Raw genomic sequence first — 211,472 nt, 5'->3', positions numbered from 1 at the left:
GTAATATCTTGGAAATGATACTATAATTATGGTAAAATACTTTTATTCCCGCGAAAAGGGTAAATAACAATCAAATACAACCTTTTTGTTTTACAGAATTTTACAAGTGTTCTTTTTAGGTTGACAGCTGACGGTTAGCTGGCAGCCCGTCAGCTATCACCCTAAGGTCTGGCTCACACTATCTAAAGCTACGACACTACAACTAGTAATTTGGCGACGAGATAAAAGGAAAAGTGATAATTTATATTTCAAGAATTTCATTTGTTTACATATTTTTAGTATATGTAGACATTACTATAAATGCCAAAAAGTGAAGACGAAATCCAGGCCCCGATGGAGCTGTGTGGTTCACAATCAATAATTGTTGTACATTGTACATGCAGGAAATATATCTTCGTTAGCAACGTTCGTAAGTGGCGATGATTTTGAAATATTTGAAGAAAGGTTGGAGCAATATCTTTTTTCTAACTTAGTGGAAGAAAAGTTGCGGTATTATTAGCACTACTTAGTGAGGGCATTTATAACGTGTTAAAAAACCTATGTGCCCCTAGTAAACCAAAAGATAAATCATTTGATGATATTATGGCACTATTAAAAAGTCAATTTATACCTCGCATTGTAGTTTATCTGTATAAGCAAATCTTCGGTTCCCATCGAAGTTGCTGACTCTATTTTTAACGGTCACTTTTGAGAACTCAAGCACTCCAAAGTTTTATCAATATTACGGACATTATCTGTCGACATACCAGCTCTATTATATAAACATTTCCCAGACTTCTTGACGCAAAAGGCTATTAAATTCCTTTGATAGTAAGCCGAAACAGAACATAACGCATTATTTCTTAGTATTTGGACAGCAAATGAAAAACATCATATCGTCACATACCGTGGCATATATTAAAAAGTTTTCGCTGTATAATGCTTGCATCCAATTCACTCGTCATCAAAGGACAGGTTCATTTATAAGGCGATGAATTTGAGACTGTTTCACTGCCTCCCCCACGATTTCAACTTCGTGCAAACCAGTTTGAAATCGGAAAAAGAACTCAAAGAAAACTGAAACGGTCAACAAAAAAATAAAGACCAACACTTGGTAGTCACCATATCATAATATCGTTCAGAGACCTTAAGCTCACTCTAACGATCAACACATGTCTTACAATCTAGACATAGACGCGTTAATCATAACACAAAAAAAACTAACACACGATTACAATGACGTAATTCGTCATCGTAGACAAAATAAAAACACAAAAATAAGAAGATACGTTAACGTTTTTTCGGACGCATAGGTTTCTTTCAACCTTGACTTACACCACGAATAACATAAGAATAATGATGTCTTAGCATCATTAACGCCATAAATAAAACAAGATTAACATGTTATCCTTGACTTGGATGCATAAAGTCTTGCATTTATGACTTATTCCAAAGATAACATAATATAATAACGCTATAAGCAGTTATTACTTACAAATAAACATACAAAAAAAAACGAAGAGACTTACTGATAGCTAAGTTGGACCTTGTAATTCTATAAAGATAAGCCTGTAATTAGTTTACTGGGGAAAGATGGACACATGCTTTTCAGATAATTGTTACTCTTTCAAGAAACGGGGGGATAGGAAAATATTGATGTTTTAGTCTTGTTGTGATAACCAGAACAAGCGATATTTAACGCGTATCACACGCCTATAATAGGGGCATTTTCGGTAGGTCAACTTTAGGTAGGGTCATAGTCAGTAGAGTCTATTATTCAGGGTTACACAATCAATCGAGGGTTTTAGGAAATGACCCAGGTAGTCATCGCCTTAGGTCTGTTGCCAAATTGCGAATATGAATGGCTTCACATTCCGACGAGTCAACTTTCGGGAATCCGCTCACTTCATCCCTAGCCTTCCTCAGTGTCTGGCCATTCATACTGCAAGGGGGTTAGACAACATATTTTCAATAGAGGGGGCTGAAATTCATAGGTGCTTGAAGAATAAACTTAGGCAAAACAAACAGGTTCTATTACGAACTATCACTAGTAACTGGACAAAGAACTTCTGATATCAGTCTAGATACCAAAAAAAAAAATAAAAAACAATTTCCATCAGCTTAAGCTGGATGGCATACTGCAAGGGGGTTAGACAACATATTTTCAATAGAGGGGGCTCAAATTCATAGGTGCTTGAAGAATAAACTTAGGCAAAACAAACAGGTTCTATTACGAACTATCACTAGTAACTGGACAAATAACTTCTGATATCAATCTAGATACCAAAAAAAATAAAAAACAATTTCCATCAGCTTAAGCTGGATGGCATATACACGAAAGTAATATATCCTAAAAGGATATCCCAAAAAAAATAAAAAAATTAAACTTGTTATATAGTAAAAAAAATTATTTCTATGTCGTACTAACACACGGCATAAAAACATTTTCGGAAGGATCTTTACCATGTCCTTTCAACAAAAAAAAATATATATTCTTATAAACTAAGGCAAAACAGTTCAAAGAACTGGGGTGTGAGTCAAACTGAATTGCTCTGGAGATCAAACGTGCGGAATCTCCTACACTACTTCCAGAGGCTCGTCTTCTCGTGACAACATTCAAAAATAAATCAAAAAGATAAAACATTTGGGACTTCATCCCTTTTGACCGCAGCGGGACAATTCCCGACTGTTCGTCTACACCACCAACATAAAAAAAGGTTGTCGAGATAGCTCTAAAAAAATTAATGCGCGTCTCTCGTCCTGAAGAGAAACGAGGCACTTGGGGGCGGTTTTGCCGAAGCGAAGTGGTATTCAATGTTCTAAGTACTAGGGTATCAGTGCTTTACTGACCCCGCGCCGAAAAAATTTTTGGAAGAGAAACAAATCCCTTTCAGGATAAAGTTAGCATTTGCGCAACTTTTCCTTTAACACGGACCACGGAGGAAATGGGGTGTCGCTCAAAAAAAATTAGCAAAATATTTAGATTATAGTGGGTTTTCAGATCAAAGACTCATATGTGCAAACTCAGCTATTTGAAATCACACTTTCCAAAAACGAAGAATTTCGACAAATAAAAAATTTGGTGCATAAAACAAAAAAATTATTTCTCTCAAAAAAAACTTTACACACGATATGCTGTAAATAAAAATCAGAAGTATCAAAAAATATATTTAAAGTTGGTTCATATCACCCTGTAATAACGGAACACACATTTCTATTCCGTATCGGACAAATCTGAAACATCTGACGAAACATTAACCGAATGATAAGCTTTTAAATCTTTTATGTGCCAATTTCCAGCATTCGATCCATCTGGATTCCTAAGAACGTACACCAAAGGGGATAGTTTTTTAATTATGGTACACAGAATATATTTGGGAGCCAATTTTGCCATAAAATGTTTCGGAGCGCTAGATAAAACCATATTTTTTCTCCAAACTTGATCGCCAACGTTAAACTGTACGTCGCGTTTACGCAAATTATATGTTTTTGCATTTCGCTCCTATGCACGAGACAAGTTTTTACGAACGGCCGTGAAAACTTCTTTTAAACCTTTGACCTCGGAAGCGTAACTGTCGCAATCACCCAGTAGGATTTCTATATCAACAAAATCATGGGGTATTTGACCGTAATAATTTCCAGATAATGGTACATGTCTAGCAAAATTCAAAAATGCGGGCGTATATTGGGTTACCTCGTGTTTCGCGGTGTTTACAGCTTGCCGAATTTCATGTATGTGTTTATCCCAATCGCGGTGTTCGTCAATATAACTCCTAATTGCAGTACCAATAGTACGATTGCTCCGTTCAACAAAATTTACTTGGGGAGAATAAACTGCAGAGAACCAGATTTTTTGGACTGGATATCTCTCACAGAGATCTTTCATTATTTTACAATTCAAGTTGGAAGCATTATCACACATAAGATGCTGTGGAACTCCAAATATGAGAAACACCTGTTCCTCTAAAAATTTACAGATATTCGAAGCAGTAGCCTTGCGGAGAGGATGTAACAAAGTGTACTTAGAAAACCAATCTGAGACTACCAGCAACCAGGTAAACCCATTCCTACTTCTGGTTAAAGGGCCTATTAAATCAACGGCGATAATTTGCCATGGGTATTCGTCTTTTCGCATTTTCGGCCAGTAATAATTTTCTTGCATTCGAGCAAGAGTTTTATAGACACCAGGATGGGCACAAGTTGCAGGATCATGACACGATTTAATACCATCCTCACGTTGAGGTTTGGGCACAAGGAAGACAAGCCGGAATAAATTTATATATGAGGTCGTTCTCTACTTTCCACTGTGGAAAATTATCTGGGTTAGACAAAATTTTTGTACGCAAATCATCGTACCAACGATCGATGCGATCGACATCCACTTCAAGATAAGCAATTTGATCATTCTCATGAATCTTACTAGTGCATCAGGCACCTTACGACATGCTCCTTTACGATAGACGATTCGGAAATCAAACTGTTTGAGGCGCATAGCCCAACGAGCTAAACGGCCTGTGGGATTTTTTAAATTTCTAAGCCATAACAACGAATAATGGTCAGTGATGAGAGTAAATTCAACACCGTCCACGTAAGGACGAAATTTTTCAACAGCAAACAAAGCAGTAAGGGCCTCTTTCTCGGTGGTTCCATAAGAACGTTCTGCTCTTGTCAATGACCGACTTGCATAAGAAATCACCTTTTCTCCACCGTCTATTTCTTGAGTCAATACAGCTCTTAGACCGGTGTTACTTGCGTCACACTGAATAGTGAAAGGACGAGAATAATCGGGTTGTACTAAAACTGGGGAAGATACTGAAGCTTCCTTTATGGCGATAAAAACATTCTCAGCTTCTGATGTCCAAACTATAGGCTCTTTCTTTTTCTTTCCTTTCAAAAGATCATTGATGGGGGAAACAAGGGTAGAAAAATCTTTGACGAAACGTCTATACCAAGAACAAAGACCAATAAAACGTTTAATCTCCGTTGTGTTAGTTGGACGGGGATAATTAACCATAGTCGAAATTTTGTCGGGGTCCGACCGAAGAGAGTTATCACCAACGATATAGCCTAAATACTTCAAAGTTGTTTTGAAAAATTCACACTTTTCTACGTTTATTGTAAGGTTAGCATCCTTTAGTTTATCTCGAACTTGTCCTAACAAGGCAATGTGTTCCTCAGCAGTGGAAGAACAAACAATGATATCATCCAAATAAGTAAAAAAGGTTCGAATTCCGGACCAAAAATCTGATCTACTAATCTTTGTTGGGTTTGAGCACTATTACAAAGACCGAAAGGCATTGCAGTAAACTGAAATGATCCACGACCAACAACAGCAAAAGCAGTTTTTTCCCGAGAAGATGAATCAAGAGGGATCTGCCAAAAAGCTTTTTTCAAATCTATAGAACTGATATATTTAGCGTTACGCAATAGTGACAATAGAGAGTTATCAAGTAACTCTAGGAGAATACGGTAACGTTATTTTAGCAATGGAGCATGCGCAGTATGAATATTGAATAACGGAAATGATTTTAACGTTAACGGGCTCCGTTACGGTAGGTCGAATAGCGGGCTTAAAATACGGTAACGTTCGGCAAGACTCGGACATGTAATGTAAGATCTGTTATGTAATATGTTCTGTGTTATATTTCTGTACGTAACAGGTGTTTTGTCTTTGTTTTCTTGGCTCGATTTTAGTTGACCATATGTTTGACATTTGGAGTTTGTGGAAATTTGGAAGAAAACATTGTATTTTAAAATTTTTTATTTCATATATATAATAAATATGAACACAGATTTATTGAAAAAGGCGAAAAGGCTGCGCTTTACAAGCGAGGATGACCTTTTGTTGATTAGACAAGTGCGAGGAGTCAACCCATATTTTAACCATGAAAGATGGGGAGACATCCAAGAGTCTGTCTGTGAACAAACAGGAAAACGATTTTCTATTAGATGCCTCAAAGAACACGTAGAAAATTTAATTAACTCTTGGATTAAAAAAGAAAGAATACACAAGGCAAAGTAAGTCATAATATAATATCTAAATCAAAGAGTTATTCTACTAAGTCACTTTTTTGCATGTAGGAATTTTTATTACTAAAATGGTAATTTTTAGATCTGGCATAGAGGAAATCCAAACAGAAATGGATTTTCTCTTGCAAGAAGTAGCAGACCTGATGAAAGAGGCGACAATAAAAAAAGAAACAAAAGGAAAACAAAGATCTAGTTTTCAAGTTGCTAAAGAAGTCAGGGATATGTGAGCTGCGACTTTATTAAATGCAGCAATAGAATTAGAATACTCAAATGATCAGGATTGTAAGTAAATAGATCCATACTTCAGCATAAAGATGTATCCAAAATATCAATTATCATATAATATATCGAAAGGTATATCTAATATATACTTTTGATATTACTTAGTATTTTTAAAATTATTATAACTTCCTTATTTTGGATGTAATTTTACTTCTTATTATATCTATGTTATATTATGAAGACCAATATTATATTTTTAGCTCATACTTTACCTAATGATCATGATGCTAGTGATATGATGTTAATTGAAATAGAAGAAGGCAATACAGATTATGAGCAGCAATCTTTGGATGCTTCCTCTGTTATAATTGATGGAAGTCTATTAAATCAGAGAGAGGAAAATTGATGGAATTCCTCACAAAAGCAGAACCACCTCCACACCAGAGTATTAGGTAAAAACACATAGGTACCAAAGTGTATTATATTTAACTCTTTGTCTTTTATTTTAGGTCCCAGGCAACAGAAACAGCATAAAAAGAACCCCAAAGTTGAAGCAGCTCTAAATTACTAAGAGGATAAGGCTATAATAAACGATGAACGGAAAGCAAGGGAATTGGCTTTAGAGGAATCAAAAGTTGAAGTAGAAAGAATAAAATTGAATTTAGCAGAAAGAGAAATAACACTGAAAGAAAAACAGTGGGCACAGTGTGAAAAAAGGTTTGAAATGGAGATGACAGAACGGAAACTTTTGCACCTAGTTGAAAATCAACAAAAGTTGTTTTCAATTATATTAGATCGGGAAAATGCCTCCAAATAAGTTGTATTTTTTATATTATGTATATAGAAGAGTAGTTTAATTATGTTTATAGTAGATTAGTTTAGAAATAATTTTAAGTAAATAAATAAGTCTTAGTTAGGTTTAAAAGTTTTTAATTCATTTTAGTTACTATACAGGGTGATCAATTTATGTGACAAAGTCCAATATATCTGTTATTATACAATATATGAAAAAAAGTTGTTAATAAAAGTTATAGACACCTTCAATGTACACATTTTAAAATTAGTGAGAAATATACAGGGTCCTCCATAACACGGTGTCAAACCAAAGTTATGTTTTTTTAAATAGAACACCCTATATTTTATTCAAAATTTGGTTTCTCTATATTTTTCTGATTAAAAAGATATAACACTTGTCTAAGGTTATACCGAGCGTTTGAAAGTTATGAGCACTTTTATTAAAAAATCATACTGATTTGATCGCCCTGTATGTTTCTAACGGTGTAATATAACCTAATGTTTTTACTGCTTTTGACTGTCAATATTAAAGTAGTTTTGCAAAAATATTCAGTTTTTTTATAACTACACAAATTGTATACAGGGTAAGTCAAAATGTAAATACAAGATTTTCTTCATATTTTTAAATGGAACACCCTGTATTTTATATTACCATCGAAAAGTTCTATCAGTATGCTTGCATATCCTTTAAATATTCCCTATACCTAAATTTATTAGTTTTCGAGATATTTTAGTTTAATTGTTGATAACAACTTGTATTACTTAGTCATTAATAACAATACTTTAATTTATCAAGAAAACTAAATTAAATAGAAATATGTTCAACGTACTTCTTATATTTCTTATAAAAGCTGTTCAAAGTGACCTTCCATAACGTCTACAGAGCCTGTAGACGAGTTTCTAAAGAGTTTACCTACTCGCGTTTGTAAGCATTTTTGTTATGTGACACTTTGAAAGGCGTTTTTAATCCTTATTTTTATATCGTCAACTGTTGTTGGAGGTATCCTATACACTACGTCTTTAATACCCTGCAGCCCCTGCTCACTACAACGCACTTGTCAACGGTGAACTCGATTAATTATTTCCTGAAAGATGGATAGGAAGAGATGGGCCAGTTCATTGGCCACCTAGATCACCAGAATTGAACAAAGTTGACTTCTTTTTCTGGTGTTATATTAAAGACGTAGTGTATAGAACATATCCAACAACAGCTGACGATGTGAAAATAAGGATTAAAGACTCCTTTCAAAGTGTCACATAACAAATGCTTACAAACGTCAGTAGGTCTTTCGAAACTCGTCTCCAGGCTGTGTAGACGTTATGGGAGGTCACTTTGAACAACTTTTATAAGAAATATAAGAAGTACGTTGAATATTTTTTTATTTAATTTAGTTTTCTTGATAAATTAAAGTATTGTTATTAATGACTAAGTAATACATGTTGTTATCAACAATAAAACTAAAATATCTCGAAAACTAATAACTTTAGGTATAGGGAATATTTAAAAGATATGTAAGTACAGTGGAACCCCGATAAGTCGGCCCCCGATAACCCGGAAGTCCGGCTAACCCGGACCGATTTTCATCAGACAAAAATTTAACAAATAAACACTTTTACAATTTTATCAAATAAAAATGTATGTAGGCAAAATAATATTTGAGAGATAATGTGTATTTGTGTAATTTGAACCACATATACAATAGTAAAAATGATTCATGCACACCGTGGCAGAGCGACCGTCTCGGCTTATCGGAAAGAACAGGCACCTGTCTGTATTCCTTTTCCTTTATTTATGTCAAATTGTCTTAGCATTGTTTAAAATAGACGTGACTATTTAAAAATTCCTTTTTAAAACAATGGTCTTAGTCTGTTCTTAAATAACAACATTGTTCCTTGTGACCGTATTGTGTGTAGTACAGTCGTATTAATAATCACTTCCGTTCTGTAATCGTGCTTCAGATTGTGTTTGGGTGATTTTTGTCTACGTAATGGTAACAAAACGTAAAAATGTTGTGACAATGGAAAAGAAACTAGAAACATTAGGTAGGATTGATAAAGGCGAATCTTTAATCAATTTATTGCAGTATCATATGGTGTTGGTACATCTCTACAGTATGACTGAGTTTTTTACCAAGAAATGAACAAAACTATACACTATAGGTATACAACTATACGTAATTTAGATGTGTACTGTGCATATGTGTTTCATGTTTTTGTAATTATAATGGAGGTTATCTGTAAGTATACCGTATTTTATTAATTTTTACCATATTCTCCGGCTAACCCGGATTTTCGATAACCCGGATTGGCCGCGGTCCCGATTAATCCGAGTTATCGAGGTTCCACTGTATATTGATAGAGCTTTTTGGTGATAATATAAAATACAGCGTGTTCCATTTAAAAAAAATGAAGAAAATCTTTAATTTACATTTTGACTTACCCTGTATACAATTTGTGTAAATTTAAAAAAAAATGCAAAGTACATTGTTGCAAAGCTACTTTAATATTGACAGTCAAAAGTAGTCACAACACTAGTTTATATTACACCGTTAGAAACATACAGGACGATCAAATCAGTATGATTTTTTAAAAAAAGTGCTCATAACTTTCAAACGCTCGGTATAACCCTAGACAAGTGGCATATCTTTTTAATCAGAAAAATGTAGAGAAACCAGATTTTGAATAAAATATAGGGTATTCTATTTAAAAAAACATAACTTTGGTTTGGCACCGTGTTATGGATGACCCTGTATATTTCTGACTAATTTTAAAATGTGTACATTAAAGGTGTCTATAACTTTTATTAACAACTTTTTTTCATATATTGTATAATAACAGATATATTGGACTTTGTCACAGAAGTTGATCACCCTGTATTTTTGGTAGATTAGTTTAAAAATAATTTTAGGTAAATAAATAAGTCTTTTAGTTAGGTTGTAGAGTTTTTAATTCATCATTCAGTTTTACATTCTCACTATATCCTAAAATTCACAAAATTATATAATATAAAACATTTAGTCACTAATAAATAGCAAATTAATTAATTGATATTTCAATACAGATATCCATTTTATTAAAGTAAATACATAAAAACCTGTCAATAAAAATTCAACACATTTTGGAATAGACTCTAGCCTGTTGAAGAAGTAATATCTTACGAAAATATTATTCAGACAGTTAATTCAATTATACAATATAAACTATAAACCATTTAGTCACTGATAAACAGCAAATTGATTAATTGATATTAGGTACAATACAGATATCCATTTTATTTACATAAAAAAATGTCAATAAAAATTCAATATATTTTGGAATAGAAACTAGTCTGTTGAAAAAGTAATATCTTAAAAAAATGTTAATCAGAAGGTTAATTAAATTACAGTAGGAAAAATGAAAGAATACCCATGAACAAATATATAAAACACGCTGTATTTTTCTATCACCTTGTCACACAAAAAATTGGCCAACGCAAGTACATGTAATAATTATTGTTACATGTACTTGCACTGGACAATTTTCTTTGTGACACAGTGACAGGAAAATACAGCGTGTTTTATATGTTCGTTCATGTGTATTCTTTCATTTTTCCGACTGTATGTAATTTTAAACATTGAGCCACTGATAAACAGATATGACACTGCAGATATCCATTTTATTTACATAAAAAAGTGTCAATAATAATTCAATACATTTTGGAACAGGCAATCCACTAGCCTGTTGAAGAAATAATATCTTAAAAAAATGTTACTCAGAAGGTTACATTTACATAAGTTTAATAATTAATGGGTTAATACAATTGGAAAAGAAATATCCACTTGGCAAAAAAAGTGTTTACAATCTCACTATCTATGCTAAAATTTACAATCAAAACATTTAGTCACTGATAAACCATAAACAGCAAATTAATTAATGAATATTACAATACAGACATCCATTTTATTTACATAAAAAATTGTCAATAAGAATCCATTACATTTTGGACCAGAACACTAGCCTGTTGAAGCGTATCTTAAAAAAATGTTATTCACTTAAATAATACAAAACAGTTCAACAGTAATACAGTGAAAATTAACTAACAATAGAATAAAATAACACGAGGATTTTACTGTCTTCATTTCATGTGGTTGTCTTTATGAAGACAAATCACATGCTATGATTTTTGTGATCGATATTCTTAAGGTAAAGTTGATTTCATGTAATTGAATGAACTATGTTTCAATAAAGTCGTCCCAGGAACGCAACTCATAAATATTGGCAATATTATTTTAAAGTTTTCTACTTAAAAATGTATAATATATGTCTAAATTGCCGATATGAATGATTCAGATTAAATTAAATTATTAGAAGATTTTTTTTACTAAACAACAAAAATTGTTTAATTTATTAATATAATTTTGTATTTTGATAACAACGTCAAAGATGATAAAAGTTATAAAATATATATATGGAAGTAGAAGGCCAAGTACAAATAAATGAAGAAAGATCAGGCACATTTAAATGGGCTAAGGGAATTAAACAAAGAAATGGGCTAAGTCCTCACTTGTTTATAATAGTCATCGATATCCTAATAAAAATAACAAAGATCAAACAAGAAACCTTCAATACAAAAAAGTTGTAAATTCAAATTTTGCACTTGTAAGGTTTTTCTCCAGTGTGCACTCTCAAATGTTTTTTTAAAGTACCTACTTCACTAAATTGTTTAAAACAAATTTCACACTTGTGAGGTTTTTCTCCAGTGTGCACTCTCAAATGTTTTTTTAAAGTACCTGCTTCACTAAATTGTTTAAAACAAATTTCACACTTGTGAGGTTTTTCTCCAGTGTGCACTCTCAAATGTTTTTTTAAAGTACCTGCTTCACTAAATTGTTTAAAACAAATATCACACTTGTAAGGTTTTTCTCCAGTATGCACTTTCAAATGTACTTTCAAATGTCCTGCTTGACTGAACTGCTTAAAACAGATTTCACACTTGTGAGGTTTTACTCCAGTGTGCACTCTCAAATGTCTTTTCCAATCACCTGCTTGACTGAACTGCTTAAAACAGATTTCACACTTATGAGGTTTTTCTCCAGTGTGAACTCTCAAATGTGTTTTTAAAGTACGTGCTTCACTAAATTGTTTAAAACAAATTTCACACTTGTAAGGTTTTTCTCCAGTGTGCACTCTCAAATGGTTTTTCAAATCACCTGCTAGACTAAACTGCTTAAAACAAATTTCACACTTGTAAGGTTTTTCTCCAGTATGCACTCTCAAATGTGTTTTTAAATTACTTTTAATACTAAACTGCTTAAAACAGATTTCACACTTGTGAGGTTTTTCTCCAGTGTGCACTCTCAAATGTCTTTTCAAACCACCTGCTTGACTGAACTGCTTAAAACAGATTTCACATTTATGAGGTTTGTCTCCAGTGTGCACTCTCAAATGTTTTTTTAAATTACGCTCATTATTAAACTGTTTTAAACAGATTTCACACTTGTGAGGTTTTTCTCCAGTGTGAACGCTCAAATGTGTTTTTAAAGTACGTGCTTCACTAAATTGTTTAAAACAAATTTCACACCTGTAAGGTTTTTCTCCAGTGTGCAATCTCATATGTATTTTCAAATAATATATTCTAGTAAACTGCTTAAAACAAATGTCACACTTGTAAGGGCTTTCTCCAGTGTGAACTCTCAAATGTGTTTTTAAATTACCTGCTTCACTAAATTGTTTAAAACAAATTCCACACCTGTAAGGTTTTTCTCCAGTGTGCACTCTCAAATGTGTTTTTAAATTACTTTTAATACTAAACTGCTTAAAACAGATTTCACACTTGTGAGGTTTTTCTCCAGTGTGCACTCTCAAATGTCTTTTCAAACCATCTGCTTGACTGAACTGCTTAAAACAGATTTCACACTTATGAGGTTTTTCTTCAATGTGCACTCTCAAATGTGTTTTTAAATTACCTGCTTCATTAAATTGTTTAAAACAAATTTCGCACTTGTAAGGTCCTTGTACAGTCGTAACTTTCACATTCTCATTTAATGTCGTTCCTTCAGCATGTGTTCTCATATAACTTCCTTCGGTAGATGAATGTCCAATTGGTGTCTCCGTAATTTCCATTTTGTTTTCTTCTTGGAGATATCCTAAAATTCAAACTAACTATAATATAAATATTCAAAAATAAGTGAAAATGAAAGCATAAACAAATAAATGCAATATAGTCCAAGTAATGAAGCTTAAAATAGGATAAAAACCGGGACATTTACCGGGTACTCCAATTCCCTGAGTTACTGGTTACTGGCAACATGTAGAAGTTTGGATTAAATAAAAGTACTAGTAATTTGACGACGAGATAAAAGGAAAAGTGATAATTTATATTTCAAGAATTTCATTTGTTTACATATTTTTAGTATATGTAGAGATTACTATAAATGCCAAAAAGTTGAGACGAAATTCAGGCCCCGATTGGAGCCGTGTGGTTCATAAACAATAACTGTTGTACATGCAGGAAATATATCTTCGTTAGCAACGTTCATAAGTGGCGATGATTTTGAAATATTTGAAGAAAGGTTGGAGCAATATCTATTTGCTAACTTAGTGGAAGAAGGAAGAAAAGTTGCGGTATTATTAAAACTACTTAGTGAGGGCATTTATAAAGTGTTAAAAAACCTATGTGCCCCTAGTAAACCAAAAGATAAATCATTTGATGATATTATGGCACTAATAAAAAGTCAATTTATACCTCGCATTGCAGTTTATAGAAGAAGAATAATGTTTGAGGAATTGAGGCAGGAAGATGAAGCTATAAATGAATGGTATATTAAAGTTAAAAATATGGCAGCTCAATATGAATTTGGTGATAAGTTAATGTATAGAGTACAAGAAAAATTTGTAGTTGGAACTACAGAATAAATCTACTTATATAAATCTACAGATATATTATCAGGTCCACAACTTACTTTTAGATCAATCTTAGATATAAATTCAAATACATCTAATACAGTAATATCACAAATTTCAACAAAAACTATTTTCAGACTATTATCAGACTTTACAGCTTAATAAACTGTATTACTAGTAACATAGGTTGAATTAAAAAATTTACTAAACAAATTTGCTATATTTTGGGAATGATCAGAAGTTATATTCTCATATTTCATTGTGTTTGGCAAATCAAAACATTTTCTTTTATTATTTACATAATTCCAAAAATCTTTTTTTTATCATACATAGCAGTTTGTAAATTATTTAGGTGAATCTGATGATACGTTTTATAACAATCCCTATATTCTTGACGCAAATTAGAAAAAAGATCATAATCATTCTTAGATCCTGTCATTTTGTATTTTTCATGAGCAATCTTCGTTTGAAATAATATATGTTTTAAATGAGGAGTGTACCATTTCGGAAATTTTGAGTTTTTGCGTCTAGTTTTTGGTACAAATAGATTAATACAGGAATCTAACACTTCATAAAATTTATCAACTCTATTATTTATATCTGTCTCATCAATAATCCTTTCCCGGTCGACTGAATCTAAATATTCATTAATAAGGATATAATTATCAGTTTTAAAGTCAAAATAGAAATATGTAATCATAGCCATAGTCCAGAAACAGAAGCTTTTCACCAGGCAATTTTTACAGAATGGATCGATTTGCTTGAAAATTTGAGAATAAGTAGTGGATAGTTCAAGGATCAAAATATATATGATGCCGAAAGGCACTTTTACTATGGGGGTGGCTGCCACCCCATCTCGGGGGTGGAAATTTTTTATTATATTTTGAGCGCAAAAGTTAATAAAAACATTAATTCTAAGCAAAAAACGGTCTATACATTTTTTTGATAAAATTAATAGTTTTCGATTTATTCGCTATCGAAAGTGTTAGTTTTATATCGAAAAAATCAATGTTTTTCGATAGTACTTATTTACGATTCACTCAATTTTTGCCGTAGAAAAAATTTTTTACACCAAGTTCTTGAGAATGAAATAACCTACAATGTAATATTTAAACATTTTTCCTATCTCTGATGCTAATCTTTCTATTCTGAAGAAAATGGCATTTTTTACCAAACTACAAAAATTTGTTATTCGCTTTTAACTCCAGTTTTTTAAAAACTAATCATTCTAAGCCAGTCAAACTTCTAGCATCTATTAATAATATATAAATAAAGAGGAATGAATAAGGCCAATGGCTAAAAACATCGCTAACTAACACTATTATGCTACCAATTGGATTTCTCCTTTTTTTTTCAAAAAAAATATAATGATTTTTTAACCGTAACTTTTTTATTTTTTATCTTAGAATGTTTGTTAAAAAAGAATTTTGTAGGATTTTACAAGATCTATAAGCCTATTAACATTAAATCCTCTTTAAAATCCTCAGTCGCAAAAAGAGGTAACTTTGAAAAGGTTGGTAAAGGTGGTTTTTGCATGTTATTACAAGTTTTAATTGTAAATAGCTCACCCAATTTTTGCCGTAGAAAAAATTTTTCAAACCAGGTTCTTGGGAATTAAATAGGCTACAATTTCATATCTAAACATTTTTTCGTATCTCTGATGCTAATCTTTCTGTTCTGAAAAAAAAGGCCATTTTTTTTTCACTTCAAAAATTCGTTAGTCGCATTGAACCAAAAATTGACTTACGAGGTTTTGCAGTATAACCATCGATATACACCTATGTTTTAACATACTTTAGACCTAAGGTGCTGCGCAGAATGAAATTTCCCACCGTTAGGCCTAGTGTTTTTCATTTTTTTTAGTAAAGAGAAAATCCTGGCCATTTCTCATATCCGGACACCAATCTGAACATCTTTCAAATCTGGACTGTCCGGACATATGGTAACCCTACCTATACTACACATCGACATATCGCACCCTCAGTGCAAAACTGTTGGAAGCCAAAAATTTTATGAAAATGAAGTAATCATGCCATTCGCTTGTAAACATGCATATCTATCCAGTGTAAAACTTTAGTAACTTTCAAATGCTCAACCGGCTAAATATCACAACTCTCACACCAACATTAGCACAGCAATAAAGGCACGAAAATAAACAAAATCGTCTTTATCTCAAAACTTACTTTTTTTGACTTATTTACTGCAGTCTTGCACTGAGGGTGCGATATGTTTCACTTTATGTTCTGATTTAACTACATACTTTGAAAATGAATCCTGTCACATGGGAATAGTTAGAGTGGAAGAACTATATCTGAAGTCTGAAGTTGATCATGTTAACAAAATATCATCTACCTATTACCTATACACTTAATTTGTAAATGTCTCCTATATTCCCTTAAACTGTAGTTAAAACCAAAATTATAATTAGCTGGTAAAAAAGTTATTCCTAATTATACTACTGCCAAATATGGGAGAAACAGTTAATTATTACATACAGTCCATCTAATTTACTTACTGTTGCACGTCATTATTTACGCCAGAGATCTAAGTTGGCATAGTTGCCAAAATATAAAAAAATCCTGAATCCATTTTAAATCAAATATATCACATAATTATTGTAAACGTGGATTATACAACAAAACAAATTAATATTCAATGTAACTAAGTAAAAACTTAAGAAATAGAGAACAAGAATTAAGTTACAATCTTTTAAGATTTGCAGTGCAAGAGTTTTTGCACTGCATTGTTAATAATTAAAAAACGGCTCCGAACTCTTGGCATGAAGCCAGTAGGTTTCTTTGTATATGTCTACAATAACAACTAAAAAAGTTGTCAGATACCTCGATTATTCCAAGTCGTGATAAAATTAGGTGAAATTTATATTTTTATAGTAGAGGATCTTTTTATAGTAAAGTAAAAAATAAAAACAGTAATGCTCGATTTCACCCACGGTTCTTAGACATTACTACGGTTGCCTAAATCGACTAACCAATGAAGTTAAGGGTGAGATTACGTCACGAGAGTTTACTGCCATTTGAATCGTAATATGATTTTTTTTCGAATCCAGAGAAAACCAAGTATTTTAGAAAAATTTAAACGCAGGATGCAAGATTACATTATTACCGAGGGCGGAAAGCCCCTTAGAATAAACAAGCAGATTCTATTGAATGAAATATTTGAAATTAAATATCACACTTCTCTTTTATTTTCAGCCTGTAACTTATTAAAATAAACATTAGAGAAGTTTTCAGGGACTTTCAGCCCTCGGTAATAATGTAGTTTTTCATTCTGAGTTTAAATTTTTTTTAAATATTTATTAGTTTTCTCAGGATTCGAAAAAAATGAATACAATTAAAACACATTGAGAATTTTGACATGCGTCAAAGTTTTGCATTAACTCGATGTAAAATTCTGAACTGTTGAATTCCAGCTTCCCTCATAATTATTTTACATTAAAAGACATTAGAAACTATTTGAAGAGGATTGAAATCTGTATTGGAAATAACTGTTAAAATTGGTCTACATAATTAAACATATTCCAAAATTTTGTAAAAATGTAATACATTTTAGTTTTCAGCCCAAACTTAGGCCACACACAATGCAATAATGTTCACATTTTTGAACTGTCAATATTTTTATTTTATCATCTATTGTTTAAAAACAATACAGTTGATAAGATAACCTCAGTTGCGGAGAAAGGATTAATAATAAAGATTTTTTTTTATTCAGTCAATGGTGTGAGCACTGTCAGTTAAATAGTAACGTGTGGCCTTACTTTTACACGCATACCTATTGTGGCAAATGTATTATATTTTTTAAATTTTGGATTGCATCTAAATCGTAGAACAATTTTAACTTTTGATTTTAATACAGATTTTAATTCTCTACAAGTATTCTCTCATGACTTTTGATGTAGAATAATTAGGGAAGCAGGAATTCAACAATTCAGAATTTTACATCGAGTTTCATATGGCCCTTTTTACGATTCACCACCCGGTATAAGATAAAATGTGTACTATTTGTCTTATTATTTCATAATAACACAAATAATACACATATATACACAATAACACACATTCAATGATCGAAAATAATTTAAAAATATGGGAATGTAAACTCTTGTGACGTAAAGTCAAAAATATAAGTCTCCCCACCACCGTCGGACAAGACAACCGTAATAAAGTCTAATAACCGTGGATTTCACCAACGATACCTAAACAGTTGCCTTATTCAGTAATTCTTATCGATAAGAACTTCTTAAGTCAATACTTAGGAATAATCGCATTTCACAACTAAAAGAACTGCTTATCTAGGAAATGCTTTCCTAGATATCACCTAGGGTACGTTTGAACTATTTTTGATAAATAAAAAGAAGAATAAAATGAAAATGACATTTCCTTACTTTTTCGATTATTTGTAGTAGTAATAGGATTTATTTAGCTTTTTAGCTATTACATTACAAATAAACATTTACAAATATTTAAATAAATATAACTTAAAAACGAAAAATCAACTAATTCTTAAAATACAATTTTTTTAACTTACTTTTGAAGATTTTAACATTTGGTGAATCTTTTATGCTAGATGGTAGACTGTTATATATATTCTTAGTCCTTCAACAAAAAGAGTTTTTTCCATGGCACTTGTATTGAACCTTTCAATATGATAATTATCAAATCTTAAATTATACTGACCTAACAAAAGTGATCTTTTAATGACATAATTATTGAAGTATTGAGGAGCTTGCTTGTTAATAATTTTAAATATTAACACCAAACATGACTCAGTAATAAGCTGATTAACATCTAAAAAATTTAATGTTTCCAGCATAAAGTTTATAGAGGTATACTTGCTACATCCAAGGACAATTCTCATAGCTTTATTTTGAAGCAACTGCAAACGATATACCTGTTCATTTGAACATGAAATAAACAGTGACATACAATAATTAAAATGCGGAAATATTATTGTATTATACACAACCTTCCTAGACCATCGGGAAAGCCCTTTAGATATTCTAGAGAAGTAACCGATTTTTTTACCAATTTTTTTACACAGAAAATTTATATGTTTGGTAAAATTTAACTGTGGATCAAATAAAATTCCAAGATATTTAATTTCATCTACATAACTTATTATATCTTCACCTATTTTAATACTAAAATTTCCTTGATTAAATTTAGAACAATTTATCTTAGTACCTAAAATCATACACTTAGTTTTTTGAGCATTTAGTTTCAATTTATTTGCCATCAGCCAATTATTAAGAATATCTAATTCATCATTTATTGTTTGAACTAAATTATTAAAATCTTGCCCAGAGACAGAAATTAATGTATCACCTGCAAACAGATTTACAAATGAATTTTTAAGATAGAGATGTAAATCATTTATATATAAAATAAATAATAATGGTCCAAGAACGCTTCCTTGGGGAACTCCATATATAGTACCTATTTCGTCTGAAATATTATTATTTACTTTGGTTTTTTGACATCTACCGTTTACATAATTTTCTAGCCATTTGAACACAACTCCAGTTACTCCATAATTTTTGCATTTCGTTAATAACATCTGCCTGTCTATTGTTCCAAAAGCCCTTTTTAAATCTACAAAGACACTAATTACTATTTTACCGTCATCTATATCTTTCTTCCATGTGTTACATACTAACTGGCATGCAGTTTCAGTAGAGTGCCTACATCTAAAACCAGATTGATTTACAAACAGCAAATTATATTCATTTAAATAGTTAAATAAGTGATCATAAACTAATAATTCAATGATTTTTTCGATTATCGGAAGTAAATTAATCGGCCTAAAATCTTCAAACGCCTGTGGTTTACTTATTTTTGGTACAGGTATTATGGTACTACATTTTAATACTGACGGCAGAACTCCTGCTTGCAGGCAGGTATTAACTATGTTTAACAATGGGTAACCAACCACTGAAAATATCCCTTTCAACAGTGACACTGTCAGAATATCGTCACCAGTTGCTTTATTTTTTAAACTACTTACCACTTTATGCAATTTACCAAGTGAAATGATGGGAAAAGGATCAATCTTAGAAACAATATCAAGCTGTATTTCAGAAAAATTTGAGGATCTAGGAATATTTTGAGCAATCCCCTCAATACTATCAAAGTAAAACTTATTTAAGTCTTTAGTAACATTTAACCTACTATCTAATATGCTAAAATTCGATGTATTATTACTACTATTTACAATTTCTTTTAAAGTACTCCACATTCTTTTACTGTCATAGCGACATTGATCAATTTTTTGCTCGTAAAATATTTTTTCCTTTCTTCTAATTAAAGTAACAACTTCATTTCTCTTCCGTTTGTACCGTTGAAAATCTAATGGATTATTCGTATACCGAAATGTTGAAAAACAGATGTCTCTTTCTCTTTGTAAATTTCGTACTTCTTCATCAATCCAATAACTACTATCAGAACAGAATTTATGTTGGGTTGGTGCTATCTTATCCAAACTGCTTCTGATATTATCTAAAAAGTATTCATACAAAACGTCAACATTGGTAGATGAATAATTCCAATCTTTTCCAATTAAATCAATGTTAATTGCTTCAATTTTCTCAGGCGTAATATATCTTGAAGATTTTTTTTTTATTTTTTTTTTATTGAATCAGTTAAGCCCATTCGTACCTTTTGGTGTTGGGCTGTTTACAACTAGTTCAATATCTACATTTCAATACATTTTAATAATTACACTGGGGAACACATTTTTTGTTGAGTTAGATCTGACACTTGTTTTTCACTAATTTTTGGCGTCTGAATCTGAGAATAACCTCAGATTTTGTCTATCACGTCAACTTTTTAAACTACAGGATATCCTCAAAAATCATAAAAATCATGAATATAAAGGAACATAAAATATAAGCGTACCAATTATATAGTTTACAAATCATTTAATTTAAATTAAATCGAGTTCATACAAATAAAATTGTTGAATTAATAAACAGTACTTACAAATTAAGACAAACATTTGCGTTTATGGCTTTTTCTGGAGTGTTCAGTTTGTGTACATTCGCGCTTGATGCTCCAACAATAGTCAGCCATTATATGTACATCCCATCTACCCTGGTACCGTGCTTCCATGACCTTCAAATCTTGATGGAAACGCTCACCCTGCTCATCACTAACCGCACCAAGATTGTCCGGGAAATTAGCAAGGTGGCTATGTAAAAAATGCACTTTAATGCTCATGTTGCAACCTAGCTTTTGGAAGCTCTCCAAGAGGTGCTGGACAATGTCGGCGTAATTCAGTGCCCGTGTATTTCCAAGAAAGTCTAACAATGTTTTTGAATGCCAACCAAGCATTCTTTTTAATTTCTGACATTGTGACCACGAAATGTTCATCTGTAAGAAGCTGCCGAATCTGTGGACCATCAAAAACCCCGGCCTTTATCTTTTCAAACGACAAGCTAGGAAATTTCGACACGAGATACTTGAAACAGTCTCCTTCAGTTGGCAAAGCTTTAACAAATTGCTTCATGAGACCTAATTTTATATGCAGAGGTGGAAATATAATCTTCTTCCTGTCAACAAGTGGCTGATTTACAATGTTTGGATCACCAGGTCTCAGGTCCGGTCTTGGCGGCCAATTCGACTGCACCCAATGTTGCGCACGAGCTCTGCTGTCCCACATACACAAAAAGCAGGGATACTTTGTGTATCCACGTTGTTGACCAAGTAGGAAGCAGACCAATTTACGGTCGACACAAATGATCCATTGATGCATGTGATATTGCAACAGAGCAATGACCTTCTTTATGTCGTCATATTCTTCACGCAAACAAACTGAATGGCCAATTGGAACAGAACCAAATAAATTTCCATTATGGAGGAGAACACATTTCAAGCTCCGCTTTGAGCTATCTATAAACAGTCTCCAGTCAGATGCGTTATAATTTGAAATTCCCAATTCTTCCATTAAACCACTTACATTATGGCAAAACACAAATCCACTTTCACTTTGAAAATATTGCAGAAATGCCCTTTCTCGTGTTCGAAAATAGGATACCTTGGCTCCCTTTTCAAGCAAATTTTTCTCATTCAGTAGTGATGCTAAGAGCTCTGAAGCTTTTTTGGATAGTCCCAAATCTCGTACCAAATCATTTAGCTCTTGCTGCTCGAATCCCTTACGTACAGAGTCATCTTCAATTTCGAAATCTTCATCGTTGAAGTCGCATTCATCTGCACCATATCCATATTCCCCTTCTTCCAAAGAGATAAATTCATTGAAAACTGGCACGGGGATTTCGGTTGAATGCGGCACTGGACGTATAGCTGACAGTAAACTAGGATACTCTATTTTACATTTGTTTTTCTTGTTATATCCTGATATTTTCACTATACAAAAGTAACAATCACTTGAATGATCTTTGGGCTCACGCCAAATCATAGGTATACCAAATGGAAGTTTAGCACGATTTCCCTTGGTCCACATCCGTAAACCCTCAACACACTGTTTACACACTTTATGAGGGGCCCATACTTTATCTTGATCACCAAGTTTCACTTTGAAATAGGCAAAATATGCTTGTCTGACCAGTGGCGGCTCGTGATTTTTACAATAGGGGAGGCTATACCTAACTGTAAAATATCTAGACAAATTTGCACTAGCAAAAAAATGCGCCAAAAAATGTAATTTAAGGCCCCATCTTTTGACCATTTTTTATTTACATTTCATAATATCATCCTAATTCATAATTTCATGATATCATCATTTTAAAAATAGTTAGTCTAATAGTAAAAGTTTAATGCCAAAGTTTGTTTCGTTTACTTAACAATTCCATCTATTTGTAAATAGATACCTATGCATATCAAAATAAATACAGATTTGAAGTTTTGCAGTCCATACATAATGAAGCTTCAAATTTTTTAAGATACTCAACTGAATTTTTTTAATTCTAAACGCGGCCTACTGCGAATTCAAAAACACGATAAATTACCGATATTTTGCTTTGAGTTAGAGATATCGGAAAAAGTTATTTGAGCAAGTTGTTCCAAATATTATTATAACCTCACATACCAAATTTCATAACAAAATTCGCACTTTTAGATTTTTCATTATTTTTAGTCAGGACCCTAAAATTCGTTGTCCCGAGACGCACCCAACCACCCAACGGAGCTGAGAAGCTACACTGCCTCCCTTGGTATATCTCCGGGCAGCGTGTGATGGCACCGTAGATGCCACTGTTAGGAGACCGGGTCTCCTTAAACGCCTGCTGCGCTGCACGGAGCATTAGCAACGGAGAAAGCTGGGCTTCTCGGCTCCGTTCGTGCATCTCGGGATAACCCAGGGTCCTGCCTACAATAATATGTATGTAATAAAACTGAGACGCGATCATGTGTTCTAATGCTAATGCTCCGTACGTATGGACAATTAGTGATAATATGGAATTTACACGTTGTATAATAGTGAGAGTAATTGTTGTTTTCGCGATTCATGATAAACAAAACAGTATAGAGTGTGTAAAAAATTTATGGGGAGGCTGAGCCTCCCTTGCCTCCTCTGACGAGCCGCCACTGTGTCTGACAAATGTACTAATGTTTGTCCTTTGACTGGGAATGGTAAAACTGCCACATATGTAACAAAACGAATCGGGGCTGTTTTCGCACTTACGACGTATAGGAGCAGAGGTAGCCATGAGGAAACGTTTCAGTTTAAACACACTAAACAATTCTATACACTTCAGTAACAAAATACTAAATACTGCTAACCGACACACAACGTTTCACCACAGTATAACAGACATAACAGGCAAGTCTAGACAAGTTGCAGTTATCAGAGCGTCATTACCCCCACCAGGCGCCCCACCCACATAGAAAACGAACGTGACGTGATAGAAGAAAACTAAAAACAGTTTTGAAATCAGCATGCCTAATTCTATAAAAAACAGCTTAAAAATCTAACTCAACAGAAATTAAGTTTCAAATTGTTCCCCAGTATTATACAATACTTTTATTTTAACAATACAATTTTAATAAATATAAATTACTTATTTGACCCATTTTTCTGTCCATATGTTTTAATCTTGTGGTGCTTCTTTGATACTTCTTTTCCATGCTGTTCTATTTTGAGCCAATTGTTTTGCCATACTCCATTGCAGTCCTCTCTTCTCTGCTTCTTGTCTAACTTGTTCTTCCCATCTCATTCTTGGGCGACATACTTTATTTTTCCCTTGTACTCTCGACTTCATATACTTTTTTCGTTATTCTTGTGTCGTTTAGTCTGTGGATGTGGCCCAACCATCCTAACTGTCGTTCCCCTATAATTGTCTCTATGGGGTTTATCTTTAGAGCTTGAGTTATTGTGTCGTTTCTTATTTTGTCTCTTCGTGTGACCCCTTCTATTTTTCTCAAGAATCTCATCTCTGTAGCTTTGATTTTTCTTTTGTTGTTCTTTGTTAGCGTCCACGGCTCACTCCCATACACAATTGATGGTCGAACCACTTTTTGGTACACTTGTGTTTTGACTTCTTTGGGTACCTCTTTCTTTCCAAAGAACGTATTTCTTAATGTATTATAAATTATCCCTGCTTTTCCTATTTTATTGTTTATTTCTTTATCTATTTTACCATCTTCTTCAATAATTGTACCTAAGTAGTTGTAGCTGTTTACTTGCTCCAAAACTTGTCCTTCTACCTTAATTTTTATCACTTTTTTTGTAGTTGCCATAACCATTGTTTTACTTTTATCTGTGTTTATTTCCATGTTCATTTTTCTTAGTTCTTTTATATAAGTGTTTATTATTTGTTGCAGTTTCTCTTCCGTGTCAGCTAACAATACCATATCATCTGCAAATAGTAATTCTTGTATTTGTACATTGTTCATTTTCCATTTTCCCATATCTTGAAGATACCATTTTTAAATTCTTTTTTGCACAAATATTAATGGACGTACCAATAATGTCGTGATCAGTAAATTTCGGAAAAGTTCGGTCAGTTTCTTGAAGTTTGCAATTTGTGATAATTAGATATATTAGAGTTCTGGAGTTTGCAGTAATTCGTGTTGGTATTTTAACGATTTGTTTACATCCAGCTGCTTGAATAATATTTAAGAGTTTAGTCCCAACTACAGAAACATTTAACACATTTACATTAAAATCTCCCAACATTACAATGTCATTTGTACATATTTCTTCTAACTCAAATAATTCTTGAAGAAAATCAAAAAATACAGCACTAGATACATTTGGTGATCTATATACACCACCAATAATTAAATGCTTTTGACCAATCGTTACTTTAAGAAGTGTGCACCAATACTCCATTTGAATTGAAAATTGTTTCAATTCTCGGTAAATAATATGACTACGTACATAACAGATTACCCCTCCAGTGTGTCTGCTAGTGGAATAAATTTGTCATTATTGTTTGTTTACCAATTTCGTTTTATTCAGTTTTGTACTGTTATAGTTATTTTATTTAGTAGTTGGTTATTTGTGCACTAAGTTTGTATATAATAAATATAGTCTTGTATGTTATTTGTATATGTACAGTGAAATGGAGGAAAAGGAAAGAGTTGTAAATTTCACATATGACGAAAAATTTAAGTTAGTTGAATTGTCATTAATGAAATAATTTTAAAATAAATAATATGTTGAAAATTGCTTTTTATTATTAATTTTTTAAGAGGATCGGTACGTATTTTCGGCTGCAATGCTATTCAAATGGGGATTCATTTTTTTCGAATCCTGAGAAAACTAATAAGTTTTTTTGAAAAATTTCAACGCAGAATGAAAGATTACGTTATTAGCGAGGGCCGAAAGTCCCTGAGAACTTCTATAATGTTTATTTTAATAAGTTACAGGGGTGACAAACTAAGAGAAAATTTAGTGTGATTTTTAATTTCAAATATATAATTCAAAATAAACTTTTTATTTATTCTAAGGGACTTTCGGCCCTCGGTAATAATTTAGTGTTTCATTCTGCGTTTAAATTTTTCAAAAATATATATTGGTTTTTTCAGGATTCGAAAAAAATGAACACAATGCCGTGGTAATATTTTCCAAATCTATCTTTGTCTTACAACGCACTCAGCCGAATATAATATTATCAGCACATATTGTCAGTCAGACACTGACAATTTTAAATATTTGACATTGCATCGGGAATATGTTGAGTTATTGATTAAATATTATTGATATTTGATAAATAATTGATTTAAGACGTGAACTTAATAAAAAGTTATTTTCCGCAAATCGCCAGGAAATTTTGACATTTATTTATTGTGTATTATTTGTGGAAGATCCAAGCAGAGAATACATCAGGATAATATATTCTGTGATCCAAGTATTTTGTTGTTAAAGATGTTCAAAATTGTAAGCGTTCCATAACAATATATTATTAAAAAATCACTTTAACACTTTTCCTCTTTTCTCGATTGAGTATTAGTCTTTGTTGTACAAATAAATTATTACAATCACTGAATACATACTTAGTGAAAAAATTATCACATTTATTAACTGAATTAATAATTTGCAATTCAGTTATCAAGAACATTCAAAAATTCCAAAATTCAAAATAACAGTTATCCAAGAACATTCAAAACCCATCTCTTTAAATTAATGATGACATTTTCAAGTAGAATGGCATTCTAGTAATGTTTACATATCCATACCAGTGTGAATTTTACTACACGTAATTTGCCGTGTAAAGACAGAAAAAGTAGGGATACACGTAAAATATTTGCGAATTATGTACCCATAGCCTTAATGACACACTTTTAGTTATATAATGAATGGGTTTTTGAAACACAACACTAGTTTTTTAGGTAGTAGGTAGACTATATAATTTTGTCAACAGACCTGTAAAAAAATCCAAAGGATTTTCTATATTTTCCAACACATAGTATAACGTGTGATCCAAAATTATTGTCACCATAGGTGGCTGTGAACGACAGAGATAGCTATACAGTGCATGTCTATTCTTAATTCAGATATACTTACCAGTTTACGTCAGGGTTGGCATAGAATTTCCCCATCTTATAAAACCCAGAGGGTTTTTTCGGGTTTTTTCAATTGATAAAACCCACTATTATTGGGTTTTTGGGGTTTTTCAAAAATAGCAAATTTTCAGTTGAATGAACGTCATATTTATTTCTGAATAAAAACAAAAACTAGCATAAATACCATGAAGTAAGTAGTAGGTGAATACAAAACGAGAGAAACTGAAACTAAACTAATAAAACACTTATTAAACATGGTATATAGACAAATAAAAAAATAAACAAGTTTCTTGTTAAACAAAGCATCAGCAAAGCATATTAGTTATCAGGAAAATCAAAATCTGTATTTTTGTCACATTCCCAATTCCCATTCGTTATTCGTTAGACTCGGTCGAGGATGAGGACTCGGTTCTTAAATGATTATATATTTTTACCAAGTTTGCAGCTCTATCGGCACCTAATCTGTTGCGAAGCTTAGTCCATATTAATCCATATGAAGAAAAAATCCGATCAATAGATGCAGATGAAGCTGGACATGAGAAGAAAGATTATAAATTATTAATATAAATACAAAATTCATATGGTATTTTATTTGTTTTTTTATTTTTTATTGATATCAGCTTCCACCATTTTTTTGTTGAGAATTTTTTGACAAGTTCTTCTTTGAAAAGTGTTGCGGGGAGCATATCTGTATCCTTATCTTGAATGATAACATCACTGCCAAAAACTCATCAGAAAGATTCGATGCAACCCATTGTTCGACTGTTTCCTCTTCTTCCCCTGTAAGTCGTCGTAACTATATATCAAATCAATAAAAAACTGAAAATCCCCAAAAAACCCGAAAAAATCCTGAAAAACCCAAAAAAACCCGTCGGGTTGGACTTAAAAAAAAACCCGGGTTTTTTCCAACCCTGGTTTACGTCAACTTTGCAATGTACGTGTTTTTTCCAACCCTGGTTTACGTCAACTTTGCAATGTACGTCAACTTAACAAGAAAAGTAAGGTTATGTAGAGATCTTGTTTGTTTTTATTTATTATTGTTACTTATAATTTTGTTAATTCTTTTTATTTTTGATTAAAGTTCTGGTTTTGACTTATTTTTTATGTTTTATAATGTTAATCAAAATTAATTGATAAACCAATGATATAAATTCAGGTTAAAACAAGACATACGTAATTTTTTGCACAGCTAGCTTTGATCCCAATAATTGTGGATCACTCGTTATTATTAATATAAAAAGATAATACAAAATTACAACTAATATACCTAATATTACAGAATAACAGAAAAATTAAGGTAAGAAGCAAATTATTGACAAACGTCACAAGTACATTAGTCAAAATTGTAAAAATATAATCTGACTGTCAACGATAAGTAATACCTAAAGTTTAGGGAGATCGAAATCCGTATCCTAACGTAAGGCAATGCTTAAGCGGTTTAGGCAATTCTTATCGTATGGTGAAATCCGTTTTAGAGTTAGGAAGTACCTAAACCCATTTAGGTAATTCTTAAATATTTAGGTATCGTTGGTGAAATCGGGCATAAATATAATAAAACAGATACCTACTTACATATGAAGAGCTCAAAGCTAAAAGGATGAGGGTCCATTTTTTGTCATTAGGGAGATAATGCTAATTTCTTGTACGTTATCTCATGTAAAATATTGCATGGTATCTAACTAAGCAATAAAGATGAAGATGTACAAGCCATCCAGCTTTGAAAAATACGTCTTCTAGGCTAAAAGAATGAAGGTGCTACATATGCAGGCTAAAAGGATGACAGTCCACCTAGTTCAGATTGTTGACCACAGAGGTCTCTGCTATTAGTGCTGTTTATTGTCTAGATATTTTGTTAATGTTCATACCTGTGTTTATTTCATAGACATATTATTAATAGGTATATGGTTTATTTACAGCTTTCTGTTATTCTGGTGTACATTGGTGTTATTCTGTAAAGTTTCAAGCATATTTTGACGGACTGCCACATGCTTAAAACTTTCCATTCTATCCATTACTAACAATCTTCTACTGTATTTGTAGCTTGGTGTTAACAACAGGAGCAGATATGTGTGATATAACTTTTCAAAATATAGATTACCTTATCCTGTATTTTTAGTTTCATTTTAAGACATATTAGTGGACCATCATTCATTTAGCCTGAGATTTCATGACATCAAAAGATAAATAAATTTATATTTATAGTAATTTGTAAATTGATAACCCAAAAACATAACCTATACGTTCCCTGTAAGCATAGATTTATAATACTCTAGATTGCGCCTTACGATCTTAAAATGGGTGACGGTTGCGACAGAGATAAATGAGCCTATTTGGTCGGTAGTCTCTTTTTAATTTAAGGGGAATATCGACGACGTGACTATCCCACTTTATCGAGTATTATGTATTGACAGTTCGAGCGGGTGGTGACGAGAAATGGTCTTTGGTCTTCGGACGTGGATAATCGTGGTTCGAATCCCATACCAACTTTACGTTTTTTATTTTTAATTTCATCAATATTGCGTTTATTAGATATTTTTACATCTGAAAAATGGACCTAAGTAAATCTAGCAGATAATAAATGTATGTATAGTAAGTTAATATTGGAATACATAATTATTTGTGAACTGCACAGTAAAATAAAAGTCATTCGTTATTAATATAAATTCGGCCTTATTCGAATGACGTGAATAATGTTTGTATTGCTTCTACCTTTTTAAAAAATTGTAATAATAGTTTCATAAATAAAAATAATGTCTAATTACTTATAATTGAATCGGTCATTTCAAAAACAGCAAAGTCCACAATTTTCAGAAACTAACTTTTTGAGAGGAATAGACTCCTTTAAGATAAACGTTGTGTGCAAAAACGACACCAGTCCAGTAAAAACATTAGGAACAAAACTACAATATAGGTAACTCTGAATTTTGATGTCATCCATTTCATCCATTTTTCGACTATATAGGTACCTAGTTTTCTTTGCTCTTCTGTAAAATTAGGAATATGTGACTCGTGTCTCGTGTTGTTTTTGAAATGACCGATTCAATTAATAAATCGATGATGGTACATTATGTTGATATTAATTATTGGTAATTTGTAGGAATATTTTTAACAATTACTTTATACTATTGTACTTATTAAAAAAAATAACATGGGCTTTTATATTTTTAAAAATCTATAGGTACCTACACAGTTTTTCTTATTTGTTATATATTTCTTTGCTTAGATTTATTTTAGAGATATAATAATATCTAATAAACGCAATATTGATTAAATAAAAAATAAAAAAAGTAAAGATTGGTATGGGATTCGAACCAGGATTATCCACGTCCGAAGACAAACGACCACCCTAACAACACACAACATTCCAGGAATGTACTACCAAAGTTCTATCAATATTTGAATGTCCTGGACATTTAGGGAACATTCGGTGAACATCTGTTTAAATTATTCCTGGAATGTTACCATAAGACATTCTGTGAACATACTACCAATGTTCCTATATTTTAAGTTGCGAAATAATACATACGTGTAAGAGATACAACATTACTTATAACATACCAGACAAACTAAGTGACATTTTAGGCCTACAGTGCAATAATATGTCAAATTTAAAGAGTTTCCCAAGATTATAAACATACAAATGTAATAAAAATTATTGTTCGCGAATATTCAATTTGGAATGCGATTTTGTTAATAAAAAAAATACTTATAACTTATGCAAAACCCAAGAGAGGCATTTATATTTATTTCTTTTGCGTTCATTTTCAAATTCGCCGTGCATATATTTTTGTGCATGGCGCTTGAGAGGGCATCACGTGACTAAAAACGACCAACCAACGACCTCGCTTCGGCCATCTTGGCATCTTCATCTTGGCGACCTTGCCTTGCCGTGGATTGTTTTTAGTTGTTTGTATTATTTGTGCTTTTTAAGAATATTTTTTTAATTCGGATACTTTTATAATAGCTTTAATAGTATTATTAACATAGTGCATAAAATGGTGTCCTGTTTTTAACGCAGTTGGAGTAGCAGAAACAAATGTAGATAAAAAAATCTGCAGGAATAACGTTTCAATTATGAGAGAAGCTCAAAACAAATGACTGTGAATGAAAAGCCCTATTAAAAGGTTAGTATGCAAATATGTAAACGAAAGCATGCCCTGTATTTCAGAAAATAAATTAATACTATTAATACCCTAATAATACTATTCATAAAAAATCTTTTAAGTAACGTAGATATAACAAAGTGAATAAAAGGCATAAATCAGAAGAATTATTATTTTATTTTATAAGTTAATAATTGGTCATATCCATTTATTATTTTAATAATAATTGTGAATAAGCCACAAACTTCGCTTATTCCTAACTAAAATAGTAAATAGAGATAGGTAATAACAAAAGGATTTGTAAAACTAAAATAATTCTTTTTGCGTTTTTGCTAGTGTATGCGTTTATAAATAGGATGGTAGACCACACACTATAATATGCAGTACCAACTAATGAATACACAGAATATTATAGTCGATTTGCTAAACTCAGTCTCAGTACTAATTACTGTAATTTTGGCAAAATTGGCCAAAAACAAAAAAAAAATACCTACTAAAATCACTAGCCAGTTGTGTCTGAGTTTGGGGAACCGACTATACTAATAAACAATTTCTAAGCTGTTTTATAATAATTTTGTGAGTTCATTAATCATATTTTTTATTTAAAACTAAAATTTGTTAATAATGCTTAGTAATGCATATATTTTGTATTTTTAGCTTTCCAGAAGATCCTGCGAAGAAGACATGAAGTATAGATCAGATTTGTTAATAGAGGAGTATGTTCAAAACACTTTTTAGAAAAAGATATTGACAGAACTTCACTTTCATCTGTTCGTTTGAGAGACTGTGCTGTTCCAATAGCTTATGTCACACAGGTATATGCATAACCTAATTAATAATACAGTCCGTACAATATAGATACTGTTGTAATTCATTATCTACATCGGAGATCTAAGTTGACATTGTTGCCCAACTACAAAAAATTTTTGAATTCATTTTAAGTCAAATATATCACATAATTATTGCGAAGTAGATTATACAACAAAACAGATTAATATTCAATGTAAATAAATAAAAACATCAGAAATCGAAAACAAGAATTAAGGTATAATCTTATGTTACAGTTATTAAGGTACCAAGGGTATTATAGGGATATACGTTGACCGAAAGCGTTATTATTATAATACCTGTGGTGCCTTCAACGTTTAATGCCCGACTAAATTATTCTTTATATGCGAAAAATTTGAATGAATTTTGAATTGATTAGTTTTTAAATAAGTACATTTACCAGTAACAGTAGTAACGTAATTGTGGTAACCATAGTTTTACTTAGGTTGATATTTGTCAACTTGACAGTATCTAAGTCGTTATTTAAATTTAATGCCCAAGGGCGTTATATCGTACTTAACAGACTTCGAAATGTCATTATTTGTCAAATAATGTACCAGTAGGACATTAAAGTAAATAATAAAAACAATAAATATAATGAATACTAAATACTTATTTGTTTGTGAAAAATCTATTTCTTTGTGGCTTTTTTGTAATTAATTATTCTAATGGGGAAATAAGCCACAATTTACTTGAAAAAATAATTTTATTAAGGTTTCTACTTCCACATCGGATGTCGTTGTCAAAATACAAAATGTTCATTATTATTATTTTATTTATTAAATATTATTTATTATTTATTTAAATATTATTTAATATTTATTTTTTTATTATTATTATTTATGCAGATTATTACCTGTAAATAATATTTCTTCTGATTGTTAATTGTAAAGGATAGAAAAATTACCTTTTATTTTATTTTCTTTTAGAATCAGCTGAGAGAAGTGGTCTACAAAAAACCAGAAAGGAAACGGAATATGTGGCTACGAAAAGCAAAAGAAAGGTTTACAAAGCAAATGTGACACATTTTTTTATAATATTTAGGAATGTCAGCAAATTACATTAAAAAATGTATGTAAAGATTTTTTGCAATAAAAATGTTTATATTTATCAAGGATGTATTATTTGGTATGGCCATATATCGTCAGTGATGTGACAGTACCTCCTATCTGTTTTTTTCAAGAGGTTTGTAAGATAGACTAAAAACTTGTTTCGGCCACCTCCTGTTTTCATATATTTTTTGACTTGTTTTGCAGTAAATTCAACTATCTATTTACTACAAAAAAAGTCAGAATACGTACGAAACCAGAAAGTGACCTTAAAAAATGTTTTTCGTCTCCTGCAAACCTCATGAAAAAACATATAGGAGGTATTGTCACATTACTGACGATATATTTCAGTGAATGTCTAAAAAATATACTGTGAATGTTCAAAGAACGTTCGTAGACATTCATGGAATGTTCTAACAAGACATTCAGTCTAAAAATATACTGTGAATGTCCAAAGAACATTCATGGAATGTTCCAACAAGACATTCAGTCTAAAAAATAGACTGTGAATGTCCAAAGAACATTCGTAGACATTCATGGAATGTTCCAACAGAACATTCTAAGAATATTTAAAATGCTGACACAGCACTTTCCTGGTACTTTCCAGGGACATTCGTGTGCATTTGGGGACATTCCAGGAATGTTTTCAATGTCCTGTGTGTACATTCTAGGAACATTCATGGAATGTTTTGTGTTATTAGGGCAGTTCTCGTCGCCATCCGCTCGAACTGTCAAATTATCTAAAATACTCGTCGATAGAGTAGGATAGTGACGTCGTCGATACTCCCCTTGAATTAGAAAGAGACTACCGACCAAATAGGCTCATTTATCTCTGTCGCAACCGTCACCCATTTTAAGATCGTAAGGCGCAATCTAGAGTATAATATATCTATGCCTGTAAGTTACTGCATGAATTAGTAACCAAAATGAAGTGCCTTTTCTGTTAATTCAAAAAATCAAATCAAATCAAATAATTTATTCAACCACTTAGTTATTGTACAATATACATATAACAGACCTAATTAATATACTTATACTGACTGATTCATCCGGAGGCAGACCTAGACACAAGGCATCTGTTTGTCGGATACCTCCCACTGATGTCAGTCAATATAATATACAATGTACATATAATTTATTAAATACACTGTCTATAATATGTATAAATTAAAGTAAAATATAAATCAAAACATTCAATAACAATAGCAAATCGATACATTTCTTTTTAGATTTTAACTGTTTATGTGATTTAGTTTTTTTTTTTATTAGATGATTATTAGATGATTAGATGAAAGAGTAAAAAAGGAGAAAATACGAATTGGTTGTGCAAATCAAATTCAAACATTTTCAAATATTTTAAACATTTCCGGGTTACTGATAATTAAACTCTTTACTTCTTTACTAAATGTATGTCTTATATTAATTTCTTTTAAATGCGTTGGTAACATATTAAATAGTTTAGGACCATAATAGGAAAATGATCTCTGCGTCACAGTTTTTTTAAATAAATTAGTATTTAGATGTAGATTAGTAGCTGTTCTAGTAATTGAAGTTTTTTTATTGTTTTTTACTTTTGAAAATTGGGTCCTTAGGAGACATTGGTGTATATAAATTTGACGTATTTTGAATAATTTTGTTTCTTGGTAGAGTAGAGATGTTGAGTGTAATCTAGGTTTTTTAAATATTATTCTAAGTAAAATATTTTGTGTAGTTTGCAAATTTTTTAAATTAGTAGAGAATGCACCACCCCAAATAGTTATACAATATCTTAGAACTGATTCAACTAATGAATTATACATCATAATAAGATTGGACTTAGATAGGATGAACCTTACTTTATAAAATTTATGTATTAAAGCTCTTATACGTTTAGAGACATAGGTAATATGATGTGACCACCTTGTGTGATGATCAATCATAACACCCAAATATTTTATTACAGGGGTTTGTTCTAGTATGGGACAATCACATATATTATCTTTACATCTGGGATTATGCAGTCTAATCTTTAAAGATGGTTGGTCCGTAACTGTTGGGGAAAATGTTACATATTTTGTTTTCTCGACATTTAAAGTTAAAAGATTATGATTTAGCCAAATTCTAATATTTTTAAGACAAACCTCTGTCGCAAAATGCACTTCTTCCCAAGTATTTCCTGTAATTATGAGTGCAGTATCATCTGCGTAACATACCAACTGTCCCTCAAAATTCTGGATTGTTGCAATACTATTTATGTATACGAGAAATAAAATAGGTCCTAACACCGTTCCTTGTGGTATCCCCATCTGAACATTAATATTAGTGCTTATTTTGTCACCGATTTTAGTTTGCTGCGTTCTGTTTGTTAAATAATTTTTAAAAAGATCTAATGCAATACCCCGAATACCATAATTATTCAATTTACCTAACAGTTTGGCATGAGATACCGTGTCAAAGGCTTTAGCCAAATCCAGAAAGACTGCTAGGCATTTTTTAGAATTATCGAGAGCTTTAATTATTGTTTCAACTAGATTCAATGCGGCATCTTCTGTACAGGATTTTTTTCTGAAACCGTATTGAATTTTAGAAAGAACATTATGCTGATCCAGAAAGCTAACCAATCTATTTGTTAATACTTTTTCAAATAATTTAGCAAAGTTATTTATTACAGATATCGGTCGATAATTAGTTAGTTTATTTCTAGAACCGCTTTTGAAAATGGGAGAAACTATAGATTGCTTCCATTGCGTAGGTATTTGTCCTGTTGAGAGACTGAGATTTATTATATGGGTTAATGGGCCCAATATATTAAGATGAATATATTTTATTAATTTGCTACTAATCTTATCGGGACCAGGAGAACAATTATTCTTTAAATTAGATATCAAAATAGTTATTTCGGCCTGCGTTACCGGTTTTAAGAAAATAGACGATTCTATATAAACATCTCTCAACACATTATCAGGTAAATTTGAATTTTCTATTTTATTTGCCATTTTCATTCCTAAGTTTATAAAAAAATTATTAAACACATTTGCCTTATCTGTATTATTTTTAACGCAGTCCCCATTTTCATTAACAATATCAATATTAGAAATATCTAGTGTATTTTTACTTCCTGCAACCTCATTAATAATATTCCATAATTTTTTAGTATTCCCATGAGTACCGTATAATTTTTGTTTATAGTAATCATTTTTCTGTTTTTTTATTAACACATTAAGTTTATTTCTATATTCCTTATACTGTGCTTCTAGAATGGGTGTAGGCGTTTTATTTAGTTGTTTTTTGAGGATATGACGTTTATGAATGGATGTTATTATTGCCGTAGATATCCATGGTTGTAATTTTTTGTATTTGTTATTTTTGTTGACAACAATTTTAGTGAAAGAGTTTGTAATTGTGTTTATTTTATTAATGAAATTGTTGTAAGAAATTTGAACATTATTATTATTAATTACTTCAGACCATGATTCATTTTTTAAATAATTATTTATTTTTTTAAAGTCAATTTTTTTGTTGTAATTTTTTTCTTTATGTTCTGTATTTATACTGTCACAGCTTTTAAAGGATATCAAAACAAATGGCGAAAAATGATCTGTCATATCGGTTTGAAAAACTATCGAATCTATATCAATTTTACTTTCTATATTATTAGTTTTCCTAATAAATATATGATGTATTGTTGTCTTAGAATCAGAAGTAACTCTTGTAGGTTTATTTATATAAGAGATGAAACCATATGTATTTAATATGTTTAGATACCTAGTTGTATCGGGTGTATAGGATTTTAACAAGTCGATATTTATATCACCTACATAAACTTCAAGATGTTGCATATCCAACTGCTGCAGATATTGTTCCAGATCGTTTAAGAATATTTGAGTATTTGTTGCAGGTGGTCGATAATAGGCAGTTATCCCAACTGAATAATAAGTATTTAAATGTTTCGTTAAAAATTTCACGCGGAGAAATTTACTATCATTTATCTCTATAGTACTAATTGTAGATGATATACTATCTTTTATATAAATCACCGTACCATCGCATTTATTTATACACGATTCATTATAATATATTCCGTAATTCGGAATATGAAAATCATTTATATTTACCTCCCTACCCACATAACAATTTCATGTTCTTAGTAGATTCATAGAACATACTTTTCAGAAAAAGTATATACTAAGAATATGCGTAATTACCATTGCGAATGTGCAGAGCACATACTGAGTATATACTACATTACAGTACTTAAACGTTCTATGTATATACTTAGAATGTACTACCGCACTTCTTCTCAGTATATACCAAGAATATACTTTTTAGGATATTCTAAGAAGGTGCTATAAACCTTCTATTTATATACTTAGAATGTACTACCTCACATCTTTTAGTATATAGGAAGAATGTACTTTTTAGTATATGGGAAGAATATTACAAGGAAGTGCTATATTGCTCAGAAGCATGTTTTCAGCATCACCGAATCTCATCCTAGGTTCTACTTTCTACTAAATTTACATATTACATATGAGAATGTAGTTAGTACATTCTACAATATTACTTAAAAAGTAAATATAAAATATTATATAAATTTTAGTTAGTTATATCAATATTATATAGGTAAGTAGGTATATATATTTAGTTATTATGTGCATATAAAAATAAAAATGCTGAATATATAAATTTATATATTCATATTCATATACCTATCGTACCCAAATAAATATTATGTAACATATGTATGTAAATAACTAAAATTTATATGTTGCTTATATGTACCTATATACATACTTACTATTTAAGTAATATTGAAGTACCAAAATGAATTTTTTATTTGTAAGTTGACAGCAAACAAAATAAAACGTTTAATTATGCATGTTCCTATTCCTGGTTGAAATACTTGGTCTTCCTCACAACACAGCATAGACATTGTTAGTGTTAAGTGTAGACACAAATGCCAAATGCCTATTCAGTAACTATTTTCATATTTTGTATTTTTCCTTTGTTCCCAACCCCCTACCCGCTAACCCCTATGCAGGTATGCAGCGGTCGTTTCCGCTTTGTTTGTGCCGGTTGTGGGTTTTGGCTCAGTCACACAGCTTACCTGAATGTCAATTCCATGTAAAAATAAAATTCTTCATAAGAATACTCAATAAACTTAATCAAAATAGTAAATGCATTTCAGTTATGAAAGCGAAACGACAATTTCTCCTTTTTCGTTAATACAATTAATTCTTAAACATTTTTACCATACAATTAAAACAATTTTAAATAATGAATTCGGTAGTTTAATTAATAGTACCTACATACATAAATTTTTAAATTTCATTAATTATTCTTAACGAAGTTGATAATCTATAGGCTAACATTATTCTTCCTATACATACATATATATTATTTTTAAGATATTTTAAAAGTATCTACTTATAAGTATGTGTTAAGTATGTACTTATAAGTATGTGCTAAGAATATTCGGTAAAAGTATATTCTGAGAATAGTATCTACTTATAAGTATGTGTTAAGAATGTACTTATAAGTATGTGCTAAGAATATTCGGTAAAGGTACATTCTAAGAATAAACTTTTACGAATATTCCGAGTTACTACGTACACGAATGTACTCAGTATATTCGGTACGAGAATATACTTTAAAGTATGTGCAAAGAACATGAAATTTAGAATGTTTTTTAAGGTACATGCTATGCTTGTACTACGCATATACTAAAAAGAATATACTCTGACGAATGTTGGTAGTATATGCTTAGAACATGATACGAACATCATTGTTATGTGGGTAGTTTCGGATAAAATAATTATGTCCAAAAGATCCTTACCTGATTCTAAATATATGAGCAGTTCATCAAAATGCTTTTGTAAACTTCGAATATTAAAGTGAATCACACCAATTCCATTCTCCCATTTTACCCTCTCCAGTTCAAGTAAGTAATCTTGAAAATTATTATATTCTTTTGTATCGATTTCCTGACTATTATCTAAAATTTCTAGATATTCAAGCATTTAGTCATAAATTGTACCTGATATCCCAAAATTTAATCAATCGTTTATTAAAGCGAAATAGAAAAATGGTATCGAAAACAAAAATTTAAAGCCTTAAAACCTAGAGAGCATTAGCAATAATACAATTGATAAAACACATATTCTTTACAAATTATAATGAGTTCTGTATTCATCAAAGTCTTTAGAATTTTTTATTATTTTTACGTTACCGTTTCGACAGACGTAGATTTTACCATTGTCAGTCCACACATTTTTTAAACCCACAAGACTGGTTAGCTGATTTACCAATTCCAATTTTAAGTTAGTGAGATCTTCCTTAATAACTACCCCAGTACCCTTTAGTAGCTTCTTCTTAGCGTAGACTGTTTGCTTATTCTCGATTGTATTTAATTTAAGATACACAGCCCTAGCTTTATCCTTGTTTTGTTTACCAATTCGATAACATAAGTTAATATCTTCATATTTTAAATTTAAACCCATTTTAGAATTTATTAGGTTAATTATTTCGTTTCTGGTGTCTTCTTTCTCCTTTTCCTTTAGATTAAAAATTCGTAGACACATGCGCCGGTTCCCTTGATCTAGTCGATCAAATTTCTCGTTCAATTCTTCTATTTTGCGCTCCAAGTTTGTTTTAGTGGAGTTAATATCCACTTTAAGTGACGCCACTGTTTCTTCTAAATTACCTAGACGGGTTTCAATGGTATTTATAATGGCTACGGCGACATTATCAGTAAGACTTTTTATAATATCTTTATTTTGGAGACTTTTTATAATGGCTTGACTTACAGCATTTTCAATAGCTTCTTTTACTTCTCTTGTAATAACCATAGTGTTCCAATTTTTTTTTTCAACTCACAGCACCAAAACTGTTTTATATTCACACTACTGAAAAATTAGGAAATTTTTCGCTGAATTTCCTTATTAAAATGTTACTTTTTCGGGAGCTCAGATTACAACCGACTACTCACTACAATCCATAGGCGGCGGATGACAATTATTTTTCTATTTAGTTTTAAAACTTAAAAACCTAATTTCTCAAAACTTGTTTTTTTGGACCCTCATCCTTTTAGGACTGAGCTCTTCATATAGTAAAGAATATAAACAAATATGAAGTGTCATCACCGCAACTGTCAAATAAATGTTACCAATTTATTCTAAAATGTCACCTTCCTTCGATTACGGTTACAGTGTGTTGCGAACAAATCTGCTTCATAAAAACGCTTTATAATCCATTTATACAAATTAAATGAAACATATTGTGTATTTCTTTAGGTTAACATTAATAGAAATCATCAAATATTATTTCTATGTGTATATGTTACAGTTCAAGTTGATTATCCAGTTAGAGTTGACTCCAACTAGTTGGAGTCAACTCTAACGGCTGGTTTCAGTAAAAGTTGATTATAAATATAAAATGAAGATTTATATTCAACATTTACTAGTAAAAGTAGACTCCAACTAGGAAAAGTATACTCTTCCCAATGCCATTTAGTAAAAGTTGATTCTGATTCACACAAACAGCTGATTCTAGAAATTAAATGTTACTGAATATGTTCAAATTAGTCTAGGCTGTATCGTCGCCCCCGTTAGGTAAATTACTCCGATTCGAATTTTTTGCACAAACTTACTCAAAAAGAGGTCCTTATAACAAATCTACTGGGTGCCAGGCAGTACCTTGATTGATAAATTGTTTTTTAAACAATTTTTTTAGACAAATTCACAAGAATAATTTTTCACTTCGAACAATTTTTTTAGATCATTTGGGTTATTCTGAGCAAAAAAAGGTATTTTGAGATTTTTCTCTAAAATTGATTGTTGTCGAGTTATACGCGATTTAAAATTTGAAAAATGCGAAAATAGCCATTTTCAAGGCTTAATAACTCGGTTAAAATCCATTATTACGAAAGTCAGAAAGTGACCAAATGAAAGTTTATAGCCCCCTCTACAAGATCCAGCAGAAATTTTTGTCACTATTTTATTACTAAGCTTTATCTTTAATTATTAACAATGAGCGCTAAGTGCGTATTAGGCGGCCGTCAATGGTGAGTGCTAAAGAGATGCACCATTCCAGCCATCCAATGGTGAATCTCACTCGCACTCACATTGACGGCCGCCTCAATACACGGTTAGCGCTCATTGTTGATAATTAAAAATAATATCTTATTAATGAAATAATGACAAAAATGTCTTCAGGATCTTATAGAGGTAGCTTTAATCTTTGATTTTTTTTGTTTCTGACTTTCATAATATATAATATCGTATGGAATTTTTGCCTTTCGAACAGTTCCGGCGCCAATACATCTTTAACCCTGTTTCAAGTAACTAGTGTCGATGTACACTAGCCCAGGGGGACCGACTGCTTAACGTGCTCTCCGAGGCACGGTGAGACGGCTCGTGTCATTATTGAAAATGAAAATGGTTTGTCTTTAGCAGGGCTCGAGCATACGTGCACTGGCGTATGAGGCCAGCGATTATGCAGTTACTCCACGGCCGCTCGCTCGACTTTCACAATAACATTGATTATAAACTTACTGTGTTTATTAATCAATGACAATAATTATCTTTAACCGAGTTATTAAACCTTGAAAATGGTTATTTTGGCGTTTTTCAAATTCCAAGTCGCTAATAACTCGACAACAGTCAATTTTAGAGAAAAAAAGGCCCAACGGATCTAAAAAAAATTTGTACGAAGTGAAAAAACTATGTATTTTTGCGAATTTGTTTAAAATCATTGTTTATCGCCAAACTTCACTAAAATCATTCATTATTGTGCTCATTTACCCTCATTTTCGGCAGTAAAGTAACACTTTGTTGTATTGAAAGAAGAATGTTACTTTACCTGCCGCGATAATTAATCAAATTAACCGAGATTGAATGTAAGTGGTCAATGGCAGCAATCGATTATTTATTTGAGTGAAATTAAAATTTATTTACTTTAATTATTAAGAGGATCGGTACGTTTTTTCGGCTGCAATGCTATTCAAATGGGGATTCATTTTTTTCGAATCCTGAGAAAACTAATAAGTATTTGTGAAAAATTTAAACGCAGAATGAAAGATTACGTTATTAGCGAGGGCCGAAAGTCCCTGAGAACTTCTATAATGTTTATTTTAATAAGTTACAGGGGTGAAAAACTAAGAGAAAATTTAGTGTGATTTTTAATTTCAAATATATCATTCAAAATAAACTTTTTATTTATTCTAAGGGACTTTCGGCCCTCGGTAATAATTTAGTCTTTCATTCTGCGTTTAAATTTTTCAAAAATATTTATTGGTTTTTTCAGGATTCGAAAAAAATGAACACAATGACGTGGTAAAATTTTCCAAATCTATCTTTGTCTTACAACGCACTCAGCCGAATATAATATTGTCAACATATATTGTCAGTCAGACACTGACAATCAGTGACAATTTTAAATATTTGACATTGCATCGGGAATATGTTGAGTTATTGATTAAATATTATTGATATATAGTGTATTTGATAAATAATTGATTTAAGACGTGAACTTAAGAAAAAGTTTTTTATTGTGTATTATTTGTGGAAGATCCAAGCAGTGAATACATCAGGATAATATATTCTGTGATCCAAGTATTTTGTTGATAAAGATGTTCAAAATTGTAAGTGTTCCATAACAATATACAGTGATGAGCGCGCTAATAACCGGCAAAATAGCTCAAAAGATGGAAAACATATTAAATTGTGAGATAAAAAGAAATGAAACTACTGGAGGTGGGATTTTATCGGTATTAACTTATAATTTACATTACCATTATGGACAGTTTCCACCTTTATACCTTTAAACGTCAGCTAGTTAACTTCGGTCATAATTCTAATTCTACGTATGACGTTCCTTCAAACTCAGTTTTATCAGGTTATGTAAGTCTTCTTCTTCTTTAGTTTATTGGCCTCTACCTGCATGGGTATTTTGGCCAGTTGATCCTCTCAGAATAAAGGAAAAATCCCGTAATCATCTAAAATTTAGACTTAATAACTCAAGAATTTCAAATTTTAATATTTAATTATTGCAAAAAAATCACAAATGTGGGATTTGAAACAACCTTCGACAATTCTGTAGTGACATGAGTAAATGCGGGACGTCTAAAATCATGGTGGAAATTAAGTTAATTTTAGAATAAAAAATTACTACTAATTAAACTGTTTTTATTTTGCTTTATTGTCTTCAATTGATTTTTACTTTATGCGAAATAAAAAAAATGTTAATGTCATATTAACGTCATACGTAGTTATGAGAAAAGTAAAATATTGAAAATGAATGGATAAAATAATAAATAATTTGAACAATATGTCAAAAATTACATACGACTAGATAATTAAAATCTGGGTAAAATAACTATACAACATTTTGTAATAATAACAGTCTGTAATCATCTGGGTTTTTCACTTCAAATAACCGAGGCTACATTACGCAATCTTGTAATGATCTTCTTCTCCTTCTTCCTTTATTGGGTTATATCCCTCGGGATAATTCGCCCAGCTTACACCAGGGAAATCTTGTAATGATCGGCAGTTGTCCCTGAACTAGAAAGTTTTTTGCCTTTGTTGTATTTGTCCCATGACAATTCAAAATTGCCAATTAACTAAAGAACGAGAAGAAGAAGTAGAAGCAGATTGTGTAATGGTCGGCAGTTATCCCTGTACGAGAAAAGTTTTTTACCTTTGTTGTATTTGTCCGATATTAACTCTAAATTGTAGGTGAATAAGGGATTATTCCTTTATTCCAAGACGATGGACTAGACAAATACCCATGCAAGTAGAGGCCAATAAATAAAAGAAGAAGAAGACATACGTAACTTATTAAAACTCAGGTTTGAAAGAACGTCACACGTAGAATTATGACTGAAGTTAACTAGCTGACGTTTAAAGGTATAAAGGTGGAAACTGTCCATATTGGTAATGTAAATTATAAGTTAGTACCGATAAAATCCCACCTCCAGTAGTTTCATTTCTTTTTATCTCACAAGTTAATACATTTTCCATCTTTTGAGCTATTTTGCCGGTTATTAGCGCGCTCATCACTGTATTATTAAAAAATCACTTTAACACTTTTCCTCTTTTCTCGATTGAGTATTAGTCTTTGTTGTACAAATAAATTATTACAATCACTGAATACATAGTTAGTGAAAAAATTATCACATTTATTAACTGAATTAATAATTTGCAATTATAAAAATAACAGTTATCCAAGAACATTCAAAACCCATCTCTTTAAATTAATGATGACATTTTCAAGTAGAATGACATTCTAGTACTGTTTACATATCCATACCAGTGTGAATTTTACTACACGTAATTTGCCGTGTAAAGACAGAAAAAGTAGGGACACACGTAAAATATTTGCGAATTATGTACCCATAGCCTTAAAAATATTGTACAAAATTTATCTTATTATTAATAAAATTTTTGTCAAAAAGTAAAATTCTGTTGTGTTTCGCAATTATATTCATACAAAATAAATCAAAACTTTACAGATTTAGTAATTAGGTAGGTACCTATACAATATTGATAACTATCGATTAAACATCAAAACCGGCCATCATGCAAAAGTCGTCTGTCATTACTGTCATTACTGTCATACGAATTTTTTATTTCGTCTAAAATTAAAAAAATTTCCTCAAAGTTGTAAGTAAGTGTTAATGTTTTTTATGATTAACGATACAATTTTATACGCACCACCTCAATACCCTTAATCGAACGCGTCTGTTCCTCTGCTCGTAATATCAGACTCGTTCGATAAAGAGTCATTTTACTGACTGACTTTACTGAAATTGGTTAAACAATTTTTCGACCGCGGTACCGCGTGACACCCTGTGTACATGTTATAAGGATTGTTATACGGATGTATTTCTTTGAGTAATTTTGTGCAAAAAATCGAATCAGAATAATTTACCTAACGGGGGCAACGTTACAGATTATAATAATAAGTAGTTGAAACGGGCAAAACAAAGAAACGCACACTCATCAAAAATGCACTTAAGATTCTCGTATAATCAACATTTACTGAATCGATCCAGGAAGAGTCAACTCCAACTAGTAAAAGTTGATTTAAATTTTTTAAATCAACTTTTACTGCTCGTTTCAGTTGGAGTTGACTCCAACTAGTTGGAGTCAACTCTAACTGAGAATCAACTTTAACTGTAACATATATAATAAAATATGTCTAATGGCTGTAATTCCAGTGTACTAGGCAAAATGATTCTAAAAAAGAACAAACCCTAAATATTTCGTGTTGGTACCACGTGACGTCACAGGCTATGACGCGGATGACGTGCAACGGTTAGTAAATTAGACGAAGTATATATTTATATTAATTAGGTACTAACCATTTTCATTTTGTTGGTTTTCTTCAAATGGATTAAGTTTATTGTCATGTTGTTCTATTTTAGGATTTACAACAAGATGTTCCTTTAAATCTAAATAATCATATGTTGTGTCATGTGTACTTTTGCTATTTGATTCTTCCTGAATTTCACATTTAAAACCATCCAAATCATTATATTCTATTTCTATTTTACAGGCTTCCTCGTTATGTTCTTGTTTTACTTCCATTTAGATTACACTTGATATTTTACACCCAACTCCCAACACGTTAAATCACTATAAAAATAATTTTTATAGTGTAAGTGAATTTGTGAATTATTCTCTCGAAAACTCAAAACTCACACTCAGCACAGCACTCAGTTTACATTACAGATTATATTATTAGAACAGTAGAGAGTTTATAATTATAACAAATAATAAAATTATTATTGTACGTTAATAATTAACGTACAATTATTACTCCAGACTCCAGTGTCCAGTGCTTCGATTCTGTCTAAATCCTGACCCATGACTTAGCGGCGTGTAATTTGGGTTGCCTATATAAACTTGAATCTGCGAAATGGGCCTTTTGAGTTACATATTTTTAAAAAATATTACATACAAATAGAAATTGAAATAAAATAGAAATGGGAAAATTATTAATTTATAAAATTGGAAAGAAATCCTTTGTAAAAGGTATAAATTTTTTTAATTAAAAATCCGTTAAAAGGGCTACATCACAACAAAACGTTTTCGATTTTTATAAAAAATCATCATCAGTGTTCGATAAACTGGATGCTAGCTGAGCCACAAAAGAAAAATATCTGGGTAAAAACCCTTTACATAAAATATAGATGCCTTAAAAGTGCATACTTCAATAAAAAGGCCTGTGATGGTCACATGGCAAACAGGATAATGCCCTAAGGTAAGGTATACAGGTTTCCCCTTACAGGGGAAAATTAAATTGCCCTGTACAAATTAATTATTGCGGCAGCTGCTACAGTCTCCACATCCATATCCATAATCAGAGTTTGTTTTTTGTTTATCCACTAAGAAAGGTTAATGCAGACTGATAACTCCACCAACGTGTAATCAGCATGTATTCACTGCTCTTACTTGGCCCCAGGGCTGCTTTATCCATTAGGCAATATAGGCAGCTGCCTAGGGCGGCAAATTGTGAGAGGGCGGCACAGGGGCTTGAAATTTTGATTTGGGGGGGCAAGCATTATATAATATACAATACATTATATTATATGATGTAATGATGAAAACTGAAAGTATTTTTTGTAAATTTCAGTCATTTTCAGGGGAGGGGGCAACTGCCTCCCCTAACCCTATCAAATGACGCCCCTGGGGCGGCAAAAATACTGTACAAAAAAATATTTGTATTTAAAAATTAAAATCGAATAACAAATAAGTACATTCATCATTCATCCATCAATGAAATAGAAGTGGGCGTTCGTTTCTAAATAAAAGAAATTGCATTCATATAAAAAATAAAACAAACATAGCATTCTGTCATTCATCCATCAATGAAATAGAAGTGGGCGTTCGTTTCTAAATAAAAGAAATTGCATTCATATAAAAAATAAAACAAACATAGCATTCTGTTATCTTAAACCTAACACTATTCATCCAAAAAAACGGAAGTCATAAATTTAGTGATTATTGGGCCGCCAGAAGCTCCGCAAAGACGGTGAATTGACTGATCACATGAATATTGCACATATTGCAGAAACTAAAGATTACCAGTAGGAAATCGAGTTAGAATTGGGATTTTCAAACTGAATTATTACAAGGAGATAATATTCGTGTCGTCGCACTGATATAATACTCCAGCCAGGGAAATAAGCAAGAAATAGACCATGGTCGGGACAATGAAATTAATATCAAGGTAGCTGACTACTTTTTAGTTATTGTGGACTTGACCTATAGGATGAAAACCATCATGTTTCCTGCCTAGAGTTCGTGTTTTTTAATTATTAACAATTTGGTGCAATCAACGCGATTTTTCCATTTTTTGCACTCAATTAAAAAGCTAAATAGTTGACATAAAATTACAACAATTTTTTTTTAGAACATTGAAAACCTTCAAAATGACGATTTTTGAAAGTCAAAAAGTTAATTTGTAGCTTCGTAAACTGCAAAATAACTGAAAATCGTTATTTATTAATAAGTTTTCCTAAAACTGACTTAGAACTGTAGTGTTTCGCTTTACTCAAAGTTGGGTATTGGGGTACATAACAAACTCCCAAAAGGACATCGCACACATCTTATGGAAAATATAATGTCACTCAAATTCAATAAAATTTATACCAATAGATTCGTTTTAAATTAACGATCAAATCTTATCATTGCGCCAACTCTCTATTTTCAAAAATAAGAGCAGAAATTGATATAAATAAATCTGAAATCAAATGGGTAGGTACATAAGTTAGAGAGAGAAAAAATATTTTAAAATACCCAGATTTTCGGTACTCCATAAATCAGCGGATTAGTTTCACTAATCCGCTTAGGCCCAGCGGGATTTAAGCTGTTATGAATAGCACTCAGAGCAATAATGATTGTAAACTAACATTTTATGGACTCCAAAAATGTGATTTCGATAAACTTTAATTGCAATTTGCGCCGTAATTATTCATAATTAAGAGTTGGCGCAATGATAAGAATTGATCGTTATATTAAAACGAATCTAATCGTATAAATTTTATTGAATTTGAGTGACACTATATTTTTGACAGAGACCTTTGTTTTGTAATAACAAATGACAGAAAATAATGAAGATAGGACAATTCTGCGTATGCCAAATGAAAATAGAAAAGTGATCCTATCAAAATGTATTAAAAAAAGATAAAAAATTATCTATTATAGTAAAATATACTAGTTTATAAACATTTACAATAACTTTAAAAATTTTGTCCGTAGAAAACATCTTCTTACATAGGTATTCGGAAAGATGATATTTTACTCGAATTTTTAAAAATGTAGTTCAAATGATGATTAGTCATAGTAAGTGAAGGGGGAGCTTCTGCGTTGATTGCACTAAATTGTTAATAATTAAAAAACGAACGCGAACTCTAGGCAGGAAACATGTACGTTTTTATCCTATAGGTCAACAATTAAAACAGTTGTCAGCTACCTGGCGGGAGCCGAAAAATGCACGAGTTCAAAAACTAAAAAAGCAACTTAAAAATACTACCATTTTCTATATCTTGGGATCTACTCAATGAATTTTGATATTTCTTCTTTTAATTTGTATGTACTTTTGTGTAAATTACAAATATGCAATTTGCCTAGACATTTAATAATTAATAAACAGTCTAATTTTTTAAATAATTTTTGAAAATAATAATTATTAATCATAGAAAAAGTTAAGGGATATTTTAATGAATAAATTATGTTCAATAAATTATCATTTAATAAAAATAATTTATTTATTAAAATATACTTTAACTTTTTCTATGATCATTAATAGTATGATAGAATTGATTCAAAAAATGACATAACCCAGACATCCAAAGTGAAAGTTATCCTCGAACACTAAATTGTTCTATATCGTCCATATAATGTTCAGAAAAAAGGTACACTTTTTGAGCGTCGGGTTTGGGGGGGGGGGGAGAGGGGGGAGAAGTGGAGAAGTGGAGAAGTCGGTTTTTCGTCAATATTTCTAAAACTATGAGGTTTAGCATGAACAACATTTTATACAAAAATGTTCTATAATAAATTTGAAATAAAAAATATCCTATACATAATCCTTCTAAAATGAACGATTCCAAAGTTACGGAGATAGTATAGTATAATTGGTCCAAAAAAAGGCCTAACCTAGACATCCAAAGTAAAAGTTTTCCTTAAACACCAAATTGTTCTATATGATCCACATATTGTTCAGTAAAAAGTTACACCATTTTGAGCGTCCGGTTTGGAGGGGGGGAGATGGGGGAGAAGTCGGTAAATTAGTTATTTCTTTACGTTTTTCGTCAATATTTCTAAAACTATATTTAAGCGTAAACAATGTTATATACAAAAACGTTCTACATAAAATTTAAAACAAAAATGGTCCTATCCTTAATTGTTATAAAATCAACGGTTCCAGAGTTACGGAGGGTGAAATGTGGAGGTTTTCGATACTTTTTATATTTTTTGGGCAATTGAAGATGATTTTGGGTGGTGAGGTTGACGTTTAATTCTTCAAGGGATTATCACTAACATCCCATCGGCCTCTTAAATAGCAAATTCTGTTAAAAAAAAAATTATTTCAATCAGTAAAAATATTATAAATTGCTCAAAAAATATAAAAAGTATCGAAAACCTCCACTTTTTACTCTCCGTAACTGTGGAATCGTTGATTTTATAACAATTATGTATAGGACCTTTTTTGTTTTAAATTTAATGTAGAACATTTTTGTATAGAACATTAAAGCATATTTTTAGAAATATTGACGAAAAACATAAAAAAACTACTAATTTACCGATTTCTCCTCTATTTACCCCCCAAACGGGACGCTGAAAATGGTGTAACTTTTTACTGAATAATATCTGGACCTTATAGAACAACTTGGTGTTGGAGGAAAACTTTTACTTTTAATGTCTGGGTTAGGCCTTTTTTAGACCAATTATACTATACTACCTCCATAACTTTGGAGCCGTTCATTTTAGACGGATTATGCAGAGGACCTTTTTTGTTTCAAATTTAATGTAGAGCATTTTTGTATAGAAGGCTGTTCATGCTAAACCGCATAGTTTTAGAAATATTGACGAAAAACTTAAAAAACTACGAATTTACCGATTTCTCCCCCCTCTTCCCCCCAAACCCGACGCTCAAAATGGTGTGACTTTTTTCTGAACATTATGTAGACTGTAGACCATATAGAAAAATTTGGTGCTGGAGGATAACTTTCACTTTGGATGCCTGGGTTTGGATCTAGTTATACCATACTATAATGATATGATTAAGAAAATAGGTATTTGGAAAAAAATAATTTTTTCAAGAAATGTTTAAACAAAGTAGACCCTTTATTAATTAATATATTTATAATAAAATTGCATATATGTGATGTATGTAGAAATTACATACAAATTAAATTGTTAATAATTAAAAAAACGGACGTGAACTCTAGACAGGACACGGGTAGGTTTTCTTCCTATAGGTCTACAATAAATAAAAAACTAGTCAGCTACCTGAATATTTCAGTTGTTATGAAAATGATGTAACAGTGTAAAATAGCTTCAGTGAAATAACAGTTAAAAAATAACGGCTACTGCTATCGCAACACATTCCTATCTTATACTAGTGCAAATTGCAAATTATACATAATCATAATTTTTCATTTTTATGTAAAACATTCTGTGTTTATTTTCACCGGTCAAAAGTGAATTCATACCATACTGTGATCAGTGTGATTTTTGTTCTTCTCACTTGTGTAAAATATTATTTTTTATAAATTCTATGTTCCTCATTTTAATACATTTCTTATTAAAGGGGCCCTTTAAGTATTACGTAACGCAGGTTGGGAGGGGGGTCAAAAATCTTCAAAAATTGCGTTACGTAGGGGGGAGGGGGGGTCAAAAATCTTCAAAAATCGTGTTACATAATACTTGAACGCTCCCTAAATAAAAAATTTTGCTTGCATTTTTTTTCGCAAAAATGGTACATGTTTGAAGGGCGGCTACTAGAGAATTGCCTAGGGCGGCAATTGACCTAAACGCGGCCCTGCTTGGCCCAACTCATTGGCCAACTAGTTGGCCCAACGTGTACTGGAGCCATAAAGAAAATAGATCAGGCTAGTCATATGCCACTCAATGCATCGGGGTGTAACGCCGATATCAAGTACGGTGGTCTAGCTATCTTTGTCTGTCGTGCGAGTGTGAGCGTATCTACCAAGAGGTGGGAATAGGGCTTTTCATTCACAGTCATTTGTTTCGAGCTTCTGTCACATACCGTATAAATTAATATTATACACAGATTATACAACATATGACAGAAGCTCGAAACAAATGACAATCGATGAAAAGCCCTATAACGGAACGACAGCGACACACAGGCGGCGGCCATCATATGCTAGAGAGAGAAAGCTAAGCGCCGGTAGAGAGAGATAGATAGACCACCGACCCGAACTGTTCCGCGTTACGCTATTCTTCGAACTGGCCTAATCTATTCTGTTATATCTATGGTATTATCACGGACTTACTCTTTTTCCTATCATTTGTTAAGTCCACTTTACATCAACAATAAATTGAACAATAAATTGACAAAGTTATTCAAGGCCAAATTTGACGTGTTAAAGCACACTTTGACATCCAGGTTTGTTCGTTATAAACTTCACGTGAAGAAATTGACGAAAAAGAAAATTGTTCTATTTTTTCATTTATTTGGCGTGAATTCAGTGTCACCAACCTGTGTCCATTTGGCGGGAAGTGGAAGTAGAGCTTTTTGTTTATTATTATTTGTTGAGGTTTTCATGTTCATGACAACCTAAAAATTTTGATTGGAAAATGCATATAAGATAAGGGGGTGGGAAAATGGAAATTAGTGGCTTTTTTTGCAGTTCTGTCTGTTAGTTTTGCGTTTTGCTCTGGCTGGGTCTCTTTTGTTTAAACAATTATGTAAGTATTATAAAAACGTTTTAAATTTTCTGTATTCTTTAGGAAACGAATTATTTATGCATATTATTACCTGTAAATAGTAGTACCTATTTCATTTGATTTTTAATTGTAAAGAATAGAAAATTACCATTCATTTTAATTTTTTAGAATCAGCTGAAAGTGGTCTACAAAAAAACCAGGAAGGAAACGTATTATAGCCTTGTTGTGGCTATGAAAGGCAAAAGAAAGATACCTATAAAAAGTGTATTGACTAGTTGGAAGAAACTCCACATTGTCGATGCATAATAAGATATTACTTTATAAACAAATATCAAGACCTAGGAATGGAACCTGGATAATATAGTCATCAAGAAGATAGCAGGAAGTCATGAGCAACAACAACTTCATAAGTATGAGAATATTGAGGAAATCCACACTCCTCGATATCTACTACTGGACAAACTAGAAGATTGAAGAGGACAAAGCCTTTTGAACTAGTTTGAGTGATAGGTGATAGTGAAAAGCAGAGCGTAGTGCTTGTGTGCCTGTGTATGTTAGAATAGTGCACGATCTTGTTAGATTAGATAAGAGACGCTATGGGGTAAGCTCTTCATTTTAAGGAACAGTAGTAATTTAGGTTAAATTAAATTTGCTCATTGGTCAGTTATGACCAGATTGTAATTCTCTGATGTTTGGCAAAAAGGGCTTAAGTCAGAATTGCACATCAATAATGTTTTGATGATTTCTGGACCATAAAAAAAAGTGTTGCAGACTTACACTGTATGTACCAATAAAAAGAGCCGATTTTTCTGGTCCAGAAATCATCAAAACATTATCGATGTGCAATTCTGACTTGAGCCCTTTTTCCCAAACATCAGAGAATTGCAATGTACAATTCAATACAAATGAATCATCATCCTAGTGATGATTATGGAAAAAAATATATGACAAGATTTTGTGCAATAAAAATGTTTATATTTATCAAGGATGTATTATTTGGTATGGCCACATATACTTCTGGTATATCGTCGGTGATGTGACAATACCTCCTATCTGCTTTTTCATGAATTTTGTAGGAGACGAAAACCATTTTTAGGGTCATCTCTGTTTTCACATGTAAATTTTGACATGTTTTGTAGTAAATAGATAATTGAATTTACTACAAAACATGTCAAAAAATATCATATGAAAACAGGAGGTGACTGTAAAAAAAGTTTTTAGTCTCTCTTACAAAACGGTGAACAGAGGTGACAGTTAATAGAGACAGATAATCGAGGTTCTACTGTATAGTGAAATTTGGACACCCGACACCCCATACAAATTTTATGGGGGTTTTGTTCGTTTAAACCCCCCCAAACTTTTGTGTAAGTTACAATTGAATTATTATTGTGGTACTATTAAACACAATGTTTTTAAAACTTTTTTGCCTCTTAGTACTTTTTTGAAGTCAGTTTTTATCCTGATATTTTGAATATTTGTCAAATCCACCACATATTTGTATATGGTTAAGTACGATTGTAGAGACTAATAATATGAAAATTTATTTATGATTTACATTTTTAGGTATATTTTGAACCATTTTAAAAAGAAGCCATATCTTGATAAAAAGAGCTTTATCGAAAAAATAGAAAGAGGTAAAAAAGTTTTAAAAACACAGTGTTTAACTAATGGTACCGCAGAAATAATTTAATTGGAACGTACCCAAAAGTTTGGGGGGGTTAAAGGGAACAAAACCCCCATAAAATTTTTATCATCATCATCATCATCATCATTGGCTCGACAGCCCTTTCTGGGTCTTGGCCTGTTCCAGGATTCTTCTCCACTCTGATCTGTTTCGTGCTTTTTTTCTCCAGTTTTTTATTTTTAAGGTTTTTATATCATTTTCTATTTGTTCTAAATATCTCAGCTTCGGTCTTCCTCTTGTTCTTTTTCCTACTGGCATCTGTTTGAATATTTTGTTTGGTATTTCGCCTTCTTCCATTCTTTCTACATGTCCCATCCAACGCAGCCGTACTATTTTAATGAATGTTATGATATCCGGATCCTGGTATATTTCGTATAGTTCAAAGTTGTACCTTCTTCGCCAAATTCCATTTTCTTTTGTGCCCTTATATATGTGTCGCAAGATTTTTCTTTTAAAGGTGGCTAGCAATGTTTCCTCTCTTTTAGTGAGTGTCCAGGTTTCTGAGCCGTATGTGAGTACCAGTCTTATTAGAGTTTTGTATATTTGGCATTTTGTTTTCCTTGCGACGTTGTCTGATCTTAGTTGCCGAATTAAGCCATGGTAACTTTTATTGGCAATAAATATTCGCCTCTTCACTTCCTCTGCTACGTTATTATCAGATGTGACTAGGGATCCCAAGTATGTAAAGTTTTTTACCCCCTCAATGTTGTATTCTCCTATCGTTATATTTTGTGGCTGCCTTATTTCTGTGTTTTTACTTACCTGCATATATTTTGTTTTGTTCTGGTTGATTTTAAGGCCACTATTTTGTGCAGCTCGTTCTATTTGATTGAATGCCTCTATCATTTTTACATTAGTTTTTTCAAAGGTAATAGGAAGATCAATACTTCATATAAAATAAATAATGAAGATCTGAAATATGTTTCAAAAGTTAAAGATTTATGAGTGATTTTTGACGAGAGTTTGAGTTTTGTTGAACACATTAATTACATAACAGTTCAGTCTTCAAAAATGTTAGGATTTATTTTGAGACACTGTAGTAATTTTTCAGTTGACACTGTAAGAGGAGTTTATTGTTCTTTGGTGCGATCTAAACTTGAATATGGCTCTATAGTATGGTCTCCATAACTTGCAGTTCATAATATGACTGTTGAAAAAATTCAACACAAATTTTTGAGGTTCTGTGCATTTAAATTAGGTCAAACTATTGTAGATCACGATTATTCATTAATAGAAAACAGTTTAAAACTTAATACACTGAAAAATAGAGGTAATCAAGTAGGATTAGTATTTTTGTATAATTTAATAAATGGAAATTTAGATTGCTGTGATCTATTACAGTGTATTAATGTTGATATACAAACTAGAAATCGAAGAGGTGATTTTATAACATTTTATATTCCTTTCCATCGCACAAGTTATGGCCAAAATTCACCTATAGATCGTTACTGTAAACTTATAAATGACAAACACATTGAAATTTTTGATATATCTCTGAATATGTTTAAAAATAATTTAAATAGAGTATTTATTTAATTTTTTTGTTAGTTCTAAGGTTATAGGTTACTTCCTTATGCTTGTCATGCATGGGGAGCTATACTGTAATATATATTATATCACATCGCTCTCTATAGTAATGAGTGAGCCTGCACATACGGAACCATTAGTTCCCTGTCTGCAGGCTCACTCATTACTATAGAGAGCGATATGATATAATATACATATATTACAGTATAGCTCCCAGTGCATGACAAGCTTAAGGATGTAACCTATAGCCTAGGCTATATTATAAAAAAATCACTCAGATGGGACAACAGGTTTAGAAAATTCGAGACATCAAAAATGCCCTATTTTTAAGGTGGTGCGTTAATTTCTTGGAGAAGTGTATTGTAATTTAATGTAAATAATGTAATATTAAATAATTGTAATTTAATATAAGATGTAATATAAGTTCCTTTAAAATATATTTTTTATTTCCCACCATACATTCTCCACAGGTCTAAATATCGATGCTAGACGTCCACCGGAGGTCCTCTCAGGACGTTAGATGGACGTTCGGCAGCAAGACATTGGACCAAACTGGGACGTCCTATGAAGGTCCAATTGACGTTCACTGAACGTCCCCTCGGACGTTAGGTGGACATCCATTGGATGTTTGGCAACGTGACATTTGGACCAAAATAGGACGTCCTGTTAAGGTCCAATTTACGTCCCCTAGGACGTCCGATTAAGGTCCAATGTACGTCCCTTCGGACCTTAAGTGGACGTCCAACGGACATTCGGTAGCGCGACATTTGGACCAAAATAGGATGTTCCTTGGACGAAAACTAACCTCCCTAAAGTCCGTGAAGGACATCCTTGTGCTATTAGGGATGTATCTATGTAGGTATATAGTCTCTTTATTCTATTATATTCTACTCTATTTCAAACCTATTCTATATAAGTATCTACACATTACACCTATTATCATCATCATCATTCTCTTTGCCTTATCCCTATGCAGTGTCGGCTTCCCTAATTGCATTTCTCCACACAATTCTATCTTGGGTCATATCAATGTTAATCCCCTTTACCAACATGTCCTGCCTTATCGTCTTCTTTGGTCTTCCTCTCCTACTCCTTCCAGGAATCTGCACTTCAGCTATTCTTCGTATTGGGTGATTAACGTCTCGACATTGAACATGACCAAACCATCTTAACCTATGCTCTCTCATTTTGGCATCAATTGGTGCCACACCTAGACTTCCCCTAATATACTCATTTCTAATTTTATCCTTCTTTGTCACTCCACTCATCCATCTAAGCATTCTCATTTCCGCCACATGCATTCGTTGTTCCGCTTTCTTTTTCACTGCCCAACATTCAGTTCCGTGCATCATAGCCGGTCTTATGGCTGTTTTATAGAATTTTCCCTTCAGCTTCATTGGAATTTTTCTGTCACACAACACACCACTCGCTTCTTTCCACTTCATCCATCCAGCCCTAATTCTACTGCATGCATCTCCATCTATTTCTCCATTACTCTGTAATACCGATCCTAGGTACTTAAAACTATTGCTTTTCACAATCATTTCACCTATTATATTATATTTTACTTTATTCTATACTATATATCTATTCTAATCTATCTATATATTTCATTTAATCTGTTACATTCTACTTTATTCTGTTTTAAATCAAATACTTTATTAGTAAGTATTATATCTACATATATATTACATCTATTCTATTTCAAGTTTATACTATACTATATATCTATTCTAATCTATCTCCCTATTTTATTAATCTGTTCTATTCTATTCTGTTTCAAATCAAACACTTTACTCAAACAAAGAAACAAACGACATTCAAAAGCTTCTAATAAAAAAATCATTGCATTGGTTATTTCTCTATGATTGGTACTACTGAAAATATTGACATTTTTACAACATTTATTCCAAGTTCCTTCAATTTTTTTGAGGACAAGAAAATTTTGCTTTCAAGAAATTCACGAATTTATTGACGTCAAGTTAATAACGAACAAATTGGATGTCAAATTGTGCTTTGAGAACACGTCAAATTTGGCCTTGAATAACTTGGTCAATTTATTGTTGATGTAAAGTCCACTTTACGCACTGAAAAATGATCATGAAAAGGACAATACATTTGTAATATTTTTGAATAGGCCCATTTCGCGATTTAAGTCTATATAGGCAACACAAATCACACGTCGCTAAGTAATGGGTCAGGATCTAGAATCGAGTCACGGCTTCACGTATCGCATTCGCGATTCTCGTCACTTGCTTCTAGGCATAGCCACCTTTACTTTACAAGCCATGAAGAGAAAAAGGCAACGTCGCAATTGATGACGTCGGTAGTCTGACTTTCGGACTACCGCTTTCGAAACTACGATTTTAAAGTACAAATTCTGGTAAAATTTATAGTATTTTTTGAGTCGAACAAGAAAATATTATTAATTAGAAGTTTGTACAAAATAACATTAAAAGTAATTCCTTGTAAGTAACGTTTATTATACAAAAAAAAACCAATAACAAGAATATAAACGGGATTCATTTTTTTCGAATCCTAAGAAAACTAATAAGTATTTTTCAAGAATTTAAACGCAGAGTGAAAGATTACGTTGGGACCGAGGGCCGAAAGTCCCTGAAAACTTCTATGTTTATTTTAATAAGTTACAGGGGTGAAAAACTAAGAAAATTTAGTGTGATTTTTAGTTTCAAATATGTCATTAAAAAAACTTTGTATTCATTTTAAGGGACTTTCGGCCCTCGGTAATAAAGTAATCTTTTATTCTGCGTTTAAATTTTTCAAAAATACTTATTAGTTTTCTCAGCATTCGAAAAAAATGATTACATTTAAAATACAGGCGTCAAAATTTTGCATTTTGTTTCTTTCCCCTTAAAGTTTGTCGCACTTATTTAGAAACACCCTGAATTGATAAAGAACAAATCTAGTTGTTAAACATAAGCGAATTAATCAAAAAAGCAGAATGTTAAGAAAACCAGAGTCTATAGTTGGGTTTTAATTTCAGTATTTTATAAATGCCCGGTACACCATAAAAATTTAACTGGTTAGCATCAACATTATTACAGCGGTATTGTTAAAGAATTAGGCTATAAAATATTAAAAAAATCACTTAAATCTGCCAACAGCTTTAGGAAATATAAGACATTAAAAATGACAAAATTTTTAAGTGGACGGATTTCTATATGCACGCAAGTTTATATAAAAATATATTATATTGAACTAAAATCATCTTAATAACATACCTTTTAATATTCTTTATAATTTGGATCACGAAATATTGTAAAATATTTCAGTTTTTCTGTAAATACAGTGAAAATTATTTAAAAACAAATGAGAACTGTCATAATTAATCGGTCTACCAATAGACGTTGCCAAGTTTCAACTTCATGGCTTGTTAAGTAAAGGTGGCTATGTTCTAGGGCCTAGGGACTAGGGACAGCTTTGCTGACAAGCTTCTAGACAATTGACAGTCGAGTCAGGATTTGGCGGGCAATATTTGAAAAGTGTATTTAAATATAATATTATTAAGACAGTAAATAAAAGATCTGATTCGCTTGTTCGATTATTTATATAAATGAAATTCAAAATATAAGTACTTTACCTAATATTCCTATTATACCGCGCATTAGCATTAAATAATAAAGCAACATAAAATAAAAAAATATAACATAATATGTAGGTGTAAAGTCCCTCTAATGGAACCATATGGAAAACTTTTTTATTATTAATTTTACGAAAAAAAGTTATTCTTAAAAAAAGTTTTGCATAGTCTAAAACCTAATATTCAACCAGCAGAAATTAAATTTTATGAATATTATACGAGGTATGTCAAAAACATATTTCGCTGAAGAGTAAAGTAGCTTTATTTTTTACAATATTAAAAATTGTTACTATGAAAAGTTGTTTGGAATTAAGAACTATATTATAATATGCAATTACATCCGTCTAATGGAAAAAAAGTTTAATTTTTTTTTCAAATTATGGAACCAAACATTATTTTCAGTTATTTCAATTATGATAATTCTTTTATTATTAATTTACAAAAAAAGTTATTCTTTATAAAATGAACTGCATGGTCTAAAACCTAAAATACAACCATCTATATCAAATTCTATCAATTTTATACGAGGTATGTCAAAAATATGAATTTAGCTCAAGAGTAAATAAAAAACCATTTACTTTTCACAATATCGATAAATGTGATTATGAAAAGTTGTTCAGAATTAAAAACTATTTTCCAAACGAAAACTTTTCGTTTGTAAATTCGCAAAGTCTGTGTGTTATTGCGTCGCCGCTCCTACAATACTTAGAGTAGATTTATCGATGGATTCTTATGTAGTTTTGTCTTCTGAATCCAAATCTGAAAACGGCATTTCGATATCTCTAACCGTGTTCGAGATTAATCGACCTCAAACTCTAAAATGTGACGTCACAATCCTTTTATTTTCGCCGTCACTAAATCAACTAAATCGTTTTTATAATAACGCCCGGTTTCATAAGGTTTGTTCCAACACGACCGAGAACCGTCACGAAACGGTAACGCTCCTGCGCAGTAAAGAAAATCCGTTCCGACAAAAATATGATCGTCATCGGATCGTCCTTCCCACTGTTCCAACAAGAATCGTGATCTTTCGGTGACGGTTTCGTGATGATCATTTCAGTAATCGGGCAAATGCATAATGTGCTGGTTGGACTGACTTGAGCACTAGGATTTAATTCTTTAAATTTTTTGAGCCTTTGATCGACTAAAAGCACACAAGCTGTCACCAACAAAAATGACAAATATATGATTACCGTCATGGGACGATAACTGGGCGATACAATTACGAACATGCGCACAACAAACGGTACAAGTAGTTTCGTGACGGTTTCTGGGCCGTCCAAAAGTTCATGTTGGAACAAACCTAAAGAAAATCCGTTCCAACAAAAATATGATCGTCATCGGATCGTCCTTCCCACTGTTCCAACAATAATTGTGATCTTTCGGTGACGGTTTCGTGATGATCATTTCAGTAATCGGGCAAATGCATAATGTGCTGTTTGGACTGACTTGAGCACTAGGATTTAATTCTTTAAATTTTTTGAGCCTTTGATCGACTAAAAGCACACAAGCTGTCACCAACAAAAATGACAAATATATGATTACCGTCATGGGACGATAACTGGGCGATACAATTACGAACATGCGCACAACAAACGGTACAAGTAGTTTCGTGACGGTTTCTGGACCGTCCAAAAGTTCATGTTGGAACAAACCTATAATCAACTTAAAGTGAACATTAACTAAAGTTTACTTTAAGGTTGACATAACAATTCTATTGATAAAGGTACACTTCGCGTCAAAAAAAACTGGTACACTTTTTTTTCCCAATGTAAACCAGTGTTCAGACTGGACACAATGGCTCGTGAATCACGGCGTTGTTGCCAGCACAGATAATGGAATTGCACTAAATCTGAATACAAAAAATAACGTCCAAAAGTCATGGTGGTGAATCGTAAAACTCTAAAATGTAAAATTCTAAACTGTTAAATTCCTGCTTCCCTAATCATTTTACAACAAAAATCATGAGAAGCTATTTGTATGGGATTAAAATCTGTATTAAAAACAAAAGCTAAAATTGTTCTAGGATTTAAACACATTCCAACATTTTGAAAAATACCTACATTTGCCACAGTAGGCATGTGTGTAAAAGTTAGGCCCACGTTAATATTTACCTTATTGTTCGCACACTATTGACTGAATAAAACATCTTTATTATTATTACTTTCTCCTCAACTGAGGCTATCTTATCAATTTTATTATTTTTTTTAAACAAGAAATGATAAAATAAAAATTTTGACAGTTCAAATTGTCAATATTTATAATAACTTTACTGTGCCGGAACGCAACCGATACACATTATGGTAATGTGTGTGGCCTAACTTTGGCGGATTTCTGTGAAAAATTCTTATTATATTTCTCATGATTCGAAAAAAAATGAATACATTTAATAAAACACATTGAACATTTTGACAGGCGACATTTTTCACCAATGTGCTTAATATTTCAGCAGTTTCGAATTTTATTGTAATACATAATATTTAAGTTTCACATTTGTTCGCTGTAAAAGTTATTCATTTTGTATTAATTTCAAATTTTAATTTTTCCAATGTGTTTTATTTATTAGTATTCCACAACTTTACGAGAAACCCTTCACATTTCTCGATTTTAAATTAAACATAATAATTTATTGTCATGTCTAGAGTTATTATCTGTCATTCATGTCATATCTGTCATAAATTATAATAGAACACGAATTAATTTATGGGTACTTAATTGAGATGATGGAACATTACAAAATTAAAAAGAGAATTTTTTAGGATGCATGTTTAAATAAATGTGACTGACTAATCGAGAATGCTCGATGTTGTTTTAATTTTTAGTAAACCTACTAAAAACTTGCGGTCTGCCTCACAGCCCTGCTTTTACCTGGTTTGATATAATATTTTAGTTGAACTGGCAACGTTGCCTAGAAATAAGAATGATATATGTGATAAGACCAATTTACACAACTAGAAAAACACGATTTTCGGTCATAAGACTTGTACCAGTTTTTTTTTTGACGCGAAGTGTACCAACTTAAAATTTAAAGTCCACTTTAACGATTATGAAACCGAGCGTAAGTAAGCTAGTTTTTTTAATCTGAATTTGTTAAGAGCAAACAGTAGCGATCAACAGGTAGCAACAAACGCGGTCCAAGATTGCGAAAGTTCTGCAAACTTTCAAAAGTGAGGCAACAGTGCGTAGGTAATTCGACACTGACAGCGACGTTTATACTATCAAAAACAATAATTTTTATACACATAGGCGCGAAATGTTGCCAAGCAGGGCCCCCGCTACCATATGTGCAAAGTGTGCAATGCACACGGGAGCCATCCTTTAGGGGCGCCAAAACCCGGGGTCAAAAATTGCAAAAAAAAACAAACAAACAAAATTATCCAGTTACTGCTGATTCCCATTTGCGAGAACATGTCAGAAGTCAGGCATTTTAATTTATTTTGTTATAATTTTATTCTGTTTGTTTCATATTGATATTTTAGTCTACAAATAATAATCCATTTACTCACGGTTTTGCTGTTAATTTTAAAGAACCGCTTATATTGACATGAAATTTGTCACACACATAAATAACAAGAAAAGAAGTGATATTGTGCCGATGTGTGCTTTTGCCCTGGTGGTAAAAGGGGTATTCTTCTCAGGGGAATACGCCCGAGAATACCTGGGAGTATTCTTGGCGGTGAGAAAACATACGTTCAAAATAAGTCCGGATTTGGATAAACTGACTAATTCTAAGCAACTTTTGTTCTATAGAGATTTAGTCAATACTTTTCGAGATATTTGCAAGTGAATAATACGTTAATTTTTCAACAAAAAGCCCCGTTTTTAGAAGGTTTTTTGCAAATAACTCAAAAACTAATTATTTTATCGAAAAAATACACTTAGCAAAAATATAGCTTACAAAAAAGTGAAAAAAATAATTTATATATGAAGTCTACAAAACCCAGAGGAAGCAGAGTTGTAGCTAATGAAAAGTAGGTTCTTATTCGTCAAATTCTAAATCGAATATTTCAACGTGAAATAACCAAAGAATTAAGCACTTTTCAGGGAAAACTCGTAACAACTTCTTTAAAGTGTTTACAACATTTCTAGCAACAAGAACAAGCAGCAAGCATCCTTTTTTGGAAAAAAAAATCGTAAAAGTCACACTCTAATTAGCATTCTAAATTAAATTAATCGTTACCGCTTCACCATTTACTTTCTATGTATTGTTTATATGATCTATAAGTTTCATCGGTTTAAAGTGCTCATTTTTGAAAAAATTTGGTTTTAAGGTGATTTTTTTAATTATGAAAAAATTCCTTTTTTCTAAATAACTTAAAAATTAATACCAAAAATCTCAATCAGTAAAAAAATTTAGGTTTTGTTTGTCTCAATTTTTTTGATTTTTTTGTTTTTCTGTAAGACGAAAATTGGTAAAGATATGTGAATTTGCATACACTCGTGATTAGTGACTCGTTCAAGCCCTTTTAACTACAGCATTTTCAAAAATAAGCACTTTGAATCGATGACACTTCAGATCATATAAATAATACATATTGCAAGTAAAGTATCTTGTGGTAAAGCGGTAACGACTAATTTCATTTGGGATGCTAATTAGGGGCAATTTTCACGATTTTTTTACCAAAAAGAGTACCAACGTTATTCTGAGCGTAATTTACTTATTTTTGATCTTACAAAAACTAAAAAAAACAAAAATATATGTAGGTTCTTTTAACACATTGCTTGCGGATGTCTGATCCTAAGACTGATACTCTTAGCGGACAAAAAAAGCACATATTAAAAATGTGTATAATCAATGGCATACATGCGCGCCGTCCGCCCAGTGGTGAAGGCATCATGTGGCTCACATATATGCCATCCACACGGAACGTGAAACACTGTAAAAAAGTTATAATGAGTTTTCCCTCATAAGTGCTTGGTTTTTTGGTTATTTCACGTTGAAATATTCGATTTGGAATTTGAAGAATAAGGACATCCTTTTCATTAGCTACAACTCTGCTTCTACTGGGTCTGCAGTCTTCATATATAGGTACTTACACCATTTTTTCACTTCTTTATAAGCTATTTTTTTTTCGATAAAATACTTACTTTTTGATTTATTTTGCAAAAATCCGTCCAAAAACGTGTTTTTTTTTGTTGAAAAATGAACATATTTACTCGCAAATAACTTGAAAAGTATTGACTAAGTGAAAAACTTTATAGAACAAAAGTTGTTTAGTCATTTTATCCAATTCCGGACTTTTTTGAACGTATGTTTTTCCACCCCCGAGAAGGCGTAAAACTCACATTCGGGCAAAAGCACACATCGGCACAATATCACTTTATTCTTTGACATGTTAGCTATGTGTATGCCAAACGCTATATCAATCCAACCGGTTCTTTAAAATTCGGAGGTTTTACAATATTTTATCTTGAGGAATGGACTATAAATATGACTTCTAAAGTTCAGTTTTTTGGTTTGTTTCAAGATACCTTAAAAAAAATAAAAAACTTGATCCAAAATTCCTTAAGGGGTGCCAAAATCCTTTTTTGCACACAGGCGCCAGCAGGAGCGTCATTTGAAATTTTGATAGGGGGGGCAAGCATTATATATACAATACATTTATATGCAAACATAATACAAAATTGATCTATTTTTTGTAAATTTCAGTAATTTTCAGGGTCAGGGAGGGCAAATGCCCCCCTGCCCCCTATCAAATGACGCCCCTGGGCGCCAGTAACCCTTACGTGGGCCCTGTTGCCAAGACAGTGACGTTCGGTTTCTTGTTATAAAAAAATCGATTTTTAGTAGTTCCAATGTGACACAAAATCTAGGCATGGGATAAAATTATTTGAAGAAAGTGGATTTTTTTGTCTTTCTTAATGACGGTACAGGCTCCTTTTTTCAATATTTTATTTAGTTATAGAGTAATTTCCACATACTAACACATTTATGAAATTGGGCTCTCAACTGCCATTATCTTTATTATATTACGAATATGTGTGCCAACATCTCTCCAACATATATCTCGACAAAATATTCAAAATTAGATCCGCAATCTTGGAACGCGTTTGTTGCTACCTGTTGATCGCTACTGTTTGCTCTTAAGCAAAGCATATGTTATTTACATTTGAGTTTGACATTTCGTGAATGTCAAACTAAATTTTAAATTAAGTATTAATAAAATATCAATAACATTTGATAGTGAATTTAATTATTATATAAAATAAATAAGATGTTCAAAAATACAATTTGAGTATATTTTGAAAGCAATAATTTACTAATAACTTTACAAAGGTTTATACGAGTATACGGCCTCCCCTTTAATGGGACTACCTATACCTAATGATAAATGGACTGTTACATTTGTTATGAAATGAAAATTGTTATTATAGTCCGTTCGCTAAACTCGGACACAACTGGATAGTGATTTTAGTAGGCAATTTTTTTGTTTTTTGCCAATTTTGCCGAAATTGGCAAAATAACTAATTATTTAGTAATTATTAACTATTTAGTAATTATTTTTTTGTCGAATTGGCAAAATTACTGACTAAAATCACTAGCCAGTTATGTCTGAGTTTAGCGAACCGAATATATGAAATGTTCTTTGGAATAAAAAATTATGGTCTTATATATGTGCAATTACATCCTTCTAATGGAAAAAAATATTTGAAGATTTTTCTTAAATTATGGATACCAACAACATTTTCATTTATAATTCTTCTATTTTTAATAATTTGACGAAGAAAAGTTATTCTTCATAAAAAGCTCTTCATGGTCTAAGATTTATAATGCAACAATCGTATATCAAATTTTATTAATTTTATACGAGGTATATAAAAAATATGAATTTCGATCAAGAATAAAGTACCTTTATAATTCACAACATTTAAATGAGAATGATATAATTGCACATTAAAACATAATTTTTAATTCTGAACAACTTTTCATAATAGCAAATTTTCCATATTATGAATTAAAATTCGTAAATAAACAAAGTTTTCGTTATGATAACGCTCGCATTTTCAGCTTGTTTAAATGTAAAGCGATGTATTTATTGTTTTAATAGTTTTTTTTCTTCCCAACTTGGTATGTATGAATTAAAAATGACAAGTTAAATAATAACAAATAAGTTAAGGGCATTTTCGGTGAAACCGGAAGTGGAGTAGTAACAAAAATATGGCATCAGATGCCTTTTGTGTCGCTGTACTTGCATGCAAAGTTTCATAAAGATTTTGAATTTCGTTTTAAAGATATTTGGTTGGTTCCATACTTTATCCCAACTCTGTGTATAAATTTTAGTTATTAGAGAGTTTAGTGTAGCTAAATATTATATTTTAGGTATTATATTTATATATTATTATTCAGCATGTTTATTTTGATATGCACATAATACCTAAATATATATACTGACCTATATAATATTTATATAAATAACTAAAATTTATATGTACTTACTTTTTAAGTAATATTGTAAAATATAATGTGTACCTACATTCTCGTATGCAATTTGAATATGTAAATATGATAGTTGGTAGAACCTAGGATGAGGTTAGGTGAACATGCTTCTGAGCGATATAGCACTTGCTTGGAATATTCTTAAAAGTATATTCTTCCCATATACCTACTAAAAAAATGTGCGGTAGTATACAAATAGAAGGTTTATAGCACTTCCTTGGAATATTCTAAAAAGTATATTCTTGGTATACACTGAAAAGAAGTGCGGTAGTACATTCTAAGTATATAAATAGAACGTTAAAGTACTGTAATATAGTATATACTCAGACTCAGCACCTGCTCTGCACATTTGTAATGGTAATTACGCATATTCCCAGCATATACTTTTTCTGAAAAGTATGTTCTACGAATCTACAAAGAACATGAAATTGTTTCGTGGGAAGTGATTAACTGTACAAATGATTTGAACTTTCAAACATGGACCGAGTTTTTATCACATCCATACCCATACGCGACAAAGTGTCCTATGCCGACGAGACCATTGCAATAGTCCAGGAACCTCGCAATTTTTACAGAATGGATCGATTTGCTTGAAAATTTGAGAATAAGTAGTGGATGGTCCAAGAATCAAAATATATATAATGCCGAAAGGCGCTTTCAGCGTGGGGGTGGCTGCCACCCCATCTCGGGGGTGGAAATTTTTTATTATATTTTGACCGCAAAAGTTGATAAAAACATTCATTCTAAGCAAAAAATGTTGTATACATTTTTTTGATAAAATTAATAGTTTTCGATAAAATTTAATAGTGTTGGTTTTATATCGAAAAAATCAATGTTTTTCGATACATACATACATACAGGGTGAGTCATGAGGAACTGTACATACTCCTACCTCGTATAGAGGCCCCTATGGGGAATAAGAAATGACCATTAAAAAGTGTCTGCTCCCATTGTTTAATAATATACAGGGCGAGTTTCACATTTTGACAGAAATTTGTATTCGTCATAATATTTGAACGGTCAGATCGATGTGTCTCTTATTTTGGTCAATTGTTACCCTATTACCACCTAATCAACTGATTTAATTCAAACTAGAAAAAAATCAGGTCCGGCTTTAAAAAATTAGTTCGTTTGGGTCTTAGAAAAAATTTCACCCTGTATACGCTTTTTGAAAACTTTAATATGAATTTTACAAATTAGACAAATAGGCAATTAAAATGGCATATTTATTTTTTCCCCACACGATTACTTAATTTTTTATAAAAAAATCAAATTTGACTATGAATTAAAAGTTTGGTAAAGTGAACCATAGATTTAAAAAAATTAATTTTTTTAAACAAATATTTAATTTATGTTACCACCCAATTAACTGATTTATTCAAACTAGAAAAAAATCAGATCCGGCTTTAAAAAATTAATTCGTTTGGGTATTAGAAAAAATTTCACCTTGTATACACTTTTTGAAAACTCTAATATATGAATTTTACAAATTAGACAAATAGGCAATTAAAATGGCATATTTATTTTTTCCTCACATGATTACTTAATTTTTTATTAAAAAATCAAATTTGTCAAAATCGCAAAATAAACGTTTTTCTTAAAATTAAAAGTTTCACCATTTTTTTTATAACACGTCTAGATCTAAAACTCTCCATAACACTTCTCTTTGGACTCTATAGTTTAACATAGACGTGATCAAAGAGATACATTTTAAATTTTTTCACTTAATTTTTGCGATTTAACTTTGCAATTCACGAATCTTCACCTTTTATTTTTAAAAATTCATAACTTTTACGAGAAGACTGAAAGTCTACAACAATTTTCATAGTCTTCACATTGGTAAGAGATATGTGCTGTAAAAATTTTAGAAAAAAAATATTAAAATGGAACAGAGTTGTAGTGAGTTAAACCAGAGAACAATAACCACGTGGTTAAACCGAGATTTCATTTTTTTTTTCATTTTTAGGTTAAAATTCCGATTTAGACAAATTTGATTTTTTAATAAAAAATTAAGTAATCGTGTGGGGGAAAATGAATACGCCATTTTAATTGCCTATTTATCTAATTTGTAAAATTCATATTAGAGTTTTCAAAAAGCGTATACAGGGTGAAATTTTTTTTAAGATAAAAAACAAACTAATTTTTTAAATCCGGGCCTGATTTTTTTCTAGTTTGAATAAATCAGTTGATTCGGTGGTAACATAAATTAAATATTTGTTAAAAAAAATAATTTGATTTTTTTATAAAAAATTAAGTAATCGTGTTGGGAAAAAACAAATATGCCATTTTAATTGCCTATTTGTCTAATTTGTAAAATTCATATTAGAGTTTTCAAAAAGCGTATACAGGGTGAAATTTGTTCTAAGACCCAAACGATAGATGGTTTAACTCCGAATTTTGCGGTTACGCTTGCGCATTGGTGCAGTGAATGCATCAAGTTTATTTTTTTTTGAGTACCTGCCTGACAGAAGGGATTAGTTGGGTTATGTTATTTTCTTTCATCGCGGGAAGTATTCTAATACCTCCTTATTATTATAAGGAAATTATTATTGAAATTATAAATTATTATCGTTATTATATAGGAAGGAATTATAAGTAAATATATTTAAATATAACTGTAACAGGTACCTATGTTTACACTTACTGTAACAGGATTTAATGCATGATTCCTAGTAATATTTTAAAAAGAATATTTTATATTTGTCTACACAGCAAAATACTTAATTATTTACCAAACAGTCTGACTTCTTATTTCCTGGTCAATCTGTTCAAATAGTGATAAGACCGTGGTCTTTGACAAACAAAATCGGAAAAAATGTCTAAATCGTCCCAGTAATTCTAATTTCTAATTCCCTTCTGTTATGAAACCGAGGTAGACGTTATGAACTAAAAAAAGATTCCGAACTTGATATTGCATTGCATTAATCATTTTTTAAATTTGGTTATGAAATTGTTTTTTATTTATTTTTCTGTCAAATTGATCATTATTTCTCGAATTGCACATGCGCACGTACAGTTACTGCTGCCAACAGAAGAAAAAAAGTGGTTAGCTAACCGATATTTTCTTAACTTGATTTAAAGCACTGAAAAACGCTGAGGGTTAAAATATTGGTTAAAATTTAAACTAGGTTAGCTAACCAAAATTTTAACCGCTCACTGAAAAACCGGCCCTTAGTCAGTCAAACTTCTAGAATCTATTAAGGCCATGGGTACATAATTCGCAAATATTTCACGAGTATCCCTACTTTTTCTGTCTTTACACGGCAAATTACGTGTAGTAAAATTCACACTGGTATCAATATGTAAACATTACTAGAACGTCATTCTATAGGGCTTTTCATCGATTGTCATTTGTTTCGAGCTTCTGTCATGTGTCACATAATATTAATATATCTACGACATACGTCTGTGATTTGTATCATTGGTATTACCAATAACGTATGACGTAGATATATTAATATTATGTGACACATGACAGAAGCTCGAAACAAATGACTGTGAATGAAAAGCCCTATTTGACAATGTCATGATTAACTTTAAAGAGATGACTTTTGAATGTTCTTGGATAACTGTTATTTGTATAATTGCAAATTATTAATTCAGTTAATAAATGTGATAATTTTTTCACTAACTATGTATTCAGTGATTGTAATAATTTATTTGTACAACAAAAACTAATACTCAATCGAGAAAAGAGGAAAAGTGTTAGTGATTTTTTAATAATATATTGTTACTATGGAAAGCTTACAATTTTGAACATCTTTAACAACAAAATACTTGGATCTTTGATCACAGAATATATTATCCTGATGTATTCTCTGCTTGGATCTTCCACAAATAATACACAATAAATAACTTTTTATTAAGTTCACGTCTTAAATCAATTATTTATCAAATACACTATACAGTGCGTCCATAAAGTAACGCATAAATTCATTATTTCGTAAACCGGCGATATTAAGGAAAAATCCCGAAACAGGTCGATTTTTATTTTTAAATTCCGATTTTTTGGCATATATATCATACTAGTGACGTAATCCATCTGGGCATGATGACGTAATCGATGTTTTTTAAAATGAGAATAGGGGTCATGTGATAGCTCATTTGAAAGGGTATTCAATTCTCTATTCACTAATATAAACATTAACATATTTATTTATACAAGGTGTTCAAAAAACATTTTTTTAATTAAAATAATTGAGACAAAAAGAAGAATGTATGTAATTTATTTAATTCAAAATACGTTTTACTGGTGTCAGAAAACAGGAAAAAAATGTTTATTTGACAAATAAATATTGTTTTTCGCTTAAATTCAATGTTAAAGCTGCCACCCACCTGTCCCTTGGCAGTTTGAACATTTCGTTTAAACGAAAATCAATGTTTATTTGTCAAATAAAATGTTCTTCTCTTTACTGACAGTAGTAAAATGCATTTTGAAATAAAATAAATTACATATTATATTCTTCTTTTTGTCTCACCTATTTTAATTAAAAAAATGTTTTTGAACACCCTGTATAAATAATTATGTTGACGTTTATATTATTGGATAGAGAATGGAACAGCCTTTCAAACGAGCTATCACATGACCCCTGTTCCCATTTAAAAAAATCATCGATTACGTCATCACGCCCAGATGGATGACGTCACTAGTATGATATATATATGCCAAAAAATCGTAATTTAAAAATAAAAATCGACCTGTTTCGGGATTTTACCTTAAAGTCGCTGGTTTACGAAATAACGAATTTATGCGTTACTTTATGGACGCACTGTATATCAATAGTATTTAATCAACAGCTGAAAATATTACCGATGCCATGTCAAATATTTAAAATTGTCACTGATTGTCAGTGTCTGACTGACAATATTCTATTCGGCTGAGTGCGTTGTAAGACAAAGATAGATTTGGAAAATATTACCACGACATTGTGTTAATTTTTTTCGAATCCTGAAAAAAGCAATATTTTTGAAAAATTTAAACGCAAAATGAAAGACTAAATTATTACCGGGGGCAGAAAGTCCCTTAGAATAAATAAAAAGTTAATTTGAATCAAATATTTGAAATTAAAAATCACACTAAATTTTCTCTTAGTTTTTCACCCCTGTAACTTATTGAAATAAACATTATAGAAGTTTTCAGGGACTTTCGGCCCTCGCTAATAACGTAATCTTTCATTCTGCGTTTAAATTTTTCAAAAATACTTATTCGTTTTCTCAGGATTCGAAAAAAATGAATCCCCATTTGAATAGCAATGCAGCTGAAAATACGTACCGATCCTCTTAATAATACATAAATAAAGAAGAATGAATAAAGCTAATGACTAAAAACACTGCTAACTCACATTATTATGCTTCCAATTGGATTTCTCCTTAAAAAAAATAATATACGGGGGGTGGTCCGATAAGTACTTAACATTTCCGCCCGATGGCTCACTCTCGCAAGAAAAATCTACCATCGTGTAATACATTCTTGTAGACAGCCTACGTCAAAATATCAGCCAAATCGGACTCGTAGTTTTATTTTGACCGCTTGTGTAAGAGGGCGTGTTTGGGGATTTCAGAAAAAGGAAAAAGAACAATATCAGTCGATGATTCGACTCCTGTTTTTAGAGGGGAAATCCCACAGCGAAATCAAAAAGCGCTTGAATGTTATAAACGGTGACTCTTCTCCTTCCATGGAAACCGTCAACAATTGGTTTAACGAGTTTCAACGTGGTGGCACGTCGGTTTCTGATAAGTTACTCCCATAAGTGCCCCGAAAACAGCTACCACTGAGGATAATGTGAAACAAATCCACTATTTCGTATTGGAAGACCGCCGACTGAAGGTGTGTGAGATAGTTGAGGCAGTAGGCATCTCAAAAGATCTCATTGGTCATATCCTGCATGCAATTTTGTGCATAAAAAAGCTGTCGGCGCGATGGCTGCCGCATTTTCTAACTCCGAACAATAAACGCAACCATGAGACCACTTCAGAGCAGTGTCTGATGATGTTTAAGCATTTGTTTAAGCGTAATCCAAATCAGTTTTTAGGTTGTTTCATACCCGTTGACGAAGCATGGTTCCACTGGTATACACCAGACCAGCGAACAGTCGATACAGTGGACGTAACCCCGCGAACGTGCTCCGAGGAGGGCGAAGACTGTTCAATCGGCCGAAAAGGTGATGGCCACCATTTTCTGGGGTTCACAAGGTGTGATATATATCCACTTCCTGGAAAAGGGTAAAACGATCACAGGGCATTACTATACCGCATTATCGACTCGATTTGACACCGAACTTCAGAAAAGGCAGCCCCAATTGGGGAAGAAAAAATACTCTTTCACCATGTAACGATCTGGCTCACACCAACGCCATCGCCATGGCCAAATTGGGCTAAGAACTGCTGTTCAATTCCACGTATTCTCCAGATTAGGGCCTACACGACTTCTTTTTGTTTCCAAACTTAAACACGTCACTCGCCGAGCAGAAATTTAAGTCGAATAAGGAGTTAATCACCGTCACAGAAGCCTACTTTGCAGACCTCGAGGAAAGGTGTTTTTCAGAGGGGTTAAAGAAGGTGGAGCATCGATGGGTCAGGTGTATCGAGCTAAAAGGAGACTACGTTCAGAAATAAATCGCAACTTTTCCAAAACTTTCGTTTATCTTTTGAAGGCTAAGTACTTATCGGACTGCCCTAGTATATTGATTTTTTAACCAAAACTTTTTTATTTTTTATCTGAGAAAGTTTGGTAAAAAAGAATTTTGTAAGCTTTGACAAGATCTATAAGCCTATTAATATTTAATCTTTTTAAAACTCAGTCGCAAAAAGAGGTCACTTTGAAAGGGTTGGTAAAAGTGGTTTTTGCATGTTATTGCAAGTTTTAATTGTCAATAGCTCACTCAATTTTTGCCGCAGAAAAATTTTTTCATACCAGGTTCTTGAGAAGTAGATAAGCTACAATTTCAGATTGAAACATTTTTCGTGTCTCTGATGCTAATCTTTCTATTCTGAAGAAAAGGCCATTTTTTTCCAAACTACAAAAGCTTTCCAAAAATTCGTTATTCGCTTTTAACTCCATTTTTTTAAACTAATCACTCTAAGGGCTGTTTCACATTATAAGAATTTTGAACGTGCGAGGGTTTTCTCGTGAGGTAGTTTTGACGCACTTGTCCTTTTCATACAATAAGAATCGAGTCGCACGAAGATATTTTGCTATGTTGTTTGGTATATGTAATGTATCCAGCTCTCTGGATCTATCTGGACTATCAACTACGTCGTGCGCGCGCAACGAAGAATTATTTACACGCATGCGCGAACTACTTTCATATTAGCATGGCATCCTCATGCATTGTTGTTTACATTTACATGTAATTTGTTATATTTACATTTACGTAATATGTACCTACGCTTAAATAAACGGGTAGTAATTCCAAATTACTGTTGTATTAATTAGACATTATGTCAACCCAGACTCGTACTTTAAACTGGCGGCGAAGATAAATAGGATTTAAGTGCTTTGTTCTTTGTTCATGCCGGAGATAAATTATAAGACAAGGTTAGTAAAGATGGCAGCTTACGGACACATAGAAAATTTCAATATTAGTGAGCCAAAAAATTGGGACTCCTACGTCGAACGAATAGATTTCTTCTTCACGGCCAATAATATTACGGATCCAGAGAAGAAAAGAGCCACATTTCTGAGTCTGTGTGGGGCAAGTACTTACGAAATTATAAGGTCTTTGGTTGCACCAGCAAAAGTTAGTGATTCGAGCTACGAACAGATCACTGCCAAATTGAAAAAACATTTTGCGCCAAAAACGTCTGAAATTGTCTGCAGGTTCAAATTTTATAGGCGAAATCAGCAAACTGGTGAAACAATTTCTGTGTATCTAAAAGAATTGCGAAAATTGGCAGAACCATGTGGTTTCGGAAATGCTACGAGATAGATTAGTCTGTGGCTTATTAGATGACACCTTACAGCAAAAGTTGCTCGCCACAGAAAAGTTAAAACTTAAAGACGCACAAGACATGTGCCTGGCACACGAAGTGGCTGTTCAAAGTTTGCAGGTGTTACGAGAGAGTGAGCTGAACACAGATGTGAACGCAGTAGGTTTTCGTGGAAATCAGCCCGGACAATCAAAACAAAAATCAGCTGATCGCGAACGGAAAAAGTGTTTTCGGTGCGGAAAGGAACATTCTCCTGAACATTGTGAACACATTAAATCAATCTGTACATTTTGCAGGAAGGTTGGACATACTGAAATAGCTTGTTTTGGTATAAAGAAAGACCAAAATCAAAGACGCAAAGTGCATCAGACTTCCGAGGAATCGACAAAAAATACCGAGCCGGTTTCGGGAAATACTCAAAGTGTTTGTTATCAAAGTAGCGACTATAATTTTTCGTTATTTAACGTGACGTCTGATAGCATTACCGGTAAATATTTAGTAGACGTGCTACTCAATGACAAAAATGTGAAAATGGAGGTTGACTCGGGCGCAAGTTTCTCAGTGATTAGCAAATCGACCTACCATAAAATATTTAGTGAAAATCGACCCAGGCGCGGATCTAATGGGGGGAGGGGTCAATTGCCCCCTCCTTGAGACTTCGCCTGGTGTCGCCTTTTTTTAAGAAAGAGATAATTGATTGAAAATAAATAGTGAGTTTTGTGTCCTGTTGACAACTGAATAACGGAATGAAACATAAAACAGAATTCCTTCTTCAAAGTATGTGTTCTCGGTCTTACTGTATGGTGTCGAGTCTTGGACTGTGAATAAAATCGATCTACTTACCTAAATCGCCTTGAGGCTTTCGAAATGAGGTTCTATAAAAGAATTTTAAAAGTATCTTGGGTGAAGATTCAAAACTCCACAATACTAGAACGTCTCAGCAAGACTACTGAGATTATAGAAGGCATCAAGAAGAGAATAGTGGAGTATTTTGGACATGTAATGAGAAGTTTCAAATATAGGTTGCTACAAAATATTATGCAAGTGAAAATAAAGGGCAAACGCAGTCCAGGACGAAAAAGCACTTCGTGGTTGATTTAGGGTGGCAGTGAATAAAATTAAGATAGCTATGATAGTAACCAACGTTCTGAAAGGACATGGTACACGAAGAAAAATAAAATAACAGCCCATACCAAAAAAGAATCCAGCGTACGCGAGTGACGAGAAAATTTTTATTTCATTGCCCCCTCCTTGCAAGGTTGCTGGATCCGCCGTTGAATCGACCTAAATTAAATCAATCTAGTGTTATTTTACGCGATTATCAAATACAGTGATACCCATACTGGGTGTGTCTAGTGGTGGTGAAAAGGGGTCAACGATCAGCCAAGCTTCTCCTTATAGTCACGGAAGGAAACCGCGCCAGTCTTCTGAAAAAAACTGAAAAAATGTTTAGGATTACTTATACATATATCTAGTACACATGATATAGCCTTGCTAACATTATTCACGACGACACACGTTCCCGATAAAACAGATGTTAAAGGTGCCCTCTGACCAGTGGGAGGGATCTACGGGGAGGGAAATCAGAAAATTCCCCGCCAAACAGGTCCAAAATTAAAGAGAAAAAATTGTTCAAACATAAAAATATATTAGCTGACATGAAGCCGAAATCATAGAAACACAAATTCAAACCAATAAACACGCTTATCTTTTTTATGTCATTTAGTTGGTTTTTCCATTTGAAGTTCCCCCAAGGCAAATTTCTAGATCCGCCACTGCCTAAATCTTTAATTCTAGTCTGCAATTCCGAAATGGCAGACGGTGGATATGTCTGACTCCTTCTGCCTTCCCCATATGTATGCATCTGGTGGCGTTAGTTATGGTGAGTGGTAGCTCCCAAAATGATCGCGCAGTATTTGAAGAGACCCCTACCCCAGGCTGTGGGTGAAAAAACGTGATATAATTCAGGAATTTTTGAAACCTATCAGGTATTGTAAAGGACGATGCCAGGAATAACTTCTACTAAAATGTAACCAAAAATATTGTGCGCTTTTTTTAACTGCGATTTTCATTTGTTAAATTTGCAATTTTTATTGATTTTTAATTTTGTAGCTTAGGATATTGATTTTAGAGAAAAACTTTTTAATAGAAAGTTGTAGAAAATTAAAAAACCTACAATTTGAGCCATGGTAAGTTTAATTTCGTTAATTGGTTATTGCAAAACAGCCTGCGAAAAGTCCAAAATGGCCGTTTCTTACAATTGCATTATTTATTGTACAAATAATTTTTTTTATTTTTTAAAGCTTTAAAATGAAGATCTTTCAATTCCAAACATAAAAAAAAATTGTAAAGCCAGATTAACGAATTTGTTGCTTAGATATTATAAATTGTTTATCCCAAGAGGTCAAATGTCGAAGGCTATAACTTTTTGAAAAAAATCGTAGAAAGTTAGTGAAACATCCAATCTGGTGAAAAAAATTTTTTTTTTAATTTTTTGGCGGGAAATTCGAATTTTTAGAACAATTTAAACTTTTAAATAACTCTGAAAAAAAAAACTAAGACACTCGTTTTTACGAAAATCAATTATAATGTGTATTTTTGCACAATTTTCACCCTGAATTTTTTCAGATTTTTAAAATTGGTGAAACGTACCTTTAAAAATAAAAAACCGCATTTTTTCGGTTTTTTTTTTTCGTTTTTTGATACAATTTTATACATATTTTTCAAAAAAGGTAACACCGTCACTAGAATAGGTAAAAAACTGAAAAATAATTGGGGTTTGCTTAATAAAAATTTTTTGTAACGCCATCCATTTTCAAGATACAGGGCGTTGAAGAAAACAAAATTTTTCACATTTTTTACGATTTTGCTGAAACTATTGACAACATTGTAATAAAACTTGGCGGGTTTTAAGAGGTAGTTATTGTGCATGTTTTGACATACAATTAAGGATTTGATATTCATCATTGGCGCGCATAGGGAGAATAGTCTGAACTTTTTAAAGAATAAAGATAGTACGCCACTGACATATTTCAAATTAACAATCGTTTTTGAATTCCTCGTTCAATTTGTGACAAAAAATCTATATTCTTATTTTTTCATACGAAGCGCCATTTTTATTCAAAAAATAAAAGATCTTAACCCTTACAAAGTATTCGAACTTCTAGTAGTTTCTACATCTACTGGTAGGGGAGCCCAAGCGGGGATTTTTGCAGTTACTCGAGCGCGTCAGATTATCATATGGGGAGAAACCTGGTACCCTGCAGATGTACCTCTACCATATATTGGCTCTTAACACAGGGGAGTTCGTTAAGGGGGGCCCGAAAATAAAAATCTATCGTTAAAAAAACTCGAAATTGTCAGATTAAGATAAGGTAAGTTAAGTACGTGCAAAAGAGTATATATTTCAAAAATCTGACGATTTGAGCCGGGCGTAAGGAAATGGGTGAGTCCCAAAATTTCACAACAAAAAAGCGAATATTTCGCGAAATAAATGACAGATCAAAAAACTAAAAAATATGTGCTCAATATTTTTTAAAAATCTTTCGAATGATACCAAACACTACTTCCCACGGAGAGGGGTGGGGGTAAATTTAATATTTTAAATACGAATTCCGCGATATTTCGCGAAATGAACATCACATCGAAAAACTGTAAAATACACTTATTAAATATTTTTAAAAAATCTATCGAATGGCACCAAACGCGACCCCCCATGGAGGTGGGGTGGGGGGATTCTTTAAAATCTTAAATAGGAGCCCCCCATTTTTATTACAGATTTGGATTTCTTGCGTAAAAATATGTAACTTTTATTCGAGACATTTTTTCGAATTATGGATAGATGGCGATATAATCGGCAAAAACGATTGTTGGAAATAGAAAAATAAATTAAAAAATGGCAAGCGCCCACTAAAATGGAAAACTTTACTTAACTTTTTTTGGTTTTAGGACCTACTCTCCACAACCCAATCGGTCCCCATAACGCTCGAGTGACTGCACATTTAGCATACTTTGCTCCCCTACCAACATAAACTCGTACATCCATTATAAAAATTAATTCGAATACTTTGGAAGCGTTAAGATATTTTATTTTTTGCAACAAAACGGCGCGTCGTATGAAAAAATGAGAAGATAGATTTTTTATTGCAAATTGAACGAGGAGTTAAAAAATGATTGTCAATTTGAAATATGTCAGTGGCGTACTATCTTTTTTTCTTTGAAAAGTTCAGACCATTACCCCTATGCGCGCCAATGATGAACATCAAATCCTTAATTGTATGTCAAAACATGCAAAATAGCTACCTCTTAAAACCCGCCAAGTTTTATTACAATGTTGCCAGTAGTTTCCGCAAAATCGTAAAAAATGTGTAAAATTTTGTTTTATTCAACGCCCTGTATCTTGAAAACGGATGGCGTTACAAAAATTTTTTATTAAGCAAACCCCAATTATTTTTCAGTTTTTTACCTATTCTAGTGACGGTGTTACCTTTTTTGAAAAATATGTGTAAAATTGTATCAAAAAACGGAAAAAAAAACCGAAAAAATGCGGTTTTTTATTTTTAAAGGTACGTTTCACCAATTTTAAAAATCTGAAAAAATTCAGGATGAAAGATTGTGCAAAAATACACATTATAATTTATTTTCGTAAAAACGAGTGTCTTAGTTTTTTTTCAGAGTTGTTTAAAAGTTTAAAATTGTTCTAAAAATTTGAATTTCCCGCCAAAAAAATTAAAAATTTTTTTTTACATAGATCTTTTTGAAACTTACAACTTTTTTAAATAAAGTTTTTGGCTAGCTCTTGATGCGGCTGAGATAAAAAATAAAAACCTAAAAAGCCTAATTAGGCTCTAGGGGGGTCACGTGACCACCTAGGGGGCTAAAAATTTCAGAAAGTGAGTTCCTCTATATGTGCTAAAAATGGCCTATATGGAATTTAAATTGAGTTGGGGACACTTTTCACCATCTTACCCGGCTAGGCCCTTTGAGGCATTTGACGAATTTCAGTACCTACTGTTTATTTTGCCGCATACTGTACTTTCAAATGTCGTTTCTGTGTAATATTATGAGAAAACTGCTTAACCTTCCGATGGCCAACCTTTTTTCTTATAGGGATGATGGTGGTCAAACGGGGGTCAAAAAGGACCCCCGGTCAAAAATGAAATTTGACAAAAAAATTAAGTTGTAAGAAATAAAATAATGTATTCATAATTTTAATGTTGGTATTAGGTATATCAATAAATTATTAATAAAAATTAGTAAAGTACATTTTTAATTACAACTGAACAAAAACAAGAAACATCATTTTGAACTTAGGACTGAAGAAATTTGAAAATATACGCTAATTTACGTCGCCACAGGTATAACAAAAAATTTTTGTTAAATATGCATGTTAAATGTTTGTATTTATCGCGTTTCGATGTGAATTTTTCTGTCGGATGATCGACTGTAAATTTTACATCGGCCACGTTTCCTGGGATTTTCAGTTGGCTTTGCATCTTCAGAATCTTCTGAAAATTTTGTTAGTACCATATCTCTGGCTGTTTGAATGTGTTTATGAAAACCTTGACGCGGTCGGGATTGTGTAAAGGGTGTAACTAGCTCAAGGGCCAAATCTTGAAGAAAGAGCCTCCTTGGAAAAGATTTTCCTTTTTCGTAGTCTTCATACTTATTTATCTACATATCGCCGCTTCGCAAGAACGTAGGCTTAAGTCAAAAAAGACGATTTTAGACGAGAGGCATTTTAAAATTTTATAGATACGATTATGGGCATAACTCCGAATAAGTTGTTACTTTAAAGAAATTACCTATACAATTTTGTTAGAAATATATCTAAGTACAAACTGTAATAACTAGATAAATTTATAAAGTGTTAAAATGGTTAAATTTTATCATTTTGTTACCCCTATTTGAGTTGAGTCTTTTTTCCTGAAAAACATTTACTTCAACTTTGTTAAAACGCTGACTTAACTATAAAAAGGGTCATTATTTTAGAGAGAATTTTTACAAAAACTAATCGTAAATATAAAAACAGTCGTTCTTGACGAGAAGTAAACCCACAAATTGCTTCACCTTCTGCGGCGTAACTAACTTGGGTCTGTATTCATAAGAAAATGTAGACATAGGTCTTTATTCACGCGATAGATATTTTTATTTTAAGTAGGTTTGCATTAATAACTCAATTTCGTCAAATTTTGACTTAAGTCTACGTTCTTGCGAAGCGGCGATATGTACACGGCAATTGCACTTATACAACCTATTATTCGCAAAATTATTCGGAATTCCACATAATAGACGGTATTTACTTAATATACAATTGGAACATGGAAAGCCAAGGGGGTCGTCTTTGACCCCAAATTTATTATCACCTAACTTATTAATTTATTACCTAACATTATCACGACATCCACATACGTTATAACGACGTTCGGAAACCACTCAGTACGTTTCGCCGCCTAACACATAAACTCCTGGACAAAATTAACGCACCACTTTAATTAATCTAAATATTTACAATATGAACAGTGACGGCTCGTGGCCTTGAGAGACAGGGTCGGCAAGGTTTTTTTGTCTCCTCATTTAGGTATACCATCAAACTAAAAGGCTTAAATCATCATAGGAGATTTTGTTGTTTTTTGTTTTTTTTTTATTTGATGTACTTGACATTCTCTCTTGTTTCATGTTGTTTCGACTATACGTGTTGATTCTTTTGAGACAAGATAAATCCCGTTTATTTGAGGCAGAAATTGGTGGTAGTGGTGATAAGATAATTGATGAACAGTTTGTTATAACGAATTGCAGTACTTACTAGGTACATAGAATATACATACATACATATTTTGTAACTTATCCCACTGTCTGAAAATATTTGGATCGGTATAATTTTTAAGTACCTAACTTGTTATAATAAATATCTTGGAAATTCTTTGGCGAAGGTAACTTTTAAATTTTGAATCGTCAAAGAGGTCAAAAATTTGCAAATCTTCAAAATTCGAAAAACGAGTATCTATTTGCATATTATTAGTAGGTATCCAAAATTTCAAGATATACCTATTCGTTTTTCGAGATATGTATCATGTTGTTGTCTTTTTTGGAATGGTTCGGAAATGTCAAGCGAGTCCAAAATGTCACTGCGTATATATTGGAAACTACTATCATTACGAAAATCTCTGAGATTTTGCACCAGCTTTCGTATTCTATTTTCTGAATAAATAATGTCAGTTGACTGATTTTGAACAATATTGAATATCTTGGGCAAACTCTGTCTTAAAAATATTTAAAAGAATTTAAATTTAAAAGAAAGTTCTCAAATCGATTGCTTCACGGATCGAGGTATCGCCAATTTCAAAATCGTCGCCTTCGATAATAAAATCAAAAACTTCCAAAAGCTGTTCACGAAAATCTACTACAGATACTAAAACTACCAGAGATAATCTGCTTAGATAAAACTAACCGAGATTTAAAATTTCATCGCGTCTGACAAACTGTTCGCTTTTTTTTCGAAACAAATTTGTTCTAAAGCAGTAATCCGTTTAGGTGAGCTAAACTGGCAAGAAACGACGATATTCTTTATTTTTTTACACGTATCATGCAAAACTAAATTCATTATATGCGCATAATAGTGAGTAAATAAAGCTTGTGATGCAATATGTAGTTTTAGTTATGAGACCATGCAATTCACCACACATCACAGCAACGCCGTCATAAGATTGCCCCAGTTTGCCCTATAAATTTATTTTTGATATCAAAAAATTTTAAAAAATTCTTTAAAACATCAAAAATATATTCTGCCTTATTGCTTTTACTCACGTTTCTAAAACCTAAAAACCTCTCATAAATATTACCACGTAACGACGTAACGCGTATGGAACAACAATAATTGATAATTGTGAATGACATGATAATCAAAAGTTTCATCTACTTTCAGCGAAAAGCAAATGGTTTTCTTAATCTCAGATTCAATAACGTTATTCAAAATGTAACTATTTGATTATATGTATTAGTTCATTCTGTATTACGAATACACTTCGAATCAGAAAGTAAATATTTCTAAAACAATTTTATTATTTTCTCTATAATTACTTTGATTTTTAACAAATGCTTCGATCGATCATGTCCACTAAATGATAATTCCTGACAACTTAAAAAATTACAATATCAATTAAACGACGTGATTATTTTTGACAATTTCTGCCGATGCGATCTGGCGATGCACTACCGACCGGCAGATTTAAATATGCCGTACCTGCCTACGGAGAGAATGTATGTTCGCTTGCTCATCGACTTGTTATTTCGTTGAGTTTTACGTGTAAATCGTCAGCTACGAATGCGTTGGGTACCGCTAGCCGAAAAGTCAGATGAATGGCTCGGATCATTCATTTTTTGAGAAGTCTGTTATGCGCAGGGATCACTTAACGCTCGGATTGATCAAATCCTTTTAAAAACCATGAATAAAATTTAGTCTGTATTATCTAACAGATTTTTTTTACTTCACAGATACAAATATTAAAAAAATCTATCTATATAAATGTGTGGGTCGGCACTGCCGACCCTGACCGGCCGCCACTGAATATGAACACAAAATAAAACTAACTTACATTGAAATAATAATAAACACCTACAAATAAGTCCAACATGACTTCATCATGACCTTAATTTGCCTTATTGTTTCTTTAAAAATTTGTTTTTGCCGGAAATGCGCAAGTAAGCTAGCATAACTCCAAATTGCAAAAAGAAAAAAAAATCAGTAAAGTAACTCAATAAATGCATCTGGGTCAACACTAATACCGTGTAGGCCCTCCTCTACTTGTTATGACTGCATTTATGCGTCGAGGCATGCTTGATATCAAATGTTCAACAAAAGCTTGCGGAATATTCTCCCATTCTTCAATAACGGCCTCAATGAGTTGGTTGTGATTGGCAATACGGGGTCTACGACTTCGAATCTTTTTTTTTAGATAGTCCCATAGATGCTCTATAGGATTCATGTCCGGACTGTTAGGTGGCCACTCTAATAATGGAATATCAACATCATTTACAGTCGGAAAAATGAAAGAATACCCATGAACGAACATATAAAACACGCTGTATTTTCTTGTCACCGTGTCACAAAGAAAATTGTCCAGTGCAAGTACATGTAACAATAATTATTACATGTACTTGCGCTGGCTAATTTTTTGTGTGACACGGTGACAGGAAAATACAGCGTGTTTTATATGTTCGTTCATGGGTATTCTTTCATTTTTTCTACGTAGGTAGCCAATAACCTGTCGAGCCACATGAGGACGAGCGTTGTCTTGCATGAATAAAAAATTAGGTCCAAGAAACTGAGAAAAAGGCATTACATGTTCGACAATAATGTTGTCTAAGTAATAATGGGCATTCATAGAGCTCATACGTATGGGGACCAACTCCGTACGAGCTTCAAAACAAATTCCCCCCAAAACATTTTAGAGCCGCCACCAGAAGGTACTTTAGGAGAGATATTGCAGCTGGCAAATCTTTCTCCTCGCCTTCGCCAGACACGCTCACGACCATCTGGAGCTTTTAAGCTTACTCTAGTCTCATCGAAGAAAAGAACTCGTTTCCAATCATCGATGGTCCAATTTTGATGCAATCTTGCAAAATTCAATCTCTGAAATCTGTGTTCTCTGGTAAGCAAGGGTTTTTTGGCCGGTTTCCTGTTGCTCAATTCTGCTTCATGTAAACGTCTTCTAACTGTTTGAGACGATATCGCGACATTTCGAATATCTGCTAGTTTATTTTTTAGCAAATTGCTGGTGACTCTCCTATCTCTGAGAGCACGTTGTCTCAAAAGATGATCATCAATTTGATTAGTGCAACGTTTTCGCCCTTGCCCTGGTCTTCGATGGTACGACCCTGTTTCATTATATCGCCTCACCTTGCGACTGATGCTGGAATGATGTCTTCCTAACAAACCTGCAACGTATCGCATTGAATATCCTTCATCTAGGAGAGTCGATGCTCGCACTGCCTCCTTCATTGACAAATTTCTTTAGCGGTTAATTTTTTTATTTGATTTTTATGCAAATGAACTTCCAAACATGCATGTGATGAAAAATATCACAATAAAAAGCTTGTTCTCACAAGCACTTGGCTTTAATCGGCACTTTTTATGAAAAGTTTAACTCAGTTTTAGTCTAAAACGAATTTTTATACAAATTATTGTTAAAACAAGATTATTATTATCTTACATAACAACTGTCACTGTCAAACAAGGTCCATAGGCAACTTGTCGTACAGTAAATTATCAATAAATAAAGATTATTGAGAAAAATATGAGTGGTGCGTTAATTTTGTCCAGGAGTTTACATACGAATTTCGGTACTGTTTATTTTGCCGCATACCTAGTGTGACCAACTCCAAGTCAGTCGAATTCGGGACAAGTCTAAAAAAATACCTAAAATCCGGGACTTTCAATGAAAATCGGGCCATTTTTTTTAATATAGAACTTCCAACAATCCTTTTTGAATTCCTCGTTTAATTTGAGACAAAAAATATATCTTCCTATTTTTTCATACGACGCGCCATTTTTATTCAAAAAATAAAACATCTTAACCCTTACAAAGTATTCGAACTACTACATATTAGTAGTTTCTACATCTACATACGTATTATAAACTCGTACGTCCATTATAAAAACTAATTCGAATACTTTGGAAGCGATAAGATATTTTATTTTTTGCAGCAAAACATTTTTATATGATAAGATAGTTTTTTTTATCGCAAATTGAATGAGGAATTCAAAGATGATTGTTAATTTGAAATATGTCAGTGGCGTACTATCTTTTTTTCTTTGAAAATTCAGACCATTACCCCTAAGCGCGCCAACGATGAATATCAAATCCTTAATTGTATGTCAAAACATGCACAATAACTACCTCTTAAAACCCGCTAAGTTTTATTACAATGTTGCCAGTAGTTTCGGCAAAATCGTAAAAAATGTGTAAAATTTTGTTTTCTTCAACGCCCTGTATCTTGAAAATGGATGGTGTTACAAAAATTTTTTATTAAGCAAACCCCAATTCTTTTTAAATTTTTTACCTATTCTAGTGACGGTATTACCTATTTTTAAAAATATGTATAAAATTGTATCAAAAAACGAAAAAAAAAAACCAAAAAAATGCGGTGTTTTATTTTTAAAGGTGCGTTTCACCAATTTTAAAATTTTTAAAAAATTCAGGGTGATATATTATGCAAAAATACACGTTATATATTTTTTTCGTGAAAACGAATGTCTTAGTTATTTTTTTATACTCATTTAAAATTTTAAAATCGTTCTAAAATTTAAATTTCCCGCCAAAAATTAAAAAAAAAATTTTTTTCGAACAGAACTTTTTAAAGTTTACAACTTTTTTCTCTAAAGTTTTTCGCTAGTTCTCGATGCGGCTGAGATAAAAATAAAAACATAAAACGCCTAATTAGGTTCTAGGTGGGTCACATGACCACCTAGGGGGTTAAAAATTTCAGAAAGTTAGTTTCACTATATGTATATACTAAACGGTGACCTATATGGAATTCGAATCGAGTTGGGGGCACTTTTCATCATCTAACCCGGCTAGGCCCTTTGATGTGAGTTCTTAGAAAAATAAGGTATTCAAAATTTCAAAATAGAAATTGACCAAAACGTTGAAAATTCGGATGGCCCGGAAGCCTTGTCCGGGACGCCGGGACACAACTTCGTAATTCGGGTCATGCCCCGGATTTTTCGGGCTAGTTGGTCACACTACGCATACCGTATTAAAAATGACTATGGTCGTTTTTCGCAGTGACCTTTCAAATGTTTTTTTAAATTGCTCTTATTATTAAACGACTTTAAGCAAATTTCACACTTGTAAGGTTTTTCTCCAGTGTGCACTCTCAAATGTACTCTCAAATGACCTGCTTGAATAAATTTCTTTAAACAAATTTCACACTTGTGAGAAGTTTCTCCAGTGTGAGATCTCAAATGTTTTTTTAAATTACTCCCATTATTAAACTGCTTTAAACAAGTTTCACACTTGTAAGGTTTATCTCCAGTGTGCATTCTCAAATGTATTTTCAAATCACCTGCTTGAATAAATTGCTTTAAACAAATTTCACATTTATGAGGCTTTTCTCCAGTGTGCAATCTTAAATGTCTTTTCAAGTCACATGCTTGAATAAATTGCTTAAAACAAATTTCACACTTGTAAGGTTTTTCTCCACTGTGTAATCTCGAATGTATTATTAAATTACTTTTATTACTAAACTGCTTTAAACAAATGTGACACTGATAAGGTGTTTCTCCAGTGTGCGATCTCACATGTCTTTTTAAATTACCCTTATCATTAAACTGCTTTAAACAAATTTCACACTGATAAGGTGTTTCTCCAGTATGCACTCTCAAATGTCTTTTTAAAGTACCTGCTCCACTAAATTGTTTAAAACAAATTTCACACTGATAAGGTGTTTCTCCAGTGTGCAATCCCACATGTACTTTCAAATAACCTCTTGTAGTAAATTGTTTACAACAAATTTGGCACTTGTAAAGTCCTTGTTCAGTCGTAACTTTCATATTCTCATTTAATGTCGTTCCTTCAGAATGTCGACTCATATAACTTCCTTCGTTAGATGAATGTCCAATTAGTGTCTCCGTAATTTCCATTTGGTTTTCCTCTTGGAGATATCCTAAAATATAAACTAACTATAATCTATAATATAAATAGTGATGTTAGAAGAGAATATTCTCGAGAATATTTTCGGCCAGAAAATTCTCTCGAGAATATTCTCGGCAAAAATTTTCTATAATTTCAGAAACCGAAACAAAAATAAAAACTAGATACGCGTCAAATTATTATAATTTAAAAAATATGTAGGTATATTGTTTTTGCCAATCCCATGAACCACTAGCAAGAGTGTTTACAGTGTCAATATTTATTGTTTTGGTGCAATAATGCAATAATAAAGTGCAAATATTTAGAATGGTGTTCATTTAAGCAGAGAAGAACAAGTTGAGGAAACTGAGTTTGTAGATAATTTGGCGACTTTAAAATATGGTGATGAGTCGGCTGACATAATGGCAGATTTGGCACTTTATCGGTCTAAGGAGGCATTCTTTGGAAACCCATACGTTGTAAAATCAACTGAAAAACTAGACTTAATCATATGGTGAAAAGGTACATGTTTCGGAACAAAATTAACTAAAATAGTAGTTGATATATTAAGCATGCCTTCATCCAGTGCAGCGACTGAAAGAAGTTTCAGTACTTATGGTTTTTTTATCCACTCCTCTAAAAGAAACCGGCTCACTGCTGAACAGGCTCGTAAGGTAACTTTTATTGCTCACAATTTAAAATTGTTAGACGTAGATCCATTACTGAGCTGGCCACTCGTGAAAAACAAAATCCCACAACTCATCAGTACTTAATTGAAATGCAGATTGTAGATTACGAGGATGAGCTAATGATAGAAATAGATTCTGAATCTGAGGTCTCATCTTTTATCATACCACATCGATTATTTGCTGTTAAGAAGAAAATTTCATTTTTTTATCAAAGAAATTTTGTGTTTTCTGTTGTTTTTGTATTTTTTTATATACAAAGAACACTGTTGTTTCGTCTCATAATTTTGTATATAAGATCATGATTTTGAAAACCCTATTTTTCATCTCCAACAATATTCTTAAGTGCGTCATGGGGTTCATTCTCAGAAAATTCTCCATATCGAGAATATTTTTCATCTCCAACAATATTCTTAAGTGCGTCATGGGGTTCATTCTCAGAAAATTCTCCATATCAAGAATATTCTCGAGAATATTCTCCGATTTTTCATTCTCGAGAATTTTCCAACACTAAATATAAATATTCGAGAATAAGTGAAAATGTATGCAAAAACAAAGAAATGCAATCAAATTTATGGCGACACGCTTCTATTACTATTTTACTATTTTTTTTATTGCTAATTTTAAATATTAACCTTCCTTTGCTGGGTCATTTAAAATTCACATGTGTTTCACTCCTAATATACAAAACCAGAATGTATAAAATTAATGGCTTTTTCATGAAAAACACAAATTCCATAATATATTACGGTACCAGATTAGCCAGCTTCTTTATGTCAACTTCTTAGAACCACGGTACACAGAGAACCGGTATGTTCGCACGCATGGAAGGCGAACGCGTGACGTCATATGGGAACCTTAATTTTCATCCGGCAATGCTGTTCGAATTTTAAAATTATGTACCTATCATCGTTTTTTAACCCTTAACTACAGACGTCCCATTATTACCACGTAATAACAGATCCCCGGTATTTTTTACCGGTCATTTTAAAATAGAGTCAAAATATAAAGTTAATAATAAAGTGCAAAAAATATGCATTATGTGTTTTTCTGGAGTCTCTATCTAGATATGAGAAAAATGGTAAAATGAGTGATTTTAATAATATAATAAAAGATTTTTAAAGAATAATCTATTAAACGAGAATTTTGGTAACATTTTTGGTCTATTGAAACAAACGAACATAAATGATATGAACAAAAATTTAGACTTTTTTTTAACAAATGAACGTATAGAATCACAAAGGAAACATAAAATAGCATTTACGAAAATCTTTACATCCATGAGAAAAATTCTGCAAGGGGTAAAATTGTCACAGAATTAAATGGCAATTCCATTTTTGCAAAGTTGCCTCAAAATTTTTATCTTCAAATTTAACCTTCATTGAAGGTCCAGGATGACTACCACAGTCTATTTCTTTACTTTTTCCCTAAGAACACAAAAAAATAATATAAACATTTCACATTTACAAATATAGTACCCACATAAAAATACTTACTTAAAACAGACATCCGGTAATTTGTACCGGTTAAGATTTTTGATGTGTGATACAAAAGAAAATATTGATAATACACACTACACGCTTTGACTAGCACTGTTATAGAAATTGCCCGAGAGGTACAGAGACACATGAACTTGTAAGTGGTGAGGTTACCACGAAATCCGCACTTTGGGAATGACCACCGGTAAAAATTACCGGATCTCTGTAGTTAACCCGGCACCTGCCACGTGGCTTTGCAAGGCGCCAACTGCCACGTGGGGTGCTCACAGCACTCCTTAAAAATTTTCTGTGATCTACTTGTTTAAAAAACAAAATAATGTGTCGAGTAACACAAGAATATAAATAAACATGTTTTATTAACTTATTAGCCACTAAGATGTTATAAAAGTTAAAAAATAAAATGAAAAAGGTGTTATAAGCAAATTAGCAAGTACCAAGCCATAATAAATGAAGTCAAGTAAAATATCTAAAAAAAAATTAACATTTAGTGAGTATAGAGTCTATATTAATAATTTAAATCAGTTATTTCAATAAAAAATGTAAATTTGACCTGTTTATCACAAATACAAAAAAAATTTAAAACTTAAAGTGCCAGATGATGACACCCCCAATTCGACTTTAGAGCTATAAGTTCAGAATGACACTAAATAACCACTTCAAACACTAACACATATACATATGCTATATAATATACTATGACGCACAGCTCGGTTACCAAACTTAATATACCAAATATTTGATAAAAATGTGTTATGGGGTGCTGGTAGCACCCAACGTGGCAGGTGCCGGGTTAAGGGTTAAATAAGAAATTGTATTTTATATTCTTTTTACTGTCATTTTCCAATATGCATTTAATTTAAACATGAATTTCCATTGAAAAATAAAGATTTTAGGTATCTGTTGTTAGATTTTTGATCTAAGTGGGACACATTTTTACGGTACATACATTTGTCATTTGTCAACCCCCTCCCTTCCACTTCCCCCACCCCTTATTTTTAAATAGGGAATAGAGGTCGTGTGCTAGCTCATTTAAAAGGTTACTCGATTCTCTTTTCAGTAATATAAACATTAACATAATTATTTAAGAAAAAAATATTTTAATTAAATTAATTGACACAAAAAGAAGAATGTATATGTAATTTATTTAATTCAAAATACATTCTACTGCTGCCACAAAACAGAAAAAAAATGTTTTTTGATAAATAAACATTGCTCTTCGCTTAATTTCAATATTCAAGCTGCCACCCATCTGCCTCTTGGTAGGTTGAATATTGAATTTAAGCGAAAAACAACATTTTTCTCTGTTTTCTGTCAGTAGTAGAATGTATTTTGATTTAAATAAATTGCATAAATTCTTCTTTTTGTGTCAATTAATTTAATTCAAAATAATTTTTCTTGGACACCCTGTATAAATAATTATGTAAATGTTAACATTACTAAATAGAGAATTGAATAACCTTTCAAGTGAGGTAGCACACGACCCATATTCCCTATTTAAAAATAAGGGGTGAGGGAAATGGAAGGGAGGGGGTTGACAAATGGCAGATGTATGTACCGTAAAAATGTGTCTTTCTTAAGGCGCAGTCTCTCTTATGCGATTGTCGCATGCGTTCGACGCAAGCAGCAGTCGCAAGCGATGTTCTGTGCACTCCTCAAATGTAAAATTTATACGAGCGGTCTGTCTTGACGAGGAATCGCGTCGGACGCACAAGCGGTGGCACAAGACAGACTGCCCGTATAAAGCATGATACTATAAATAAAGAGATAGTATTTTCCCGTAGCTCAAATACGTCCGAGTTCGCGCATTGATTACGTAACTGGAGACCGGAAGTTGAATTTTAATTCTTGTTAAAGTTAAATGGGATTTGTATGCATTATGTGATGAAATTATTCAATTAGCAAAATAACATTAAAGTTCAATGTATTCGAAAAGAATTTAGTGTCGAGATTCCAGTCAAAATAACTGTCAAAGATAAAATATAAAATACAACCGCGAACAATTCAAAGTAATCGGACATTACGAATGATTACGAACCATTACGAACTTGCCGGTCTCCAGTTACGTCACGACTTCCGGATGTGCAATATATTATCTTGTTATTTATAGTATCATGGTATAAAGTTTACATTTGAGGAGTGCACAGAACATCGCTTGCGACTGCTGCTTGCGTCGAACGCATGCGACAATCGCATAAGAGAGATTGAGCCTTAGATCAAAAATCGACCTGTTTCTTTATGTCTTTAAAATCTAATAAATACTGCCAAATATCGAGGTGGACTGTTTTCTTTGGCCCACTCTGTATATGTATGTATAAAATGTTCACACTTTAAATTTTTAGATTCCTAGCCTGGTTTAACTTTAAATCAATTATGTATATTAATACATATTATGTATATTAATAAGAAAACAAATTTGCGGGAAAAGTTTTATTAATAATATTAGAATTAGTATCTATAATTAAAATCATTTTTTAAAATTAGAAAATTTAGATATCTTTTTGTCAAGTGCTCTCTGACAGTTTTTAAAACTTATTTTTCTGTTAATATCTCTCATTCTAATATATGTTAGTGGCTAAAGGTTCTGAACCAAGGCCAGAATCAAAACAAAAAAAAAATATAAATATGTTCGTGTTCTGCACATGCATAATATCACCTCAAATGGCATTATAGTCTCGGTTTTAATAAATTACTATAAAACTAATATTTATATTATAATAGTTTTAAAAATACACGGTTACGCTAATAAACAACAATTTGTAATTAAATAATATAGAATTACTTTAATCGTTAACAGCTTAATATTTTAAAACAGCCTCAATCTATTCAATTTCAACGCCACCACATACGAAATTATGCATCCAAACAATAAGCAAATATCTGGGACATCTTGGAATTAGTGCACCCAAATATGTCTGTGTAGATTTTGGTATTGGATCCGACCATCACTTGTAACACCGTTGCCGTATCCTCTATTTTTTCATACAATCACGTTACAATTTTTTGTGATATACACGAGAGGGACACCCTCAAAAAAGCGCTTGGTTTTCGAGATACTGACCACGGATGGGTGAATGGCTAATGTTATTCATACTTTCTATTTTCGAGGGTGCTGAAAACGAAAATTAGGTTTATTGTGAATTTTCTGTGGGGGAACATTGTCAAAATCGCAATTTTAACCTAAAAATAAAAAAAAATGAAATCACGTTTTTTGCGTTTACCTCGCTATAACTCTGTTCCATTTTAATATTCTTTTCTGAAATTTTTACAGTATATAGCTCTAACATTTCTGAAGACAAAGGTACCTGCTTCAAGTTTTTATTCTTATCACGATAAAGGTTATGAATTTTTCAAAGAAAAAGGTGCGGATTTTTGCATTGCAAAGTTTAATCGCAAAAGTTCTGTGACGAAGTTTAAAATTTAGCTTCTTAATCACGTTTATTTGAAAGCAAAGAGTACAAAGAAGTTTTCTGGTAAGTTTTAGATCAAAATGTTTTATAGAAAAAAAAATAGTGCAACTTTTAATGTCGACATTAGAAATCCCCAATATAACGCTTATTTTTTGAGGGACAGACAATCCAGGTCTATTTTCTCATCTTTAGTACTATCCTTGGATTATAAGCTTTCATTTGACACATCATTTGTCATTCTACCTAGTATAATGGCGGAGAAGTAAACGTTCTTATTCTATTATTCTTGTAGGTACATTTAACATTGATTGAAATTATGAAAGAAATGACATGGCAACACTGTGACGCAAAAACATAATATTCAGCTGTGCGTTACATAGGGTGCACTAATATCCAAAATGTCCAATATCTGTTAGGTTCCCACGTGACGTGCTGCACGGCCGAATGAGATTTATAATGCCATTTGCATGGCATTATACTACCTAAAAATGGAAGAGCTGATTTTGTTTCATAGTCTTGGTATATTATCCCGGAGGCATCACTAAAATTTTGTTTTTTGAATTATCCGAATATCTTTGTTCTTGTAAGAGCTGTTCCATTTTTTGTAAATAAAAACACTGATTGACTCATAAAATAGAGGTTGGATTGATAAGATTAGAATGACCCGCTTGCAGCCCAGATCTCAATCATATTGAGTATTTATGGGAAGAATTAAAAAAAGCTATTCGCTGTCATCCTAGGCCTCCAGAAAATTTGATACAGTTATGACCCTGCTAGATGAATATCGGGTTATTCCACAGGCAAGGATAACACATCTTTATTCGATGCCAAACAGATTGCGAGCAGCCGTTGTTGCAAGAGGTGCTATACCCGCTATTAAATTGTTTTGTTTTGTTGTTAATTTTGTTTTCTTTTGTTAATTTTAGTGCGTTTGATATTTTTAATTAAAAAAAAAGAGTGTGTGTACTTGTGTACGCACGTAAGAAGTTATACTTCTTTGTCGTCATAAAAAACAGTTTTTTTATATACCTCATACAAAATCGATAATATTTTATATAAGATGGTTATATTTTAGGTTTTAGATCATGCAGAACATTCTATAACTTTTCTTTCGTAAAATTAATAACAAAAGTTATCATAATTGAAATAACAGAAAATAATGTTGATTATATATGTTGAGAAAAATTTTTAATTTCTTTTTCAATTAGAAGGATGTAATTGTATATTAGAATATAGTTCTAATTCCAATTAACTGTTCATAATAACAATGTTCAATATTGTAAAAATAAAGCTACTTTTCTCTTGAGTGAAATTCATATTTTTTGACATACCCTGTGTAATACCCATAAAAATTTACTATCTGATGGTTGAATCAGAGATTCTAGATATTGCAGAACCTTTTATGTAGAATAACTATTTTTCGTAAAATGAATAATAAAAAAGTTTTCCATATTATGGTTCCAACTTACAGCGACATACTGTAATTATGACAAAACTATTTTTAAATCTGTAGGCAAGTCAAAAGTGTACACTCAACCTTAATTTAACAAGAGTTATAGTCGGTTCGCTAAACTCAGACACAACTGGGTAGTGTTTTTAGTAGATATTTTTTTTTGTTTTTGGCCAATTTTGCGAAAATTGGCAAAATTACTAACTATTTAGTAATTATTTTCTTGACAATTTTACAAAATTGGCAAAATTACTTACTAAATTCACTAGCCATTTGTAGTAACACTGGTGGTACTCATTATTTTCTTTTAAAATATCATACAATATATTATTTACAAAAGTATATACAAATCCCGTATAATATTCCTACTTTATAGCATTTTCAATATCTTCCGTAAGTCCAAACGGTGAGTTAAAATTTTTTTTCAAGGCGTCCAACTTTCTTTGAAGCGAAGCTGAATTGTTCAAATATAAAAAAACTCTCCTGCGGTGTTGTCCGTATGAGATGATATGCCAGTCTCTAATGCATCATTGTCCTCTATGTTTACTTTTTGATTTATCTGTAGAGCCTACAAAAAAAATTAATCCAATTTAAATTTTAGATCACAACTACACCTGATATGAATAACATTGTAACTCCACTTATAATGTTTTTCAACTATTGCTTAAATGATATCTACAATGGACAACTTTCATTTTGATCTAAAAACTTTTATCCTACCTTATGTACCTAAATATAAAGTTTTTTAATAAAATAACCTCACTGTAAGTGCAAATTTTGAATCACTCGGTGGAAAAAACTTTGTAACGAGTGAACTAACTTCCACTGTTATATCTGATGTTCACAGTGGATTACATGTTCAAGAAGCATCAACAGCGGAAACCCCTTCCTGCATCAAAGGCATTAGTTTATTATTAGATACGTCTGCTAAGAAAAAATTCCCAAAGAAAAAAAAACTTGGAAAGGAGAGACAAAGAGATCCAAGTGTTTCCAAAATTAATATTTTGAAGGAACTGAGGAACTCTGAATTGGGGCCTCGATGTAACGATAAATGTAACATTAAATGTAAATCGAAATTATATAAAAAAAGAATGACTCAATTCATTTAATAATTTTTGGGCAATAGCTGATCATTATAAACGGAGTGATTTATGTAGAGTTTGTAGAGCATACTTATGCAGATATAGTCCGTCCGCTATAACTTTTCCCATGCGGTACGAATCATTTTCAATCAAACTAAATCAAAACATAAATTGAAACGAACGTCGATGTGTATTGGGACCGTGCAAGTTCGGCAAAGCGACCCCTATTTCTACGCTCTGTACTTTTATTCGCACTTTTAATTATATTGGCCAATTATATTAGTCCTGGTTACTGGATAATTGTCAAGGCCATAGTCCAAAAAATAATAAGAAGAAAAAATAAGATGCAGGTTATGTTATGCAAACGTAAACAATTGTATGTAGTAAATAAAATTAGTTATTAAAATGCAGTACTGCATGCAAAATACAATTAATTAAATTTACCTTTATATAATAATTGCATATCATATCGATATTGTGGAGCAATATATAATTTTTCTGCTTCAATGACAGAAGGTATAAAATATACGTCAATTTGACAATTTCAATTGACAATATGAATTATTTAAGATAGTTGTAATATTTCTCCGCGACTCGCGCACGGTTGTTTCTCGTTTCCCTTCCAAGTACTTGCACACCGCGAATATACATTTTGTATACTGTATACTATATACTACACACATCGGCATATGTTTCACTTTCTGTTTTGACTTAATTTGATTGAAAATGAATCGTACCGCATGGGAAAAGTTATAGCGGACGGACTATTCTCAAACAGAGAAATGTTAAATGAGTCCACGTAAAACTAATTTTTGGATACTTTACCAGATAATATATGGTTAACTACGCTATTCAAAAAAAGTGGCATTGCAGCTCGACTTAAATCAGAATCATTAATGCTAACAACAATGTGATACATGAAAGCGAAAAGCTGAGGAAAAGTTATAAAATATGGATTAAGCAAATTGTAGTTGGAGCATCACATGAGCTAATGGTTTATTGCATATAAGGAGACAGTCTGTTACCAACGCATTCTACTCAGCTGAGAATATTTTTTAACAAAAAATCAAAAAATTAAATTATTCTCCATTATTTATTTTTTAGTTGTTATATCCACTTGAAATAGCATAAGATAAATGTGTTTATTGGATTTACTCCCTCTCAATTTACTTCTTTCTTTTCCAGTCTCCTCATTCTTTCAACATCCTGTTACCTACGCACTTTTTTGAGGCTTGCGTACCATTTCCTGTGATGGAACTTGATCAGGATGATTTTCGTCCTCTAAATAAGCAGGTTCGTCTAAAATTAATAGATTTATGTAAAATATTGTTATGTGAATGTATGAGAAGCCACTTTACACGATGCAACTAATTGCGCAATTTCTTGCAGCAATTGAAATTGCATCGTGTCACACGAGAATTGCACAGAAAAGGTGCAATTACTTGCAGAAACTTCTTGCTGCAAGAAGTTGCAGCTAAATAGAACATGTTCATGCAATTTTTTCTGCAATTGTTATATATAACACATATTATAATTTTCTCAATAATCTAACATTTTTAATCTAATATCTGATAACTGTACTCAAAAAATCACATTTAATTTATAAAAACAACATAACCTAAAATTTATGGTTAGGTCAAAGTTCCTGTCTATTTCATGTCAGCTTATGCAATTACTTGTACCCTGTAATCATTTTATTGCAGAAATCTAGTTGCAAGTTGCAACTGATTGCAGAAGTTTTTGCTGCAAGAACTTGTGCTATAAATTTCGCAATTACTTGCAATGTGTAAAGTGGCTATGTACAAATGTAGGAACAAAATTCGATTAACTTATTTTTAAAACACTTACCAGTAATCATTGACAGTAATGAAAGACTCCAAGTACTGGATTCTCCGAGTCTTTAGTTTTGAATAAGTGAGATCGTAAATCGTCCCGGTTGATTGATGTTATCCACAGTTCTCTACACTCTACCTCTTCGAGCGAATAGGTTTTTATCAGTAATTTTGCGATTGAAAATCGCACTCACACAGTTTATGACATGCATGTTAATAAGTCCAAAAATATAATATGAAACTATATTTATCAATCAACGACATAACCAAACCGTCCAAACCACAGCTGCGCTACAGCTGCCATATTGGATAATTTTTGACATGTCACTTGAACATCCAATCAGAACAAAGTTATAATGCGCATGCGCCCGGTCGCTAGGTTTTACCATATAAAAATTCACCATCATTACGCTCGTAAAGAAGTATAACTTCAAAAAATCTTCAAAGCAGTGTTTTTAATTACAGCTCTTACAATAAAAGAGATATTCGGATAATTAAAAAAAAAACACTTAGTGATACCTCCAGGATAATACAGAAGGAGTATGAAACAAAATCAGCCCTCCAATTTTTCCACAGAATTTTTTAAAGTTAGGAGAAAATACAACGCTTCCATTCACCCCCGTATATTGCTATCTAAGCAAAAAACTTGTGTTACCGGAATAATAAAAAACGATATCAATACATGTATTTACAAACTGACAGAAGAATCTTGAAAATCGGAGTACAAATAATAAAGTTATAGATTGTCAAACTTTCAAAAATTTTGGGTGGCGGAATTTTGTGCCGGTGAGTGTAGATTATTCATTAAAACTCACATATTATATTATTAAAATCACTCATTTTACTAGTTCTTCCATATCTAATAGAGACTCCAGAAAAATACATAATGCATAATTTATTTGTTTTTTTTTATTAACTTTAAATTTTGACTCTATTTTATAGTACCAGTAAAAAATACCGGGCCTCTGTTGTTACGTTGTAATAATGGAATGTCTGTAGTTAAGGGTTAAAGTAAACTGAAACTAAACTAAACTTAAATTATAAGCTATAATAAGCTTATAAACTATACAGGGTGAGGCAGATAAAGGGCCTATTAGAAATATCTCGAGAACTCAAGGTAAGAAAATTATGAAAATCGGAATACGGGTTTTTTGAGGTGTGAACTATTTAATGAAAATATTTTGGTCTCTCTGCTACTTCCAGTTATACCGGAAGTTGGTTGTAACTTCGTTTTTTAAAATGAAACACCCTGTATATTTTTACATTTTTGGATTCTCCTTGATGTCTTCTTTCTTAAAATATAAGTTTTTGTAATATTATACAGGGTAGGTTAAAAGATAATTACGTTTTTTTATTAATTTCACAGCAAAATTCACACCCTATAGAATTGTAGTATTTTGACATAATAAACTCTGTTTATGTTCAAATGATTTTTAGTATAGTCTACTATGTTAAGAATTATTGATATAGTTAAGTTTTTTCTTTTTTGTATACAGGGTTGGTCGAAACTCAGAATGAGTATTTTCTGAGTTTTCTTAAATGGAACACCCTGTATTTTAGTATTGTAATGAAATGTTATTTTAGGATACTTTTTAATTTCTTAAGCAATCCCTATACCTAACTGCTTCAATTTGTAAGTTATTGGTGATTCAAGCCAAACATTAATTGCAACACAAAATACCTGAAATTTTATTAGGTTGGCCGTAAAAATATTCAATCACAAATAATTTTTCGGAAATAAATACATACTAATCGAGACTGATACTTAAAATTGCCAATAATGGTTGAGTTATCAAAATATCTACGTAGTTAAGATTGTTGGTGCGATTTACAATTAAGCACAAATTAAAGCAGTTGGGTATAGGGAATGCTTAAGAAATTAAAAAGTACCATAAAATACCATTTTATTACAATACTAAAATATAGTGTGTTCCATTTAAGAAAACTCAGAAAATACACATTCCGAGTTTCGACCCACCCTGTATACTAAAATTAAAAATTTAGCTATACCAATAATTGGTAACAATAGTAGACCATATTAAAAATCATTTGAACATATAAAGGGATTTTGATGTAAAACTACTACAATTCTACAGGGTATGAATTTTACTACGAAATTAATAAAAAAACGTAATTATCTTTTAATCTACCCTGTATAATATTACAAAACCTTATATTTTAAGAAAGAAAAAATCGAGGAGAATCCAAAAACGTAAAAATATATAGGGTGTCCTATTTAAAAAAACGAAGTTACAATCAACTTCCGGTATAACCGGAAGTAGAAAAGAGACCAAAATATTTTCATTAAATAGTTCACACCTCAAAACCCCTATATTCCAATTTTCATAATTTTCTTTACTTTAGTTCTCGAGATATTTCTAATAGGCCCTTTATCTGCCTCACCCTATATAAAACTTATTATTCTTGTACATTATACAATTGATTGAAATTTTACAACAAATAAACAACAAAGTATGGCAACACTCTGACTCACAAACATAATATATTAGTCCTGGATCCCACGTACCAAAAAAAAGTTGATTAATAGCAAGCTGAAAATTTGTTAATAGCTTAACAGTGTCTAGTCGGACAAACTTTGATGTACGGAAACACTGGAACAGGGGAAGTTTTAATTGTGGAATAGTTTAAAAAGTTGGAACGTCAGATTACGAAAATGCCCCATATATTTTATCGGGCAGAACTTCCAATTGATTTGTTACCATTTCATTAAACTCTCATGCAAATATCAGACTGCTATTTATCACCAATATAATTCCTATCATTTGACATGTTTTTCGTGTTGGACTTAAAATGCCCAGTTGGTGATAAATACCAGTCTGATTTTTGCATGAGAGTTTAATGAAATGGTAACAAATCAATTGGAAGTTCTGTCTGACAAAATACATGGAACGTTTTCGTAATCTATAGTTCCAAATTTTTAACCTGTTCGGTCGAACACTTTTTAAACAAAATTTATTTTTTTCGAATTCTGAGAAAACTAATAAGTATTTTTGAAAAATTCAAACGCAGAATGAAAGATTAGATTATTACGGAGGGCTGACAGTCCCTGAGAATAAACAAAAAGTTTCTTTTGAATGATATATTTGAAATTAAAAATCACACTAAATTTTCTATTTTTTTCACCACTGTGACTTATTAAAATAAACATTATAGAAGTTCTCAGGGACTTTGGACCATCGAGAATACTGTAATATTTCATTCTGCGTTTAAATTTTTCAAAAATATTTATTAGTTTTTTCAGGATTCGAAAAAAATTATTGCATTTAGAAAGAATTCAACTGAAATTTTGCGCCTACGCTCTCAAACAGGATTAAAGTATTATACATTTTTGAAATCAGTATTTCAAGGGCTTTTAAATGAGGTGTCACATGATGTACTTTCCCATTTAAAAAAATCAAAGTTATGGTTGTCACCTGAAGAGGGATCACTTAAAGTTCGAAATGTTGATGCTATAATATACTATGGTTAGTTTAAAAATCGACCTGTCCGAGCGTTTTGATTATATTCTTAAAATAAACAAGTTAACAGGGGGGGGGCAACACTTATTCCACCGCACTGTATGTAAATGCTTTAAATGCATGTTATATTTACTGTAATGGGGGTTTCCCGTCAAAATAAATAAATAAATAAATGTTAAAAGGACAAGATTGGATCTGAAGTTGCTCATGTTAACAAAATCATTTACCTATACAGTGGAAACCAGATTATCCGTGCTCAACAGTACCGGAAGTGGCACAGTTATGTAATTGAAAAGCACAGATAATCCGAACATTTATTTTCTATACATGACACATATAAACATGTAACTACCATAAAAGGATAACAGAAAAAATAAATCTCATAAGTTCAAACTATCTTTTAAATTGCATAAGAAGATACATAGAAAAAAAAAGTATAGGTAGCTATGCTTTTGAAAAAAGTTAGTCTTATTGACCTGTGTTAAAAGTCTTTGATTTTTGAAGTTATACTTCTTTACCGGCGATAGAGGGTGATTTTTTATATGTTAAAACCTATCAGCCCGGCGCATGCGCATTATAACTTTGTTCTGATTGGATGTTCAAATGACATGTCAAAAATTATCCGATATGGCAGCTGTGGTTTGGAGGTAAAGGTAAAGGTAAACAAATGTATAATATATTAGTTTTATTGTTGTGAGGACAGAAACAAAAAAGTTTATAATATTGTAGTGACTTTTAAATAGTTTTTAAAAGCAACAGGTACGTAATAATTGTTAATGTATTATGGGTATAAACCTACCTATTTGATCTGCAAAAATACATAGTATGTAATACTTTTATTTATATAATTTGATTACAATCAAAATTTCTATCAATATTCACCTAATATATTGTTTTTTACTCTATGTTTTGTTGTATTTTTTCCATTCTAAATCATTTCAATTCAAAATTAAAATAATTTGATCAATTTTCAAAATATCAAAATATCACAAGTTTAATCCGTTTAGTTAGTCGATCTTCGTAAATAATGACACATAGTGTCCGTGGCTAAGCGGAGAAGGCGAATGAATTCCAATACCAACCGCTCTTATCAGCGCTGGTTCGAGTCCCAATAGAAACTTTCCTTTTTGTTTTTTTTAATACATTTTATGATTGTAAGTATATTTATTATATAATTGTATTTTCAGAAAATACGTATTTAGTTAAAAAAATTTTCGACAATTAATGTTCAGACATCATTTGTGGCTTGTTTAATGTGTTTGTGTGTGTTTTATTCTTTTATTATTTTAATTTTTGGCACTGTTCTAATAAAAATGTTTGAGAAGTAGTAAGTAAAAATTAGTTTAATATTTAAACAAAATATAAATAAAAAGTATATTAATTTCGTTTAAATCATATAATAGAAGTATAACTTCTTACGTGCGTACAAAGTACACACACATTCTTTTTTTTTTATGTTCTGTTCTGCTTTCTTCTTTTATTCTGACATATTTTGCTCAAGTTCAAAATATCGACAAGGTATGAAGGTCCTTGTTAGTCTCCTGATTAGTTACTTTTTTGATAGTTTCATCATTTTCATCTTTTTGACTCTCATTTTCAGATGAATCATTTTAAGGGGCTATCATAGTGTAAAAGTACAAAATTCATATACTTTTTTTGGGAATTTCTAAAATAAAAAGTACTGTACCAATTGCTTTGAAAATTTGCATGAGCATTTATTATAAAAAGTAGTATAAGTAAAACAATTTTCATAAAAAGTAATGAAAATTATACAATTTGTGGGCCATCTACTGGTACCGTGGAAATAAAAACATAGCTTCACTGCTGCAGTGATTGCAGAGGCGTGCGGTCCATGGAAGCGGAGGAAGCGCCACTTCCCTATTATATACTTCGATATAACAAAATAAATTATTAACTAATATTTAATTATCAAAAATTTTCTCCAATCCCAGTAATCTACATATTATTACCTAGGCAATAGGCATTGAAAAATATTAAAAATTAATCGCATAGGAAGGAACTCAATATGCACTATGGACACAATTCAACTACTCGGTCCACCCCTGACAGAAGCGCATCTCAAAATCGCCGCTTGTCATGCAGTTGTCCTGTATAAAAATTAGTCAGGGTTCAATGACGGCACCCACTAGTCGCGCGAAGTTTGGTACCCTGCAGAAGAGATTGTTCAATCGCCTTCCAAGAGTGGGATGCTCTGACTGTTACTGCTTCTAAGGGGTGCTTAGGTACATACATTCGCAGAATATTTCGATTTAAATTTTTTGCAGAGATTTTTCCTTTTACTGATCTTTTATTTGACATTTTACAGATGAAGTCAATTGACATTGCATTTTGTATAAGACAAATTGATGACTTTATTAATACGATAATTAAAAAACGAGAGCAGTTTAAAAATATTTGGGATAAAACTGAAAATATGGGGTTTGAACATGAAAGAAAAAGAATGAAGATTGATAGTGTCGACAACAGAGAGACCTTTTGATAACATTCTACAAAAAATGAATTTTCGCTTTCAAAATTTTAACGAATTAAAATTTGTAGAATTATATAATATATTCTTATTTAATATTTCTAATTATAATTCATCAAAATTTCCCACAGAGGAATTTATTTCACTACGATTAAATAATGAAAATATTTTGATATGCCAGCTTTGCATTATAAGTTAAGTGTTGTTTATGAAACAACTCACATTAGTTATAAAGATATACTCAGAAATCTGGGTATTTCTTATAACTACTGGTTTAAAAAAGTCCCTGTGTGAAGTGTCCAAGTTGTGTGAATTACTACAAACTATCCCAGTCACAAGTGCATCAGCTGAACGAAGTTTTTCAGTATTAAAATGCATTAAAAGTTTTACAAGAAATTCAACAAGCGAAGACAGACTTTACAAGTCCATTGAAAAAGACTGAATTCAACAATTATCAGAAGTTGATAGGAGAATAGAGCTCAAGTATAAATAAGTGTCATATTGTTGAAAGTTGTGTGTTGTGGAAAATGCCTAGGAATTAAAAAAAACATTTAAATAGATCTCTTTTTTAGGAAACGAAGCACGGAGCGAGGACTTAAGGCCCGAGCAAGCAATACAGATCAATGATAGGTTACTATAGTCACTAGAAATAGCGGCAATAGAGTGCCTCACGCATTGATCGGGGTAGGATTTAGTGTGTAACTCCTTGTACCGAGGACGTCTCACATAAGCACTTTGCTGATAGAGAGCCCCTATAGCGCATCAGAGTGTTATCAGGTGGGAAGTGGCTCGACCCTTATGAAAATATTTTTATATCCTTATTGAATCGCTTCCCCTTTAGAAAAAGTCACCGCACGCCACTGAGTGATTGGGACTAATAGAGATCCTGAAACAAAAAATTTCAAAGTGATTATTGAAATATAAATTATTTCCTATACCATCAACTAGGATTTTTGAAAAATATTAAAATTTGAAAAAATGATGAAGTGTTGATTTTTTTTTTAAAATTAGCTAAAACATTTTCAGTTTCAAAAACCGCCAAATTGACATTTTTTATCCGATCAAAAAACCCCTAGTTGATGGTATAGAAAATAACATATTTCAATAATAACTTTGAAATTTTATGTTTCAGGATCTCTATTAGTCCCATCACTGCAGCAGTGAAGCTATGTTTCTATTTTCACGGTACCAGTAGATAGCGCATAAATTGTTTAATTTTCAATATTTTATTATAAAAATTGTTTTACATGTACCTCTTGTAATAGTAAATGCTCATGCAAATTTTCAAAACAATTGGTGCAATACTTTTTATTTTAGAAATTCCCAAAAATTATATGAAATTTGTACTTTTACACTAGGATAGCCCCTTAAACGGTTTTTTGATTTTCAAGTCTTCATGAAAAATATTGCCCAGAGATTATTATGCCCTTAGATCTTCTCTGCAGAAACCACTTGGTTGGAATCTGATTCGTCAAGTCATTAAAAGTTGATCTTTTGAATAATTTCCATGCAGATATGCCTTTAAAAGAGTCACACTGAAATATATTTTGTAGATTCACTTTGTATTTATTTATATGGCGTATTGGTTGCTTGCAAAGTTCATAGATTTGCGATAACAATGTGACAAATATACCCTTTTCACTTCTGAAAAAAATCCCTATTTTTGTGCAATTGGTAAAATATTTACTTGCATTTAATACTAGCTATTGCCATTTTGGGGCAAATGATAAGCTAATGCTTTCCAGAAATTTCCTGACTACTGTTGCTATCTATTTTGAATTATGCATTTCTCCCTCACAGCATATAAAGTTTCTGTTGTGTGATTTATGATGACGATATTTCTATGAAACCTCAAAAATGCAATTTGAGTAATGGAAAATCATAGCATGGATAATCCACAGTCCGGATAATCCACGCACGGATAATTGGGGTTCTACTGTACTTAATTTCTAATTGTCTCTTACATGCCCTTAAATAGTAGTTAAAACCAAAATTATAATTAGCTGGTAGCCAGACCACCGTACTTGATATTGGAGTTACACCCTGATGCATTGAGTGACATATTTCTAGTCTGGTCTATTGTTAATATGTCTATTATTGTCCTACAGACACCAGGACTTCCAACCCTTCTAAATCTATGTCTACATCTTAAGCATCAAAGTATAATGTCAACAGAACGTTTTACATTTTTTTACATTTGATCACATTTTTTGCCCCTTATATCCGAAGACCCTTAAATAGAGGTTTTATTTATTGTACTGCTAAATGTAGGAGAAAGACTTAAATATATATTATTATTTATTACTAACCTTTTTCAGTGTTTTGGTTTTCTTCAAATGGAGTATTGTCAAGTTGTTCTATTTTAGGATTTGTAGGAAAATATGTGTCATGTGTACTTTTGCTATTTGATTCTTCCTGAATTTCACATTTAAAGCCTTCCAATTCATTATATTCTATTTCTACTTTACAGGCTTCTTCACTATTTTCTTGTTTTACTTCCATTTTTGATTACACTTTATTTTATGTATTTCAATAATAATTTTGAATCCAAAAAGTAAAATCACGGAAAACTTACATACTTACATATTTATGCAAGGGCAAATAACAAATAATAATAATTTTGGGTTTAGGTTAGGTTTGCCAAATATGGGTTCTTCTTCTTCCTTTTTTGGCACTGCTCTTTGCTCTTGGGCTACTTGGGCCTTAGACAAGGAAAGAGAGAGGACGAGTAATCCTATGACCAAAAGTGAAGCCAAACTGACACCAGGGCCCGGATTACGTACACTCGATACGCATCGTATCCGCCATGTTTTCCCATAGCGCCTTACGGGAAAACATGGCGGATACGATGCGTATCGAGTGTACGTAATCCCTATGCTGGGATTTTGATCATCGACGTATCTTTGGGGTATTGTTATGCATTGAGTATTTAAAATAAAAACATGAAATGTATTTAAAATGAAGAATTTGTGTACGGTAAATGTTTTATTAAGTTGCTCATATTACGTACATATGTTTCAATAATACATATGTTTTTATTACGAATTTTAGATGATAATTTACTTTATTTTTTATGAAATTTTAACCTTCAACGAACACCCACCACTGGCAACCCATTGTTATTTTTGACGTGACCGCCATGTTTCTGGTGACAAACAAACCAAAAACTGGCTTCACTTTTGGAACGTGTGTGTTAAATGCATAGAGGTATATATTAACATAGAGGGAGCCTACCTTCCGCGCTTCCTGACGACAAGATCTCATGGACTGGTTTGCTGCATCTCTTTCTAACACATTGTATCGAAAATCTATGATGACATTCAGTGTGAATATAGGCACGGAAGAGGAGGACAACTGTAGCAGCTTTACTATGCGTAAGAGTGAAACAGCACTAATCCAAATAAAAAAGATGGTGTCGTCACTTCGCTCTGAATGACACTCTCTCTATGCTAATATATAACTCTATGGTTAAATGGGTGTTACCCGTCCTCTCTTTTTTCCTTGTCTAAGACTTGGGCAATTACAGCTTTACAGCTCGATTTCGTTGGCTGGCTGATGGTTTCAAATCGTTTGAAACTGAAAACTGATGCTGTAGCTGTGCTGTGATGCTAGAACTATGGAGACCTACACAGGTCTAGAAACGTAGAAAATGGAAAAGGGGGTCTAGAACAGAACTAGAACAACAACAAAACAAACCCACAACAAACCCTAGTCAGATTCATAGAAGAGTGGGTGGGGTCAGATTTTCCAAACAAACGTTGTTTAGTGTGACAAATTTGTATTTTTTTTTTTATTAGGTATTTTTCAATGAACTGTCAATACGGATGGAATGGCCATGTCCCATTCAAATAGTGAAGCAAGATTGACACCAACATACAAGAGAGAGGTCCTAGAGAGAGACAGACAAGGTGGTGGAGAATTTGGCAGGCCGTGTAATTTGAGTTGCCTATATAAATGGACCCGATTGAATCAGTATTTACAGTTCGTTGAATATTTTAACTTATATTTTAACTTGGCTAAGGCCTAATGCTGATTGGCAGTACATATTTCAAAATTTAACCACTTTTTTGTAGTTAGGGGATAAATAGAGTACACAGTGCCATACTTGGTGTTTAAATACTTTTCAGAATTGTTATTTGTATTTATCAAAACAAATACCTACTTTCCTAAAGTATTTGGGAGTTAAATAGTTTTAAAACTGTTTAAATGCTAAATTAGTGTTTTATATAAAGTGAAGAAGTCCTTGATTATGTTATTGTTACTTTTTTTTTCAATAACTTTACGTAGGTATATAGGTACATACATACAATTTATTCTATTGTAACTAAACTCCCACAATGCATAAACACTTTTAGGAAACGGTTCCAACAGGTCTATTAAGGGTAATAGCATTGTAATAGTAATAAATTTGCTGAATTAATATCAGTTTCACCCAGTGGTGTCATGGTGTGGGAACGCGTGGGAACGCCGTTCCCACACTGGTTAAGAAAAGAAAAAAAAATAAATAGAGAATTTAGGTTTTGTAAACAAAAATAAGCAGTGCGTTCCGGCACTGCTAATTTTGCCATGACACCACTGGTTTCACCACTTCAGAATAAAGAACACTTTATAATAAAGAATTAAATTCGAAAAAAGCGTTGTTGCAATGTGTGTGGCCTAACTTAACTGTGGCATATGTTAATTTAAAAACTGAATAACATTTTTTACAAAATTTTGGAATATGTTTGTAGAACAATTTTAACAGCTGTTTTTAATATAGATTTCAATCCTCTACAAATAGTCTCTCATGTCTTTTGATGTAAAATATTTATTACTACAACCTTCAACTACCGTCTACCACTATGAATTTGTTTGTTTACGAAAGGTGGCGATTATCTTTCCTCTTTCCCTGGCTATTGCTCTCATTCTGACCGCATTAAATCCCTTTATTTGTATTTAAATACGTCAGAACTCTCTTTTTCATTAAAAGAAGTACTGGTTTTAGTCTTTGCTTTTGGCATATTCTATTTTGTAGGTTTTAGAACTGCGCCATGATATATATGTCATTTTATTGTGTATCACTTAATGACAATGACAAAAAGACAGATTAAAACCAGTACTTCTTTAAATGAAGAAGAGAGTTCTGACGTATTTAAATACAAAAAAGTATTTAAATTTGGAAATACTGCCCCATCAGCCCAGTTAAAAAAATATGAGGTCCATTTCCCCGATTTAAGTTGATATAGGCAACTCAAATTACACGGCCTGTCAAAGTTTCCACGTCTGTCTCTCTCTAGGACCTCTCTCTTGTATCGTGACTGCATTAGTCATTAGTCGTCTTTGTGCCTATTCCATCCGTATTGACAGTTCATTGGTATTATTATTTTTTCAGTTTTTGTTTTTAGTTTTTACATTACAGTGAAGTGAAGATAAGTAGCCAAGTGAAGCATGAGTAATGAGTACGACTAACCTATAAAATATAATTAATTAAAATTAAATTAATTTGTTATAAACTCTCTGCCCTCTGCTGTTCACTGTTCTTGTTGTCTATAATCTGAATATGTAATGAGTAATGAGTGTAATGTAAACTGAGTGTGAGTTCAGAGTAGTGACTTCACTTTTTGAGTGTTAAATTATTATTGAAATACATAAAATAAAGTCTAATCAAAAATGGAAGTAAAACAAGAAAATAGCGAGGAAGCCCTGGCAACCTGTAAAGTAGAAATAGAATATAATGATTTGGGTGATGCTCTTTTGGATGGCTTTAAATGTGAAATTAAGAAAGAATCAACTAGCAAAAGTACACACTACACATATTATGATTATTTAGACTTAAAAGAACATCCTGTAAGTTCCAAAATAGAACAACATGACAATAAACTTGATCCATTTGAAGAAAACCAAAAGATTGATAAAGGTTAGTAATATTTATTTATTTATTTTCAAGGAGCTGCTGCCAAATACTATTGACTGTAATACATCCAACTCCCACAGAAACCTGGAAGCAGAGTTCCGCACTGTTGCCAGATGCGATTTTCTAAATCCCCCACTTTGAAACTAAAATTCCCCCAAATTGAAGCTCAGATCCCCAAATTTAATAGCTTTGTTTGTGGAGGCGGTCCACGTCCGATTCCCAACTGACGCGCATGCGCAGCTCTGCGAACAAAGCTAATGAATTAGTAGCAGCAGTACACAGTAGTACCCAAATGTAGATAATAGCTCCAAAATTATACTATTTATCAACAGAGGGCACTGAAATAATTCATAGGTTTTCTCGTCTTAGATTATATGACAGCAGAATATACAGTTCTTTCTATGTATATTCACAAATTTAATTTACCATGACAGTTAAAATTCTCCATAATTCTTCCCCCAAAAAATCCCCCAACCACTTTTGCTTAAAAAATTCCCCCAGACGCTTTCAAATTACCCCAAGAATGGGGGAAAATATCCCAATCTGGCAACTCTAAGCACGTTGCCACTAGTGCCACTATCGGCTTGTGGTGAAACTACGTTGTGACAATGTAAAATTTGACTTAAACATTCAAATTTAATTTTATAAATTTTTGAATAACGAGCTAATTTTGCAAAATTAAATTAAAATAAAGCAATTTTATAATTGTAAGGTTAGATTGCTCTGGTTATCACCGTGGTTTACTAGATGGCGCTATTTTTTGCTTCCTCAAGTGTAATGGAAAATGTCAACGAGTTGTATGTATTACAGTCAATAGTATTTGCGAATATTTCAATATATACTTCATCTAATTTACTAACCTTGCATGTCATCCGTGTCATAGCCTGTGACGTCACATGATACCAACACGAAATATTTAGGCAGGTAGGTGTGTTCTTTTTTAGAATCATGTTGCTGAATACACTGGAATTACAGCCACTAGACATATTTTATTATATACGCGTAGAAATAATATTTGAAGATTTCTATTAATGTTAACCTAAAGAAATACACAATAATATGTTTCATTTAATGTGAATAAATAGATTATAAAGCGTTTTTATGAAGCACATTTACTTGAATCACACTGTAACTGGAATCGAACGAAGGTGACATTTTAGAATAAATTGGTAACATTTATTTGACAGTTGCGGTGATGACACTTTATATTTGTTTATATTCTTTACTATAAGTACCTGTTTTAACCACATGATCAGGGAAGCTCTGAATATACCTACATATGTCCCATTAAGATACGTATTTGGACATACGCAACAAAAGAAAGTCCTGAGAATGATAGATGAAAGAGCACATGAAATATTTAACAATATCAGAAACCATCCTAGCAGATTATTAAGAGAATTGACTAACTACGACGAAAACCAAAGAACAGTACATAGACGGCCTAGACAGCAGTTAGCTGGATATAGAGGAAACCCTTAAGAATGAAAAATTGAGATAACCACAGAATATCGAAACACAAATGTCGCCCTTCAGGCACTAAGTACCCTTCAGGTAGGTCAAATGGACCATAGCCACGGAATGTGAGCATCAAGGTCACGTACCGACAGACGTGGGCTTGATGGCCACACCTTTCGGGCGCTCAGCCGTCGAGGAGAATAAAATTTATTTTGCCAATTCGCCGGCTGAGTGACCGAGCACACACGGTCTGGACAGCAAGACACCGATTTAGATTGGTGCCTTGATGTCCGGAACACATTTTTTTAGGACACAAGTCCAAAGTAAAGTAAAAAATTAACTTAGTCATTAATAGGGAGAAAAGCTCTTCTAGCTACCCCTAAAACCAGGTGGCTTAACCACATGAAGTAATACAAAGGATGTCCCATTACCCAGGGCATCCAAAGTAACATTAAGATCAACGCCTCCCCATTCGGTATGTCCTTCGATGGGGAGGGGTGGAGGTATAGCTTGGGGGGTCAGATAGGTACCACTCCATTACGGGGTGTGACCGGTTTGATCTTCGGACATGTGGGTTCCACTTTTCCATTGGAACACACATGTTCCCCGGGGCTGGGGTTGATACGAGCATGTGTGTGTGTGTGTGTGTGTGTGTGTGTGTGTGTGTGTGTGTGTGTGTGTGTGTGAGTATCTGTTTTATTATTTTTACTGTTTTTATTATTTACTTTACTATAAAAACATCCTCTTCTATAAAAATATAAATTTTACCTAATTTTATCACGACTTGGAATAATCGAGGTATCTGACAACTTTTTTAGTTGTTATTGTAGACATATACAAAGAAACCTACCGGCTTCTTGCCAAGAGTTCGGAGCCGTTTTTTAATTATTAACAATGCAGTGAAAAAACGCTTGCACTGCAAATCTTAAAAGATTATAACTTAATTCGTGTTCTCTATTTCTTAAGTTTTTACTTATTTACATTGAATATTAATTTGATTTGTTGTATAATCCACGTTTACAATAATTATGTGATCCATTTGATTTAAAATGGATTCAGGATTTTTTTATACTTTGGCAACTATGTCAACTTAGATCTCTGATGTAGATAATGACCTGCAATGGTAAGTAAATTAGACGGACTGTACTTGTGTGTGTCAATAATAATTAAAATACAATAAAATAGTTATAATAATACAATAAAATATAAATATCACAAACTTAATCACATAATTCAGATTTACATATCACAACAATGACTATCTATTCCACAACTACTCAAATAAACATGCCTGAGGCCCAAAATGAATTCAGCCTTCGGTGCAAAAAATCTAGATCAGGGTGAATGTTTGCCCATCTTAGTGCTCGAGATAAAAAGTTGTTATAAAGCATAGTTGGTTCTGTGAATAGGAACGTAGAAAGTTTGGTTTAATTGTGCTCTACGGAGAGGTAGGTACATGGAGACCAACCTGCTCAAGTAACTGAGGACAGAAAACTGTTGAATTAACTATGCCATAAAGCATCATTGTATCTTTAATTATTTGTCAGTTACGCAATGAGAGCATACAAAGTTAGGTTTCAATTTGATGATATTGATTTAATTCAAAAGGTATACCCAGTTTATATGCTACATATTTTAAGAACTTGTGTTGGACTGTCTCGATTTTTGATATGTAAATATTATGTGGAGACCATACATAAGAACAATACTCTAGATCAGGGGTCACCAATTAGCAGACCGCGGTCCACATCCGGACAGTGAGCTAGTTTTGTGCGGACCGTCAATAAATTCGGAATATACCTAGTGTTTGGCAATTTTGAAAATGTTTGGGCATTAAATTGTGTACTATGTTTGGCTCAACTTATGTGTGAGAAGCCGCTTTATCAAGAATGAACTTTATTAAAAATTGCTAGAGATCTCACTTAACAGATGAATATCTCAACTCCCTAATGAGACTCAGTTGCACTAAACTAACTCCAAACTTTAGACAGGTTGTACATAAAAAAATGTCATTTTTCTCTCTGATAATTTAATTTTGTAAAGAGTTTTCCTCCTTAGTGTTATACTTACTAATAATTAATTTTGAAATTTAGTAAGCTGTAATATAAAATTGTCATGTGCATTTTTTTATATTCATTTCCTCTCTACTCTATGTTAAGTAGGAGTACTTTTCAGATGTGCATTTAATTGAAATAATTTTCAAATTTAATAAGTTTGCAACAAACACCTTGCATTGAAACTAATGTAGAAAAGATAACATGTTAATTAGCATTTTGTACTATGATTATTTATTTTAAATTCCTCAGTTTCCTTTCTACAAATTTGAAGATGTCTATAAACTTCATTAGCATTCAAAATATAAATTTCTAATTTTTTAAATATTTTCAGTAACAATTTACAATACTGCTGTTTTCAAAATATGTATACCTACTGATAATAACATCAAAACAATACACAATGAATTTATATTCTATTTATTGTACCAGGAAAACTTACAGAAAAGTATACAATAACCAAAAAAACAATCAGATATTAGTTTTCCTTTCCATATTAGTCCATGTGTGAGGTCACTTTCGTATGAAATGATTCCTGTTCAAAAATGTCCCCTTTAAACAAATCAGAAGGGTGCCGGGTGAAACAATTTTTTAAGCAAATTCAAAATTACTTTTTTGCGTCGAAAAATGTATTTCGGAGGGACCGCAGACGTTCGGATACAATTAGCGTCTCTTTGCAAAGACAATGACGTCGACTTTGCAAAGTAACAAGACACTTACTCAACACACACACTACACATTACACCCGAGTTAGTGATAAGATATACAATTACGTGGCTAAAGGTTCTAGTTCTAAACCAAGGCCAAAATCAGAGAAAAAAAAATGTATTTTTAGGTTTCTTAGGTAATTATAAACAATAAAGGTCTCTTGTCATATTTCTGAAAAGTTGAGAGTTTTTGAGTTATCAGCGATTTAAAATCTGAAAAATGCGAAAATATGCATTTGCGATGCTTGAAAACTTTTAAGTTTTAATAAAATGACAGATCTTTTTCATTTAAGGTGGCCCAAAAATGCTAAAAACATATTTTCGCGGGCAAAAAACGTGATGTTTTGAATTTGTTAAAAAATATATTAAACAATTTCTGTCCAAAAATTTCGCCCGGCACCCTTCTGATTTGTTTATAGGGAATATTTTTTAACAAGAATCCACAAAGAAACCGAATAAGAACAGTCAGACAAAGGCAGCATAAATCCAGACCCCGGAAGTGTCATAGGTTTTTGAAATGGACCCTCAGGGAAACTAATTGGTGACCCCTGCTCTAGATGAGGTCTAACTAAAGAACAATAGTAGTTTAATTGCTTCAATATTCTGAAAGTGTCTAGTGCATCTTTTTATAAAACCAAGTATTTGTAAAGATTTGACATATAATGTGATTCAAATAAAAGTTTATAGTCTAAATTAATTCCCAAATCACGAATTTCAGGAACCCAGTCAACCAACAGGAATATTCTGTATATTATAATTACAATTTTCAATATTTAAATATTACAATTAGGTATATTCTATTCTTCTATTGGGTCTCTCGATCGTTCAAAAGAAATAGCATGACACTTCGATGCATTCAGGGCCATGGCATTCAACATACACCACTCACTCAACCGGTCAAGATAATGTTGAAGATTAATACAATCTTCTATATTGTTGATAATTGTGTAGAACTTTAGATCATCTGCAAAAGGAAGAGGTGAACTGTGCCGGAAGCAGTGGCGTATATCATTGATGAATATGTTAAATAACAGGGGCCCCAGATGCGAACCCTGAGGTACTCCTGAATGAACCTTAATATCTTCTTCTTCTTCTTCTTTTGCCCTTTAATTCGTCCAATTCTGAACATAGGCTTCCCCCAGTTTCCTCCATTCGCTTCTGTTTAGTGCTTTCTGTTTCCAGTGCGTTCCTCCTATCTTTTTAATGTCGTCTCCCCATCTCATCTGGGGTCGTCCTCTTGCTCTCTTTCCTGTCCATGGTCTCCATTGTTGTATCGTGCTATTCCACCTATTGTCCGTTTGTCTAGCGTTATGACCTGCGAAGCTCCATTTTAGCCTGGTTATATGTTGACCTGCGTCTTTCACTTTTGTTCTATTTCTGACCCAGTTGTTTTGCTTTTTGTCTGTCAATTTTACTCCTAACATTGCTCTCTCCATGGCTCTTTGTGTCTTTATTATTTTATCCATGTTTGCCTTGGTCAAGGTCCATGTTTGGCATGCGTATGTGAGAATTGGGAGTATGCACTGGTCAAACACTCTTGTTTTTAAGTATTGTTGTATTTTTTTATTCTTTAGGACCCATTTTAATTTTCCAAATCCTGCCCAGGCTAATCTGACCCTTCTTTTTACCTCCGCTGTTTGGTTTTCCTTATTTATTTTTATAATCTGTCCCAAATATATATAATCATTAACCGCTTCTATTGTGGTGTCGTTTAGTATTACGTTTCTATTGTCTTGTGTGTTTGTCATTGTTTTTGTTTTGGCAAAATTCATTTTTAGACCTATTTGTTCGGATTCATTTGCTAGTTCGGTTAGCATGGTTTGTAGTTCTTCAAAACTTGATGCTATGACTACTACATCGTCTGCATATCTTAGGTGGTTTAGTTTCTTTCCATTTATGTTTATTCCCATGTTTGTCCATTCCATTGTTTTGAAAACATCTTCCAGTGTTAATGTAAATACTTTAGGAGAAATAACATCTCCCTGTCGCACTCCTCTGTTAATTGGTATGGGTTTTGTGGTTTCTTCCAATTGTACTGTCATTGTTGCTTTCTTATATATATTATGTATTAGCATTCTGTATCTGGAATCTATTCGACAGTTGTTTATAGCTTTTTGTATTGCCCACATTTCCACGCTGTCAAATGCTTTTTCGTAGTCAACGAACGCTAAGTGCAGATCTATATGGTATTCGTTAGCTTTTTCTATTAGTGTCCTAATTGTTAGAAGATGGTCAGTGGTGCTATATCCCTTTCGGAATCCTGCCTGCTCTACGGGTTGATACGAGTCCAATTTGTGTGTTAGTCTGTTGTTGATAATCCTCATGAATAGTTTATACGTTTGCGACAGCAGTGAGATGGGTCTGTAATTTTTTATGTCCTTTCTGTCGCCTTTCTTAAATAGCAGGATTGTAAGACTTTCGTTCCATTTGTCGGGTATTTCTCCTTTATGTAGACACTGATTAAACAGATTTCTTAATGTTTGTAAGATTTCTTCTTTCCCTTCTTTCAACATTTCAGCAAGGATTCCATCTGGTCCTGGTACTTTGTTGTTCTTTAATTGTGATAGTGCTGCTTCTATTTCATAATTTTCTATTTTTGGTAGTGTTTCTGAGTTTACATTCGTGATTGTTTTCTTGATATATTCCTGAGTGTTGAAGTTTGCGTCTTTCTTTGAGGTGTATAGTTCTTTATAAAACCTTTCTACTTCTTCTGATATCTTATCTTTTCTCCTCTCTTCCCGTCCTGTTTCATCCTTTATTGAAATGAGTAGTGGTTTCCCTAAATTTGGTCGTAAGCATTTTAGGCCCTTATTTCTCTCAATTACTTTCTCGATTTCATTTTCAGTGTGTTTCCTTAGATTCTCTCTGGTTTTTCTTCTAATAAGTTTGTTTAGTTCTACGTATTCTACTGTGTTTCTTTTGTTTTCGCTTATTAGTTTTCGTCTACTTTCCATTAATTTAACTGTCCCGCTACTTAATCTATTTTCTTTTGTTGTTAGTTTTTTGGCAGTTTTCATTCCCGCTTCCAAGAGTTTTTCTTTCATTTCTTCATTGATCTTATTAATTTCTGACTCTTCCTTTGCTACTTGTTGATTATAGTTTTCCCTTAAATTCTGTCTATATTCTTCTGCGTTTTGTCTTATTCTGCTATGGTCAATAGCCGTTGGTTTTCTTCTAGATTTCTGCGTCGCTAGTTTGCTTATTTCTATTTTGGCTCGTAGTATGCGGTGGTCGCTGCCAGTTGAGAATTTATTAAGTGCAGTTACGTCTTCGAAGATTTGTTTATTTTGGCAGAGGAAGTAGTCTATTTCATTTTTTGTCACCCCATTTGGGGAGACCCATGTCCATTTTCGGTTTGGCTTCTTATTAAAGTATGTATTTATTGCATGAAGGTTTTGTTGTTCCAAATATTCTAGTAGTCTTTCGCCCCTAATATTCCTTGATCCAAGTCCGTAGTTTCCTATTTTGTTTTCTGAGTCTTCCATTTTCTTTCCGATTTTTGCGTTAAAATCTCCCATAACGATTGTTGTTTTTATATTTTTGTCTTCCATTGCTGTGGTGATGTCATCATAAAAGTTATCAACTTCTTCCTCATCATGTGTTGTTGTTGGAGCATATACTTGTATTAGTTTCATTCTTGTCTTCCTGTTAATTTCTAGTATGATATATCCTACTCTATCTGATATGCTCTTATACTCGATTACGTTTTGTTTAATTTTCTCTTTGATCAGAAATCCTATTCCTCCATATGTTTCGTCCTCCTTTCCTTTGTAATAGAGGCGATTTCCTGATTCTAGGTCTATACACATTTCTCCTCTTCTTTTGACCTCTGACAATCCTACAATGTCCCATTTGATTTTAGTTAATTCCTCTTCGAGTTCGTACAACTTTTCATCTTGAGCCATGGATCTGATATTATATGTCGCTATATGTATTCTGTTGCATTCCTTCTTTTTCCGTTTTCTCTGATTCGTTCTTGTCGAGCTTTTGCCTCCCCCAGAATCCATGAGGCTGATCGGTTTCCCGATGTGGGACTCCGGATTTCTCCTACCCACCTGGGGTCCATTTCCGCTTTGTTGTAAGTTCGACATTGCTAGTACCTATTTTCCACCTTATTCTCACTGGAAACAAAATCCCTGATACGCACCATCTGAACTCAGTCAATCAAGTATGTTCTCAGCCATTCAAGAAGTGGACCATTAGTATCGTTCACAGTAACAATCCTGTACTTGTCCAGGATTACTTCACATATGCCATTTAAAAAAGACCGTTCGCAGTAATCCAGTTCTGAACTCCTAGTCCGGGATTTCGTCAGATTTGTCGTTCGCGGTAACCGAACTGCGAGTTCGGATGGAACCAGTCCAACCGATCCTTGGGATCTGAAGCGAACTCGTGAGTCCGAATATGCGCAGTAGGAATTTCAAAATACTTACAAACATTTCTATAATGTTTTGTGCTTTAAACTTGTAGCGGTATTTGTAGCGGTGTTTGCTTTTCATTCTGCGCTTATTTCATTTGTTTTTAATACTGTGGTTTAACTCAAAAGTTTAGAAATTTATTGATTTTCAATAAAATCTTTTTTACATTCTTTGATGTATAATTTTTACAGTAATATGATCATAAAAAAATAAATCATTTTTTTAATATGAAGGTATGTACTAAATACTGTGTGTATCTTTAAAGTTAAATAATTATTATATTTGTGATATAAAAATAACCAATATAATGTAAAATGTACTACCTACCTGAAATCTTTATTAGACGAGGATATCCTAATATTTTATTGATAAACAATACATAATATGGACGTTAATATTAAAATATGTAGGTATGTACAGTCGAACCCGCTTATTGGAATAGCCGTCGTGCCAAGAAAAAGTATTCCTATAACAGGGATATTCTAATAACCGATCATATGTGGCTAGTAAAAACGTTTTGGGACCTCAAATTTCTATTCCTTAAACCGGGATATTCCTTTAACCGGTATTCTAATAAGCGGGTTCGACTGTATTAGAAATATTAAATATACTCCATGTACCTAATTAATAAAAATTTTACAATACCAGTAAACAGTATAAGAGAACAAATTTTTTTTAGAACAAATATTTGGAGAATGTTTTAATATGGTCTCGTAGCTTATTAAAGTCACTAAAACTTATATCAATAAAAGATTTCATTAAACCATGCCTATTCATACTATAAACATATATCTGGTTGATATATCTGGCTGATCTAGTAAAATGTTCATGCAAATCTGAATTAAAATAATCATCAAAATAAGATGGACACAAAAACTATTTTATAATATTGTTATTTGTGGTGTTATGGACTAGTTCTAAATTCGTTCGCAGTGTAAATCAATCCTGAACTGATTCAGAACCGCGCCTGCGTACAACCCTAGTCCTAAGAGTGTTCTTAACTAATCCTGGACAAGTACAGGATCGTTACCGCGAACAAAGCTTTAAACACCCATTTGTTTAAGTTTAAATATTAAAATATGGTTCACCCGACCAAAGGCCTTGGAGAAATCGGTGTATAGTGCATGTACCCTACAGCCCCTCTCAAAGGGGCATATCATACAGCATGTACCCAAAGGCCTTCCTCAGGAAGTCCACAAACACTAGTATGTTACATTCGGTTGATCTGCTATTCCGAAATCCAAATTGTTGGTCTACTAGCTGTTTTTCAAGTGAAGCTTTAAGATTCAAATACAAAACATTCAAATATCTTTGGTATTACACTAATTATACTAATGGGCCTGTAATTATTCACCATTGTTGAATAATTATCTCCCGCTTTATAAATAGGTGTTAAAAAACTATTTTTCCAACATTCTGGAAATTTACCCTTATTTAAGGATATATATTAAAGATGTGAAAAAGAGGTCTGTATAATATAAAACAACAGTTCTTGAGAAAGCTGGGAGGCAATCCATCTGGACCAGGACCCTTATTCGCATCCAGTTCTGATAATTTTAGATAAATATCAGATATAGTTATGTTGAAACCAGTCAGATCAGTAAGATCAAATTTAATGTAGGTGTGTCACTGGATATGACACATATTTGAGTGGAATATACTGTAGAAAAATATTGTGCAAACAGATTCACAAGATCTGGTCCGTGATTGGATTCAACACCACCATACCTCAACACAGCAGGCAATGAGGGCTTTCCCCTCCGTTAATTCACAAACGACCAAAATTCCTTCAAATTATCAATATGTATTATACATGAGGTTATATAATATTATATTGTGTTTTATCTGTGTAAGTGTTTCTTCCATATTTAGCACTAGTATTAGGAATAACCCTTTTACCAGCTAATATAATCACCTCTCTTAGCCCTGGCGCAAATTGAACCTCAGCCTGCGTCGGCGGACTGCGTAGAGCGTTCTGCGCATCCTACTATCAGTTCATGCGTTCGCAGGTCGAGCTTGGGAAGGTTTGTCATCGACGTACAGTTTTCTTGGGCTTGGGACGGTGACTCACCGCGAGATATTTATTTTTACGTGTTTTTGTTTGCGAGATGAAAGTATCTGAAATGAATAAGCGGCGATATATTTTACACTATCTTTATGAATAACATTTTATTGCTCTGTTGTATCAATCAGCATTACTCTACAAGTATTCGTTTATTCGTTTTAATATTTTATTGCAATAGTAGGGAATATAATATATCTGATTAAAACAGTGAATTTATTACATGTTAATTATTTTTAATTTCTTGTGACGTAGCTAATGTAGGTTTAGCCAATAAATCAAAGTTATGCGTTTAAAAGAGCATATTATTTGAAAAATAAGGAGTACCATAATGTGTCATAATTATTATCTCCTTTATACAGGCAAAAAAATTGTTTAGTATGTATTTCTTAAATCCACACAATCATTGGAAAATGATTCATGGTATTTAAAAATATCTGTTAATGACACTGTTATCGACAAAGTCGATCAATTTCAAACTTGTCATCATATTAGACTTTTGTTTATCGTTAAAAATTAAATGATGATTGTGAATTGTATTTTTTGTGTTATTTAATATTTTAGCAAAATACATAATCAGCAAGAATCTTATTTAAAACATGCGAACCGTTTTTGCAATCACAATCAATGCAGTGTTTAACTTATGCTTGTTATTATAAAGGTATGTAGAAATAAAATACTCAGTGTAAGATATCTTTTTATGCACCTGCTTATGATCAAATTCGATGTTTTCGAAAGTCATACCGCTACGACTACTAGGGACGTGTAAGATATTTTTAAAACGTTACTAGTTACAAGTACGGAACTACCGATTTTAAGTTGCCTACTCAATTCAGTAAATACAAGGATCAGATACATCAGTATTTTGTAATCAATACCACTTAGAACCGGTATCAAAAGTAACCGTTACATGTCCGCACTGATTTTGCGAACATGCGAACCGTTTCTGCGATCACAATCAATGCAGTGTTAAACGTATGCTTGTTATTATAAAGGTATGTAGCAATAAAATACTCAGTGTAAGACATCTTTTTATGCACCCGCTTATGATCAAATTCGATGTTTTCTAAAGTCATACCGCTACGACTACTAGGGACGTGTAAGATATTTTTAAAACGTTACTAGTTACAAGTACGGAACTACCGTTTTAGTTGCCTACTCAATTCAGTACATGGATCAGATACATCAGTATTTTGTAATCAGTATTTGTACTCAGTACCACTGAGAACCGGTATCAAAAGTAACCGTTACACGTCCGCACTGATTTTGCCCGTCTCTATTCGTTACGGCGACAGCCGACGGTCGGGTTGGCTTGTGTTCAATATGCGGTGCCCTAGAAAAATAACTACACAGGTCACCCGTCCCGCCGGCGCAGGTCGTGACTCGCTTAGGTTCAATTTGCGCCGGGGCTTATAGGATGGGTAAATGAAAACGTCGAAATCGCTCAACACGCCAAATCGACTGGGTTCGGAATGTGGTCGGGACTCACCTATGATATATAAATATACGCCAGTCAATGAGAGCAAGCACAGAATATTACCTCGGAATTCTATCCTACTGCATGGATTTTAATGAAATTTTGGGAATAGCCTTTACTTATCTCCTAATTCAAAGTCTACCCTATATACTATGGCGCTTTTATCTTGGGGGCGGTTCCCACCCTTTCTCGAAGCTGGAATTTTTTTGTTACAATAACCACGGAACAGCTAGAGAAAATTGATCTATAATTTTTTTTTGAGAACTCAATACTTTTTGAGTTATTCGTGGTTGAAAATTGGCCATTTTCATTAAAACATAACACCTTTTTGAACGGGTTTTTGCGAATATGTACCTTAAAACTATGCATCTAACTAAAAAACTATATAAAACATTTTTGTAGCTTATAAAAACACAAAGAGATTCGTTCCTTCATAAATCTTCTAGTTATGATACAAAAAGAGATATAGTAGGTAAAAAGAGTTGTTTTTTTTTTTGGTGCATGCTCAAATCGGTGTACTCAACTTGAAATAACAGAGAAACGGTCGATGTTAGGTGTATAATGCTACCTATACCCTTTTTAGTGCTTGAAAAGACCTTTAAAATGAGCAATATTAAATGTCGATTTCATTTAAACTAAAGATATGCAGAAAAAAAATTGATGACCAATGTATTTTAAGATAAAATGAGAAGTACATTTAACCCCTTATCCACCAGAATTTAAATGCATCGTTTTCCTTCTACAATACTTTATATTATAGTGTTATTTATATGTTCAAAAAGTTGGACGGGTTTAAAATGATTAGTTTTTGAAAAAATAAGATCAAATTATAGAGACCATTTCTAAATTTTCTTGAAAATCTTCCTGTTTTTTCCATGTAACTTGAAAATTATTAGGGCCAATTTCTCATATCGAGTTCAACTCCAGTTTAACCTGAACTTTTAATAAACGTCAGTTTAAAGTCAAAATCGTCTTTCTCAATTCACGTTCAACCGATGGAAGTTTAAACTTGAACGATGATTGAACGGTGGAATTCGGCCGTTCAAAGATTTCAGAACTCAGTTCAGATGATTTCATGGATTAAGCATGCGTTGTATTAACACGAAACGCTGTCATAATATAAATATATCCTATTTTATTATATTAAGCCTAACGATAAACGATAACATTATTTTTGTTTTAATAATATTTATTTATAATTATTAAAATGACTATTTGACTATAAATACTTCAATTTAACTTTATTCAAAAACAGCATAAAAAAGGTAGTTCAAAATGGCGACAGTTATTTACCTTTTGCCATCTATTGGCATTTCTCGAAAGCTGTAGAACGTGCACTGACATGAACGTGCAATGAGAAATGCATTCCAAACAAATCCGAAGTTCACCGGTGAACCTGGTTCAACTGAACTATAGATTACCGCAGGTATGAGAAATCGACCCTTAGAGATACAGTAATGAAAAACAAAAATAAAAATTTTATCTAAAAAACCTACATTTTTGTATGGTATCTTTTTTTTCGTATCTTATCATTTTCGAGTTACATGCAGAAAAAAGATTTTTAAGAAAATTTAAAAATGCGCTCTATAATTTGATCTTATTTTTTTTTCAAAACCCATTCAAGAACTACAATAGGTATTGATAGCATTATACACCTAAAATCGACTGTTTCTCTGTTATTTCAAGTTGAATACACCGATTTGAGCATGCACCAAAATAAACAAACTCTTCACCTACCATATCTCTTTTTGTATTATAACTAGGTATGGTGGTTCCTGTTTATCTGAACCATCTCAGATAGTTAAGGGGTGGTTACCCCCTACTATAGGGGTTGATGAAGTAACACTACTCACAGTAAATACATTTATTTATAAGTCGAAGTAACTACGGTAAAGAGTTGGTGGCTAAATGTTTATCCGCTGGGATCTCAAATACCAATGATTAATCTTTACGCAATGAATTTAGAACGTCGAATGTGGAATCCCCTGTTTATGTTTTGGTATATATAAAAAGTGAAAGTGTTTGTATTATAAATGCTGAATCAACTTGATTATAAATAAAGAATAATATTTGCTGCTGCAAGCTGACCTTTGTATCGAAAACTGATACATGGTGTGGTAATATGGGTCAATCATGTGTATGATAAACAAAACGTATTTGTTTTACCAAGGACATTTAAATATTAAAAGAATTTGTCTTGTACTTAATAAGATGGTTACTAACAGATGCTGTGAATCCCTTTATATACTTTTTTTTAGTTAGATGCATAGTTCTTGAGGTACATACTCGCAAAAAACCGTCCGGAAAGGTGTCATTTTTCAATGAAAATCGCCAATTTTCAACCACGAATAACTCAAAAAGTAGTTGGGTTTTCAAAAAAAGTTATAGAACGGTTTTTGCCTAGAATTAGGTTATCTAGTAGGCACTTCCGTGGTTATTTCGAGCAAAAAATTTACTACCTACGTGAAGGGTTGGGAACGGCCCCTAAGATAAAAAGCGCCATAGTATATAGTGTAGACTTTGTTTCTTGAGCTATTTCCTACTTGCTGTGAAAATATCAAGTAAATCGATGTAGTAGGATGGAATTCGGAGCCAATTGACTGCCCTAATACTGTAGAAATAAAAAAGACTTTCTTTTGTAGAGAATTTCCCTTAAATTATAGGGATTTCCCTTTTTATGTCACCTATTATACGAGCCCTAACAACTATATGTTGGAACAAGCAGTTATTTGGCAAATAAAATGCCAATTTACCGAAATTCTTTTATTTACATTTTTTTTAAATGTAAATATGAAATTAACAACATTTTTTATGATATATGGAATTATTTCTACGGTTTAATTATATATTTTATGTTGAATACTGTTCAATTAATTGTTTAATAATCGAAAACTGCTGACAACTAAATATTGGAACATTTTAAAATTTCCTGGCGTTTTAGCGTGCCTGGCGAGAAACGAGTGAAGTTTTATAAGTTTGACGGAAAGAAGGCTTTGAAATCAAACATACGAGTAGCTAGTTTGTTGTCAACAATAATTATTATAACGCGTCATTTGAGTTTGAATAAATTAACAACTGTCAGTTATTATCGGTAAAATACAATAATGGCACGCGGAAAACCTACTGATCCAAAAGTGCGAGAAATCATTATTAATCAGTACCACAAGGGTAAAACAATGCGTGAAATTTCCAGTGAATTAACGGTAGAAACATCTACAGTGTTTAATATAATTAAGAAATATGCCAGTATTGATGTTCGCGGCAAAAGCTCAGGCCGTCCAAAAGCTGTTTCTCAAAGGAGTGTCAGACATTTAATCAGAATATGTAAGTCGGGAAGAAGAAATACACTACGAGAAGTAACTGCTAGATGGAATAGAGAAACTGGGATGAATGTCTCCAGACAATGTTGTCGCAAATATATCCACAAAAGCTGTCTTAGTTTTTATAAGGTATGTTTGATAGGTTTTTATTTGCGATATAAATTTTCTATTTTTTTCTTTATTTGAATAGGCCAAAGAAAAACCATTGTTGACGGAAGCTCAGAAAAGAAATCGTTATATTTGGGCTAAATCTAAACTTTCGTGGACCAAACTTGACTGGGACAAAGTTATCTATAGCGACGAAAGCAAATTTGATGTCTGTGTGGGAGATTACCGAAAGCGTGTGATTAGGGAAAAGGCAGAAGCACTCCATAAATATTGTCTCAAAAGGACTGTAAAGTTTCCACAGGGTATCATGGTGTGGGGTTGTATGTCGGCCAAAGGGGTGGGAACTTTACATTTTATTGAAGGCATAGTAAACGCAGCCAAATATCAAGATATCCTTGAACATTCGTTTTTACCAAGTGCGGCAAGGTTATATCCATCCGGAGATTTTATCTTTCAACAGGACGGAGCCTCATGCCATACGGCTAAATCTACCAAAAAATGGATGGGAGAACATGACATTAAAGTTTTGTCACATCCTTCTAGTAGCCCGGATCTTAATCCAATAGAGACACTTTGGCACAAAATGAAACAACGCCTAAGAAATAACCCTCAGCGTACTTTGCCACAACTACGTACTAAATTGCAAGAAATATGGGATATTTTCACTCCTGAGTTCTGTGAAGGCCTAGTTGATACAATGCCTAATAGAGTTCAGGCTGTTATTCAAGCTAAGGGCGACGTTACGCCTTATTAATTTTTATTTTAATTAGTTAAAAACCGCTTGTTCCAATATTTAGTTGTCAGCGTTTTTTGATTATCTAACAATTAGTTAAATAGTAACCAACATGAAATATATAATTAAATTGTAAAAATAATTCTACACGCAAAAAAAAGTTGTTAATTGCATATCTACAATTATTAAAAAAATTAAATAAAATAATTTCGGTAAATTGGCATTTTATTTGTAAAATAACTGCTTGTTCCAACATATAGTTGTTAGGGCTCGTACCTTCTTGGTTATTCTCCGTTCAGCTCACCGAGAATATTCAAATGGCTTTCCGTTTCGTCTTTTATACTGTCAAAGACGGTAGAATAGCACGTTTTATTTAATACATTGGCGTACTCTAGACTCTAGACCAGCGGTTCTCAATCTTTTTGAGTCTTGTACCACCAAATACTTTTTATTATTTTTGGTATCACCTAACTGAACTATCTGTCTAGAGTCTAGCTAGGTGATCTAATTAACAATTATAATGGTGCTGATTTTGGCTGTTTTTGCATTTTGTGTACCACCTCAAATAATTAGATTGTACCACCAGTGGTGCATGTACCACAGATTGAAAACCGCTGCTCTAGACGATACAATTATATTATCGTCACAATATTATAGTTAGTTTGTATTTCAGGATATCTCCAAGAGGAAAATAAAATGGAAATTACTGAGACACCAATTGGACATTCATCTTATGAAGGAAGTTATATGAGTCCACATGCTGAAGGAACAATATTAAATGAGAATATGAAAGTTACGAACGGACAAGGACCTTACAAGTGCGAAATTTGTTTTAAACAATTTAATAATAAGAGTAATTTAAAAAGACATTTAAGATCACACACTGGTGAAAAACCTCACAAGTGTGAAATTTGTTTAAAAGGATTTGTTAAAGCAGGTGATATGAAAATACATATGAGAGTGCACTCTGGAGAAAAACCTCACAAGTGCGAAATTTGTTTGAAGCAGTTTAGCCGAGCAGGTAATTTGAAAGCGCATTTGAGAGTGCACACTGAAGAAAAACCTCACAAGTGTGAAATTTGTTTTCAGCAGTTTAGTCAAGCAAGTAATTTGAAAGCGCATTTGAGAGTGCACACTAGAGAAAAACCTCACAAGTGTGAAATTTGTTTTCAGCAGTTTAGTCGAGCAGGACATTTGAAAGTACATTTGAGAATACACGCTGGAGAAAAACCTCACAAGTGTGAAATTTGTTTAAAGCAATTTATTCAAGCATATGATTTGAAAAAGCATTTGAGAGTGCACACTGGAGAAAAACCTCACAAGTGTGAAATTTGTTTTAAGCAGTTTAGTCAAGCAGTTCATTTAAAAATCCATTTGAGAGTGCACACTGGAGAAAAACCTCACAAGTGTGAAATTTGTTTTAAGCAGTTTAATAGAGCAGATACTTTAAAAATACATTTGAGAGTACACACTGGAGAAAAACCTCACAAGTGTGAAATTTGTTTTCAGCAGTTTAGTCAAGCATGTCATTTGAAAGTCCATTTGAGAGTGCACACTGGAGAAAAACCTCACAAGTGTGAAATTTGTTTAAAGCGATTTGTTATAGCAGGTGATATGAAAATACATATGAGAGTGCACTCTGGAGAAAAACCTCACAAGTGCGAAATTTGTTTGAAGCAGTTTAGCCGAGCAGATAATTTGAAAGCGCATTTGAGAGTGCACACTGGAGAAAAACCTCACAAGTGTGAAATTTGTTTAAAGCGATTTGTTAAAGCAGGTGATATGAAAATACATATGAGAGGGCACTCTGGAGAAAAACCTCACAAGTGCGAAATTTGTTTGAAGCAGTTTAGCCGAGCATATAATTTGAAAGTGCATTTGAGAGTGCACACTGGAGAAAAACCTCACAAGTGTGGAATCTGTTTTAAGCAGTTTTTTACAGCAGGTCATTTGAAAACACATTTGAGTGTGCACACTGGAGAAATACCTCACAAGTGTGAAATTTGTTTAAAGCAATTTATTCAAGCATATGCTTTGAAAAAACATTTGAGAGTGCACACTGGAGAAAGACCTTTTACATGTGACATTTGTTTAAAGCAGTTTAATGATAAGGGTAATTTAAAAAGACATTTGAGATCACACACTGGAGAAAAGCCTTTATAGGTATGAAATTTGTTTGACACCGTTTTCCCAGAAAAATGGTTTGAAAACTCATTTGATCGTGCACACTGAAAAAAACTCTACAAATGTGAAATTTCTTTTAACCCTCTAACCGTTATGACCGTCTGTAGACGGTGTTCACTTTTTTCAAGTTAAATCCAGAATTGTCAATACCTATAGCTTAAATGGTATTGTTTGTTTTTAAATGACCTTACAGGCGCCCATTGATAATCGTTTCAACATTCCTTGTCATCCCGTTTAGCAGATACAAGCAGTTGCTTTTGGCCATCCGTCAAAATAAGTGTATAAAATATTGTAATCTGATACGAATTTTCATATAAGTGAAAAAGTGGTTTATAACGTTTATATTTTGCTGAAAAATTTACTGTATATACATCATAATATCTATTTTTGGAATGTATTATTGGTTTTAGAAAAATAAATAGGCTACTATAATTTTTAGCGTTATAATTGATGACCGTCTACAGACGGTCATGACGGTTTACGTCGTTTTTTTTTGTAACGTATTTTTTGGAGCAAAATTGTTTTTCATTTTGTTTTTGCAAATAAATATCCCCTGAATTATTTTGCGGTGAATATGATTCCCAACGTATGTATGTATATATTTTTTAGTATTATAATAATTTTAATTTACGCCACTACATGCCTAATAAACCCCATAAATGGGGAATAAAATTATTTGTCCCATTCAATTTGTAGGAATACTTCTGCAGATTTGTAATTTACAATGGAGCTGGTAATACCGTCATCCTATCAGGAAATCCTGATCTTGGTGTATCCTGACTTCAAAAAATACATTATCTATTTCGATAACTTTTACAGTCTGAAAAATAAAATAGGGCTTTTCATCGATTGTCATTTGTTTCGAGCTTCTGTCATGTGTCACATAATATTAATATATCTTTGGTTTGTATCACGGTATATACCAATAACGTATGACGTAGATTTATTAATATTATGTGACACATGACAGAAGCTTGAAACAAATGACTGTGAATGAAAAGCCCTGTACGCTGTGAGCTCGTACGTAGAGGGGATATTTATAAATTCACGAGCGCCAATAGTGACAAGTCTGTAAACATTTACCGGAAATTTGACATAAATGTCAAAGTGATTAATTTAAAATTAAAATTAAAAACATTAATTATAAAAAATATTAGTTGGTCAAAGCTGTGGTATATATTTTTACCTTAAATATACTTACGTTTTAAATACTGAATTTAAGTTTTTTTAATGTTCCGTAATATCCTATTTATAATCAATGGTAATATGTAATATAAATTAATCTATTCATCTTAGCGCCATCTACACGATAATTGTGAAAGTATCCGAAGTAAAAAATTCATATTTTATCAATAGAACATGAAAACGATTAGCAACATCTTAAAAAAATTGATTACAATTTAATTACTATTTTGCGTTGTAAATATTAAATTAAATAATAAATTTAAAAATTACCGGTGAAAGTTGTATTAGTAATCCGCTAGGAGCGCCACCAGCGAAGCTCAGAGCGTATCCGCTGTGAGCTCGTACGTAGAGGGGATATTTACAAATTCTCGAGCGCCAGTAGTGGCAAGTCTGTAAACGTTTACCGGAAATTTGACATAAATGTCAAAGTGATTAATGTAAAATTAAAATTAAAAACATTAATTATAAAAAATATTAGTTGGTCAAAGCTGTGGTATATATTTTTACCTTAAATATACTTACGTTTTAAATACTGAATTTAAGTTTTTTTAATGTTCCGTAATATGTAATTATAATTTAATCTAAAAATCTTAGCGCCATCTACACGATAATTGTGAAAGTATCCGAAGTAAGAAATTCATATTTTATCAATAGAACGTCAAAATGATTAGCAAAATCTTAAAAAAATCGATTACAATTTGATTAATTTTTTGCGTTGTAAATGTTAAGCGATAACAATTAAATAATAAATTTAAAAATTACCGGTGAAAGATAATTCCAGTAATCCGCTAGGAGCGCCACCAGCGAAGCTCAGAGCGTATAGGGCTTTTCATTCACAGTCATTTGTTACGAGCTTCTGTCAAATGTCGTATAATCCGTGTATATTAATATTATACAAAGATTATACAACATATGACAGAAGCTCGAAACAAATGACAATCGATGAAAAGCCCTATACCCATGAACGATCACATCAATCACATATTTTGTATTTGCTGTGTTTTTTTTTCATAAATAACAATCGAGAGAGATAGATTATTAATAATCTGAATAATATTATGTGATTGATGTGATCGTTCATGGGTATTCTTTCATTTTTTCGACTGTACACTTCGTTGACATTGCCAGTGTATCTTCGCGCACGGGGTTAGTGCAGTTCGTTATGGCAGAAAAAAAAGCGGTATATTGACGTGGACACCACAGATCTTCAGAGAATACAAGAGTAATATGGGTGGTGTTGATCTTATGGACGGTATAATTGGCAGGTACCACATTCGACAGAAGACTCAAAATCCCATGTTACGGATATTTTATCACCTGATTGACATGTCAGTGACCAATGCCTACCTTCTACATCATAGAATTCATCCACAACCTTTTGAAAAGACCAAATTGTCACTGTTTCGCGAGCAAATAGCTGTGGGTATCTGCAAATACGCACCAGTCCGTGATGTGGGAAGACTCCCCAAATCCAATATGTCTAGGACTGGACCAAGCTCGCTTCGTTCACCAGATGATGTGCTATATGACGGTATAGATCATGATCCAAGTATGCGTAACAAAACCATAAAGAGAAGATGTAAATATTGTAAGAAGTCTGATACTAAGGTGTATTGCCTGAAGTGTAATCTCAATTTATATATTACACCAGAAAAAACTGCTTCTATGACTTCCATCATACATAGTTAACTTTTTTGAAGTTATACTTCTTTAGGCACGGGGGTGAATTTTTACATTCCCTGTCGCATGCGCACACCGACAGTATGGTATTAGTCGCTACATCTTTATGTAGCGCAAATAAGGTGTGCGTGAAAAGAATATATTATTAGTGTTTTAGTAAATATATTTATTATAAGATAAAGTTTTTTATATTTATTATAATTTTTATGTCGTTGGATTTGTCTTCCTCGGGAATAAGATATTTTATAATAATATTAAGTATATTTAAAGTATTTTTGTATACTTCACTTGGTCTATTAAATTTGTCAGTATGTATGAGAAATCTTGTAACCTGTCAAAGCAAAGGGAGTATAGCTCAGTGGTAGAGCGTGTGACCGAAGATCGAGAGGTCCCCGGTTCGAATTCGTGTGTTTTCTATTTTTTTTTATTTTTGGTATTGTTTTAATAAAAATTTTTGGATAGTAGTAAGTAAAAATTAGTTTAATCTTTAAATAAAATACAAATAACCTGTTGAAAGTATATTTATTTCGTTGAAATCATACAGTGAGCACGTAAAGGTTGGAATAAATTCATTTTCTCGAGAATGAACGATTTTGGAAAAAATCCCGAAACAGGTCAATTTTTATTTTTAAATTGCGACTTTTTGGCATATATATTATACTAGTGACGTCAACCATCTGGGCGTGATGACGTCATCTACGATTTTTTTTAAATGAGATTAGGGGTCGTGTGATAGCTCATTTGAAAGGTAATTCAATTCTCTATCCAGTAATATAAACATTAACATAATTATTTATACATAGTGTCCAAAAAAAATTTTTGAATTAAATTTATTGACATAAGAAGAATGTGTGTAATTTATTTAACTCAAAATACATTTTACTCCTTTCAGAAAACAGGAAATAATGTTTATTTGATAAATAAATATTGTTTTTTGCTTAAATTTAGAATTAAAGCAGCCACCCACCTCTCTGTTGACAGTTTGAACATTTAATTTACGCGAAAAGCAATGATTATTTTTCAAATAAACTTTTTTTCTGTTTTCTGAGAGCAGTAAAATGTATTTTGAATTAAATAAATTACTTGCATTCTTCTTTTTATGTCAGTAAATTTAATTAAAAAAAATTTTTTTTGGACACCCTATATAAATATTTATGTTAATGGTTATATAACTGAATAGAGAATTGAATTACTTCAGATGAGCTATCACACGGCTCCTATTCCCATTTAAAAAACATCATCGATGACGTCATCACGCCTAGATGGGTGACGTCACTAGTATGATATATATGCCAAAAAGTCGTAATTTAAAAATAAAAATTGACCTGTTTCGGGATTTTTTTCCAAAATCGTCCATTCTCGAGAAAATGAATTTATTCCAACCTTTACGTGCTCACTGTATAATAGAAGTATAACTTCTTACGTGCGTACAAAGTACACACACATTCTTTTTTTTTATATTGTGTATTGTTTTACTTTATTATTTTTATGTTTTGTTACCTTATTGTTTTTATTTTAATAATGAAAATGATTTCTTTTGTTGTTATATTCAAATAACACCGCTTCTAATTTTTTACACCTTAACCTTTGTGACCGTCTAGAGACGGTCTACATTCTTTCTCATCTAGAGGTCAAACTATAATAAATATTTAAAAAAAATTAACATGAAATTAATTTTAACACTCATATTACCCTAATTAGAAATTATCAGATATTTTAAACCATTTTTAAAAAATAACGGTTAGAGGGTTAAGCAATTTTCTGATAATATTACATTGAAATGACATTTGAAAGTACATTATCATCATCACGTAGCGTTACAACCCTGGGTGGGTCCTGGCTGACTGTATAACTTTTTTCCAATTTGTTCGGTCTTCCATCAACCTAGGGTTAAATGGAGTGTTCATTTTCCGGAGATCTGCTTATTGGATGTCCGAGTGGTCTTTTGCCTGTAGAAATCTCCTCCCATACAAGTCTCGTTATGAAGTCTGTGCACAGTGCCGGCGCTAGGGTATAAGGTGCCCGACTGCAAAACTAGCACAGGCGCCCCCCCCCCCATACACACAGATACTTGTACAACCCCAGCCTCTGGAGTGGTATCTATCTGACCCCCAAGCTATACCACCACCTATCCCCATCGCAGTACATAACGAATGAGGAGGCTTTGTACTGAACGTTACCTTGGATGCCCTGGGTAATGGGACATCCTCTGTGTTAGTTTATGTGGTTAAACCACCTGATTTTAGGGGTAGCTAGAAGTGCTTGTCTCCCTATTAATGACTTGATTTTGGAATTGCGTCCTAAAAATGTGTGTTCCGGGCAACGAGGCACCGATTTAAGTCGGTGTCGCGCTATCCGCAAATGTCACCGGTAAATAAATTTCGGTTACAGTTTTATTGGACCGATCATCTGACAAAACAACTTCGCTTTAACTTTTTTAAGAAATTGACTAAGAAAACTAAAATTGTTTTTTTTTTGTCATTTCTTCTTTTTCGGATTTTCTTTTTAGATTTGTGCCCCAGATAATTTTTTTAATCCATCTTTATTTAACTAAATAAAAATAATACCTTTAAAACCTCAAGATTATGCTTCTGCAGTAATGTGAAACCGTAATTTAATAATGTACCTAGTACTGAGTACTTAAGGCACTAGTACACTGTAGAAAACCAAAATAAACATTTTCAAGAATATTTTTCTCAGAACCCTTATTCAAAATTAACATAAAACTGTTTGCATATTAATATCTAACTCTTAAAGAGTACAACAAATATATCTTTTTTCATTTATGCAAGTACATACACTAATATTGGAGAGGGCGCCTAAGTCGAGGCCTCAAAAAAATAGTTCCGATTTCGGACAGTTAATCTCAGGATTTTGATCTCTGAAACAAAAAAATCGTACGGAATTTGAAAAAGGAAGGTTTTTTACGTGACAATTTGCCACAAATTGACCAAAAAATAAAACATAAGTATTTTCTAACCATGAAAAACTGAAAAAAAGGAACGATTTTTTCACAAACATTTTTCAAATTTCCGTAAAAATTTTTTTTGCGGAATTTTTCACAACTGTGTTAAATTGTCACGTAAGAAACCTTCCTTTTTCAAATGCCGTACGATTTTTTTGTTTCAGAGATCACAATCCTGAAATTAACTGTCCGCCATCGTAACTACTTTTTTTCGAGGCCTGGATTTTGGCCCCCTTTACAATATTGTACATGCATAAATGAAAAAAGATATATTTTTATGTACTCTCTAAGAGTTAGATATTAATATGTAAAAAGGTTCATTTTTATTAAAGGTTCTGAGAAAAAAAATCTTGAAAAAATGCTTATTTTTGGTCTTTTAAAGTGCACTAGTACCTTAACAAATATAATTTTATATTAATTGAATGCAACATTAGATTATTTTACTGCAGAGTACAACTGGGATACTATTCTCTATTATAACATGAAATAATACTAAATCTAAAGAGCTCTAAACTAAATTTTATGTAAAATGTTTATTTTAAATATTATGTTTTGATGAGATTAATACTTAACTTGATACCTATTAATAGGTAATAATACTTAAATTAGACAGGCGGCAAGAAAACAGTATTACAATCTTGTTTATTTTACTAGAAATCATTCATTTCCTCTCATAACTGCTCATTGTGCTCATACAAAACTACAACTTGCAAGAAATTTGAAGAAAATAAACAAAACATTCTCATTAAGAGCAAAGTTGTTTGGTTGCAATATGATATCTTTGACCAATAAATTATCTATACTACTACATGGTAAGAATTCTACGTGGCATTGAATATTTTTGTATATTTTACATGTGTGATTATGCAAAATTAACAAATACAGATTAGGCGAATTACCATTATGACGAAATAGCATTAGCAGTATTATGACGAATTTAATCCACATTTAAAAAATGAATTTTCTATTTTAATATTTTGCATAACACCAGCAGAAAAAAAGCTCATTCTGGCGCCCCCCAAAACAGGGGCGCCCGCCTGCAGTGCATCCCTTGCAGGCCCGTTATCGCCGGCCCTGACGTGGACTGCCCATCTTAGTCGCTGTGATTTAATTTCTTGGACAATATCGGTGTCATGGTAGAGTTCTTTTAATTCGTTATTGGTTCTGATCCAATACTGGTTTGTGTTAATGTCGTGGTGAGGTCCGAAAATTGTTCTAAGTATTTTTCGTTAAAAACATCTGAGCTTTTCTTCGTTTGCTTTGGTCATGGTCCACGTTTCGCATCCATATGTTAGTACATGTCTGACGATGGATTTATAGATTTTGGTCTTGGAACTTGTTGTAAATTTTTTATTTTATAAACTTATCCAGTGCGAATAGACAGCGATTTGCCCATTGGATTCTGTCTTTTATTTAACATCGTTGTCAGCTGTGATTACGGCTCCCAGTTACTTAAAACGTTGTACTCTTTCGAAATTGAATGTGTTGACCGTCACATTTTGTTCTATCCTGTCTCATCGTGCTGTTCTCTTTATACACATATATTTCATCTTCTCTTCATTAATCCTCGCCCTGCTTCACTTGTTGCTCCTTCCACCTTGTTAAAAATGTCGATTATTGATAGGATGGAGTCTCCAACGAGATCAATGTCATCTGCGTATGCTAGTAATAGCTTGAGACCTTAAACCGATAGCAGTTCCGTTTTTATTTCGGCCGACCTCATGGCTTTCTCTAATACAAGGTTAAAAAGTAATGGAGATAACGCATCACCTTGTTTGAGTCCACTGTTGATTTCAAAGCTACCAGACAGTTTATTATTTACACGTACTTTAGATATTCCACCCTCCATACAGACTTTGGTCATCCGTATGAGTTTCTTTGGTATTGAGAACTCCGCCATGGCATTCCATACTTGGCTTCTTTCTACGCTATCATATATGCCTGTTGAAAGTCTATGAAGAGATTGTGTATGGGTCTGTTATACTCCTATCCCTTTTCTAGAAGCTGTCTCAGCGTGAATAGTTGATCTATTGTTGATCTGTTTGCTCTATTTGAAAGTACGGTGTGCGGCAAAATAAACAGTAGGTACTGAAATTCGCATGCTTCAAATTTGTGTGTCAGGCGCCGAAACGTATTGACTGGTTTTGTAACGTCGTTATAACCTATATGAATGTCGTGATAATGTTAAGGCGGATCTACATCAATAAATAATTACACTTTTATAAAAAAGAACTTTTTTGTTATTTATAGGAGAGAATATAAAATAATTTAGCGATATTAAATGCTTAAAATTCCAAAAATTACACTGTAATAAAAAAGTACTTTTTATAATATCACGGTTTTGTTATTGTATATTATATGACACAACATGTTTGTAAAGAATAATTAACTTAGAAAATATGAATTTTTAGTAGGTGTATTTTGTTATTTATAATTATGATTCCAAAAATTACACTAGTATAAAATAATACTTTTTATAATACCACGGTTGTTTAAAATTTTATATATAATTTTAAGTATATAAACTTTTAATTATTTATTAAAACAATTAAAAAAAGATACGCAACAGCCGGGTTCCAACTCGGGACCTCTCGATCTGCAGTCTAATGCCACTGAGCCACCATCAAGTTTTATGTAGCAGATATCGATTTATTAACGTACTTTAAAATATCATTGCATTAGTCACATTTTTAAAATAGTTTGAAATTTAAAAAAATCGATTTATCCATACAGTGTGATAGGTTAGTGGGGTAAAGTTCTGTAGATCCGTTATAGTAATAGATAGTAATAAAAGTTAATAACAAAAATTGTAACTTTGATTATAGATTGATAATCAGTAATCGTAAATTGTCAGTTTTAGACAATTCAGTCATGGCTTACTTAAAATTTGGAAAGATTTAGACCCGTAATTATTCATAATTTTGCTCTGAAAAATGAAAATATCTCGAAAACTAATAAATTTACACATAGGCAATGTTAGGTATATAAAAATTAAAGTATGGTAATGGTACTTTTCGATGATATAAAATACAGGGTGTTCTATTTAACATTACTGAGAAAATAATTTACTTGCACTTTGACTCACCCTGTATTCAATATAAAGAAAATTAGCAATATCAATCATTTACGAAAATTTTGACAATAAGTAAAACAATATGACGTCAATAAACCATTGCCCTTGTGCTTACTTTTATTTATACAGGGAGTTGAGCTTGTTACGATTTTCATATAAAATTGGTTATAACTTTGTAAATACCCTGTATAAAATACCAAACCTTTATATTTTTATAATGGAATATAAAGTTTATGGAGTTCGAATATAAAATAAAATACAGGGTGTACTATTAAAAAAAACATAAGTTTGGTCTGCCACTATGTTATCGACCACCCTGTAATATTCTAACTAATTTTTTATTGTGCAGCTCAAATTTCGCTACAATTTTTGATATTAAGTTTTATCGCTATACATTACTATAACGGATCTACGGAGCTTTACCCCACTAATTAATCACACTGTATAATAGCAGTTAAATATTGCATTGTTAGCTAGTTCTGAGCTTTTCTGAAAATTTCAGGTGCCTAGGTAGCCTAGAACTATTTTTAAAATGGATTACAAAATTTGCGAAGTCCGTGACACCAACCAAGCCAAGTATATAAAAAGGTTTTAATAATATTCAATAGTTTTCACAAATAAAATATGAAATTAATATGACATATAAAGTAACGCCATCTATTAAAAGTAAACATCAACCGAGTAAACTAGTAGCGTCATCTTTTGTATAAAGCCGCGGCGAATTAACAAGAACCAACACTGCGGTTTCTGTCGTTGTAATATGGTCTTTCAACCAATTATGAGATATATCAGATTTTTATCAACATCCTAAGTGCTCTTAACTTTGTTGCAAATACACGCTAAACACAGTTACTCGAAATAATATATAGTGTAGTTTAAACTCCGAGGTCCAGATTATAATTCCAAACATTACACTAGTATAAAAAAGTGCTTTTTATAATACCACGGTTATTTAAAATGCCATATATAATAATTAACTTATAAACTATGAATTTTAAGTATATTAACTTTTAATTATGTATTAAAAAAATTTAAAAAAAGGTAAGCGAGAGGTAGGATTTGAACTCAGGACCAGTATATCTCCGGCCCAACGTTCTACCACTGAGCTATCAGGACTCGATGTATAATGTTACGTTAAAATGGAATTTAAATGTCATAGAATTAGTCAAATTTTTAAAATAGTTTGGAATTTAAAAAAATTCATTTATCCATACAATAGCAGGTAATGGTTTTTCAACCAATTATGGGATATATCAGATTTTTATTAACATCCTAAGTGCTCTTAACTTTATTGCAAACACACGTTAAACACAGTTACTCGAAATAACATAGTGTAGTTGTTTACCTCCGAGTTCAAGATTATTTTCCAAGAATTACACTAGTATAAAAAAGTACTTTTTATAATACCACGGTTGTTTACAATGGCATAATATAATAATTAACTTATAAAATATGAATTTTAAGTAAAAAAGTACTTTTTATAATACCACGGTTGTTTACAATGGCATAATATAATAATTAACTTATAAAATATGAATTTTAAGTATATTAAGTTTTAATTATGTATTAAAAAAAATAAAAAAGGTAAGCGAGAGGTAGGATTTGAACTCAGGACCAGTAGATCTCCGATCTAATGCTTTACCACAGAGCTATCGGCCCTCGACGAGTTAACGTACGTTAAAATGGAATTCAAATGTCATAGTTAATATAAAATGTCATAAAAATCACATTTTTAAAACAGTTTGAAATTTAAAAAAGTTTATTATAACATTTATCCATACAATAGCAGTTAAATATTGCATTGTTAGTCAGCTCTTAGCTATCCTGAAAATTTCAAGTACCTAGTTAGTCTAGAACTATTGTTAAAATGGATTACAAAATTTGCGGAGTCCGTGACACCAACCAAGCCAAGTATATAAAAAGGTTTTAAAATTTGTGTGTGTGTTGTAGTTTAAAATACAGAAAAAATATTTGCGGCACAAATTTCAATCTGGTCAAGTATTTTTACGACGTAAATATTTATTTTGTGTGTTGTACCGCCGAATCCACTTAGCGACAAGTGGATAATCCAGTCCACATTAACACTGCTGTGTCAAATACAATGTACAACATAAATGTTTATTGATATGGATCCGCCTTTAGGCTAAGGCTCCACGGGCGAGAAATTCACGCTAGCAGTAGCCGTAAAACGAACTTAAGGTTCCACGGAACGGAATAGGAATAGCCGAACTGAACCGACTACGCACAAGTCCTGTAGTCGGTACAGTTCGGCTATTCCTATTCCGTTCTGCGGAACCTTAAGTTCGTTTTGCGGCTACTGCTAGCGTCAATTTCCAGCCCGTGGAGCCGTAGCCTTAGGTGTTTCAGAATGGTTCTCAGTTTTGCAGAAAATTTTTATGGTGGAGTACCATTTTCGGCCACACGGAATAGGTCACGAAAATGGTCCAAGCTTAAAATTAACAATGGTTTCAGCAGGACAGGACAACCTGTCACACTTCCAGGAAGTCTCTCCGAATACTGCACTATCATTTTGGGAGTTGTCACTAACCAGAATTAACGCCACCAGATGCGTACATATGGGGAATGCTGAAGGAGTCAAAGAGATCCACCGTCTGCCATTTCGGAATTGCGGACTAGAATTAAAGATTTTTTCGTGCCAGAGGCAACGGCGGATCCAGAAATTTACTTTGGGAGGGGAAATTTGCCTTAGGATGGAACTTCAAATGAAAAACCAACCAAAAGACATAAAACAGATACTCAGATTACATAAAAGACATAAATAATAACTTAGGAATTAAGTTCCCTTAATTTTCCTAGCTAGCGTGTTTATTGGGTTGAATTTGTCTTTCTGTGGTTTCGATTTCATGTCAACTAATATATTTTTATGTTTGAATAATTTTGGACCTTGTTAGGGGGGGGGGGAATTTCCTCATTTTCCCTCCCCGTAGATCCGCCACTGGCCCGAGGGCATCTTTAACATTTGTTTTATCGGGAACGTGCGTCGTGGTGAATAATGTTTGCAAGGCTATATCATGTATACTAGATATATAAATAATCTTGTAAATATTCATTTCAGTACATGTAGCTGATCTACAACATATGCTATTAGAATGTCCTTTACATTTTATTGAAATATCAAACTTTTTTGCCAATCTAGTTCAAGTTAATGTACAATTTCCTTTTAATCTTATATACCTTTTACAATCAAACAATCTAGATGTTTATAAAATTTTGTACAACCATGTTAATTGTTTAAAATTAAAGCTCTGAGAAAAAAAGAAAAAAAAATAAAAAAAAAAAAAATAATTAAATAAAATAAAAAGTTACTAAGATCTAAACCTCCGCGAGGTTGAATCGGGTTTAGGTCTTAACGCGATAAAAAAATATACAAAAAAAAAAAAAAAAAAAAAAAAAAAAAAAAAAAAAAAAAAAAAAAAAAAAAACTAAAAAATGTAATAAAAAAAATGTTAAAAAATATAATAAAAAAAATAATAAAAAAACAGAGTAAAAAAAAACAGTAGTACTAATAGTTTTAAATTTAGATACTAAGCATATATTTTGTAAAAGAGAGAATTCAAAACACATTGACTGGCCAGTTGGTTGCTTAAACCAGTGCCAATAAAACATAAACAAACACATTTCAGTACTGTTTATTTTGCCGCATACTGTACATACAAGAAAGTGTGAAATTTGTTATTTCCTTAAATTTAATTTAACTGATATTACATATTATCAGTTTTTTAATAAATTTATAAATACACTCGGATGCAAAAAAGGCAACGGAGAAAATTTTGGTTAAATTCAAAGTATTTATCTTTCATTTATTCAGGTTGTTATTTATCTTTCATATCCGTACGTCATAACGGGGGCTGCCCCCCTAATGTATTTTTTTATTTTTTTGGTCAAACTGTTTTTTCTTAATTTTGTGTGATGTGGAAGGCAAAGGTTAATACAACACTAAAATTTTCACTTTTCTATTAGGCTATTGATTATATTCAAAATAAGATAGCTAAAAGGAACTACAACGTTAACGGGGTTTTATTATTTCATATGGACAATGGACATCTATATATGAAAAAACCGCGGAGTGCTACCATTTAAATGGGTGCGTTTTTGAGAAATGGGTGAATTAGTCCCTGGGCACAGGTTACATTAGGGTGCGTTCTATGTACTTTTGGTACAAACATATCTACATAAAAACTGTTCCTGGTTAAATTTCCTATCTAAATATCACTTTTTAAAGTTAATGATACCTTTTTTTACAAAAATATATTCAAAAGAAAAAGCACAAAGAAACTCAAAGAAAGAAATTTTGTTTTTTGTCCCATAACTTTTGTCCACGAGAATATAGGTATAGACATTGCTTTACAGAAAAAAAACCTACATATTTTTTCTTTAAAATGTTGTTTAGTAGAGGTAATTAGAGTTTATAGTTTTCGAAATATGTTTTTTCAAAGTTTGCAACTCACAGCATTTTTGGGCAATTCTCCTTGTTATTTCGCAAATATTGTTCTGCACCTTTTTTCTACGTAACTTTAGGTATATGCAATGGTACACGTAATAGGAATAGAAATCAATTACCTTTAAAACGGTCTACTGTATAACGTTGTACGACTTTTTTTAAAGAGATTATGGTTTTTCAAGCTTTTATACTGTTAACGATTCTTTATAATATAATTTAAAAATAAAATAATATTATACAAATATATTATATAATATTATATTATATATGGTACATATAATATAATATATTAATATATATTATATAATACCTAATATAAAAAAATATTATTTTTTACATTTTTTACGATTATTTTTGAAATTTCCCATTATAACTTTTTTTTCTTGTACATGAATATACTATATATTGCTCAATAAAGAGAACTTACTTTCTGTTCTTTAAAATGGTGTATCACCTCTATTTAAATATGTAATGGACACCGAGTAATTCTTTGATATTTTTTTACCTGTATTATTTAAAATTATTTCTTTTACAAAAATTACATAAACATTAGTCTTAGAAAACATCACTTTAGTTAAAATTATTTAAAAGTTGACATTTAAAAAATTTTCAAAATCAAAGTCCATTTCTTCGTTAGCATTAGCTTCAATATCTTCCTCTGACACCTCAGTTATCTTAGAGTTCCCACTAATTAGTACCAATGCACATGCACCCTTTGCAGAATATTGAACAACTAATTCCTGTCTTCCTACAACCGCAGTTTTTTGTACATCCTTTGGTACATTTACATGCTATTTTTTCAAGGAAAGCTTGTGGTGCAGGAGCTTTGACAGTAAATATTGGAATTAATCCATATTTTCAAGTTTGCCCGGCCGAGTCAAGTGGATCCAAAGTATTACCTATAAAAAATAAGATTCAATCATAACACACAATCACATAAAAAAGTTATGAGGAATTTAAAAAATAATCCTTAAATCAAAAATCGTTGCAAGTACTTATTACATTTTGAAAAAGCATATCTTATTCAAAAATGATCCTAGAATTTTTTATAATACACAATTTTAAAGTAAACAGAATAAGCTTTCTTCTTTATTATACAGGGTGCGCCAAACCTCTGGTCTTCTTTGATTAGGGCTAAACTATGAGATATACAAAAAAATGTTTATAACAAAACTAATGTGTATCAAAGAGGTCTATAATTTAAAATTATTTTTAATTATACAGGGTGAGTCAGAACGACGGTATGAACCAAAGTTGTATTTTTTTAAATGGAACACCCTGTATATTAAATCATTTTTGAATATATTATTTAAAAATATGAAAAATTTGTATAAGGTCTTATAGGCCTAAAGTTAATAATTTTCGAAATATTTACATTTTTATTGAGAAAAATGGTAATATTTATAGGGTTGTGGATTATGTTTCCAAGGAAATAAAAATTTAGGTGATAGGTCAAAGTTTTTAAAATATAGTGTTATTTTTAAATAATTTAATATTTTTTACTTTTAGCCATAAAATATACAGTGTGATCACTATTTGCAAATACAAAATTTTCTCATTTTTTTTAAATGGGACACCCTATATATTAGTTTTGCGTTTTGTAGTAAATATTACAACCTTTCTTTTGGTATAAGGTTGTATGTACCTAGCATGTTTCGTTTTGTAGATATTTTAAAAAAACTATAGATTTTACGTGTTTGCGGATTTTTTATTTAAATTTTTTTTTGCAAAAAAAATAATTATAATCTGGTTTTAGAAACATACACTAAAATATAAAATATGAAAATAAAAACGTAATTAAAGATTAAAATAAATCGTATGCTAGTACAACTCAATTGAATTTAATAACTTTAAATTATTTTACAAAAAATATTTTACCATATTAATGAATGCATAAAATAGTTACTAAATTAAATAAACAACCAAATTTTAAATCAACCATAGTAATTTTTCTACTACAGCAACTTTCCCGTACCAAATTAATTGTTAGTTAAATTGTATTTAGTTAAACTTTTAAATTTACTTACATACATCTTGAGAGTATAAAAATTATTATAAAGTATGCTTTGAAACAAATGAATGTTAAATGTATCATCCAAATTATTTATTAATATAAATAGTATTTACTGGTGTCACAAAAACTGGTAATACTTTTGTAGTTGAAATTTTTGTAAAAATTTTTTATATTTTAAATTTTAATTTTTTAACCGAAAAATGTTTGGATATGACATTTGTTTTGGGCGAAACCATTAGAAATTATTACCAGCTTTTGTGACACGAGTAGGTACATAGATACTATTTACTTCTTAATATACTTCCATAACGTTCATTTGTTTCAAAGCATACTTTATACGTTCTCAAGATGTAGGTAAATTAAAAAGTTATTAACTGATCTTACTCGTAAATACAATATAACTAACAATTAATTTGGTACAGGAAAGTTGCTGCGGTAGAAGAATTACTACGATTGATTTAAAATTTGGTTGTTTATTTAATTTAGTAACTAATTTATGTATTCATTAATAAGGTAAAATATTTTTTGTAAAATAATTTAAAGTTATTAAATTCAATTGAATTGTACTAGCATACGATTTATTTTAATCTTTAATTACGTTTTTATTTTCATATTTTATATTTTAGTGTATGTTTCTAAAACCAGATTATAATTATTTTTTTTGCAAAAAAATTTTTAAATAAAAAATCCGCAAAAACGTAATATCTATAGTTTTTTTAAAATATCTACAAAACGAAACATGCTAGGTACATACAACCTTATACCAAAAGAAAGGTTGTAATATTTACTACCAAACGCAAAACTAATATACAGGGTGTCCCATTTAAAAAAAATGAGAAAATTTTGTATTTGCAAATAGTGATCACACTGTATATTTTATGGCTAAAAGTAAAAAATATTAAATTATTTAAAAATAACACTATATTTTAAAAACTTTGACCTATCACCTAAATTTTTATTTCCTTGGAAACATAATCCACAACCCTATAAATATTACCATTTTTCTCAATAAAAATGTAAATATTTCGAAAATTATTAACTTTAGGCCTATAAGACCTTATACAAATTTTTCATATTTTTAAATAATATATTCAAAAATGATTTAATATACAGGGTGTTCCATTTAAAAAAATACAACTTTGGTTCATACCGTCGTTCTGACTCACCCTGTATAATTGAAAATAATTTTAAATTATAGACCTCTTTGATACACATTAGTTTTGTTATAAACATTTTTTTGTATATCTCATAGTTTAGCCGTAATCAAAGAAGACCAGAGGTTTGGCGCACCCTGTATAATATATACCTAAATGTAGAAAAAAAAAATTATAATGGGAAATTTAAAAAATAATCGTAAAAAATATAAAAACTCGTTAAAAGTATAAAGTCTTGAAAGAGATAACTTCTTTAAAAGAAGTCGTACAACATTATACATTAGCACATTTTAAAGGTAATTGATTTCTATTCCTTTTACATGTACCATCTTCTATGCCTAAGTTACGTAGAAAAAAGTTACAGGACAATATTTGCGAAATAACAAGGAAAATTGCCCAAAATTGCTGTGAGTGGCAAACTTTGAAAAATCATATTTCGAAAACTGTAAAACCTAATGACCTCTACCAAACATAATTTTAAAGACAGAACATGTAAGTTTTTTTTCTGTAAAGCAATGTCTATACCTATATCCACATGGACAAAAGTTATGGGACAAAAAACAAAATTTCTTTCTTTTGTGTCTCTTTGTGCTTTTTCTTTTGAACATATTTTTGTAAAAAAAAGTATCTTTGACTTTAAAAAGTTATATTTAGATAGGAAATTTAACCAGGAACAATTTTTATATAGACGTGTTTGTACCAAAAGTGCATAGAACTTACCCTAATGTAACCTGTGCCCAGGGACTAATTCACCCATTTCTCAAAAACGCACCAATGTAAATGGTAGCACTCCGCGGTTTTTTCATATATAGAGATTCATTGACCATATGAAATAATAAAACCCTGTTAACGTTGTAGTTCCTTTCTATAATACATAATCAATAGCCTATATCTTCAACCGTTATTTTTTAATAGCCATCTAAATTTTTATATCTTCTTATATATAAAAATTAATTGCTGTTCGTTAGTCTCGCTAAAACTCGAGAATGGCTGGACCGATTTGGCTAATTTTGATGTTGAATTATTTGTGGAAGTTCAGGGAAGGTTTATACGGTTTTATATTGTCATTTTAGTAGCCACCAAAATTTGTACATATATATATGTATAAAATGCTCTTTTTACAGTATTTGCTACTCCTCCGAAACGACTTGACCGATTTTTATGAAATTTGGCAGGTATATTCGACCGGTCTGGGAGTAGGTTGTCATCTATATTTCATACCCGGACGTCATAAGGGTATTACCCATGACGCCATAACTCTCACAATAGGTTCGTTCCAAGACGACACATTTGTACGATCCCTTGAACCGCCACGAAATCGATTGGACTGTTTTAATGCGCAGAATCGCCCTTGAACGGTTTTCTTTCGATCTCGAACCGATTACCGGTACGTAACCCTCTTGGAACGTATTGGTGTACCATTTCAAGTTCGAGTTGCGCCTGAGCCATTTTCAGTACGAGTACCACTGTACCACTAGTAGTTTGCTAGATGGTTAGAAATTAATATTTCTAACATGTTCATTAAACATCACTTCAGCTTTAAAATCGTCCTCTGAATCGATATCTGACATTAAATTGTTGTCTTCTATGAAAAAAAAAATAATAAATTATCCATATTTATAAGATTAATTTGAAAAAAAAATGAATTAATAATTATTCAAACGGAAATCAAGATTCACAAGTACTAATAGCGTAAATCGTGGATAATTCTATTATTGAATCATCAGCTGATCTCGGCAATGACCAGTAAAAATGAAAACAATCCTAACTGCGCAAGTCAGTACAAATAGTTTCTGCTTGAAGGCATGTATCAAAAGGACCGTTCAGTTACCGATTTCGAAGCGGTACATGGATCGCTTGGAACAACACGGTGTACGATACCAATCATCGTTCATGTTCGCTTGGAACGCATTTTTTATAATGCGCATGACGAGGGAGGTACGAAGGACGGTTTTCATGTCCCTTGGAACGCGCCTAATAATGACGTGAAAAATATGAAATTAAGTAGATAGACTCCTTACTGAATTCCGAGCAGAACCGTACTAAAAATTTTTCTCTAGCTCAATCGGTGTCTGAAATACAATATCTTAAGCCGTAGAAATATTCTGAGAACAGAAGAAGAACGAGCAACAAATTCCATCTAAGAAAAGTGCAACTGTTTAACTTTTGGACTTAAATTGGGCAAAATATAAATTTTTAAATTTATCGAAATTTAAAAAAATAACTCTAAACTGAACTTTTCTGACGAACGGCAAGCAGGAGGAAAGTTCTGAGCACACGAAAAGAACAAGCAGCAAATTATAAAATTTTAACTAACACGTTGACGGACAGAACGTCAATAGACGTCTAATTTCATGACGTGACACAAATGTCGTCTATAGACGACATTTTTAAAATAACGAGTTGTTACAAACAGTCGGTATCAAAAAATGTCACATTACATCTACCGATGCATACCTATTACATGTGAGACGATGTCCATGGTTGTCGTCCATATGGTTGCAAAAAATGTTAAATAACTCGATTGTTTCCATAAATTATAAGCGCCAAAAGAAATTCAGTTATTTCCCTATCTACTTTGCAAAATACAAATAGTGTCACAACACTTGCTTATCGATTTAACGCACTGTCCGTCAACGTGTTAATTTTGTTTAATTTTCCTTAATTCAAGTAGTTTATTTATTTTCGTTTATTTTATTTTATTTCATTCTACAATTCCATTAATTTTTTTATTTTATTAAATTTTATTAGATTTTATTTACTTTTATTATTATTTTTTAAATATATCTATTATTTTTATTTATTTTTTTTAGCTTTATTTTTTTGTATTTAATTTTATGAAATTTTATTTTATTTAATATTTAATTTTAATTTAATTTTATTTTGATTAATCAACACCTGTATAGTTGAACAACCCCGAACCCAATCACAAATACAGGGTTGTTTTGAATGTGGATAAAATAAAGCTGTTATATTCATTATAAGATAAGCAAATTTAAGATTGTAACTGTTGCACTACAAACATTATTTTGTTACTTCTAACTAAACTTTATTACTTCAAACATCATGTGTAATTAATTAAAAATAATAATAAAACCTCATTCACATCGAGCATTTTTTGTTTATTAAGTGTTGTTTGTTAAGTTTGTTATTTTAAGTTTCTTGTATACAAAAGTTTGTTTTTATCTATTGAGGCAATACGAAGTCTGCCGGGTCAGCTAGTTATAATATATCTGCTTGTTCCAACTGCGTCGCTTCAACAGAAACAAAATTAGAAAACTATAGGTTCTTCCAAGTTGTGCGTTACCTTTTTCGCTTTCAAGTGACACAATTATAATATATCTGCTTGTTCCACTCCGTTGCTTCACCAGAAGCGAAGTTAGAAAACTATAAAGTTGTGCGTTACCTTTTTGGCTCTCCGGTAACACAATTATAATCATGATACTATAAATAAAGATTATAATAAATCAGCTGGTTTCAACTCCGTTGCTTCACTAAAAGCGAAGTTAGAAAACTATAGGTTCTTTCAAGTTGTGCGTTACTTTTTTCGCTTTCCGGTGACAATTATAATATGATATCTGCTCGTTCCAACTGCTTTACCAGAAACGAAGTTAGAAAACTATAGGCTTTTCCAAGTTGTTCGTTACCTTTTTCGCTTTCCGGTGACACAATATTATAATATTTCTGCTTGTTCCAACTGCGTTGCTTCACCAGAAACGAAGTTAGAAATCTATAGGTTCTTCCAAGTTGTGTGTTACCTTTTTCGCTTTCCGGTGACACAATTATAATATATCTGCTTGTTCCAACTGCGTTGCTTCACCAGAAACGAAGTGAGAAATCTAGGTTCTTTCAAGTTGTGCGTTACCTTTTTCGCTTTCCGGTGACAATTATAATTTATAATATTATATCTGCTTGTTCCAACTGCGTTGCTTCACCAACAACAAAGTTAAATTTGTAATTTATGAATATTTTTTTATATTGATAACGATTTTCGAAGTGAAAGTCGAAACGTCAAGTAAACTTGATTTCAAACTCGAATTGTGGCTTATGCCCAAATAAAATAGCGCCGGTAAGAAGACAACAATAAAATGACTCTTTTTACATTGGCCCGCATGTATATTTTTTATTTCAGCTTCTATTTCCCTTCAGATACCGGCTTTAAGTTGTTTTTTTAAATGGTCCTTTGCATGATACTATAAATAAAGAGATAGTATTTTCCCGTAGCTCAAATACGTCCGAGTTCGCGCATTGATTACGTTACTGGAGACCGGAAGTTGAATTTGAATTCTTGTTAAAGTTAAATGGGATTTGTATACATTATGTGATGAAATTATCCAATAAGCAAAATAACATTAAACTTTAATGTATTCGACAAGAATTTAGTGTCGAGATTCCAGTCAAAATAACTGTCAAAGATAAAATATAAAATACAACCGCGAACAATTCAAAGTAATCGGACAATACGAATGATTACGAACCATTGCGAACTTGCCGGTCTCCAGTTACGTCACGACTTCCGGATGTGCAATATATTATCTTGTTATTTATCTTGGTATGTTATATATCTTGTTATGTATCATGGTCCTTTGTTGAGGATCCGACAATAATGATTTTTGGACAGCTTGTATATTAGTGCACCTTCCATGGTACAGAGTGGCTAGACTACAATTTTCCAGGGAACATTTACGTTGGAATTTAGGACAATGGAGTAAGGTTCTTTTTACGGATGAGTCGAGATACTATCTTCACTCCTCAGATGGGAGAGAAACAGTATGGCGTCGAACTGGAGAGAGATTTGCTGAGTGCGCTTGCAGTCCCGCGTTAGCCATGGAGGGGTTCGGTGATAGTATGGGCAGGAATATCCCGAGAGGCGCACACTGAAGTGTTGGCTAATGAGTCGATGTTTCGAATCGATGAGTTACACTACACTCTGAATTGGTATTTATTGAGGGTTCGTTGAGTGCACACCGGTATATTGAGGAAATTTTAGCGAATCACGTAGTACCCTTTTCTCAATATATCGGCGATGATTTTCTATTAATGCAAGACAGTGTCGGTTCTAGCCCGGGGCAGGGGGGCAGCGCAACTGCCCGCCCAGCTTTTACAGGACTTTTGTACCATAATCTTTGTTAAGAAGGCACATTATCTTGTTTATTCATCGATTGTGTTCCCTTGTCCCCCCCCCCAGTTTTTTTGGTCTAAAACCGTTACTGATGCAAGTTAATGCACGACCCCACTCTGCAATGTGTGTCACGCAATATTTAGAAGAAGTTGGTAATAATAAAATGAACTGGCCAGCGTGTCCGCCAGATCTGAACCCAATAGAGCACGTTTGGGACATGCTTGGTAGAAATATTAGAGGTCGCGAAGTCGTAGCAGCCTCAATTAACGAACTTCGCTTGGCTCTAGAAGAGGAAGTGCAAAACATCCAGCAAGATGATATTCGCAACCTCATAGACAGCATGAGCCGACGTGTACAGGCAGTTACAGAGGCTAGGGGAGGCAATACCAAGTATTAAGTTATCTTTTAGTAGCTTAACGAAAGGGCCCGCAAGAGGCGCTGAACGAATGAAAGTAAATGCTTGTCCATTAGAATTTCCCGCCAAATGGTGGTCAGTAATCACTACGGTCGCAAGTGGCGCAAGGAACCAAATTTTTAAAGTGAGTTGCCTATCTATTCGTATATACTATATTATTTATCTATGGCTAGACCAGTGATGTGGGAGAGAGACCCTTTAAAATCGCGATGGACTGCATTCCATCGTTGCGTAATTATGCAGATCGCCATGCAAGGTTTTGGGCTTCTTATTTCGTCGAAGCTGACTGGACTATTAAAATACAGGCCTACTACCATAGCCACCTTTACTTAACAAGCCATGAAGAGAAAAAGGCAACATCGCAATTGATGACGTGCGTAGTCCGACTTTCGGACTACCGCTTTTGAAAACACAATTTTAAAGTAGAAATTTTGGTAAAATTTATAGTATTTTTTGAGTCGAACAAGAAAATATTATTAATTAGAAGTTTGTACAAAATAAAATTAAAAGTACTTCCTTGTAAGTAACGTTTATTATACAAAAAAAAACCAATAACAAGAATATACATGGGATTAATTTTTTTCGAATCCTAAGAAAACTAATGAGTATTTTTCAAAAATTTAAACGCAGAATGAAAGATTACGTTAGGACCGAGGGCCGAAAGTCCCTGAAAACTTCTATGTTTATTTTAATAAGTTACAGGGGCGAAAAATTAAGAAAATTTAGTGTGATTTTTAGTTTCAAATATGTCATTCAAAAACAACTTTTCATTCATTCTAAGGGACTTTCGGCCCTCGGTAATAAAGTAATCTTTCATTCAGCGTTTAAATTTTTCAAAAATACTTATTAGTTTTCTCAGGATTCGAAAAAAATGATTGCATTTAAAATACACTGAAAATTTTGACAGGCGTCAAAATTTTGCATTTTGTTCCTTTCCCTTTAAAGTTTTTCTCACTTATTTAGAAACACCCTGAATTGATAAAGAACAAAAATCTAGTTGTTAAAGTAGCTAACTTTTTTTATTATCCAACATAAGCGAATTAATCAAAACAAAACAGAATGTTATTAAGAAAACCAGAGTCTATAGTTGGGTTTTAATATATTATTATTATTATACAAAAAAAACCAATAACAAGAATATGTGTAAAATACTTTATTTTAAATAAATAATATCTTATTTTAAATTATATACAAATATCGCTAGAAATAACTATAACAACAATTTCTCACATGGTTTGATGTGAAGTGTTGGGGTTTAGAGTCGATAACTTTCTTTTTTTGTTATTCCCCTTAGCATTACTTTTCTTTTTATACTTTTTTGAAAATTCATCACTTTGATGGCTGCTATTTTTGTTTTTTGTATAATTATTTAAAACAATATTACACATAATTTTTATAATAGCAGAATAAACTTTGAAGGCATTTTCCTCACATTCACACTCAAATTCAAAATTTAAATGAAAGCCTTCATGTTGAAAACTTTTCATTACCAAACATGATAACAGCTTAGCCAACAGGTTTAGTAAATATAAGACATCAAAAATGACAAAAATTTTAAGTGGACGCATTTCTATATGCACATAAGTTTATATAAAAATATATTATACAGTAATCCCTCATTAACCGCGGACTCATCAACCGCGGTTTCACTTATCCGCGGTTGCGATATCTGTTAAATCTTTAATGAGAATATTTTAGTATTTTTATATATTTTTTATAATTTGACCAGTCGCGTTAAATCACTCATGATACGCCACTGGCGCTTGTTCTTAGTAGTAAGACTACGGCAATTAGTTTATATTCTGAAGGTTTAAAATACCGGCGAACGTAGACGTTGATCTCAGCGTCTTTATTTTTGCTGATATAATAATACTATTTCAGAGATATGCAATTTCATCATATTTCTCTCTATGTACATACTAATATACGTATTCAATATTGGGAATATGTATTGGGATTACCTATATATGTCACATTCTTCTTTGGATCGCGGATCCCTCGCCAACCACGGTTTCACCAACCGCACCTTTCTCTTCGGAACGTAACCCCCGCGGTTGAAGAGGGATTACTGTACTATAAAATATATTATATAAAAATATATTATATTGAACTAAAATCATCTTAATACATACCTTTTAATATTCTTTATAATTTGGAGCACGAAATATTGTAAAATATTTGAATATTTGTTTATTATATTTTTTTAAAATATATAAAAATAAAAATATTTTTTTGACCCACCCCGACCCACCCTACTACGCATGCGACAGGACGATGTGACACGTGACACCGACACGGGCCGACGGGCGACACGTGAAGTAAAGTACGACTAACCTATAAAATAAAATAATTTAAATTAAATTAATTTCATGCCCCGCTAACTCTAATAAAAAAACATGTAATCGTATTTATTTTCCTTCCGTTTAGTCAGAGGCGCTGATGACGGCATTGTGATTGGTGGAACATGACTTTTGACAAATCGTGCGCTATCTGTGAATCTGTGTTCGTGTTCGTTCGTTCGTTGTCGTTCACTTATTTTATATGGTCGGTTATGACAAAGAATACTCCATCCAATTGGATGGTGTATTCCATGCCCCGGAATCTCATATGGAAAAATTGGGGAATTTCCCCCACCACTTCCACACCGCTCAGCTAAATAAAGAGAAACGACAGCCTTTCTCGCTCACGAAGACTTTAACCATAGATAAATAATATATAGTATTACCAGATAGATAGGCAACTCACTGTAAAAATTTGGTTCCTTACGCCATTTGCGAGCGATGTGTTAACTAATCACCATTTGGCGGGAAATTCAAATGGACAAGCATTAATTTTATCCGTTTAGCGCCTCTTGCGGGCAATTTCGTTACTAATTAAAATATCTTGTTATTTTACAAGAAATAATCTCACCTATATTATTAAAATAAAATACCAAAACTTACTAAGCTTGTTAAAGTATTTTATTTAAATAATATCTAAGTAATACTCATAAATTATTCGGAATTCTCAAGTTGCAAAATATGTTATTTTTGCTGTCAAATTTAGTAAGGAAAAGGGATATAAAAAAGTTAGACAATTTTTTTCTGAATATAGGTACGTGTATTTATTCGTTGTTTCAGATAAAACAGTTATGAACTAATTACTATTTACCTATGCATTTTCTAACTTTTCTATGATTTGTACACAACAATAATAAACCATGTTTATTTTTTTTATTAACACAACACCAGTTCTTTCGCAACTAAAACAAAACTACACACTACACTTTATAAACGAAGGATAAGGAACCAACTGAAATTGAAATTACTAAGAATAAATCGTTACAGATAATACAATAAAAACTGTAAACTAATAGACAATAATTGACATCGTCGAGTTAAGCCTCGTTTGATTATTTTATTTGTGACATTCAGGTATGGTGTTTTAACATAAATGATTGGTTAAAGTCTTCGTGAGCGAGAAAGGCTGTCGTTTCTCTTTATTTAGCTGAGCGGTGTGGAAGTGGTGGGGGAAATTCCCCAATTTTTCCATATGAGATTCCGGGGCATGGACTTTAACCAATCATTTATGTTAAAACACCATACCTGAATGTCACAAATAAAATAATCAAACGAGGCTTAACTCGACGATGTCAATTATTGTCTATTAGTTTACAGTTTTTATTGTATTATCTGTAACGATTTATTCTTAGTAATTTCAATTTCAGTTGGTTCCTTATCCTTCGTTTATAAAGTGTAGTGTGTAGTTTTGTTTTAGTTGCGAAAGAACTGGTGTTGTGTTAATAAAAAAAATAAACATGGTTTATTATTGTTGTGTACAAATCATAGAAAAGTTAGAAAATGCATAGGTAAATAGTAATTAGTTCATAACTGTTTTATCTGAAACAACGAATAAATACACGTACCTATATTCAGAAAAAAATTGTCTAACTTTTTTATATCCCTTTTCCTTACTAAATTTGACAGCAAAAATAACATATTTTGCAACTTGAGAATTCCGAATAATTTATGAGTATTACTTAGATATTATTTAAATAAAATACTTTAACAAGCTTAGTAAGTTTTGGTATTTTATTTTAATAATATAGGTGAGATTATTTCTTGTAAAATAACAAGATATTTTAATTAGTAACGAAATTGCCCGCAAGAGGCGCTAAACGGATAAAATTAATGCTTGTCCATTTGAATTTCCCGCCAAATGGTGATTAGTTAACACATCGCTCGCAAATGGCGTAAGGAACCAAATTTTTACAGTGAGTTGCCTATCTATCTGGTAATACTATAATACTATAAATATATTATTTATCTATGGGTGTATTCTTTGGTTATGATGTGATGTGTTTGGTGTTTAGTTAAGGGCCGGTTGTTCGAACGCTAATCAACAATGATCATTATCAAATATTTAATTACTGTCACCAACTGTCAACGTCAACTTTGTTTGGGTTGCTGAAAACATAATTAATTACAATAATTATGAGATTTATTAATCGATTATGTTATTAATTGTTATGTTAATTGATTAACTAGTCTCATAATTGTAATCAATTATATTTTCAGCAACCCAAACAAAGTTGACATTGACAGTTGGTGACAGTAATTAAATATTTGATAATAATCATTGTTGATTAGCGTTCGAACAACCGGCCCTTAGAGTTTAGATGTGAAGACAAGTAGCCTAGTGAAGCATGAGTAATGAGTACGACTAACCTATAAAATATAATTAATTAAAATTAAATTAATTTGTTATAAACTCTCTGCCCTCTGCTGTTCACTGTTCTTGTTGTCTATAATCTGAATATGTAATGAGTAATGAGTGTAATGTAAACTGAGTGTGAGTTTTCAGTTCAGAGTAGTGACTTCACTTTTTGAGTGTAAAATTATTATTGAAATACATAAAACAGTCTTATCAAAAATGGAAGTAAAACAAGAAAATAGCGAGGAAGCCCTGGCAACCTGTAAAGTAGAAATAGAATATAATGATTTGGGTGATGCTCTTTTGGATGGCTTTAAATGTGAAATTAAGAAAGAATCAACTAGCAAAAGTACACACTACACATATGATTATTTAGACTTAAAAGAACATCCTGTAAGTCCTAAAATAGAACAACATGACAATAAACTTGACCTATTTGAAGAAAACCAAAAGACTGAGAAAGGTTAGTAATATTTATTTTCAACAGTGTTGCCAGATGATGATCAGAACGAAAATATTGTACAATGCTGCAGAAATTATCGTTTTTTAAATGATTTTATCATACAACCAACTGCCCTTAATTTTTCGGTAGAAATCGTCAAATTTCGGTAGATTTTATTTTTTTACTTCTTTTGCTATCACATTGCAAAAAAGTGATACTTCAGGTATGAGTGTTCAAAAACTATCTTCATCATAATATTATATTATGATGATCAATAATCATCATTCATCATAAAAAATATTCAAAGTTCAAAATCGGTATACGTATACGCTAAAAAATGTATTTTCTCAACTTTTATAGCATTTTCTTGGCATTTTTTTTAATCCAAAGTAACTCCAATAGAGCCGCCTAACAGACGCAATACTAAATATATCAAGGATGCTTTAGTTTTGTTATAATGAATAGATTTATTTATAACAAAATAAAACTGCATATTTTTTCCTGTTGTAGACTTTTTAGAAAAATTTACCACAGGTGTACCTTTTAACAGTCCCAATACAAATATCCTCATCTTTGTTCAAATTAATAATGTGTGTTAGGATAATAAATAACAGTTATGTTATTAACATTTTTTATAAATTACAGTAAATATATGTAAATCAAAAATGAACAACCATTTTCAATTTCGTTGCAAAACGAAAATACAGCCGCCCCATATTCTAGTCCAATCAGAGAGTGCAGCAAGCACCTCTACCGTTTTCGAAACTTATTAGTCTCTCATCAGGGGGCACATATGCTGCTCTCTCTGATCCAACCAAAGCAAACCCCGGCGTGCAGTCACGGATTGCAACGAACGAAATGGCATAGATGCCCTAGCGGCAACTGCTAGCAAAAGACTAAGTTTTCAATCTAATGGCATATAAAATAACATAATGTTACTCTACATCCCTCCAGACTGAAAACAATGGAAAACTTCTCTGGTTACACCTCCGAGCCTTCTACAATTTGCAATTTACCATTTACAAATATATGTAATATTTATAAAATAAGCAAAAAAGGTTTTTTTTTCGATCAATTGTTTATGCATCTCAAATAATTCAGAAATTATCGTACATTTATTCATATTGATCATACATCGTACAATACCTTTAATTATCTTACAAATACGATAATGATCGTACGTCTGGCAACAATGATTTTCAAGGGGCTGCTTATTTCAATATATACTTCTTCTTTTTGTTTTTGGTTTCGCTGCAAGACTATGTTCTTGTAAGGAAGCTTTTGATGAGATGTGATGATTATAATTAAATGAGATTAATTGGGTCAGGTTAAGTATGATTAAAAATTAAAACATAAATTAAATGACAAATAGCAAAATATAACACGAATACATATAAACAGTTCAGCCTTGCAATTTGTAAGCTTATTTTGTTAATTGCTAGAAAACGCATTGCAGTTTATAAGCTTATTGGGTTAATTGCAAGAAAACGCATAATTACATTGACTGATTCTTCTGTTAAGGATATTGTATATAGAGAGCGGTGTTTTGAAGTTCATGGAAATGAATTTTGTGTATACTTATATCAAAATTAGGAATCACATTAATCAGGCATTCAAAAAAGATGTGGTTTAGATCCTCGAGGCGACCACATTCACAAAAAGGATTATCTTTTATATTCATTTTATACAGATGTTGTTTTGTTAAACAATGGCCTGTGCACATTCTAATGATGGTGGTAGTGTGTCTTCTATTTCTATATGGAAAATTTGAATACCAAGGTTTTGTGGGAAAGAAGTCTTGAATTGTTTTGTATTGCGAAGTCTTCTTCTGGACTAAAGATTTCCATTTTTCTTGGTACTCTTTTGTAATTTTTCCTCTGATGACTGATAGGGCATCCTGGGAATCCAGTTGTACTTCCATTGGTACATTCAGGTCTCTTCCTATTTTTGCCAGTATGTCAGTCTGGGTGTTACCAAATATATTGGAGTGTCCAGGTATCCAGGAAAGGAGAATTTTGGTGCCATTCTCATTGGCTGAAGAAATAAGTTTCTTTGTTTTTAGCGCCCTTATATCTGCTGAAGCAGATATGTTACATGTTTTAATATTGGTTATTGCATTGAGCGAATCAGAAAATATTATAGCTCTCTTTAGATGTTTTGTAGTTGCGACTTCCACTGCTTGATGTATTGCTATACTCTCTTCTTTGCTTATGCTTAGAGCTCCAGAAAGTCTTGAGGAGAAATTATATTCAATACTCGGGATGCATATTCCAAAACCTACCCTTTCTTTGTTTTTTGAGGCATCAGTATATTTATATAAAGATATGGTCTTTCCCATATTGTTCAGTAGTCATAAGGAATTTTTCTTTAATCATTGGGTCATATTTTTTGATATTACAATTTAGAATTGGAAGTGGATTCATCAGTGTATCATAGTCTAATTCATAGCATGGAAAATTTGCGGTTTTGTATATTTTTTTAAAATATGGAAAAAATATTCTAATGCCGAAACTAAGTATGGAATATTATGCCTTGTATAAAAATTAGGTTTGTTTATGTCTTTTACGTATTTCAATAAGGAGTAAGATTATGGGATGATTCTCAATAATGATGATTTTACTTAAAAATTTAGAGGCCAACAATAATCTTCTATGTTCTAGGTCCATTTGGGCAGACTCTGCCAAGATTGCCAAATTTGGTGTAGTTGAGTTTGTTGTTGCATTTTTGTGATGTTGGGTTGAATAGGAAGGAACCATAATCGAGGTGAGATCTGATCAAGGCATTAAAAACCATTAGGAGTGTTCGTGGGTCAGCTCCCCACCAGACTCTACATATTGCACGTAGGATGTTAATATTTTTCTTTGCCTTGAGTATAATATTGTCAACATGTAAGTCCCATGATAGATGCTTATGAAAAATTATGCCTAGAAATTTAACTTCATTTTTTAGAGGAATGGTTGTGTTGTTGATTTTGATTTCTGTTAGATTATCTCTTCTCCTACCCTTTGTGAACCATACAGCTTCACATTTGTCTTTGGACAAGGACAAGTCATGTTCTGCAAGCCAGTGTAATGTGTTTTCCAATTCTTTGTTTATTTTACTTACCATGCTTTGGATATCATATCCCTTAATATACAAAACCAAGTCGTCTACATATCCACATATTTTAACTTCATTATTGATAATACAAAACAATTCTGCTATATAAATATTAAACAAAATGGTACTTAAGGGAGAACCTTGAGGTAGCCCCTTAGTTGCCATGAAAGGTCCCAAAAAGTCACCATCATTAGATCTTGAATATAAAAGTCTGTTCTGTAAAATTTTGAACACAATATTATTTATTGCAGATGAAATATTTCAAAGTTTTAGTTTGCTATAAAGTTTGTATATATTGACATTATCATATGCTGCTTTGATATCAAGAAAGATGGCCAAAACCGATTGGGAGGATTCAAAGGCTTCCACAATTGTGGAATGAAGGAGGGTCAAGTTGTCAGCAGTGCCTCTACCTTTTCTAAAAGCTGTCTGATGGTTGGTGAATGAACAGTTATGTTCTAAGGACCAATCTAGGCGATTCTTGATTAATATTTCTAATGTTTTAAGCACACATGAGGATAAAACTATTGGTCTGAAACTACTGGCTAAGAGTGGATTTTTGTGTGGCTTTAAGATATTTATAACATTATGGTTTTTTCAATCTTCAGGCAGGTTGTCACCATTTAGACAATTATTGTAGATGTTCAACAGAAAATGTTTAGCTTGTAGTGGTAGATGTTTTATCATAAGGTAAGGAATGTCGTCCATACCTGGTGCTGAATTTTTTTTATTATTTACAGCATTGTTAAGTTCCCAGATTGTAAAAGGGGAAACTTGCTCGTTTATATCGTCAAGCTCAAAATTTGGATCAATAAAAACTGCAGACATGTTCTGTAGAATTTCTATTTTAATGTTATCTGCGGGGTTATGAAATGTCTGGCCGTAATTTTTGTTATTTGAGAATTTTTTAACTTTATTCCAAACATAGGTAGTGTTAGATTCCTTATTTAATGATTCACAGAAGTTTATGAATTTATTTCTTTTTTTAATTCTGAGGCTTCGTTTAGTTTGGGCGATTATACGTTTAGCGTTTATATAGTTCTCTAAGGAAACAGATTGTTTAAAGTTTTGAATTGCCTGTTTGCGGCTTTTAATCCAAAGTGAACATTCTTCATCCCACCACGGATTTGAAGGTTTACCCTGTGTTCTACAGTTTTTATAGGGAATTGAGTTATCTGCTACTTGATTAACTACCTTCAAAAACTCATTGTAATTAGAGTTTACCGGTAAATCAAGCATTCCTGTTATCATTCCAGTGTGGAATGTATACCAGTCTGCTCTTTTGATATTTTTCATTTTGTATGTTTGTGTATAGATGCTATCATTTTTGTTAAACTCATTGTTTATTATGACAAAGGTGGGGAAATGGTTGCTATTTCCACAATCTTGTATGACACCCCAAGTATAACATAGAGCCATATTATTACTTGCTATGGCTAGATCTACAGCGCTAAGATTATTATTAGGAGGTTGAAACAATGTTGCTGACCCATCATTTAGGATAATTAGTTCTTTATCAAAAATAAAATCATAAATATTTTTTCGTCCCTTATTGGTAGGACATTTATCCCATAGGGGATGGTGAGAGTTCAGATCACCTAGTATAATTAAGTTTTCTGTAGGTATATTTTCTATTGTTGAACTCAAGACAGGAAGAGTTATGGCATTATTTGTATTGGAGTAAATGTTTATTATGTATAAGTTACCAATTTTTGTTGTTATGTATTGGATTTGGTCTGAGTTGTACTTCTGAATTGTAGAAAAAATAATATTTCTTGATACAAGTAGCTACTCCACCATAACCGTCATCTCTGTCCTGTCTGATAACATTATAAAACTTCAAAGAAAAATTAAAATCTTGTTTAAGCCAAATTTCATTAATAGCAATTATGTCAGGGTCTTCTTTAAAAATTAAGTTCGTTATGTTTTCCCTGTTTGATTTGATACTTCTAATATTAAACTGAATAATTTTTAATTTCTTTTTTGAATTCATGATTATGTGATTTGATATATGTTTAATTAATTAAAATCAGAATCAGATTTATCCTCTTGGTCCATATAGGACTCTACATTTAATCTGGAAAATAAATGATTTTTAAGTAAATTTAAGTTTTCTGATGATGTATTACTAATAAAATTTAGGCATGAGTTTAAAAAGTCATTTGAAGAAAAGGTATCAATATTTTGAAAGTTTTGCGATGCACTGGATTGCCAGGCTTGATTGGAGTTTTGTGATAAATTAGCTAAGGTTCTTGATTTGAAAGGTTCTGAACGAGAAAATGAGCTAGTGGGGGTAGAAGTTGGCTTTTCTGGTCTTAATTGCTGTGTATATGTACTCTTTTCATTTGGTTGCTTATCTTGACGTTTTTGCACGACTCTCCGTTTGTTGTCGGAGTTTAGAACCACCTGTTGAAAGGAACGTTTTACTGTAGATGATCTAAAATTGTTTGTTCTACGTTGCGATGGTTCTATGGTGTTAGAATTATTTGTACTGGTACTTGGAGTATTTGGAAAATCTCTCGGGTTATAAATAAATTTATTGTTTGAGATGTACGATTTTGGAATGGCTTCACTTGCCTCAAAAAATGTCAAATTTTCATACGCCATAAGTTCTTTAATATTCTTTTGCCTTGTATATTCTGGGCAGCTTTTGTCAATAGATTTGTGAGAGTCCTTGCAGTAAAAACATTTTGTCATGCATACGTCTTCATGTTTGTTTTCCCCGCAATTAAAACATCTTTCTTTCCCTTTGCAGTTTGTTTTTGTGTGGCCAAATCTAAGACAGTTATAGCATTGTGTCACTGGGGCAATATATGTGTCCACTAGTCTTGGTATGCCATAAAAAAACACAGTTTTGGGCATAAGAACGCCTCGAAATGTAAATAGTGTCGTACCTGTGGGTTCATAAGAACCTCCTCCATCTTTAATTACTCTTCTATTTAATCTTTTTATATGTAAAATTTCAATGTCATTTCCTGTATCGCAACACCGAAGAAGTTCTTTTTCATCAATATATGTATCAATCTGTCTGACATACCTTTGCAGGTTACGAAGTTAAAAGGTATATATATCTTGTATCCCTGATTTAGAAGTTGAGTGTTTTTAAGTAGCATGTTAGCCGAGTGAAAATTGGCAAATTCAACTGAAACTCTATTGAGCCCTTTACTATCTATTTTTTTAACGTCATTAAGTTTGAGGTTGAATATATCTCGAGCTATTTTAATTGTATTGAATGTGCCAATTTTTATATTCGGTATATTTGTAGATTCAAGATATACTACAAAAGGTCCATGGTCTTTTTCGAAATATGTATTAACCTTTTTTCTTCCTGAGAATTATTATTGTCGGAAGTCTGATTTTGATTTTTTTCGGAATTATTAGTCATTGCAATTTTAGCCGGAGAAGAAGTATCAGGATAAGGGGGGACTGAGCCCCCCTTCTCCTCACTCATTGTAAGAAAAAATCAGTCAATGAAGTATTAATAACTAGAAAGCAAAAAGAAATAAAAAGAGCAAGCAAAATAGCATAAAAGAAAGCCGCTTGAAAGAAAATATAAGCAAAAATGCTCAACTTACCTATTGGGACCGTGCAAGTTCGGCAAAGCGACCTCTATTTCTACGCTCTGTACTTTTATTCGCACTTTTAATTATATTGGCCAATTATATTAGTCCTGGTTGCTGGATAATTGTCAAGGCCATAGTCCAAAAAAATAATAAGAAGAAAAAAATAAGATGCAGGTTATGTTTAGCAAACGTAAACAATTGTATGTAGTAAATAAAATTAGTTATTAAAATGCAGTACTGCAAGCAAAATACAATTAATTAAATTTACCTTTATATAATAATTGCATATCATATCAATATTGTGGAGCAATATATAATTTTTCTGCGTCAATGACAGAAGGTATGAAATATACGTCAATTTGACAATTTCAATTGACAATATGAATTATTTAAGATAGTTGCAATATTTCTCCGCGACTCGCGCATGGTCGTTTCTCGTTTCCCTTCCAAGTACTTGCACACCGCGAATATGCAAACACTTAAGCAACAACACCGGCGGTTGTTAGCTAGGTTTAGACCCTAAACTAGTGGCAAACTTTAACTGCTGCAAAACAGAAACTGTTCACACCTCGAAAGCGTAATGTCTAGTTTAGAAATATTAAATTTTTGGAAAATATTTCTTAAATTTAAAATACGCGGTCTGACGTTTGGTATTTTATTTGACGATCTTCAATATATACTTCATCTAATTTACTAACCGTTGCACGTCATCCGCGTCATAGCCTGTGACGTCGCATGATACCAACACGAAATATTTAGGCGGTAGGTGTGTTCTTTTTTAGAATCGCGTTGTCGAATACACTGGAATTACAGCCACTAGACATATTTTATTATATACGCGTAGAAATAATATTTGAAGATTTCTTTTAATGTTAACCTAAAGAAATACACAATAATATGTTTCATTTCATTTGTATAAATAGATTATAAAGCGTTTTTATGAAGCACATTTACTCGAATCACACTGTAACTGCCATCGAACGAAGATGACATTTTAGAATAAATTGGTAACATTTATTTGAACAGTTGTGGTGGTGACACTTCATATTTGTTTATATTCTTTACTATAAGTATCTGTTCTATTATATTTACTGTTTTTATTATTTACTTTACTATAAAAACATCCTCTACTATAAAAATATAAATTTCACCTAATTTTATCACGACTTGGAATAATCGAGGTATCTGACAACTTTTGTAGTTGTTATTGTAGACATATTATACTTGACTTTTATGTGTAATAAACGTGTTTAATAAATATTTTTTACAATGATATTGGTTGTTTACCTTCAAAAATAATTTCTTGTAATAGCAAAAAATATCTTAGAAGAAAGTTTATTGTGCATCAATTCACTTTTTATAAATTAAGCTAATACCGAAATACCGGTATTTTTATTATAAATACCGGTATCGAATACCGGACAAAAATCGTCCGGAATTCCGATATTGTAAGCCCTATATTGAAGTAAATAAATTATTATATTGTATGTAAATAAATACATTGAACTTAAAATTCAAATAAAATAACGTATTTCTCTAAGCTAAATATAAAATATTTAATGTTTTTGTGAAAACTTATTAAACACACTTTATTTTAGTAGTCATTGACACAAGCATTTCAGTTCTTCTCTATTATCTTTGGTTAGACCAGTTTGCGTGGAAAACGGGTCTTCGTGACATTCTTCAATTTAGTCTTTGTCCTGCGATTAGAAATTCTTTTATTAAAAGTTTGCGCATCTTTTTTTTTCTTTTCATTTTCCAATTTTTTTGGATGCGCTTTTCTTTCTGTTGCATTTTTAGCTATTCTTCTTGTCTTTTCTTTTCTTCTATTTTCTTGGAATATTGTTGCCACTGAGGTTGTTTGTATTTTCTAAAAAAAAGTCCCTATTTCAATAAATCATTGAAACTGCCTATCCAAAAACTGCGTTTTTGTTGCAGGAAATCCACAGGCTGCAATCCGAAATATAGTCATGCTACCAGTAAGTTTTCTTCTTCTTCAGTTTGTGTGGCCCCTAATCCAGATTTCTTTTCTAAAAAAGTTCTACCCTTTACTTTATCCTGTAGAGTTGATCTTAGTACCTTATACAACTTGCTAGCTGTTTTAAATGGCATTCCTGACTGAACAGTTATAACAGCTTTGTTGATATCTTCTGAAGAATATTGAATTCTCGTTTTCTTTTACATTGTTAATTTCTTAATTTTAGTATAAAACAAAGAATTTCCAATTATCGGCACTTGTAGGCATGTATTATCGGCAGTGTTATACTCGGTCAAATTATGGCTATTTCTAGTAGAGATATGGGATGCCGAAAATTGGTACAGAGAATTATCGTTTTTTATTGTATATAATGACCAAACATTTGTCATAGTAAGTTAAAAGATGACGGTAAAATCAACTTATATAGAGTCTAATGCATATAACCAATTATCGGCACTACAGCTGATGATCGGATCATTTGCTAATATTTACGTATCTATTATCGCCACCCTCAAAATACTGCAAATAGCTATAGAAAAACAGTTTTTGGCCAACAAATAATCAAAATCAACTATTTCTCAACATATAAAACTAAATAAAACGGTTATTCGAAATTTTAATCAGGAATTATAGCATTTAGTAGCTTACCTGTTTCTTAACACATACAATAAGAAACACTTCCCATAAGAGCTTGGCGCTAACTGGCCAATATATTTTTAAATGTGATTACAGTTTTCGTCTGACGATTGGCATATTCTTCATACGCGTAGATAAAGGTTCTTATAAATTAGTGAAATACTTTTGTTCAACAATCGCGTGCAAGAATTCTTATTTTTTTCGATTATGTAGAATTACTGCCGATAATTGGGGCAGTGTCGAAAATAGGAGCGTTTACCTATATTCCCAGTACTACTTTACGGGGTTGAAATATGGACCCTGACAGAATCGCTTTTAGACCTAAAACCTAGAAGCATTTGAGATGTGGGTCTACCGCCGTATTCTGAAGATCAGTTGGGTAGAAAGAGTTACAAACGAAAGGGTTTTGCAACGCTTGAATAAAAGTTGCGAAGTAGTGAACAAGGATAAAAGGCGCAAATTGGAATACTTTGGTCATATAATTCGTCACCCAGAAAAATATGACATACTTCACCTTGTCATGCAAGGTAAAATAATGGAAAAAAGAAGTGTGGGCCGCTGTACAACTTCTTGGCTTAAAAACCTACACCAATGGTTTGGGAAAACTAGCACTGAACTATTTCGTGCGGCTGTAAATAAGACAGTGATTGTTAATATCCTGGGCAACATGAGAGCCAACGATCGACAAGCGGTCTCGCCACCTTAACGACGTTCTACACCTTCGTTGCGTGGTATGCCTCTCAGAGGAAAGGGGGGAGGGAAACTTATATGCAAGCGAAAGTTGGTAACAATGCATTTATAGCAGAATACTCAAATCATATGTTTCAGTAGTGAATACTTTATAAAAATAAATTATAATAAATCACGGAGTATACGGAATAAATTACGGAATTAATTATAATAAATAAATTAAAAATAAATGGTACGGTAAACAATCCTCATTGTTTAATATGTTATTTCTTACAAAAAAAAAAACTTTTAATTTAAACACAAATAATTAAAAATCGTAAATTTGGGTCAAAAGTTATTAACTTTTTCACGAGGAAAATAAACTTCCTGTAGCTGGCTGTATACCATAAATCACAAAAATACCAAGTTTTTTGTAAAAGGTATATATTAAAATACCCTAAATAAGGGTCACAATACAAAACGTTTTCGGATTAAGGAATCCATCATCAGTGTTTAAAAGCCAAAATTTGCATGCCTGAGCCACCAAAATGTATAGGGTAAAACCCGTTAAATGTAAATCATAAAGTTATTTTACATATTTATATAAAATTCATCGGATGTTATAGATAAACCTGGATGTTACCCAGGGCAACACAGGACTCTCCCCACGTTCCACGAAAAAGTTCCAACCACGTGGGGAGAGTCCTGTGTTGCCCTGGGTAACATCCAGGTTTATCTATAACATCCGATGAATTTTATATAAATATGTAAAATAACTTTATGATTTACATTTAAAGGGCTTTTACCCTATACATTTTGGTGGCTCAGGCATGCAAATTTTGGCTTTTAAACACTGATGATGGATTCCTTAATCCGAAAACGTTTTGTATTGTGACCCTTATTTAGGGTATTTTAATATACAGGGTGTCCCGAAAAGATTGGTCATAAATTATACCACACATTTTGGGGTCAAAAATAGTTCGATTGAACCTAATTTACCTTAGTACAAATGTGCTCATAAAAAAAGTTACAGCCCTTTGAAGTTACAAAATGAAAATCGATTTTTTTCAATATATCGAAAACTATTAGAGATTTTTTGTTGAAAATGGAGATGTATCATTATTATGGCAGGAACATCTTAAAACAAAATTATATTGAAATTTTTCCACCCCATAAAAATTTTATGGGGGTTTTGTTCCCTTAAACCCCCCCAAACTTTGGTGTATGTTCCAATTAATTCATTATTGTGGTACCATTAGTTAAACACAACGTTTTTAAAACTTTTTTGCCTCTTAGTATTTTGTCGATAAGCCAGTTTTTATCGAGATGCGGCTTCTTTTTTATATGTTTACATAAACACTTAAAGGGAGTTTTGTTCCTTTAAATCCTCCAAATATTTGTGTACGTTATAAATAAACTATTATTGTGGTACCATTAGTTAAATACAGTATTTTTAAAACTTTTTTGCCTCTTAGTCTTTTTTTGAAAGTCACCTTTTATCGAGATGTGGCTTCTTTTTCAAAATATACCTAAACATGTAAATTATAAATAAATTTTCAGATTATTAACAGGTCGCTACAATCGTACTTAACCATATACAAATATGTGGTGGATTCGACAAATATTCAAAATATCTCGATAAACACTGGCTTATCGAAAAAGTACTAAGAGGCAAAAAAGTTTTAAAAATATTGTGTTTAACTAATGGTGCCACAATAATAATTTAATTGGAACGTACTCAAAAATTTGGGGGGGTTTAAGGGAACAAAACCCCCATAAAATTGTTATGGGGTGCACAAATTTAACTTTAATTTTTTTTAAGATGTTGCTACCATAAGAGTGCCACATGTCCATTTTCAATAAAAAATCTCTAAGAGTTTTCGATATATGAAGAAAAATCTATTTTCATTTTGTAACTTCAAAGGGCTGTAACTTTTTTGTGTGCACTATTGTATATAGGTAAGTGAGGTTCAATCAACCTAGTTTTGACCCCAGAATCTGTGGTATAATTTATGACCAATCTTTTCGGGACACCCTGTATACCTTTTACAAAAAACTTGGTATTTTTTTTATTAACTTTTTAATAATTCCCATAAGAGCCCATGTTAAAACTTAATTTTGACCCTTAATAGTAATTAAACGACACGGTAATTTTTTTTTTTAAATCAAGTCTTAGTTTTTTGAAGTAAACCAGTGGCGGCTCGTCAGAGTCGGCAGTGCCGACCCACACATTTATGGACACATTATAGATTTTTTAAATATTTAATTTAATCGGAGTTGATGATATTCGTTTCTGTGAAATAAAAAATATATATGTGAGATAATACAGACTAAATTTTATTCATTGTTTTTAAAAGAATTCGATCCCGATACGTTAGTTAAGTGATCCCTGTGCGCTGTGCGTAAGAGACTTTTCAAATTAATGATCCTATAGCCATGCACCCGCACCCGATTGCGATTGTGTGAATTCTTATTATAAAGCCCGGCACGGCATGCCGTCCCCAGATCGACGATTTGCTTATAATAAAAAGCTATGGAATATTAGCCGATAGGCAACCAATTATACATTCCCTGTATTTATTTGAATGGCAAGTACGGCAGCGGGTACCTCTGCCGAGCGGTGATCTGCAAACGGCAGAAAGGCACGTACGTAGCCACGTATTGCCTTGCTAGCGCGCCCGGGATAAAATTATGAAATAGGTAAGTAGTTTTACGTCGTTTAATTATTATTGATATTGTAATTCTTTTAAGTTGTTAGGAATTACCATTTAGGGGACAGGATGTATCGGAGCATTCGTTAAATCAAGTTAATTATAGAGAACAAATAAAATTGTTTAACAAATACGATATGGAATTTTCTAATTTATTTTCTGACTCGAAGAATATAGCGGCGTACCTAAAACAGCACAGAATGAAAGAATCAATTGGTAGTTACATTTTGATCCTTTTCGGTAGAAGTAGAGGTAACATGTCATTCACAAGTATCAATAATTGTTCTTCGATACGTGTTACGTCTAATATTTATGAGAGGTTGTTAGGTTTTCAGACGTGAGTAGAAGCCATAAGACAGAATATATTTTTGGTGTTTTAATTTAAAGGACAGATTAAAATTTTTTGATATCAAAAATAAATTGGTAAGGCAAATTTATGACGGGGCTGTCTTGATGTCCAGTGAATTGTATGGTCTCCGGACAAAAGTTAAAACAATTGCACCAAGCAAAACTATTATTTACTCACTGTTAGTTATAAGTCATTGACCTCTTTGATTATTCAAAATTTAAAAGTTACGCCAAAGAATTTTCAAAATATCTATTAGACAAGTTCATTAAAAATTATCCATCATTTTTTAATCAAATAAAATAAGAAAATGGATTAACAGTTTTATATTCTGATCCAAATATTTTCGGAAGGTGGGATAAGTTACAGACTATGTATAATTTTATATACTGCAATTCATTAGGTAAAACAAACTGTTCCCGAAATTAATAAATTATTGTGCTCAAATGTGGGCAAATTCTGTCTCAAATGAACGGGATTTCTCTTGTCTCAAAAGAGTCAAAACGTATTGTCGAAACACCATGAAACAAGAGAGAATGTCAAACTTGTCTCAAATGTCGATAGAAAAAAACTTTTAAAATCCCTCCAAAACAATAATAAATTTTACAATTAAGTTATAACCCATTTTGCTACTTCGAAACAACATAGACTAGAGTTAATTTATAAACAGGTATAGTTTCTAAATTTATAGGAAAAAAAAACAAAAACCAAAGATCTCCTATGAAATTGAAGCCTTTGGAGACAAAACCTTGCCGACCCTGTCCCTAAAGCCACGAGCCGCCACTGAAGTAAACTATAACATACTAAAATTTCATCAAATCCTTAATTCTTTGCCGAATGTGTAGAACGTCGTTAAGAAGAAGACCGGAAGATCCAGAAACTTACGATTTACAAACGGAAAATAAACATAGTCAAATAATGGACACAGTTAGAAAATGGGGCTTATATTTTGACGGATCCAAAGACCCCACAGAATTTTTGGAGAGACTACACGAACTAATAACCTGTCACCGGATTCGAGACGTTGAAAAGCGCTACCAGAAGTATTTAGCAGTGGCGGCTCGTGGTCTTAGAGACAGGGTCGGCAAGGTTTATTTGTATCCTCATATAGGTGTACCATCAAACTAAAAGGCTTAAATATCATGTTATTTTTTGTTTTTTTTTATTTGATGTACTTGACGTTCTCTCTTGTTTCATGGTGTTTCCACAATACGTGTTGATTCTTTTGAGACAAGATAAATCCGGTTTATTTGAGGCAGAAATTGGTGGTAATAAGAAAATTGATGAACAGTTTGTTGTAATGGATTGCAGTACTTACTACATATAATTATACATACATATCGTCCCTTAGCTAACAACACCGCATAAGTAATTTTTACCAACTTTACAGGAGACGAAAAAAACTACTTTTTGAAACACCGCCTAAGTTTAAAAAAATACCGTTAGTAAACACCGCATAAGTTATTTTATTATCATTCCTTTCTATACTAATAAGCGTAAATAAATAAACATTACTTTATTATATAGCTTACCTCTTAAGCTTCTATAAAAACTTCTTGGATACTAGACTTTTCAGCAGTAAAACTCACGTACAAACATATAATCACAGAGCGACTTGTGCGGTGTTGACCATGATACAGGTTGACGACTTGCGCGGTGTCACTACTTTTTGAATTACGGCATCTGATTGACTGAAATCTAAATCATGTGACAAATGGTTAGATGCGCAATGAGCAGACCTATCCAACGGTATGTATATGTCAAAACCGTTAATTTTCGACTTGAGCGGTGTTGTAACCTAAGGGACGATGTTTTGTAACTTATCCCACTTTCTGAAAATATTTGGATCGGCATAATTTTTAAGTACCTAACTTGTAATAATAAATATCTTGGAAATTCTTTGGCGAAGGTAACTTTTAAATTTTGAATCGTCAAAGAGGTCAAACATTTGCAAATCTTCAAAATTCAAAAACGAGTATCTATTTGCATATAATAGTATACCTACTCGTTTTTCGAGATATGTATCATATCGTTGTCTTTTTTGGGATGGTTCGGAAATATCAAGCGAATCCAAAACGTCACTGCGTATATATTGGAAACTACTATCATTACGAAAATCTCTGAGATTTTGCACCAGCTTTCGTATTCTATTTTTGGAATAAATAACGTCAGTTGACTGATTTTGAACAACAATGAATATCTTGGGCAAACTCTGTCTTAAAAATATTTAAAAGAATATTAAAAGAGTAATTATTTAATAAAGTTCTCAAACCGATTGCTTCACGGATCGAGGTATCGCCACTTTCAAAATCGTCGCTTTCGATAATAAAATCAAAAACTTCCAAAAGCTGTTCACGAAAATCTGTTACTAAAACTACCAGAGATAATCTGCTTAGATAAAACTAACCGAGATTTAAAATTTCATCGCGTTTGACAAACTGTTTGCTTTTTTTTTCGAAACAAATTTGGTCTAAGCCAGTAATCCGTTTAGGTGAGCTAAACTGGCAAGAAAAGACGATATTCTTTATTTTTTTACACGTATCATGCAAAACTAAATTCATTATATGCGCATAATAGTGAGTAAATAAAGCTTGTGATGCAATAGTTTTAACTTTTGCCTAGAGACCATTCAATTCACCACACATCACAGCATCGCCGTCATAAGATTGCCCCAGTTCTTTAAAACACCAAAAATATATTTTGCCTTATTGCTTTTACTCACTTCTCCAAAATCTAAAAACCTCTCATAAATATTACCACGTAACGCGTATCGAACAACAATAATTGATAATTGTGAATGACATGATAATCAGAAGTTTCATCTACTTCCAGCAAAAAGCAAATGGTTTTCTAAATCTCAGATTCTATAACGTTATTCAAAATGTAACTATTTGATTATATGTATTAGTTCATTCTGTATTACGAATACACTTCGAATCAGAAAGTAAATATTTCTAAAACAATAATTTTATTAATTTCTATAATTACTTTGATTTTTAACAAATGCTTCGATCCGTCATGTTCACTAAATGATAATTCCTGACAACTTAAAAAAATTACAATATCAACTAAACGACGTAAAACGGCTTGATTATTTTTGACAATTATTTCTGCCGATGCCCGATGCATCCAAATGAAACACCGACCGGCAGATCGATGATGTGCCGTACCTGCCTACGGAGAGAATGCATGTTCGCTTGCTCATCGACTTGTTATTTCGTTGAGTTTTACGTGTAAATTGTCAAGCTACGGATGAGTTGGGCTCGGCTAGCCGAAAAGTCAGATGAATGGCTCGGATCATTCATTTTTTGAGAAGTCTGTTATGCGCAGGGATCACTTAACGCTCGGATTGATCAAATCCTTTTAAAAACCATGAATAAAATTTAGTCTGTATTATCTGACAGATTTTTTTTACTTCACAGATACAAATATTAAAAAAATCTATATCTATAAATGTGTGGGTCGGCACTACCGACCCTGCCGACCCTGACCGGCCGCCACTGGTATTTAGGGGAAAAGCGATATTATGGTTCCGAAACAACGTCGACTTCTGGGTAAATTGGAACAATTTCAGGGAGGATTTCAACCTCGATTTTAAATCAGCAAACTGGCTAGACGATTTGGAAGACCAAATTAGAACAAGAACGCAGAAAACAAATGAACAATTTAAAGATTTTCTATTAGATCTTCAAACTCTAATCAGAAAGTACGGCAAAATGGACAAAACACAAGAATTAAAAAGAATTTACAAAAACATGCTCCCAAATTACAAACTACATAATATCAAGGAAAAAGATGGCATGTCCGTCAAAGACATGTGCCAGACTAATCCCTTTCACATTAATAAATAAATGCAATTGCTATCGTCGTTTAGTATCATTCATTCATGTATCGAATATCGTCACATCGGCATGAGGTTTACGAAAGTCAGATATGTAGGTTGTAATTAACAAGTAATTATCTGATTAAAACAGTGAATTTATTACATGTTAATTATTTTTAATTTCTTGTGACGTATCTAATGTAGGTTTAGCCAATAAATCAAAGTTATGCGTTTAAAAGAGCATATTATTTGAAAAATAAGGAGTACCATAATGTGTCATAATTATAATCTCTTTTATGCAGGTAAAAACATTGTTTAGTATGTATTTCTTAAATCCACACAATCATTGGAAAATGATTCATGGTATGTATTTAAAAATATCTGTTAATGACACTGTTATCGACAAAGTCGATCAATTTCAAACTTGTCATCATATTAGACTTTTGTTTATCGTTAAAAATTAAATGATGATTGTGAATTATATTTTTTGTGTTATTTAGGGCCGGTTGTTCGAACGATAATCAACATTGATCACTATCAAATACTTAATTACTGTCACAACTGTCAATGTCAACTTTGGCTGGGTTGCCGAAAACATAATTATTGATGACAATTATGAAATTAGTTAATCAATTATGTTAATAATTGTTATGTTAATTGACTAACTAATCTCATAATTATAATTAACTACGTTTTCAGCAACCCAACCAAAGTTGACATTGACAGTTGTGACAGTAATTAAATATTTGATAGTGATCAATGTTGATTAGCGTTCGAACAACCGGCCCTTAATATTTTAGCAAAATACATAATCAGCAAAAATCTTATTTAAAACATGCGAACCGTTTTTGCAATCACAATCAATGCAGTGTTTAACTTATGCTTGTTATTATAAAGGTATGTAGAAATAAAATACTCAGTGTAAGATATCTTTTTATGCACCCGCTTATGATCAAATTCGATGTTTTCGAAAGTCATACCGCTACGACTACTAGGGACGTGTAAGATATTTTTAAAACGTTACTAATAGTTACAAGTACGGAACTACCGTTTTTTAGTTGCCTACTCAATTCAGTACAAGGATCAGATACATCAGTATTTTGTAATCAGTATTTGTACTCAGTACCACTGAGAACCGGTATCAAAAGTAACCGTTACACGTCCGCACTGATTTTGCCCGTCTCTATTCGTTACGGCGACAGCCGACGGTCGGGTTGGCTTGTGTTCAATATGCGGTGCCCTAGAAAAATAACTACACAGGTCACCCGTCCCGCCGGCGCAGGTCGTGACTCGCTTAGGTTCAATTTGCGCCGGGGCTTATAGGATGGGTAAATCAAAACGTCGAAATCGCTCAACACGCCAAATTGAATGGGTTCGGAATGTGGTCGGGACTCACCTATTATATATACATATACGCCAGTCAATGAGAGCAAGCACAGGATATTACCTCGGAAGTCTATCCTACTGCATGGATTTTAATGAAATTTTGGGAATAGCCTTTACTTATCTCCTAATTCAAAGTCTACCCTATATACTATGGCGCTTTTATCTTGGGGGCGGTTCCCACCCTTCTCGAATCTGGAATTTTTTTTACAATAACCACGGAACAGCTAGAGAAAACTGATCTATAATTTTTTTTTGAAAACTCAATACTTTTTGAGTTATTCGTGGTTGAAAATTGCCCATTTTCATTAAAACATAACACCTTTTCGAACGGTTTTTTGCGAATATGTACCTTAAAACTATGCATCTAACTAAAAAACTATATAAAACATTTTTGTAGCTTATAAAGACACAAAGAGATTCATTCCTTCATAAATCTTCTAGTTATGATACAAAAAGAGATATAGTAGGTAAAAAGAGTTGTTTTTTTTTGGTGTATGCTCAAATCGGTGTACTCAACTTGAACTAACAGAGAAACGGTCGATGTTAGGTGTATAATGCTACCTATACCCTTTTTAGTGCTTGAAAAGACCTTTAAAATCAGCAATATTAAATGTCGATTTCATTTAAACTAAGCGAGATATGCAGCAAAAAAATTGATGACTAATGTATTTTAAGATAAAAGTACATTTAACCCCTTATCCACCAGAATTTAAATGCATCGTTTTCCTTCTACAATACCTTATAGTGTTATTTCTATGTTCAAAAAGTTGGACGGGTTTAAAATGATTAGTTTTTAAAAAAAATAAGATCAAATTATAGAGACCATTTCTAAATTTTCTTAAAAATCTTCCTTTTTTTCCATGTAACTTGAAAACTATTAGGGCCAATTTCTCATATCGAGTTCAACTCCAGTTTAACCTGAACTTTTAATAAACGTCAGTTTAAAGTCAAAATCGTCTTTCTCAATTCACGTTCAACCGATGGAAGTTTAAACTTGAACGATGCTTGAACGGTGGAATTCGGCCGTTCAAAGATTTCAGAACTCAGTTCAGATGATTTCATGGATTACGCATGCGTTGTATTAACACGAAACGCTGTCATAATATAAATATATCCTATTTTATTATATTAAGCCTAACGATAAACGATAACATTATTTTTGTTTTTATAATATTTATTTATAATTATTAAAATGACTATTTGACTATAAATACTTCAATTTAACTTTATTCAAAAACAGCATAAAAAAGGTAGTTCAAAATGGCGACAGTTTTTTACCTTTTACCATCTATTGGCATTTCTCGAAAGCTGTAGAATGTGCACTGACATGAACGTGCAATGAGAAATGCATTCCAAACAAATCCGAAGTTCACCGGTGAACCTGGTTCAACTGAACTATAGATTACCGCAGGTATGAGAAATCGACCCTTAGAGATACAGTAATGAAAAACAAAAATAAAAATTTTATCTAAAAAACCTACATTTTTGTATGGTATCTTTTTTTTTTGTACCTCTTATCATTTTCGAGTTACATGGAGAAAAAAGATTTTTTAAGAAAATTTAAAAATGCGCTCTATAATTTGATCTTATTTTTTTTTTCAAAAACCATTCAAGAACTACAATAGGTATTGATAGCATTATACACCTAAAATCGACTGTTTCTCTGTTATTTCAAGTTGAATACACCGATTTGGGCATGCACCAAAATAAACAAACTCTTCACCTACCATATCTCTTTTTGTATTATAACTAGGTATGGTGGTTCCTGTTTATCTGAACCATCTCAGATAGTTAAGGGGTGGTTACCCCCCTACTATAGGGGTTGATGAAGTAACACTACTCACAGTAAATACATTTATTTATAAGTCGAAGTAACTACGGTAAAGAGTTGGTGGCTAAATGTTTATCCTCTGGGATCTCAAATACCAATGATTAATCTTTACGCAATGAATTTAGAACGTCGAATGTGGAATCCCCTGTTTATGTTTTGGTATATATAAAAAGTGAAAGTGTTTGTATTATAAATGCTGAATCAACTTGATTATAAATAAAGAATAATATTTGCTGCTGCAAGCTGACCTTGTATCAAAAACTGATACACTGGTGTGGTAATATGGGTCAATCATGTGTATGATAAACAAAACGTATTTGTTTTACCAAGGACATTTAAATATTAAAAGAATTTGTCTTGTACTTAATAAGATGGTTACTAACAGATGCTGTGAATCCCAATACATAGGGCCAAATCTTTGTTTTTGTATAAGCTACAAAAATGTTTTATATACTTTTTTTAGTTAGATGCATAGTTCTTGAGGTACATACTCGCAAAAAACCGTCCGAAAAGGTGTCATTTTTCAATAAAAATCGCCAATTTTCAACCACGAATAACTCAAAAAGTAGTTGGGTTTTCAAAAAAAGTTATAGAACGGTTTTTGCCTAGAATTAGGTTATCTAGTAGGCACTTCCGTGGTTATTTCGAGCAAAAAATTTACTACCTACGTGAAGGGTTGGGAACGGCCCCTAAGATAAAGAGCGCCATAGTATATAGTGTAGACTTTGTTTCTTGAGCTATTCCCTACTTGCTGTGAAAATATCAAGTAAATCGATGTAGTAGGATGGAATTCGGAGCCAATTGACTGCCCTAATACTGTAGAAGTAAAAAAGACTTTCTTTTGTAGAGAATTTCCCTTAAATTATAGGGATTTCTCTTTTTATGTCACCTATTATACCTTCTTGGTTATTCTCCGTTCGGCTCACCGAGAATATTCAAATGGCTTTCCGTTTCGTCTTTTATACTGTCAAAGACGGTAGAATAACACATTTTATTTAATATATTGGCGTACTCTAGACTCTAGTCTAGACGATACAATTATATTATCGTCACAATATTATAGTTAGTTTGTATTTTAGGATATCTCCAAGAGGAAAATAAAATGGAAATTACTGAGACACCAATTGGACATTCATCTTATGAAGGAAGTTATATGAGTCCACATGCTGAAGGAACAACATTAAATGAGAATATGAAAGTTACGACCGGACAAGGACCTTACAAGTGCGAAATTTGTTTTAAAGAATTTGATAATAAGAGTAATTTAAAAAGACATTTAAGATCACACACTGGTGAAAAACCTCACAAGTGTGAAATTTGTTTAAAGCGATTTGTTAAAGCAGGTGATATGAAAATACATATGAGAGTGCACTCTGGAGAAAAATCTCACAAGTGCGAAATTTGTTTGAAGCAGTTTAGCCGAGCAGATAATTTGAAAGCGCATTTGAGAGTGCACACTGGAGAAAAACCTCACAAGTGTGGAATCTGTTTTCAGCAGTTTAGTCGAGCAGGTAATTTGAAAGCGCATTTGAGAGTGCACACTGGAGAAAAACCTCACAAGTGTAAAATTTGTTTTCAGCAGTTTAGTCAAGCAGTTCATTTAAAATTCCATTTGAGAGTGCACACTGGAGAAAAACCTCACAAGTGTGAAATTTGTTTTCAGCAGTTTAGTCAAGCAGTTCATTTAAAACTCCATTTGAGAGTGCACACTGGAGAAAAACCTCACAAGTGTGAAATTTGTTTTAAGCAGTTTAATAGAGCAGATACTTTAAAAATACATTTGAGAGTACACACTGGAGAAAAACCTCACAAGTGTGAAATTTGTTTTCAGCAGTTTAGTCAAGCAGGTCATTTGAAAGTCCATTTGAGAGTGCACACTGGAGAAAACCTCACAAGTGTGAAATTTGTTTAAAGCGATTTGTTAAAGTAGGTGATATGAAAATACATATGAGAGTGCACTCTGGAGAAAAACCTCACAAGTGCGAAATTTGTTTGAAGCAGTTTAGCCGAGCAGATAATTTGAAAGCGCATTTGAGACTACACATTGGAGAAAAACCTCACAAGTGTGAAATTTGTTTAAAGCGATTTGTTAAAGCAGGTGATATGAAAATACATATGAGAGGGCACTCTGGAGAAAAACCTCACAAGTGCGAAATTTGTTTGAAGCAGTTTAGCCGAGCATATAATTTGAAAGCGCATTTTAGAGTACACACTGGAGAAAAACCTCACAAGTGTGGAATCTGTTTTAAGCAGTTTTTTACAGCAGGTCATTTGAAAACACATTTGAGTGTGCACACTGGAGAAATACCTCACAAGTGTGAAATTTGTTTAAAGCAATTTATTCAAGCATGTGATTTGAAAAAACATTTGAGAGTGCACACTGGATAAAAAACCTCACAAGTGTGAAATTTGTTTTCAGCAGTTTAGTCAAGCAGTTCATTTAAAAATCATATCACACACTGGAGAAAAGCCTTTATAAGTATGAAATTTGTTTGACACCGTTTTCCCAGAAAAATGGTTTGAAAACTCATTTGATCGTGCACTCTGAAAAAAGTGCACGAATGTGAAATTTCTTTTAACCCTCTAACCGTTATGACCGTCTGTAGACGGTGTTCACTTTTTTCAAGTTAAATCCAGAATTGTCAATACCTATAGCTTGAATGGTATTGTTTGTTTTTAAATGACCTTACAGGCGCCCATTGATAATCGTTTCAACATTCCTTGTCATCCCGTTTAGCAGATACAAGCAGTTGCTTTTGGCCATCCGTCAAAATAAGTGTATAAAATATTGTAATCTGATACGAATTTTCATATAAGTGAAAAAGTGGTTTATAACGTTTATATTTTGCTGAAAAATTTACTGTATATACATCATAATATCTATTTTTGGAATGTATTATTGGTTTTAGAAAAATAAATAGGCTACTATAATTTTTAGCGTTATAATTGATGACCGTCTACAGACGGTCATGACGGTTTACGTCGTTTTTTTGTAACGTATTTTTTGGAGCAAAATTGTTTTTTATTTTGTTTTTGCAAATAAATATCCCCTGAATTATTTTGCGGTGAATATGATTCCCAACGTATGTATGTATATATTTTTTAGTATTATAATAATTTTAATTTACGCCACTACATGCCTAATAAACCCCATAAATGGGGAATAAAATTATTTGTCCCATTCAATTTGTAGGGATACTTCTGCAGATTTGTAATTTACAATGGAGCTGGTAATACCGTCATCCTATCAGGAAATCCTGATCTTGGTGTATCCTGACTTCAAAAATTACATTATCTATTTCGATAACTTTTACAGTCTGAAAAATGAAATAGGGCTTTTCATCGATTGTCATTTGTTTCGAGCTTCTGTCATGTGTCACATAATATTAATATAACTTTGGTTTGTATCACGGTATATACCAATAACGTATGACGTAGATATATTAATATTATGTGACACATGACAGAAGCTCGAAACAAATGACTGAATGAAAAGCCCTGTACGCTGTGACCTCGTACGTAGAGGGGATATTTATAAATTCACGAGCGCCAATAGTGACAAGTCTGTAAACGTTTACCGGAAATTTGACATATATGTCAAAGTGATTAATTTAAAATTAAAATTAAAAACATTAATTATAAAAAATATTAGTTGGTCAAAGCTGTGGTATATATTTTTACATTAAATATACTTACGTTTTAAATACTGAATTTACGTTTTTTTTAATGTTCCGTAATATGTAATATAAATTAATCTATTCATCTTAGCGCCATCTACACGATAATTGTGAAAGTATCCGAAATAAAAAATTCATATTTTATCAATAGAACATGAAAATGATTAGCAAAATCTTAAAAAAATTGATTACAATTTAATTACTATTTTGCGTTGTAAATATTAAGTGATAACAATTAAATAATAAATTTAAAAATTACCGGTGAAAGTTGTATTAGTAATCCGCTAGGAGCGCCACCAGCGAAGCTCGGAGCGTATACCCATGAACGATCACATCAATCACATATTTTGTATTTGCTGTGTTTTTTTTTCATAAATAACAATCGAGAGAGATAGATTATTAATAATCTGAATAATATGTGATTGATGTGATCGTTCATGGGTATTCTTTCATTTTTTCGACTGTACACTTCGTTGACATTGCCAGTGTATCTTCGCGCACGGGGTTAGTGCAGTTCGTTATGGCAGAAAAAAAGCGGTATATTGACGTGGACACCACAGATCTTCAGAGAATACAAGAGTAATATGGGTGGTGTTGATCTTATGGACGGTCTAATTGGCAGGTACCACATTCGACAGAAGACTCAAAATCCCATGTTACGGATATTTTATCACCTGATTGACATGTCAGTGACCAATGCCTACCTTCTACATCATAGAATTCATCCACAACCTTTTGAAAAGACCAAATTGTCACTGTTTCGCGAGCAAATAGCTGTGGGTATCTGCAAATACGCACCAGTCCGTGATGTGGGAAGACTCCCCAAATCCAATATGTCTAGGACTGGACCAATCCCGCTTCGTTCACCAGATGATGTGCTATATGACGGTATAGATCATGATCCAAGTATGCGTAACAAAACCATAAAGAGAAGATGTAAATATTGTAAGAAGTCTGATACTAAGGTGTATTGCCTGAAGTGTAATCTCAATTTATATATTACACCAGAAAAAACTGCTTCTATGACTTCCATCATACATAGTTAACTTTTTTGAAGTTATACTTCTTTAGGCACGGGGGTGAATTTTTACATTCCCTGTCGCATGCGCACACCGACAGTATGGTATTAGTCGCTACATCTTTATGTAGCGCAAATAAGGTGTGCGTGAAAAGAATATATTATTAGTGTTTTAGTAAATATATTTATTATAAGATAAAGTTTTTTATATTTATTATAATTTTTATGTCGTTGGATTTGTCTTCCTCGGGAATAAGATATTTTATAATAATATTAAGTATATTTAAAGTATTTTTGTATACTTCACTTGGTCTATTAAATTTGTCAGTATGTATGAGAAATCTTGTAACCTGTCAAAGCAAAGGGAGTATAGCTCAGTGGTAGAGCGTGTGACCGAAGATCGAGAGGTCCCCGGTTCGAATTCGTGTGTTTTCTATTTTTTTTTATTTTTGGTATTGTTTTAATAAAAATTTTTGGAAAGTAGTAAGTAAAAATTAGTTTAATCTTTAAATAAAATACAAATAACCTGTTGAAAGTATATTTATTTCGTTGAAATCATACAGTGAGCACGTAAAGGTTGGAATAAATTCATTTTCTCGAGAATGAACGATTTTGGAAAAAATCCCGAAACAGGTCAATTTTTATTTTTAAATTGCGACTTTTTGGCATATATATTATACTAGTGACGTCAACCATCTGGGCGTGATGACGTCATCTACGATTTTTTTTAAATGAGATTAGGGGTCGTGTGATAGCTCATTTGAAAGGTAATTCAATTCTCTATTCAGTAATATAAACATTAACATAATTATTTATACAGAGTGTCCAAAAAAAAATTTTTGAATTAAATTTATTGACATAAGAAGAATGTGTGTAATTTATTTAACTCAAAATACATTTTACTCCTTTCAGAAAACAGGAAATAATGTTTATTTGATAAATAAATATTGTTTTTTGCTTAAATTTAGAATTAAAGCAGCCACCCACCTCTCTGTTGACAGTTTGAACATTTAATTTACGCGAAAAGCAATGATTATTTTTCAAATAAACTTTTTTTCTGTTTTCTGAGAGCAGTAAAATGTATTTTGAATTAAATAAATTACTTGCATTCTTCTTTTTATGTCAGTAAATTTAATTAAAAAAAAATTTTTTTGGACACCCTATATAAATAATTATGTTAATGGTTATATAACTGAATAGAGAATTGAATTACTTCAGATGAGCTATCACACGGCTCCTATTCCCATTTAAAAAACATCATCGATGACGTCATCACGCCTAGATGGGTGACGTCACTAGTATGATATATATGCCAAAAAGTCGTAATTTAAAAATAAAAATTGACCTGTTTCGGGATTTTTTTCCAAAATCGTCCATTCTCGAGAAAATGAATTTATTCCAACCTTTACGTGCTCACTGTATAATAGAAGTATAACTTCTTACGTGCGTACAAAGTACACACACATTCTTTTTTTTTATATTGTGTATTGTTTTACTTTATTATGTTTATGTTTTGTTACCTTATTGTTTTTATTTTAATAATGAAAATGATTTCTTTTGTTGTTATATTCAAATAACACCGCTTCTAATTTTTTACACCTAAACCTTTGTGACCGTCTAGAGACGGTCTACATTCTTTCTCATCTAGAGGTCAAACTATAATAAATATTTAAAAAAAAATTAACATGAAATTAATTTTAACACTCATATTACCCTAATTAGAAATTATCAGATATTTTAAACCATTTTTAAAAAATAACGGTTAGAGGGTTAAGCAATTTTCTGATAATATTACATTGAAATGACATTTGAAAGTACATCATCATCATCACGTAGCGTTACAACCCTGGGTGGGTCCTGGCTGACTGTATAACTTATTTCCAATTTGTTCGGTCTTCCATCAACCTAGGGTTAAATGGAGTGTTCATTTTCCGGAGATCTGCTTGGATGTCCGAGTGGTCTTTTGCCTGTAGAAATCTCCTCCCATACCAGTCTTACAAGTCTCGTTATGAAGTCTGTGCACGTGGACTGCCCATGTTAGTCGCTGTGATGTAATTTCTTGGACAATATCGGTGTCATGGTAGAGTTCTTTTAATTCGTTATTGGTTCTGATCCAATACTGGTTTGTGTTAATGTCGTGGTGAGGTCCGAAAATTGTTCTAAGTATTTTTCGTTAAAAACATCTGAGCTTTTCTTCGTTTGCTTTGGTCATGGTCCACGTTTCGCATCCATATGTTAGTACAGGTCTGATGATGGATTTATAGATTTTGGTCTTGGAACTTGTTGTAAGATTTTTTGATTTTATAAACTTATCCAGTGCGAATAGACAGGGATTTGCCGATTGGATTCTGTCTTTTATTTTTTTAGTAACATCGTTGTCAGCTGTGATTACGGCTCCCAGTTACTTAAAACGTTGTACTCTTTCGAAATTGAAGGTGTTGACCGTCACATTTTGTTCTATCCTGTCTCGTCGTGCTGTTCTCTTTATACACATATTATATTTCATCTTCTCTTCATCTCGGCCCTGCTTCACTTGTTGCTCCTTCCACCTTGTTAAAAATGTCGATTATGGATAGGATTGAGTTTCCAACGAGATCAATGTCATCTGCGTATGCTAGTAATAGCTTGAGACCTTAAACCGATAGCAGTTCTGTTTTTATTTCGGCCGACCTCATGGCTTTCTCTAATACAAGGTTAAAAAGTAATGGAGATAACGCATCACCTTGTTTGAGTCCACTGTTGATTTCAAAGCTACCAGACAGTTTATTATTTACACGTACTTTAGATATTCCACACTCCATACAGACTTTGGTCATCCGTATCAGTTTCTTTGGTATTGAGAACTCCGCCATGGCATTCCATACTTGGCTTTTTTCTACGCTATCATATGTGCCTGTTGAAAGTATATGAAGAGATTGTGTATGGGTCTGTTATACTACTATCCCTTTTCTAGAAGCTGTCTCAGCGTGAATAGTTGATCTATTGTTGATCTGTTTGCTCTATTTGAAAGTACGGTGTGCGGCAAAATAAACAGTAGGTACTGAAATTCGCATGCCTCAAATTTGTGTGTCAGGCGCCGAAACGTATTGACTGGTTTCGTAACGTCGTTATAACCTATATGAATGTCGTGATAATGTTAAGGCGGATCTACATCAATAAAAATTTTTGTGTGTGTGTTGTAGTTTAAAATACAGAAAAAATATTTGCGGCACAAATTTAAATCTGGTCAAGTATTTTTACGACGTAAATATTTATTTTGTGTGTTGTACCGCCGAATCCACTTAGCTTAGTGGATAATCCAGTCCACATTAACACTGCTGTGTCAAATACAATGTACAACATAAATGTTTATTGATATGGATCCGCCTTTAGGTGTTTCAGAATGGTTCTCAGTTTTGCAGAAATTTTTTATGGTTGAGTACTATTTTCGGCCACACGGAATAGGTCACGAAAATGGTCCAAGCTTAAAATTAACAATGGTTTCAGCAGGACAGGACAACCTGTCACACTGCCAGGAAGTCTCTCCAAATACTGCACTATCATTTTGGGAGTTGTCACTAACCAGAATTAACGCCAACCAGATGCGTACATATGGGGAATGCTGAAGGAGTCAAACAGATCCACCGTCTGCCATTTCGGAATTGCGGACTAGAATTAAAGATTTTTTCGTGCCAGAGGCAATGGCGGATACAGAAATTTACTTTGGGAGGGGAAATTTGCCTTAGGATGGAACTTCAAATGAAAAACCAACCAAAAGACATAAAACAGATACTCAGATTACATAAAAGACATAAATAATAACTTAGGCATTAAGTTCACTTAATTTTCCTAGCTAGCGTGTTTATTGGGTTGAATTTATCTTTCTGTGGTTTCGATTTCATGTCAACTAATATATTTTTATGTTTGAACAATTTTTTTTTCTTTAATTTTGGACCTTGTTAGGGGGGGGATTTCCTCATTTTCCCTCCCCGTAGATCCGCCACTGGCCCGAGGGCATCTTTAACATTTGTTTTATCGGGAACGTGCGTCGTGGTGAATAATGTTTGCAAGGCTATATCATGTATACTAGATATATAAATAATCTTTAAATATTCATTTCAGTACTGTTTATTTTGCCGCATACTGTACATAGAAGAAAGTGTGAAATTTGTTATTTCCTTAAATTTAATTTAACTGATATTACATATTATCAGTTTTTTAATAAATTTATAAATACACTCGGATGCAAAAAAGGCAACGGAGAAAATTTTGGTTAAATTCAAAGCATTTATCTTTCATTTATTCAGGTTGTTATTTATCTTTCATATCCGTACGTCATAACGGGGGCTGCCCCCCTAATATATTTTTTTATTTTTTTGGTCAAACTGTTTTTTCTTAATTTTGTGTGATGTGGAAGGCAAAGGTTAATACAACCCTAAATTTTCACTTTTCTATCTTCAACCGTTATTTCTTAATAGCCATCTAAATTTTTATATCTTCTTATATATAAAAATTAATTGCTGTTCGTTAGTCTCGCTAAAACTCGAGAATGGCTGGACCGATTTGGCTAATTTTGATGTTGAATTATTTGTGGAAGTTCAGGGAAGGTTTATACGGTTTTATATTGTCATTTTAGTAGCCACCAAAATTTGTACATATACATATATGTATAAAATGCTCTTTTTACAGTGTTTGTTACTCCGCCGAAACGACTTGACCGATTTTTATGAAATTTGGCAGGTATATTCGACCGGTCTGGGAGTAGATTGTGATCTATATTTCATACCCGGACGTCATAAGGGTATTACCCATGACGCCATAACTCTCACAATATAAGTTCGTTCCAAGACGACACATTTGTACGATCCCTTGAACCGCCACGAAATCGATTGGACTGTTTTAATGCGCAGAATCGCCCTTGAACGGTTTTCTTTCGATCTCGAACCGATTACCGGTACGTAACCCTCTTGGAACGTATTGGTGTACCATTTCAAGTTCGAGTTGCGCCTGAGCCATTTTCAGTACGAGTACCACTAGTAGTTTGCTAGATGGTTAGAAATTAATATTTCTAACATGTTCATTAAACATCACTTCAGCTTCAAAATCGTCCTCAGAATCGATATCTGACATTAAATCGTTGTCTTCTACGAAAAAAAAAATATTAAATTATCCATATTTATAAGATTAATTTGAAAAAAAAAGAATTAATAATTATTTAAACGGAAATCAAGATTCACAAGTACTAATAGCGTAAATTGTGGATTATTCTATTATTGAATCATCAGCTGATCTCTGCAGTGACCAGTAAAAATGAAAACAATCCTAACTGCGCAAGTCAGTACAAATAGTTTCTGCTTGAAGGCATGTATCAAAAGGACCGTTCAGTTACCGATTTCGAAGCGGTACATGGATCGCTTGGAACAACACGGTGTACGATACCAATCATCGTTCATGTTCGCTTGGAACGCATTTTTTATAATGCGCATGACGAGGGCGGTACGAAGGACGGTTTTCATGTCCCTTGGAACGCGCCTAATAATGACGTGAAAAATATGAAATTAAGTAGATAGACTCCTTACTGAATTCCGAGCAGAACCGTACTAAAAATTTTTCTCTAGCTCAATCGGTGTCTGAAATACAATATCTTAAGCCGTAGAAATATTCTGAGAACAGAAGAAGAACGAGCAACAAATTCCATCTAAGAAAAGTGCAACTGTTTAACTTTTGGACTTAAATTGGGCAAAATATAAATTTTTAAATTTATCGAAATTTAAAAAAATAACTCTAAACTGAACTTTTCTGACGAACGGCAAGCAGGAGGAAAGTTCTGAGCACACGAAAAGAACAAGCAGCAAATTATAAAATTTTAACTAACACGTTGACGGACAGAACGTCATTAGACGTCTAATTTCCATTGATGTAATGTGACACAAATGTCGTCTATAGACGACATTTTTAAAATAACGAGTTGTTACAAACAGTCGGTATCAAAAAATGTCACATTACATCTACCGATGCATATTACATGTGAGACGATGTCCATGGTTGTCGTCCATATGGTTGCAAAAAATGTTAAATAACTCGATTGTTTCCATAAATTATAAGCGCCAAAAGAAATTCAGTTATTTCCCTATCTACTTTGCAAAATACAAATAGTGTCACAACACTTGCTTATCGATTTAACGCACTGTCCGTCAACGTGTTAATTTTGTTTAATTTTCTTTAATTCAAGTATTTTATTTTCGTTTATTTTATTTTATTCTACAATTCCATTTATTTTTTTATTTTATTAAATTTTATTAGATTTTATTTACTTTTATTATTTTTTAAATTTATCTATTATTTTTATTTATTTTTTTTTTTAGCTTTATTTAATTGTATTTAAATTATTATGATTTTATTTTTTTGTATTTAATTTTATGAAATTTTATTTAATTTTATTTTATTTTATTTAATATTTAATTTTAATTTAATTTTATTTTGATTAATCAACACCTGTATAGTTGGACAACCCCGAACCCAATCATAAATACAAGGTTGTTTTGAATGTGGATAAAATAAAGCTGTTATATTTATTATAAGATAAACAAATTTAAGATTGTAACTGTTGCACTACAAACATTATTTTGTTACTTCTAACTAAACTTTATTACTTCAAACATCATGTGTAATTAATTAAAAATAATAATAAAACCTCATTCACATCGAGCATTTTTTGTTTATTAAGTGTTGTTTGTTAAGTTTGTTATTTTAAGTTTCTTGTATACAAAAGTTTGTTTTTATCTATTGAGGCAATACGAAGTCTGCCGGGTCAGCTAGTTATAATATATCTGCTTGTTCCAACTGCGTCGCTTCAACAGAAACAAAATTAGAAAACTATAGGTTCTTCCAAGTTGTGCGTTACCTTTTTCGCTTTCAAGTGACACAATTATAATATATCTGCTTGTTCCAATTCCGTTGCTTCACCAGAAGCGAAGTTAGAAAACTATAAAGGTTCTTCTAAGTTGTGCGTTACCTTTTTGGCTCTCCGGTAACACAATTATAATATATCAGCTGGTTTCAACTCCGTTGCTTCACCAAAAGCGAAGTTAGAAAACTATAGGTTCTTTTAAGTTGTGCGTTACTTTTTTCGCTTTCCGGTGACAATTATAATATGATATCTGCTTGTTCCAACTGCTTTGCTTTACCAGAAACGAGGTTAGAAAACTATAGGCTTTTCCAAGTTGTTCGTTACCTTTTTCGCTTTCCGGTGACACAATTATAATATTTCTGTTTGTTCCAACTGCGTTGCTTCACCAGAAACGAAGTTAGAAGTCTATAGGTTCTTCCAAGTTGTGTGTTACCTTTTTCGCTTTCCGGTGACACAATTATAATATATCTGCTTGTTCCAACTGCGTTGCTTCACCAGAAACGAAGTGAGAAATCTATAGGTTCTTTCAAGTTGTGCGTTACCTTTTTCGCTTTCCGGTGACAATTATAATTTATAATATTATATCTGCTTGTTCCAACTGCGTTGCTTCACCAGCAACAAAGTTAAATTTTTAATTTATGAATATTTTTTTATATTGATAACGATTTTCGAAGTGACAGTCGAAACGTCAAGTAAACTTGATTTCAAACTCGAATTGTGGCTTATGCCCAAATAAAATAGCGCCGGTAAGAAGACAACAATAAAATGATTCTTTTTTTTACATTGGCCCGCATGTATATTTTTTATTTCAGCTTCTATTTCCCTTCAGATACCGGCTTTAAGTTGTTTTTTTAAATGGTCCTTTGCATGATACTATAAATAAAGAGATAGTATTTTCCCGTAGCTCAAATACGTCCGAGTTCGCGCATTGATTACGTTACTGGAGGCCGGAAGTTGAATTTGAATTCTTGTTAAAGTTAAATGGGATTTGTATACATCATGTGATGAAATTATTCAATAAGCAAAATAACATTAAACTTTAATGTATTCGAAAAGAATTTAGTGTCGAGATTCCAGTCAAAATAACTGTCAGATAAAATATAAAATACAACCGCGAACAATTCAAAGTAATCGGACAATATGAATGATTACGAACCATTGCGAACTTACCGGTCTCCAGTTACGTCACGACTTCCGGATGTGCAATATATTATCTTGTTATTTATAGTATCATGGTCCTTTGTTGAGGATCCGACAATAATGATTTTCGGACAGCTTGTATATTAGTGCACCTTCCACGGTACAGAGTGGCTAGACTACAATTTTCCAGGGAACATTTACATTGGAATTTAGGACAATGGAGTAAGGTTCTTTTTACGGATGAGTCGAGATGCTATCTTCACTCCTCAGATGGGAGAGAAACAGTATGGCGTCGAACTGGAGAGAGATTTGCTGAGTGCGCTTGCAGTCCCGTGTTAGCCATGGAGGGGTTCGGTGATAGTATGGGTAGTAATATCCCGAGAGGCGCACACTGAAGTGTTGGCTAATGAGTCGATGTTTCGAATCGATGAGTTACACTACACTCTGAATTGGTATTTATTGAGGGTTCGTTGAGTGCACACCGGTATATTAAGGAAATTTTAGCGAATCACGTAGTACCCTTTTCTCAATATATCGGCGATGATTTTCTATTAATGCAAGACAGTGTCGGTTCTAGCCCGGGGCAGGGGGGCAGCGCAACTGCCCGCCCAGCTTTTACAGGACTTTTGTACCATAATCTTTGTTAAGAAGGCACATTATCTTGTTTATTCATCGATTGTGTTCCCTTGTCCCCCCCCCCAGTTTTTTTGGTCTAGAACCGTCAATGATGCAAGATAATGCACGACCCCACTCTGCAATGTGTGTCACGCAATATTTAGAACAAGTTGGTAGTAATAAAATGAACTGGCCAGCATGTCCGCCAGATCTGAACCCAATAGAGCACGTTTGGGACATGCTTGGTAGAAATATTAGAGGTCGCGAAGTCGCAGCAGCCTCCATTAACGAACTTCGCTTGGCTCTAGAAGAGGAATGGCAAAACATCCAGCAAGATGATATTCGCAACCTCATAGACAGCATGATCCGACGTGTACAGGCAGTTACAGAGGCTAGGGGAGGCAATAGCAATACCAAGTTATCTTTTAGTAGCTTAACGAAAGGGCCCGCAAGAAGCGCTGAACGAATGAAATTAAATGCTTGTCCATTAGAATTTCCCGCCAAATGGTGGTTAGTAATCACTACGGTCGCAAGTGGCGCAAGGAACCAAATTTTTAAAGTGAGTTGCCTATCTATTCGTCTATACTATATTATTTATCTATGGCTAGACCAGTGATGTGGGAAAGAGACCCTTTAAAATCGCGATGGACTGCATTCCATCGTTGCGTAATTATGCAGATCGCCATGCAAGGTTTTGGGCTTCTTATTTCGTCGAAGCCGACTGGACTATTAAAATACAGCTGGATTCCGTGCACTGTAGATATCTACATGTCGCTTTCTATTGGTGTCAATTTTCGTAAAAATATTTGAATTTTAGCTTTAATTGAATTATTTTCTAGTTTTGCTAGGTTATACTCTAATTGATGCTGAAGTGAGACTTAGTAAAACAAGAAAATATTTGAATTAAAACTAAAAATTCAAATATATTGACATTAATAGAAAGCGATATGCGCAGTGTCAATATATTTTAATTTTTAGTTTTAATTCAAATATTTTCTTGTTTTACTAAGTCTCACTTCAGCATCAATTAGAGTATAACCTAGCAAAACTAGAAAATAATTCAATTAAAGCTAAAATTCAAATATTTTTACGAAAATTGACATCGATAGAAAGCGACATGTAGATATCTACAGTGCACGGAATCCAGGACCTGGCCTACTAGGCATGCGACAGGACGATGTGACACCGACGGACGACACGACACGTCACAAAACCAGGGTTGCCAGATTGGGGGATTTTCCCCCAAATTTGGGGTATTTTTTCTTATTTGGGGGATTTTTTGGGGGTATGCACTGAATGGGGGATTTTTTGGAGGAAAATTTTTTCGCATTGGGGTTTTTTGGGGTATAATTTTAAGAACACATTCCACTGCTTGGCCGATTTTGAATTTCAAGTTATAAACTGTGATTCACAAAAATCTTTGAATATAAATTCATTTACAGTCGATTCTGCCATCTAGTACAAACTACTTAACTTATTTTGTAAAGCATTACAGTTTTCTTCAATAGCGACACAACAAAATTTGGTTTTTGGGCGCTTGATGGTGTATTTAAATATTCATAATGGTGCCTATGTGAAACACAGAAAATTGTATCTCCAAGTTTAACTTTATTTACTTTTCTAGAATTAACTTTGAAGAAGGTTATATTTCTGGTGTGTTGGATAATACGCATAATTAATTTAAATTAGTGTTTGTAGACGTATTAATCTAAAAATATGCCTAAAGAAAAGGAGTATACCCGAAAATACCGAGTTGCTTGGGAATCGGATGCGGAACTTAAAGAAAGGTAATCTGTTTAATAGAATTTTAATGGTGTGGGTCATTAATAATTAATTATTCTATGTATGATGGATTGGTCCTGTATCAGAAGATGACACAAAATCATTTTGTGATATGTAAATGGCAGATTTACAATATATTGTATAAAATCTACTAAAATTTACACTGGTAAAATGACACTTGACAGCCAAAAAAGAAGAAAAATGACAGATGACAGCCCAAAAAGAAGAAGAGATGACAGATGACAGCTCATAAAAAAGAAGAAGAAATGGCAGATGAATTTTGGGGGATTTTTTTTAAAAAATGTCATTTTTGGGGGAATTTGTAGTTCAGGTTGGGGGAATTGTATAAATCGGTCTGGCAACCCTGCACAAAACTTTTTTCTATGCGACACGTGAAGTAAAGTACGACTAACCTATAAAATAAAATAATTTAAATTAAATTAATTTGTTATAAACTCTCTACTGCTACACAGTTCTTGTTATCTATAATCTGTAATGTAAACTAAGTGTGAGTTTTCGTAGAGAATTTTTACTTTTTGGGTGTAAAATTATTATTGAAATACATAAAATAAAGTCTAATCAAAAATGGAAGTAAAACAAGAAAATAGCGAGGAAGCCCTGGCACCCTGTAAAGTAGAAATAGAATATAATAATTTGGATGATGCTCTTTTTCTTTTGGATGGCTTTAAATGTGAAATTAAGAAAGAATCAACTGGCAAAAGTACACACTACACATATGACTATTTAGACTTAAAGGAACATCCTGTAAGTCCTAAAATAGAACAACATGATAATAAACTTGATCCATTTGAAGAAAACCAAAACACTGAGAAAGGTTAGTAATAATATCGCCCCATTTATAGAAGAACGTCATAACTCAAAAATCAACATTTTGTCAATATCCTGCTTTAAAAGTTATTGGTTTTTTGTATTTAATTATATTAATTTAACTTTGCAAACAAATTAAATGCTTTTTTTATGGTTTGATGACACAAAGTACAATAGTTAACTGGTAGTAGAGACTTTCTCGTGGATTGACAAACTTTTGAATGAAAACTACTTTTGTATTTCTTCTTTAAAAAAATATAGCATTTTTTGATTATTTTGTTAAAACTTTTTCTGTCGGTAATGTTATGTAAATGTGATGATCTTGCACATAAAAATAGGTTACATTATCAACAATTTTTATAGGTTATCTATAAAATATAATTTTTTGAGTTATGCCGTTCTTCTATAAATGGACCGATATATTGTATTTTCTCTGTGTAAGTGTATCCCATATTTAGCAGTAGTATTAGCTAATATAATTATTTTGGCTTTAAAAACAATTTAAGGGCATATAAGAGACAATTATCGCAGTCAGGAGACAAAAAAGTGATGGAGCGGTTCCACAACTGTTGCAAATTCGTTCTCTGAATGTGGCACTACTTGCGGAATGTGTTACAGACATTGACATATTAAGAGTAGACAAGGCATACTCACCAAAAAAGCGTAACGTGGAAACAGTCGATCAGTGGTCTATCTATCTCTTTTAACTAAGCGATCCCGCACATGTGACAGACAAAGAGGGCTAGACCACTCAATCTATTGTTGGCTACACCTCAATGCATTGAGTGGCATATGACTAGCCTGGTCTGTTGTTAACATGTCTCTGGTTACAGGACAGTGAGCTCATTTTAATTCCCCTACCTCCCTCCAACGTATGCTACTTTTTTTAATTTGTCAACAGACTTGTTGAAAGATGGCATCAAATACTAATTGAGGCCATGGGTAATTTTAGTAATTATATGTTGAAAACTACTAAAACAATCAGACATTGTTAACTTCTGATCATTTTCTTTGATTATGTAAAGTAATGTTAAAATCAGTCAGGCCACTCTGGCTCTCATGGTCTCTATTATCAATTGGAAAATAGCATAGATGGTAAACAATCCATGGTGCTTAACCATGATTATAAAGTAAAAAACAATTTATTGTGCAGAGGCAAGTATATAAACTCATCGTCGTCAACACAAGAAAAACTCTTAACTCCATTTTCCTTAATTTTTCAGGAGAGCCTAAAAACAGTAACATGTAACATTAGAAGAATGTATAACTGCTTTTCTAGTATACATTTTAAAATTAGAACTCTACATTTAAATAATGTATTATTTGTCGGATGGCTAGAATAGGCGATTGGCTAATGGATGGCAGTAAAATCTCATTTTAAGTAAAGATTGGAGTTATGCGGTTTTCTTGTGTCAACGACGATATAACAGAAAGTACAGTAAAACCTTGATATAACGGACTAATTGGGGGGATCGGATGTCTGTTAAAGCCAAAAGTCTGTTGTATAAAAATAAAAAAAAAATTGAAATTATGTAGGTACTGTATTTAGATAGTGTAAATACAAATTTGTAAGTTAAAAAAGGAATAAAGTTTTGTTTGCTACTTTTTTACTTTTCTATTTCATCTAAAAATTTTCTGTAACATACTCATTTAGTTGACAAAATTATTCACTGATTCATGGGTTGAATAAGCAATGTATTTTTTGGCAAAACATACAATTAAAGTTGCCATCTTCTGAATTTAGAATACTTTCAGGGGGATTAGCAGCAGCTTTGTCTAAAATCAATAAACGTTTCACCTCTTTAGGCAGTATTACCAGTTTCTTCTCTTGAAACTTTCTCACTGCAAAATATCTGTAATAATTTTTGAAAATATGTCTGGTGAACCATGCCCTATTAGACTATAATATGAAACGGGCAGATGATGCCTTTTGATGATTATTTATTTATTTATTAACGGTTTCACCATTGTTCAAAAAAGTAATACAATCAATTATAAAATAGTTGACATAGTTAAATTCTAACATATACGATAAAAAACAATATAAAACGTGTTAAAAATATGATGTAACACCATAAACAAACTAAACATGATCAACACAATTTAACAATTGCCTAAAAGAATAAATTAAACTAAAAAATGGATCAACAGTATATGTGTTAACCCGCGAGTAGTCGCGCGGTGAGATAGAATCTCAATTTTTATCCTTTTTCGCGATAAATTGATGAAAAATTTTGCAATTCTGGAAAAATTTCGTAAGTGCCTCGAGGAAGGGTGTAGTAATGCGTAGGAATTTTTTTTCTTCTTCTTCTTCTTTTTGTGGAATTTATGGCTTTCGGGGAGAGCCAATTAGCTTTAACCCGCGAGTAGTCGCGCCGTTAGATAGAATCTCACATTTGATCCTTTTTCGTAATATGTACAGTAAAATTTGTCAGTAACAGCCACTAAAAATGAAAGAACTATTGGCCGGTATAGAAAGGTGGACCGTATTGCCAGTTTTTGTAGTCTACATATATAATTGGTTTGAGAAATTTTTAAACTGGCCGTAAGACAGGTGGCCGATGTTGACAGGTGGCCGTTAACACAGGTTTTTTTATTAAAATTGTTAGAAATATATATTTTTAATATAAAAAGTAGATAAAAATTGTACAAAATAAAAATTTGTTTTAAATTCGTATTTTGAGATAGAATCTCACATGCGACTATCAACGTTACAAAAGTGAGCGCGACTACTCGGAGCTCTAGTCATCGGATCATTTCTACCATAATTAGTACGGTGATACTCAATATAGAATAAAGAAGGATTTCGTAAGTTTTAACTGGTTGTATTAATTCAGATTTTTGATGGTAATTCAGGACAGTTAACAAAGCCGTTAATTAGTTTATAGATAAAAAGCATTTCTAGTTTTATTCGTCTATTTACAAGAAGTGACAAATTCAAATGCTGAAGGACATCATGGTTGTTAAAATTATTGAGAATCTGCAATTTAAATCTAGCGTATAGAGCAAAACGTACTTGAATATTCTCAATTAAGACTTTGTCAACCTCATAATAAGGAGATCAAATAATGGAAGCATACTCTAGGGATGATCGAACTATTGAACAATATAAAACTCAAAGAACGGATACAGAAAAAACTTTTGTATTCCTTTTTACAAAACCTAGAGATCTGGTAGCATTAGATGATAGAACACGCAGGTGAGATTTAAAATTTAATTGTTTATCAAAAATTACTCCTAGATCTCTCATCTCATCAACTCTAGACAACAAATTTATACCAATATTATATTCATACAGATCTGTAGTGTTAGTTTTTGAGAAACTAATAATATGACATTTGTCGATATTTAATAATAAATTATTGGAAATAGACCATTCATACACTTTATCCAAGTCATTTTGTAGAATTTTACTATCCAATAAGTTCTCTACAATGTGAAATAATTTTAAGTCATCAGCAAAGAGTAGAAAGTTAATATTCTCAATTACAGACGATAGATTTATTGATAAAGAGGTTAAATAACAATGGTCCACAATGTGAGCCTTGTGGTACCTACTCCTGAATGAACCTGAATTTCATTAGATATATAACTGCCAAACTGCCAGGTCACAATGCTATTCCCTAAACCAAGATTCTTCAACTTATATATAAGTAGGTCATGATTGACTCTATCGAAGGCTTTAGAGAAGTCTGTGTAAATACAATCAACTTGTAATCCCTTTTCAATAGCCTCTAATATAAAACTGTGATAACAAAGTAAATTTGTAACAGTAGATTTACTTGATTGAAAACCATGCTGTTGTGGTATAATTACATTTTTACATGCTAAATTTAAGTGACGAGTCACTAATTTATCCAAAAATTTAGGTAATGTTGATTGTATGCATATACCCCTGTAGTTTTTAATATTTTCCCTATCACCTGATTTAAAAATTGGTGTAATAAAAAAAAATATATCTTTGACAACAATAGGTTTACGATATTTACCAACAATTATAGCAGTCAATCTATGCGATCCATCGGCATTAGCACGAAGCAGTGCCGAGATCCTGTCCTTGTTGTTTTTCCTTCTAGAATTCGAATTTTCATGTTTTTTTTTCATCCGATTTTTTATCCATTATATCTGAAGTCCGTTAAATAGAGGTCCATTCTATCGAGGTTTTACTGTACAGGTAAATGATTTTTTGTTAACATGAGCAACAGATCCAACTTTGACCTTGTCAATTTTCTATTCTTGCTTGGGCTCAGCTTTTCGACAAAATATCAGTTAATGTGTTAATGCAGAAAGCTTTGAGCAGGTTTTAACATTATGTACTACACTGGGGTGTATTCTATTATTTTATAAATGGGCAAAATCTTAAAATAAATGAGATAGCTAAAGACTTGGGTATACTACACTCTGGGCCAAAATTAACTGGACACCTTAACACTAGAAGCATCAGCATTTTTGCATACCTAGAAGCACCAGAGCGGTCAAAATGACGGTTATTACAATTTGTGTGGTTGTAGTAGGTAATGGTTTCCTGTTTCTTCTTTTTATCTGTGCCTATTTTAATATTATTTGAGCGTAGAGAACTCACCACTAAAACGTTTTTGTTTATTTTTCCCTGGTACAACCATAGCGTCAAGTCTTCATGTTTGAACATTTTTGTTCTGTACAGTTCCATCTTTTCGTTTTTTATTGATGGCGGAATATATTTTCTTGTTAGGTTTATTATTTCTACAATGCCGGTAGCCTCCTTTCGTTATTATTTTGCCAAATTTACACACGTAAAGAAATTGTCCGTCATGACATATCTTCTTTTATTTATAAATGGTCCCATTAGACGGCTACTAGATGTTCCTAGAAGTTGATTGGCTAGTCGTTGCTCACCATTCCCAGGTAAGGAAATCTGTTCGATAAATATTTGGCGTGGATATCAACGGCAAGCCAGGATTTAATTCCAAACTTATCGGGTTTATTCGCCATGTACTGGGTGAAGCTGCATCTTGTCTTCATGGGAAAAAGCTGTTTCATATTCCCGACACAAGTGCAAATTTATCTGTTGATTATCGCTCAGACCTGGCACTCCTAATATCAAAGCGCTCATTTATTTATGTAAATTTGTTTTTAGAGATCTTGAAAAAAATTTGGACCTCATGTACCAGACCACAGCATCATTATGCTAAAATTTCATGGTGTATAAGCTAGCGTAGAGAATCGCTACCTGATGAATGTCCTTGATCAACTTTATCAGGCACATTCTCGTCATCTTCATTATCGGATACATCCTCATCACATAACTCTCATATTTCAGATTCATTGTCTGACAGATTCTGTAAACACTCCAACAGTTCCAGCTCTGTCAAATACGAGTATCGATGAGACATGATGAGAGATGATAACAGTAGAAAGGAGAAAAATCACAATGAAAAGACAAAATACAGATTGAACACGCACTTGCAAAGGGCACACTCAAACTAACTAACAATAATGATACACGATTTACAGAAAATGAGTAATAACTTCTCAGAGAAGTAAAATAAGCCGTCATAAGGACCGAATTTTTCGAGGTAGACATCAACTTATTAAAAAAGTAACTACACCAAGACATGTAAAAGGAAAATTGTATTCTTCAAATAGATCTAGGAAAGTCCTAATATATCAATTTTGGAAAATAAATATGAATGAGTAATACAGAGGGTCAAAAATAGACAGCGGTCAAAATGACTGCATCCGGTGCTTCTAGGTAGACATCAATATATCGCAAAAAGTAATTACACTAAATACATGTAAAAGACAAATTATAATCCTCAAATAGATCTAAAAAAAGTCCTAAATTATCAAGCTTCTAAAATAACTAGGAATAAGTGATACAGTGGGTCAAAAATAGAAAGCAGTCAAAATGACCGCTCTGGTGCTTCTAGTGTTAAAAATGGGTCATTTTTGATGTCTCGAGTTTCCTAAATCTTTTGTCCAATTTAAGTGATTTTTTAATAATTTTATAGCCTTATTCTTTAACAATATCGCTGTAATAAATAGTATTGTTGCTAAACAGTTAAATTTTCATTGTATACCATTATAACATACAGTGATGAGGGCACTAATAACCGGCAGAATAACTCAAAAGATGGAAAACATAATAAGTTGTGAAATAAAAAGAAATGAAACTAGTGGAGGTGGGAAATTTAGCGATAAAAACCTATAAATTTATGTATTTATTGTTTCCCACCTTTAGACATATCGAACAAGTTTGGCAACTGCCACTGTGATTGTGGCAGTTTTAGTTGACATACTCCTCTAATACTAATTTATATAAGGGATTACCACCATTACAAAAAAAATATATGCTAACATACAGTATAAAATCAATCTCTATAATTTCTTATAAATTAGAGTAAAATTAAAGTTTTAATTTCACATTAAACAAAATATTAATAATTATCTATTACACAAATGAATTAAAATAAACAAAAAAGTACCTGTCAAGCTCTTTTAACCCGATTCTTAAAAGAAGCCAAGGAAACTCCAAATATTTCCAAGTTATTCTCATTTCTAATTTTTAGTGTTCGCTCAGTGGGCGAATGCATACCACAGTATGTTCAATGAAAAGGTATATAAAACAAATCAATATGTCTGAGACTTCTGGAGGGAACATATAAATTAATAGATTGGGGAAGTTCATAACAACAAATTAAACCATTTATTAATTTAAACACAAATAATAAATCAAGTTATCTTGTCGAGTTTTTAATAAATTCATGTTGAGTGTTTTTATGATATAAGTATAATCAGGATTAATAATGTGTATGTTTAATTTGTATGCACAATATCTTAAAAATTTATTTTACAATCTCTCCAACGTAGTAGAATGAGCTTGGTATTGTGGAGACCATACAATAGATGCATATTCCACTTTAGATACAACCAAAGCATAATATACCGTTCTTAAAGCCCAGTACGTTTAAAGATGGGAAACAAATAGAATGTATATTTATTTTTACCTGTTATTAGCGCGCTCATCACTGTATATTTATACTGTAATGTGGATTCCCGTTAAATAAATAAATATTATTTTCTTGTCATTAACCCTTCCATTCACGAATTAAATTTATTCAAGCTAAAAATCGGAAATTTGCAGCATTGCGAGAATGATTTTTTTGTGAATTTTTGATATTAATTTTACATTTTCAAAATACACAGTTTGAACACTACAAGATGTCTTCATTTGAGGATATTGTGAGCCAATGGAGTAAAAATAGTAGATATATTTTTTAAAATACTGACAATAAACAAAAACTAAAGTATTTTATTCGATAAGTAATGTATCTTACAAAATATTTTTTTCTTTACTTATACAGAGATGAACATTGCATTTGTCGCATGTCAATATAGAAATGTCTCATGAAATAAAGAAACCTATTTTTCAAAAATTTAAATCTTTTGTTCAAAAGCTGTTAGAGGGAAGCACAAGTACTCATTGGATGGAATAGGATGTCCATAATCGGGGACAGTGTGTTACAAGGGTAAAACACATGGAGCTACATACAAAAAAATTATAGGATAGGTTGTCCTATATTGTAGACACAGTGAACGAAAGGGTTAATAAGCTTATACTGATTGAATTGAGGCAATGGAGCTCATTTTTACGTAGATAAAAGACAGAAATGCAGGCTTCTAAAATTCTAAAACATATTTAATATCATTCACTACACTTCTTCTATCTCAAATTAAATTATTTTTTATTTTGATTATTGCATATCTTTGTTTTTGCATTCATTTTCACTTATTTTCGAATATTTTAGGGCAGAAAATGAAGCATTTTGGCTCGCAATTTTTTCGTCCAGCATGGATTTACTTGAAATTTTCACGTAAGATAGGGTATAGCCCAAGGATAATTTTCTATATCATGCCGCTGTACGCAAAATCCTTGGGGGTGGTTGCCACCCCATCTCGGGGGTGGGAATTTTTCATTACATGTTAACCATGGAAATTGATTGAAAAAGTAATTCTAAGAAAAAAATATTGTTTGTTTTCTTTTACTAAATCCTTTTTTATAATTTTGGATATAACGGAAAAACTTTGCATTTTTCGAGGAAAACTTACACAATATTTTTTCAAGTAGGTATACCATTAGACCTTTCAAAAAAAAAGAAAAAAAATTTCTAGCATAAAAATTGAGCGACTTATGATCAAGTCGGTACCTACTTTTTCTATGAAAAAATCAGTGAAAACAACCCCCTAACTACCATCCTAATTAAAATTGATCTTCACCCTTCTGTAATTCTTTTTATATATGTATTATGTTTGACTATTTAAAAGACCTAATTTTTTAAAAAAATTAGAGTTTAAAGATAAATTGATTTTTTGCAATTTCGTATTTTTCACCTTTTTCGTCAAAAATCTCCGAAAATACTGGAGATACGAAAAAAGTGAGTACGAAATTTTAGCTTTTTTAATAACTAAAATTTTCCTGTGCATAGATTTTCTTTACAGTGAAAATTTAGCGAGGTGTAGCTGTTTAAAACCACTATTTACGGGCAAACACTTCGAGCCCTTTAAACTCATCCCACTTAAAAACTAAGGAATCTTACGAAATTTAATTTACACATTCTTATAGCTCTTCAAAAACCCTACAAAATCATTTTAAAAAAACTTTTTATCCACAAAAATGACTAACTATTTAGATGGGAAATAAGCCACAATTAAGTTGAAAAAAATAATTTTATTAACGTTTCGACGCCCAAATCGGGTGTGGTTCTCAAAATACAAAATACTACGTTTGTTGTTTTGACAACCACACCCGATTTGGGCGTCGAAACGTTAATAAAATTATTTTTTTCAATTTAATTGTGGCTTATTTCCCATCTAAATAGGTAATCATAAAAATGCCACAAGGAAATAGCTTCAGAACAACCCAAAAATGACGGAGTTATGATTATAAAAAGAATTTTTTTCTCGAAAAATTCGAATAGCCCTCTTGGGAGTGTAGTAGAGCATTTTTAATGTATATACCACAGAACCAGTTTTTAGGTAGTAATAGTTTCACTTTCTCTATTCAAATCGAAAGACAGAAAAACAGATCTGCTCATGTGTCTGCGTGTGTGGGTGTATAGATCTATTAAATTATTGAATAATTGCAATGTTTTTAAGGATGGTTTTTAAGGGTTGAACTATTATGATATTATACCCTAAAGCATAAAACAATCATTATTTAACCAATCAAAACAAAATTTTACCCATATTAAGACTAACAATATTTTTATATCATTTTTGGCAATAACGGATAGTTTACACTCTTAAAAATAATCAACGCCTTTGAGCATGATATAGAATATGAAGTACAGGGTAAGATGATCCTAATCCCTAATTTTTATGGAAATCGATGCAAGCTGAAATCATTCTTTTAGGATAAATAAATTTTTTATATCTAAAGCATAAATCAATCATTATTTAACTAATAAAAATCAAATTTTGACCATATTAAAGTTTAAAATGTTATTTTATAATTTTTTACAATTAGGGATAGTTTTCACCCTTAAAACACCAAAAGCGTGCAACGGCTCAATATAGAAAATGAACTAGAGGGTGAAATGAGCCTAATCCCAAATTTTTGTACAATTAGATGCTGAATGAAAATATTGCGAGGTTTTGCCATTTTTTTTCAGATTCATTTTCTGGCCTATTTATATTATAGTTAGTTTGTATTTTAGGATATCTCCGAAAGGAAAACAAAATGGAAATTACGGAGACACCAATTGGACCTTCATCTTACGAAGGAAGTTATATGAGTCCACATGCTGCAGGAAAATCATTAAATGAGAATATGAAAGTTACAACCGGTCAAGGACCTTACAAGTGCGAAATTTGTTGTAAACAATTTACTACAGGAGGTTATTTGAAAACACATTTGAGATTGCACACTGGAGAAACACCTTATCAGTGTGAAATTTGTTTAAAGCAGTTTCTTACAGCTAGTAATTTGAAAGTACATTTGAGAGTGCACACTGGAGAAAAACCTCACAAGTGTGAAATTTGTTTTAAACAATTTAGAGAAGCAGGTACTTTAAAAAAACATTTGAGATTGCACACTGGAGAAACAGCTTATCAGTGTGAAATTTGTTTTAAGCAGTTTAGTCAAGCGGGTACTTTAAAAATACATTTGAGATTACACACTGGTGAAAAACCTCACAAGTGTGAAATTTGTTTTAAGCGATTTGTTCAAGCAGGTGATATGAAAAAACATTTGAGAGTGCACACTGGAGAAAAGCCTTACAAGTGTGAAATTTGTTTTAAACAATTTAGTGAAGCAGGTACTTTAAAAAAACATTTGAGAGTGCACACTGGAGAAAAACCTCACAAGTGTGAAATTTGTTTTCAGCAGTTTAGTCAAGCAGTTTTTTTGAAAAGACATTTGAGTGTGCACACTGGAGAGAAACCTCACAAGTGTGAAATCTGTTTTAAGCAGTTTAGTCAAGCATTTTTTTTAAAAACACATTTAAGAGTGCACACTGGTGAAAAACCTCACAAGTGTGAAATCTGTTTTAAGCAGTTTAGTGAAGCAGGTAATTTGAAAAAACATTTGAGAGTGCACACTGGAGAAAAATCTCACAAGTGTGAAATTTGTTTTAAACAATTTAGTAAAGCAGGTACTTTAAAAAGACATTTGAGATCACACACTGTAGAAAAGCCCTCCTAAGTGTGAAATTTGTTCGACACAGTTTTTCCAGAAAATATATTTGGAAACTCATTTGATGATGCACACTGAAAAAAAAACTCTACAAATATGAAATTTCTTTTAAGCAGTTTTCTGATAATATTACATTGAAATGACATTTGAAAGTACGGTGTGCGGTAAAATAAACAGTACTGAAATTCTTCTTCTGCGGAACTACAGCCCAAATTGAGCCTGGCCTCCTTTATTTTTTGCCTCCACCCTTTATGGACCTGGTCCGTAAGATATGGGTGATACAATAGACCCGCCGTAGGAGGTCTAAGTGTCTGAAGGGCTCACGAGTGGGCTTTGCCCAGATATACCATAACCAAGCCTCCACCCTTGCTTGTCTGTGGCTGCTCTTATCCATACACGGGCTCCTAAAAGGGCTTTTGGCTTTTTATTGCCTTTCCAACCGGTCTCTTTCTCTCCATTCAGTTTTTTTTTTGGTAGCCTATCCTCTCCCATTCTTATCACATGTCCGGCCCATTGCAATCTTTGTATTCTAATGAAGGCTAACAGGGGTGTTTTCTTATAAAGTTGATAAAGCTCGTTGTTGTATCGACTTCTGAAGATTCCGTTTTCCCTCATAGGTCCTAGTATTCTCAGTACTTTCCTTTCGAATGTGTAGAGTTTGTTTTTGGATGTGTCTTTCAGGAGCCATAGACTTCACTGCCTTAGCATGCTATTGGTCGAATTAAGGTTTTATAGATTCTCATCTTTGTATTTCGGTGGACACTTTTAGACCGAAATATGTGGGAGAGGCCAAAATAGCTCTGTTTGCATGTGTTATTTTCTTCCGTATTTCTCCATCTTCTGATCCGTCGGCATATATTTCTACTCCCAGGTATATAAACTTTCCAACCGTTTCAATGTCATATTCATGTATAATGTTTTGTGGGACTATATTTCTTCTCGTCTCTGTCATTATTTTTGTTTTCTCTGTGTTAATTTCCAGACCTAGCCTTTGTGTTTGCGTTTTTAACCCTGCGTATGTTTCCTGTACTCCTGTTGATGTTCTACTCATCATATTAATATCATGGGCATAAGCGGCCAGTTGAACCGTTCGGTTGGTTAGTAGGTTTCCTCGTCCAGTTTGCATTAACTAACCGCATACTCCAGTGCCAGGAACAATGTTGGGGCCAGCCCATTTCCCTGCTTTAGTCCCTGCGAAATTTTGAAAAAGTCTGTCCGGTGGTTTTGTATTCGTACACATGCTTAAGTTTCATCCATTGTGGCTTTAATGAGTCTATTTAGCTTGTGTGGTATTGCCAATTCAGCCAATATATAGTTTGTTCCTTTTGACTGTGTCGTATGCCTGTTTGAAGTCTACAAACACGTTGTGAACATCAATGTCATGTTGCCATGATTTGCTCAAGATCTGCTTGACTGTAAATATTTGATCCAATGTCGATCTTCCCCGTCGGATACTCTCCAATATTTTCTGCTAGTGGTTGGAGCCGCTGGTTTATAATATATGTGAGGACTTTATATGCTGTACATAGTAGAGAAATTCCACGCTAGTTTTTGCACTGCAGTTCGTCTCCTTTTCTAGAGGGCATACTAACTTTTCTTCCAGTCGTCGGGTATTTTCTCTTCCTGCCATATGTCTTTGATGAGCGAGTGGATATGACTTGCTAGGTGGTCGCCACTTGTCTTATACAGTTTTGCTTGTATTTCGTCAACTGCCGAGGCTTTATTGTTTTTCTGGGTCTAAATAGCTTCGAAAACTTCCTTTATGGTTGGAGCTTCTACTCCATTCTCTTCTACGTCTCTTCTTTCTTCTTTAGACCATTTCTATCCAACTTTGGACATAGGCCTTCCCCAAATCTTTCCATGTCCGTCTGTCCCTGGCTGCGCTTTTCCAGTTAGTTCCTGCAGCTTTAACAATATCGTCCTTCCGTCGCATCTGAGGTCTTCCTCTTTTTCCTGTCCACGGTCTCCAGTTTTGTATTTCAGCATTCCATCTTTTATCTTCCTGTCTCGCATTGTGGCCCGCAAATCCCCATTTTAACCCTGTTATATGTTCAGTTATATTTTTTACTTTTGTTTTCTCTCTTTAGTCCTGTCGCCAGGGGGGGTACAACGGCCTCGTTAATTCAGATGGACTTACCCAAGTTTTTTTTATGTATTTTGACCCGTAGAACACGAATTTTTTGGGTAACAGTTGATCCGGATGTCGATAAGATTGTTATAGACCAAGAACTTGAGGAATCAAATAACAGCGATTTTTGGCAAAACAAAACAATATTTTGTATTTTTTGGGTCATTTTAAGCAAAAAATATTTCTACAAGTTTTTTAGTAGGATGCACAGTTTTCGAGATAAACGCGGTTGAACTTTCAAAAAATCGATAAACTGCAATTTTTAAACCCGAATAACTTTTGATTAAAAAATAAAATAGCAATTCTGCTTAGCGCCTTTGAAAGTTCAAGTCAAATTATGTCGGATTTGATTATTTGCATTGCTAAAAATTTATTGTGTTATTGTTAAACAAAGCTACAAACAACTAGTGCGTGAGTGATGTTTCTATGATTTCTCATTTAAAATCGAACGAGTAGGTAGAATAGGTACTAGTGCAATCAAGACTATTTCTACGTTACATGCGTTAAAACGCATGTAAAAGCACGGGAAACCCTACGTGTTTATAGCTTTGTTAAACAATAAAAAAATAAATTTTTACCAATGCAAATAATCAAAACCGATATAATTTGACTTAAACTTTCAAATGCGGTAAGCAGACTTGCTATTTTATTTTTTAATCAAAAGTTATTCGGGTTCAAAAATTGCAATTTTTCGATTTTTTTAAAGTTCAACCGCGCTTATCTCGAAAACTGTGCATCCTACGAAAAAACTTGTAGAAATATTTTTTACTTAAAATGGCCCAAAAAATACAAAATATTGTTTTGTTTTGCCAAAAATCGCTGTTATTTGATTCCTCAAGTTCTTGGTCTATAACAATCTTATCGACATCCGGATCAACTGTTACCCAAAAAATTCGTGTTCTACGGGTCAAAATACATAAAAAAAACTTGAGTAAGTCCATCTGAATTAACGAGGCCGTTGTACCCCCCCTGGCGACAGGACTACTTATCCATTTGTTTGATTTTCTGTCTTGTAGTTTTAATCCCAACATGGATCTTTCCATTTTTCTCTGAGTTATTTCTATTTTGTTTATGTTGGCCTTTGTTAATGTCCATGTTTCTGAGCCATACGTCAGAACAGGTAGGATGCACTGGTCAAAGACACGGGTTTTTAGGTACTGTTGTATCTTTGTGTTTTTTAGTATCCATCTTAACTTTCCAGACGCTGCCCACGCCAATCGGATTCTTCTCTGTACTTCAATTGTTTGGTTCTCTTTATTAGCTTTGATTATTTGACCCAGGTACCTATATACAGAGAGAGTCTGTAAAGTGGAATAAATTCAATATCTCAAATACTAATTGTTTTTTTGGAAAATGCTCAGACCCGTCGATTAGTATTTCAAATTGTCCTTTTTGACATTCAATAATAATGTATACAGGGTGTCCCAATTTAGAGATATGACGTCATCGTCGATTTTCTTAAATGGCAACACTGTCATTTTGATAGCTAATTTGATAGGGTTTTTAAAGTTATACATAACTGCAAAATATCAAATTTTTATTCTCTACCATTTACAAGATAATAGAAAATAACAAAGTTATATCTGTAATTTGGAATATATTCAATAATTAAAATACTAACTGTTTTTTTGAAAAATGCTCAGACCCGTCGATTAGTATATCAAATTGTCCTTTTTGACATATAATAATAATGTATACAGGGTGTCCCAATTTAGAGATATGACGTCATCGTTGATTTTCTTAAATGGCAACACTGTCATTTTGATAGCTATTTTGATAGGGTGTGTAAAGTTATACACAACTGCAAAATTTCAAATTTGTATTCTCTACCATTTAGATGATAATAAAAAATAACAAAGTTATGAAAAAAAAGTAATCAAAAAATAATTGAATTTAATTATTTCAATTAAGCAAAAACTCATAATGTTGCCCTCAATTATTGTCAAATTGTCAATGGGCAACGTTATGAGCATTTGCTTAATTGAAATAAATAAATTCAATTATTATTTGATTACTTCTTGTTCTTCATAACTTTGTTATTTTTTATTATCTTGTAAATGGTAGGGAATAAAATTTTGAAATTTTTCAGATGTGTATAACTTTACACACGCTATCAAAATAGCTATCAAAATGATAGTGTTGCCATTTAAGAAAATCAACGATGACGTCATATCTCTAAATTGGGACATCCTGTATACATTATTATTATATGTCAAAAATGACAATTTGATATACTAATCGACGGGTCTGAGCATTTTTCAAAAAAACAGTTAGTATTTTAATTATTGAATATATTCCAAATTACAGATATAACTTTGTTATTTTCTATTATCTTGTAAATGGTAGAGAATAAAAATTTGATATTTTGCAGTTATGTATAACTTTACAAACCCTATCAAATTAGCTATCAAAATGACAGTGTTGCCATTTAAGAAAATCGACGATGACGTCATATCTCTAAATTGGGACACCCTGTATACATTTTTATTGAATGTCAAAAAGGACAATTTGAAATACTAATCGACGGGTCTGAGCATTTTCCAAAAAAACAATTAGTATTTGAGATATTGAATTTATTCCACTTTACAGACTCTCTCTGTATATTCGTCAACAATCTCAATATTGACATTATTTATATTACTATTTATTCTGTCATTTGTATTTGTAATGATTTTTGTTTTACTCATGTTCATTTTTAATCCTATCTTCTCTGATGCGTGTGCTAGTTGAGTCAGCATTGTGGCTAGTTCTTCTTGGTTGGTTGTATGTAATAAGGACAACATCATCGCAATATCTGAGGTGATTGAGATTCTTCCCGTTGATGTTGATACCCATGTCTTTCCATTCCAGTTCTTTAAAGACGTCTTCCAGAGCTAAGGTGAAGAGTTTTGGGAATATTACATATCCTTGTCTTATTCTTGCCTCTACGTATTTCTATGGGATTAGTTTTGTTTGGTTTTTTTTTTCGGTCACGGCCAGGGGGGCCGTGACCCCCCTGGCTTTCGGGTGCTTTGAATTATATATGGTTATTCAAAGTATACAAAATATAATGTGCAACATCTTCACGTTTGCCACCCCCCTAAAATTTTTTATATGGGCGCCCGTGCTCTGGGCTTACGTCTTTTCGTCACACTATCCGCTCTTTGGTTATAAATGTGTTTTGATGGCTCCATCTCGTTCATTTTCGTTAAATAAAGTTATTTCATTAATTCTGGAACATGTTACCGGTTGAATTACCCCTATCCCCCCTAGATCCGCCACTGTTTAGTAGTTTTCTAAAGATAAAGCCTAACTGCAGTTTTGCTGGTATTCCATAACTGAGAAGCATTCACGAAAACATGATAATGCTTATATCGATCTAGCAGCACCTTTTATACCGCACTTGCTTTAGTTTTCTGAAGACTTTTCGGAGGTTTTCTGAAGACTAAAATACGATCCAACTATTTTTGACCACGAATTCATATAATAAATATTTTCGTTCACTTGACCGTAACTTAGTGCACTTAACGTAAACCAAACACTCGAATCCAATAACTTCAGAAGGCTGTAACTCGAGAATAGTAGTTATTCAGACCCAGGTGCCATGGACTTTTTTAATCTACACATCAAGAAGTATCATTGACCAAACTTTCATCAAATTTGACCGGGACCACTTTTCCATAAGGAGTGTTGCCTGGTCCTTTGGTTTCTTCTTCATCATCTGTTTGTGTAGACATTACTCTGTCTTTTTTTTAATGTGCCTAAAGTAAGTTGTCATTCTATCGTTTTCATGGTCCTTTGCTAAATTTGGTTTGTAGTACTGAAATTCGTATGCCTTAAATTTGTATGTGTCAGGTGCCGAAACGTAGGTACTGAGTGATTTCCGAACGTCGTTATAACGTATGCGAATGCCGTGATAATGTTAGGTGCTTCAGAATGGTTCTCAGTTTTACAGAAAAAAAATTTATGGTGAAGTTCTATTTTCGGTCATACGGAAAAGGTCACGACAACGCAACGGTCCAAGTTTAAAATCAACAATGGTTTCAGAAGGACATGACAACTGCTCACACTGCCAGGAACTCTCTTCGAATACTGCGCGGTCATTTTGGGACTTACCACTCACCAGAACTAACGCCACCAGATGCGTACATATGGGGAATGCTGAAGGAGTCAGACAGATCCACCGTCTGCCATTTCGGAATTGCGGACTAGAATTAAAGATTTTTTCGTGCCAGAGGCAATGGCAGATCTAGAAATTTACCTTGGAAGGGGAAATTTGCCTTAGGATGGAACTTCCAATGAAAAGCCAACCAAAAGACATAAATAATCACTTATAGGCATTAAGTTTCCTTAATTTACCTAACTAGCGTGTTTATTGGGTTGAATTTGTCTTTCTGTGGTTTCGGTTTCATGTCAGCTAATGTATTTTTATGTTTGAACTTATTTCCTCATTTTCCCTCCCCGTAGATCCGCCACTGACTAGAGGGCATAAGTTTTAAAGTACTGTAATATTCTTGGTGTTTGAATAAAGTTATTTTAAAAGAGAGTAATAAATACTATTAGCTAATGTATTTTTTGTATGTAAAAACAATTATTTTGAATACTATTGATTATGTATTTTAGAAAGGAACTACAACGTTAACGGGGTTTTATTATTTCATATAGTAAATGGATCTCTAAAGATGAAAAAACCGCGGAGTGCTACCATTTAAAGGGGTGCGTTTTTGAGAAAGGGGTGGATTAGTCCCTAGGCACAGGGCGAATTAGGGTGAGTTCTATGCACGTTTGGTACAAAAACGTCTACATGAAAAATTTTCCAGGTTAAATTTACTATCGAAATATCACATATTAAAGTCAAAAATGTTTTTGTATACAAAAATATATTCAAAAGAAAAGCAAGAAAAAAACACGAAAGGTAGCATTTTTGTTTCTTGCCCTATAACTTTTTTCCACGGGTATATAGGTATAGGCATTGCTTCACAGAAAAAAAACTTCCATCCTTCCTCTTTAAAATGACGTTTGATGTAAGTCTGTATCATTTATAGTTTACAAAATGTGATTTTTCAAATTTCGCCACTCACAACAATTATGGGCCATTTTCCTTGTTACTTCGCAAACATTGTTCTGTACCTTTTTTTACGCAGCTTTAGGTATATGCAATGTCACATTTAGTAGGAAGAAAAATCAATTACCTTTAAAATGGTCTATCGTAGAAGGCTGTATGACTATTTTTAATTAAGATATGGTTTTTCAAAATTTTATACTTTTAATGATTTTTGATATATTTTACGATTATTTTTAAATTTCTCATAACTTTTTTATTGTATATTTAGGTATATACATTGTGTAATAAAAAGGAAAGCTTATTTTCTTTACTTTAAAATGGTGTATTGCAAAAAATTCTAGAAATATTTTTAAATAAGATATGCTTTTTCAAAGTGTGACATATACACATGCAATAATAGGTCCCACTAAGTTGGAACCATATGGAAAACTTTTTATTATTAACTTTATGAAAAAAATTATTCTTTATAAAATGCTCTGCATAGTCTAAAACCTAAGATGTAATCATCAGGTATACAATTTTATCAATAGTGTACGAGGTATGTTAAAAAATATGAATTTCGCTCAAGAGTAAAGTACCTTTATATTTAACAATATCGAAAAGGGTTATTAAGAAAAGTTATTCGGAATTAAAAATGATGTTACAATATGCAATTATATTCTTCTAATTGAAAAAAAAATAAAAATTTTTAAAATTTTTCTCAAATTACGGATACCCTTGGATATCCTACGGATATCTTGTTTAAAAATAGTCCTAGAGGTGATTGCAATACACCATTTTAAAGTAAAGAAAATAAGCTTTTTTTATTCCAGAATGTATATACCTAAATGTACAAGAAAAAAGTCATAATGAGAAATGTAAAAAATAATCATAAAAAATATCAAAAATCATTAAAAGTATAAAACCTTGAAAAAGCATAACTTGTTTAAAAATAGTCGTACGACCTTATGTGGTATATCATTTTAAAGGTAATTAACTTCTCTTTTTAATAAATGTGCCATTGCATATACCTAGAAATGCGTATAAAAAAGTTACAGAACAATGTTTGCGAAATAATGGGGAAAATGGCTCAAAAATTCTGTGAGCGTCAAATTTTGAAAAATCCTATTTCGGAAAATATAAATCTTAGAGACTTCTCCCAAACGTCATTTTAAAGAGGAAGGATGGAAATTATTTTTCGCTGAAGCAATGCCTATACCTATATCCACGTGGAAAAAAAATATGGGGCAAAAAACAAAATTGCTTTCTTTCGTGTTTTTTCTTGCTTTTCTTTTGAATGTATTTTTGTAAAAAAAATACTTTTGACTTTAAGATATGATATTCCGATAGTAAATTTATCCTGGAACAATTTTCCTGTAGAAGTGTTTGTACCAAAAGTAAATGAAACTCACGTTAATTCACCCTGTGCCTAGGGACTAATTCACCCCTTTCTCAAAAACGCACCCATTTAAATGGTAGCACTCCGCGGTTTTTCAAGTATAGAGGTCCGTTGACCATATGAGACAATAAAATCCCGTTAACGTTGTAGTTCCTTTTAGCTCTCTTATTTTGAACATAATCAATAGCCTAATAGTTTCTTGACAGTAACATGACAGGGATGAAAGTCACATCTGAGAACGAACCGGATTAGCCCATAAGCACAGCAATTGGTACCTACCCATGTGTCTAGTACGGTGGCTGTTACTGTATATCATGTATACTAGATATATAAATATTTATTTCAGTACTGTTTATTTTGCCGCATACTGTACATACAAGAAAGTGTGAAATTTGTTTTTCCCTTAAATTTAATTTAACTGCATATAGTAGTTTTTTAATAAATTTATAAATACATATATTATAGCGGTGTTTGATTTTAAATATCCTTTAATTTAAAGCAGTGGCGGCTCGTGACCTCAGTATGCGGTTAGGCTACACATATACTTCGGGTAGGCGACAAAAAATATCCTACAGTTTGTAATACATTTTGAGCCGTCTTGCAATACTAAATGTAATCTATGAGCGCAACAATGTGTAAAAATTGCTTTTGGAGCATCTACTTTAATTTTTGATTGTAATCCGTTTAAAGAGCCAGCCATTACACTTGCACCATCGTAAAATTGAGCAATTAATTTATTTTTGTAATCATATGGTTCAAGCACGTTTGAAATTAAACTATATAGAGCGTCTGCAGATCTATTATCGCTAACATCAAAAAACCCTAAAAATCTTTCTGTTTCCTGACCAACTTTGTTAACAAAACGGATTGTTAAAGTACACTGTGATTTTTCGGTTATATCAGTAGTATCGTCAGCTAGTATAGAAAAAAATTGACTTTCATTAATTTCTGTTGAAATTTCATTTTTTACGTAATCGGCAAGACAATCTATTAAATCATTTTGTATTGTTTTTGACAAGCCCGTGAACCCGTTCTATTTTTTAACATGATCCTGGATTTCCTGATCGCGTTTAACTACTAAATTAAAAATTTCTTTAAAATTACCCATGTTTGAAGAATTATGGCTCTCATCACGACAGCGAAATGTAAGTTCTTGTTTTGCTAAAAGAATTGTAACATCAATTTCTTCAACTTCTTCAATCTTTTTCATTATATATCTTATATATCTTATTAGATAGAGAAATATGTCCAGCGAAAGCACTGTCAGTAGTTTGTTTATTTTTTTCTAACCGTTTTAAATCTAAGCAATTGTTTAAATGTTCTTTCGAAGATTCATGTTTTTTTACACTAGCTGATAAATTTTTCAAATCTGAATATCCCTGACTCACCCAAACATTTTGCTTCAAATTTGAGAGCAACAGACAAGGCCAACAGAAAAGTGAATTTTTAAAATAACTTCCGCTTAGCCATTTATGATTTTCATAACTTTTTTTTAAACGATCTCGAAAATGGTTGATTGTCTTTTGTCTTATCTGTGGATAAAATTGTTAAATTTTGTAAAGGCCGGCCCATTGAAATAATTACTAATCTTTCTTGATTTTGGCGCCTTGAAAAAGGCATCTCGATCAAACTGCATATTACATCGTTTAAAATATTCATATTCGATGACTAAAGTTTTTCCACCAATAAAACTAACACTATTCGAATAAATTTTTTTATTTTATTCGATATTTTACTATTCGAATAAATTGATAAGTTAACAATTAACCTCGCTTTAAATTTTTAATTATCTATATAATCTAATAACACATTATTCAGTTTTCATAAACAAATTTAAATTGTCCTACCTAGTTTTATTCAATACTTAACCTACTAATAACGGCCAAAGTCAAAAAACAATTATTTTAAAACAGTTTCACAAGACACAAGAGAAGCAACTGATACAATTTTGTAGGTCCGGCTATAAGACTCTGTGCCTATCCGCCCGTTCAAAATCGTAGAATACGGTCGCTACGCAGGCCTGCTCGCGTAAACAGAGAGAGATCGCACGTCAATTCGGTGTTGGCGTCGTTCTATTTCAGGCTACGTTCCCGAGTGCCTGACCAAGGAGAATATAGAATCTATACAGTACTACTGA

The 211,472-nt window shown here is 32.3% G+C and overlaps 5 protein-coding genes and 3 long non-coding RNA genes across 11 annotated transcripts; 4 read left to right on the top strand and 4 right to left on the bottom strand.

The window, feature by feature from the left end:
- Positions 1-9,975: 9,975 nt before the first annotated feature.
- LOC126885867 (zinc finger protein 227-like) lies at positions 9,976-45,673 on the bottom strand. Of its 2 annotated transcripts, none has more exons than XM_050652638.1 (2): positions 45,212-45,673; positions 9,976-13,151 (listed from the first exon to the last, which is right to left on the bottom strand). In XM_050652638.1, the coding sequence occupies exons 1-2, from the start codon at positions 45,435-45,437 to the stop codon at positions 11,650-11,652; spliced, it is 1,728 nt and encodes a 575-aa protein (XP_050508595.1). In that variant the 5' UTR covers positions 45,438-45,673; the 3' UTR covers positions 9,976-11,649. The 2 variants fall into 2 exon arrangements, with proteins under 2 accessions (XP_050508595.1, XP_050508596.1); XM_050652639.1 differs by lacking the exon at positions 45,212-45,673 and adding an exon at positions 38,684-38,900.
- Positions 45,674-51,181: 5,508 nt separating this feature from the next.
- LOC126885865 (uncharacterized) lies at positions 51,182-52,751 on the top strand. The gene is made up of 2 exons (XR_007698473.1): positions 51,182-51,791; positions 51,939-52,751. It is a non-coding gene; the product is annotated as an uncharacterized LOC126885865 (long non-coding RNA).
- A 32,444-nt stretch (positions 52,752-85,195) lies between these two features.
- Positions 85,196-106,134, bottom strand: LOC114332318 (zinc finger protein 239-like). Its single transcript, XM_050652637.1, has 2 exons — positions 104,814-106,134; positions 85,196-86,615 (listed from the first exon to the last, which is right to left on the bottom strand). Exons 1-2 carry the CDS (start codon positions 105,004-105,006, stop codon positions 85,717-85,719), a joined length of 1,092 nt encoding a protein of 363 aa, XP_050508594.1. The 5' UTR covers positions 105,007-106,134; the 3' UTR covers positions 85,196-85,716.
- LOC126885864 (uncharacterized) lies at positions 95,779-97,684 on the bottom strand. The gene is made up of 2 exons (XR_007698472.1): positions 96,554-97,684; positions 95,779-96,004 (listed from the first exon to the last, which is right to left on the bottom strand). It is a non-coding gene; the product is annotated as an uncharacterized LOC126885864 (long non-coding RNA).
- Positions 106,135-107,811: 1,677 nt separating the features above from the next.
- On the top strand, positions 107,812-127,351 carry LOC114332306 (zinc finger protein 664-like). 2 transcript variants are annotated; one of them, XM_050652634.1, is made up of 3 exons: positions 107,812-108,400; positions 125,408-125,839; positions 126,092-127,351. In XM_050652634.1, the coding sequence occupies exons 1-3, from the start codon at positions 108,154-108,156 to the stop codon at positions 126,895-126,897; spliced, it is 1,485 nt and encodes a 494-aa protein (XP_050508591.1). In that variant the 5' UTR covers positions 107,812-108,153; the 3' UTR covers positions 126,898-127,351. The 2 variants fall into 2 exon arrangements, with proteins under 2 accessions (XP_050508591.1, XP_050508590.1); XM_050652633.1 differs by having other exon boundaries at positions 125,408-127,351.
- LOC126885863 (uncharacterized) lies at positions 125,732-175,941 on the bottom strand. Its single transcript, XR_007698471.1, has 4 exons — positions 175,802-175,941; positions 126,218-126,301; positions 125,882-125,965; positions 125,732-125,797 (listed from the first exon to the last, which is right to left on the bottom strand). It is a non-coding gene; the product is annotated as an uncharacterized LOC126885863 (long non-coding RNA).
- Positions 153,430-176,085, top strand: LOC126878452 (zinc finger protein 239-like). Of its 2 annotated transcripts, XM_050652636.1 has the most exons (3): positions 153,430-153,683; positions 153,831-154,143; positions 175,244-176,085. In XM_050652636.1, the coding sequence occupies exons 2-3, from the start codon at positions 153,900-153,902 to the stop codon at positions 176,074-176,076; spliced, it is 1,077 nt and encodes a 358-aa protein (XP_050508593.1). In that variant the 5' UTR covers positions 153,430-153,683; positions 153,831-153,899; the 3' UTR covers positions 176,077-176,085. The 2 variants fall into 2 exon arrangements, with proteins under 2 accessions (XP_050508593.1, XP_050508592.1); XM_050652635.1 differs by having other exon boundaries at positions 153,431-154,143.
- A 13,577-nt stretch (positions 176,086-189,662) lies between these two features.
- LOC126885855 (zinc finger protein 726-like) lies at positions 189,663-202,952 on the top strand. The gene is made up of 2 exons (XM_050652625.1): positions 189,663-190,120; positions 199,809-202,952. Exons 1-2 carry the CDS (start codon positions 189,871-189,873, stop codon positions 200,792-200,794), a joined length of 1,236 nt encoding a protein of 411 aa, XP_050508582.1. The 5' UTR covers positions 189,663-189,870; the 3' UTR covers positions 200,795-202,952.
- The last annotated feature ends 8,520 nt before the right edge of the window (positions 202,953-211,472 follow it).

Source organism: Diabrotica virgifera, chromosome 6, assembly GCF_917563875.1.
Source record: "Diabrotica virgifera virgifera chromosome 6, PGI_DIABVI_V3a".
Lineage (NCBI taxonomy): Eukaryota > Metazoa > Arthropoda > Insecta > Coleoptera > Chrysomelidae > Diabrotica > Diabrotica virgifera.
Note: the sequence above shows the minus strand (reverse complement) of the source record. Positions and strands in the feature narration are given on the sequence as shown.

Excerpts from the sequence above, each read along its gene's own strand:
- LOC126885867 (XM_050652638.1), bottom strand. The coding sequence starts at position 45,437 with ATGGAAGTAAAACAAGAACATAACGAGGAAGCCTGTAAAATAGAAATA. Across the intron at positions 13,152-45,211 it reads AAACCAACAAAATGAAAATG|GATATCTCCAAGAAGAAAAC; the intron begins GTTAGTACCTAA and ends TTTGAATTTTAG.
- LOC126878452 (XM_050652636.1), top strand. The coding sequence starts at position 153,900 with ATGGAAGTAAAACAAGAAAATAGCGAGGAAGCCCTGGCAACCTGTAAA. Across the intron at positions 154,144-175,243 it reads AAACCAAAAGACTGAGAAAG|GATATCTCCAAGAGGAAAAT; the intron begins GTTAGTAATATT and ends TTTGTATTTTAG.
- LOC114332306 (XM_050652633.1), top strand. The coding sequence starts at position 108,154 with ATGGAAGTAAAACAAGAAAATAGCGAGGAAGCCCTGGCAACCTGTAAA. Across the intron at positions 108,401-125,407 it reads AAACCAAAAGATTGATAAAG|GATATCTCCAAGAGGAAAAT; the intron begins GTTAGTAATATT and ends TTTGTATTTCAG.
- LOC126885855 (XM_050652625.1), top strand. The coding sequence starts at position 189,871 with ATGGAAGTAAAACAAGAAAATAGCGAGGAAGCCCTGGCACCCTGTAAA. Across the intron at positions 190,121-199,808 it reads AAACCAAAACACTGAGAAAG|GATATCTCCGAAAGGAAAAC; the intron begins GTTAGTAATAAT and ends TTTGTATTTTAG.
- LOC114332318 (XM_050652637.1), bottom strand. The coding sequence starts at position 105,006 with ATGGAAGTAAAACAAGAAAATAGTGAAGAAGCCTGTAAAGTAGAAATA. Across the intron at positions 86,616-104,813 it reads AAACCAAAACACTGAAAAAG|GATATCTCCAAGAGGAAAAC; the intron begins GTTAGTAATAAA and ends TTTATATTTTAG.